Raw genomic sequence first — 288,358 nt, 5'->3', positions numbered from 1 at the left:
GGCTGTTTCGGAATAGTATCCTGTATAATAAAGCTGTAATTGTAAGTACAGTGCTCTTCTAAGTTCTGTGGGTCATTCTAGCGAATTATCAAACCTCAGGGAGTCATGGGAAATTCTGCATTTATGGCCAATCAGAAGTTTGGTTGGTTTGGAGGCCCCTACCCTATGGCTTGGCAATTAAAGTGGGGCAGTCTTGTTGTGGACTACTAAGATCTGTTTTTGACTCACAGCAATTAAGTTCTGGCAAAAGAAAAAAGCGAAGAATTTTTTTTCTCACATCAACAACCAATCCTTCAACTCTCCAGACTTCAGGTGGGTATCCTACAACTTAATTTAACTCTGACGCTAAATACCTGGAGTTAGCATCAGATTTCATAAGTTAGGGGCCCAGTCCCACAAGACACCCCCTCAAACACACTTCAGATGCCAGTCTCAAGTTCATGTTGTCACCTGTGCTTCTGAACCAACTTGTTATAAATCACAGGTTCCCACAACCCACTCCTCAGGTTCTATAATTTGCTTTAATAGCTCAAAGGACTCAGGAAAACATTGTACTTACGTTTACTGGCTTGTAAAGGATAAAATAAAGAATACAGATAACTGCCAGAGCCAGAGGAGGACACACGCAGGTCAAGGGCTGGGTGAGTCCCGAGCACAGGAGCTTCTGTCTTTGTGGAGTTAGGGTATGCCATCCTCATGGCACATGGATATATTTACCAACTCAGAAGCTCTCCAAACTCCATAGTTTAGGGTTTTTAATGGAGGTTCCATTTCACAGGCATGACGGATTAAATCATTGGCCATTGGTGATTAACTCAACCCCAGCCCTTCTCCCTTCCCAGAGGCAAGGGTGGAAGGGTGGAGTGGGGTTGATATTTCCAATTTTCTATTCACATTGTTAGCTCTCTGGAAACCATCCCCCATCCTAAAGCTACCTAGGGGCTCCCCAAGGTCACCTCATGAGCATAAGCTCAGGTATGACTGAAAGGAGTTTATAATAAACAACTAAAGACACTTTTCTCAGGGAATTTCCAAGGATTTTAGAAACTCTTGGGCCAGGAACCAGGGCAAAGACCAAATACTTATTATTATATCATTGTATTGCCAAGAACTGTGCACCTAAACCTGTGTAGTCAGGTGCTAACTCTAGGAGGTTAGCATCAGAACTGAGTAAATACACACAGCTGGGAGTTAAACAGAACACATGCTTTAGTGGAGAAGCCCAGTTAGATATAAGACCCAACCTACAGCAGGTGTTCACAGAATCTTTGAGTCCCAACAACTAATTAGGTGCAGTCTCCACTTGCAGTGAATTTAGGTTATTTGTAAATAGGTTTCTTCTGAACTTTGAAACAGATTTTCCCATAGAAACAGTGTTAACAGTGGTGATTCTGACTGACCCACAAAATGTTATTCAGTTCATAACACTTCCCAGCAATCCTGTGAACTAAACAGAATCCTTTCAACAAAAATTCATTTTCAGGATACCTGGGTGGCTCAGTCAGTTAAGTGTTTGCTTTCAGTTCAAGTCAGGACCTCAGGGTCCTGGGCTCGAGCCCCCACATTGGGCTCCCTGCTTTGCGGGGATTCTGCTTCTCCTTCTCCCTCTGTCTCTGTGCGCCCTCCCGACCCTGCTCATGCTCGCTTTCTATCTTTCTTTTTCTCAAATAACTAAAATCTTAAAAAACAAACAAACAAAAAAACTAAAGAAAAACCATTTTCACTAAATTAGCCAGTTGGATCTTATGTCTTGTAATGAATAATGTTGTCCAAAAAAAAAAAAAAAAAAAAAAGCATTGTAAGAACCTAAATCCCTGAGAATATATCTGCTTCTCCCACTCATATATCCTGCAGCTACAGAACAGAAGGGGGGTAATTTTTCTCCTTCTTAAAACTATTTCACTTTTTGACCAAGCAACTTGACCAAGAAATTTCTAGGAAGCCAACTTATATATAGAAATATTCATGCTATGTAATTACAGGGATGTCTATTACCAGTTCCAGGAATGAAAAATAATGACAAAAGGTCCTTCAAAAAGAGACCAGTTAAATAAATTGTACTTAGTGGAACCATACAAAAAGTAAAAAGAATCAAGGTGCCACCTAGGTGGCCAGTTAAGCGGCTGACTCTTGATTTGGACTCAGATCATGATCTCTGGGTCCTGGGATGGCGCCCCATGTGGAGTCCCACATCAGGCTCTGTGCTCAGCGGGGAGACTGCTTGAAGATTGTCTTGCTCTACCCCAGCTCCTCCCCTCCCTTCTCTCTTCCTCTATCAAATAAATAAATCTTTAAAAAACAATTGAGTGTGGAAAATACATTGCTTTAAGAAAGTTAAAAATCAAATACATCAGGGTGCGTAAGTGGCTCAATTGGTTTAACAACCAACTCTTGATTTTGGCTCTGGCCATGATCATAGAGCCAGTTCTCCAACCTCTCTTCCCCACCACCATGGAGCTTACACTGGGTGTAGAGCCTGCTTGGGATTCTCTTTCTCTCTCTCCTTCTGCCTCTCCCTCGTACTTGCTCTCTTTCTTTCTCTTACAACAAAACAAAACAAAAAATGAATATATCAGGAGAATTCTGTATTTGTAAGTATAATATTAAATAATATTAGTAATATTAAACTATCTAGTATTATGTTAGGCTTAGAAATAAAGGGGAGGAATAATCCATTCCCAGTGGTGGCCTCTAAAAGGTTGGGCTTTCAAAGACTTTGACATCTTACCATTAAATAATTTTGCAACTAGGTTATTTTTGTAAGCAGGGAGAAAAATAAGTCATATTTCTTCCTCTGCTCCTGACTTACATTGTACTGATAGGAGAGTTTTATAAGCCAGATTTTCAGACTTGCTGTTTTGCATGCCTTATTGGTTGAATGATCCGTGGCATATTTTTTTTTCTTGTTTGCCCCGTCTTTTCAATTTTATTGCAACCTAATTTACAAACAATAAAAGCACCCATATTAAGTGCACAGTACAAGGTGTTTTGACCTAGGGAACTATGACAGACATCAAGGTACACGTTATTTCCATGTTATCAATCCTCATTCCTCCTCTGACCCCTGGCAGCTCTGAACATGCTTTCTTTTACTGCAGAGAGGAGTTTTATATAAATGAATATAGTCATGTCCACTTCTGTGTCAGGTTTCTTTCATTCAGCATAATGTATTTGAGGTTCATCCACACTGTTGATCACATCAGTAGATTTCTTTTTATTGTCTAGCAGCACATCCATCATGTGGATGTACCACAATTTATGTTGATGGACAGAAGAGTTGATTCCAGCTTTTAGCTAATATGGATGAAGCTGCTATGAACATTTTGTACAAGTCTGTTGGGAAAACATGTTTTTATTTCTCTTGGAAAAATGCTTAGGAATGGAACCGCTGGATCACATGATCAGTCTATGTTTTAAGTTTACAAGAAACTGCCAAAACTGTTTTCCAACGTGATTGTACCACTTGACATTTCCAGCAGCAATAAGTGAGCATTCCAGTTGTTCCACATACTTGCCAACTTGGTATAAATATATTTTCAATAAATGAACAGAAGAGCAGTGGCTCTGTGTCCTGGGAACAACTTTTTTCCCTTGCATAGGAGATCCAGAAGTTCTTCTGAATACAGACATTACAACATCATCGAGGGTAGGATAAAGTAGGAATAATGACAAGCTCAAACTTGCCTTAATTCCCTGGGGCATCTTATTTTTACTGGCCTATATTCAGCAGCAGAAAAAAAGAAAAAGTTTACCAACATTTTTATTTCTGACCCAAAAAGGCAGACAGGGTGTAGTGATTACAGTGGCAGCAGAAAGGATTTAGATGAGATCTGAGGAAGACCTGCTTCCTGTTTTACTAGGAGATGATCTGGAAAAGAAGATTAGATGCAGTTCCCCTTAAGCAAGCGCTGTTTCTCCAGCTACAGTGGAATTTTGGTAAAGCCCTGGGGATAGGTGTTGCCTTATCCTTCTCTGCTCTGCCAAACTCAGGTCCCAGCCAGGATGGGGGAGGGGAATCCCTCTCTTTTGGCCAAAGCTATCACTTACCGAATCTGAGACACCAGTAAGGACCTCCTCCCCAACATTTCCCCTGCAGCCCAGGTGCCAGCCAGGACCCCTCAACTCTCCACAGTCTGTTCCCTCAGCCACAACCCCTGCCCCCAGTCTAGGGATTTTCCCTAATTGAGTGCTGCTTTTCCTGGTGTCTCCAGCCACCAACCTCTTTCCCTTCCTTCTCAGCAGCTGCCTTGGAATCACAGATTCCTGGCCCGGTGCCCAGCACAGACTCTGACACATAGAAGGCAATTAATTCATACTTGTGGAATTACATCAAGGTGTTTCTGATGGCTATCTCTGGTGTGGAGTCTTGATGGTTTTCTTTATGGGCTGCTTCATCATAAACATTAAAAGTTAGTTTAGGCCAAAACAAAATTCGTTTTCATTGAATTCCATTTCTCTCTGGCATCCCAGCCTTTGCCTCTTCTTGCCCTTTGCTAGCTCCCTCCATCTTTTTATGTCACTGGCCCCATCCTCTCCATGCTTGACCTTCCTGTCACTGTTGTTTTTTTTTTTAATAATTTTCATACAATATTTTTAAAAAGATGTTATTTATTTGAGAGAGTGAGCGAGAGAGAGAGCAAGAGAGCACAAGCAGGGGAGCAGCAGAGGGAGAAGGAGCAGCAGGCTCCCCAATGAGCAGGGAGCCTGAGGCAGGGCTTCATCCCAGGACGGTGGGATCATGAACTGAGCTGAAGGCAGATGCTTAACCAGCTGAGCCACCCAGGTGCCCCTGTCCAACATTACTTTTTAATTATTTTTAAAAATATTTTAAATTATTTTTTTAAGACTTTAACTGTTTATTTGACAGAGAGAAAGAGGACATAAGCAAGGGGAGCAGCAGAGGGAGGGAGAAGCAGGCTCTCCACTGAGCAGGGAGCCCAATGTAGGGCTCCATCACTGGACCCTGGCATTGGGCTCCATCACTGGACCCTGGGATCATGACTTGAGCCAAAGGCAGATGCTTCACCACATAACTAACTGAGCCACCTCAGCAACCCCCCCCCCATCACTGTGTTAGTTGTGGCAAGGGGCAACTCCATTGGGAGTGAGTCCCTGGTTCCCCAGATCTTGGTAAACCAGCATCCCCAACACCTTCTATCTCTGCCAACCTTCTCAAATTTTCTGGTGGAAAGGATTATTATTATTTTGTTTTAATGTGTATTGGGTTATAGTGACACACAATAAAGTGCATAAATCTTAAGTGTATCATGCAATGAATATTTTATAACATCTTTATTGGGAATACAATTCACATATCTTACAATTAACCCATTTAAAGTGCTTTGTGGGGGCACCTGGGTGGCTCAGTTGGTTAAGTGTCTGCCTTCTGTTCAGGTCATGACTCCGGGGTCCTGGGATGGAGCCCTACATCAGGCTCCCTGCTCAGAGGAGAGCCTCCTTCTCCCTCTGCCTTTCCTTCCTGCTCATGCTCTCTCAAATAATTAAAATCTTAATAAAAAAAAAGTGTTTTATGTTTTTTTGCTTTTGTTTTTTGTTTTTTGTTTTAGTTTAGCACCATTTATTAAGTGATCTCAGCTGTTGTTGTAGCTGCTGTGTATCAGACTGTTCTTAAAACATAAAATGCGGGGATCCCTGGGTGGCTCAGCGGTTTGGCACCTGCCTTTGGCCCAGGGCGCAATCCTGGAGTCCCGGGATTGAGTCCCACGTCGGGCTCCCTGCATGGAGCCTGCTTCTCCTTCTGCCTGTGTCTCTGCCTCTCTCTCTCTCTCTCTCTCTCTCATGAATAAATAATAAATAAAATCTTTAAAAAAAACAACAAAAAACATAAAATGCTCTTCCAATTCCTCTTGTCCAGGACAGAAGCATCTTCCAGGTAGCACGCCAACAGAACAAGAGACTCCAATGATGCCAGCTTCAACGATGGTACCATCCAGAGAGGGAGAGGGTCATGGCACATTCAACCGCGGCTTCCAGAGGTTTTGAAAAAGGAGCCTTTGGGGGGCCCAGCCTGCCTGGCATTTCGATGCTGTCGGTGTGGGTTTTGTACTCCATAATGGTGTTGGGAGGTAGGTTAAGCACTCGCCGAAGGGTATCCCGGATGCGGGCTGTGGTTGCTTGGTCACTGGCAGTCTTATTCCATATTGAAATAATGTCCTCCTCAAACTGGACAGAGACCACAGCCCCACAGATCTCCTCCTCAACCATGAACTGTTCCCCCAACATGGCCAGGATGAGATTCTCCCAGCAACGGGATGCCAAGCCCTTCCGCAGTCGAATAATCCACTTGCCACCATTTTTATGTGCATCATCCCCCAAATGGGCTTAATTCCTTCTTTGAAGAGATGGAAGTCACTGTGGCCTGTCAGGTCCCCGGGACGTACCATGTGGCTATAAAACCTCCAGAACTGCTCCACAGAGGCAAAGGTGCCGATCTGTTTGATACTCTGTTCATAGCTCTGTGAGCTGGTGGGACGGCCGGGGGTTCTGGAGAACCAGAAAGTATAGTTGTACTGCAGGGGATGCGCTGCTGGCCCAGGGACAACAGCCTTCCTCTTACTGCTGCCCTGACCTTTGTCTCGTTCGGTTTTTTCCTTCTCACCATCTTTCTGTGTGCTGTTTTCTTCATTCTGATCATGGTCCCCACTGTCATCATCTTTCAATGCATCGAACTTGTGGTTCATTCTCTCGCTGCCGCCGTCGCCACTGCCTCACAGAGTGACTTCCGCTCCGCTGGCGTGTTTTATGGCTTTAAGCTTATTCACAAAATTGTGCAGTCATCACCACAATGTAATTCTAGAATATATCTTTAAAAATATTTTATTTAAAAAACATTTTTTTTTAGGGATCCCTGGGTGGCTCAGCAGTTTAGCGCCTGCCTTCAGCCCAGGGCATGATCCTGGAGTCGTGGGATCGAGTCCCACGTCCGGCTCCCTGCATGGAGCCTGCTTCTCCCTCTGCCTGTGTCTCTGCCTCTCTCTGTGTGTGTCCCTCATGAATAAATAAATAAAATCTTAAAAAATAAACTCATTTTATTTAGATTTTATTTATGTATTTAAGAAGGGAGCACAAGCAGGGGGAAGAGAGGAGAAGCTGGCTCCATGCTAAGCAAGGAAGCCAACACAGAGCTTGATCCTAGCACCCTAGGATCATGACCTGAGCCAAAGGCATATGCTTAACTGGCTGAGCCACCCAGGCACCCCTTTATCTTTTTTTAAGTAGGCTCCAAACCCAGTGTGGGACTTGAACTCACAACCCTCAGATCAAGAGTCAGATGTTCTTCTGATGGAGCGAGCCAGGCACCCTTTAATTCTAGAATATTTTTGCTATCCCAAAACAAACTCTGGAGATTATGAATAGTCACTCCCTATTTCTCCTTTATTTCCACTTCTGACCAGGACACCCCTAATCTAGTTTGTGTCTCCTTGGATTTGCCTGTTCTGGACATTTCACATCAATGTAATTACATAATATGTACACTTTTGTGACTGGCGTCTTTAACTTAGCATGATTTTTTTGTTTATTTATCTGAGAGAGAGATGGGGGAGGGTGGAAAGCACAGAGGGAAAGTGAGAAGGAGAAGCAGACACCCCACTGAGCAGAGAGCCCAACTTGGGGCTTGATCTGAGGACCCCAAGATCATGACCTGACTCAAAGGCAGATGCTTGGGCAGCCCCAGTGGCGCAGCGGTTTAGCGCCGCCTGCAGCCCAGGGAGTGATTCCGGAGACCCAGGATGAGTCCCGCATCGGGCTCCCTGCATGGGGCCTGCTTCTCCCTCTGCCTGTGTCTCTGCCTGCCTCTCTCTCTCTTTCTCTCTCTGAATGAATAAATAAATCTTAAAAAAAAAAAAAGTCAGATGCTTAACCAACTGAGCTACCCAGGTGCCCAGCATGATTTTTTAAAAAGATTTTATTTATTATTTGTTTGAAAGAGAAAAAGAGATAGCAAGAGAGAGCATGAGCAAGGGGGAGAGGGAGAAGCAGACTCTCCACGGAGCAGGGAGCCCAGTGCAGGGCTTGATCCCAGGACTCTGTGGTCACTGTGATCATAACCTGAGCCTAAGGCAGATGCTTAGTCAACTGAGACACCCAGGTGCCCCTAGCATGATGTTTTCAAAATCCATCCATGTTGTAACATGGATCAGTGCTTTATTCCTTTTTACAGCTGAATGATATTCCATTATAATTGATATATCACATTTTATTTTTCTGTTTTTTTTTTAAGATTTTATTTATTTATTCATGATAGTCACAGAGAGAGAAAGAGAGAGGCAGAGACACAGGCAGAGGGAGAAGCAGGCTCCATGCACCGGGAGCCCGACGTGGGATTTGATCCCGAGTCTCCAGGATCGCGCCCTGGGCCAAAGGCAGGCGCCAAACCGCTGCACCACCCAGGGATCCCTTTTTCTGTTTATCAGTTGATGGTCATTTGAGTTTGTTAAGGGCTGATCTGTGTCCTTCAAAAGTTCCTGTGTTGAAGTTCTAATTCCCAGTACTCAGAATGATTGTATTTGGAGACAGGGTTTTTAAAGATGTAATTGAATAAAATGACGTCAGAAGGGTAGGCTCTAAGCCAGTGATTAGTGTCTTAAGAACAAGAAGAAATTAGGATCCAAATGTACAGAGAGAAGACCATGTCAAGTTACAGGGAGAAGACAGCCAATTACAAGCCAAGGAGAGAGAGGCCTTGGAGGAAACCAGTTCACTTGATACCTTGATATCAGACTTCCAGCCTCCAGAACTGTGAGAACAGCCATTTCTGCTGTTTAAGCTGATCAGTTTGTGGTACTTTGTTATGGCAGCTCTAACAAACTAATAAAGGGCTGTTTCCACTTTTCTCTATTATGAATAATCCTGCTGTGAACATTTGCATACTAGTTTTTCTGTGGATATACATTTTCATTTTGCTAGGAGAAGTTACATCTGGGAGTAGAGTTTGCATGATGAATTTTTCCGTATGTGTACACTCATCGTGCTATCACCCAGGTCAAGAAATAGATTTCAAGGGGGCGCCTGGGTGGCACAGTAGGATGAGCATCTGACTCTTGGTTTTGGCTCAGGTTGTGATCCCAGGATCATGAGATCCAGCCCCATGTTGGGCTCCATGCTCAGTATGGAGCCTGCTTAAGACTGTCTCTCCCTCTGCCCCTCCTCTGCCCCCCTAAATAAATAAATCATAAAAAAAATAAAAGAAAAGAAATAGATTTCTAGCACCAGAAAGTTCCTTTAGGCTCCACTCCTATTTATCAACTTCCACAGGGTAACTAGTTTTCTGACTTCTACTATTTATGACTAGTTTTTGCTTGTTCTTAAATGTGATGTAAGTAAAATGATCCTGTATATACTCTTTTTTTGTCTGACTTCTTTCATGCAATATTTTGATTGTTATATTTACCCATGTTCTTGCACGTAGCCTTAGAGTGTGTTTTCATTGTTGTATAGTATTCCATATTTTATTAGTTACAGTATATGACAATTAGTATAGAGTATATTACTTACAGTATATTATAATTTATTAGCTCATTCATTGTTGATGTACAGTTGGTTTGTTTCTATCTTGGCCAAGTATGAATATTATTGCTTTTTGTTTTTTAGGTTTTTTTTTGGTTTGTTTTTAAGTAGGCTCCACACCCAGCATGGAGCCCAAGGTGTGGCCTGAACTCTCGACCCTGAGATCAAGACCTGAGCTGAGATCAAGAGTCAGATGCTTAACTGACTAAGCCACCCAGGTGCTCCTGGATATTCTTTTTTTTTTTTTTTTTTATTCTTGTTTTTGATTAAACATAACATTCATGGGATGCCTGGGTGGCTCAGGGGTTGAATGTCTGCCTTTGGCTCAGGTCATGATCCTGGGGTTCTGGGATCGAATAAATCTGAATAAAATGCATGGAGCCTGCTTCTCCCTCTGCCTATGTCTGCCTTTCTCTGTGGGTCTCTCATGAATAAATAAGTAAATCTTTAAAAAGAAAAAAGAAACCAGTTTCCTAATCAAGATGCCAGGTCCCAATCTGTTTACTTTGTCAATTCTGAAGCAGGGGGCTAGAAAACTCAACTGACATCTGAATTTGTTCATACATAAGGAGAATGGAGATTGGACGTGGGTCCTCAGAGCATGCTGGGAAATTTTCCAGAGTGCCTGGTTACTAGGCAGAATTCTCAGGAGCTGCTGCTCCGTTTGCCTGATGGCTTCCTCATCCCTCAGATCCTCGCACAGTGCCCTTCTGGTGTTGAGGGGAGACACTCTTAGGATCACTTGCATTGTGGTCTGCTTTTCCAGGAAATCTCTCTGTTCTTTCACCCCCATGCTGCCTAGGAAAGTACTTCTCATTTCCTAGAGGGGAAAACACTAATGCTTAAATAGTATTTTTCAAGGAATGGTTTGAGGGCTGGAAGGATTAACATCTTTGGGGGCAGGGAAAATGTTTGTAAAAAATGCAGGTGCCCAGGCCCACTTCCTACTTACTGGATACAAATTTCTGTGGTGGGGTCCCAGAATATTCATTTCAAAAGTCTGTGGATGATTCTTGTGCTCAATGAAATTAGAGAACCCTCTGGCTTAAATTATCAATTCAAGAAAAATTAACAATCCAGACATATTCTTGAAACTATTATCTAGTCCCATCCACCTGCTCCCCACCAGACTGAATATCTTATTTTACCTACCCACCCCTGTGTCCACCAGGACTTCTTAAACACCATTTCTGCTACAACCTGTCTGATGTCCCTCATCCTTCGGGGGTTGGTTTGATTTCACACACTCCAAGAAACCTTCCCAGAACTCTGGGTAAGGCGCCTCTCTGGCCCCTATTCCTTCCTGTGATTACTCTAGGAGCCCTAGAAAGCTACCATATTGTTGTCTCAAGTAGGCACCTGTCCTGTCCCATTACACTGGACCAGTTCCTGGAAGACCAGGCTGACATTTTTTCCATGGGCATGGCTGGAACCTATTATAGGGTGGGGCACACGGTAGGCATTCAATAAATGTTGAAGAGAATAATTACCTATTATGACTAATGATACTTATGCCTGTTTAAGAAACCTTTGCCTACCTCACCACAAAGATTTTTTTTTAATGTTTTCTTCTAGAAGTCTTATTGTTTTATCTTTTACATTTAGGTCTATGATCAATTTTGAATTCATATTTGTGTATGGTGTGAGGTAGGGAATAAAGAGCTTTTCTGTCTTGTTTTTTGATATCCTATTGCTCCATTTACTAAGGGGAAGATTCTTTTCTTTTAAATTGCACTTGAGCCTTTGTCATAAATCCAGTGGCCAACCAGTAGGAATCTATTAACTGGATGCTGTTCTACTACTAATCTATTTGTCTATCTCAAACCAATACCACACTATCTTAATGACGGTAGCTTTAAGATAGGCTTGAAATCTGGTAATGTAAATCTCCCTCCTGTGTTCTTCTTTTTTTAAAATCTTTATTTTGGCTATTTTAGATCATTTGTATTTGTATACAAAGTTTAGAATCAGTTTGCAAATGAATTTCCTGACTGGTTTTAATCTCTTATACTTTATCTTACCAGAAAATTGACCAAACAGTAGCACTACTTCCCAGAGACTCCTTCATTTACTTATTTATACATTTTTATTTAAATTCAATTTGCCAACATATAGTATAACACCTAGTGCTCATCACATCCTATGCCCTCCTTAACACCCATCATCCAGTGACCTCATCCCTCACTCCTCCCCTTCTGCAACTCTTTGTTCCCGAGTCAGGAGTCTCATGGTTTTTGTCTTCCTTTCTAATTTTTCCCCACTCAGCTTCCCTCCTTTCCCTTATAATCCCATTCATTATTTCTTATATTCCACATATGAGTGAAACCATATGATAATTATCTTTCTCGGATTGAGTTATTTCAAAAGACTCCTTTATTTTAAATTGGGATCCAACTTTTTGGCATACTATCAGCCAAATGCGGCAGACAGGGCTCTGAGTTCAGCAGTTCAGAGGCAGTATAGAGAAAGTCCAGACTCAGAACATCAAATCCACCTAGTTTGGCAAATTCTTGATTTGTGACCCCAGCTTCGATCTGCCCTTGAAAGGAGCTTGTAAACTGTTTCATGACTAGACACAAGTGCATATGAAAATTTACTGTATGATAAAGGTGGCATGTGCTTTGTGAAAAAGATGGATTATTCAATAAATGAGGTTTGGAGGAACTGGGAAAGATCAAATTGGAACTCTACTTCATTATTCACACTGAAATAAATTCTAAATCAATCAAAGATTAAAATGTTAAAAGTGAAACCATAAAAACACTAGGAGAACTCAAAGTACTTTTATTTTATTTATCTTTTTAAAGATTTTATTTATTCCCAAAAGACAGAGAGAGAGAGGTAGAGACACAGGCAGAGGGAGAAGTAGGCTCTATGCAGGGAGCCCGATGTGGGACTCGAGTCTCCAGGATCACACCCCAGGCTGCAGGCGGTGCCAAACCACTGCGCCACGGGGGCTGCCCTAATATGGGACTTTCTACCACGGGGTGGCCTCTGTAGTCTTTCTGATATAGGATTCTCTGCCAAGGGCAATTCTGAGCTCTGTTGTCTTTCTGATATGGGATTCCCTGCCGAGGACATTCTGCAGTTTTTCCTGTAAAGTTCAGCTCTTATCACAGGGGCCTAAGATGGCTGTACTTGTGCTAATGCTAAACTTTAGGTGGGATGGCCTTAATTTTTCTCGGCCTCCACATTAGGGTCATGAGTTCAAGCCCCATGTTGGGCATAGGCTTACAAAAAAAAAAAAAAAGAAAAGAAAAGAAAAGAAAGAAAGGGAGAAAGAAAGAAAGAAAGAAAGAAAGAAAGAAAGAAAGAAAGAAAGAAAGAAAGAAAGAAAGAAAGAAAGAAAGAAAGAAAGAAAAGTAAAAATAATTATAGTAAGATCTATCCCTTCTGAATTTGGGAAGTAGCCTGGGCAATTTGGCATTTGTGTGCCACCTGGTGGACAGAAGTGGATGTGCCCGGGTGGACAGCCAAGAGCTAGATCTCTGATGAGAAAAATGTGTGAGGCCCAGGTTCATACTGGGAATTACTGGCTAAACCAAGACCATGACCCTGATTCTTCAAACTCTTATCTCCCAGTTCTGTGTTTCTTTGCCTTGAACTCTATTTACCTTTAGTTCTGTGCCTTTCTTTGTACTTTCAGCCTTCTCTATGCTAAGTGTTTGGACCCAAGTCTGTTTGATTTTAGAGCCAGAAATCAAGCTGTTTATTCTATTGTCAAAGTGCAGGAAATCAACTGTGAAATATATCACTTTTAGAGCCAGAAATCAAGCTGTTTATTCTATTGTCAAAGTGCAGGAAATCAACTGTGAAATATATCAATTCTGTGAAGGGTTAGGGTTAGGTACTGAAACCTATCCATCAGAGGAGCATCTGGCTGGCTTAGTCAGAAGAGCATGTGTCCCCTGATCTCAGGGTTGTGAGTTCGAGTCCCACGTTGGATGTAGGGATTACTAAAATAAATAAATAAACAAATAAACTTAAAAAAACCCCAACAACAACATATCCATCAAGATGGAAAAGAAAACCAAAAAAACCTAGAAAAGTCATTGGGTGGAGATATAACCAGTACATCCAAGTAATGTGGCCCCCCTTCCCACATTACCCAGCTATTCAGGCACAATGTACCCATAAACCTCACTGCCCTTGAGTGAGTTTTTCACCAGAACGAATCTGCCACCAAAAAGGAGAAGAATGAAGGGTGTAACTTGTTCTAAGTCAAAGAAATGGAAACTACCATTGAATGAGCACCTGCTGTATGCCAAGTATTTCCCGTTAATGTCAGCTCTAAAAATGGAGTTCCAAATTGTACAGCAAGCAGAATGGGCTTTTGGCTCCTTTGAGGTCATCTCCTTTGTCACCTGAAATGACTCAGGTTTGCCAAAGGGTGTGGAGGCTGCCTCCCAGGAGCAGGTAAGGACAGACCCAGAGCCAGGTCACTGCTTCAGCCTTACGTGCTGAGGACAAGGGATAGGAATGGGAAAAGAGAAAGGCCAATTCATCTCACTTGGATGCCAACAAGGTTTTTGGGGAGAAGGGAAATATACTCTACCAACAACAGTGACTCAAGGATCTAGAGGCCTGTGTGAGGAGGTCCACAATGCTCAGGCTTTGCCAAGTTCAGGGAACAGTGCTGAGCCTGTCAGTATTCTTCTGGGGCCAGGCCAACAAAGGTAACCTGAGAATGATCTGAGTAACCATGGTCCTGGCCAGGAGCCTCATAGGTGCCCCTACTTGAAGGTGCTGTATTTTTCCATTCTGGGAAATTCTGAAAATACAGGTGAGTCACCAGCTCTTTCATTTGTGCCAAAGATGAGCCCCAGCCCTCCTCCCTCATCTCAAAGCTCAACCTTAGCCGATCATACTTGGCAAATCATCTCAGAATAATCCTGGGGTCAGTTTACCTAGACTCTTGTCCTTTATTCTTGCTGTTTAGCAGAATTTGGGGAGCATGAAATTCTCCCCACTAGGATAGGGCTGCCAGATTTAGCAAATAAAAATACAGGATATCTGGTTAAATGTTTATATCAGACAAATAGTGAATATCATTTTAGTGTAAGTACTTCCAAATATTGCATTGTATTTTACCCAACATTCTATCCTTTACCTGGCATTTCTACTAGAGCAGGAGTTGACAAACTTTTTTTGTAAAGGACCATACAGTAAGTGTTTTAGCCTTGTGGGCCACTGCTGGGTCTCTGTTCTAACTATTCAATGCTCCCTTTGTAGCACCAAAGCAGCTGTAGACAATGCATAAATAAATAGGTGTAGCTGTGTTACATACAATTTTATTTATGGACACTGACCTTTGAATTTATATAATTTTCACATGTCATGAAATACCATTTTTATTTAAATTTTTTTTGCCCACCATTAAAAAAGATAAAAAATCATTCTTAGCTTAAGGTTATACAAAAACAGGTAGAAAGCTAGATTTGGCCTACAGGTCAGTTTGCCTACCTCTGATCTAAAGTCAAAGAGTCCAGGGGTGGCGGCTTAGTCACTTAAGCATCCAACTCTTGATTTCAGCTCAGGTCATGATCTCAGCATTGTGAAACAGCCCCACATCGCGCTCTGAGCTTGACATAGAATCTGTTTGAGATTCTCTCTCTCCCTCTGCCCCTTCTCTCTGTACTCTTTCTCAAATAAATATATCTTAAAAAAAATAGTCAAAGAATCCAAGTTTTGTCAGAGTCTAAATCACCAGAGAATCAATTTCTAACAATACAGATTGCTAGGCCCTACTCCTAGAGTTTCTGATTCAGCAGGTCTGCATCAGTGCCTAAAACTTTCCATTTCTCACAAGTTTCCACATGATGCTTATGTTGCTAAGGACCACACTTTGAGAACCACTGCCCTAGAAGAAAACCATTTCCCTGAAATGCCTCTCTATCAGTAATATTTTGTTTACTTTTAAAAGATTTTAATTTTTAAAAAGATTTTATTTATTTATTTATTTAGAGAGAATGAGAGAGAAAGTGGGGGGAGGGGCAGAGGGAGAGGAAGAGAGAATCTCAAGGAGACTCCAAGCTGAGTGTGGAGCCCAACATGGAGCCGGATCCCATGATCCCAGGATTACAACCTGAGCTGAAACCAAGACTCAGATGCCCAACTGACTGAGCCATCCAGGTATCCCAAAGATTTTTATTTTTAAGTAATCTCTACACTCAACATTGGGCTTGAATTTATAATCCAGAGATCAAGAGTTGCACTGTGCACTGACTGAAACAGCCAGGCACCCCTATCTGGGTTATTTTATTTTTATTTATTTATTTTTTAATTTTTTATTTATTCATGATAGACATAGAGAGAGAGAGAGAGGCAGAGACACAGGCAGAGGGGGAGAAGCAGGCTCCATGCAGGGAGCCCCACGCGGGACTTGATCCCGGGACTCCAGGATCACGCCCCCTGCCAAAGGCAGGCGCTAAACCTCTGAGCCACCCAGGGATCCCCTATCTGGGTTATTTTAAAACCTCCTCAGCCTTAGGAATGATTTCCCATGAGGATCACAGATTCTATCTTTGTTGGAGAGCTTTCCATTCTCTGTAAGAATTTCTCCATGCACTCACTACTGAATTTTCTCTTTTAGCTAGCCTTGGGACAGAATTCAGCTGAGAGTTTCTACTTTTTTAAAAAATAGCTCTTCCCAATAATTAAAAATGATGCATTTAAAAATCTTTCATTTTGGGCAGCCCTGGTGGCCCAGTGGTTTAGCGCCACCTTCAGCCTAGGGTGTGATCCTGGAGACCCGGGATCGAGTCCCACAGTGGGATCCCCATAGGGAGCCTGCCTCTCCCTCTGCCTGTGTCTATGCCCCTCTCTCTCTGTGTCTCTCATGAATAAACAAAATCTTTCAAAAAAAATAGTCATAAAAATCTTTCATTTTGTGGGGCAGCTGGTTGGTTCAGTTAGTAAAGCATGTGACACTTGATCTCAGGGTTGTAAATTCCAGTACCATGTTGGGCATAGAGATTACTTAAAAAGGGAAAAAAATCTTTTATTTTGGAGTAATTTTAGATTTATAGAAAAGTTGAAGAGGGTAAAATTTACATATACTTCTCACTGTTTTCTTTCCCTTTTAAATTTTTTTTATTTTTAAATATTTTATTTATTCATTCATGAGAAACAAGAGAGAGAGAGGCAGAGACATAGGCAGAGAGAGAAGCAGGATCCCTGCAGGGTGTCTGATGTGGGACTCAATCCCGGAACATCACAACCTGAGCCTAAGGCAGACAGACGCTCAGCCACCGAGCCATCCAGGTGTCCCACCTTTTTTTTTTTTTTTTTTAAAGATTTTATTTATGTAATTCAGAGAGAGAGAGTGAGATAGAGAGAGAGAGAGAGAGCATGCACACTTGAGGAGGGGAGCTGAGGAGAGGGGGAGAAGTGGGAGAGAATCTCAAGAATCTCAAGTAGACTCTGTGCTGAGTTTGGAGCCTGACACAGGGCTCAATCTCACCACTCTGAGATCATCCCCTGGCTGAAACCAAGAGTGGGATGTTTAATGGACTGAACCGCCCAGGAGCCTCTCATCCAGTTTTCTTGAATGTTAACATCTTACATCACCAGTGTACATTTATCAGAACCAAAAGGCCAACATTAGTACAACACTATTAACTAAACTCCATTTTATTTGAATTTCCGCTGTTTTTCCATGAAGCCCTTTCTCTGTTCTAGGATCCCAACCAAGATACTACATTACTTTAGTTCGCATGTCTCCTTTGGTCTGTGACAGTTTCTCTGTTTCCATATCTTTTTTTAAAAAAATATTTTATTTACTCTTTTTTTCTGTTATATATATATTTTTATAATAAATTTATTTTTTATTGGTGTTCAATTTACCAACATACAGAATAACACCCAGTGCTCATCCCGTCAAGTGCCCCCCTCAGTGCCCGTCACCCATTCACCCCCACCCCCCGCCCTCCTCCTTATTTATTTATTCTTGAGAGACACAGAGAGAGAGGGGCAGAGACACAGGCAGAGGGAGAAGCAGGCTCCATGCAGGGAGCCCGACGTGGGACTTGATCTCAGGTCCCCAGGATCATGTCCTGGGCCGAAGGCGGCACTAAACTGCTGAGCATCTTTCATGCCTTGAGAGTTTTGAAGAGTACTGGTCAGACATTTTATAGAATATCACTCAAATTGGATTTGTTTAATGTTTTCCTCATGAGTACTCTGGGTTTATGGGTTTTCTGGAAAAATACTATGGAAGTTCCTTTCTTATCATCTCATATTGGGGTACATGGCATGAACATGAATTATCACCAGTAATATTAACTTTGATCACTTAGTTAAGGAGGTTCTTACCAGGTTTCTCAACTGAGAAGTTATTTTTCCTTTTCTATATTTAACTTTTTGGAAACTTGTCAATAATTCCAGAGTGTGGATTTGGGAGTGAGACTACCACACATTCTACCACAGATTTACTGTGTGATCTTGGGCAAATTACCTAATATATCTATACTTCAAAATTCTCATTTTAAAATGAGGATTGAAATGGTATCTATTCCACAAGTTTATAAGAGCAAAATGAAAAGATGTATGTAAAAGAGCTTATTTAGCAGTCTCTGGCACATAAGTGCTCAGTAAACGCACGCTATTATTATTATTATTATTACTATTACCACTATTTTTTTGTAGGCATGTATATTTAAATTTTATTATTTTTTTTATATTTAAATTTTAATAGCAGTTGTTAGCTTGCTGTTATGGTAGATACCAAAGACTTTTGAGGGGTTCCTGGCTGTTTTAGTTGGTAGAGCATGAGGTTCTTTTTTTTTTGAGCATGCAATTCTTGATCTCAGGATTCTAAGTTCAAACCCCATGTTGGCTGTAGAGATTACTTAAAAATAAAATCTTAAAAAAAAAGTAAATAAAAACTATTGATCTAGATCCTTTAATTAGTATTTTTTTAAAGATTTTATTTAATTATTTATTAGAGACAGAGAGAGAGAGAGAAAGAGAGAGAGAGAGGCAGAGGGAGAAGCAGGCTCTTTGCAGGGAGCCCGACATGGGACTCGATCTTGGGCCTCCAAGATCACGCCCTGGGCTGAAGGCGGCGCTAAACCGCTGAGCCACCCGGGCTGCCCTAATTAGTATTTTTTTAAAAAATGATTTTATTTATTTATTTGAGAGAGAAAGTGAACAAGAGACAACACAAGCCAAGGCGAGAGGCAGGGGGAGAGGGAGAAGCAGACTCGTTGCTGAGCAGGGAGCCTGATTTGGGGCTTGATCCGAGGACCTTGGGATCATGACCTGAGCTGAAGGCAGGCAGATGGTTCGCTGACTGAGCCATCCAGGTGCTTCTAATTACTATTTTTCAAAGAGCGGTTCTTTGTTTGAATTAGCATCTCTGGCAGTAGAATCCAGGAAACTAATGTTTATCAAGTTCCCCAAGGGATTCTGATGAGCACTAAAGTTGGAGAATCATTTTCTTGGATGCTAAAAAGCTCAGAAGGGGAGAGGGAAGGAACATCAGTAGAAGGTGTCAACCCTATCTGGTCATAGCTGACACTTGGAGACACTGTAGTGCACAGGATCACCCTGGTTCTCAGAAAGACCTGAGTTTGAATCATAGTGACTAGTGTGGCCTTACCTTAGGTTATGACTCTACTGAGCCTAGCACACCTAATGGCTCCCTCCTCCTCCTACTCCAAGTCTTTGACAACTGTCACTTTTTCAACTAGGCTTTCCCTGACCACATTATGCATATACAATTGCCTCCCTCCTCCACTCCCCTGTCCCTGTTTTACTTTTCCCAGAATCGTTTATCACCACCTCATTTGCTATTTTCTTTGTCTCTCCCATCACAAGTAAAGCTCCATGAAAACTCTATTGATGTAGCCTTCGGGCCTAAAACAAAGCAGGGCACATAATTGGTATTCAATAACTATGTATTCTATGCATTGAATTACTTTTTCCCTCCAGCTTTACTGATGTATAATTGACAAACTGACTGGATTACTACTAATCTAGGATGCTTTTTAGCTGGCTAAACGCCAGATGAGGGGTGAAGGGATCCTGAACATTTCAGGCAGATTTTTACTGTTGATCAGCATTCCACAACCCCCTTCCCTTTTTTTTTTTTTTTTTAAGATTTTATTTATTTATTTGACAGAGAGAGAGCGCACAAGCAGGGAGAGCAGCAGGCAGAGGGAAAGAGAGAAGCAGGCTCCCCCCTGCGCAGGGAGCCGGGTTGGGGCTTGAATCCAGGACCCCGGGATTATGACCTCAGTCGAAGGCAGACGCTTCACCGACTGAGCCACCCAGGGGCACCCCCCCCCCCCCATTTTTAAAGTAAGCTGTGTCCTACCAGGGGCTTGAACTTATCAAGCCCAAGATCAAGAGTCGCATGCTCTCCCTATTGGGCGAGTCAGGCACCCCTGATCAGCCCCCCTTTCCTTATTGTCCCTTGGGTCAATCTCCCAGAGGAGTTTCTGGTTCCTCAACAGTTAGTCAAAGACAAGTCTGGCTGGTCCTCCTTGGACACTGAGGATAAATACGACAAGCAGGAGCAGCCGAGCCCCAGTTTTGAACGAGTTTCTCCCCTCCTTTCCTCACTACCCACCAGTACGTGATTCGGAAGGGATTTCAATACCAACAGCCGTCTGTTCCACCCAGGTCGATTCCATCAGGCCAAAGGAGGAAAGTTTCCTATCCGAGAAGCCACTGCGGTGCGGGTAGGGGTCGGGGGTCCCGGGGAATTCCCTCTCCGCGCGGGGCGTCCAGTCGCAGCTCCGCGACTATCGCGATAGAAGAGCGAGATCAGCGCTGGCCCTTTAACAGCCCCTTCCCGAGGGCCTGCCCCGCGCGTGCGCATTGCGGTTCTGCGCTTGTCATCATGGCGACGCGGGGCCATGTGCAGGACCCTAACGACAGGCGCCTCCGGCCCATTTACGGTGAGTGTCTGGGGCCAGCCTGTTGTCGGCGGGACGCGTCGAGGGCTGCTGAGGCCGGGGCGAAGGTCCAGGAGGGGTGCTGAGGGGGCAGGCGCGGAACTGGCGGGCGCGGGGGGCGGGCCGCGCGGACCTCTAGGCCGCAGCCACGGGCCTCGCGTAGGTGCCGGCCGGGCCTTCCTGAGCCCTGTGCTGGCAGCGGCGCGGTCCAGGCAGGGTCAGGTCGGCAGAGCTGGCCTGACTTGCAGGCCCTGAGAGACACTCTGGCTGCGTTGTTAGTGCCGCACCAAGGGATTCTCAGGATCTCAGGTGGATCCCGAGCCAGGTGAAAGCTGGCTCCAGCGTGAGGGTGCGACACTACTTGAGGGAAAATTCATCACTAAAGAGTTTTTACTTACGAGAATCGAGCCTAGGGGGTGGTCTGACTAGCTGTGCTCGGTGCACATGGAAAAACGGACCCAAAGAGGGGAAGGGCTGATGTAAGGTCACCCAGATCGAGCCAGGAGCAGGTCGGATTCGAGGCCCCCAATCCAGAGCCGTTTGGTGGGGAAACAGCTGCGCTGGGCGCACGTGGGAGGCGGGGTGGGGGGGTGGGGGGGTGGGGGTCGTGGGCCCAAAATAGCGGTGAAGAGACCGTGTTAGCTCTTGTCAGAGGGGCATGCAGGGCTGCTGCAGGGCTTCTCCTCTCCGCAGCTTCTCTGGTTTTCTCTGCAGCTTCCCATGTGCTTGTAAAATAGATCCTCCTCCATAACGTTTCTCTTCACCCCAGGCTTTAAGACCTTGATGTCATCCTTGATGTTGTGAAAAACAGATTTGAGTCAGGGAGGAACACCTTTTCAATAACTGAGATGTTCTGTAATTGGACTGTGGTAGTTCCTCTCTCTCATGGGTGGTTGGTCTCTCTTAATGGTAAGGAAGGCTTCAAGGTCAGTGGTTTTTGCCAAACTAGACCTCGCGTTTATAGTGTAGATGTTACTGTAAATGGAGGTTTCTCCACATGGCTGAGATCACTCAACTTTTTTGGAGGAGGGGGCAACTTTATTTCTGGTACAGTTGGTCCTGCTTTTATAAATTTGTATGATGCTTTACTCATGTCTCATTTGATTCTAGCAACAACCCTGTGAGGTGGGAAATAAAAGCTAATGTGTATAGACTGATTACTATGTCGCCTCTGCGACTGGCCGTTCACATGGCTTATCTCATTTAATTTTCACACATTCTCATGAGGTGGATAGTTTTTTCCAATTCTGCACCCCCTCCTCCTTTTCCCCCACAGATGAGAAAAATGGGACTTTGTTCATGTTGTCTAATTTACCTGAGGTCACTCAGCTAACATTTGATGGGGTTAGGATCTGAACCCCAGTGTCCGAAGCTTACTGTCTTAACCATTGCTAGAGAATACCTCACTTTGAGCTGAAGACACTGAGTTGCCAAAGGTCACACAGGTGTGTTGAGTGGCAGAGGTAGGACTCTATTTCCATTTCCTCATGGTGTATGTTATCATACCCTCCAGTATATATTTTCAGAAGGCAAGGATGAAATAAGGGTGATTGAGAGTAGGAACTGAATCCAGCCAGGGCTCACAATTTTTGGCGTATTACGTATGACTCTCTGCAACAGCAGCTGCCTGCAGATTTTTTTTAAGTTTTATTCATTTATTGAGGTAATCTCTGTGCCCATTGTGGGGCTTGAACTCATAACTCTGAGATCAAGAGTCGCGTGCTCCTACTACTGAGCAGCCAGGTGCCCCAGGCCCCCGCCATTAAAAAGATTCAGTACTTTTATTTTTAAATTTAAATTCTAGTTAGCTAACATACAGTGCAGTATTGGTTTCAGGAATAGAATTCAGGGATTTATCACATACATATAGCACCCAGTGCTTATGATAACAAAGTGCCCTCTTTAATACCCATCACCATCTAGCCCAACCTCCCCAAGATACAGTACCTTTAAAAAAAGATTTATTTATTTATTTGAGAGAGAGAGAGAGAGTGCATGTGCATAGTGTGGGAGATGTAATGGTGTGTGGGGGCGGGGGAAGAGAGGGAGTGGGAGAGAGAGAGAAAACCAAGTAGAATCTATGCTGAACCTGAAGCCTGACTCAGGGCTAGATCCCAGGGCCTTGAATTATGACCTAAAATGAAATAAAGAGGCTGATGCTTAACTGACTGCATCATCCAGACATCCCTAAGATTTAGCATTTTTAAGAATAAATGGATTTCTAAAATTGTTCTTGAAGACTAAAGAAAATGCCTTTGGTGTCCCATGAGTCATTTAGAAATAACGGTGTTTTGAACTACCCAGTAAGGAGTAGTTCATCGTCCATTTCACATTGCTAAACAATTAAGATATGTTAAATAGAAGTGACAGGTCATATTGTCAAAACTGAAGCCAGAATTATGTTGCTTTTGTTATATTACAAAAGAAGAGTATTAGAAGAGACTTTCTTTAAGAATTCCAAGGCAATTAATATCAACTGGCAGGAATAAGAAAAGAGAGGGTACCCACTGTCCTTGACTTCAGCACTTTTGACCTCCAGACTTTGGGACAGCCCCTCCTTTTGTGTTTATATATATTAATACCCCTAAACCACTATTGTTCTTGAATTCAGACTTTAATTAGCTGGTAAAGGAAAAGCCTGTGCTTGGTAGGTAGTGCTTGCTCACCAGCCTGAGGTTCAACAACTGTTAGCATTAATTGAGTGCTTATTTGTATGCTAACTGTCCTATTAGGTAGTAAGATTATTGTGATCATAGTAGTAAACTAAAGGCCTTAGATGAACTTGCTCACAGTTGTAGCTAGTAAATTGTAGATCTGGGATTTGAACATAGGCATTGTCACTGAGAGCCCAGCCCTTCACTGAGTTCAGAATTAGCAGCATCACTGTCTTTGTACAGCATTATTTGTACTGCCAAGGTTTTAGCATTTTACAACTGTTGGAATCTTGCCTGTGACCTCAGTTCATGCTGAGTATTGTTTAGGGTAGAAGTGGACAGGACTGTATGGGCAATTAACTGTGAAATTGTGTTGTGTTGAGATGTGGTAGGTTGAAATTACATTTTCTTTCTTTCTTTCTTTCTTTTTTTTTTTTTTTAAAAAGATTTTATGTATTTATTCATGAGAGACAGAGAGGCAGAGGAAGAATCGGGCTCCATGAAGGGAGCCCGATGTGGGACTCGATCCCGGGACCATGGGATCATACCCTGAGCCAAAGGCAGATGCTCAACCAACCACTGAACTACCCAGGCGTCCCAAAATTACATTTTCAGTGTCTAGGTTTGGAATAACTTTTCAGAAAGCTCATTAGTTGAAATATCTTCAGAGCACTTCTCATTATTTTTAAATTGGTAAGTTTAGGTATTGTGTTTTTGGTGTTTGAAAACCATACCTGACCTTACTAGAACAACTACTTTATTTATTTTCCTTTTGCTAAAATTATTGTCTTGTGCTATGTGGTTCTTTACAGATTTTGTACTCTGACATTACTTGGTGAGCACCGGTGCTTTCTTCTATTATTATTATTAATTTTATGTTTTAATTAATTTATTTTAAAGATTTTATTTATTTATTCATAAGGTACAGAGAGAGAAAGAGAGAGGCAGAGACACAGGCAGAGGGAGAAGCAGGCTCCATGCAGGGAGCCTGACACGGGACTTGATCCTGGGACTCCAGGATCACACCTTGGGCCAAAGGCAGGCTCTTAACTCCTAAGCCACCCAGGGATCCCCATTATTATTAGTATTAAAACATTTTTTTAAAAGATTTTATTTATTTATTCATAGAGACACAGAGAGAAAGAGAGGCAGAGATATAGGCAGAGGGAGAAGCAGGCTCCATGCAGAGAGCCTGCCTGACGTGTGACTCTATCCAGGGTCTCCAGGATCACGTACATCCTGGGCTGCAGGCGGCACTAAACCGCTGCGCCAACGGGGCTGCCTGTATTAAAACATTTTTAGTGGTTAGAGGGACAAGCAGAATGGAAGTGATGGTCAGGTATGGCACATCATAAATTTGTATAGAATACAGGAATTGCTAGGTCAGCAATTGAAAAATAGAGAAGTTTCAAAGAAAAAATATCCCCACAGTCTTTAGAATACACATACACATTTTTATTTACTTTCTTCATACATGATCTTTTGTTCTAATATGTCTTACTGGCTTGCTATCGTCTGGGTCAGGTATAACATGCTTCCTATTTGTGTTTCTTTTTTCTTTTTTTCCTATTTGTGTTTCTTGAATGGTAATGACTTTTTAGTGAGTTAAGACGTTTCCCTTTGGTCCCTGGTCAACCCCAGGTAATTTTTCTGCTATAGTTCATTAGAAATGCTCCCTAGTCCTCAATCCAGTGTGGTATTTATTCTAAGCCTTCTGTTGGGCCTTGTTAGCCCTGCGAGTTATGTCCTGTTTTCCCCCAGGAGTGGCAGGGCATCTTGGTGAGTGAAGATTATCTTACCCTTTAGAAAAGTCATTTGGTACATTATTATGACCATTTAAAAAGGTCTGACTTAGACTTCTACTTTCTAAAAGCATTTTAGACTTAAAAGAAATTTTAATGCACAGAAAATTCTTAGAAGAATACGTAGAGCATAATGGGAGCATAAGGTAGGCTTAAGAGACTTGCTTTTCATGTTATGCCCTTATGGACTGTTTGGATTTTTTCTTTTTATTATTACTTACTATTAACCATGGCTTGCACTCCTTTTGTTATTTAAAAAAATTAGTTGGGACACCTGGGTGACTGGGTTGTTTGAATGTCCAACTCTTGGTCTTAGCTCAGGTCTTGATCTTGGGGTTGTGAATTTGAGCCCTACATTGGCCACCATGCTGGGCATGGACCCTCCTTAAAATTAGTTGGGGGGGTGCTGGCTGGCTCAGTTGGAAGAACATGCAACTCTTGATCCTAGGGTTGTGAGTTTGAGCCCCACATTGGGATTACTTAAATAAAACTTGAAAAAAAGAGAAAGCTTTAAAAAAAATTAGTTGGCAAGATTTTGAAAAATATTTTAATAGCATGAAGTCATCACTAATAATTGATTCTTTGAATTTCCTGTTATGGTCACTTTGTATGCACATATCTTTCATTTTCCTGATAGACTACTCAATTTCTAGAAGACTGCCTTTTCTCCCTTTTTGTTTCTGTATTCTTTTTATCATTCACCATATTATTGGGGGCCCAATATGTGCTAGGCACAATTTAGATTCAGGGAATGAGTGAGTACCAAACAGCACAACAGAGACATGGTTTCTGCTTTCAAGGAGCTTGTAGTTTCAACAGATTTCTAAAACGTAATGGTACCCATAATCATTACACTTGTGTAATGATTAAGAGATGTTTTTATGGAGCGCCTGGTGGCTCAGTAGTTGAGCATCTGCCTTCGGCTCAGATCATCCTGGGGTCCTGGGATTGAGTCCCACATCGGGCTCCCTGCAGGGAGCCTGCTTCTCTGCCTCTCTATGTCTCTCATGAATAAATACATAAAAAAAAATTTTTTTTAAAGATTTATTTGAGGGGGAGAGAGCGAGAGGGAACGAAGGGCAGGGCAGAGGAAGAGGGAGAAGCAGTGACGCTTGATTCAGGACCCTGGGATCATGACCTGAGCAGATCCTTAACCCACTGAGCCACCCAGGTGCCCTGTGTTAAGAGCTTTGAAGGAAAAATGTAGGTTCCCTTGAGTGCATACAATATATGGGTATCTGAGCTGTTGGAGACAAGACAAGACAAGGTTCCCTGTGGAAGTGACATTTTACTTTGAATGTGAAAGAAGAGCAGAGGTTAGTTAGGCAATGATGGGAGTGTGTAAAAAGGAGCTCGCTCTACCTGAGGACCTAAGTTAAGGCTTGTGTGGTTGCAGTGCAGACACTGCTCTACTGGTGAGAAGAGACTCAGCTTTGTAAGCAATTTTAAGAATTTTGAAATTTGTTTTAGAGATAGTGGGAAGCACTGAAGAGATTTAATTAGTGTAGAGTGAGATGATCAGGCTTGCAGTTTAAAAACGATAGCTCTGAATACTCTAGGGGAAATAGTTGAAAAGGGAGCAGCAAATGTAGGCTGTGAGGTGATCGGTTAGGAGGCATCATTCCTTTTTAAATTTAAGCCCTCCCAGCCATTTTGTGCTTAGTTGGTATTTAACAAAATTTGTTGACTGAGGGAATGTTTCACCTACAGTTTGTATTGGTAAAAGCAAGGCTTCTATTCTAAAGCATTTAGAATTTTAAGCAAAGATGGAGCTATGTTGTATTCAATCTTTTTTTCTAAATTGGAGCAATATCTTTAGTAGTCTTTGAAGCTCTTGTAGGAGGTGGAAACAGTGCACGTTGTCATTTTGGCTGCTCCACAGGCTTTCACAACAGCTGCAAGAACACACAGTGTAAAGGCTTTTTGTTTGTTGGTTTTTTTTTTTTTTTTTTTTGGCAAGACTAATCTTTCTTTTTTGAAGTAAGCTCTATGCCCAATATGGGGCTCGAACTCATGATCCCTGAGGTCAAGAGGTGCATTCTCCATAGACTGAGCCATACTTTCAGTATCCCTAAATATGATTGAACAAATCAATCCCAGGGCCTCTTCTACTGGACAAGTAGGTAGGCCTGCATGTGTCAGGGCCTACTGCTGTCTGCATGTGTAAGGAAGTCACTTCTGTTCAAATTGTTGCCCAGGAAGGTGGCTAGTTCACTCATTCAACAGATTTTGATCATCTCTTGCCAATGATTTAACCCAGTATTTCCCAAATTTCCACCATTCTTCTATCCAGTCTGATGATTATAGCTTTATTATAGTATTACCTGTACTATTGTTTACTAAATATTCTTCTCTAAGTGATTTTTTTTCTATTTTTTCCTAAGTTGATTTTTAACTTAAATTTGTTTTAAAATAATCTATTTCATTATCATTAATGGAGGACCTGTCACTTGTGCAGAGAAAACAAAGCAGTAAAAATAAAATGAAAGCAAAACAGTGGTGTTAAAGTCTTAACTAGATTTTGATATTTGTGGGACACCCGGATGGGTCAGTGGTTGAGCGTCTGTCTTTGGCTCGGGTTGTGATCCTGGTGTCCCAGGATCAAGTCCCATATTGGGCTCCCTGCATGGAGCCTGCTTCTCCCTCTGCCTGTGTGTCTCTCTCTCTCTCTCTGTGTGTGTCTCTCATGAACGAATAAATAAAATCTTGAAAAAAAATAAAAGATTCTGATATATTTGTGAAGCTCTGAGTCTGAAGTCTGTTCCTTTGTTGTTAAAAGAAAAAAAAAATTAGAAAGTAATAAATCAATGGGGTACCTGGCTGGCTCAGTTGGTAGAAGAGCATGGACTCTTGATCTTGGGGTTGTGACTTTGAGCCCATGTTGAGTGTAGAGATTACTTTAAAATCTTTTTTTTTTTTTTTTTTAATTTATGTATTCATGAGAGACAGAGAGGCAGAGACACAGGCAGAGGGAGGGAGGAGAAACAGGCTCCATTCAGGGATCCTGATGTGGGACTCGATCCCAGGACTCTGGGATCACGCCCTGAGCCAAAGGCAGATGCTCAACTGCTGAGCCACCCAGGCGTCCCAAGAGACTGTCTCTTAAATACAAGGGAAACGTTGGAAGAGATAATGTTCTCAGTGTTAGTTATCTAGTGCTGACTGCAAGGATCATAAAAATATTCCACTCAGAGTGGTACCTTTGCTTTGCAAACATTGCTTTCACCTTTGCATCATCATCTTACTGTTTCCTATGCCTGATTTGTGATGCTGATTTTTGGCTTACTCTTGTTGTTAAGGGAACAGCACTAATCCTCATGGTCAAACCACAGTTTAACTATTGAACAAGTTTCTTTTTTTTAAAAAAAAAAATTATTTATTTATTTATTTTGAGAGAGAGAGAGAGAGCATGAGCGAGCGAGCACAGGGAGAGCCAGAGGGAAAGGGAGAAACTCTAGCACACTCTGTGCTGAACATGGAGCCCGACACAGGGCTTGATCCCAAGACCCTGAGATCACAACCTGAGCCAAAACCAAGAGTAGGATGCTCAGCTAACTGTGCCACCCAGGTGCCCCACTCTTGAGTAAGTTTTAAAACAAACTTATTTAAAAAAACAGAGTTATTGTTTATTATTTTTAATTAAATTTTTTTAGAGGAGTGGGGAGAGGGAGAAAGAATCATAAGCAGGCTCCATGCCCAGGGCAGAGCCAGAGGAGGGGCTCAGTGTCATGATCTTGAGATCATGACCTCAGCCAAAATCAAATCGGAGGCTTAACTGACTGAGCCATTCAGGGGCTCTGGGATGTCTTTTTTATTGGCCTGTTTTCTCCAAGAGTTACCTAATTTATATTTCAGAGTCAGTAATGTAAAATGAAAATAGATTTTTCTTGTCTAGGCATCCAGAAACGGGGAGCCTGGATAATAGCAGACTGGCTCAATGTAGTGGAATGTCTTAGTTAAAACTTGTGGGTGCAAGGAGCAGAAACACTTGACACAAGCTCAAGTGAAAGGGACTTGCGGGCAGCTCTGGTGGCGCAGCGGTTTAGCGCCGCCTGCAGCCTAGGGCGTGATCCTGGAGATCTGGGATCGAATCCCACGTCAGGCTCCCTGCATGGAGCCTGCTTCTCCCTCTGCCTGTGTCTCTGCCTCTCTCTCCCCTCTCTCTCTCTCTCTCTCTCTCTCTGTGTCTCTATGAATAAATAAATAAATAATAAAAATTATTTTTTTAAAAAAGGGACTTGCTATAAACCCTTGTAGGAGCATAGGGCAGAAATGTATTCAGGGCTTGATGGAAATTGGAGAGCTGTCAGGATCTAAACCTATTTTCATCACTGCTTTTATCTGTGTGTGTTTATTCTCTGCTTGCTTCTTCATACTGTTTTATTTCTGCTTAGTCATCAGTTCATCCAGGGCCCAACATGTTGGGTTTATAGTCATACCAAGATGTGACCTTCAAAATGGAAATTCTAGCTCTGCCACTGGTAATGTCAGACTCAAAATGAGGTTCTTCCCCATAGTTTACTAACTCTGGCTTTGTGACTCAGTGTTGCAGTTACAGTTTACCAGGGAGAAACCTGACTTACCCTTGGGTCAAATATCCACCCCATTGGGTGTAGTTACAAGGTCTAGACATGGTTATCCAGTACTACCCCTGCAGTAGACACAATGAAAACTATTCCCAGAGAAGAGGGCATGGGCAGGTAGGTACCCTTTTAAGTCCTGACCTCTGGTCTCATCCATTTGTGTGCAGATGCTCGGAGCTGGGGTCTCATCAAGGATGTTTAGTTACTCTTTGAGAAGGCTCCAGGGTGTGCTCTAAGAACTTGGAGTCATGCAGGAATGAGTCAGAATTAACTTAGAACTGACTCAGAAAGAGATCAGCATCAAGTTATTAGGAAGAGAGTGTCCTTTATTGAGCTGAAATATCTCTCTCAGGTGTTCTGTAAGGACAAATGATGGCTGAGTTATTTAAGAAAACTAGTGTTAGATATTTGACTGTTTAGCCTAAGATTGTGTGCTTTTTTTAAAAAAATTTTTATTTATTTATGATAGTCACAGAGAGAGAGAGAGAGAGAGAGAGAGGCAGAGACATAGGCAGAGGGAGAAGCAGGCTCCATGCACTGGAAGCCCGACGTGGGATTCGATCCCAGATCTCCAGGATCACACCCTGGGCCAAAGGCAGGCGCCAAACCGCTGCGCCACCCAAGGATCCCAGATTGTGTGCTTTTAGAAAAAAAAGAAAAACTCATGGGTTCATGTGGTTGTCTGTTTTAAGTTTTAGTCAGGTATTCATTGGAGGAAAATTGAATTCTTTAGGTAAAATCGTCTATTTCTGTTATTTGGGATACTCTGGGCCACCAGGGCCATAGATTATTTTGAATTGTTTATGCCTCCTCTGTCCCTCTTTGGGACCTTGATGGACAGAGTGGGACCATAGGAGGTAGTAGATTGTGAATTGGCCTGCATTCATCCTTTTTTCTATGTTTAGAATTGACAGCTACCACCATTGTTTTCCACTTAGCACGCTTTTCACTTTCCTTCTCTGGAACTGAATCTTTGCTTTTATATATATACATATATATACACATTTATATAGTGTATGTATATAGTTACAATTATATATACAATATATATACAGTATATTGCTTGTGTATATATATATATATATATATACACACACACACACATTTTATTAATACGCTTTTTTTGTTAGAGCAGTTTTAGGTTTACAGAAAAAATGAGTGAAAAGTAGCGGTCCAATATCTTCCCCCCCAGTTTCCCCTGTTGTTAACATCTTAATTTAGTGTGGTACTTTGTTTCAGTTGCTGAGCCAGTAGGATAGGTTATTATTATTTTTAAAGATTTTATTTATTTATTCATGAGAAACAGAGGCAGAGACATAGGCAGAGGGAAAAGCAGGCTCCTTCTGGGGAGCCCGATGTGGGACTTGATCCTAGGACCCCTGGATCATAACCTGAGCTGAAGGCAGTTGGCCAACCACCGAGCCACCCAGGTGTTTTTTTAAAGACTATGAGAAAAATAGAGAGAGACTGAGACATAGGCAGAGGGAAAAGTAGGCTCCCTGTGAGGAGCCTGACACAGGACTCAATCCCAGTACTGCAGGATCACGACCTGAGCCACAGGCAGACACTCAACCACTGAGCCACCGGGTGTCCCTGGGATAAGTTATTTTTATTTATTTTTTATTTATTTTATTGTATTATTATTTTTTAAGATTTTATTTATTCATTGAGAGACACACAGAGAGAGAGAGGCAGAGACATAGGCAGAGGGAGAAGCAGGCTCCATGCAAGGGAGCCCAATGTGGGATTCTATCCCAGGACTCCAAGATCACGCTCTGGGCCAAAGGCAGGTGCTAAGCCGCTGAGCCACCCAGGTGTCCCAGGATAGGTTATTTTTAGCTAATGTCCATAGTTTACTAGTTCACATTAGGGTTTATCCTTTGTGTTGTACCTTCTCTGGGTTTTGACAAAAGTATGATGACCTATACCCAATCATTACAGTATCCTACAGAATAGTTTTACTGCTCTAAAAATCCCTTGTGCTCTACCCTTTCATCCCTCTGGTGACCACTGATTGATTGTATTATTGTCTCTATAATTTTTGCCTTTTCCAGAATGTTGTATAATTGGCTACATATATTATGTAGCCTTGCTACATTGGCTTCTTTCATGTAGCAATATGCATTTAAAGTTCCTCTGTGTTTTGTGTGTTTGTGTCTTGATAGCTCATTTCTTTTTATCTGAATAATATTCCATTGTATGGATGTACTATAATTTGTTTATCCATTGGCCCATTGAAGGAAATCTTGGTTACTTCCAAGGTTTGGTAGTTATGAATAAAACTGCCATAAACATTTGTGTGCAGGTTTTTTGTGTGGAGGTAAGTTTTCAGCTTATTATAAGGATAGATATCAAGGAGCTCAATTGCTGACCAAATGGTAGAGTATGTTTAGTGTTTGAGGAAACTGCCAGACTCTTCCAAGGTTGCTGTACCATTTTACCTTCCCAGCAGCACCAAGTGAGAGGTGCTATTGCTCCCTGTACTCACCAGCATTTGATCCATAATTTATTTTCGGTTATCTATGCCTCATCTGCTCCTACACTGACTTTGGTGAGCAAAGAGGGACCTGGTAGTAGTAGCATGTTGTGGACTGGCTTGTTTAATCATCTTTCTATATTTAGAATTGGCAGCTACCATCATTTCCTATTTATGATACTTCTCATTTTCTTCTAGATCTTCTCATCTGGAAATGAATCTCTCCTTTTGTTAGACTTTTGGATAATAATTGATTCCTTTCTTTTTTTCAAGATTTGTTTGAGAGAGAGCAGGCATGATTTGGAGGCAGAGGGAGAGGGAGAAGCAGACTACCTGCTGAGTGGGGAGCTTGATTCAGGGCTCTATCTCTTTTTTTTTTTTTTTAATTTTTTTTTTTTTTAATTTGTTTATGATAGTCACAGAGAGAGAGAGAGAGAGAGAGAGGCAGAGACATAAGCAGGCTCCATGCACTGGGAGCCCGATGTGGGATTTGATTCTGGGTCTCCAGGATCGCGCCCTGGGCCAAAGGCAGGCGCCAAACCCCTGCGCCACCCAGGGATTCCCCTCAGGGCTCTATCTCATCACGACCTGACCCAACAGCAGAAGCTTAACTGACTGAGCCACCCAGGCACCCTGATTCCTTTTTTTCCCCACATTTTTTTTTTTTTTTTAAGATTTTATTTGTTGACTCATGAAACACAGAGAGAAGCAGGGACATAGGCAGAGGGAGAAGCAGGCTCCATGTAGGGAGCCCGATGTGGGATTCCATCCCAGGACTCCGGGATCACGCCCTGAGCCAAAGGCAGACGCTCAACTACTGAGCCATCTAAGCGTCCCGCTTTAACACAATTTTATAACAGGTCTGAGATATGACTATAGGAATATATGATTGTATTCTGGACTATCCTAGCCATATATATATATTTTTTATCCTAGCCATTTAGAGTTAAAATTGGCACTGTGAGGTTTTTAATACTGAATTAAAATGCCTTATGAAACATAGCAGGGTACCTGGATGGCTCAGTTGCTTTAGCATCTGACTTTGGGTCAGATCACGATCTCAGAATCCTGAGATGGAGCATTGCATCAGGTTCTGTGCTCAGCAGGGAGTCTGCTTCTCCCTCTCCTGCTACCCCTCTCCCTACTTGTTCTATCTCAAATAAATAAAATCTTAGTATATGTACTGCTGAAGAGAGCACTCAAATAACATCTTTAAAAGAAAAAAAAGAAAACCTCATACCAGCCTATGCATTTTTCATATTTGTTGAAGGAATATAATAACTATCATAATTTGTTTTCATAGATTATCTTGATAATGGTAATAATAAAATGGCAATTCAGCAAGCAGATAAATTGTTGAAGAAACATAAGGATCTTCATTGTGCTAAGGTAAGTTCATTTGCTCTTGAGTTACTTTTGGTGGGTTATATATTGTAATCTTGAAAGAGAAAATATTTATTTATTTATTTACTTATTTATTTATTTATAGATTTTATTTATTTATTCACAAGAGACATAGAGTGAGGCAGAGACACAGGCAGAGGGAGAAGCAGGCTCCATGCAGGAGCCCGATGTGGGACTCGATCCTGGGACCTGAGGATCACACCCTGGGCTGAAGGCGGCGCTAAACTGCTGAGCCACCCAGGGATCCCTGAGAAAAGATTTTAAATCTCTTTAGTGACTATTTTTTCAGGGTTAATTTTTTTTTCAGGTTTTGTTTTGTTTTTATTTTTATTTTTATTTTTATTTTTATTTTTTTGTTTTTTTTTTTTTAAAGATTTTATTTATTCATTCTTGAAAGAGAGAGGAGATGGGGGAGCAGAGAGGCAGAGACCCAGGCAGAGGGAGAAGCAAGCTCCATGCAGGGAGCCCGACATGGGACTCCATCTCAGGGACTCCAGGACCATGCCCCGGGGACACAGGCAGAGGGAGAAGCCGGCTCCATGCAGGGAGCCCTACATGGGATTCTATCCTGGGGACTCCAGGACCACGCCCTGGGCAGAAGGCAGGCACTAAACTGCTGAGCCACCCAGGGATCCCATTGTTTTGTTTTTTAAGTAGGCTCCATGCCTAGTGTGGAGTCCAATGCAGAACTTGAATTCATGACCCTGAGATTAAGACCTGAGCTCAGATCAAAAGTCAGATGCTTTACCGAGCCACCCAGGCACCCCTTAAAAGATTTCATTTTATTTATTTTTATTTTTTAGATTTATTTATTAGAGAGAGAGAGTGCATACATGTGTGAGTGCACGAGTTGGGGGCAGGGATGTAGAGAATCTTCAAGCAGACTGCCCTCTGAGCATGGAGCCCTACCTGGGACTCAATCCCAGGACCCATGAAATCGTGACCTGAGCTGAAACCATGAGTTGAATGCTTAACCAACTGAGCCACCCAGGTGCCCCTAAGGATTTTATTTTTAAGCAATCTCTACACTCAACATGGGGCTTGAACTCACAACCCTGAGATTGAGAATTGAACGCTCGACTGATTGAGCCAGCTAGGTGCCTCTCTAAGCCATTTATTTTTCTGATTACTTAAATGCCATAAATAATGTTTAATTAAAAGCTGGCTGTTTATTTCTCTGGATATTTTGGATATAACTTAGCTAATTTAATTTTTTATTTTGATAGACTTTTTTTTTTTAAGCACTGTTGTGCCTTTTATTTATTCATCTTTTGAGTAGGCTCCATGCCCAATATGGCGTTTGAACTCACAACCTTGAGACTGAAAGTTGTATACTGTTAAGACTGAGTCAGCCAGGTGCCCCTGTTGTGCCTTCTTAATAGACTGAAATAGGAAAGAATCTTGATTTGCTGATAGTTTTAGTGAAATATGGTTTACTTGATTAGCAACATAGACATACCTTACAGCTTATCTTTTATTTTCAAGTTGGCCTTCTTTGGCGCTTTTTTTTTTTTTTTTTTAAGATTTTATTTATTTGACAGAGCACAGGAACAGGGGAGAGGGACAGGAAGAAGTAGGCTCCCCACTGAGCAGGGAGATTTGGCTCATATTTTCGTTTCTGTCCTTTTAAAAGTGATTGTTTTTCCTTTGTCTCAGGTTTTAAAGGCAATTGGTTTACAGAGAACTGGAAAGCAAGAAGAAGCCTTCACCTTGGCACAGGAGGTGGCAGCCCTTGAACCCACAGATGACAACTCTCTACAGGCACTGACTATTCTTTACCGGGAGATGCATCGACGTATGTTTCTTTTTCTTTTTCTTTTTTTTTTCTTTTTCTTTTTTTCTTTTTCTTTTTCTTTTTCTTTTTCTTTTTCTTTTTCTTTTTCTTTTTCTTCTTCTTCTTCTTCTTCTTCTTCTTCTTCTTCTTCTTCTTCTTCTTCTTCTTCTTTTTCTTCTTTCTTCTTTCTTTTTCTTTCTTTCTTTTTTTTTGTATGTTTTTAAACCAGAGCTGAAGTTTTTGTTTCTTTTCTTTCCTTTTTTAAATTTTTTAAAAAAGATTTATTTATTTATTTTAGAGAGAGAGAAAGCACGTGAGTGGGGGGAAAGGAAGAGGGGGAGAGAATCTTAAGCAGGCATGGAGCCTGACACTCAGCTCAATCTTACGACCCTGAGATCATGACCTGAGCCAAAATCAGAAGTTGGACGCTTAGCCAACTGAGCCATCCAGATGCCTCAAGTTTCTGTTTGTTTCCAATTGAGTTCTGTATTTGTTTATTTAACAAAAAATTTTTTGTTTTATTTATTTATTTGAGAGAGCATGAGCAGCATCGGGGGAGGCAGAGAGAGAGGGAGAAACAGACTCCCTGCTAAGCAGGGAGCCCGCTGTGGGGCTCCATCCCAGGACTTGAGATCATGACCTGAACCGAAGGTACTTGCTTAACCAACTGAGCCATCCAGGAGCCCTGTCTCTTATTCATTTTACTTATCACTCATGATTAGAGTGAATGGCAATAGGCAATATTTTGTGCATTAACTATGACTTACAAAGACTGTAGGTAGAAAGAATATTTTACATGTATTAGTATCCCTGAATTGGAATGAGAACTTGAGGTCAATTGTGACATTTTGATTTACTATATGGAAGAATTACCCTTTTTTATTATTTGGTATGGAAAATTTCAACATAAAACCAGAACAGCATAATAAATCCTCTTAAACTCATTACCCACCTTCAGCAGTCATTGTCACATGGCCAATTTTATCTGTATCTCCTCCCCCACCACATTATTTCTAAGCATATTCTAGGTTGTTGTTGTTTTTTTTTTCTTTTTATCAAAGTTCGATTTGCCAACATATAGTAACCCAGTGCTCATCCCGTCAAGTGCCACCCTCAGTGTCCGTCACCCAGTCACCCCATCCCCCTGCCACCTCCCCTTCTACTACCCCTTGTTCGTTTCCCAGAATTAGGAGTCTTATGTTCTGTCACCCTCTCTGATTTTTCCCACTCATTTTCTCTCCTTTCCCCTTTAATCCCTTTCACTATTTTTTTGTATTCCCCGAATGAATGAGACCATAAATGTTTGTCCTTTTCCGATTAACTTATTTCACTCGTCAGAATAACCTTCAGTTTCCTCCACGTCGAAGCAAATGGTGGGTATTTGCCGTTTTCAATGGCTGAGTAATATTCCATTGCATACATATACCACGTCTTATCCATTCACCTTTTGATGGACACTGAGGTTCCTTCCACAGTTTGGCTATTGTGGACATTGCTATGAACATTGGGGTGCAGGTGTCTCGGTTTTTCACTGCATCTGTATCTTTGGGGTAAATCCCCAGTAGTGCAATTGTGGGGTCGGAGGGTAGCTCTATTTTTAACTCTTTTTTTCTTTTCTTTTCTTTTTTCTTCTTTTTTTTTTTTTTTTTTTTTAATATTTTCTTTATTTATTCATGAGAGACAGAGAAAGAGGCAGAGACACAGGCAGAGGGAGAAGCAGGCTCCATGCAGGGAGCCCGACATGGGACTCGATCCCAGGTCTCCAGGATCAGGCCCTGGACCGAAGGCAGGCGCCAAACCTCTGAGCCACCCAGGGATCCCTATTTTTAACGCTTTGAGGACCTCCACAGTTTTCCAGAGTGTCCTTACCAGTTCACATTCCCACCAACAGTGCAAGAGGGTTCCTCTTTCTCCGCATCCTCTCCAACATTTGTTGTTTCTTGTCTTGTTAATTTTCAACATTCTCACTGGTGTGAAAGTGGTATCTCATTGTGGTTTTGGTTTGTATTTCCCTGATGGCAAGTGATGTGGAACATTTTCTCATGTGCTTGTTTGCCATGTGTATGTTGTCTTGGGTGAAATTTCTGTTCATGTCTTTTGCCCATTTCATGATTAGATTGTTTCTTTGCTGTTGAGTTTAATAAGTTCTTTATAGAACTTGGATACTAGCCCTTTATCGACTATGTGATTTGTAAATATCTTCTCCCATTCTCTAGGTTGTCTTTTAGTTTTGTTGACTGTTTCTTTTGCTGTGCAGAAGCTTTTTATCTTGAGGAAGTCCCAATAATTCATTTTTGCTTTTGTTTCTCTTGCCTTCATAGATGTATCTTGCAAGAAGTTGCTGTGGGCAAGTTCAAAAAGGTTGTTGCCTGTGTTTTCCTCTAGAATTTTGATGGATTCTTGTCACATTTAGATCTTTCATCCATTTTGAGTTTATCTTTGTGTATGGTATGAGAAAATGGTCTAATTTCATTCTTCTGCATATGGCTATCCAATTTTCCCAGCATCATTTATTGAAGAGACTTCCTTTCTCCAGTGGATAGTCTTTCCTGCTTTGTCAAATATTAGTTGACCACAGAGTTGAGTGCCCATTTCTGGGTTCTCTATTCTGTTCCATTGATCTGTGTGTCTGTTTTTATGCCAGTACCACACTGTCTTGATGATCACAGCTTGTAGTATAACTTGAAATCCAGCATTGTAATGCCCTGGCATTGGTTTTCTTTTTCAATATTCCCCTGGCTACTTGGGGTCTTTTCTGATTCCACACAAATCTTATTTGTTACAACTCTCTGAAGAAAGTCCATGGTATTTTTTTATTTTTTAAGATTTTATTTATTCATGAGAATACACACACAGAGAGAGAGGCAGAGACACAGGCAGAGGGAGAAGCAGGCTCCATGCAGGGAGCGTGACGTGGGACTCGATCCCAGGTCTCCAGGATCACACCCTGGGCTGAAGGTGGCGCTAAACCCCTGAGCCACCTGGGCTGCCCCAAGTCCATGGTATTTTGATAGGAGTTGCATTGAACGTGTAAATTGCCCTGGGTAGCATAGACATTTTTAAAATATTAATTTTTCCAATCCCTGAGCATGGAAGATTTTTCCATCTCTTTGTGTCTTCTTCAATTTCTTTCAGAAGTGTTCTGTAGTTTTTAGGGTATAGATCCTTTACCTCTTTGGTTAGGTTTATTCCTAGGTATCTTATGCTTTTGGGTGCAATTGTAAATGGGATTGACTCCTTAATTTCTCTTTCTTTAGTCTCATTGTTAGTCTATAGAAATGCCACTTACTTCTGGGCATTGATTTATGCCCTTAATGTGGGAGCTGCCAAGTATATCAATTAATAACCAAAGTAAAGACTTTCTTAGATATTAATACACTAATAGTAGGAGACTTTAACATGGCACTTTCTGCAAATGACAGATATTCTAAGCAGAACATCACGAAAAACAGGACTTTTTTGGTGGGGGGGCACCTGGGTGGCTCAGTGGTTGGGCATCTGCCTTTGGGTCAGATCATGGTCCTGGGATCCTGGGATCGAGTCCCCATCGGGCTCCCTGTGAGGAGCCTGCTTCTCCCTCTGCCTATGTTTCTGCCCCTCTCTCTGTGTCTCTCATGAATAAAGAAATAAAATCTTAAAAAAATAATTAGAAAAAAAAAAGAAACAAGGACTTTTTAAAGTATACACTGGACCAAATGGATTTCACAGATATATATAGAACTTTGCATCTGAATGCAACTGAATACACATTCTTCTCAAGTGCACATGGAACTTTCTCCAGAATAGACCACATACTGGGTCACAAATCAGGTCTCTGATACCAAAAGATTGGGATTGTACCCTGCATATTTTCAGACCACAGTGCTTTGAAACTAGAACTCAATCACAAGAAGAAATTTGGAAGAAACTCAAACACGTGGAGGTTAAAGAGCATCCTACTAAAAGATGAATGGGTCAACCAGGAAATTAGAGAAGAATTAAAAAGATTCATGGAAACTAATGAAAATGAAGATACAACTGTTCAAAATCTTTGGGATACAGCAAAAACAGTCCTAAGAGGGAAATACATTGCAATACAAGGATCCCTCAAAAAATTGGAAAAAACTCCATCTAATCTCGCACCCAAAGGAATTAGAGAAAGAACAGCAAATAAAACCTACACCACGCAGAAAAAGAGAGATAATAAAGATTCCAGTAGAACTCAATAAAATAGAGACCAGGAGAACTATAGAACAGATTAACAAAACCAGGAGTTTATTCTTTGAAAGAATTAATAAGATAAACCATTAGCCAGCCTTATTAAAAAAAGAGAAAAGACTCAAGTTGATAAAATCATGAAAGAGGAGAGATCACAACCAATACTAAGGAAATACAAACGATTTTAAAAATGTATTATTAGCAGCTATATGCCAATAAATTAGGCAATCTAGAAGGAATGGATGCATTTCTGGGAAACCACAAATTACCAAAACTGGAACAGGAAGAAATAGAAAACCTGAACAGGCCAATAACCAGGGAGGAAATTGAAGCAGTCATCAAAAGCCTCCCAAGACACATAAGTATAGGGCCAGATGGTTTCCCAGGGGAATTCTATCAAACATCTAAAGAAGAAATAATATCTATTCTACTAAAGCCTTTCCAAAGGATAGAAAGGGACAGAATACTTCCAAACTCACTTTATGAGGCCAGCATCACCTTAATTCCAAAACCAGACAAAGACCCCACCAAAAAGAATTATTGACCAGTATCCCTGATGAATACAGATGTAAAAATACTCAACAAGATACTAGCCAATAGGATCTAACAGTACATTAAGAAGATTATTCACCATGACCAAGTGGGATTTATCCCTGGGATGCAAGATTGGTTCAACACTGGTAAAATCATCAACATGATAAATCACATCAACAAGAGAAAAAACAACCATATGATCCTCTCAATAGATGGAGGGAAAGCATTTGACAAAATACAGCATCCATTCCTGATCAAAACTCTTCAGAATGTAAGGATAGAGGAATATTCCTCAATATCTTAAAAGCCATCTACGAAAAGCCCACAGCAAATAACATTCTCAATGGGGAAATACTGAGAGCCTTTCTCCTTAGATCAGGAACACAACAGGGATGTCCCCTCTCACCACTGCTATTCAACATAGTACTAGAAGTCCTAGCCTCAGCAATCAGACAACAAAAAAATAAGGCATTCATATTGGCAAAGAGTAAGTCAAATTCTCCCTCTTTGCAGATAACATGATACTGTACGTAGGAAACCCAAAAGACTCCACCCCAAGATTGCTAAAACTCATATTCTAGTTAGTTTACCACTTCACCTGTAAATAAAGGTTTTCATTGTTAATTTTTCAAGTCTTTTATTATGGGATAATATATGTCTTCCATTTTCCATATTATAGAAGATATATTTTATGTAACACACTAAAATACTTGATGTGAAAAAAAATAAAAAAAATAAAATACTTGATGTGGAGTAATAAATCTACCCACCAACTTAAGAAACACATTATCAATACTAAGCTTCCTTTGTGTTCCTCTTTAATCTTACTTCCCCTTTTACATTCCAAGGGGTACTTGCTTTCCTGAATATATTTTATTATCTTGCTATTAAATCTATCACATTCGTTTTTCTAAGTAGTACTTTATTAATTTTGTTCAACTTTGAACTTACTTTAAAAGGTTTGCCCTTGGCAGCCCTGGTGGCTCACTGGTTTAGCACTGCCTTTGGCCCAGGGAGTGATCCTGGAGACCCGGGATCAAGTCCCACGTCCGGCTCCCTGCATGGAGCCTGCTTCTCCCTCTGCCTGTGTCTCTGCCCCGCCCCCCCCATCTCATGAATAAAACAAATCTTTAAAAAAAATAAAAATAAAAGTTTTGCCTTTAGGGCACGTAGGTGGCTCAGTTGGTTAAGAGTATGCCTTTTCGTTGGGTTGTGATCCTGAGGTCCTGGGATTGAGCCCTGCATCAAGTTCTCTGCTCAAGGAGGAGCCTTCTCCCTCTCCCTCTGTTTGCTGCTCTGCCTGCTTGTGCTCTCTCTTTGTTTGTCACATAGATAAATAAAATCTTAAAAAAGTTTTGCCCTCAAACCATCACATTATTTCTTTCTTTCTTTCTTTCTTTCTTTCTTTCTTTCTTTCTTTCTTTCTTTCTTTCTCTCTCTCTCTCTCTCTCTCTTTCTTTCTCCCTCTCCCTCTCCCTCTCCCTCTCCTCTTTCTCCCTCTCTTTCTCTCTCTCTCTTTTTTTCTTTTTAAAGGTTTTATTTATTTATTCATGAGAGAGACAGGCAGAGGGAGAAGCAGGCTCCATGCAGGAAGCCCATTGTGGGACTCAATTCCGGGACCCTGGGATCATGCCCTGAGCCATAGGCAGACGCTCAACCGCTGAGCCACCTAGGCATCAAAGTGCTTAAAGGCATATACTTTTTATTTTTATTTTTAAAAAATATTTTATTTATTTATTTATGAGAGACACACAGAGAGAGGCAGAGACACAGGTGGAGGGAGAAGCAGGCTCCACGCAGGGAGCCCGACGCGGGACTTGATCCTGGGCCTCCAGGGTCATGCCCTGGGCCGAAGGTGGCTCTAAACAGCTGGGACACCCGGGGTACCCTAAAGTCACGCACTTTAAATAATGCGGTTCTTTTTTTTTTTTTTTTTTAAAGATTTTATTTATTTATTCATGAGAGACACACAGAGAGAGAGAGGCAGAGACACAGGCAGAAAGAGGGAGAAGCAGGCTTCATGCAGGAAGCCTGATGAATGGACTGAAGATGGCGCTAAACCACTGAGCCACCTGGGCTGCCCAATAATGCAGTTCTTAATTGTCAGTTATTCCTAGATAAAGCTGGAAAAAATAAAGTTTTCGCCAACCTTATGGACAGAAAATGTTATCATTTCTGTTTTTCATTTTTATGAAAGAATTTAAGAGTTGGGATATTATATGTATTGATTTAGGGATATGAATTCTCCCCCAGTGTTTTTTTAAAAATCATTTATCTGTCTCACAAATATTGAATGTTTCTCTGTGACAAGTATTGTACCCCACTTGAAGATGAAAGAAGCTCTCTCTGTTCTTATGTTACAGTCTATAAGGGGAAATTCAGAGGCACCTGGCTGGCTCAGTTGGTAGAACATGCAACTGTTGATCTCAGGGTCGTGGGATTAAGCCTTATGTTGAGCATAGAGCTCAATTAAAAAAATGTAAGGGGAGATTCATCAATAGACTATATACTGCATTTTGTGTTAATAAATGTTATATAAGAGATTTATTTAAAAGATATAAAGATGGCAGAGGGAAGCAGTGATCAAACTGGGTGGAGGAGTGATCAAACTGGGTGTTCAGGGAAGGATTACATTTGAACTTGCACAGTTCCTTGCAGAGAGGATTGCATTTGAACTGGGTCTTGGTCTTGAATGATGTTCACTGAGTAGAAAAGAGAGGAAAGGAGAATCCAGGCAGAGGGAACAGAGTAAAGGCATGGTTAGGTATGATATAGCATAGGGAGTCTAGTGGAACTACAGATAGATGTGCTAGAACACAAAGGGCTGGGGGAAATAATTAAGGAGACAGGGGCTAGATCTGTAGGGTCTTATTTATGTATTGTAAATGTGTTGAGGAGGCCTGAGCTGTTCCATGCTTGATCGAGTAACACGCAGCATAGAGAACATTAATGCTCAGGTGAGGCAAAACAGATACTTTCTTCTTTCTTAGTGATAGGAGACATCTATTTACTTCAAAGGGGAAAAAAATTAAATGCTGTAAAGATTTAAGATATATTTTAATAATTAAAGAATATCCTGTTTCTCTTTATCCTAGCGGAGTTAGTTACAAAACTTTATGAAGCAGCTGTGAAGAAAGTTCCCAATAGTGAGGAATATCATTCTCACCTCTTCATGGCTTATGCCAGAGTAGGCGAATACAAGAAAATGCAACAGGTAACTTGATTCCAAACTTCCTGGGCTGTGGGATTTGTTATTAGATGTAAAAGCCTCTTTAAATGTGACTTAATTTTAGGAATGTGTGTGTGTGCATGTGTGTGTTTGCATATATGTGTAGAACTGAATCTATGTATTTATATGTGGAGATTAGGAAGATACTCTGTGTGTGTGTGTGTGTGTCTGTGTTTAAAAGATTTTATTTATTTATTCATGAGGAACAGAGAGGCAGAGACACAGGCAGAGGGAGAAGCAGGCTCCATGCAGCTAGTTGGACGTGGGACTTGATCCCGGGTCTCTAGGATCACACCCTGGGCCGAAGGCGGCGCCAAACCGTTGAGCCACCCAGGCTGCCCCTCTGTGTGTGTTTTAAAGATGAACTATTATTCAAGTTCTTTAAGAGTTTTATTTGGGGAAATCTGATTGTTCTTTTGTGGCCTGATGGTATGTTTTATTTGGTTCTGGTAAGTTGGCTTCAAATTGTCCCAATGCCTAAGATTGCTGTTATATTCGCAGAAATCCCAGAATAAAAAATGAATAGACTATAGAAATATTAATTTTAAAGTTTATATCTTAATTTTTAAATTTAACTCTTTGTAGCCTGCTGAGATTTAAATCCATCTGGGAAAACTCCCCACTGTTTGGATATTTGTCTTTTCCTCCAGAGGCAGCTTATTTGCCATTTAGCACATTTTAGATATTCCCTGTATTCATGTGAAGGAGCCTCATTTGGACACATTTGGACTAGTGGGTGGGTAAAGTCAACATCCCAGAGAGATGAAACTGGTAAGCCCATAAAGGGTTATGATGTCACACTAGTATTTTTTTAAAAAATAGCTTTGTATGGGGATCCCTGGGTGGTGCAGCGGTTTGGCGCCTGCCTTTGGCCCAGGGCGCGATCCTGGAGACCCGGGATCGAATCCCACATCGGGCTCCCGGTGCATGGAGCCTGCTTCTCCCTCTGTCTGTGTCTCTGCCTCTCTCTCTCTCTCTCTGTAACTATCATAAAAAAAAAAAAAAAAAAAAAAAAATTAAAATAGCTTTGTGTGTAGGTATAATTTCTTCTAAAAGCAAAGCTTTCTTACTTGGGTTTTTATTTTGTTTTATTCTTTACTTGAAATATCAGATTATAACAATAGATAAATTAGGGATGTTGGAAAATACTATATTAATATAAATCCTTTCTCCTTAAAATTAGTCCTTATATTTGCTTATGCAAGTTTTTAAGTTGGAAGAATTTTTTTTGCCCAAATACAATTCTTTGAAGAAGTTTTACTTACTATTGGAATATATTCTCAGGAAAAATATTCAGAGATTATAATTTTTCTTTTAGTGTGAAATGGATATATATTTCTAATTGGCAACACTAACGTGTATATGCAAATCTTTAATATTTTTACATCTAGAAATACATTTTAAATAAAGTATATTAAATGTCCATTAATACAGATATAGTAAAAAAAAAAAAATACAGATATAGTTAAAGGAATTATGATTCTTATATATGGTAGAGTAAAATGCAACACCCCATCCTGTCAATTAGTCCTATGTGTCTTTGTCTTTTTCTACCAGTACATAAAGGATCTATTTCTAAGGGTATGTACCAAAATGTTACCAGGATATAGGCTTGTGGATACTTTTCTTTCTCTTAATTTCTTTTTTTTTTTAAGTGTTAATTTTATTATTCCACTGTGTGTGTGTATGTATAAAGATTATTTATTTATTTTGAGAATGAGCAAGAGAGAACATGAGCAAGGGAAGAGGGAGAAGCGAACTCCCTGCTGAGCAGGGAGCCGATGTAGGGCTCGATCTGGGGACTCTAAGACTGTGACCTGAGCCAAAAGCAGATGCTTAACTGACTGAGCCACCCAGGTTCTTACCACAGATTTTTTTTTTTTAAGATTTTTAAATTTACTTATTCACGAGAGTCACACAGAGAGAGGCAGAGGGAGAAGCAGGCTCCTTGTGGGGAGCCCAATGCAGGACTTGATCCCAGGACCCTGAGATCATGACCTGAACCAAAGGCAGATGCTCAACCACTGAGCCACCCAAGTGTCGTCCTGTTTTCTTTCTTTATAGTACAGCTAAAATATTCTTCCTAGAAGAGTGTAGATGGGTATATATCTCTCCCTTACTCTGTATAACAGACTCGTTTTTGAGTGCTTCACAAGAGTATCTCGGTTACCTTTCAGCCCTTTTCCCCTGCCAGTCCTCTTAATCCTTATCCTTATTTTTAGCCAAATGTCTTATTTGTTCTTTTTTTTGTTTTGTTTTAAGATTTTATTTATTTACATGAGAGACACACGGAGAGAGAGAGAGAGAGGGAGGCAGAGACACAGGCAGAGGGAGAAGCAGGCTCCATGCAGGGAGCCTGATGTGGGACTCGATCCCAGGACTCCAGGATCACAGCCTGGGCTGAAGGCAGACGCTAAACCATTGAGCCACCCAGGGATCCCTGTCTTATTTGTTCTTGTCAGCATGTCTCTTTTTCTTTAATATTTTTGTTCAGTTTATTTTGCTTCTACCTAGAATTGATTCACTCACTTAGCCACTCATTTCAGATGTTTGTATTTGTGTATATGTATTCCTTAGCCCCATCTTTGCCTGTAGACAATCTCTTTCACCTTCAAGGTTCACCTGGAAAGACTGTTACTTTGAAGAAGGCTTTATTTATTGATAAAGTTCCCTATCTCTACTTTCCCTTAAAGAAAAAGAAAGGAATGAATAAACTTAATCTTCACTTTTTTTGGAAACAAAAAAGCATCGTGTTTTTGTATAGGACATTTATTTTTTTGCCAAGTATAATTTAGTTGTTTGAATATTTGTCTTATCTCTTTCCCTAGCTTTTAAGTGCATTTGGAACTAGGACTCAATCTTTGTATCATCAGCAGGAATAGAAAGGTCTATTCCACTTAATAGAGGCTCTGTGTAATTTTTCAAGTGGGTTAAAAATAGGCAAAAGATTAATAAACATAAAATAAAAACTAAAATAGTAACTGTGACAATTAGTTGAGTTCTTACAAAATAATTTTCTTTTTTTTTTTTTTTTTTTTTTTTTTTTATTTATTTATGATAGTTACAGAGAGAGAGAGAGGCAGAGACACAGGCAGAGGGAGAAGCAGGCTCCATGCACCGGGAGCCCGACGTGGGACTCGATCCCGGGTCTCCAGGATCGCGCCCTGGGCCAAAGGCAGGCGCCAAACCGCTGCGCCACCCAGGGATCCCACAAAATAATTTTCTTACAAATAATTTGTTCAATTACTAGTTGGCTAATTACAGGTTCTCAGTTATGCATGAATAGATCTACTTTTTCTTCTTGCCATGTCTCTGCTTTTAAGTATTTCATATTATACATTTCAGAAAGAAAGGGTTCAGTTCTAGTTAATGATATCTTGAAAGAACCTGATTATTTTCCTAAAATAAGAATTAATTATTTTTTGAGTAATGTCAGAGTAAACTTTTCTAATTTTACGTTTAAATATACTATCTGAATTTTTTTTGTTTTACTATAACTGGTTAATGCAGTGTCTTTTAGTAAAATTTATTGGTATACATTCATGAGCCACATTTTTTGTTTGTTGATAGTCTGTCAGAACCATATTGGGTTGCTATATTTTTCAAAAATACTGTGCTTTAATTTGAAGAAGTCTGATTCAAAAGGTGAAATATTCCTGATGTAAAATTCACCTTTGTGATTACCTATATTGCTATCTGCTAGAGAATATCCATCAAGTTATTAGGCACTTATAGTAACTGGGATGTGTAGACGTGTTGCTGTTCTCCTAGAAAACTTCTTGCCACATATCTAGATTATTAATTGCCCTCTGTATGATGTTTTCTAAATTAAGTATTTATGGCTCTCTATCTTTCAGGCTGGCATGGCTCTATATAAGATTGTCCCCAAAAACCCTTACTACTTTTGGTCTGTGATGAGCTTAATTATGCAAGTGAGTATGGCATTCAGAATGGGTTTGAAATTTGTTCTTATTTTTGTATATAGTTATTGCCCTTGTCTTTTGAACACATTGTGTAATATTTTGCAGCATGTATCAAAGGGAGTATACATATTGCCAGTTGACTTTTTGAGTTGGGGAGTTTTGGTATTTATTCCTTATGACTTGGTATTTTGGTTTATCTGTGTAGCACAGAATGTATTTCCCTTGAATCTTAAATCCACTACTGAGTTATTTGATCAAGTATGAGCCTCAAAATATTTGATATTTTGACTTGAAGTTTGTCTTTAAGACAGTATTATTTATTAGTGAACACAGTACTGAACTGGATGGCCTTGTTTTATCAATTCTGGTTTTTGAACCTCAGTTTGCTCTTTTGCAGAATTGAGATACTTATTTCTCAGAGCTACTATAAGGACCAAAAGGAGATAGTGTGTAAGAGAAGATGGGGAAGAAAGAGTTAAAATGTAGCAGTTAAGGACAGAGAAGCTTAGGGTTCAGACAGATCTGCATTCATATACTGGTTTCAGCACATCTTAGTGGGTTGTTGGGGAATCTCTTAGTTTATCTGTGAAACAAGCATAGTAGCTTGAGCTACTGAGCTCTGAGCAGAATCTTAGGCAATGTTAAAATTATTAATATGCACTGATTTTAATTATCAATCTAAGATAATCTTAGTTATTGAAATTCGCTAATACTAAACTATATTAATAGAAGTTATTGATGTTTTACCTCTAATATGTGAACATCTCAAAAAAGACATCTGAAAGACTTTTCTCTTCAAACACCTGATGATACCCTTTACATATAATAAGCAGTATAGGCATACCCCCCTCTTAACTTTCTAGAAAAATGTCTGAATAACCTATTTAAAAGTTAGGTCATATTATTGAAATCCAGTTTGTCAAAAATAATATGGGCTAATGAATCTTTAACAAATCTCTTCTAAAGCAGACCACTCTGTAACGTATCTTCTTGGCAAGTTCAAATTAGGTCTGATATTTGACATAGGAAGTAGACTGGAATTCTGTGCTGGGATCACATTAATAGTCTGCCTGGTAATAATATAAATAGTGCGAACAGAAGAGAAATTAGAGTGAAACGTTTATTTTTTCTCCTATAGTCTATATCGGCACAGGATGAAAACCTCTCAAAAACGATGTTTCTTCCCCTTGCTGAAAGAATGGTAGAAAAAATGGTGAAGGAGGACAAGATAGAAGCTGAAGCTGAAGTGAGTAATGGAAGTCCTATAAAAGCCCTACTTTTGTATCACATGAGTTTGATATTGCTACAATATTATGCTACAGTATTATAAACTTCTGTCTTATTCCAGTTAGAGAGCTGGGTCCTCACTCTCTTGCCTTTTGTATAGATACAAAGCTTTGGAACAACTCAGCTGAGGTATAATGAACATTCTTACTGCTGATTGCATCTCATTTCCATTAGATACTTTTTAAATTAAGTTAAAATAAATTAAAAATTTTAAGGTAGTCTCCACTCAGCATGGAGTCCAACTCAGGGCTTGAATTCATGACCCTAATATCAAGTTGTGAGCTGGGGCACCTGGGTGGCTTAGTGGTTGAGCATCTGCCTTTGGCTCAGGACGTGATCTGGGGGTTCAGGGATCTAGTTGTACATCAGGCTGTCTGCAGGGAGCCTGCTTCTCCCTCTTCCTATATCTCTGCCTCTTTCTGTGTCTCTCATGAATAAATACCTAAGATCTTAAAAAGAAAAAAAAGATCTGAGCTGATAGCAAGAGTTGGACACTTAACTGACTGAGCCACCCAGATGCCCCTAGATAACTTTTTTAAAAACATGCAAATGACTATTATTATTGACAAGTTTCAATTATTCCATTTATTTGTTTTTTCTGTAAGGTTGAACTTTATTATATGATCCTGGAACGTTTGGGAAAGTACCAGGAAGCCTTGGATGTTATCAGAGGAAAATTAGGCGGTAATTTTTAAAGTTTTCTTAAAGTTTTTTTTTTCTTATTTAAACATGGAAAATATTTATTGTGGAAAATTTCTTATACAGAAACATAAAGATATAAAGACAAAAAAATCCACTTGTGATAATTTTATGTTCTTCCAGATTTTCCTGTATGTTGTACTTTGACTTTTTCTTTTTTAAAAAATTTAAATTTGATTTAAATTTATGTTAATTATGTTAAAATTATGTTAATTAACATATAGTGTATTATTAGTTTTAGAGGTAGAGGTCAGTGATCCATCAGTCTTCTATAACACTCCATTTTCATTACATCACTTGCCCTCCTCAATGCCCATCACCCACTTACCCCATCCTCCCCCGACCTTCTACCGCTCTAGCCACTCTGTTTCCTATGATGAAGAATGTTTTGATTTGTCTCCCTCTCTGATTGTCTTGTTTTATTTTTTCCTTTCTTCCTGTATGATCCTCTGTTTCTTAAATTCCACATGAGTGAGATCATATGATAAATGGGTTTCTCTGATTGACTTATTTTGCTTAGCATAATACTCTCTAGTTCCATCCATGTTGTTGCAAATTGCAAGATTTCTTTGTTGTTGTTGGCTGAATAGTATTACATTGTATATATACACACCCACATCATCTTTATTCACTCATCTGTGTTGATGGACATCTAGGCTCTTTCCACAGTTTGGCTATTGTAGACATTGTTGCTATAAACATTGGGGTGCAGGTGCCCCTTTGGATCACTACATTTGTATCTTTGGGGTAAACACCTAGTAGTGCAATTGTTGGGTCATAGGGTAGCTCTGTTTTCAACTTTCTGAGGAACCTCTGTACTGTCTTCCAGAGTGGCTGCACCAGCTTGAATTCTCACCAACAGTGTAAGAGGGTTCCCCTTTCTCTGCATCCTTGGCAATATCTGTCATTTCCTGACTTGTTAATTTTAGCCATGCTGACCAGTGTGAGGTGGTATCTCATTGTGGTTTTGATTTGTATTTCCTTGATGCCAAATGATATTAAGCCTTTTTTCATGTATCTGTTGGCCATTTGTATGTGTTCTTTGGAGAAATGTTTGTTCATTTCTTCTGCCTGTTTTGATTGGATTATTTGTTATTCAGGTGTGAGTTTGATAAGTTCTTTGTAGATTTTAGAGACTAGTCTTTTATCTGATAAGGCATTTACAAGTATCTTCTCCCATTGGTTTTGGTAACTGTTTCCTTTGCTGTACAAGAGTTTTTTTTATCTTGAGGAAGTCCCAGTAGTACATTTTTGCCTTTGTTTCCCTTGCCTTTGGAGGCATGTCTCTGCTGCTGCCGAGGTTATAGAGGTTGCTGCCTGTATTCTCCTCTAGAATTCCTAGGTATCTTTTGGTTTTTGGTACAATTGTAAGTTTCTCTTTCTTCTGTCTCATTGTTTAGTATATAGAAATGCAACTGATGGGACACGTGGGTGACTCAGCGGTTGAGTGTCTGTCTTTGGCTCACGCCATGATCCCAGGATCCTGGGATCGCGTCCCACATTGGGCTCCCTGTAGGGAGCCTGCTTCTCCCTCTGCCTATGTCTCTGCCTCTCTCTCTGTCTCTCATGAATAAATACAGAAAATCTTAAAAAAAAAAAAAAACAAAAAGAAAAGAAAAGAAAAGAAATGCAACTGATTTCCATGCATTAATTTTACATCTTTCCGTGTACATTCACTTTTTAAAAGTATTTTAAAATTGAAAATAATTCATGAATTTAGAAAATTCAGGAGGTGTGAAGGAAAGATTATACCCCAGATCTCCAAGCTTTTGTTCTCTAGGTTCTTCATCAGTAATTTGTTCTGTGTATCCTTCTAAAGATGTCCTTTCCCCTCGCCTTTCTTCCCAGTTTTTTCAAACCATGAATGAGAACATACTGCACCTAGTGCATAGAGTAATCTTATTTATTCGGCATGTTTCTATTAGAAAACATTAAAAAATTAATTACAATTACTTTTCTTGAAGATTTTTATTTATTTATTTATTTATTTATTTAATTTTAAGATTTTATTTATTTATTCATAGAGACAGAGAGAGAGGCAGAGACACAGGCAGAGGGAGAAGCAGGCATCACACAGAGAGCCTGATATGGGACTCGATCCAGGGTCTCCAGGATCACACCCTGGGCTGCAGGCGGTGCCAAACTGCTGCGCCACTGGGGCTGCCCCTCTTGAAGATTTTTAAATGTTATTTGTCTGTAGTCAGGATGTGTACCCTGGGTACAAAAATTTTTTTGTTTCCCTGCTTGTCCTATGAAGTCATTTGAGTTTGTGACTTTTGCTCTGTATCCTCTTATACCTATACATTTTTTTTTAACTTAACAGTGTCTTAGATATATCCTCATTACCTTACACTTTAATGACTGTCCAATATTTCATAGTATAAATGCAGACAATTTACTTAACCAGCTCTTGACGGATATTGAAGTTATTTGCAGAGAACACCTTTGTTACAAACCAGATTGCCTTCTAAGAGGCTGCAATGTGTATTCCCACCTGCTGTATTTGCTATCAGTGTGTGAGAGGGCCTGCTTCTTTGTATACTTAACTTGTATCACTAAACTGTTATTTCAAACTTTTGGTAAAGATTTAATTTATTTATGAGAGAGTGAGAAAGACAGCATGCACGCAACAAGTACGAGCTAGGGGAGGAGCAGAGGGAGAGGGACAGGCATACTCCAGGTTGAGCATGGAGCCAATGTGGGGCTTGAGCTCATGATCCTGAGACCCAGACCTAAGGCAAAACCAGAGGTCAGATGCTTAACTTACTGAGCCACCCAGGCACATTAAACTTTTTTTTTTTTTTTTTTTTTTAATTACTTTTGGGCAGCCCCAAAATTTCTTTTGGCTCAGCATTTTAGCACCGCCTTCGGCCCAGGGCATGATCCTAGAGACCTGGGATCGAGTCCCACGTCGGGCTCCCTGCATGGAGCCTGCTTTTCCCTCTGCCTGTGTCTCTTCATCTCTCTCTCTCTCTGTCTCTCATGAATAAATAAATAAAATCTTAAAAAAAAAATTACTTTCAAGTAAGCTCTACACCCAACGTGGGGCTCTAACTCACAACCCTGAGATCAGGAGTCACATGCTCTACTGACTGAGCCAGCCAGGCACCCCTTTTTTAAACTTTTTAATGTTTTTCAATCTGAGAGATTGAACATATCTTACAATTTTTATTTAATTTGGAGGGAGGATAATTTTTTTGTTTAAAAGCCATTGATATTTTCTTTAAGCTGCTTTTCCTTATCCTTTTCCCATCCTAAAACTGTGGTTAATCATCTTAATGATTTGCAAAAGCACTTTATAGGTTAAAGAGTTAGGTCTTTTCCATCGTAGTGAAAAGACTTCTTCCCTTTTTATTGGAAAACTTATTCGTAGGAACTTCATAGATCTAACCATTCCCCTTTTAAGACGTTTATGACAAAGATTTAGGTTCCTAAACATTTACCCATTTTTGATGATTTCAATAGGAAAAAGTTCTGCAAATGCAGTGTTGTTTTGACAAACCTGGTTTTTAATTGTGCCGTTATAGTCTTTGGGGGAATCTATTGTAGATGAGTAGCTTTAGATCTCTCAATAGGAACAGTCATTAAAAAACTTTATTTCATATAGGTGTGTATATCCTTTATTTGATTGTGGTCATAAAACTAACTGTTAACAACTTTATATAAGACATAGGAGTTTTTGTTGTTTTTTTTAAAGATTTATTTATTTGAGAGAGAAAGTGAAAATGAGTGGAGGGGAGGGGAGGGGCAGAAGGAGAGGGAGAAGCAGACTCCCTACTGAGCCAGAAGCTGGACTCTGGCTGATTTCAGGACTCCGAGATTATGACCTGAGCTACCAGGCATCCCCTCCTTTTTAAAAAAGAGATAATATTTATTTATTTGAGAGAGATGATTATTATTTTAATGTTACTTATTCTTTAACTTCAGCCTCCTTGTATATAGTATGTTAGCCTTTTTTTTTTTTTTAAGTTTTGGGTTTTGTTTTTTTTTTAAGTTTTATTTATTTATGATAGTCTCACACACACACACACACAGAGGCAGAGACACAGGCAGAGGGAGAAGCAGGCTCCATGCACTGGGAGCCCGACGTGGGATTCGATCCGGGGTCTCCAGGATCGCGTCCCAGGGCCAAAGGCAGGCGCCAAACCGCTGCGCCACCCAGGGATCCCAGTTTTGGGGTTTTTTTTGAAGATTTTATTTATTCATGAGAGACCGAGAGAGAGAGAGGCAGAGACATAGGCAGAGGGAGAAGCAAGCTCCATGAAGGGAGCCCGATGTGGGACTTGATCCCGGAACTCCAGCAGCACGCCCTGCGCCTAAAGCAGGTGCTAAACCACTGAGCCACCCAGGGATCCCCAGCCTTTCTGTTTTTACCCAGCTGGATTATAGTTCTAGGATAGTTAAAATGAAGATTATTTGTAGGAAATTCATAATGTAATTGTTGGTATCCTTAATCAGCTAAGCTCTTCTAAAAGGTTGGGGCAAATCTAATTTGGTCAGAAATAATAGTCTTAGTTTTTCTGTTCCCAGCTCTTGTGAAGGTGTTTGATTCATCTCTGTTCATTTTTGTATTCCTCCTCACATTACACCTTGCTTGTCCCGTTCCAGTCCAAGCTTTTTCCATGTTTTGGAGCTGTATGTATAGATGGGAAGTCTGTCTATGGACCAGTACTAGTCCCTAGGTGCTTTTGGGGTTTTATAAGTGTATCCCATGTACTAGATCCTTGACTCAATACATTCTGGATCATTGTAGTTTATAGAAAAAATGATTATAAAAGTTTATTTTTTTATTTTATTTTTTTTAATTTTTATTTATTTATGATAGTCACGCACACAGAGAGAGAGAGAGAGAGAGAGGCAGAGACACAGGCAGAGGGAGAAGCAGGCTCCATGCACCAGGAGCCCGACGTGGGATTCGATCCCAGGTCTCCAGGATCGCGCCCTGGGCCAAAGGCAGGCGCTAAACCACTGCGCCACCCAGGGATCCCGATTATAAAAGTTTAATAGCAGAAATGTACTTTTTTCTTTTCAGCAAAATAATCTTTATTAAAATAATAGTTTGTATTTAGTAGTGGTCGCATTTTCTAAGAGAGGCAATAAAAAAGTGTGACATTTTCCTTCTTGTGTTTGGACTTTATTCTGGTTTCTGAGAAGAAATGACCAGCTTACCAATTTTTATAACTTTTAATTGTAGAGAAGTTGACAAGTGAGATTCAGAGTCGGGAAAATAAATGCATGGCTATGTACAAGAAGTTGAGCAGGTGGCCAGAGTGCAATGCCCTTTCCAGGCGCCTCTTATTGAAAAAGTAAGTAGATGCTTCTCTTTGGAGTATGAGACTGAAGTGGGGCTCTCAGATGTCACTACTGAAATTTTTTTTCTTGGTCTATTGTCTTTTATATTGCCTGGACATAAAATTTCTTAGTAGTGTGTCCTAGGTATTTTAGAAAGTTTTTAATGGCCCTTCATCTTTCAGTAAAGAGTTATAATGGGACTTAAGGCCACCACGGTGCTAAGTCTTAGGTCTTCAGAATGAATGCCAAAAATCATTAATTTGTTAAATACAGTGTTGGTCTAAAGGAGACACCGCCTCTCTCCACCCTATTTTGGGGAAGTGCTAATGTGGAGTTTTCTGTTAAGAATATTAGTTTTCTGGACCTGGTGATTCCACTGAAGGGAATAATTGTTTCCTAAAAGTTTTATACTTTGAAAATGCCTCTGGAGTTGCCCTTTTGGGGCAGCAGAGGAAATGCAGAGGAAGGGGTGGGCTTCTCTTAGTAAAGACTAAAATGTAACCTAGAAAATAAGTGGAGTATCATGGTTCCTAGGGCAGGCTTGTCACAACTTGGGTTTAATCCTGTGTGCACCATTCAATCTGATTTTAGCTCAGATGACTGGCAGTTCTATCTGACTTATTTCGATTCTGTCTTTCGGCTGATTGAAGAGGCCTGGACTCCTCCTGCTGAAGGTGAACAGTAAGTCGACTCCTTTCCTGAATTACACTGGCACTTTTTAGCACAGTGTAGCAAAAGGATTTCATTGTAAGCCTAATTGAATTCTCTTTTTCGGTCTCAATAGTGTAGCCCTTTCAAAGAAAGATTTTTCATTTTTTTTAAATTGTAAAATAATTTTAAAATAATATATATAATATATTAAAAAACAAAATAATTCTAAAATAATTTTTAGGGTATCCGTGGGTGGTTCATCGATTTAGTACCTGCCTTTGGCCCAGGGCATGATCCTGGAGTCCCGGGATTGAGTCCTGTGTCGTGCTCCCGGCATGGAGCCTGCTTCTCTCTCTGCCGCTCTCTTTATGTCTATCATGAATAAATAAATAAAATCTTTAAAAAATAATAATAATAATTTTTTAAAAATGAAAAATCTTATGTGTTTATTGAAGAAATCTTAAACCAGTGCAGAAATGTGTGGTGTAGAAAGTGTTCCTAATTATCCTACCATCCTGGAAATAACATTTTCCTCCCTTTTTCCACTTTTATTGAGATATAATTGACTCAGAGATAATACTTTTTTTTTTTCTTTTTTTAAAGTAAGCTCTATGCCCAACGTGGGGCTTGAACTCATGACCCTGAACCCAAGGTCGAGTTGCATGCTTTGCCAGATGAGTCAGCCAAGTGCCCCCAGAGAGAATGGCAATTTAGAATCTTTTCTTCCAGCTTTATTTCTGTCCATATACTAACATTTATTCTCATTATTTAACATAAAAATGCAGTCCAATTAGACATAATGGTTTGCAACTTGCTATTTTCTTCCTTTAAATATATCTTGGGCATCTTTCAATTTATGATACATATAGATTTGTTTCATTCTTTTTAGTGACCTCTTAAGAGAATTCCAGCTTAAAGATGTACTATAATTCATTTAACTTGCTCCCCATTGATGGACTCATGGACACTTGGATTGTTGCTGGTTTCCTTTTTTTGTTGTTTTCTTTTTTTGCTATTCCAGATGAAAACACAAACATAGATGGGATCTTCTGAAAAAGTAAGCAGGAGTTAAGATGGTAATGAGCTGATGCTTACTTTGCAATATTAACTGAGTCATCTAATTTTTCTCAGCCTTCATTCTTCAAGCAATAAAGTAAAATTTACTTAGATCTTTTAGACAGTATTTTTTTCTTTAAAAAAAAAGATTTATTTATGTATTTATTTGAGAGAAAGAGAGAGAGAGAGAGAGAGCTTGCACTTGTGAGCACAGGGAGGACCAGAGGGAGAGGGAGAGAAGCAGACTCCCCACTGACCACAGAGCCAGATGTGGGGCTCAATCCCTGGACCCAGAGATCATGACCTGAGCGAAAATCAGGAGTTGGTTGTTTAACCAACTGAGCCACCTAGGTGCCCCAGAATATGGTAAGTTCTTAACCCTGGTATAAACAGAATATAGACAGTATTTTATATATATAAGGTCATATGCATTCTTTTTTTAAGAAAGAGGTAGAGGTAATTAGTCACTGTGCAGTAATCAAAGGCCAAAATTAGGAATAATCCTGTGTCATGTGACTTGTCGGAATATGCTTCTGGTTCTCTTTTACTCCCATATTTCTAATTATCAAAGTGCTTTTTATTTTTAAAATTTTTTTCTTGAAATCAGTTTAGCTTCACCTCTAAGTTTTAGGATGGACAATAGAGGTACAAAGATACCTTTTTTCATGTGTTTATACCTAGCTCTTTAGAAGGAGAAGTGCATTATTCTGCAGAAGAAGCTGTGAAGTTTATAGAAGATCGGATAACAGAAGAATCTAAAAGTTCCCGCCATCTCCGAGGACCACATCTTGCTAAACTGGAACTGATTAGACGTTTAAGACGTCAAGGTTTTAATGATGAGTATAAACTAGGTAAGAACCCTTAATATTATTTGGGAAACCATGAGAAGATACAGATAGGCCCCCCATATCCAAGCACAGTATTCATTCTCTGAGGTCTATGATGATGAAGTCATGTTTGGGAAACAAACATTTTCATAACCTGAAAATATCTACTTATGAATGGATTACTGATACCATTAGCCCTCAATCCTATCTTCAACTCAACTTAACATTAGTATCTCTCCCTGTTCCACCAGAGTCTTTATCAGGCATTCTTTTTTGACCCAACATTAATGTCAGAATCAATTTCAAAGTGAAATAGCCAGTTTTGTCAAAATTTCAAGATTTCATGAAGCAGATGAAAGATTTCTTGAAAATCTGCTTCAAGCACTTACAAAACCATTGATGAAAGAGTATCTGGTGGAGTTAGAGGAATTAACAGTTAAAGGAAAATTTGTAAGGACAGTGACAAGATGGGAGAAAAACAGGATTTGGGTTGAAAATCTCTGCTGCTTAAATCCAGTTCAATTTGAGAGCATTTCCTTTTTCATTATTTTAGTTTTTGTTTTTAATTTGAGGAAAAATAAGAGGTGTGCTGGTAGCCTCTGCATATCCAGGTTTAAATTTTCCATAGTAGTAATCTTGCTGGGGGTTATTGGCTTGTGACTCTTGCCATTTATTTTCTCTTCTTTTGGTGAGCCTGTTAAACATTCCCTTTCATTTCGTTAACATTTAATACTTGTTAAAGTAAATAGTTTAGGAACTGTGGAAAGAAGCATGTTTGTTTAATGTTTGTGTATAAATTTCAGTCTTTACTTAAACTCTAATGAAAACTTTTTAGGTATTTAAACTTTTTTTTTTTAAGGGTATTTAAACTTTAATGAAAAGTGTTACATTTCCTAAGTGTAATAACAAGTAAACTGAGTTTGTAAGATTCAGCTCCTTTTTACAGTATTTGTTTAAACGGACAAGCCATCCTCCAACCGTCAGTGTCATTCTCATTCAAGCAAAATTTTAATTTAATTGAAATAAAGGTTTTTCAAATCAGACCTCTTAAATTAGAAATTGCTTAATTCATGAATTAATTTAGTGATATCTTTTTTGCTCTCCCTTAGGTGATCCAGAAGAATTAATGTTCCAATATTTTAAAAAGTTTGGGGATAAACCTTGTTGTTTCACAGACCTCAAGGTGTTTGTTGACCTCTTGCCTGCTACACAATGTACAAAAGTAAGTATAGTTTAGAATTCTGTTCGGTGCCTGTATTTACTGTAACTAGGTTAAAGTGTGTGTGTGAGTGGTGAACATGAGATGCCCAGGTAACTGCTGTAGCAAGCCAAGGATTCCAGGTGCTAGCAGATTAAGACATGATTTCTTGTTAAGTTAAGCCACAAGGAGAATAAGCCTCTGATAGTTAGATTCTTTCTTGTTTTATGGTGAGGTGTGGGGTGGTTTTTTTTGTTTTTTGTTTTTGTTTTTTTTGAATTTTAGATTCACCTGTAGCTGTAAGAGAAATAATACAGAGACCTCTGTATACCCTATTCCCATTTTGCCCCATTTGTAACCTCTTGCATAACTATATTGTAATATCATAATTAGGAAATTGATATTGATACAATTCACTGACCTTATCCACATTTCATCAGTTTTACATCTGCGTGTGTACATATGGTACATTATGTGTGTATTTAATGCAGTTATGCAGTGCATGTGGATTCAGTGACCCCCACCAGCGTCATGATACAGAACAGTTCCACTACCAGGATCCTATGTGCTACCCCTTTGTACTGGCAGCCATCTCCCTGTACCTCCCTCTTTCTCTCTGTCTGTGTCCCCTGGCAATCACTAATATGGCTTCTATTTCTGTAATTTTGTCATTTTAAGAATGTTATGTAATAGAATCATATTATGTATAACTTTCTGAGATTAACTTTTTTTCTCCCTCAGCATAATTCCCTGGAGATTCATCCATGTTACATGTTTCAGTAGTTCATTTTTTTTAAGATTTTATTTATTTATGTATGAGAGAGAGAGAGAGAGAGGCAGAGACACAGAGGGAGAAGCAGGCTCCATGCAGGGAGTCTGACATGGGACTCGATACTGGGTCTCCAGGATCCCACCCTGGGCTGAAGGCAGCATTAAACCACTGAGCCCCCCGGGCTGCTCTCAGTAGTTCATTCTTGAGTATTGCTGAGTAGTATTCTGTGGTATTGATGTGCCACCATTTCTTTAACCTTTTGAAGGACATCCAGTTTCCTGTTTTTGGCTGTTAGAAATAGAACTGCTGTGGACATTTGAGTGCAGGTTTTTTTGTGTGAACTTAAATCGTCACTTCTCTGAAAAAAATGGCCAGTGGTGCATTTTGGTTTGGTAGCTGCATGTTAGGGTTTTCTTTCTTTTTTTTTTTTTTTTAATAATACAGTAATTATTTTATTTATTTATTTGTTTGTTTAGATTTATTTATTTATTTATTTATTTATTTATTTATTTATTTATTTATGATAGTCACAGAGAGAGAGAGAGAGAGGCAGAGACATAGGCAGAGGGAGAAGCAGGCTCCATGCACCGGGAGCCTGATGTGGGATTCGATCCCGGGTCTCCAGGATCGTGCCCTGGGCCAAAGGCAGGCACCAGACCGCTGCGCCACCCACAGATCCCAGGGTTTTTTGTTGTGGTTTTTTTTAAGAAATGTCTAAACTTTTTCACAGTGGCCATCCCATTTTAAATTCCTATTACCAGTGAATGAGTGATCTAGTTTCTCCACATCCTCATCAGCATTTAGTGTTGGCACTATTTTTTTATTTTAACCATTCTGGTTGGTGCATAGTGATATTTTATAGTGTGTGTGTGTGTTTTTTTTTAAGATTCTATTTATTTATTCATGAGACAGACAGACACACACACACACAGAGGCAGAGACATAGGCAAAGGGAGAAGCAGGCTCCATGCAGGGAGCCCGATGTGGGACTTGATCCCGGGGCCCCAGGATCATGCCCCGAGCTGAAGGCAGACACCCAACTGGTGAGCCACCCAGGTGTCTTTAATAGTGGTTTTTTTTTTTTTTAATTTTTTTTTTAATTTTTATTTATTTATGATAGTCACAGAGAGAGAGAGAGAGGCAGAGACACAGGCAGAGGGAGAAGCAGGCTCCATGCACCGGGAGCCTGACGTGGGATTCGATCCCGGGTCTCCAGGATTGCGCCCTGGGCCAAAGGCAGGCGCTAAACCACTGCGCCACCCAGGGATCCCTTTAATAGTGGTTTTAATGTGCATTTACCTAATGGTTAATTATGTTGAACATCTTCTCATGTGCTTCATTTGCCAGCTTTATATTCTCAGTGAAATGTGTGTCTCCGTCTTTCCTCACTTTCTAGTTGTTTTTTTTTTTTTTTTTTACTATTGAGTTTTGAGAGTTTAGATATTCTAGACACAACTCTTTTGTCCGAAATGTGGTTTCATATATTTTCTCCCAGTTTGTACTTGTCTTTTCATCCTTTAATAGGATCCTTTGCAGAGCAAAGTTTTAATTTTGATGAATTTATTTTGGAATAATTTTAGATTTCAGAAAAGTCATGAAGATAGCACTTCAGTGTATTTGGGGTAGGATAGAGTACCATATAAAGAAACATTGGCAAGTATAATGAAAGTCTATGACTTTGATCAGCTTTACTCATAAATACCTATGTAATTAGTGAAGGTTGCAACGAAGCCTTTCTATCGCAGAGTTGTCATCACCTGTTATTCCAGAATGCCTTAGTGGAGGTGACTAGAGTATTTGTTTGGTCGTCATATCTTCAGTCCAGCAAGCTCAATAGTTGGCAGTCTTGAGATGATGTGTCTAGGGCAGATGGAGCAGTGCATTCTCAAACTGATAAGTAGCCAGTGGTATCTATTGTTTTTTTTTTTTTTTAGCGATTTTATTTATTTATTCAGGAGAGACACAGAGGCAGAGACATAGGCAGAGGGAGAAGCAGGCTTCCCACAGGGAGCCTGATGCGGGACTCAATCCCAGGACCTCAGGACTATGACCTGAGCTCAAGGCAGATGCCCAATCACTGAGCCACCTAGGCCTCCCTCTGTTGGGTTCTGAAATGACTGACACTTTGGTTTAGTAAAGCTATTCTTGGAGTGCTGTGCTCACAGCGCTCAGGCCAAGCTTTAGAATTTTCTGAATTAATTGTAACATATCCAGAAAGGGGGTTTTGGGTTGTAGGAGGACTTGAAAGCATAAGAGGGAGAAATAGTTGAGTGGAAGAGAAGTTTGACTTGGTGAGGACAGAGTCCTTCCTTTCTTAAAATGAAAAGCCCTTGTACAAAAGGGATTGAGAATTGGCATGGTAAGAAGTTGTTACAGGGAATTTAGAATTTGGCCAGTGAAAAAAAATCTTTCTCATAGTCAGATTTCTCTAAAAATAGATTGTGTGAGTTTCATGTTACTAGAGAGATTTAAGCAGAATCTAGAACCACATGGAAGAGATTCCTTCAGTTAGTGTTGGTTGCACTAAGTGCTAAGATTTGGAACAATTGATCATGTCTTACATTGCTTTTCGTCTTGTAAGTTGAAGCATCAAATAATGGGACTGCTAAGTGCTAAGATTTGGAACAATTGATCATGTCTTACATTGCTTTTCGTCTTCTAAGTTGAAGCATCAAATAATGGGACTGCATTAAAAGGACACTTAAATTACTATCAGCTGAGATTCATAAGGGTTTGCTAATGTGAATCTAGTACAAGCACCTCTGATATATTAGTATGTTTGAAAGTCTTAGGTCATCTCATGTGATCTCATGTAGTAATAATCTGAGAGGAACCCTCTAGAAATGCTGGAATACTAACAGTGACAGGTAGTCATTGTTCTGTGAAACAAAAGATTTAAAGCTGTTGCAATGAGTTTTGTAGTCCCACATAAATTTTTCATTGAGGGGGTAATTTTGCTGCCACAACTTTTTAAATGTAGGATGACTTCAGTAGCTAAAAATTCTGCCACTCAGCAGTGTGTTTATCAGAGGATTGCAAACTGTTCAGTAAAGTTCAAGCTGAGAACTGTAGTCGTAATGAATTAGTAACCCAATCATTTAAAACTGGGACTAACTAGCTCCTAAGAGTAGGCCACTGAATCCAGTTATCCTGAAGTGGTTCACGCAGAGTGATGTTTTTGTTTCCTTTATCTTGGGGTTTTAAACTAAACAAATGATTCCAGTTTTTAAAGAAGCTTTTCGCATATCAGTAAAACTGTACAGACTGGAATAAAGAATGAATATATTGTTTCATGACAAAACCTATCTGGAAGATTCTTTAGCATTCCCTGAAGAAAGCATTAATAATAAGAATCACTAATATATAAAATAGCTTACAAGAATGGAACAGTTGGCAGTAGAAGCTGTATAGGCATTTAATCAAAAACATGAAAACCAGTGCTGCAGTTTCTTTGTTGCATATGGTTATCTGATCATAATAATTAAAATTCATATAATTGGAGACAAATTGAAGCAAAATTGTTCTAGATGTGAAACTGCATGAGTGGAGTTTTCTTTTTAATTTTTACTTGTGTCAAAAAATTTTATGGATAAAGTTGAAAAAGCCAAATAGCACTACAAAGTTTCTGTTGACAAATAGTAGCAGCTGTTTGCCACCTCCCCACCCCCTCAACCCCTGTTGTGGCTCTCTACAGGTAGATCACTTTCAACTCCTATGTGTGTCTTCTGTGATTTACCTCCATATTTCTAAATTACAGATTTGTGTAGCTGTTTATTTTTATAGTTAAAATCTTAGTCTGTTGGAGTCCTGTTGTGGAAAGATGATCTTGTTTACAACAACGTCCTACTTCTCTCCTTATGTACTTGCCTCCAGTTCAGTGTTAATTCAGAATTTATATTTTTATGACCAATGGCTGTGCCACTTTGTATATGGAGATTACCTTTCTTGCACAACTTTCTCAGAATTCATACTTTTTATTTGATTAATCCCAATCAATCTGACAGAACCATAAACGTATAAAACTTCTCTGAGTGTAGTCTAAAACATGAGGTGATCATCTGTTCCATTCTCCCCCAAACCTCCTCCATCCCCTGCCCCTCACCCCTCACCTCAGGAATACTTTTTATAGAGCCTGTTTGCCACCTTTTGTGTTGGGGTCTCAAACATTTGGCATGTGGCATTCTGGGATTTGGTTGGGATTAGGGGGAGAGGGTTAGGGTGCCCATCCATCACTGAATAACAGAGTTTCACTTTATCCTCTTTTTTTTTTTGAACCAACATAGAGGTTTTGTCTATTTATTTATTTATTTTTAATTCCAATATAGTTTACATACAGTGTTAAATTAATTTCAGATACACAGTATAATGATTTAGCAGTTCTATACGATATTTAGTGTTCATCACAATAAGTATACTCCTTGATTCCCACTCACATCCCCTCTGGTAACCATCAATTTGTTCTCCATAGGTAAGAATCTGTTTCTTGGTTTGTCTCTCTCTTTTTCCCCCTTTAATTTGTTATGTTTCTTAAATTCCACATATGAATAAAAACATATGATATTTGTTTTTCTCTGACTTATTTCACCTGCCATTATATACTCTCTAGCTCCCTTCATGTTGTTGCAAATGGCAAGATTTCATTCTTTTTTATGGCTGAATAATACTCAAGTGCACGTACCTATGTGTATACACTATATTTTCTTTGTCCATTCATCTATTAATGGATACTTGGACTTCTTCCATAATTTGGCTATTGTAAATAATGCTGCAGTAAACAAAGGGGTGCATATATTCCTTTGAATTGGTGTTTTCATATTTATTGGGTAAATACCCAGTAGTATGATTACTAGATCATATGGTAGATAAGGAGGTGGAGAAGAAGAAACCCTTGTACTCTGTGGTTGGGAATGCAGGCTGGTATAGCCACTGTGGAAGACAGTATGGAGGGTCCTCAAACAATTAAAAATAGCACTTTATCCCCATTTCTAGCTATGCCTGAGTCTGTAGTACCTCTGGTTTGGCTTCTCCTTGGGAATAAAACTGTAGGTTTCTTCTGGGTTTAGGAAGTCAGTCTGTGAACTAGAGGAGGAGTTGAACTTCTTAGATGGAATTTAACTAGCTCTTTTCCTGTTTCAGTCTTACCAAGACTGGAGCTTTCTGGTGTCCTGAATTTTTGCCTTCCAAGGTTTTGTGGTTGGAATAGACTTGCTGCCCCTTGTGCATGTTAGATTTCTCCCCTGTGTGTAGGTTAGTACTTAACACCTGCCATTCTGCCTTTTATCTTTGAAATCTTGTTAATGCTTTTTACCTGTTGTTATCTTTTCACATGTTTTTGATCCTGTGGTTTGATTCTTTGTTGTCATCTTTTTTTTTAAAGATTTTATTTATTTATTTATCTCACACACACACACACACACACACACACACACACACACAGGCAGAGGGAGAAGCAGGCTCTATGCAGGGAGCCCGACATGGGACCCGATCCCTCGCTGAACAAGGAGCCTGATGTGGGGCTCAATCTCAGAACACTGAAATCAAGACCTGAGCTGAAGGTAGACTTCCTCCCTGCCCACTCCCCTAAGGTAGATGTTTAACCAAGACTGAGCCACCCAGGCGCCCCAAGCCTATATTTAATATATAATGGGAATGATACATTTTAAAAACTTCTTATGAATTTAAAGAATTAAAAACATTTTAATGCAAGATGTTACCATTGGGAGAAACTGGATGAGAAGGGGACATGGGATCTTTCTGTATTCTTTTTTTTTTTTTCTCAAAGATTTTATTTATTCATGAGACAGAGAGAGAGGGAGAGAGAAAGAGAGAGAGAGGCAGAGACACAGGCAGAGGGAGAAGCAGGCTCTATGCAGAGAGCCCAACGTGGAACCCCATCCCGGGTCTCCAGGATCACACCCTGGGCTGAAGGTGGCACCAAACTGCTGAGCCACCTGGGCTGCCCCTGTATTGTTTCTTACAACTGCATGTGAATCTATAATCATTTCAAAATAAAGCTTTAATTAAAAAGCAATTTAGGGATGCCTGTGTGGCTCAGTGGTTAAAGCATCTGCCTTTGGCTTGGATCGTGATCCTGGAGACCTGGGATTGAGTCCCGCATTGGGCTCCCTGCATGGAGCCTGCTTCTCCCTCTGTCTGTGTCTCTGCCACCGCCCCCCTCTGTGTCTCTCATGAATGAATAAATAAAATCTTAAAAAAAAAATTTTTAAGGCCACTGACATAACTATTCCTCTCTATGTAATATTTTCTTTAAGAATTTACTTATATAGCAGTTACAATTGTAGACTTGTTTTTGGTAATTGGTCTTTTTATAGTCTTCCTGATTAAACTTATCATTGCCATATTATATATTATGTTGATGTGATATAATTTATGAAACGTTTTTACAATTCTTTTAATTTTTTAGTTAGTGTAGTACCTGGTATTGACAGATTACTTGTGGACAACAATGAATTAGCATGCCATTTTCATTGGCCTTTTACCAGCATTATTTGTTGTTAGAAAAGTTTTTTAGTAATTTTGATAGCAAATGTCTTTTTCTAGACCGTTTCAACATTTGTTAATTATGTTCTGCCAAAGATAAGTTCTGTTTTGAGATCTGTGCTTTTTTTTTTACTTTGCAGTTTATTAATCAATTACTTGGAGTTGTTCCTTTGTCGACACCAACAGAGGATAAGCTGGCACTGCCTGCTGACATCAGAGCTCTACAGCAACATTTGTGTGTGGTGCAGCTGACGAGGTTACTTGGCTTGTACCATACTATGGATAAAAATCAGAAACTGAATGTGGTCAGAGAATTGATGTTAAGGTACCAGCATGGACTAGAATTTGGTGAGCAACCTTTTAAAATGTGTAGTAGTTTCCGGATTTGCTAAGTTTTAGTCCTTTTTTTTTTTTTTTTTTTTTTTTTTTAAATCAGAGTACCTTGTTATAATGAGTTTGGCAAGGAGAATATTTTGTCAGGTGGGAAGACTGTTTGGAATGTAAAGCCTTTTTTAAGTTTGGAATTTTATTTTTTAAGATTTTTAAAATTTATTTATTTATGAGAGAGAGAAAGAGAGAGGCAGGCTGAGACACAGGCAGAGGGAGAAGCAGGCTCCATGCAGGGAGCCCAACGCGGGACTCAATCCTGGGACCCCAGGATCACGCCCTGGGCTGAAGGCAGGCGCTAAACCACTGAGCCATGCAGGGATCCCCAAGTTTGGAATTTTAAATAATTAAAATTTTCCATATTCTTCTTGATTGAGCTAACTCAATCTGAGGCTCATATGAATTACATGGAGTTTATAATTGTTGTGACATTTTCTGCTGATTGGCCTTAGTATTTTTAATATATAGACTGAAATTGAACAAAATGAATGTTGTAAATTATGAGGTAAATGTTTGAGAAGTAGATGATCTTTAAATTGTAGATACATGTGATAAAGTGTAAATTATCTGACAAGATGACATCTCTAATGTATCCTAAATCATTAGACGAAGTAATGAGCCTACTATTTATTACTTTAGTAGTACATGGCCCTTGGCTTCTGTTCTTCTCTTTACCTGAAGCCTCCTTCCAAATCTTACTGCTTTCCCTTTGGTGCCATTGAGGGTATCACCTTTGCTCTGGAACTCTTTCTTCTGTTCCAGCTGAGTGTGGCCTTACCTTCTTTTGAATCCTTTGATTCATGGCTTATATTTTTCTTCTGGTATTTATATGACTCTTATTACTTTTCATTTCCTCTTTTTATCTTCTCCCTCCTGTCACTTTTCTGCTTTAAAAAATTCCTTTGGGGCTGTGATGTTGAACAAATGTTAAAATACAAATATGGGGTTTTTTCCCTACAGGGAAGTCCTGTTTGAAAACCGAATTGCAGTTTTCAGACTATTACTGTCTTCTTGCTGTCCATGTGCTTATTGATATATGGAGAGAAACAGGTAAGGAAGAGTGATTTCAGTTTAACTTTACATTTTGCTTTTACTGATTATAAATCCTGAGAATAATTATATAATCCAAGAATTTGATTTATGCTTTTAGGTTTTCCTCCTTGCCCTTTTCCAGGTTGCTTTTAGAAGAACCCATCTCCAGATAGCCCCGTCTCGGTAATCAGGATGATTTTACATCAGTGCACATCTGTTTTTATTTTTTAGATTTTGTTAATTTGAAGTATAGTTGAGACACGTTACATTAATTTTAAGTGTACAACATAGTGATTTAGACAATTCTGTACATGGTGCTATGTTCACAATAAATGAAGCCATCATCTAGCACCATACAACACTGTTATAGTACTGTTGATTATATTTCCTATGCTATGCCTTTCATCCCTGTGATTTATTCATTGTACCTTCCACTCCTCTTTTTACACCTGCCTCTCGTCTCCTGACAACTTCCCATTCTCTGTATTTGTTAATCTGTGTCTGCTTTTTTTGTTTGTTTTTTATTTTTTAGATTACACATATAAGCGAAATCATATGGTATTTGTCTTTCTCTAACTTATTTCACTTAGCATAATACCCTCTAGGTCCATCCATGTTGTTGCAAATGGCAAAATATATTTTTTTTAATGGCCAAATAATATTCTTTGGGGTATGTGTGTGTGTGTACACGTATAGATACCACATCTTTATCCATTCATCTATTGATGGACACTTGGTTTGCTTCCATATCCTGGCTATTGTAAATAATGCTGCAATAAATATAGAGGTGTGTAATTCTTTCTGAGTTAGTATTTTCATTTTCTTTGATAAATCCTAGTAGTGGAATTGTTGATTTGGAAGATATTTCTATTTTTAATTTTTTGAGGAACCTCCACACTGTTTTTCACAATGGCTGCACCAGTTTACATTCCCACCAACAGGGCATGAGGAATTCTTTCTCTCCACATCCTTGTCAAACTTGTTATTTCTCATTTTCTGTTCTGTTTTTAAACATTTCTAAATAGTGAATAATGACTGAACTACCTATTACAAAGTTACAATAATTAAATACAGAGAACCTGACTCAGAGATAGATGTATAGGCCCATGAAATGGAATAGCTTTTATTATTCACTTGAAAAAATGTTTAGGAGAATGCATTCTTTTTTGGAATATAATTTTAATTGACCTGTTTAGGACAAAAAACACAATACATGCTGAAGGAAGCATCATGTATCATTAAGCAAGAAAAGGATGATTCAGCAAATGGTATTGTAATTACCTTTTCTTTAGGTCTTACTCCTGGCATTTTCTTTTATTAGCATTTAGACACTTATTGCATAGTATTCACAAGAATAAATTGCACAAGACACAAAGGGCTAGGGAGACTGTACTGTGCGTGATGGACACAATCCCTGCCCTTGGGATCATTTCATGGAGCACTTGATTTTGATACCATCACCCTCATGCTTAAAATCCTTTAGAGGTGCCCTGTTTTTCTGAGGATAAAGGTTAACCTTTTTAGGATAGTGTTTACAATGCTTTTTATAATCTAGCCTCTGCCTTTATCTCCAGATTCTTAGGTACTTAAATCCTAAATCTCCTGGGGTTTTTTGTTTGCTAGTATTAGTAAACATGGTGGTACCTCTCTTTGAAATAACTTCCTTCCTTCCTTCATCTAACTTTTACTCAAATGGTGCCTCTGACAAGCCTGTCTTGATTTCATCCCCTCCCCCCATTGCAGATTTTATGCCCCTTTGTGAGTACCCCTATGCTAGTACTTGTTACACTATATTGTCCTGGAGATGGAGGTGAAACCCTATTATCAGAGTCTTTGTCATCTGAGGCCCAGAATTGTGAGTTTGCACAGGGCTATAAAAAAACCATCATTAATGAACTGACCTTTTAGTAATTTGGTCCCTACTCAGATATTCTTCCTCATTTATCCTAGCATCCATTCTTGCTCATAAGTGACTGTATGGCTTTGCTGATCTCTTGGTTTTTTTTGAACAATGTGTCTGCCCATATAGTATTAGCTAACATTTGTTGATCATCAGGTACTTTGAAAGTGCTTTACATGAATTAACTAATTTAAACCTCATAATAATAGAGTTAGGATTATTGCAGTTTTTTTATAGATGAAGGAAAGATAGGGCAGAGAGAAAGAAGCTAATTTTCCATAATCATACAGTGCAAATACATTGGAAAATTGCCAGTATTATAAAGATGCAAGATTTCTTGCAGCCAATGAAATTGAAGTGCTTCAATCAGAGGCATAATCATTGTCCAAGGTGGATCTAACAGATACTAGAAATCTATAGAAATTTGTTAAGGATGTTGGAAAAGCCTGATTTTAATGTGAAAGATTAAGAAGAGCATTTTAAGAAGTTGATGATGCTCTCAGACATTTTGCATAAAGCCATTTGTTTATGATTCTGCAAAAGTAAGATGAAGAGTTAAGGATGTCATTTTTACCTCTAGTTTTATTGAAATGTGGTCAGCATATTACATTGTATTAGCTTAAGATGTATAACATAATGATTTGATGTATGTATATCATGAAATGATTGTCATCATAAGTTTAGTTAATATCTATCACCCCATAGCTAGGTTTTTTCCTTGTGATGAAAAACGTTAAGATCTATTTTCTTAGCAGCTTTTGAGTAATGGTATAGTATCATAAACTGTAGTCCATACTATATATTAATATATTCCCAGAACTTACTTCATTTTGTTATATTACAACATTTAGTTAGAAAATTTTTTCCCAAAAGCCTAATCGATCCTTCATGCCTTTTTTTTTTTTTTGCTTGATACTTTTTTGATTTGAAGAATTTGTATACAGTTGTATAGTTACAGCCTAAATTTTGCAAAATAAAATAATAAATGTCTATAAGAGTTGGTTTAATGGTTGAGAAGTGTGAATTATACCGTTTTTTTCTTTGAAATTTTGTTTCCATTTTAAGGAGATCTCTTTAATTTTATTTATTTTTATTCATTTACTCATGAGTGACACAGAGAGACAGAGCCACAAGCAGAGAGGGAGAAGCAGGTTTCTTGTGGGGAGCCTGATGCAGGACTTCAATCTCAGGATCACACCCTGAACCAAAGGCAGATGCTCAACAACTGAGCCACCCAGGCATCTTTTTTAAAAAGATCTTTTTAAAAAAAGATCTCCTTCGTGGAGATCTTTTATTTTATTTTTTTAAATTAATTAATTAATTTATTTATTTATGATAGTCACAGAGAGAGAGAGAGAGAGAGAGAGGCAGAGACATAGGCAGAGGGAGAAGCAGGCTCCATGCACCGGGAGCCCGACGTGGGATTCGATCCCAGGTCTCCAGGATCACGCCCTGGGTCAAAGGCAGGCGCCAAACTGCTGCGCCACCCAGGGATCTCTGTGGAGATCTTTTTTAAAAAAAACTAGTTATCTTTGAATAGCAGGACTTCTTTTTTTTAAAAGATTTTTATTTATTTGTGAGAGAGAGATAGCGAGCATGAGTGGGGAGAGGGTCAGAGGGAGATGCAGACTCCCCACTGAGCTGGGAGCCTGATGCAGGGCTCGATCGCAGGACTCTGAGATCATGACCTGAGCTGAAGGCAGATGCTGAACATACTGAGCCACCCAGGCACCCTATTCTTCTTTTTTTGTTTAAGATTTATTTATTTACTTTATAGAGAGAGAGCAAATGTGCACACAAGTTAGGGGGAGAGAACCCTCAAGCAGATGCCTCACTGAGTGTAGAACGTGTTGGGGAGCTTGATCTTGTGACCCTGAGATTACCACTCGAGCTGAAACTGAGTGAGTTACCTAACTGACTGAGCCACGCAGGCACTCCAAGGGACTTCTTTTTTTTTTCTTTTTTTTTTTAAGATTTTATTTTTTTATTCATGAGAGACAGAGAGACAGAGACAGAGACACAGGCAGAGGGAGAAGCAGGCTCCATGCAGGGAGCCCAATGTGGGACTCGATCCTGGGATTCCAGGATCATGCCCTGAGCTGAGGGCAGCACTAAACCGCTGAGCCACTAGGGCTGCACGGAACTAGGACTTCTTAAAATTATTTATTCTGTGTAATTTCCAGATGTTTCCTCCATTCACTTCTGAGCTTCTTGTGGCTAGGAACCACCTGTGACTCTTATCCTCTGGTCTTATATCTAGTGTTGCTCCAGAGTTTAAGTCAGTAAGTGTTGAACTCAATAAAATTAGATTGTGAAGACTAGCAACATTGGAAAACACTTCAAAGAAAGAGCAGAACACAAAATAAGTGTTAAAGTTTTTTCTGACTGTAAAAATAGCTTATAAAAGCTTTGGAAGTTTATTTTAATCTTTTCCAGCTTCTATAGGCATTCTAACATTTTGGCATATTTCCTTCTCTATCTGTGCATGTCGTATGTGCTGAAGATTACCTTTTCACACTAAATTCTCTGTGTTTTACTGAACTATTACTGAATAAGTATTTTCCCTTATCACTAAAACTCAGTAATGTCAAATGGCTGCCTAATGTGGGTTTTACTATAATTTACTTAATTATTTTCCCATTATTAGTACAGTGAATATTTTTATATGTAAATCATTATTTCCATTTCATATTATTTTCTTAGGTTCATAAAAGAGAAGTTACTTAGTCTTTAAGGTTATTGATGCATGTAACCTTTTGAATTTTGGTAGGCCAAAAAAAGTGTGTCAGATTAATTTATCTGATTATTAATGAACATCTTTTTTCAAATACCATTTGACATCTAAATAGTAGAATTACATATGGAAGAAAAATGTTGTCCAGAGAGTGTATCTAGCTGGGGTTTGGTAGAAAAAATCCTGTACTGGGAAGGTTGGTGGACTCAAATTCTCCTTCAAAGTCCATCTCTTCTCAGAATCTAGGTTCTCTGAGATTCCATAACCTCATAAGACCTTACAGCTTAAAGTTTGCATCACTCTTGCAGATGCATGTTTAAGAACTGAGGTAACTATTGAGAAACTTTCTGGGAAATTCCCTAGTTTGTTTATAGGTGTGTATCTAAAATCTGTTCTTTGACACCTAAACTCGTTCTTCAGATAGTTAGGGGAGTAAGTTTTTATCTTTTGTTTGTGAGAAACCTCCATTTACTGCCAAGTACTATGGATAATGCTATTACATTTTGTTTCTAGGTGACGAGACTGCTGTATGGCAGGCCTTGACTTTGCTGGAAGAGGGATTAACCCACAGCCCTTCCAATGCTCAATTCAAGTTGCTGCTTGTTCGAATCTACTGTGTACTGGGGGCATTTGAACCAGTGGTGGATCTGTACTCCAGCCTTGATGCTAAGCATATCCAGCATGATACCATTGGGTTGGTAGTATATACTCTGAATACTGAGCAGCCAGCTATCCCAGGGGATCCTTATACATGGAGCTCAGACTTTGCAGTTTTAGCAGTAGTATTGTTTCTGTTCTTAAGCTTTTTATTTATTTTTATTTTTTTAGAGATTTTATTTATTTATTCATGAGAGACAGAGACACAGGCAGAGGGAGAAGCAGGCTCCATGCAGGGAGCCTGATGTGGGACTCGATCCCGGGACTCCAGGATCAAGCCCTAGGCCGAAGGCTCAAAACCGCTAAGCCACCCAGGGATTGCCTTATTAAGCTTTTTAGACTAAGTAATCCTCCATGATGACCCATTGCAAAGCTGAAAGATTTTTATATCTTCTTTATTAAATGGTAATTTTTACATTTGCACAACTTAGGAAAGGTAAGAAAGTTATCCCCAGGGATGGCAAACAGCTTTATACTTTGAAAACTTTCTTAGCACACATTGTCTTGAAGTTTTTATTTGCAGTTGAGATTGACACAGGTACTTTGTTTGACCTTAGAGGTCCTTTGAATTTGTTTTTTGACTATTCTTTATTATAAATCAAGGGTATTGTCTTTATTTCTTTCTGTTCCATTAATCATCTGAGTATAAGAAAGCATGACATAGAGTTTTAGGTCTCCCACAAAACTGAATTAACTTCATTCTTTAAAAAAATTTGATTTTGTGAATGAGATCACTTATGTGGCAAGATGTTTTAACTTTCCTGTGTGCTTGTTTCTCTGTTATAATAATTTGAAGTGTAGTATTTGATACTGGAGGTGGGTAAGTATAACATTTTTTTTTTTCTTTCCTTCTGACCTAGCTATCTTTTGACTCGATACGCCGAATCCTTAGGTCAGTATGCTGCTGCATCCCAATCCTGTAACTTCGCACTCAGGTTTTTCCACTCCAACCAGAAAGATGTAAGTGAAAAATATTTTTTAAAAATAATGTTCTTACCTGCTTAATGCACACATTTCAGAGAACATATTCCCTCGTATGCCAAGTGCACATGTTGAGGTGCACCATGCATACTTACAGGTGCCTGTAGGCCATAGCTTACTGGCCATATCTGTTAGGTTAAGAGTTATTTGTGGTTGCTAGGATGGATGTGTTTAATAGAATCCATGTAAAGCTATAGTTAAAACAGTATTAACAGAATAGGAAGTGGTATTCCTCTTAGATCCATCTTTTAATTTCTAAGAGACTTTTTCTAAGGGTCTAAGAGGTAACCCATCATATGTGTTTATTTTATTTTTTTTTAATTTTAATTTATTTATGATAGTCACACACAGAGAGAGAGAGGCAGAGACATAGGCAGAGGGAGAAGCAGGCTTCATGCACTGGGAGCCCGACATGGGATTTGATCCTTGGTCTCCAGGATCGCGCCCTGGGCCAAAGGCAGGCGCCAAACCGCTGCGCCACCCAGGGATCCCCATCATATGTGTTTAGAGCCTGGGATGCCATAGAAGATTCTGCAAAAGCAGCAGCTCTCTGTTACCTTTATTTAATTATGAAGTTTATAACTGCTGTGCTCTTCACTAACAATCAGTACACTCGTATTTTCTTAGAATCATAAAATTGACCAATTGAAGGACATATCCAGAAACTTGGGTCAATAGTATGTTTTTTAAAATAGCAATAAATAAGGTAGAGCTATGTGCCATAATGAAAGGATGGGATTTGCACCATATTTTTCACTGCAAGCAGACTTGATCATCTCCACTTGTCAGTTAAGCAGAAATTTTATGTAGTCTCTAGTCAGTCAGCCAGCTGTGCAAAACCACCCAGAACAGAGGTGAAAAGAAGGCAAGTCTCTAGGATGGTCATTGCCTACTTTGTTCTCATGTGCTTCTAAAACTCATTGCCTGAATTCGGCCATACCAGATATCTGCCCATAGCTTTCATGGTCTAACAGCAACTAAGGACCTTGGCAGGGAAGCTGGTTTTGGGGGTGGTTCTTTTGTAACTGTAACAGTGGTGGCTAATCTCTCTCTTATTGAATTCTTTAGTCTTGTATTAAATAGAAGGCAGAACAGAAGCATTTCTGAACAGTGGAATATAGGTTTATTGTTCTCAGCTTGCAGTAATTCTGTCCCCACAAGCCTTAGGGCAAGGTCTAGAGGGTTAGTATAGCAAGGGATGGTGAGCTGTGCGTAAGTTAGTTATTAAACCCTATTCTCCTCCCCTTGTGGCATCCTTCCTCCACAGTGATTGGGATCTCTGTTCAGACCTCATTTTGTGCCATAGCTCCTGATCAGTGAAGGAGGGAAGTTGGCATCAGCATTTGAAGGTGCTGGCCTGACTTAAGAGATCCTTAGGACCTTGGGTTTCTAAGAGAGCCTAGCACAAGTAGGCAGTTGAGTTATAAATCTCTGTGTTTTCACTGTGTGTTCACGTATCTGTGCTTGCCCTTCTTAGTTCTGAAGTTTTACTAAGTCAAGAAAAAAAATCAAAAGTGTTTCTCAAATCTCCTTATTCTGGCTGTCATTTCTGTATCTCTAAGAAAGAGGTTAAAGAAACATTTGATTTACTGATAACTCCTTTTCAAAGTTTTGTTTCTCAAATGGCTCTTAGGTGGAAATTGGGGGCAAATAAGGGATTAATCCAAGTCTGGTGCCTGGCCTTACTCCAGTTTTTAATCATCCAGCATTCTAGAAGCACCATATTCATGATTTGGTCAGTAAGGCACATTTCATATACTGTTGAAAATTAAGCTTTTATTTTTTTTTCCACAAATTTTGTGGAGTTGTTTTAAAAATGAAACACACCCACCCCAAAACAAAACAACTCAAGTTATTGTTATAGAGAAAGGAGATCCTCAGGAAAGATTTGAGAGTATGTTGTTCTCAGTGGCTTTTTAATCTTTGAGGTTTTGCGGATGGTGTGTGGCAGGAGTGACTAATTGATCTGAATGTATGTGATGCTGAACCTGAGCATTTTATTGATCTGGGAATAGGACTGTCTGCTTGAAATTTATTTTTATTACTACTAAGAAGAAAGAGCTTATTTAATCCTACTAAAGTAGATAATCTTTGAGGGGTCGTAGAGGCAAAAGCAAAACCAACACAATAAGGAAAATGCACCTTAACCTTTAATGCCTAGCCTGAGTCCCAGAATAGGGAACTGGAGACTGTGGTGTGGACTGTTTCCTATAGGAATTTGAGAATAAGAACACGATTTTAGTGTTGCCTTGTGTGTCTTAAACCATCTAATAGTATTAGATAATTCTCTGGAAAGCTAAAGCTCTATGTTCTATATCTGTTATTCTTGGAGTTTTTGAGATTCCCCAGATGGTTTTTTCTTGAGTGACTGATGAATTTCAATTCCCAACCTGCTCTTTGAAAGAACACTTTACTCCTTAACTGGAAAATCCAGTGTTCTGCTTTGTAAGGCTTTGTGCTATGGGATTGAAAGTTATATTTGGAAGATCTACACAGGGATTTGCTTTCTGGAAAGATCATCATTTGTTGCTGTCATCTTACTCTGAAATAGATTTTTGCAATATGAGACTGAGCCAGATTTTCTTATCTCCAAAAGTTACCTTTGTGTTTGTACTTTAAAAATAGTTTTCCATTTAAAAGTCTGTCTGTTTTAGGTATTGTGAAGACTATCACTCAGGGTTTGATGTCTATCTATTTTGCTAATTTTTACAGTGACCAGGGTTCATTTCAGGAATCCATATGGGATATAACTAGCCTCATTGGTGCATATATGAGTAGAAATAGGTACGGACAACATTCTCTGATGTTCAAAAGTTTTTAAAGGGCCTATGGCTTCCAATTTTGCCTGCAGTTCCAATAGGGGTTGTCTCTTCAAACCGTAGACCTCTCTTGTGCTCGGTCTTAATACAAGATGCCCAGGCCCTTTTTCTAGCTCTGCAGTGGTACTTTGCTGCAGCATTAAAGGAGGACTATCTTAAAAACAGAAGCCAGAGAGCTACAGTTACCGTCTCAGTTTGTTAAAGGACTACATTCTCTTTCTATTGCCCCTTGTTTTTCTTTTTTTTTTTTTTAAGCCATTGCCTTTTTTTCAAAAGTGGTGTTCCATGGACCACTCAGAAATTAAAACTGCCTCTGTACTTTGTAAAGCTGTATTCTTTCCTTTAATCAGCATTATTTTGGAACTGTCATTAATAAATTTGACTGGAATCCCCAGAAGTACTATTTTAATCCTGATTAATTGCTGGAGCATTATGTTCCTAAGCAGCTGATTTTTTTTTCAAGCTGTAAGTTTCTGTTGCAAGGGCTGATATTAAGCTTTTTCTAAGTCAAGAGGCCATTGGATAGGCAGGTGTGTTTAGAGTATCCTGGCCTCTTCTTGATGGGGCATATCACTGTCCTTTAATCAGACTAGAAGGTGCACTTGAGCTTTTTTGGATAGTCCTTCTTTAAACCTGCAGGATCACAAGTAATCTTTTTAATTTTCTTGTGTCCGTCCGTCTTTAATTTCTCCAGATACTGCAGGCAAACAGCTCGCCGAGGTGTCCCATGGGGTTTAAAAGCCGCATCGAATGCAGTTGAATTAGCGCCCGTGGCGCAATCCCGCGGCCTGAAATGAACCCTGCGAGGCTGTGTATCAGAGGGTATGTTGTTGACTATTGGCCTATTTTCCTACTGGGCAAATTATTCAGTCATAATGGAGATGGGGGCAGTGCTGACTGAGGCTATGTAAAAAGACTGGCTTTCCTAGAAAGGATCTTTGGGGCAAACATCCACTTTGAGCTTAACATTTTCCTTGGCCCAAAAGGATACCCTCCTGACTTCTGATCCTGATGGCATAGGCCCACACCCATGAAATGTTCTTCCCTGAGATTTTCTTCTATTGTGCCAGAATTTCTGTTGAGAATTCTTTTTCTTGCCTCTGTTCACAACATTTCATCTGTACATATGTATTAATCTAAAATTAAAGCGCATGTGATGAGTGTTCCCTTCACTTGTTCATGGAATTTTCTGGCATAGGTCTTACGTAGTTTGGATGGACAAGAAACCTGGTTCTTGCAGTCTTTCTGTCCTCAGGATGGATTCTGATGAATTCTTAAGGGTCTTTTGTTTGTTGCCTTCTATCCCGATGTAATGCATATATGCCCTATGTTTGTGATACATAGTACTCAGAAATAAACAAAACCAAGGAGCAGCCTATCTTTTCTCTGAAGGAGGGTGACTTTTATTTGGGTTGGTGGTGGGGTGGTTATATTATTCTGGTGTTTTTGGAACGTTTGTATAAAACAGTTTATCTTAGATGCAGAAAAACATGGAGTAATATCCCTTCCACAATGGCACTAACCAAATTTTTGACTGATGTGGTATAACAAAACCTCCAGTCCTACTGAATTGAAAGACATAACTGCTAAGAGAAAGTCTCTGTGGTGGCAGGAGCAGCTGGGTGGTAGTAATACTAATAGTAGTAGTAGTACTAGTCCTAGTAGTAGTATTGGTAAAGAACACATAATTCTGGTATAACAAAGAAGAAAAATAATGTTTTTAAAGGCTGATAATACTACTTGATGACCTTTAAAGGTTAGAATTCACATCTTAATTTTAGTTTTGAGTATTTTGTTTTGCCTGGCAAAGTTTGCCTTCATTGCCTGATCTGTGAAATATTTATACGGAGGTGATGTCTTTCCTTCCCAGACCTCAGAATATATTATTCAAGCTTACAAATATGGTGCATTTGAGAAGATCCCAGAATTTATCGCTTTTAGGAACAGGTTGAATAATTCTCTTCATTTTGCGCAAGTCCGTACTGAACGGATGTTGTTAGACCTTCTACTTGAAGCAAATATGTAAGTATTGCACAAGACCTATAAAGAACTAAGGGATTAGATCAGATCCTGAGAGCCATTAATGGGCTCATGGGTGATATTAGCAGGCCTAAGCTAAGGAAAAATGGCTGGGGGGAGAAGTTGGTGGGAACAGAGAAGAAAGGGGAAGTAACCCAGGGCATATTGTGGGGAATGATTGGGTGCTGCAAGCACCATGAGTTCTGTACACAAGCTGCCACCCAGACCGTGGTTATCACCCCAAGGTCTGTGGTGTTTAAAGGGTTTCCCTTCCCCTATAAACATGGGATTTCAGGAATTAATGTTGATCCACTTTATTTTAGTTGGGCTTTCAGGCACTTTCTCTTGCTCTGTAGCAGGCTAATATGATACAGGCTTGGTTCTGTGTCATCTTTTGTGCACCTTTACTTCATAATAGTTAATCCTTCTTCCTCTTTTCTTTCTAGTTAAACAAAGTTGTCGCTAATATGTTTTCATGGCTGTTTTACTATTGAAATAACACATAAGCAAATTTTCTATATCATAGATCAACCAGTTTAGCAGAAAGTATAAAGTCAATGAATCTTCGGCCAGAAGAAGATGACATTCCATGGGAAGCCTTGCGAGACAACAGAGACTTAAATGTTTTCTTCAGCTGGGATCCAAAAGACAGGTTACTGGAATTAAACCCTAAACATTTATTTTTGAAGAATTAGGATGCATCTAAGAGTTACCCCACCAAGAAATCTCTTTTTTGCACAAATACAGTAACATGGTTGTTGTAGGGATAAGAAGGTATAGGTAAGCCAAAGGAAGAAAATGAATCTCACTCATATGTTGGATTGCTTGCTAATCTAAAAATTAGATTTCCCCTCATAGCATACATGAAAAGAGATTCTAGTTGGATTAAAGGTTACATGCTAAAACTCTTTAGAAATTCTACAAGAAAATTAAAATTTATTTATTTAGCAAGAGAGAACATGGTTAGGGGTATGGTAGGAGGGGGTAGTAGGAGAGGAAGAGCGTGAAATCTAAGTAGGCTCCACACTCAGCACAAAGCCCTGTTTGGGGCTTGATTTTACAACCTTGAGATCACAACCTGAACTGAAATCAAGAGTCCCACGCTTAACTGACTGTGCCATCCAGACACCCCTAAAAAATATTTTAAAATGGTTAGGGCAAACCTTTCTTAGCATTACGTCAAACCTGTAAACAGAGGATTTGGTCTCTGTAAATATTAGCCTTTTATATAGAAGTAAATTTGTTAACAAGTTCTAAAGGTAAATTAGTAATTTTCTTCATATATATTAATATCTTTCACGTACAGGGAGAACTCTTAATTCAATAATAAGATAACGAAAAACCAAGTTGGACTTAAGAAATTCAAAGAAATGTACCTTATAGTGATTTTTTTTTAAAAACCATTATACAAAGATAAAAAAGATTTACTTGTGGTCAGTGAGATTGTGGGGGAAAAGGTTGTTGTGCATTGACATGGAGATATAACTTTATATAATCTTCCTGTGGGGAATTTTAGTAATCTGTATTAAGATTGAAAATCCCTTATCCCAGTTAATTCAGTAGATTCACTTTTAGGAAAGTATAATCAAAGGAAGTAAGTGCATAGGCATGCAGACCTGTGTATATGAGGTAATTCTGAATATACAGTTGACCCTTGAACATGTAGGATTGGGTTGCTAACCCCCTTGCACAGTTAAAAATCCATGTGTAACTTTTAACTCCCCAGAGACTTAACTGGGGAGTTAAATCATTCTGTTGACTGGAAGTGTTGCCTACAACATGATCAGTTGGTCAGCACATATTTTATATACCAGTATATTATATCCTATACAGGATAAATGTACACTTACTTTAAAGTAAGCTAGAGAAAGAAAATATTATTAAGAAAATTATAAGGAAGAGAGATTCCTGGGTGGCTCAGCTGTTGAGCATCTGCCTTTGGCTCAGGGTGTGATCCTGAAGTTCCGGGATCAAGTCCCACATCAGGCTCCCTGCATGGATCCTGCTTCTCCCTCTGCCTGTGTCTCTGCCTCTCTCTGTGTGTCTCTCATGAATAAATAAATAAAATATCTAAAAATAATTATAAGGAAGAGAAAGTACATTTATAGTACTATACTGTATTTATTTTTTTAAAAATCTGCATAAGTGGACCCATGCAGTTCACATCAGTGTGTTCAAAGATCAGCTGCATTGTGATTTGAGGATTGCCAAGACTATATTCAGTGATTTTCTAGGATTTAAAACTTAGCCTATAGTTGTCTTCACAGCTAAAGTTTATTATAACAAAAGGACGGGGCAGCCTGGGTGGCTCAGCGGTTTTGCACCGCCTTCAGCCCAGGGCGTGATCCTGGAGACCCAGGATCGAGTCCCATATCGGGCTCTCTGCATAGAGCCTGCTTCTCCCTCTGCCTGTGTCTCTGCCTCTCATGAATAAATAAATAAAAATCTAAAAAACAAAACAGAAGGACAAATGACAGGATCAGCAAGGGGGAAAAAAAAAAAGACAATATGGAAAACTCCATGCACAGACTTCCAGTACTCTTTACCTTCTGTGCTCCTCTGTTTAGCGGCAAAAAATGCAGTGATGCATGTGTAGCGTTTCTACCTGGAGAAGCCATTCGAGATTTGGTGCCCAAGGTTTTTACCAGCTGGTTACGTAGGCATCCCTTGTCCATCATGTGCCAATGTTCCAAACTCCCAGAAAGAAAGCAGGTGCTCACCATAGACCATATGGTTTGTACAAACAGTCTAGGTACAGTGAGCTACTCTTCATCATTTAGGGAATGTTTCAAGTCCCAAGTTCGTAGACATCAGCTAAAGCTCAACCTTAAAAGCTGTCCCTTGAAGAATAATAACCTCAGTCTTGCTATGTTAACTCTTTTCTACACACTGTCAAAAAAGATGTCATTTGCAAAATAGTGTATTGTGAACCCATTTTATTTGTTTAAAATATGTCAAATTATATAAATATTTTTATGTTGTACGTTTGTATTGTAAGAGTCTGTATTTTACATTTGTAAGAGTCTGAAAGGATTAATACCAAACTTGTTACTATTGCAGGTGTTTGATTACTAGGGCACATTTTTGTTTTTCAGTTTTTTGTCATTTGAATTTTTTATATCCTATATTTCTTTGAAAATACATGATGTATATTTTGTTGTTATCAGATGTCTCACTGAAGCAGAAAAATGACTTGTTAGATAGGTTGTCATTCCCCATTTTACTGATCCTGAAATGGGAACTTGGGTGATTGGGTTTATCCTTCAGCTAGGAGATGAGCACTGGAACCATTCAATGGGACCTTGACTGATGAAAGTAAACCTTGAAAGATGTAAAGGCAACACACTGAATAAAGTGAATGGTTTGGGGATATTTCTTTTTAAGGGATGTTTCTGAAGAACATAAGAAACTTTCCTTGGAGGAGGAGACCATGTGGTTAAGAATCCGTTCCTTAACATTGAGGCTGATCAGTGGACTTCCAAGTCTGAACCACCCTGTAGAGCCAAGGAACTCAGAAAAGACCACTGAGAATGGCGTGTCCTCCCGGATTGATATTCTTCGTTTACTTCTTCAACAGTTGGAAGTGGCCATGGATATGGGAAAGCGATTTATTGAGAAGGAAGTTCAGGTATCATCAATATGTATTTGTCATCAAAGGTGCAATAATCCAGGGCTGTCTTTTTAAAAATAGGAATTTGGTGTGGATGAATAGTAAAGAGCAGTATTTTGTCCCAGTTTGTGGTACCTAGGAAAAAACTTGATTTTATAGGCTTGGGAATTAAAGAGGCTTCCTCACTATCCAAACTAGATAGTGAGGAAAAGCAAAATAGCTTTATTTGTAATGGTGTATTTTTAATAGCTGTGAACAAATTAATACAGAATTTGTTTCACCATAATGATTTAGTTGTTAATTTGATCCGTGGTTTGCAACCTAGTCAATGAGATAGACTTTATCCAGTAGTTATAGTCCTCTGTTTTCTTGCTTTGTATAAATTTAGATGGATTTAAAGGACATTACCCCTCCCCCCCCCCCTTTTTTTTTTTTCAGTATCCTTTCCTTGGTCCTGTTCCTACTAGAATGGCTGGATTCTTTAGTTCTGGCTGTTCACAGTGTCAGACCAGTTCTTTTTATCTTGTTAGTGATATTTATGAGCTGGATACCAGTGGTTTAGGTAAGTATACATTTGCATGAATATGTTTACTTAGGTCTTTGTCTTTGAAAACTTAGTAAATGTAACAAAATATTTAAGTCCTCGCATATTTGGATGATTGTGAGGAGGTGGAAGCTGTTCTGGAAGTGTCTAACTTAACATGAATGTATGTACATTCATAGGTTACAAAGTAATATTTTACAAATTTAAGTCTTTTCCCTATTTAAAATCACTTGTTAGGTCCAAAAATTGAAGAAATCCTTAATTTGTTGAAGTATTGTTGGATTTCGGATTGAATTCTTTACTAAACTTTGTGGAGAAGAGTTTTTTCCTAACCCAGTGAGAATCATGCATATTCCATAGACCCTCTTTCCCCTTCAGATCTTAAGATTTGTAGATTCTGTCTTTGAGATTATTTGAAGCACTTAGATTTTAAGTCTTCCTAGAAAATTGTAGGTATTACTTTTGAGAGAAAGGTAATTAATGCCTTTCTTTTCCTTTCTTTTATCTTTTTCTTTGTCTCCCTCAATGATGGAATTTGATGCCTGTGAGTCTTAAGAGTAAAGAAAATGTCCTTGCCCATGAATGGCTTGCGGGTGTTGATCTTGCTGCTGTTTTTTCTTTTTCTTTTCTTTTTCTTTTTCTTTCTTTTTTTTCGATTTTAGAGGATACAGTGGAAATCCAGGAGCGAGTAGAGAATTGTCTTAAGTCTTTACTAGAACAATTAAAAGGTAAGCATTCTAACTATGGACCCCCGTATTTTATCTAATTAGGAACTCATTTTTTAGTAGAAACTTGAAGGAGTTGCAAACAACTTGAAAATAATGCATACTTTGGGTATTTTGAGACTTGTCTTTAACTTTAAAAAGTGTTGATTACAAAAGTAGTAGACAACCTACTATAAAACAGTACACAAGTGGGTATGGTGTTTCTCCCTTTCCTAGCCTCATTTCCCCAGAGGACAGTAAGTACTTTACTTAAAAGGTAAGTAACACTTTTGGAGTCTATACTCATAGAAGGACCCTAAACAGTCATATGTGTGTATGTGGAAATATATTGTAGTGATTTTATTTTTTTTATTTTTTAAACATACTTTTTTATTTTACTTTTCTGTTGTCTTGGGCACTTACCATGTCAGTTACATATAATATTACACAGTATTATATCAGTGTACTAAGTTTATTTATGTATTGCCCCATGGAGTACATGATATATTATGTACTTGAGTTATTTATAAACTCTATAATAAAGCTGAAATGAACATCTTGGGACATAAGTGTTTGGGTACTTATTTGAGTACTTCTTGGGATTAAATTCCTGGCAATGGAATTGTTTGGTAAAAAGGTACATAAATGCATGTAAAATCTATAAGGGTCTTTATTTTCAAGAGCCTAAATAGGGGGAAAAATAGCCTAAATGGTTTTTTATTTTATTACCCAAATGAAGAATAATGAAAAGATCAAGAGTATGAGAATAAAACATGGTATTTATTATGAAGGTTAATTTCTATCATGTACTTTGGTCTTTTAGTCCATAATAGCACACATTCTTCTAAATCATTCATTTGAAGTCTTAATTTTATTGTGACAATGACCTATCTGTGGAACAGCTAGCTGGGGTTTAGACTCTAGAATATATAATTTATGAGGCCACCTTTTATATTTTGAAGACAGCAGAGCCTTAGTTACATGGCTTTTTAAAGAGCTTAAAATAGGGGCTCCTGGCTGGCTCAGTCAGTAGAGCCTACAACTCTTGATCTTGGGGTTGTGAATTTGAGCCCCATCTTACAGATAGAGATAACTTAAAAATAAAATCTTTTTTAAAAAAAAGCTTAAAATAGATATCCTTTGTTTGGTTCATTGTGGTGGGGGAAGCTTTCTGGCTTAAGCTTTTATATTTGCTTATTCTTTATTGGAGCATACATTGTATTCCTAAAAATAGTGTTGAAACAAAAGCCAAATAAAACAATAAAATACTTTCCTATTTTCAGATGTCTTCAGTAGATGTAAAGGTGACCTCTTAGAAGTTAAAGATGGTAACTTGAAAACACGCCCTGCTCTTTTAGAGAACCTAGTCTTCTTTGTTGAGGTATGTCTTTGTTCTCTTCCTGGAAAACTTGGTTTTCCTTAATTGAGTGAAAGATAATTTTTAAAAAATAAACAGGTAAAAGGCACCTTATACCTTTATTTTAATCCCCCACCTTTTGTTAACTGAAAAGCAATTTAAATCATTTTTGAAGGTGTTCCTTCCAAGCATACCAAGAAAGTTTTGTTCATAATGAATAAAACTTGCAATTTCTTTATCAATCTTTGAAAAATTCCTTAGATTCACTCTAAATGTATCTGTTCTCTGTTCATTTTCCTTTTTCACTCAACTATTATGTTTTAAGTTAATTCCACCAGTTTTTTAAATTTGTTGTTACTAGGAACGCCTAAGTGGCTCAGTGGTTGAGCATATGCCTTTTGCTTAGGGTGTGATCCCGGAGTACTAGGATTGAGTCCCACATCAGGCTTCTTGCATGGAGCCTGCTTATGTCTCTGCCTCTCTCTCTGTGTCTGTCATGAATAAATAAATAAAATCTTAAAAAAAATAAATTTGTTGTTGCTATTCACTAATTACTAAGATTCTGCATTATGAAGGAGAATCTGGGCACTTATTCAGCAAAACTTTCTCCTCTTTTTTAACCAGAGGGAAGAGGAGGATTGCAAACACTCATAATCCATTGTCTTATTTTTGTCACATGTTTATTTACTTTTCTTCCCCTCCTAGTCTGTTCTGGTGACTGATACAGTGTAAGTGTCTAAGACTCTGAATAAATCAGCCATAATTGCTCAGTATGTCCATGCACACTCTGTAGCAGAGGAGAAGCATAGGTGTAAACACCTAACTTGAAGGAGGGAATGTGCTGACCAGTTGGGGAGATTTCTGTGTGTGTGTGTGTGTGTGTGTGAGAGAGAGAGAGAGAGAGAGAGAGAGAGAACATGGGGGACGGTGGGGAGGGGCAGAGGGAAAGAGAATCTTTTTTTTTGTTTAAAGCTTTTATTTATTTATCTTCGAGATAAAGAGTGCAGGTGCAGGAGTAGAGAAAGAAGAACAAGCAGACTATGTGCTGAACACAGAGCCTAATGGGGCACTCTGTCCCATGACTCTGAGATCAGGACCTGAGCTAAAATCAAGAGTTGGATGCTTAACTGACTGATCCCCCCAGGATCCCTCTCTGTTAATATTTAAGTTAAGATTTGTGGTGAGGTAATATCTTAATGGGCTGGGAGGTGGGTGGGGAGAGGCATATTATAAATAACTTTTGGATTCCATGCCTAGGAATTTGGACCTCTCACTTGAGTGAAAGGAAACTGGGCTGAGGTGGAGGATGCCTTTAGGGCTAGGAGAGCTAGAAGGGAGGATAAAGATTGAAGCAATCTTAGTATTCTGAGCAGTATTCAAATGAAGGTCTTCAGAATCAGCGTGGTAATTGTAGAAATTAATCTAAACTCTCTAATCTGTAGTGGAGAACTAGAGGAGAATTCGAAGGGATTTGCACAGAACTATCAGCAAGAATTTAATCCATAACCTTAACTGTTCCTGCTAGATGTCTTGAATATAATCCTTATTGATGAATTTGCGATTTTTCCTCTTTCAGACTATTTCTATTATCCTTTGGGTGTCCAGTTACTGTGAGAGTGTCCTGCGACCATACAAATTAAATTTACAGAAAAAGAAAAAGAAGAAAAAAGAAACCAGCATCATCATGGTAATAATAGGGAAAACACAACCTGGCTGCATGCTGCTTTTTCTTTTCAGTTTTCCTGCATATTATAAGAAACTTTAGAGTCCTGTGTACATTCATTTTCTCTGTCCAGCTTGTTTTTGCTTTTAAATGACACGCCTATAGAAAAGTTGAAAGGCTAGCATGATGACACCCAAATATCCTTACTAGACTTGCCACTTGTTAATACCACTTGGCTCCATCTGCTTTATCTTACTCTCTCATCCTATCTACCCCCCTTGTTTGTTGAACTGTTTGAAAGAAAAGTACAGACTTTGTGATGCTTAACAGGATAGAATAGGGCAGTTGCCTACAAAACCACAATACTCAAGAAATTTTCACAGTCCAGACATTTAATACTGATACAATAATATTATAATGTCCACATTCAGATTTCCCCAGTTATCCCAATTGTGTCCTTTATTATAGCCTTTTTCAAAATACTTAAACCCTAATAAGGATCTGACGTGGCCTGGAGGGTATTATGCTGAGTGAAGTAAGTCAGTCGGAGAAGGACAAACATTATATGTTCTCATTCATTTGGGGAATATAAATAATAGTGAAAGGGAAAATAAGGGAAGGGAGAAGAAATGTGTGGGAAATATCAGAAAGGGAGACAGAACGTAAAGACTGCTAACTCTGGGAAACGAACTAGGGGTGGTAGAAGGGGAGGAGGGCGGGGGGTGGGAGTGAATGGGTGACGGGCACTGGGTGTTATTCTGTATGTTAGTAAATTGAACACCAATAAAAAAAAAAAAAAAAAAAAGGATCTGACGTGGCTTTTAGTTTTCTTGTCTTTTTACCCTCCATTAATCTTAAATACTTCTTAGCCTTTTGTACTTACTGTTGAAGAGTCTAGCTCAGTTTTTGGTAGCATAGTATTACAGTCTAGATTTGACTAATTACCTTGGGTTTAGGTTAAATATAAATGCTGTGTCTATTTTAGCAAATTAAATCAGGAGGTACTAAGGTTGTTTTGTCCCATTATAGGTCCTTGTAGATTTAATTATTTGATAGAGGAAGTGTCTGGATTTCTTCATTGTAAAGGTGCCTTCCCCCTTGTAATTATAAGTCCTCTGTAGGACGATGCTTTGAGACTGAATATCCTGTTCCCTACCAGCCTTTCGCTTGCTGGTTTTAATATCCACTGTTAAGTCTGATTTGCATAAATCATTTAGTACACTGATGGTTCCACATTGGTGAGTTTTAAAAATCCTGGCAGTCGGGCAGCCCCGGTGGCTTAGTGGTTTAGCGCTGCCTTCAGCCTGGGGCATGATCTTGGAGACCCGGGATTGAGTCCCACATCTCAGGCTCTCTGCACGGAGCCTGCTTCTCCCTCTGCCTGTGTCTCTGCCTCTCTCTCTCTCTCTCTCTCTCTGTCTCTAATAAATAAACAAAATCTTAAAAAAAAAAAATCTGGCAGTCCTTCCTCATTTACTAGATGGCATTTTTCTGTAAAATGGAGCTGTCTCACCCCATTCATATATATATTTGTATATATGGTTTTTAAATATTACTCCCTATTTAAGTATCATTCTTTTTAAAATTTCCTTTCTAATCCATTATCATTATTCTGTTTTGCATGCTCAGATTTGGCTAATGAAAGCATCTCTAAGCTTGTTCCTGTCCTCTAACAGGTTATCAGCTTTTGAGCCCTTATTTTGTGGAATAGCAAAACTGCTCCAACCACTTTGTTCCTATTCAGCTGAACTGAGAACTTATTTCCAAGGAGCCCTGGTGGCATTTCAAAACCAAGATCTAGATGTTAGGTATACTAATTGGTATTGGGATTTCAGGTTTATGTCAGTGAAAGGAGACAGGAAATTTATTTACACATGCAAACACACAGAATAAATAATTCTTACTGATACCAATATCACAGTGTTCTTCCTTCTTTTCCTTCCCTCTTTCCAGTTTGTAGCTTTTTTTTGTTTTGTTTTGTTTTAGTTTGAACCCTGGTTCCCTACAACATCAGTATATTCACTTGTTTTACAATAGATACTAAGAGTTTTGGAATTACATCATTGTATCATTCACACTACTAGTTTTTTTTTTTAAACCATTTTCTTTTTAAGATTTTATTTATTTATTAATGAGAGACATACAGAGGAGAGAGGCAGAGACACAGGCAGAGGAAGAAGCAGGCTGCATGCAGGAAGCCTGATATGGGACTTGATCCCGGGTCTCCAGGATCACAGCCTGGGCCTAAGGCGAGCATATGACTCTTGATCCTGGGGTCATGGGTTCAATCCCCACATTAGGGGTAGAGTTTACTTAAAAAAAAAGTTGTTAAAAAAAATTGATTGATATTGAACCTTCCAGGGAGATTTTTTTAGTCAAAAGTTAGCCTAACAGATTGGGCAGGTTTCTTGTGTTTGTCTGATTTTTAAATTGTGTCATATATTGCTAGGATTTCTTTGTGTTTTGTTTGTTTTTAAAGATTTTATTTATTTTTGTGAGAGAAAGAGAACGAGCATGAGCAGCAGGAAGAGGCAGAAGAAGCAGCAGATTCCCTGCTGAGCAGGGAGTCCCATGCAAGACTCTATCTCCCAGGACCTGGGATCATAACCTGAGCTGAAGGCAGACGCTTAACCAACTGAGCCACCCAGGCACCTGCTGGGTCTTTGATATATTTTCTGTTCATATCTTTGCCCAAGTTTCTTGTTGTGGTAGTAATATTTTTCCTATTAAAATATTTTAAGCTTTGGGCTCTTAATTTTGTTATTATTAATTCTGTATCCCGTATGATGCAATTTTTTTCAGTTTTTCATTTGTCTTTTAACTTAAGTAATTTTTTGTCAACGTAATTAAAAATTTTTTTAATGTTTTTAAAAAAGATTTTATTTATTTATTAGAAGAAAGAAAACAAGTGGGAGGAGGGGCAGAGGGAGAAGCAGCTCCATGTGGAGCAGGGAGCCTGATGCGGGACTCAATCCTAGGACCCTGGGATCATGACCTGAGCTGAAGGCAGATGCTTAACTGCTGACAGACCCATACACCACCAACACCCCACCCCCGATCATCTTATTTATTTATTTATTTATTTATTTATTTATTTATTTATTTATTTATTTTTAAGATTTTATTTATTCATGAGAGAGAGAGAGAGAAGCAGAGATACAGGCAGAGGGAGAAGCAGGCTCTATGCAGGAAGCCTGATGTGGGACTTGATCCTGGAACTCCGGGATCACGCCCTGAGCCCAAGGCAGACGCTCAAATGCTGAGCCACCCAGGCATCCCCCATTATTTTTTAAAAATGGTTCTTAGCTTGGTGTAATGTTTAGGAAGGCCTTTTCAATTTATTACACAGGCCATTATCTAAATTTTCTTCTGGAGCTTTGGTGGATTTTTTAAACTTAGTATTTACTCTATTTGGAATTTATTTCGGTTATTTTTTATCTTATTTATTTATTTTTTTAAAGATTTTACTTTGGGAACCTGGGTGGCTTAGTCAGCTAAGCATCTGATTCTTGGTTTCAGCTCAAGTCATGATCTCATGGGTTATTGGACTCCTTGAGCAGCAAGGAGTCTGCTTGAGATTTTCTCCTGCTCCTATCCCCCACACTCATGCTTGCTCTCTCTCTCAAATAAGTAAATTAAAAAATATATATATTTTAAAGTAATCTCTGCACCCAAGATGAGGCTTGAACTCATGACCCCAAGATCAAGAGTTTCATGCTCTACTGACTGAGCCAGCCAGGTGCCCCTATTTTATATTTTCAAATGTCTACCTAGTTATCTCAGTACCATTCATCCACTGGAAACCGTTGAGGTTTTGTTTTTTTTTTTACTTTTAAATTTTTCATATTTTCAACATTTTATTTAAATTCAAATAATTAACATAATGTATTATTTGTTTCAGAGGTTGCAGTCTGTGATTCATCAATCTTATACAACACCCAGTGCTCATTACATTACATGCCCTCCTTAATGTCCATTACCTAGTTTCTTTTTTAAGATAGATAGTTTGTTTGTTTGTTTGTTTGTTTATTTATTTATTTATTTATTTATTTATTTATTTATTTATGATAGACACACAGATTGAGGCAGAGACACAGGCAGAGGGAGAAACAGACTCCATGCTGGGAGCCCGATGCGGGACTTGATCCTGGGACTCCAGGATTGCGCCCTGGGCCAAAGGCAGGCACCAAACCGCTGAGCCACCCAGGGATCCCCTGTCTATTACTTAGTTATCCCATCCTCCTACCCACCCTCTCCACTTCCAGCAACCCTCAGTTTATATCCTATGATTGAGAGTCTCTTGTGATTTGTCTTCCTCCCTGATATTGTCTTGTTTTATTTTTGAAAACCATTGTTTTGAGATGGCACCCTTAAATTCCCTTATATTCTTTGGTTTATCTTGGAACTTGTTTCCTTTCACTTTTTATCAGTTCACTTCTATACCAGTACTGTCTGGATTTTATGTAACTTTATAATATACTCTAATATATATCAGGGCAAGTCCCCTTAACTCTTGTTTTTCAGATTTTTTGTAACTGTTGTTATCCATTATTTTTTCTTTTGGAACTTAGAAAACTCTATTTCTGTTATTAACATTAGAGGAAATCTCAAAAATACATAGAGAAGAAATGAAATTTTGGTTTGTCTCATATGTAGTGTTCCAGAAGATTCTCAGCCTGAAGTTGAGTAAATAGGATATTTCCATCTATAGTTCCTCAGAGTGAATAAACCTCATTTAAAAAAATGCTTGTCATTGTTGCTGAGTTTGCATTATTTGGTGGCAGTTAAATTTACCTTGGTTTGAGAGACTTTCATAATATCTAAAACTGTATCCATCTCGGTTACTATTAATAGCATTAAGTAATACTATAGTATGAGGTTAATATAGCTTATGAGATGTAAGCAAAGGAAATATGTTTTGATAATCTTTCATCTTTTTAAAAATCTTTTTTCTAGCCACCTGTCTTCACCAGTTTCCAGGACTATGTTACTGGGCTTCAGACTTTAATTTCCAACGTTGTGGATCATATTAAAGGGCTTGAAACACATCTAATTGCACTTAAACTTGAAGAACTTATTTTAGAAGATACTTCTCTCTCACTGGTAAGAGACTGCAGGCAACCAGCAATAAGTTATTTGTAGATATTCAGATGTTCTTTTCTTTATCACAAGGATGAATTTCAATTCATTATTTGCTCCTTCTAGGACTTGTGATTGGAAGGTGCCTTATAGCAGTTTTTTGTTGTGTCATTGGTGGTGGTGGGTTCCCCTCCCCCTTCATTTCTCCCCTCTCTCCATACCTCCTTTCTATACATTTGGGGTGTTTCTTTTAGTATGAAAACTGATGATTAATTAATGAGGAGTATAATTAGAACTGTCCCTGTTTTGAGTACAAGAGGAAACCAGCCATACTCTTGAGATCCACGGACAATCTCCTTGAGTGAGAAGTTACCTCCTACCGGGTTGGTTTATTTCTTTGCCACCCCAGCAGTTATCACCTGAAAAAGAGATGCTGGACATCATAAATAATTATGTCAGTAGTAATTAGGCTAGAGAGAGTAAGCCAGTCAAAAAAGGGAAGGAACCAAGCATGGAATCAAAGGTACTACTCATCAGACTTCTGGTAATTACTTTAGGCTAGTTTCTTACAATTTTGGTAGCAAAATCCTTGTAAAGTCTTGCCTTTAAGATGTGTATTCTTAAAAAACATTAAGTAAACTTTCAGTCTGAAATGATTGAAAATTTAATGGTGTCAGAAGAGTTAACATTCACTGACCTAGTTGCTCTAGTGATGAAACTCCAGTTATGAGGGAGTGCTCCCTTGAGTAGTTCGTCTGGCCCCAGCCTCTGCTAGTGAGGGAGCTCATTCACTAATGACAGCAGCTATCATCACTAGCCTCAGACCTTCCCAGGGAGGCACAACAGCTTTAAAAGATTATAAGCCCCTCTTTTGTAAAGCTTCAACACATTGGAGCTATAAATGAGGCGGAGCTATAAACAAAAGGCTTACTATGGTAAGGGGCTCAGAGCCTTTAATAATAACATTTCCAAAGACTGGTTAAAGAAAGCAGATGTGTTCAGAGGTGAAACAAGAAGTTTGGTTGTAGGCAGTTAAGCTGTATATTCAGCTGCTTTCCTATATACATTAGAATGAATATAGACTTCAATGGTGAGTAGGACTAATTGATGGGTTAATTCTTTAGTATTTTTGTCTTATTTGTTTAGTTTTCCTTTTTTCAAGCTTTACAGTGTTTTGAAAAGTAAAATAATCTTGTAAAAAAAATTGAGATTAAATAAAAACTATATAGTGAAATGTCTTCTTCCCTTTCTAACCCATTCCCTAATTCCATTTCCAAGAAGGAACCATTGTTGTTGATAGTTTCCAAGAAGGAACCATTGTTGTGCAATCTTCCTGAGTTCGATAACCCAAGCTAAAAGCATATAATGTTTGTTTCCTTACCTTTTGCTTTTAAACACAAATGATAGCATACTATACACATTGGGGGTTTTTTTGTACTAAGTGTCTAGATTATTAGGTGAGTACTTCTGTACTTTCTTTTTTTTAAGATTTTAGTTATTTATTCATCAGAGACAGAGAGCGAGAGAGGCAGAGACATAGGCAGAGGGAGAAGCAGCTCCCCATAGGGAGTCCGACGCAGGACTCTATCCCTGGCCCCTGGGATCATGACCTGAGCTGAAGGCAGACGCTCAGCCACTCAGGCATCCCTTTTTAAAAATTTCTTATTTTCTAAGATTTTATTTATTTATTATAGGGCACAAGTGGAGGTAGGGGCAGAGGGAGTGAAAGAGGGAGAGGCAGTCTTCCTGCTGAGCAAGGAGCTCAGTGTGGGGCTTGATCCTAGGACCCTGATCATGATCTGAGCTGAAGTCAGACACTTAACCAACTGAGCCACCTTATTTCTTAACTGTTGTATAGTGTTTCACTATTTCTTTATACGCAAAATGTATGCTTAAGAAAATTAGAAAATAGAGAATAGCACCTCTCTTTTCTTAGCCCCAAATAAGTCCCAGTCTCATCATCCAGAACTATCCTCACCTCTTTCTCTTCTGTATTCCTGTAACACATCTGTATCTGCCAGTAGCCTTTATGACTTCTGGGCACTTGGGTGCCCAGTAAAAGCCTAGTAATTGAATCCTTGAGAAACAGGTATTTCCTAACTAGGATTTTTGCCTTCTGCCTCTCACTTGGACACACTCTGAAAGAAGAGATACTTGATAGTCTGTTTGGAACACTTTTACAGTGCTCGCTTCGGTAGCACATACTAAAAATTGGAACACTTTTACATATAGAGAAATCTGATAATTAGTGGTAGGTTTTGAGCTGTTTGACTTTTTATTTTTTAGGCCAAACCCAAACTTATTCTCTACTCCAAACTCACAGCTCTTTCCCAAATACTATAGAACAAGAAAAACTCAAAATTATACTATTTGCTTAAAAAAAAATCTTAAAAGATCACAAATTTGGATGAATGTCACATTGCTTCATATGATTGGGCTTTGCTGGATATCTTTGAGATTTTTAATAAGTAGATAGATATAAATTTATTGAGCTTGCTATTGTTGGATAAATGCTCATAGAAATACAGTGATTGAAAGACCTGGCTATAACTCTGAAAAATAGAATGGAGTTTCCTCAGACAGTTGAAAATAGAGCTACCCTATGACCCAGCAATTTGCACTACTAGGAATTTGCCCCAAAGATACAAATGTAATGATCCAAAGGAGCGCTTGCACCCTAATGTTTATAGCAGCAGTGTCTACAATAGCCAAACTATGGAAAGAGCCCAGATGTCCGTCAACAGATGAATGGTTAAAGGTGGTGTGGTATATGTATACAGTGGAATACTACTCAGCCATCAGAAAGTGAAATCCTGCCATTTGCAATGATGTGGATGTAACTCTTATGCTAAGTGAAATAAGTCAGAAAGACAAATACCATGGTCTCACTCATATGTAGAATTTAAGGAATAAAACAGGATCATTGGGGAAGAGAAAGAAAAATAAAACAAGACAAAGTCAGAGAGGGAGATAAACCATAAGAGACTTTTTTATCATAGGACACAAACTGAGGGTGGCTAGAGGGGAAGGAGGTTGGGGGACAGGGTAACTGGGTGATGGACATTAAGGAGGGCATTACGTGATGTAATGAGCACTGGGTGTTATATAAGACTGATGAATCACTGACCTCTACCTCTGAAATTAATAGTACATTATATATTAATTTAAAAAAAGACCTGGCAAAAAAAAAAAAAAAAAAAAAAAAAAGACCTGGCTTTAGATGCATACAAATTAATTTGGAGGTAAGATAGAGGCACAAAAACTGAACGAGTCTGCGAAGTCTTACCGGAGAGGTTACATTTAAGGATCAGTAAGTGTTCAGTAGGTAGACCAGAATGGATGAAAGGATATCAAAGCAGAAAGAGGCAGAAGAGTGAATTGTGTGGAGGCACCTGAGTCAGTCGGCAGAGCTAGAGCACATGGTATATGGGAAGGACTGTCCAAGACCAAGATGACAGGCACAGTAGCCCACAAAGCTGTTGCCAGTTGTGTGGTGGTGGTTAAAAGATCTGTCTGCCTTCTGATGTAAGAAATAAGATTTTTCATTTTGAGTATTCATTCAAAAGGTTATCTTTAAGTTTGGGCTACTTTAAATTTTTTAAGCCTTGACTCTGTCCTTATCTTTGTTTTTTTTAAAAAGATTTATTTGAGAGCATGAATGTGTGTACAAGTGGGGGGAGGACAGAAAGAGAGAGAATCTCTCTCTGCTGAGCATAGGGCCCAAGGGGGTGGCAGTGGCTCTATTTCACAATCCTGAGATCATGACTTGAGCCAAGACCAAGAGTGGATGCTCAGCTGACTGAGCCACCCAGGCACCCCTGTTCTCATATTTTGACCTTGGGAAAGTCATTTAACCTCTGTGCTTCAACTTCTTTATCTGAAAAATAGAAATCATAATACCTATTTTATAGGATTATAGTGAGGATTACAAAAAACAATAATGGCATTTTATTACCTATTTTTATTGAGGTCATAATACCTATAATATACTGAGCAGCACCAGCCACCAAATGTAGGATCCATATAGTGCTGGCTATTCGTATTTTGAGGGGAAATTTTTTTTTTTTCTTCAATTCAGTTGCCACTAGGTTTACTTCTTTTTTCTTTCCTTCCTTTCTTTCTAAACTTCAAACACTATGCATAAACCCTCTGAACTACCACAGTCCCAATCCTTTTTCCTCTTCCCAGGGGCTATCCACTAAAACTGGTTATGTTCCAAGACCTTTTAATGTAACCTTATAATGTACTCTAATAGCTGTTAGGCTTTTGAAAGTAAATGATACATTCTATTTTATTCTGAAACTTGGCTTTTTTTTTTTTTTTTTTTTTTCTTCCTTAACCTCATATTCAAGAGATTTGTTTAGGCTAGCACATATATGCCAGTCTTGTTCTTTTAAACAACTGTATGGTATTCAAAATATGAATGCATCATAGCCATTGGACTTTTTAGGTTGTTTATATACATTTACTACAGGACGGAATGAAATGTATTTTACATGCCTTCTCGTCTTATGCACATGTGTATTTCCAAGGTTGTTTAGGTCTCAAGGTGTGTTTATCTGGTTTCTTCAGGGCTTTGCAGTACCAACTTCATGTAACCTTAGCCAGTTCTCAACCAACCTCCTTTCTCTGTTTGAACATTCCATCCTTTTGTTTTTTGTAGTCTCTACCACAATTCAAGTGTGTAGCACATATTTGAGTAGGTCTAGGAAAGCTTTATTCTTTTTTTAGCTCTTTATTCTCTGGAACCCATGGACTTTGTCAATATAGAAGGAGACCTATCAATATTATAACTAGAAAAGTTGGCAAAGGTAAATGTGATGCCTTTATATGTGTCTGTGATAATGTTCAAATTAATAATAAATTTCTACTTTTGTTTTCTGATGAAATAATGAGAAATATTAATTTTTCCATTTTGTACAGCTAACAAAATAGTGATTTTATATCCAAACTACTTAGTAATCATTTTCTACCTTTTTTTTCTGGATAAAAGTTAATCAGAAATACCAGTTTTTTGATTTTGTGTAACTTAAAACAATACTGATTAAATACTTAAAAGAATAATGATGCTAAAGCAGGGAGCCTGTTTCTCCCTCTGCCTATGTCTCTGCATCTCTCTGTGTCTCTCATGAATAAATAAATAAAATCTTTTATTAAAAAAAAAAGGATAATTGTAGTTTTAACTTCCACAAGAAGAACTATAATCTAGGGGAGTGCTTTCAGAGCAAGACCACTAATTATTGTCTCCTTTGTAGGAAGAGAGAAAATTTTCAAAGACTGTGCAAGGGAAGGTGCAGAGCAGTTATCTACACTCACTTCTGGAAATTGGAGAGCTGCTGAAAAAAAGACTGGAGACCACAAAGAAACTAAAAATTTAAGGAAGTCTGAATCACAGGCACCGATGACTTTATGGCAGAAAATTACATCATCTTCCCAGGCAGAAGCTACATCTGGTTGACCATCATTTTAATCCAGAACTTCCTCATAAAATGCATGAAGGACTTTGATTGTGAATTAATTTTTTAGGTATTAAATGTATACAATTGATTAAATTATTGTATATAAACCAGAAGCAGGACCCTCATCTGGGTTTGACCACTTTTTATACATGTTCATATGCATATGGCAGCCACAAGAGAACCCCACTTTTCTTCTTTCCTCCCATCACCAGAAACATCTGGTGGGTAGGGGGGTCCTATAAAAGCAGCAATAGAAATTAAGCATAAAGCATTGACCTCAGAGCAGCTGAATGGCCCTACCATTATTGCAGTAGGTGTTTGGTCTGGTCCTTGAGCCTTAGGAAGCAGAAAGCAGAAGTATAGGGGGACCATGACTAGCAGCAGGCCCTTTTTCCACATTAGTTTAGTTTTGAGGCTTCCTCAGCTGCTTGGCTCCCACAGAACCCAAATCAGGTTCCCAAAGGGCCTCAGATGAAATTTGGCATAAATAAGCACCTGTCACTGAAGAGCGCCACTGAGATGACCACAGGCTCGGTAGCCAAGAAATCCCCATCCTAGCTCCTGTGAGTTAAATCACAGATAGGCTTATGTTAACTTACAGGCATATGGAGGGGGAAGCAGTGCAGACCACTTACGAGCCTGCTGAGGACTAGCTTGCTGTCTTTCATCCATCTTTGGGAAAGATGGGAATCACTGTTTTAAAGAAGAGAGGTGTACATAATTTATGCAGGCAAATCTAATACCAATGTCATTGGTTTTGTGAGATATATATATATATATATGCTTTTACATATATATTTTTCAGGCATATATATGTGTGTGTGTATATATATATATATATATATATGCTTGAAAATAAAGATGTAATACTTTAGTGTTTTTTAATTGGGGGGGTGGTTTGGGGAGGAAGGAAGGAATGTATATTATGGACTTAACCTAGGTTTTAAGTTTTAGGCTGGCAAAAGAAATGTTATCCATTGGGTTTGACATTGTCTACTTTCTTCAAACTTGAGAATTACACCAGGATGGTGTTTACATTGTTCCTACATTGTACCTGTAGCTCCCCAAGACTGTAGCTTCAGAGGTTGGTCTGACAGAAAACATAAACATTGCTCTTGAAAATGCTATACAGTTTATACAATTGCTTTGATAACTTTTTGCATTTGAATCTGTGCTTCTATTTTTGGTCTTTGTTACTCAAATACCATTAAAGTTAGTAATTCTTTAAGAACAAAGACATGAGTTTGATAAGGAAATTCAGACATCGGGTTGATTGGTCTTGAAAGACCTTACAGGTCCTTTCCTACTCACTTCTCCAGTGAAAATGTGATACTTTTTTCTTTTAAAAAGCAAAACAAAAGAGAGCTTGGAAAATCTCTGTATGCAAAATAACTGCATTTTGTTCCCTCATCGTGACTTTCTTAGATTCACAATTTGATAGAGTGATTAATAACTGTTTAAACTTCCAAGGAAATTTTTAAGGAAATTACATTATCTGTTCAAAATAAGACTGGAAATCCTAGTCCATCAAGTAATTTCAAGAAGTTATTTTTTGACGTAAGTTGGTATCCACAGCCATCATACCCCATCTCAAAAAGAACTGCCTTGAACAAGATGAATTAAAAACTCTAATTGATTCCAAATTTAATTTAATGACAACATATCATAATTTCGTAAAACTATTGCCTATTTAGATGGGACTTGGTGTGTGTATGAGAGTGGGGGTATGTGTGTATGGCATATGTTCTTGAAATGATGTTTCTTTGAATATCCAGAAATACTGTACATAGAAATAGAAATGCTCTATGAAACAAGTCTTCAACTGACCATGGTCAATCTAGCATATGTGTGCTCAGTGAGCTGGCTTTGGTCCTCAGGGACAGTGCTTGACTCCAGTGGTCTACCTAACTAGTCTTTTGCCTAGGGGCACCCGGGACCTCTACTGGTGTTAGTGACAAATAATGTTACGTCGAGGTTATGCTTCCTTTGTTATTTGCTGACTTTCCTACTAAATGTAGCATTTCAATTAGATCCAACCGCTTACATTTTGAATAATGTAAAAAGAATGAAATTATGCAGAAATGGCGAATATCTTTTATTGATCTGTTCTTTTGGAAACTGTTATGCACTATAAATTGTGTACAGTTTAAATATATATATATTCATACACACACACACACACACACACACATATATATATATATATTCTTACGGGATTAAAAAGCACCCTCCAGCAATTGTATGTCATTGGTATTTGAAGAGAATTCCCAAATAACCTGTTGCTGCTGCTGCTGCTGTTTTTGGTTTGTGTGGGTTTTTTTGTTGTGTTTGTTTTTGTGTGGTAAATTGATATTTAAAAAAAAAAAAAGGAAAGAAAAAACACGACTACTGTTTACAGACTGAAAAATTACTGCTTTTTATACTACTGAGATCCTAAGTTAAGACTCTCCAAAGCAAACATTTGGTTTAAATCATTTATCTGATGTGGATAAAGCATAGAGAAATTTTTAGTGTTCTTCACATCATGGAAAATGTACAAATGCCTAGCTGTGTTGCCCATCAATTTTGTATATTTTCATAATTTTAATTGTTCAAAATTGCATTATATTTTGCAATCACTATGTTCAACCTGGATTTGTCTTTCATTTAAACTTTTAATATAAAAAGGGGTTTCAATGTATCTATGGCCTTGTTATTGAAACTCTTCCTACTCATTTAAGGTCATTTATTAATATGGGAAGTATGTTTTCCCTTCAGAACTAAGTGAGGCATACATATCCAATTAAACTGGATGGGATTAATTTATATAAATACTTCCATTTTAAGTTGGCATTTCTGCCTGGGTCATTTCTGTTTGGATTCCTAGAAGCCACAACGTTTTAGATAATGTAATTCATCTCAATTTTGTACTGTTACATTCCTTGGCAAAATTGTAGTATTTGTGAATTTAAAACTTTTATTTCAAGGCCACTAGTCTTTTCATTTAAAAGTAGTACCCCACATGCCAGCATTCATGAATTTCAATATCTATGTATTGGACACTTCTCTATCACATGCCGAATTCCACTTTAGGCTCTGCTGATACAAGTGGTAAATGAGAACACACATCCTAGGTGGTGGCCCAGGTGGGGTAGGAGTTGAGAAAAATAAACCTAGTTTATTTATAAAGTCCTGGAGGTAAGTCAGGATGCTGATAACCAGGTCCCACTAATAGTGCCATCTGACCTGACTGATGGAAAGTCAGCAACGGAGAAAGGAACCCCTGTGCATAGGCCCCAAGGCAGGAACTACTGAGCTTGTTCCAATTGATTGACAAAGGGCTCAAGCAGCTGGGCTTGAAGTGGAAAGGGGGAAGGATGTTGGGGGGTAAGGCTGGGGGTTTGTCAGAGCAATGACAATGGCTACTTCGTAGTTAGGGAAAGGAATGAGATCTCTAAATTTACTGGGAAGTTACTAGAAGATTTCAGGCAGGCTGATGACATGGTTTATTCAAGAGTACTTAGGGCCCACAGGCTAAGATCAAAAGTTGACTCACTGACAGTACAGTGGAAAGAGGAGCTTTCTGTCCTGAAATATTGTTTCCTATCTGTCCTGATCTATTAAATGCCCTTGTCTGGGCCCTGAGGAAAGTCTTAAAATTTTTGCCTGCTACTCCATCCCAATATTCTCTGTCATTTTTACAAAAGGTGGGGTACTTGGGTATACTTCACCACTTTTTTTTTTTTTTTTTTGAGCACCGGCACATACTCAGAGCAGAGAGAGGGAGAGACTCCCAAGCTGACTCCCTGCTGAGTGTGGAGCCCAGATGTGAGGCTCAGTCCTACGACCTTGATATTACAACCTGTGCTGAAATCCGAGTCCACAGCTCAACCAGCTGCACCATTCAGGTGTGCCCCCTCACTGCCATTTTTAACCTTCCCCAAAAGGTGGGCTCAGGTTTATACTTTTTCTTCCATTTTTAGATGCCGTCACTACCTTGATGCAGACATGTATTTCATAGTAACAAGTGGAATGTAAGCAACCAGGAGCCAAATGCTTATAAAAATTATTTGTGGGGTACCTACAGCAATTTGTGCTGTCAAAGCACAGCTTTCTTTGCAACTTCCTGCTTCCATATATCCCAGTAAAAATGGGTCCCTGACAATGTGCTATTTCACATAGGAGAAAAGTTATTGCAGGCAAGGCTACTACCTAAGACTACATAGTGAGGTAAGGGTTAGGGAAGATTCAAACTCTTAAGTATTGATGAAGCAAGCTGAAATCTCGACCACCCCTAACCCACTATCTCACATTCTTGGTAGTTTTGATGGCTACATTCAAATTGCCAGATTCTGTCTTGGTGCTTTATTGAACAATTGTTCCAGCTGCAATTCTGATGCCAACTTTTTTGGGGACACCAAATGCCAAGGATTATTTGAGATAACTTACAAGTTCCTCAGAATGAGGTTCTTCGTGTTGGATCCAAGGTCTCATTTGCTTCAGGTTATCTGTAAATTCCCCAGAAATTGTCTATATTTGTTTGATTTTGGGAAGCCAGTCCATAGCCTCATTATGATCTGATTAGCAACATTTGAGCCATGATATTTAATTAGAGGAAGAAGAGGGAAGGAATCCATTTGCTCTAAGTGTCAGGGAAGATTTAATTTTATGTGGCATATGCAAATCACTTAAAAACTCTATAGAGTTTTGAGGGCTCATCTTTAATGAGAAATATCTGATATAAAGAGCCTTTGATAGGATAATCTAGCCCTGCCCAATGGCTCTTCAAGTCAAGACCCTAGGCTTATAAATACTCAGTCTGGATTCATCCAATGAAGTACCCCTTGATGTGCTGCCACCTTTCCTTTAACAACTGGTAGGACTGCATTCAGGGACTGTGGATGCGTTTAAAGTTCTTTCCCTATCTGTCATTTGGCTTCTTTATTTCCCATTAAGACAGTGAATGCTTAGATACTTGGAAGTGAACCTGTTTTAGACAAATGAGAAAAAAATTTAGAACAGCTAAATCAAGTTTATCACTGAGAAACATCCAGAAAGATCTCCCCAAATTTTCAATTAGAATGAAAAAAAAAGAGTAGGTGAAATATTGAAATCTATATACAGTTACATCCTTTTCTCAAATGTTGAATATCTACACGGGCTACTGGCAAGTGTTGAGGTCTGAACACTTGTTCAGATTTTAAGATTTTATTTATTTTTATTTATTTATTTTAAGATTTTATTTTTATTTATTTATTTATTTATTTATTTATTTATTTATTTATTTATTTATTTATTTATTTATTTAATTCTGAGAGAGAGAGAGGCAGAGACACAGGCAGAGGGAGAAGCAGGCACCATGCAGAGAGCCTGATGTGGGATTTGATCCCGAGTCTCCAGGATCATGCCCTGGGCTGCAGGCGGCACTAAACTGTTGAGCCACCAGGGCTGCCCATGTTTTTAAGATTTTATTTATTCATTTGAGAGAGATAAAGAAGGAGGAGGGGCAGGAGAGGGAGAGAGAATCTCAAGCAACCCTGCGCTGAGTAAGAAGCCCACCTCAGGGCTCCATCCCAGGACCATGAGATCATGACCTGAGCCAAAATCCAGAGTCAGATGTTCAACTGACTAAGCCACCCAGGCTGCCCCTGAATATCTTTTGCTTGGTTTAAATTCTGAGCCTAAGCTACCACAATGTTTTTGTTCCATCCAACTCAATACATGGATTTTCCTGCATGTTTTTGTTTCTAGTGACTTTACTTTTTTATTTTTTTTAAGATTTTATTTATTTATTAATGAGAAGCACAGAGAGAGAGAGAGAGGCAGAGACACAGGCAGAGGGAGAAGCAGGCTCCATGCAGGGAGCCCGACGTGGGACTCGATCCCGGGACTCCAAGATCACACCCTGGGCTGAAGGCAGCGCTAAGCCGCTGAGCCACCCAGGCTGCCCTCTAGTGACTTTATTATTTTTTTAAAGATTTATTTATTTTTATTTATGATAGACACAGAGAGAAAGAGAGAGGCAGAGACACAGGAGGAGGGAGAAGCAGGCTCCATGCCGGGAGCCCCACACGGGACTCGATCCCAGGACTCCAGGATCGCGCCCTGGACCAAAGGCAGGCGCCAAACCGCTGAGCCACCCAGGGATCCCCCTCTAGTGACTTTAAATACCAATCTGGCTGAAATGGACGAACACGAACAAGGTTTTATTTGCTAACTCCCTTCAAGTCAAATTTCTTTGTGTGGCTGTAAGAATATTTTAGGACTTGCACTTTGGTATTTCCAAATAGTTAAATATGAAAGTGGAGATGTTATCATGAAGCTTATCATTACATGAAGCTCATCACTCCTAAAAACAGACTGGAGTCAGTACAATGGGTCTCCCACTCTGCTTTTTTAATGTTGGTACTTACTCAGTAACTGACAGTGACAAAGTAACTTAGATGGAAAACAAGCTCTTTTTTTAAAAAAACTTACAATTAGACTGAATGGTATCATTTAGCTATCTAAATCCAACTCTTAAAAATCTGATTTTATCAGTAAAACTAAGAATTTGCTCTTTTTCATGGAATGTGGAAAATTATTACACTGAGCTTCCTTAATGTTGTTATTCCACTTCAAGGATCAGAAAGAGGATGATGCATTTTGCCACCCACAGTCAGTCCACTGGAGTTTGAATGCCAGTGGAAGGTAATAAAGGCAGTCCTTGAGCTGGGACCAGTTTCTACAGTGTTACAGGGATAGTCACTTATCCTGGTAGAGTGGAGTCCATACCAGCTTAGATTAAAAAATAAATTCAAAGGAGAAAGCATATCACAGGCCAAAGTATAATTTGTGAAAGAAAACTGAATGGCTTCAGGTCCTTTTAACCAAAACACAGAAACTTTAATTGGGTTATAATAACACCTGTCAAGGACCTGGGCAGTACACTCTTTTTTATAGCACCAATTCCTTCTGAGGGGGGATTTCACAAGCCATCTGGTAAGTGCTCTGGTTATACACCAAACTGGCGCTAGTAATGTCCTAAGCATGGTCACATCAGCGTCAATGTCCAGGTATGCTCAGATTTCCAGCTTAGTACCCCTTTAACCACCACTCTCTCGTATCCCAGGAGGGTCTCTCACAGCCAACAGATTAACTCTCCCCTCTCCCCACCCCCAAACCCTGGAAAACCTGGAGTGCCTTTTTACAGCTCCTCCTTCTCGACCCCCTTCTTCTGGAAAGCAGTCAAGATGTTTAAGCTCTTCTGGAGCTCTTCCTTCTTCCCATCACTCATCTTGTTCTTCTCAATCAGCTTGGTGATCCGGGTCATTTCTGACACTGGGAAGTCCTCCCCTTGGTCTAAGACCTTTCCCATGATCTTTAGATATTGCTCAGCCCACTTCTTCTCAGTGTCCTTCACACTGGCGAGGTTGTCCTGCCCCTGCTTCAAGAGCGCCTGGCGGGCCTCCACACCTGAGGCCCTGATGAACTCCCCAGCAAGGGCATCATATGCAGGCAGGCAACCAGGCATACCCAGGTAGACTCCTTGCCCCTTTAGCCAGCGCTGGATGGCTCCAACCTTAACCACCCCACTATACAGAACTGGGTTCTCAAAGTCCCCATCCCGAAAGAGGTAGAAGACTGGGTAGTTCTCTTTGTCCAGCTTGTATTTGTCACTCAGCTCCATATTCAGCTTATCACCATAATCTGTAAACAGAAAGCAAGTATAAGGAGCAAGATCATAAGGAATGCGGGGCAGGACACTGCTATGAAGCCTATCTGAGCTGATAGCAAGAAGGATCCTGGTTGTGTCTCCTGACTTCTTAGCCACAGGGCATTAATCAACTTATTTAACCTCTCTCTCGCTCTTTTTTTTTTTAAAGAATTTATTTATTCATGAGAGACACAGAGAGAGAGGGGCAGAGACTAAGAAGAGGGAGAAGCAGACTCCATGCAGAGAGCCCAATGCGGGACTCGATCCTGGGACTCCGGGATCCCGCCCTGAGCCAAAGGCAGGTGCTCAACCACTGAGCCACCCAGGCGTCCCTTATTTAACCTCTCAACTTTGCATTCCTCATCTGAAAAATGGGAATTCTTCTGAATATTTATTCTATGCCCACTATGTGCCAGGTTCTAAGTGCTATGGATCTAGTTATGATTAAGAGTAATAAGTTCTCTGATCAAGGAGCTTATGTTCTTTTAAAGGTAAGAAGAGAGAAGATAAACAAACATACACGATTAGTGCCAAAAAGATAAAACTAACATGGCACGATGTGACAGTAGGTAAGGCCTACTTGGGTAGTCATGGAAGGCCTTTCTGTGGAGAGAATAGGAGCTGAAAGACCCATGTTTCAAGGAGGGAGACACATGATAATCTGGGAAGAGTGTCTCAGGTAGGAAGGTGTGAAAATGCCAAAGCTCTGAGGCAGGAATAAGCTGGGTGGCTTGAAGGATTTCAAGGGCCATTCTGGCTGGAGCTTAGTGGGCAAGAGGAACATGTGGTAGGTAGCAGGCAGAGGTGTTGGCAGGACCCAATGAGGAGATATGTGCACCTAACCTGACAGAGTTCAGTGCAATATGTGGTATTTGCTATGTTCTTCAGAACAGGTAGTAGCAGTTCCAAGGGCTGATTTTGTGACAACTGGTTTCTTATACCTTGGCAAAAGGAAACAGCCAAGGCCACCTATATTACTGGGCAGTAGTATAGGGAAGCGTGGGGTTCCAGTCCTCCTTCTGCCACTTCAAACTGTACAATCCTGAGCAAGGTACTCCAAGCATGAAGTATTGGGGTCATAGTACTTTCTTCATAAAGTTGTCACAAGGATAAGATACATGCAAAACACTTTAGCACAGTGCCCTGGCACTAAATAAATGTTTGATAAATGTCACCTGCTATTCTTCTTTTAAGCCCCGAGGGAGTGGATCTGCAGCTGAGTCAGGATTGACTACCCAGGAAAAGTGTGGTTATTATCTCTACCCAGGACCAGACTCTCTAGCTAGCTAGGGAACTGAAGCATCCCAGCTGGAGGGAAGCTGTGAGAGGGAAGAACTCATGGCACTTTGAAATAAATACTTAGGTGGAATTCTGTATGAGCTACTTCCTACTACTTCATGGCCTCAAACAAGTCATTTAATTCTTTGAGCTTCAGTTTTCCTTAAGTGTAAAAATGAAGAAAACGTGCCTCACTTTTCAGGCAGGGTTCAAGTGAAGATTCAAAATGCATGGATTGTGCATACCTTTACAGACTGTAAACCACTACGTGTTGGCAACTATTATTATTAGAGTGGTCACTGTGGTTGAGAGCTTCACTTTGATTTAGTGATAGCTCTGATGGATTTGAGTTAAAGCCAAAACCTAATAGTTTTGGTAAAAAACAGCTGAAAAGATGGAAGAAGTGACTATGGAGACCCTAGGAAGCTTGATACCTCCTCTGACCACAGTCCCCTGCAAGGAGAGCCCCAGATTCTTAGAGTAAGTTTAATGTCAGTGTGGGGTAGAGGTGAAGGATGGGGGATTCCCTTCCCTCAGGCATCTGCAAGGATGAACTTGGGATCAAGTCTGTGGTATCAGAATCTGCTCAAGATAAGCCTACCATGGGTGCCAGATTTTTGAGGTCCTGACCCCACTTACACTGGTGTGTGGCTCAGACAGAAGTGTTGGGTATTCCACCTACAGGGAGGGAAATAATCTCTAGCTTCCTCCCCTTCTGCCCTCCACAGTCAAGATGCATTTGTCCATACCTGAGATCCCCACCTCTGCCACCAAGAGATCATCGCTGGAGGCCGAGTTTTCAGCCAGTCGCTTGAACTCATCCTGTTTCTCACCGTAGGGGTACTGGGTGTCGAACTTCACCAAGACGAACTTGCTTTTGGGAATGACCTGAGGGTACAGAGAGCTGAGCAAGTCCAGGATTCCAGAGACTTTTGGGGCTAATTCCCTTTCTCAAAGGACTCCTGTTTAAGAAAGAGTGCAAACCAAGCCTGCAGGGGAGACAAGTGCTCACAAACTAATGTTCATCCATCCATCCATCCCTCAATTCATGTAACAATTTATTGGTGATGGGCACCCCATTAGATTCATAGTAATCAAAGACATATACAACACTGCTTAAAATAAACAAAGCTTAGATGTATTAAGGCCTTCTTGGTAAGATTAAAGGAACCCTTTGAAAATACTACATTTGCCCTTGGCATATCCATCATCCTAGAGGGCCTTTCTTAGTAAACAATGAACCAAAAATCTGACAAAAGTCAACCAACCAAACATCTATAAAGGGACTGGCACCCATGGAGGTGCTTTGGCTAAGGAGCTCAGAAGCTCAATCAACTCTGTAGTTTCAGGGCTCATAGGAAGTTGCTGAGAGGCAGGCTTATGACAATGTCCACTCCCTAGACCATAGTTCCCCTTGGCTAGATCTCCAGGTCCTAAACTGTCAGGGTCAAGACCTTTATTTTATTTGTGGTAAAATTCTGAACATATGACATTCACCATATCAGCCATTTTAAAGTGTACAAAACAGTAAAATTTATTCCACTGACAACAGAGTGGCACCATCACTAGTGTCTATTCCAGAACATTTTCATCACCTGAAAAGGAATCACATACCTATACACATTTTAAGCAATCACTTCCCATTCCTGTTCCCTCCCATCCCCAGGCAACCAACTATCTACTTTTTGTCTCTATGATGTCTGCTCTGATGGAATCCTACAATATGCAGCCTTTGGTACCTGGCTTCTTTCACTATCACGTTTTCAAGGTTCACTGATGTTTTAGCATGTCTCAGTATTTAATTCCTTTTTGTGGGCTAATAACATTCCATTGTATGGATATGACACATTTTATTTATCTATTCATCAGGTGATGGACATTTGGGCTGTTCCCACCTCTTGGACTATTTGAGAATAGTGCTGTTATAAACATTGTGGACAAATGTTTGTTTAAAAGCCTGTTTCCATTTCTTTTGGGTATATACCTGGGAGTGGAAATGCTTGATGATATAATTTCCTTTTTTTTAAAGATTGTATTTATTTATTCATGAGAGACACGAGAGAGAGAGAGAGAGAGAGAGAGAGAGAGAGAGAGGCAGAGACATAGGTAGAGGAAGAAGCAGGCTCCATGCAGGGTGCCCCATGAGGGACTCGATCCCGGGACTCCAGGATCACACCCTGGGTCGAAGGCAGGCACCAAACCACTGAGCCATCCAGGTGTCCCTGATATAGTAATTCCATGTTTAAGTTTTAGAGGAATCCCCAAGATCTTTCTTTTGATAGTTTCTCTCAATGCACAGGTTTTTTTTTTTTTTTTTTTTTTTTTTTTTTTTTTTATTGGTGTTCAATTTACTAACATACAGAATAACACCCAGTGCCCGTCACCCATTCACTCCCACCCCCCGCCCTCCTCCCCTTCTACCACCCCTAGTTCGTTTCCCAGAGTTAGCAGTCTTTATGTTCTGTCTCCCTTTCTGATATTTCCCACACATTTCTTCTCCCTTCCCTTATTTTCCCTTTCACTATTATTTATATTCCCCAAATGAATGAGAACATATAATGTTTGTCCTTCTCCGACTGACTTACTTCACTCAGCATAATACCCTCCAGTTCCATCCACGTTGAAGCAAATGGTGGGTATTTGTCATTTCTAATAGCTGAGTAATATTCCATTGTATACATAAACCACATCTTCTTTATCCATTCATCTTTCGTTGGACACCGAGGCTCCTTCCACAGTTTGGCTATCGTGGCCATTGCTTCAATGCACAGGTTTATTCTAACTCTTCTCTCCTCCTCCTACAACTTTTTGTTTTTCTAATGAAAGTGATCAATTGGCCACTTCTGGCCAATTTTTCATCATAAGCAATCACTGTCATAATTAAGTGAAGCTGACATCATTTCAGTTTTTGTTACTCTGTTCCTCATTGTGTGTTGAAGTCCATTTGATTTTAGCTTTTAAAAAAATATTTGACATAGGAAAGGAGAAGCTACCAGAACAGATAATCTTTTAAGTGATCACTGACTTCCAAAATCTGAGCTCTGGGAGCCTAAAAGCAGGTAAGACTTTTGTTTTTGTTGTTTTAAAGATTTTATTATTTGAGAGAGTAGCCATAAGCAGGGGGAGTGGCAGAGGGAGAGAGTGAAGCAGGGAGCTTCACTTGGGCCTCTATCCCAGGACCCTGGGATCATGACCTGAGCCAAAGTCAGGTGCTCACCTGACTGAGCCACGCAGGCACCCCCGCAGGTAAAACTTAAAAATATAAATTAGATCACATCCCTCTAGCCTAAATGGCCTTATTTCAGTTCAACACAACAAGCTCATTCCCACTTAGGGCGTTTTCATTTGCTGACTTTACTGGCTGGAATACACTTTCCCCAACTACTTCCAAGATGTATATCATTCAAAGCTCAGTTTAAATGTCCCGCCCAATGGAGAGGACTCCACTCAAAATCCTAGCACTGCTTCATTTTTACCCTCCTCTATCACGTTACTCTGCTCTGCTTTCTTCACAGCATTAATCACTCTTTAAAATTCTTATCTGTTGTCTGTCCTCTTCACTAGAATATACATTTACAAGGACCTCGTCAGACTTGTTTTCTGCTTTATCTCTATTTCCCAAGAGTGTCTGGCATGTGGCAGATGCTGTGAAAATATTTGATAGATGAACACAAGTAGGGTAGGCTATGGTAGCAGAGGCTACATGTGTCTGGGGGGAATATTCTAAAAGAACACCACAGGATCCCTACCTTCAAAGGGCCTACATTTGTATTATGGAATAATGAATAATTATACAGTGGTCTAATACTGAAACAGAATTGAGAGGCCTCCATCTTTTATTTTGCCATTTTAAGCCATTGGCAGAATGGTTTTGAATGGCACACATTTGCACAGTGAACTTTTTCCTTTTTATTAATCAGTTTGTACCTCTTAATTGCTTTAGAAATCTGTCCTTTCTTCATCCTCAAGGAATCAACTCCACCATACCCTATATTTAGGCAACTTGCTTCTTCAAGATGCAGATTAATTTATCATTCATTCATTCATTGAATAAACAGGTACTGAGGGCCTATCACATGCCAGGCACTGTTCTAAGTAAACACAGCAATAAAAAATAAAAATAAAAAAAAAGCAGGCAGGATCTCTTATTTCTAGTGATGGTCAAGGGCAAGAAACAAAACAAAACAAAACAAAAAAAGGTATTGGAAATTGCAAAGAGACAAAACACAGAACAAGGCCCCTGGACATACATATTACCAGGAAGCTCCCCTTCTATACAGTGGTGATGGAAGAAAGATCTAGAAAGGGAGAACACATCTGTTCATTCATTCAACACATCTGTTCATTCATTCAACAAATTATTATTAAGTATCTTTTATGTGACAGGTAACCTGCTAGGTTGTGCAGATGATCAGTGAACAAATAGACAAGGCAGTTCTTCATATTCTAGCATGGGAGATAATAAAATAGACAAGGAGGGGATCCCTGGGGTGGCTCTGCGGTTTAGCGCCTGCCTTTGGCCCAGGGCGCGATCCTGGAGTCCTGGGATCGAGTCCCACGTCGGGCTTCTGGCATGGAGCCTGCTTCTCCCTCCTCTCTCTCTATGTCTATCATGAATAAATAAATAAATAAATCTTTAAAAAAAATAAAATAAAATATATAAGGGGATAAAATCAGTGATGAGTCCTCCACAGAGAAATCCAACTCATGTGACTGGCTCTTTTGACAGAGGGGAGAGGAAGTCAAGGAAGGTCTCAGAGAAGGTAATATTTAACCTAAGGCTGAATGATGAGAAGCAATCAGCCTTTCAAAGATTGAGCAAAGAATGTTCTAGTCAGTAGGAACTGTCAGTGCAAAGGGTCTAGGTCAGTAATGAGCTAGAAATATTCAACGGACAGAAGGCATGTACGGCTGGAGCAGAGGGAACAGAAAGGAGAATGATTAGAAGAGGAAAGGCTAAGCAGTGAGACCTGCAAGAATACTGTAATGAAAGCCATGACCAGGGTGGTAGCAATAAAAACAGACAGACACCAACTGATTAGGAAATACTACTGACTTTACAGTGCAAAATTTCCTTTTAAGTCACACTTGATCTGTGATATTATCCCATTCCCGCTTTTGGGGAGTAGGGTGTAACTGTCCCAATGAAGACCCCAAAAGTACAGGGTGCTGTGGGGTGTGCCTGACAACCATCCAGCCATACCTACACTTTTAAATATGTAAGCCACAGGTGCCAAATCCAGGACAATGAACCCTTTTGAGAATAAAAAGTTCAATCGCTTGAGACAGATTTAGAACTCCACTTTCTTGTTTCACTTCCCAGCAATGGGTACAAATTAAGAAAATAAAACGAATGGCTTCTCTCTCAATGCTTAGTTTCCCCATCTCGCAGGCTAAGTTGAAAGCTACCAGTGGGTGAAGACAGGTGCAAGAGGAGGGAGCTGGGGCTGCATTCAGCCTTCAACATTTCCAACATCCATTTACCCAGGCGAATCCTTCCACGTCTTGACCCAATTTTACTTCATTTTGTTCCCAGGCCCAAAATATTCCCTAGAGTTCCCTTATTCTTAACGCTTGCACTTCTCGGGAAGACACAGGATATCTGAGCATTGTTTGCGTACTGCAAAGCCGGCTGCGCTCTACCCCGCAGGAGGAGGGGCGCAGCAATGCCAGTTAACGAGCCGGGTTTCCAACCACCTCCTCCCCCACTTCCCTCGCCCCACCACAGCCGGAGCTCGGCGGCGACCGCTTCGCACCGCCCTCCAGGCCTCCCACTTGGGATTCGAGGATTGGATCTCGCCCGGCACCGCCCTCTCCCCTTAGGTGAGGGGAAGGGGCGGCGGGTTCCGTAGACTGCAAGTCTACGGCTCTCCTGGAAAAGAGGGGAGTACAAATACTGCAAGGGCAAAGGTGCGCGGGGACCCTGGCTCCCGTGTGCCCCATGGTCGCGGTATGGCCCCGGTCCAGAGCCCACCCCCCTTTAGGATGGTGAGAAGTCCTGGGCTCGTCACTACAGACCACCTTCCGGCAGCCCTGTCTCCTTCCCCACGGGTGTGCGCTCCCCTGGGCGCTCAGGTGCACCTGCGCGCGACTCCCCCACCCCCGTTACCTTGTAGAAAGTGACTGTGTCCAGGGGCAGGGCGCCCTTGGTGTGCAGGCCGCTGCCGCCATGCGGAGCGGAGAGGAGCAGGAGGAACAGGAGAAGGGGAAACAGTGGGGACAGAGAAGCGGCGCGGGGCACGCCGGCAGCCATAACGCCGGATTCTGGCAGTGCGAGCTAGGAAGGCTGTAGTGGAGAAAACGCGGAGGGGGGCGTCACGTGACTAGCAGGGCCGGCTGGGAGGCGCGCACGTGTACCGCCTGGGAGGCTCGCGCCGGCCCAGGGCAGGAGGGAGGGGCCACGTGAGGGGCGGGGAGACAAGGCTGCCACGCGCGCGCACTCGCCGAAGCTCGCGCAGGCCTGCGGCGTGGGGGCGGGGCCGCGTGTAGCGGGTGGCGGGAAGGGGCGGCTGCGCACGCGCGCTCGGCGAGGCTCGCCGTCGGCCCGCTCTTTTCCCGTCCTCCTCTCCTCTCCGTGAGGAGAGGCTCCGAGCGCGTGCCCGGCGTCTTGCAGCGATTACTTTGCTCTCTTTCCTCCACTTCGAAGATGACGAGGCTGGCCATCGTTTCTTCCTGCTTTTGGCCCTGCAGGCAGTCCGTTGGGACCTGCTACTACTTTAGGTTAGTCTGTCAGTGTGTGGTACCACCCTCACGCGGTGGGCATACTCCCCCAGCTCCCTTAGCCAGGACCCAAGTAGGTCGCGCGGACGCTGCTGCCGGTCAGCATGGCGGTCAGGGCCCCCTCCGAGCCCTGCCCAGCGCCTGCCCTGTGGGGCATGCCTCAGCGGCGAGACGCCAGGCTCTGGTACAAGCAGGCTTTACTGAAAGTGGGGCACTCGCGCAGCTACGTCCTAGGCTCCCTGGGGTCTTCAAAACAAGAGTCCGAATAACTCTACACCCTAGATGTTTGTTCAGATGTGTGGTTTACACTGGATCCCTTTTGCCTGCGGGAATACAGAATAGAGATGAATGAGATAGAGCTCTGGACTGAAGGAACTCCTGGTGTTGCGGAGAAGATAGTAACAACAACCACTACAGTGTTGTGAAAACACGTGGAAATCCAGTCAGTCACGCTAAGGAGTGTCCAGGAAAGTTAGAGACAGGAAATGACTTCTGAACCGGATCGTGAAGGAGGAGGAGGAGGAGGAGGAGGCATCGACAAGACAAAAACACCAAAGGATATTTCTAGAAAGGGAAAAAACATGATGAATCTGTAAGGGTAAACTGAGGCACTTTGCAAAAGGTCTCATCAAGCTGAAGGGTTTGGAGCCACCACAGGTGTTAATGAGAATGAAGTTGGATTTGCTCTCACTGAGGAGTGAAGGGAGTGGATCGAAAGGAAGAAGGTTGAAGGCAGGGAGACTAATTAAGGGTCAATTGCAGTAGTCTAGATGAGAGGGTTTAAGGTCCTGCAGTAGGACACAATGAGAGGCATGGGTGGAATTGAGAAATTTTGTGATGTAGAATTCGTAAAACTTTATAAACAAATGGATGTGAGGTAAAGAGAATAATTTATATGTACATATTGAGGGGCTTAGCACCATATTAACCATTTTGTATATCTAATAAGTGTGTGTGTATATAGTCTCCAAAGATCATAGGATCCAATCATGGGTAACCAGTTTATATAGAAATTTTGAAAGAATGAGTCAATATATGTATGTGTTTTGGAGGTTTGGAAAAATTTCGGTTTGCCCTAATACGTTATTAAATAAAATGACCCACATAGACACTGATAGAAGCAGAAGGGGGAATTATGAGCTAAAGTGGTTAAAGAAGGCTTCATGTAGGAAGTGGAAAAGGAGTTAAGCCTTGGATGAAAGAACATCTTAGGTGGAGAACAAATGAAAACGGAGCAGAAATGGAAATAAGCATGATGGTTTTGGAAGACTGATTTGGCTGGAGAGACTTCTCAAAACATTTTCTTAAAGATTTTATTCATTTTAAAAAAAGATTTTATTCATTTATTTGAGAGAGGGAGCAGAAGCAGACTCCCCGCTGAGCACAGAGCCCGATGCAAGGCTCAATCCCAGGACCCTGAGATCATGGCCTGAGCAGAAGGCAGATGCTTAACCATTCGAGCCACCCAAGTGCCCCTAGTAAGACAGTTATAAGCCCAGGTAGGGGAAAGTCTTGAAAAGCCAAGATTTTTCTCATTTGTCCTGTACTCAATAAGGAGCTATGAAGAGATTTAGAACCCTTTATAAGATGTTTAGACTACTTTTAAATTATTCACTTCTGAACAAGTAAATGCTTTGGGTACACCTAGTTAGCATGATCAATCAGGAATGGCTTTCTAGTCATAGTTTTGAAGTAGGTTTTGAGAAAAGTGAAGGAAGAAGATTGGTTGGGAAGGGAGGGGAAATATTGGTACCATTGCTATGAATTGCAGCAATTCAATACAGTACAATACGTGTCTCAATACTTCCTTTTAGTAGTGCCCTGGTCCCAGTTGATTGCTTTATAATATGATTAGATTCTTAGCTTCAGGACCCTGATGACAATCTACACAAATAAGTCAGGTGTAATTCTCTATATTTAGGAAGTTACATAATTCCATAGTTGACACTAATGTGGAAAATCAGAAGGCTCACCCTGGGTATTGTAGAGAAGAAGCAGGACATGTTAAGTTGATGCAAGATGGTTGAGCCCAATGGTCAATAAAGAATTCTTGAGACATTTTATGGTTCAAGAAGGTGTTTTTATTATAGTGCAGCAACAGGACCTATGGGCATAAAGAGCTGCACTGGGGTTGTGAGGAGTAACTGATTATATACTTTTAAGTTGAGAGGGTTAGAGATAGTGTAAGTCTGGAAGGAATTTGGAAGCTAGGTTTCTAGGATCTTGAGGCGTTATTTACTACTGTTTAGTAAAACCTTAGTCATGAGATCCTTCAGCTGTATATCAGTGGGCCATGTGTTTGGAGGATGATTGCTAACACATCTTAAGTGGGCAGAGAAGTTTCCAAAGAGATTTTCATCTGTTAAAGTAGACTTTACAAGATCCTGGAGGTCAGAGTAATGTCATGCTAAGGTTACCTTTTGCCTCTAGCAAAGTATTAAAATTGAGGCAGTTGAGTTCCTGGAGGAAGGTCCCTGCCAGTTTCAAGTACTTGTTAGCTGTAAGTTATAAGGAAGTTTAATTGTTTCTATATTTGTTTTGCCTCAGTTCTCCCCATCAAAATGAGTATACGCTTGATGCCATGTAGCAGCTGGAATAAAGAGAAAAGTGGTCTGCTAAGGCAACTAATAAATAAATTTAAGTCTTTTTCTTCTAACATCATCAAGCTGGTGTATCCCCAGTGTCATTGTCTTCTTTGCTATTCCTTGTATACACAAGGCATGTTCCTTCCTCAGGGCCTTTGTACTGGCTTTCTCCCTCTAAAACTTTTCCTTAAGATAGTCATATGACTGCCTCCTTCAGTTCCCTTAAGTATTTCCTCAAATGTTAACTTCCTAAGATCTACCCTGACCATCCTTTAAAAAAAATTACTCCTGGGATCCCTGGGTGGCGCAGCGGTTTAACGCCTGCCTTTGGCCCAGGGCGCAATCCTGGAGACCCGGGATCGAATCCCACGTCGAGCTCCCGGTGCATGGAGCCTGCTTCTCCCTCTGCCTATGTCTCTGCCTCTCTCTCTCTCTGTGTGTGTGTGACTATCATAAATAAAAAAAATTAAAAAAAAATTACTCCTTCTGGTAGGGACTACTTAGTGCTGGGCCTTGCATATGTGACTTTTTCTTCTGTGCTGGAGGCCTCTGCTGCATCCGTGTTATGCCAGATCCTCAGTCAGGCCAGGAAGCATCTGAGCTTAATCCCCCCTCTTATTTATTGGGGCAGGAGATACTGGAGCAGCACTGTATGTCTTGTGCCTGGCATTGTTCAATCCAGATGTCAGTTTTGGGATAGGAAGAATAACCCAGAACCCAGGAACAAACCGGGTCCCAATGATCAATACAAGTTCTACCTAATCAGTGAATGTATATTACAGGAACTGAAGAAAGAAGGTCCAGTATTTTTTTAAAAAGATTTATTTATTCATGAGAGAGACAGAGAGGCAGAGACATAGGCAGAGGGAGAAGGAGGCCTCCTGCGGGGAGCCTGATGCAGGACTCGATCCCAGAACCCCAGGATCATGACCTGAGCCAAAGGCAGATGCTCAACCACTGAGCCACCCAGGTGCCCCAGAGGTCCAGCATTTTAAATGAAATGTTTCACTATAAAGCTGCTTAGAATGAAGGTCTTCTAGAAGTTATTGGCACAATTTTCCACTTATCTAGGAAATATTTCCCCTCTAACTGCACGAAATCATGTTTGTGTTTTGTGTTGGGGTTTATACTGATTAATAAATATCTAAACTTGAAAAAAAATTGCTCCTTCCTGATACCTCCTTGCTTCACATCCCCCTTTTTTTTCTCCATAGCACGTTTCAGCTTGCTAACATACTACATAATTTGCTTATTTTTCATATTATGTGCTCCCATGAGGACTAGATTTGTCTTTGTGTTTTTGTCTCTTTGGGTTAAGGTACTATATCCCCCCACCTGGCATATGAGAGTACTCAGTACATACTTGTTCACTGAATAAATCAATCAATGAAAGAGAAACTGTTCCATGGCTGTCTCTCAAAATTCATTAGCTCTTTTTACATTCCTTTCTTAAAACCTCATCCTGTTCCCCAGAGATATTCCATCTCTTAGAGCTAATTGTTTTTACCTCGTAAATTTTTGTTGGTGTTGTTGCTAACACTAATTCTTTTGAGACAGATGAACACTTAAATTAAGAACAAAGCTAAAAAAAAAAAAAAAAAGAACAAAGTTGTTTTCATCTGTTAAAAATTATTATGGAAGGAAGATTTACCAGCAGTAGGATTTTCTTCAAGCCGCATCTTCCTTTAAGAATTCTTTCATTATTGGGGTGCCAGGGTAGCTCAGTTGGTTGAGCATCTGCCAGCTCCAGTAGTAATCTTGGAGTCCTGGGATATAGCCCCATACTGGGCTCCCTGGTGAGGGAGTCTGCTTCTCCCTCTCCTTCTGCCACTCCCTCTGCAACTCCTCCTTGCTTTTGCTCATGTGCGTGCTCTCTCTCTCGCTCTCTCTCAAAATCTTAAAGATTCTTTTGGGCACCTGGGTTGGATCAGCCAGTTAAGCATCTGCCTTTGGTTCAGGTCATGATTTCCGGGTCCTGGGATCAAGCGCTGCATCAGACTCCCAGCTCAGTGAGGAGCGTGCTTCTCCCTCTCCAACTGCCTCTCCCCCAGCTCATGCTCTCTCATTCTCTCTCCCTCAAATAAAGTCTTTAAAAAATGAATTCTTTCAATATTAAAAAAATTCTTTCAATGTTTCAATATTTAACAACTACTTGCTGTACATTTTACATGTACCATATACTCTTCTGAGGGCAAGGTGCTTAGATGTGCTCCCGCAGACCTAGTTAAGGAAACCAACATTAAATAATCACACAAATAAATATATAATTACAAATTGTGATAATTTCTGGAAAGAAAAGTTGAAGGCCTATGAAAAAATATGATGGAGGGGTCAATTGGGGTTGGAGTTCATGAAAAACTTCTACAAACAAGTATATGTAAGCTGAGATAAGACCTGAAGGATGAATAGGATTCAGCTCTCAAGAAACTTACTCTTTGGCAGCCTCAGTGGCCCAGCAGTTTAGCGCCGCCTTCACCTGGGGTGTGATCCTGGAGACCTGGGATCCAGTTCCATGTCAGGCTCCCTGCATTGAGGCTGCTTCTCCCTCTGCCTGTGTCTCTGCCTCTCTCTCCTCTCTCTCTGTCTGTCATGAATAAATAACTAAAAAATCTTAAAAAAAAAAACAAAAACTTGTGTGATGAGAAAGACATTAAATAATTATAAATAAATTTGAAATTGTAGATTTTTGGAAAAGAAAACAGCCAATGAGAAAGTTCTAGAGTGAGAAAAAACTTGAAAAATTTGAGAACTAAAAGAATGCCACTCTGAAATTTATACTTTAGTAGCAAAGTCATCACAGAAGGAGGTTATAAGTGCAGAGATTAGGGAAGAATATTTGTTGCAGCGTTGTTTATGGAAGCAAAAAAAAAAAAAAAGGAAAGAAAGAAAAAGGAGAAAAGGAAGAAAAAACCTGGAAACAACTCACGTGTCTCTGAGAACAGGTGTTAGATATATAGTATATGTGCTGCCAAAGCGAGCACAAGTGTTAGATATATAATCTTTTTTTTTTTTTAAGTGGGCTCAACGCCCAATATGGGACCTGAACTTAACACCCCAAGGTGAAGAGTTTTATGCTCTACTGACTCCAGGTGCCCCTAGAGAAATAATCTTATATAAAATATACCTATCAGAATAGGTTAGAACTATTTCCCCGAAATACTAAGAATGTGTACAGAAATATGTGACCTCATTTTTAAAACCCTACAACCATAACTTAACATAAACATAACCCCTATTATGTATGTAGTATTTAGACATGGTTTTGTTTTTGTTGCAAAAAGTAAACTTTATCTGAAGCAAATAAGAAGATCATGGGAAATAGCTTCTAAAGTTGTGACTCCCCAAGAGCAGGTGAATGGGTGCTTTTTGTTTAGGGTTAAGATGAATAGTTACTTAGTTTTTATTTATTTTTTAGTAATCTCTATACCCACCATGGGGCTCAAACTCACAAGTTGCATGTTCTTCCAACTGAGCCAGCCAGGTGCCCCAGATGAATATTTAGATAGGGAGGCCTTGTCATTGTATGTAGAGGTGGGCATAAATTCATGCTTGCACCTTAAGGAAACATGCCTATACATACATTGTGTGTTATGTAAATTAGGCAGAAGCTCTTCCTTGGGCAGAGATTTTAGTGTTATAATGAGGTGAAGATAATTACAGGTCATTCCAGGGGGGTCACTCCATGGTCCATAAAGGGTTTAGCTCAACTAGGTGTTCTGGGCTTGTGGGTGGTCTTGTCAGGGAAATTGCTGTTGCCTGAGGGGTGGTTTCAGTTTTCATTTGCCTGTTCCTTGGTGCATGCTTCCAGTGACCCGAAGAATTATCAGGTCTTTTGTCCCTATTTGGTTTTTTTTTTCCTATTTGGATATTTTAAAGATTTTATTTATTCATTTTAGACACAGAGAGAGAGTCAGAGACCTAGGCAGAGGAAGAAGCAGGCTGTCTGACAGGAGCCCGATGCAGGACTAGATTCCAGGACCCTGGGATCACTACCTGACTAAATGCAGGTGTCCCCCCTATTTGGATATTTTAACAAGAAAAGAAAGATGTAGAGAAATACGTTAGTATTGGGATCCCTGGGTGGCGCAGCGGTTTGGCGCCTGCCTTTGGCTCAGGGCGCAATCCTGGAGACCCGGGATCGAATCCCACATCGGGCTCCTGGTGCCTGCTTCTCCCTCTGCCTATGTCTCTGCCTCTCTCTGTGACTATCATAAGTAAATAAAAATAAAATAAAAAGAAATACATTAGTCTTTTAGTATTGGTTACAGTCCAGGGGAATGGAGAGAAAGAAAATAAGACTAATGAAAGAGAAAAAGTTATGGGGCAGCCCAGGTGGCTCAGCATTTTAGCGCTGCCTTCGGCCCAAGGCCTGATCCTGGAGACCTGGGATCGAGTCCCATGTTGGGCTCCCTGCATGGAGCCTGCTTCTCCCTCTACCTTGTGTCTCTGCCTCTCTCTCTCTCTCTCTCTCTCTCTTTGTGTCTCTCATGAATAAATAAATAAAATCTTAAAAACAAAGAAAAAGTTATGGAATAATGTTGAGGAAAACGTAGAATATAAAATACTAGTGTACAATTACTACAAATATGTAGAAGCTGAATTGTGTGGGTACAAGGACTTAAAGTAACATCAATAAATAAAACACTTCTGACTAAATGAAGAGATTGTAGAAAATTTTATCGTTGATTTCTGTTGTCTTAATATTGTTTTTTTTTTTCAATGAAGTAACATTTAAAAAAATCAGAGATTTTAACACCATGGATCAAATATTTCAAGAGATGTTTTTCTTCTTTTGTCCCACTTTGAATTCATGTTATTTTCTTTTATTTTATGTACTCTTTTAAGTCACCTAAAATACTATCTAGGTCAAAGTGGGGATATAAGTAAGTAAATGAAAGTAACCTAGCTCTTGCCAGTCTCTTCCCCTTTAAATCTATACTGCACACTGCCAACATGTTATTATAATATTATCATGTAAAATGGGGATAATAATAATACTTGTCTCATTGGATTGTGAGTGGATTAAATTAGTTAATACTAATTTAAATTAGTTAACACTACTTATAGAGGATTTATGACAGTATCTGCCTTATGGTACATATTTGCTTAAAGACCAGCTATTATGGTTATTATGTCATACCACTTGTCTTGAAAATTTGTTTGATTAAAAAATTTATAGTGGCATTTTGGCAGGATAAAATGCAAATGCAAGAGCTTCCAAAATCTATTTATAAATCAAATAGTCTAAATAAAAATGACATTTATAATACCACATGCAGCTACTGAACTCTTGAAATGTGGCTATTCTAAATTGAGATGTTGTTTTTTTTAAATTTGTTTTTATTTAAGTTCGATTTGCCAACATATAGTATATCACCCAGTGCTCATCTCATCAAGTGCACTACTCAGTGCCCATCACCCAGTTAATCCCTACCCCCGGCCACCTCGCCTTCCATGACTCTTTGTTTCCCAGAGTTAGGAGTCTCTCATGGTTTGTCTCCCTCTCTAATAATTCCCACTCAGTTCCCCTCCTTTCCCTTATAATCCCTTTCACTATTTCTTATATTCCCCATATGAGTGAAACCATATGATGATTGTCCTTCTCCGATTGACTTATTTTACTCAGTATAATACCCTCCAGGTCCATCCACGTCGAAGCAAATGGTGGGTATTTGTCCTTTCTGATGGCTGAGTAATATTCATTGTATGTATGTGTGTGTGTGTATATATATATATATATATACACACACACACACATACACACATATTCCTGTGTATATCCATTCATCTGTCGAAGGGCATTGTGGCTCCATCTACAGTTAGGCTATTGTGGATATTGTTGCTATGAATGTGGGGGTGCAGGTGTCCCGGTGTTTCACTACATACATCTGTATCTTTGGGGGAGATACCCAGTAGTGCAATTGCTGGGTCGTAGGGTAGCTCTATTTTTAACTTTTTGAGGAGCCTCCACACAGTTTTCCAGAGTGGCTGTACCAGTTTACATTCCCACCAACAGTGCAAGAGGGTGTTCTCCTTTCTCCACATCCTCTCCCAACATTTGTTGTTTCCTGTCTTGTTAATTTTTGCCGTTCTCACTGGTGTGAGGTGGTATCTCATTGTGGTTCTAATATTTATTTCTCTGATGGCAAGAGATGTGGAGCATTTTCTCATGTGCTTGTTGGCCATGTGTATGTCTTCTTTGGTGAAATTTATGTTCATGTCTTTTGCCTATTTTATGATTTTTTTTTGTTTGTTTCTTGGGTGTTGAGTTTGTTAAGTTCTTTATAGATCTTGGATACTAGCTCTTTATCTGCTATGTCATTTGCAAATATCTTCTCCCATTCTGTAGGTTGTCTTTTAGTTTTGGTGACTGTTTCTTTTCCTGTGCAGAAGCTTTTTATCCTGAGTAAGTCCCAATTGGTCATTTCTGCTTTTGTTTCCCTTGCCTTCATAGATGTATCTTGAAGAAGTTACTGTGGCCCAAAAAGGTTGTTGCCTGTGTTCTCTTCCAGGATTTTGGTGGATTCTTGCCTCACATGTAGATCTTTCAACCATTTTCAGTTTATCTTTGTGTATGGTGTAAGAGAATGGTCCAGTTTCATTCTTCTGCACATGACTGTCCAATTTCCCCAGCACCATTTATTGAAGAAACTGTCCTTTTTCCAGTGGATAGTCTTTCCCGCTTTGTCAAATATTAGTCGACCACAGAGTTGAGTGCCCATTTCTGGGTTTTCTATTCTGTTCTATTGATCTGTGTGTCCATTTTTGTGCCTGTACCACGCGTCTTAATGATCACAACTTTGTAATACAGCTTGAAATCTGGCATTGTGATGCCCCCGTCATGGTTTTCTTTTTCAATATTCTTCTGGGTATTTGGGATCTTTTTTTTTTTTTTTTAAGAGATTTTATTTATTTATTTATTTATTTGTTTGTTTTATTTTTTCTTTTATAGGGTTGTTTATTTTTTTTATTTTTTTTAATTTATTTTTTATTGGTGTTCAATTTACTAACATACAGAATAACCCCCAGTGCCCGTCACCCATTCACTCCCACCCCCCACCCTTCTCCCCTTCTACCACCCCTAGTTCGTTTCCCAGAGTTAGCAGTCTTTACGTTCTGTCTCCCTTTCTGATATTTCCCACACATTTCTTCTCCCTTCCCTTATATTCCCTTTCACTATTATTTATATTCCCCAAATGAATGAGAACATATAATGTTTGTCCTTCTCCGACTGACTTACTTCACTCAGCATAATACCCTCCAGTTCCATCCACGTTGAAGCAAATGGTGGGTATTTGTCATTTCTAATAGCTGAGTAATATTCCATTGTATACATAAACCACATCTTCTTTATCCATTCATCTTTCGTTGGACACTGAGGCTCCTTCCACAGTTTGGCTATCGTGGCCATAGCTGCTATAAACATCGGGGTGCAGGTGTCCCGGCGTTTCATTGCATTTGTATCTTTGGGGTAAATCCCCAAGTGCAATTGCTGGGTCGTAGGGCAGGTATATTTTTAACTGTTTGAGGAACCTCCACACAGTTTTCCAGAGTGGCTGCACCAGTTCACATTCCCACCAACAGTGTAAGAGGGTTCCCTTTTCTCCGCATCCTCTCCAACATTTGTGGTTTCCTGCCTTGTTAATTTTCCCCATTCTCACTGGTGTGAGGTGGTATCTCATTGTGGTTTTGATTTGTATTTCCCTGATGGCAAGTGATGCAGAGCATTTTCTCATATGCATGTTGGCCATGTCTATGTCTTCCTCTGTGAGATTTCTGTTCATGTCTTTTGCCCATTTCATGATTGGATTGTTTGTTTCTTTGCTGTTGAGTTTAATAAGTTCTTTATAGATCTTGGAAACTAGCCCTTTATCTGATATGTCATTTGTAAATACCTTCTCCCATTCTGTAGGTTGTCTTTGAGTTTTGTTGACTGTATCCTTTGCTGTGCAAAAGCTTCTTATCTTGATGAAGTCCCAATAGTTCATTTTTGCTTTTGTTTCTTTTGCCTTCGTGGATGTATCTTGCAAGAAGTTACTATGGCCGAGTTCAAAAAGGGTGTTGCCTGTGTTCTTCTCTAGGATTTTGATGGAATCTTGTCTCACATTTAGATCTTTCATCCATTTTGAGTTTATCTTTGTGTATGGTGAAAGAGAGTGGTCTAGTTTCATTCTTCTGCATGTGGATGTCCAATTTTCCCAGCACCATTTATTGAAGAGACTGTCTTTCTTCCAATGGATAGTCTTTCCTCCTTTATCGAATATTAGTTGACCATAAAGTTCAGGGTCCACTTCTGGATTCTCTATTCTGTTCCACTGATCTATGTGTCTGTTTTTGTGCCAGTACCACACTGTCTTGATGACCACAGCTTTGTAGTACAACCTGAAATCTGGCATTGTGATGCCCCCAGATATGGTTTTCTTTTTTAAAATTCCCCTGGCTATTTGGGGTCTTTTCTGATTCCACACAAATCTTAAAATAATTTGTTCTAGCTCTCTGAAGAAAGTCTATGGTATTTTGATAGGGATTGCATTAAACGTGTATATTGCCCTGGGTAACATTGACATTTTCACAATATTAATTCTGCCAATCCATGAGCATGGAATATTTTTCCATCTCTTTGTGTCTTCCTCAATTTCTTTCAGGAGTGTTCTATAGTTTTGAGGGTATAGATCCTTTACATCTTTGGTTAGGTTTATTCCTAGGTATCTTATGCTTTTGGGTGCAATTGAAAATGGGATTGACTCCTTAATTTCTCTTGCTTCAATCTCATTGTTAGTGTATAGAAATGCCACTGGTTTCTGGGCATTGATTTTGTATCCTGCCATGCTACCGAATTGCTGTATGAGTTCTAGCAATCTTGGGGTGGAGACTTTTGGGTTTTCTATGTAGAGTATCATGTCATCGGCGAAGAGGGAGAGTTTGACTTCTTCTTTGCTAATTTGAATGCCTTTAATGTCTTTTTGTTGTCTGATTGCTGAGGCTAGGACTTCCAGTACTATGTTGAACAGCAGTGGTGAGAGTGGACATCCGTGTCTTGTTCCTGATCTTAGGGGAAAGGCTCCCAGTGCTTCCCCATTGAGAATGATATTTGCTGTGGGCTTTTCATAGATGGCTTTTAAGATGTCGAGGAATGTTCCCTCTATCCCTACACTCTGAAGAGTTTTGATCAGGAATGGATGCTGTATTTTGTCAAATGCTTTCTCTGCATCTAATGAGAGGATCATATGGTTCTTGGTTTTTCTCTTGCTGATATGATGAATCACATTGATTGTTTTACGGGTGTTGAACCAGCCTTGTGTCCCAGGGATAAATCCTACTTGGTCATGGTGAATAATTTTCTTAATGTACTGTTGGATCCTGTTGGCCAGTATCTTGTTGAGAATTTTTGCATCCATGTTCATCAGGGATATTGGTCTGTAATTCTCCTTTTTGGTGGGGTCTTTGTCTGGTTTTGGAATTAAGGTGATGCTGGCCTCATAGAACGAATTTGGAAGTACTCCATCTCTTTCTATCTTTCCAAACAGCTTTAGGAGGATAGGTATGGTTTCTTCTTTAAACGTTTGATAAAAGTCCCCTGGGAAGCCATCTGGCCCTGGACTCTTGTGTCTTGGGAGGTTTTTGATGACTGCTTCAATTTCCTCCCTGGTTATTGGCCTGTTAAGGTTTTCTATTTCTTCCTGTTCCAGTTTTGGTAGTTTGTGGCTTTCCAGGAATGTGTCCATTTCTCCTAGATTGCCTAATTTATTGGCGTATAGCTGTTCATAATATGTTTTTAAAATCGTTTGTATTTCCTTGGTGTTGTTAGTGATCTCTCCTTTCTCATTCATGATTTTATTAATTTGAGACTTCTCTCTCTTCTTTTTAATAAGGCTGGCTAATGGTTTATCTATCTTATTAATTCTTTCAAAGCACCAACTCCTGGTTCTGTTGATCTGTTCCACAGTTCTTCTGGTCTCGATTTCGTTGAGTTCTGCTCGAATCTTTATTAACTCCCTTCTTCTCTTGGGTGTAGGATCTATTTGCTGTTTTTTCTCTAGCTCCTTTATGTGTAAGGTTAGCTTTTGTATTTGAGTTCTTTCCAGTGTTTGAATGGATGCTTGTATTGCGATGTATTTCCCCCTTAGGACTGCTTTTGCTGCGTCCCAAAGATTTTGGATGGTTGTATCTTCATTCTCATTAGTTTCCATGAATGTTTTTAATTCTTCCTTAATTTCCTGGTTGACCCTTTCATCTTTTAGCAGGATGGTCCTTAACCTCCACGTGTTTGAGGTCCTTCCAAACTTCTTGTTGTGATTTAGTTCTAATTTCAAGGCATTATGGTCTGAGAATATTATTTATTTATTTATGAGAAAGAGAGAGAGACGCAGAGACACAGGCAGAGGGAGAAGCAGGCTCCATGCAGGGAGCCTGACATGGGACTCAATCCTGGGTCTCCAGGATCATGCCCCGAACTAAAGGCAGATGCTCAACTGCTGAGCCACCCAGCCATTCAATTTGGGATCTTTTCTGATTCCATATAAATCTTAAAATTATTTGTTCCAACTCTGCAAAGAAAGTCCATGATATTTTGATAGGGATTGCATTGAACGTGTAAATTGCCCTGGGTAGCATAGACATTTTCACAGTATTTATTCTTCCAATCCATGAGCAGGGAATGTTTTTCCATTTCTTTATGTCTTCCTCAATTTCTTTCAGAACTGTTCTGTAATTTTTTGGGAATAGATCCTTTACCTCTTTGGTTAGGTTTATTCCTAGGTATCTTATGCTTTTGGGTGCAATTGTAAATGGGATTGATTCTTTAATTTCTCTTTCTTCAGTCTCATTGTAAGTGTATAGAAATGCAACTGATTCCTGTGCATTGATTTTGTATCCTGCCACATTGCTGAATTGTTGTATGAGTTCTAGCAATCTTGGGGTGGAGTCTTTTGGGCTTTCTATATACGGTATCCTGTCATCTGCGAAGAGGGAGAGATTGACTTGTCCTTTGCTAATTTGAATGCCTTTTATTTCTTTTTGTTGTCTGATTGCTGAGGCTAGGACTTCTAGTACTATATTGAATAACAGTGGTGAGAGTGGACATTCCTGTCGTATTCCTGATCTTAGGGGAAAGGCTTTCAGTTTTCCCCCATTGTGAATGATATTTGCTGTGGGCTTTTCATAAATGGCTTTTAAGATATTGAGGAATGTTCCCTTTATCCTTACACTTTGAAGAATTTTAATCAGAAATGGATGCCATATTTTGTCAACTGCTTTCTCTGTATCTATTGAGAGGATCATATGGTTTTTGTTTTTTCTCTTGTTGATGTGATCTATTACGTTGATTGTTTTAGGAATGTTGAACCACTCTTGCTTCCTGGGGATAAATCCCACTTGGTCATGGTGAATAATCTTCTTAATGTATTGTTGGATCCTATTGGCTAGTATTTGGTGAGAATTTTTGTATCCATGTTCATCAGGAGTATTGGTCTATAATTCTCCTTTTTGGTGGGGCCTTTGTCTGGTTTTAGAATCAAGGTAATGCTGGCCTCATAAAACGAGTTTGGAAGTATTCTGTCCCTTTCTATCTTTTGGAAAGGCTTTAGTAGAATAGGTATTAATTCTTTAAACAAATTCCCCTGGGAAGCCATCTGGCCCTGGACTTATGTGTCTTGGGAGGTTTTTGATGAGTTTCAATTTCCTTGCTGGTTATTGGCCTGTTCAAGTTTTCTATTTCTGCCTGTTCCTTCTGGTAGTTTGTGGTTTCCCAGAAATGCATCCATTTATTCTAGATTGCCTAATTTGTTGGCATATAGCCTCTGATAATATGTTTTTAAAATCGTTTGTTTGTATTTCCTTGCCATTGGTTGTGATCTCTCCTCCTTCATTTGTGACTTTATTAATTTGGATCTTTTTTCTTTTTAATAAGGCTGGCTAGGGGTTTATCTATCCTATTAATTCTTTCAAAGAATGAAATCCTGGTTTTGTTGATCTGTTCTACAGTTCTTCTGGTCTCTATTTCATTGAGTTCTGCTTGAATCTTTATTATCTCTCTTCTTCTGCTTGGTGTAGGCTTTACTTGCTGTTCTTTCTCCAGTTCCTTTAGGTGTGAGGTTAGCTTCTGTATGTGAGTTTTTTCCAGTTTCTTGAGGGAGGCTTGTTTTGCGATATATTTCCCTTTTAGGACAACTTTTACTGTATCCCAAAGATTTTGAATGGTATGTCTTGATTTTAATGAATCTTGTTAATTCTTCTCTATTTCCTGGTTGACCCATTCATCTTTTAGTAGGATGCTTTTAACCTCCACGTGTTTGAGTTTCTTCCAAATTTCATGTGATTGAGTTCTAGTTTCAAAGCATTGTGGTCTGAAAATATGCAGGGGACAATCCCAATCTTTTGGTATTGGTTGAGACCTGATTTGTGACCCAATAGGTGTTCTATTCTGAAGAAAGTTCCATGTGTGCTTGAGAAGGATGTGTATTCAGTTGCATTTGGACAGAAAGTTCTGTATATATCTGTGAAATCTATTTAGTCCAGGGTACCATTTAAGGCCCTTGTTTCTTTGGTGATGTTCTGCTTAGAAATCTGTCATTTGTAGAAAGTGCCATGTTGAAGTCTCCTACTATTAGTGTATTATTATAAGTATCTCTTTACTTTGGTTATTAATTGATTGATATACTGGGCAGCTCCCACATTAAGGACATAAATATTCATGATTGTTAGATCTTCTTGTTGGGTAGACCCTTTAAGTATGATATAGTGTCCCTCTTTATCTCTTACTGCAGTCTTTGATATAAACTTTATCTGATATGAGAATTGCTACCCTAGCTTTCTTTTGAGGACCATTTGGATGGTAAATAGTTCTCCACCCCTTCATTTTCAGGCTAGAGGTGTCCTTAGGTCTAAAATGAGTCTTTTGTAGTCAGCATATAGATGGGTCTTCCTTTTTTATCCAGTCTGAAACCCTGTATATTTTTATGGGATCATTTAGCCCATTCACGTTCAGAGTAACTATTGAAAGATATGAATTTAGTGTCGTTGTAATACCTATTCAGTCCTTGTTTTTGTGGATTATTTCTTTGGGTTCCCTCTTTCTTTTACAGGGTCCCCCTTAATATTTCTTGCAGAGCCGGTTTGGTGGTCACATATTCTTTCAGTTTCTGCCTGTCCTAGAAGCTTCCTCTATTCTGCCTATCTCTCCTTCTACTGAATGACAGCTTTGTTGGATAAAGTATTCTTGGCTGCATGTCCTTCTCATTTGGTACCCTATATATATCCTGCCAGCCCTTTCTGGCCTTCCAGGTCTCTGTGGAGAGGTCTGATGTTAATCTGATATTTCTCTGCATAGAAGTTAAGAATCTCCTGTCTCATGCTAGTTTAAGAATTTTCTCTTTATCTTAGAAATTTGCCAGTGTCACTATTAAATGTCAAAGTGTTGAATGTTTTTTATTGATTTTTTTGGGGGGGTCCTCTCTATCTCTTGGATCTGAATGCCTGTTTCCTTCCCCAGATTTGGGAAGTTCTCTTCTGTGACTTGTTCAAATATAGTTTGTGGTCCTTTCTCTCTCTCAGCCTCTTCTGGAATCCCAATTAGATGTATATTCTTCCTTCTCAAGCTATCATTTACCTTCCCAAGCCTTTCCTTGTGGGCTCTTTCATTGTTTTTCTCTTTTTTCCTCAGCTTCCTTCTCACCATCAACTTGTCTTCTATGTCACTCACCCTCTCTTCCACCTCATTAACCCTAGCAGTTAGAGCATCCAGTTTGGATTGCATCTCACTTAATCTGTTTTTAATTTTGGCCTGATTAGATCTCAATTCTGCAATAATGAAATCTCTAGGGTCCTTTATGCTTTTTCCAGAGCCACCAGTAGTTTATAAATTGTACTTCTGAATTGACTTTCTGACCTCATATTGAAATCCAAATTCTGGGATCACTGGGTGGCGCAGCGGTTTGGCGCCTGTCTTTGGCCCAGGGCGCGATCCTAGAGACCCGGGATCGAATCCCACATCGGGCTCCCAGTGCATGGAGCCTGCTTCTCCCTCTGCCTGTGTCTCTGCCCCTCTCTCTCTGTGACTATCATAAATAAATAAAAAATTAAAAAAAAAAAAAGAAATCCAAATTCCGTAACTCTGTGGCAGAGAGTATTGTTTCTGGATCTTTCTTTTGTGAATTCTTCCTTCTAGTCATTTTGTCCAATGCAGAGTGGCTGTATGAGTGGGCTGAGTAAAAAATATCAACGACGCTCTAAGTAAAATACACCCTTGATATTTCTGAAGAGGTCAGAGACCAGAAAATAAAAGAAAAAGAAGAACAGAACAAAATAAAACAAAAGGACCACTCAAGTGAAAAACAAATTTTGAAACAAAGTAGTAAAAATAACAAGCCAAAAACCAAAAACAAAGAAGAAGAAAAAAGAAAAGCAATAAATAAATAAATAAATAAATAAATAAATAAATAAATAGTAAAGAAAAGAGGATAAAGGAAAAAATGGTAGATGGGATGATGGTGATGAAGAGGTGGTAGTGGAGAGAATGTAGTCTTCCTGAGGGGTCCTAGAGAGTGATCCTCTTGGTTCTGAGTGTATTTTGTTCTGTATGTTAGAAGATGTTCAACCCCACATTTATATAAACCAACAATGCTTATGTAAATCCCCAACATTGACCACAAAAACATAAACAAGATAAAAGATGGGAGCACAATAGGATGGAAGAGAGAATATAATCTCACAGAATGAACCTACATGGTGTTCCACTTGGTTCTGGGTGTATGTTGGTCATGTTTTAGAGATTACTAACTTCCGCCATTGTAAAACAAAATGAGGCAGAAAAAACAAATACCCATATCTCGTGTATCTACCAAAATTAAGTTGAATACATTCAAGGGAATCCAGGAGTGTAAAATATATCTAAGACATGTAATTTTAGAAATATGAAAGTCAAAAAGGAAAAAACTTAAAAATGAAGAGCTTGTTAGAAGTGAAAACTTTTTTCTCTGTAGCGTTCCAACTGTTCTCTCTTTAAACAGGTTGAATTCATAGGTGTTCAGGATGTTTGGAAAATTATCTAGGTAAGTTTGTGGGGCCAGGTGAGTTAAGGACCCCTACTCTTCTGCCATCTTGCCCATGTCGAAATGTTGTCATAAGAGTAAGATACACACTGAATTTCAAAGTACAAAATTACAAATGTTAAATATATCAATGATTTTTATTTATTTTTTAAAGATTTTATTTATTTGTGAGAGACAGAGAGAGAGAGAGAGAGAGGCGGAGACAGGCAGAGGGAGAAGCAGACTCTTTGTGAGGAGCCCTATGCAGGGACTCGATCCCAGGATCACACCCTGAGCCAAAGGCAGACAGGTGCTCAACCACTGAGCCACCCAGGTGTCCCTCAATGATTTTTTATGTTGATTGCATGTTGAAATGACAGAATTAGGATATTTTGGTTATGTAAAATATATTATTAAAATTTCATCTGTTTTTGCTTTTTTGATGTCCTCACTGGAAACTTTTACATTACATCTATGACTTATATTTTTATTGGATAGAACTGCTCTAGATTCTTAAAGTAAAATGCTACTATGTTTTCATCCTAATATTTGTCCAATTGCTGTTTTATATGCAAGGACAATATACTTACATTTATTTCTATTAATTTGTATCTTATTAAAGAAAACTCATTATTTTAAAGCATTTATATTTTATAACATCTTAAATCTGTTGTCTGTCTCTCAAAACTTGAGTACATTCATTCAGTAAATACTGAGTGCCTATTCTAGGGACTGTTTAGGTATTGGAGATTGGGGTGAATGAGACAGATAAGTTGCCTGTCCCCAAGGATGTTACTGTCTACTAGGGGGAATCAAACTGCACAAACAAACATGATACTTTGGAATTTGATAAATGTTACATCTCTGAGGTAATGACATTTAAGCTGGTAATTAAAGGATGAGAAGGAGCTAGTCATATGATTATCTGGAGGAAGAACATTCCAGAGAGAGAGAATGATTATAAATGATCTGAATTGGAAAAGTAGTTGATACATTGGATGAACACATAGTGACAGACTCTAAGATAGTCTCCAATAATGCCTGCCTTTTGGTATTTACACTCTGTGGTCCTTTCTCCTTGGCTGTTTGCAAATCTGTGGTCAGTAGAATGCAGGAGAGGTGATGAGATGTCACGTCAGTGATTTCATTACATAAGATTCTGACTTCCATCTTTCTTGGAAGACATATTAGAGAAATCCACATGACAAAGAACTGAGTGAAGCGTTTGGCCAACAATTGGTTTGGAACATAGTCCCTAAGACCATCAACCCTCAAAGAACTGAATTAGACCAATTACTTTGTGAACTTGAATGCAGACCCTTCCCCATTTGAGCCTTCAGATGAGATCTAGACCTGGTTGATATCTTGATTATAGTCTTGTGAGAGACCCTGAAGCAGAGGACCCAACTAAGCTATTCTTGTACTCGTGACCCACAGAAGCTGTGAGATAATAAATGTGTGTTTTAAGCCACTAAATTTGTGGAAATTTGTTATGCAACAGTAATAACACACACATTTGATAAATATGCTTACTATATTTCTTTCAAGTAATTAATGGAAGTGTTTTACAGAACTGTGCCAAGTCAGGATGCTGATTCCCTCCACCTGAAGTCATTTCTAAGTTGATATTGATCAGTTAGTTAGCACTCCCTTAGGCTTATTTGTGCAATAAATGCCTAATTGTGCTTCCATTTGGTCTATATTTCCTTATCTCTTTAAATATTTCATTTATTTATTTGGGAGAGAGAGAGCACATGAGTGGGGGAGAAGGAAAGGGAGAAACAGACTTCCTGCTGAGCAGGGAGCCTGCTGTGGACTTGATCCAGGACCCTAAGATCATGACCTGAGCCGAAGCCAGATGCTTAACTGATTGAGCCACCCAGGTACCCTTTCCTTATAGTTTTTAAAATTTATTTATTTGAGAGAGGGAGGAGCAGAGGGAGAGGGAAAGAGAGAATCCTAAGCAGACTTTCTGATGAGCATGGAGCCCAATGCAGGCTTGATCAAATGAGCCTTAGATCACAACTCAAGCTGAAACCAAGAGTTGGACACTTGGCTAACTGAGCCACCCAGATGCCTCACCTTATTTTTATATCATGAAATTTCTCACCAAATGCTTTGCCAAAATACCATATATACTATGGTAAATCTATCCAAAGAGAGAATGGGGTAGTCTGGCATGATTTTTTTTTTAATAAATCCATTCCGACTTAGTGATTACTTTTTAAAAATTGTTTAAAAGCACAGCTTTTGAATAGGTTATTTCAGAATCTTGTTTGGGATCAGTACTGAGATCTTTGACCTGCAGTTAGCAGATTCCACCATCTTATCTCCTTTTACAAATTAAAAATGTAGTTGTCACCAGTTTTCTACAATTTCTAACAATTTTCCCATTTTTACACAAACTCTCAGATTTCATGCAGTGGTTTACTGGGTTGACCTGCAAGTTTTATCAAAGTCCCGAAATGTAATTTGTTCAGACTAGGAGTGGTGGATTTATTTAGAGCAGTCAGGTGCTCTCTTAGTCTATCTTCAGTTCCCTCTTACAATGTTTGTTTTACACTTTATTCTAAATATTATTCTTTTCAGTAGAAACGACAGAAACATGTTATTCATTAACCATTCATTACACCATGAATTTCAACAATGGAACATTTACTGTGTCCCTGTAAAATTTGCCTATTTACATTTCATCCTTTTAAAGTGTACAATCCAGTGAGTTTTAGTATATTCATAAAGTGTGCAACCATCACCACTGTCTAATTTTAGAATATTTTTGTCACCCTAAAAGAAATCTTGTGCCCATCAGCAGTCATTCTCCATTCTCTCCCAAATTACCTTCCTAGCCCTAAGCAACCACAAATTTACCTCATGGCTCTATAAACTTGCTTATTTTGGACATTTATATGAATAGAATCATATAATTTGTGGTCTTTTGTGATTGGCCTCTTTAGCATGTTTTCATGTCGTAGAATACATCAGGACTTTCCTTTTAATTGCTGAATAATATTTCATTATGTGGATATACTATGTTTTATTTATCCATTCACCACTTTATGGACATTTGTGTTTCTATCATTTGTCTTTTAGGAATAACACTGTTTATGAACATTTGTGTTCAAGTTTTTATGTGAATATGTTTAATTTCTCTTGGGTATATACCCAGAAGTAGAACTCAGTTTATACCTAGCAGCTGAGTCATATAGTATGTGTTTAACATTTTGAAGAACTGCCGAAGGGGCTACAGTATTTTCCATTCTCACCAGCAGTATATAAGGGTTTCTATTCTCCACATTTTCATCAACACTTGTTATTGTCTTTTTTTATTATAGCTGTCCTGGTAGATATGAAATGGCATTTCACTGTGATTTAATTAATATTTTCCTGCTGGCATATGATGTTAATAATCTTTTCATGTGATTATTAGTTATCTGTTTATTTGGGAGAAATTTCTATTTAAAACCTTTGCCCATTTTTAAATTGGATTGTATTTTTATTGAATTGTAGGATTTTTAAAAAAGATTTTATTTACTTATTTACTTATTTAGAGTGTGTGCTTGGGGGGGGGCAGAAGGAGAGGGAGAGAGAATCTCAAGTAGACTCCATGCTGAACACAGAGTCTGTAGTGAGGTTTGATCCAAAGATCCTGAGATCATGACCTGAGCTAAAATCAAGAGTCATAGGCTTAAATGACTGAGCCACCTACCCCCTGTAGGAGTTCTTTATATATTCTCTTATGTAAGTCCTTTATCAGATGTGTGGTTTATAATTTTTTTCCCATTCTATGGCTTGTCTTCATTTTTTTTTTTTGATGGTATCTGTTGAAGCAGAAAAGTTTTTAATTTTGAAGAAAACCAATTTATCTGTTTTTTTCTTTTGTTGCTTATGTATTTGTTATCATATCTAGGAAGCAATTGCCTAATAGAAGAGCTCCTTTGATGTCACATTAATTTTTAAAAATATCTTTCCCCTTCTTCCTATTAACTAATTCTTTCTCCATTAGAATATTGTGTGTGTTAAGAGGAGAACTATGAGGTCAGAATGACTGGATTTGAATGTTGGTATTACCACTCGATAACTCTGTAACCATTGGGAAGAGACTTCTTTAAGCCTCAGTTTCTTCATTTGAAAAATGGGAACATTAATGGGGTTCCTGGTTAGTTCAGTTGGTAGAGCATGAAACTCTTCAAGCCCTTTGGGTGTGGAGCTTATGAAAATTTTTTTAATGAAAATATTACTTCTTACCTCAAAGCTTGTATTGACAATTAAAATGCTTAGCACATAGCCTTACATATAGAAAGCATTTGATAATTGGTATATGCTATTTATAGAAGTCTTTTTTGAGTTAAAGTATAATTTTTGCTTAAATAAAAATATTTTGTTAAGTAGGTGTCTTTCTTGACTTTGTATCCACAGTAGTAATTTGCTGATAGCATAAGTTTAATGAATATGTTAATTTAATCGATACATAAAATATAGTAGCCCATTATATTAAGTGAGCTGTGATGTATTTGAGCTTACCAAGGAGCTAAGTAAAAAAAGGAAAGAAAACTAAAAATAAGTATCACTCACTTCATTTTGGCTTAGGTTAGCCCTTGCAGAAAAGGAAGATTGGAAGATTATGTTTTAAAAGACATTTCAGGGGCACCTGGCTCAGTGGTTGAGCATCTACCTTTGCCTCAAGTTGTGATCCCAGGGTCCTGGGATCAAGTTCCTCATCGAGCTACCCACAGGGAGCCTGCCTCTCCGTCTCCCTATGTCTGTGCCCCTCTCTCTGTGTCGCTCATGAATAAATAAATAAAATCTTTTTAAAAAGACACCTAAAGGGGGAATGGTGCTAAATATGCAAAAAGTAGGGTACTAATATAGAGAGAAAAATAGAAAAGTAAATCCCCAAATGGGAATTTGGTCAGTGACAAGACATTTTAGAAGAGATGCCAAAAGGGAAAAGTTCTTACGTCAAGAGCCACAGACTGATTTGGAATAGCTGTTGAACAATTTGAGATTTGTTCTTGACTGAGACAAGAGTCCTTTGTCCAAAAGCATTCTTATCACTTGGTGAGACTGTCATTAGTTCCCTCACCCTTATTAGATAGATATATTTGATTAGAGGCCTCAGAACACTCCTTGAGACCTTATGGTAGGGATTTATGATCCAGAAATCTACTTTTTAAACTTGTTTATCTAATGATTTAAACAAAGTGGTTAGAGCCTACCTCCAACTTAACAGTTCCCTGCCAGAACCTACCTCTATTTAATGATGTCCCTTCTTCTACTCCACACTATGATGAATAAGTTAATCATATGTTAACTTCATATGAATAAATGAATCACATTTAAATTACTGAACCCATGCAAATGATCCAGTTTATGTTATCAATATTTGTAAGTGCATGAAAGTATAGTTAGATGAAAGATAAATGGTTACATAAATTAAATGTTCTTTTTGCTTTCTCCTTACCATAGTCTTTGTCTAAAATTCACTAGTTCTTCCAAATATTGTTTAAATTGCAGGCAGTATATATTGTTCTGTGTGCAGATAATTTGAGATTTTGGTATTCAGGCCATTCTTCCTACCATATTATAAGCTCCTGGAATTCTGAGTCTGTCTCTTATTTGTTTTTGTATCTTCTGTAGCACAATGCTTTACAGAGAGTTGATATATAAATATAAGTATAGTGAGTGAATCATGTAATTTAATATATTTCTGTGGGAAGTTTTGGTACAGAATATTTCAGATGTTACTATTAAATATGAGATACTAACAACCCCTTCTCTTCACAGCTTTTCTTAGTATTACTAAATATTTATTGATTGCTTCAATATGCAGTCTCTCTTTTTCATCACAGGCTTTGTCCCTAAATGGGGCAAGTTTTAAACAGACCTCCCTTCTTCCTTATTTCTTTCTGTTCCATTTCTTTCTTGCAGCTCTATTTATCTTTTCACTATTCTCTCTTTTTTATTATCCCTTTCTCTTCCCTCTTCTTAAAATTCCTAATTCTTTTTAGAACTTTGTTTCCTTGTCACCTGCTCTTTCTATTTTTGTTCTTTCTGCTTGGCTTCTCTTCCACTAGTCACCGCCTTCTTTCCTTGTCCTGAAGACACAGGGCAAGACTGGGTAGGGAGGAGCCCAGATGGGCTGGGGGTGGAGCCACCTGTTCAGTGCTTCAGGATTCAGAACCTGGGAAGGAGCAGTAGCTTAAGCATAGCTGAGGCTAAAGTCCCTATGGCCTTCCTGCTGGAGGTTAGCATTCTGGAGGACAATTGGGACTTGGTGAGATTATAAATTGTCCCTTTCTTTGTTTTTGCTCCCCCTTTCTTCCTCTTTGTTCTGTATTTTTCCACTCACAGTATCTCTTTACTACTTCTTCCTATTTCTTTATTGCTTACTATTTTTTCTCTAGCTGTCAGTTAACTCTGTTTAGTATTTGTTTGCCTTTCCTATTCCCCATTCTTTTCACACATCAGTCTTTTCTCTCTCAAAATTTAACTTTTCATACCTCTTCCCCATTTTATTCTTTCCTTTTTAAATCTTCTCATCTGGCTCTCTTTTCATTTAGTCATTTTATGTCCACCTGTCTATTCTTTTTATCTTACTGTTTCCCAGAGATGAAGCAATAGAAGAGGAAACAAGGAGCCACTTTGTCTTTCCAAGGGCTTTCTGCTCCTTCTCTGATTTATAGGGTATTTTGATTAGGCACTAAAGAGTTTGTGTTCTATACAGATAGTTCTTAAACAGTGAAATTGGAGTAAGGTTGAAAATTAAATGTACAAGTTTTAATTTTATATTCACTTTCTTGTTTTATTTAGGTTTTTTCTGCAGTACAGTGGATACAATTTGTTATGGCTACTCTGAGGTAAGTTTGTTTAATCTCATGTACTATGACTGTTTAAACAAATACCCAGGTATAAGTACACTTATACTAGTATAAGTAAAACTAGAATTCTGAAGTTTTCTGCATTTTTCCCCTGGGTATTTGTTTTTACTCTGTAGGGAGAAATACTGTTCTTCACCACGTTGATATTTTCTGATTAATAAAATGTAACATCAACAATAACAAAAAAACAGATTGAGGGATAACATCTGAACATGAAAAGACTTGGTCAACAGTATTGATTTGCAAAATCAGTAACAAAGTGGTCACTTTGACAGCATATATACTAAAAATTGGAATGATACAGAGAAGATTAACATGGCCCCTATGCAAGAATGACATACAAATTCATGAAGCATTCCATATTTTAGAAAAATGTAGTTTATTTTACATCTATTATATATCAGTAAAGCTGTAAAAATTTTTAGCAAAAGGAGGAGCCCCAGTAGTCCTCATTTAATGATAATTTTTTATCACTGTCAGTGTTATAGGTTCAAGTTCACTTATTGCCTATGCTGTATTCCAGAATACACAGAAATCACCAGAGGTGAGCAATCTCTTTTTGTGTTCTGAACTTTCAGTGACTTAGCCTTTGAAATAAATATGAGAAGTGTCATCTACAAATAATGGGATAATTCTATAAATTAATTGTAAATTTGTCATTATGATACAGTGGGATATTTTAGACAGAGTCCATAGCTTTCCCTTTTCTTCTGGATAATTATTTTAACTGTATCTTTGAATACTGAGAGATTGCCTACTAAAAGTACATTTTTTTTGCTATGCATTGATTACTAAAGTTAAGGAAGCAGTTGTTTGAAACCCGTATTCACTCTAAGCACAGTACAGTCCTGCCGAGAGGTGAGTTTTCTGATATTAATATCTTGGTAACATTGCTAGTGGGGATAGGAAATAGTTCAGAGACTTTGTTCTCTAAAAGATACTAGGTTTGCTGTTCAGGTCTTCTAGGCAATTAAAATTTAGTAGTGAAAACAGAGCAAAAATACAGTCTATGTAAAGTTATTCATACCAAAAAGATCAAGTAAAAAAGTCTTTGTTTCATTGAGGTATAGTTGACAAACAAAAATTATATATATTTAAGGTGTTAACAAACAAAAAACCTTCCTGATTGAGAGAGGACTAGGAAGAGAGTTGTATTTCCATCTATGAAAAGAATTGAAGTGAATTGTAACAACTATTTCTCTAATCAGGCCAAATGGCAGAAAATTAGACAAAATATAGTTCAGGACATTTGGGAGAGCTTTTGTTTGTGGAAAATGTGATTGGGTTTTATTGGGCCCACTTTAGTAATCAAAATAGCTCCATATGTTGAATACACTCTTGAGTTCTGAGTATACTGGGTCCTTTTTGAACCTTTTTGGTTCTCATCACTCTCCCATGAAGAGGATGATATTAGCTTCATTTCATAGATGAGGAAATTGAGGCTCAAAGTCATAAAATATGTGTTCAAGTTTCACAGTTAAGTTGCAGAACAGATTTTCAAAAGTCCAACTCTTAACTACAATCCCCTCTCAAATTAAGTATGGTATTTAGTATTTATTATATTCTAGGCAGATTGCTCAGTGTTTTAAATACATTTTTCATTTAATACTTAAAACAATTATGTGAGGTAGATCTTATTAATCTGATACTATAGTGAAGAAATGGAATCTTAGTAAGGTTGAGGGACTTTTCAAAGGTCTTAAATATAGCAAGTAAGTTGTTAGAGCTAGGATTTGAGTATAGGATTGTCTTGCTCCAAAGCCTCTCCCCATATATACTTTTTAAGCCACTGAAATATGATACTTAAGATAGGATTTTGAATTTCAGTCATAGACTGTTACTATGTAAGTAAAACCAGAAAGTAGAAGTCTTTTACTGTATTGTCATTGCCTACCAAAGTAATCTTAGACCATATATCTTTCTGTGATTCAGATTTCCCTAATGTTTGTCTCCTTTGCTGAAATTTGAATTCATATGTGATTAAGTTAATAAAGTATGAATTATATAGTAGAGAGAGCTAAGCTGAAGTTCTCAGTCTCTGCATTATTAATCTGTTGGGCTGGATGATTATTTGTTGTAGGAGGCTGCCCTGCACATTAGGTTGTTTAGCAGACTTTACCCACTAGATGCTAGAAGCAAACCGCCTCTCCCCACCTCTCAAGTTGTAAAAATCAAAGTATCTTCAAATATTGCCAAATGTCTCCTGGTGGAGGCAAAATTGCTCTTGGCTGAGAACCATTGCTCTAAGGTGACCTCTGGCATGACAGTGGGTTAGAGCTTTAGAAAGATGTGGGATCTAATTTGGCCTAGGATGTGATCTTTAGTTTCTCTGGCTTCATTTCCCATACCTTTCATATAACCAGAGCCTAAAGGACCTTAGTAACCGCTAGTTCACTGTTTCCCACACATTCTGGTGTAGGAAAAATTCCAATTTTTCCAGGTTAAGAATATCAGCCATCATCCCCAGTTTTCCTTTTTTCTCCAGCAAAGAATATTTTTAACAGCAAAAACACATGGAAAAGACAAAAATAGTCTATTAAATTAAAAATAAATATAGTAAACTAGAGAGATCCATAGGGAATCTTTGAGGGGACTAGCTGCTGAAACAGTGAGTCAGTAAGGCAAATTAAAGAGAGAAGCAAATGGCCTGGATCAGCCAGTGTTAAATAGCACTCAAGGCAGATATACTTTACTACACTTGTGTGACTTAATTTCCCCATAAAGATCACTTCCTATATTCTTTGTAGCCTGATTTTACTTGAATAGAAATATTGGGAAGCAGGGTTTTAGACTATTCATATGAACTGTTTAAGATCCTTACCAGGACAGACTTGGGCCCAGAACCTTCCCAGGAAAAGTCTTTCACACAATACATGTCCTCTCTTCTCTACCCATTACCCTGCTTTTGATTTAAAATAGGTACACATCAGACATGTTTTTTTTTTTAAAAAGAATGTTTACTTTCATATTTAGGATGACGTATTTTGCTTTTCTGTGTCTTCCCAATTACCACATAGTGTGCTTGCTTGTACTTTCCTTATACCATGGGCTATCCTGTACCTTTCTTTGTATTACCTTCAACTTAGTATCTTGTAAACATAGGTAGGGTGAAGTTTTTCTTTATTTAAACAACAGATACTCAGTTAATTTCTGTTTACTTATTGACTTTATTGCCTGTTACTAGAACCCAGGGGTTTCCAATGAATGAAAATATATAAACCTCTTTTTATCCTCCATTTTCCTGCTAAAGACTTTAGGTATGTCTTAGTGGCAAACAACTCTCTCTATATAAGGCTATTTATTGAATCAATGACCATAAATAAAATAAATAAATAAATAAATAAATAAATAAATAAATAAATAAATAAATAAAATTCTTGCTTACAAAAGCCTCTTGATTTTTTATTTATTTATTTTTAATTATTATTAAATAAATAAATAAATAAAATTACATTCTTGCTTACAAAAGCCTCTTGGCTGCCTTTCTCCTTCAGAGTTTATTTTATGTTTAGTTTTAATTTTTTACCCAATTAACAGTTATAAACTTGTGGGAGGTCATGGGCCAGTAGAATATGTGAATGTGCCATCTAGCTGGAATTTCAATAGGCTTACCAGAGCAAAGACTATATATATATATATATATATACACACACATATATGTACACATACATATTATATATTATATATGGTTAATAATATCTGATATTTATTAAATATAGTTTAAAATTTCACGTGCTTTTGTTTCTGTTAGCCAAAGCAATGTGACTATTTACTCCTATTTGCAAGATTTTTAAAAAATTTATTTATTTATTTATTAATGAGAGACACAGAAAGAGAGGCAGAGACACAGGCAGAGAGAGGCAGAGAGAGAGAAGCAGGCTCCATGCAGGGAGCCCAAAGCAGGACTCGATCCCGGGTCTCCAGGATCACGCCCTGGGCCGAAGGCAGGCGCCAAACTGCTGAGTCACCCAAGCATCCTGCAAGATTTTTTAAAAAGATTTTTTTGTTCATTTATTCATGGGAGACACACAGAGAGAGGCAGAGTCATAGGCAGAGGGAGAAGCAAGCCCTATAGGGAGCCTGATGCAGGACTTGATCCCAGGACCCCAGGATCACGCCCTGAGCTGAAGGCAGTTGGTCAACCACTGAGCCACCCAAGCATCCCTATTTGCAGGGTATTGTAGTATCTTAGCTTTCCTCTCATTCGGAAGAGAGGTATGAGAAAAATTCCCTTTTGTACAGGTGAGATTAATTTTTATATTAAGTAGTATGTGATAATAACTTAGAAAAAATTTTAATTTACTTTTTCTTGTGATATATATCAGATGTGGATTAGAAAGCATAAAACATGTATTACTGTTTAAAGAATGATTATAATCACTAGAGACAAGAAATAGAAATTACAAACCTACTGTACTCCTTACTGGTCACAATTATCTTCACTTCTAGAAGGTAACTACTATCCAGACTTCTATGACCATAATTTCTTTGCTTTTCTGTACAGTTTTGCCTGTAATGTATGTATCTTTAAACAATTTAGTTCAGCTCATTTTTGAACTTTTTGCAAGTGGACTACTATTGTATGTATTTTTAAATATATATTGTTTTGTGATTTGCTGTTTTTTGTCATTGTGAGAGTTATTCATGTTGTGTAAAGCTCCGCTTCATTTCATTTTCACTGATGTTTAGCATTCTGTATTATGAACATATCACAATTCATGTATCTGTGTTACTATAAACGATCTTATACATGTCTTCTGATACATACATGCAAACATTTCCCTAGTATATTAACCTAATGACAGAATTGCTGTAGGAGATGCTATCTCCTAGATAATGCCAAACTTTTTCAAATGGTTGTGCCAGTAGGGCATGAAAGGTCTTATTGCTTCATGTTTCCATTAATACTTGATATTGTCAGACTTTAAAATTTTTTGCCATGATTGTATAATTTTTTCCTCATTGTGGATTTAATTTTTCATTTTCTTGATTACTAATAAGGTTAGGCATATTTCCATGTTTATGGCCATTTGGATTTCCTCATAAGTACCTGTTCATATATTTTGCCCATTTTTTCTATTGTTTTGTAAGAGTTTTTGTTTTTAATACTGTGTTGATATCAGTCCTTTGTCAGTTTTATGTGTTGCAAATAATCTTCTCCCATTTTGTGGCATATATTTTCACTTTCTTTTATGGTGTCTTTTGACACATTTTTCTTTTTCACTGGTTGAATTTTTCAGTTACTTCCTTTATTAGAGTCTTTTTGTTTTGTTTAGGAAAAGTTTCCCTGCCCAGAAGTTGAAGACATTCTCCTCTATTATCTAAGAATTTTTTATGGTTTTTGCTTTTCATATTTAGTTATTTGTTTAAATTGGAACTTATTTTTTGAGTGTGAGATAGAAAGTCCACTTTTTAAAAAAAATCCATATAGATCCCATTTGTTGCAACATTATTTTGAAAAGACTATCCTTTTCGCATTGATCCAAAAAGCCACCTCAGGGTGCCTGGCTGAGTCAGTCAGTAGAGCCTACAACTCTTGATCTCAGCATTGTGAGTTTTAGCTCCACATTGGGTATGGAGATTACTAAAATAATAATAATAACAAAAATTAAAATGTTTTTTAAAAAGCCACTTTTATCATGTATCAAATGTTTGTTTGTTTGTTTGTTTTTTGTATCAAATGTTTGTATATATGCTTAGGTCTCTTTGAGCTCTGTATTCTGTTTCATTTGCCTATTTGCCTGTCCCTGTGCTACTACCACAGTATCTGCACTCTAGCTTTATATTAAGCTTTGATATATGTACAAGTCTTCTTTCTCCTTTTTCTTTAAGAATGTCTTGTTTATCTTGACATCTTATATTTCCTTTTCAGAGGTAGAGCCAGCTTGTTAACTTCCACAAGAAAATATGTTGAGGTAAAATTCAGATTGCATTTAATCTGTATATCAATTTAGAGAGCACCAACACTTAGGTAATCTTAGGTCTTACAATCTATGAGTGTAGTATATTTCTTCACTGTAGGTCCTCCTTGAAGTCTCTCAATAAACATTAAATAATTTTCTCTGTAGGAGAACCAATACTACTTTTAGAAAAGTGGGAGTAGGGAGGTCTAAAAAGAAGAATACTAGAAATTGACAAAGAAAGACAGACTTTACTGATGGAGTCAGAAATTGAAAGGTAGCATATACAATTCTTACTGATATTTTTTCCTACTCTGAGTTTTCATTGAGGAAAGAAGGTGATTAAGGTCTGAGGATCTAAATGTGTAATGTGATGACTATAGTTGATAAAACTTGTTGTATAGTTGAAATTTGCTAAGAGAGTAGAACTTAAAGGTTCTCACCAAAAAAAAAAAAAAAATGTGTGTGGTGATGGTTGTGTTAACTTGGGGAAATCCTTTCACAATGTACACATATATCAAATCATCACATTGCACACTTTAAATATCTTACAATTTTTTCAATAAAGAAAAGAACGGGGATCCCTGGGTGGCACAGCAGTTTGGCGCCTGCCTTTGGCCCAGGGCGTGATCCTGGAGACCCGGGATGGAATCCCACGTCGGGCTCCCGGTGCATGGAGCCTGCTTCTCCCTCTGCCTATGTCTCTGCCTTTCTCTCTCTCTCTCTGTGACTATCATAAATTAAAAAATGAAAATAAAGAAAGAAAAGAACAGGGGATCCCTGGGTGGCTCAGTGGTTTAGCGCCTGCCTTCGGCTCAGGGCGTGACCCTGGAGTCCTGGGATCGAGTCCCACATCGGGCTCCCTGCATGGAGCCTGCTTCTCCCTCTGCCTGTGTCTCTGTTTCTCTCTCTGTATCTCTCATGAATAAATAAATAAAATCTTTTAAAAAAATGAAAAGAACAATACAAAATACAAGTTAAGGGACGGCCTGGGTGGCTTAGTGGTTGGGCACCTGCCTTCGGCTCAGGTCGTGATCCCCGGATCCAGGATCAAGTCCCGCATGGGGCTCCCTGCGAGGAGCCTGCTTCTCTCTCTGCCTATGTCTCTCCCTCTCTCTCTCAGTCTGTCTCTCATGAATAAATAAATAAATGTTTAAAAAACACAAAAATGCAAGTTAAAATTAAACAAAATTTTTATTTTGAGTCCTTAACCATATCCCTAAACACTCAGCTGGTGATCTCATTTCCTGTTAGAAGATATTGGCTGTGCAACTAGAGGGCATTTTTAATTTTCTATATGTGGCATGTCTCCCATCTCAAAATTTCTTACTTGTCCATTCTTTTTTAAAAAATGATTTTATTGGGTGGCCCCGGTGGCTTAGCAGTTTAGTGCCACCGTCAGCCTGGGGTGTGATCCTGGATACCGGGGATGGTGTCCCACATTGGTTCCCTGCATGGAGCCTGCTTCTCCCTCTGCCTGTGTCTCTGCCTCTCTCTCTCTCTCTCTCTGTATGTCTCTCATGAATAAATAAATAAAATCTTTTTTTTTAATGTTTTTATTAATTTATTTCAGAGAGAGAGTACACAAGCATGAGCAGAGGGAGGGACAGAGCATGATCAGGGAGCCCAGTGAGGGACTTGATCCCAGGACCTTGGGATCATGACCTGAGCTGAAGGAATACATTTATCCCAGGTGCCCCTTATTTGTCCATACTTTCCTTTGTTACTATATTTGAAGAAGGAATGTGTCTATGAGTAAGAAGTTCCAGTGCTAATCTTTACCCATGAGTAGTCTGATTCCAGGACAGTTGGGTTATTTGCAATTATAAATCCCTTACTACCTGGGATATTCCTTTATGTTCCCCACAATCCACCAATGATAGAGACCCCAGAAAAATGATGCCCAAGTTTCTCCTAGAGAGGTATAACATAAAAATAATAGTTACATTCTCCTCACTACATCATTTATGAAGTGATGTTGCTTTGACAGATAAGGCCCCTCTTTTATCTGAGCGTCTCTGACCTTCTCCTGGGGATATGCTGGCTCATTGAGGCACTTCTTTATGGAACTTCAGCAGCCAATAAGGATATTATCTGCTATAACTTGCAAGCAGTTGGACAGGTGAGTGGTACTAGATTGTGATTGTACCTTGTAAGACAGGTGTCCTCAGATCTAAATAGAAAGCAAAGATAATCCATCTTGGATTAACAAGTAGGACCCTCTTGTTTATTGTTATACTTTGAAACAATAGCTTTTATTGTTTTTCCATATTAAGAAACACTACTTGTTTATTAGAGGAAATGTGGAAAATTCAGAGAAGGAAAAAGATAATTAAAATCACCCATAATCATCCACATAATATTTTATATGTATATATAAATTAAATACAATATAGATATATTTTATGTATCTTTCCAATCTTTTTCTCTGTAGGTATATGCATTTTAAAACAAATAAAATAACACATTGGGCAGTCCCGGTGGTGCAGCGGTTTAGCGCCGCCTGCAGCCTGGGGTGTGATTCTGGAGACCCAGGATCGAGTCCCACATTGGGCTCCCTGCATGGAGCCTGCTTCTCCCTCTGCCTGTGTCTCTGCCTCTCTCTCTCTCTCTCTCTCTCTCTCTCTGAATAAATAAATAAATAAATCTTTAAAAAAATAAAATAAAATAACACATTAATACTTTTTGTGATTTGTTTTTATTTTTTAGCATATCATGAATGTGTTCTCATGTAATGGAACATTCTTTAAGAACATATTTTGAGATTAATGCAGGGATTTTTATTAAAAGAATATAATAAACATTGGCTTAAGCATTGGGAAATATTACAGATCATCATGTATTGATTATAGATCTTTCATAGATTTTATAATTGGGTTAACCCATACAGTAACATCTGTACATAATGTTTCTCTTGGATTTCTCAGACTTGCTGTGTGGAAAAAGTAGAGAAAATGCAAGCTGTACTCACTGCTATGTGTTTCCTTTGAAATTTGCTACTAGAGGGAATATTTCTTTCAATTTAGTAGAGAAATAATAACATGTAATTGGCGGTATGAAATCCATGTACTAATATATGTTAGCTATCTCATAGGAGTTTTAGTATCATGGAAACATACTCTATTCAGTCCTCTTAATATCTCATAAATTGAGTAACACTGTATTGTTTTCTCAGATAAGGAAATAATATAGTTTTGGAAGTAAAAAAGTCTGCATGGAATTCTGGACCCAGTTAAGCTTTGTAATCTTAGGTAAATACTTAATTTTTCTGAATTTAAGTCTCCTAATCTGTAAAATGGTCATTAATAATATTTGCCTTGTGCTTGGCACAGGTATGATTAGTGTTACTTTTTTTTTTTTTACAACTTTCTTGAGCTGTACATACAATAAATGACATTATTTATAATTTTTAAAAAATTTATTTTAAAAAAGATTTTATTTATTTGGGGGGGGGTGGAGCATGAGCAAGAGGAAGGGGTAGAGGGAGAGGAAGAAGCAGACTCCCCCCTGAGCAGGGAGCCTGATGCAGGGCTCAATCCCAGGACCCCAAATTCATGACCCAAGCTGAAGGCAGATGTTTAACCAAGTGAGTCCAGGCGCCCCTACATGACAATATTTGAAGTATACAGTTTTATCTCTTTTATTTTTTAAAAAGATTTTATTTATTTATTTGGGAAAGAGAGAGCAAGAGAGCACAAGCGGGAGGAGGCGCAGAGGGAGGGGGAAAAAGCATGCTCCCCACTGAGCACAGAACCCGGTGTGGAGCTCCATTACAGGAATCTGGGATCATGACTTGAGCCAAAGGCAGATGTTTAACTGGCTGAGCCACCCAAGGATCCCAATTTTATCTTTTTAAATATAAGTATACCCTTATCAAATCATTACTACCATCAACATTACCACAAACAACAAACATTTCTATTTCCATCACCTCCCCAAATCATTTCAAGTGTATTTTCCTTTACCTCATGGAGCATATGAATTATAATAGTTGCTTTTAAAAAATATTTGTTGGATATTTCCAATATCTGGCTCATTTCTAAGTTGGTGTTTGTTGAGTATATTTTCCCATAATAATGGGTGACAAATTTCTCTTTGTGTGTCAGGTAATTTAGGATTTCATCATGGATGTTGTGAATGCTATGTAGCATAGACTCTGGGTTCTTTTGTAATTCTCTGGAGAATGCTAATGTTTTTGTTTAGCAGACAATCAACCTGATTAGGTTTAGAATGTGAATTTCATCTTATCATTTTTAGGTTCAAGTTCTCTAAGCCTAGTTCTTTAAGCCTTAGCTATGCTGGTTTAGGGGTGTCATGTGCATGCACAGTGCAGTGGTTAGATTGAGACTTATATGGGAACATATACAGAATTAGGACATCTGCTTTTTGGGGGCTCTGTCACTTTTGGGATTCTCCTCATACTTTCCTGCCTGAAAGGGGATGTTCTCTGGTTTATGTGGTCTAAAAGACAGGTTTCTATTGGAGTTTTAGGAGCCTTCATTGAGAAGCATCATGATTGGGGTGCACACTTGAGGGAAAGTTGTAAGAGAGCAAGAGAGAAAAGTTTAGGAAACTCACTTTTGTGCAGTTCACTTTTCCATATTTGACTCCTTTGTTTGATTTTACTTTTCAGAGTCTTCAAGTAGTTGATTTTATATTTTCCCCAGAGTTTTCCTTTGTAATCAATGGGAGGGATGGGCTGTAGAGGGCCAATAGCAATATACTAGCTTGTTTATTTTTATTTATTTATTGAGAGAGAAAGAACATGCAGGGGGAGGAACAGAGGGAGAGAGAATTTTTTTTTTTTTAGAGTTTATTTATTCATGAGAGACATAGTGAGGCAGAGACATAGGCAGAGGGAGAAGCAGGCTCCCGGTAGGGAGCCCTTTAGAGGACTCAATCCCAGGACCCTGGGACCACGACCTGAGCAAAAGCAGATGCTCAACCACTGTGCCACCCAGGCATCCTGGGAGAGAGAATCTTAAACAGGCTCCACACTCAGCTTGGAGCCTGACGTAGGGCTCAGTCTCATGACCTTGAGATATGACCTGAGCTGAAATCAAGAGGGGAATATAAAAAATAGTGAAAGGGAATAAGGGGGAAGGGAGAAAAAATGAATGGGAAATTTCAGAAAGGGAAACAGAACATGAGAAACTCCTAAATCTGGGAAACGAACTGGGGTGGTGGAAGGGGAGGTGGGCGGGGGGTGGGGGTGACTGGGTGAGGGCACTGAGGAGGGCACTTGATAGAATGAGCACTGGGTGTTATTCTATATGTTGGCAAATTGAACACCAATAAAAAATAAATTTTAAAAAAAGGTACTTGGAAAACCAAAAATAAAATAAAATGAGAATATGTGAAATATTAAAAAAAAAAAGAGTTGAATGCTTAACCAATTAAGCCACCCAGGCACCTCTAGCTTATTATTTTTAACTGTAGTAAAGTACATAACATAAAACCATTGTAATAATTAAATTTTTTAAAAATTGTGGTAAAAAAATTTATCATTCTGACATTTTTATTTATTTTTAATTTTAAAAATATTTTATTTATTTATTCATGAGAGACACAGAGAGAGTCAGAGACCTAAGCAGAGGGAGAAGCAGGCCTTCCTGTTGGGAGCCTGATGTGGGACTCGATCCCAGGACCCTGGGATCACAACCCAAGCCAAAGGCAGACACTCAACCCCTGAGCTACCCAGGCATCCCCTGACATTTTAAAATGTACAGTACAATGTTATTAAGTACATTCACATTGTTAAGTAACTATCACCATCACCCATCTCCAGAAATTTTCATCATCTCAAACTGAAACTCTGTATCCAGTGATTCCATGTCTCCCACCAAGCCCCACTATTCTACTTTCTGTCTGTATGAATTTGACCACTCCAGTTATCTCATACCAATGGAATCATGCAATATTCATCCTTTTGCATCTAGCCTATTTCCATTAGCTTAATGTCTTCGATGTCTATCCCATGTTGTAGCATATATTAGAATTCCATTCCTTTGAGAAACTGCATAATATCCTACTGCATACATAAACCACATTTTATTTATTCATTCATCCATTGATGGACTCCTGGATTACTTCCATCTTTTGGCTATGGTGTATAATGCTGCTGTGAACATCAGTATACAAATACCAGTTTGAGTTTGCCTTGCTCTTAATTCTTTTGAGTATATATATCTAGGAGTGGAATTGCTAGATCAAATGATAAATCTATGTTCAATTTTTCTGAGGAACTACTGTACTTTTTTCCATAACAGCAGCATCATCTTACAGTTCCACTGCATAAAGTTTCTAATTTCTTTATATCCACATTAACAGTTATTTCTGGTTGTTATTGTTTTTTAAATAACTATCCTAATGGGAGTAAAGTGGCATATCATTGTGGTTTTTGAGTTGTATTTCTTTAAAGATTAGTGATATTAGTGATGTTGAATATCTTGTGTGATTATTGACCATTTGTATATCTTCTTTGAAGAAATGTTTATTCAAGTTTTTTGTCCATTTTTATTTTTTTTCATTTTTATTGATTTATAGGAGTTCTTTATATATTGTGAAAATTACTCATCAAATACATGATTTACAAATACTCTCTTCCATTCTCTCATAGGTTGGTTTTTTGCTGTAGATTATGCCTTTTGATGCATAGAAATGTTTAATTTTGATGTGGTTCAGTTTATTGTTTCTTTGTTGCCTGTGCTTTTGATGTTGTACTCAAGAAATAATTGCCAAGTCTAATGTCATGAAGTTTTCCCCTATGTCTTCTGCTAGGAGCTTTACTCTTAGGTTTAGGTCTTTGATTTTGAATTAATTATTGTATATACATAAAGTAAGTGTCCATGTGCATGTAGATATTTAGTTCTTTAAATAACATTTGTTAAAAAGGCTATCCTTTTCTCACAAATGATTTTGCCACCCTTGTTTAAAGTCATATGATGTACATGTGACATTTTATTCCATGCTCTCCATTCTGATCCATTAATTCTATATGTCTTGTCTTTTTTTAAAGAGATTTTATTTATTTATTCACAAAAGGCACACACAGAAAGAGGCAGAGACACAGGCAGAGGGAGAAGTAGGCTCCTTGCAGGGAGCCCAATGTGGGACTGGATCCCAGGACCCCAGGATCACACCCTGAGCCGAAGGCAGATGCTCAACCGCTGAACCACCCAAGCGTCCCTCTGTGTCTGTCTTTAAGCCAGGACTACGTTGTTTTGATTATTGTCACTTTGTACTAAGTTTTGAAACTGGGAAGTGTGAGTCCTCCGACTTTGTTCTTTTTAAAGATTGTTTTTGCTAACACAATCCTATGAGGTTACTTAATGGATTTTAGGATGTATTCTTCTGTCATTAGATGGAATGTTCTATAGATGTTTATTATGTTAGGTTGACTGATAGTGACCTTCAAGTCTATTAAATTTTTGCTGATTTTCTGTGTACTTATTGTATTCATTAGTGAGAGATAGTGATTTTTCTGATGATAATTGTGGATTTATCTATTTCTCATTTTAGTTTTATTATTTTTTGCTTCATGTATTCTGAAATTCTCTTCTAAGGGGTATACAAATTTAATATTTTTGTATTGTCTTGATTAGATGAACTAGTTGCCATGATGAAATGACTTTTATCCTTGGTAATATTCTTTGCTCTGTAATTTACCTTTTTCTCATATTTATAAAGCATTTCACTTTTGTTATTCTCTTCTTGTTTCACTTTCAATTATCATTAGCATGGTATATTTTCTTACTTCCTTGTGATTTTAAATTAGTTGTATATTTTAATTTAAAATATACTTGTTAAAAAAAATAAAAATAAAATATACTTGTTGTGGGCAGCATATATTTAGGTCTTGCTGTTTTTATCCAGCCCAACAATCTCTGCCCTTTCATTGTATTTTTAGGTCACTTACATTTAATTTGATTGTACTGTTTTGTTGAATCTATCATTTTGCTATTAGTTTTCTGTTCTATTCTTTGTTCCCTTTTCTTTCTTTTTCTGCCTTCTTTGGATTAATGTACTATCTTTATTATTATCTTTTATCTCCTTTATTGTCTTATTAAAACCCTTTGTTGTGTTACTTTAGTGGTTCTGTTACAGGGTTAATAGAATTCATTTTAACTTATCATAGTTTAACTTCAAGTAATATCATATTTCTTTACATACAGGGTGAGAAACTTACAATGGAATATTTTCATTTCTCCTCTCCTGGCCCTTTGCTCTTGTCATGTATATTTTATATGGATATTGTAAAGCTCATAATATATTTTTATATCTGCTCAAACAGTTAATTATCATTGCAGAGATTTTAAAGAATAAGTAAAAATATTTTATACTTACTATTTACAATGCTCTTCATTCTTTTATGTAGATTCAGATTTTTATGTGATAACATTTGCTTCTGCCTGAAGCATACTCTTTAACATTTCTTTTTTTTTTTTTAAGATTTTATTTATTTATTCATGAGAGACACAGAGAGAGAGAGAGAGAGAGGCAGAGACACAGATAGAGGGAGAAGCAGGCTCCATGCAGGGACCCTGACGTGGGACTCGATCCCGGGTCTCCAGGATCATGCTCTGGGCTGAAGGCATGCTAAACCGCTGAGCCACCCAGGTTGCCCACTCTTTTACATTTCTTACGTTGTGGGTCTGCTTTTGTATGTTTGAAAATGTCTATTTTGCCTTTTTTTTTTTTTTAGAGTATATTTTCTGGGTATAGACTTCTAGATTGAGAAAATTTTAGTACTTTAACATACTGCTTCAGTGTCTTTTTTGCTCACATAGTTTCCTTTAAGAAATGTGATGCTGGGGATCCCTGGGTGGCGCAGCGGTTTAGCGCCTGCCTTTGGCCCAGGGCGCGATCCTGGAGACCCGGGATCGAGTCCCACGTCGGGCTCCCGGTGCATGGAGCCTGCTTCTCCCTCTGCCTGTGTCTCTGCCTCTCTCTCTCTCTGTAACTATCATAAATAAATAAAAATTAAAAAATATATATTTAAAAAAAAAAAAAAAAAAAAAAAAAAAAAGAAATGTGATGCTGTATCTTTGTTCCTTTCTGCATCTTTTTTCCTCTGGCTTCTTTTTAGGTTTTCTATTAAAATGAGCAATTTGATAATGATGGGCCTTGGTGTAATTTTCTTCATGTTTCTTTTCCTTGGGATTAATTGAGTTTTTGAAACTATGAATTTCTAGTCTTCATCAAATTTGGAAAGCTTTTGTCCATTATTTCTTCAAATATGTTTTCTGTTTCCATTTTCCCCACCACTTGCTCCTTTGAGGCATCCTATTACCTATATATATAATGCTGCTTGAAGCTTTCCCACAGTTCATTGATGCTTTTTTCAATTTTTGGATTCTTTTTTGCTTTGTTTTTCATTTTAAATATTTTCTATTGTTATGCCTTCAGATTCATTAGTAATTTCTTCTGCAGTGTCTAATCTGTATATATTTTTGATTCATCCACTTTGGTTTTTATGCTTAACAGCTTAAATAAGGTCTTTAAAAATACCTTCTGTATTTTCACTTATTAAAAACATGGAATAGAGTCTAATAACTTTTACTTTCTTTTACTGCTAATTCTAATATCTGTTTCAACTGTGGGTAGATTTCAATTGATTGATTATTCTTGTGTGGGTCATGTTTTCCTCCTTCTTTCCATCTAATCTTTGACTGGGTGTCAGACACTGTGAATTTTATTTTTGGAGTACACTAGATATTCCTGTATACCTATAATCATTCTTGAATTTTATCCTTGGAAGCAGTTAAGTTACTTAGAAATAGTTTGAATCTCTCAGATCTTGCTTTTATGATTTTTTTAGTTAGTGGAGTGATGCTTGGTCTCAGGCTAATTATTTCTCACAACTGAGGCAACACCTTCCTGAATACTCTACTTTATGCCCTGTTGAATTATCAGTTTTTTGAATCTTGGTAGTAGTAACTATTTTTGGCCCTATGTGAACTCTAGATACCATTTTCTAATACTTTCAGATGGTTCTTTCAGATTTGAATAGTTCCCTTACACACATGCACCAATCAATATTACAGAAGACCCTCTGCAAATATCCAGGATGCCCTGAGCAGCTCTTTTCTCTCCAGTACTCTGTTCTATGAACTCTAGCAGCCTTAGTCTTCCTGGATTCTCATCTCTATCTCCTCAGCTCACAGTCTACCAAGCTCTGCCTCAGTTTTTTCTTCCTGTACTATAGCATGGAAACTCTCTTTAGAAAGTAAGCTGAGGTAGGTGTGCCTGGATGGCTCAGTTGATTAAGTGGCCAACTCTTGATTTTGGCTCAGATCTCAGGGTTGTAAGATTAAGCCCCCATCCAGCCCTGTACTCAGCATGGAGTCTGTGTGAGATTCTCTCCCTCTCCTTTTTATTCTCCCTCTTTCCCTTCCCTGGCTCAGGCACATACATGCTCTTTCTCTCTCAAATAAATCAATAAATCTTAAAAAATAAATAAATAAATAAATAAAAGTAAGTAAGCTGAGGTAGTCCTATGGCTTATCTCATGTTTCCCATGTTTCAGAGATCACTGACTTTGTTATCTAGTGTCTAGTGTCTTGAAACTATTGTTTGAAATATTTTGTCTGTCTTTTTTGTTTGTTTGCCAGGAAGTTCTTGTTACACCATTTTGTCCAAAAGTAGAAATTCATAAGTAAAGCTTGAGATAGAATTAGCCGAAAAAACTTCAGCATTTGAGTATTCAGGGTTAACTTGGAGGTTTTAGGGGGAATATTTTATTTAAATAGCTCTCAATAAACATCTAAGTTATACTTTAGAATAGAAAAATGTCGTGGTGCCTGGGTGGCTCAGCTGGTTAAGCATCTGCCTTTGGCTTAAGTCATGATCCCAAGGTCCTGGGATCAAGCCCTGCATCAGGCTCCCTGCTTCTCCTTTGCCCTCTACCACTCCCCCTGTTTGTGTACACACACACACATTCTTTTTCTCTCAAACAAATAAATAATCTTTAGAATAGAAGAGTGTCTAGACTGTTTCAGATTAATGTTTCAGTATTCCCTGTTGTTTTCCCTCCTGATAAATTCTACCAGCTTGGAGAAAAAAAAATACTGTTTAACTTGGGTCTTTTCTTTATACTGACACACACAGTTTAGATGAAATAGTCTACTGGTTCATTTATTCAACTTTAGGAGAGCATGAAATACAGATATCTCCACCTTTTCAAAAGTTTGTTATACACCTCTTTGCTTTTACAAAAGACCTACATGAGTACTTGTACTTGCTAACTAAAAGAAATCCAAAGAGGATTTTGGCCTTTGTGGAAAAAGGCAAAAAGCAAAAATAAGATTCAGTGTTTGTTTTGCAGCAAGCCATTATGGAGGCAGTGTGTACCCCAGCCAGTGAGTAGCACCACCAAGCTCTCCCTGGGAATACATTCAACATCAAGCTGACATAACTTTGAATTATGTATGTGGGCATCTGTGCTTTATCTCAATTTATTTTCTACATCTATTAGCAAAGTATTTCCATTAGCAAGGGTATCAGAAATGACAATCATTATTGCATTGTTTTGCTATTGAAATTCATATAATTTTGAGGAAATCACTTGATTTTTATGGCAATCATTCTTGCTAGTTGAATGTAACTAAGGATACAGATGAATAGCTAGATAAAGAGATACATAAGTCCAAAACGATCCTGAATACAGCAGCTTCTGTCCCTTTGGAATTGGATGTGTTCACCTGCCCAGAAGCTTTCTGAATCTTGTAGTTTAGATTTTTTTTTTAATGGAGGCTTGTAGGCATGATAAATTATTAATTCAATCTCTAGCCTCTCTCCTCATCCTGGGGATTGGGGAGTAGGGTGGAAAGTTCTAAGCCTGAAGTCATGATTTGATCTTTCTGGTAACCAGCCTCTATCCTACAGCTCTTCAGGAGCCCACCAAGTACATTAGAACAAAAAGTTCTCCTATCACCCAGGAAATTTCAAGGGATTTAGGAGCTCTGTGTAAGAGCACTTATCATTCTCATCACTCAGGAAATCCCAAGGGTATTAGGAGCTCTGTGTCAGGAACTAAGGGGCAGATACCAAACATATATTTATTATGTCACAAGAGCAAACCCAAACCTAACTCTTTTATCTCTCGCTCTTCATGTTATAAGAGGATCCTGGTACCTAGTTTAATACTCTTTAGAGACCTGGAGACTAAGAAATATATACTTTACTAAAAAATGGAACAATTTTGTTTTTTCAGTTTTTCTACATTAAAATTTTTCTTAATTTATAAAATTAATACATATTCTTGATAAAAATTAAAACACATTTTTGTATACCTGGGGTTTACAAATGAAAAGTGTAAGTTCACCTTCCTTTATTATCCCTGACTTTCACAATTCAGCCAGTTTAGATTAAATGTCTCTGATTTTCAAAATTGTCCTCTAACTGGTTCTTGAGAAAAAAATTGGGAGTGGGAGGAGGTGGGGGCATACCTTAGTTGCACAAGCAGATGAAGAGGTCCTAGATTTCCCAAGAGTCATAGTAAGGAAAGCACTAGTCACCTGATCTAATAAACAAACAAGATATCCAAGTCACTTAATTTAGATTTCCAGTTTCATTCTTTGAACAGGGAGAGTCTTTTTTTTTTTTTTTTTTTTTCAAAAAGGATTTTCTCAAAAAACCTTTTTGAAAACTAGTGCCAAGGAATGCCTAGGTGGTTCAGTCAGTTAACATCAGTCTTCAACTCAGGACATGATCCCAAGGTCCCTTCTCAGTAGGGAGTCTGCTTCTCCCTCTCCTCTGCCCATTCATGCTCTCAAATAAATAAAAATCCTCTGCCCATTCATGCTCTCAAATAAATAAGTAAGTAAGTAAAGTCTTAACGAAACAAATTAGTGCCAAGAGTTTTAGAATATAGTTAGTAGTTATTATTTCCACTGAAGCAGAATGAAAGAAAATGAGCTTAAGCAGTTGTAGGAAAATATTTAGTTTGGGTAGAAACCTTGAGGATTGTTAGGCAGAAATAAATCATTAGGGTCACTTTGGTGTTTCCCTATCAAATAGGTATGTAATTTTCATCATGTGAAATGGATTTGCCAGGTGATAGACCAGATAAGTGGTTCACTGGTTCCTAGACTTCAGGGTTTTACAAATGAGTAAAAGAGAAAAGTGTGAGTTGTCATACTGTTGCTCACCCCTTCTATTTTGCTAAATTAAGAATGCTTTTAAACAACTACTACCTAATTCCATAAAAGGAATAACAATTTATACTAAAAATCTAGGCAAAATATAATCTCAGACTAGAGCATGGACTCTTTAAATTAGTAGATTTAGCTGTATTAATTACATCACCTATGGTTTTTTTTTCAGTATTTTTTAGACCAATGCCTATTTTGTCAGGGATCACCACGAATTTTCGAATTAGCATTTGGAAATTATTGTACTACATAGGTTTTTAAAGCCTTTTCCAGGTTTTGGGTGTATGGCTTCAAGACATGCGGATTTTTTGTTTTGTTTTGAGCTTTTTCTCCTGAGGTGGGTGTGGGATGAAAATTAGAGTCAAGCTTATTCATCTCTCTCTTGTTTTTTTTTTTTTTTTGAAAGATTTTATTTATTTATTCATGAGAGACACACACAGAGAGGCGGAGACATAGGCAGAGGGAGAAGCAGGCTCCATGCAGGGAGCCTGATGTAGGTCTCAATCCTGGGACTCCAGGATCATGCTCTGAGCTGAAGACAGATGCTCAATTGCTGAGCCACCCAGGCGTCCCAAGCTTATTAATCTCTTATGTTATTACTTTATTTTTTAATTTTTAAAAAAGATTTTATTCATGAGAGAGAGAGAGAGAGAGAGAGGGAGAGAGGCAGAGACACAGGCAGAGGGAGGAGCAGGCTCCAGGCAGGGAGCCTGATGTGGGACTCAGTCCTGGGACCCCAGGATCAGGCCCTGAGCTGAAGGCAGATGCTCAACTATTGAGCCACCCTGGCGTGTCATGTTATTACTTTATTTTTTTAAAAAAGAATTTTATCTATTTATTCATGAGAGACACAGAGAGAGGCAGAGACATAGGCAGAGGGAGAAGGAGGCTCCATGCAGGGAAACTGATATGGGACTCGATCCCGAACTCCAGGATCACGCCCTGAGCCAAAAGCAGACACGCTTAACCGTTGAGCCACCCAGGCGTCTCCATGTCATTACTTTATTATGTGCCTGGAATTACTGAGCTCTTGCTTGATTTAGGTAATGAAAAGATTTTGTAGGAGACCCAGAGCTGGTCAGGGGTAAACGCTGGCTCAGGAAAGCTCTGGCACCTTTTTGTGTCTTCAGTGAACTGGAACAGAAGAAATCAGTCATTTACCAAGAGCTAATCATTTGTTCTGGAACTTACCTGAGAAGCAAAGTGAGTTTGAGAACTAGACCATCAAATAATTTCATTCTTTGATTAATAAATTGAGATGTGGGATTTTCGAAGTATGTGTGTGTGTGTGTGTGTGTGTGTGTGTGAGAGAGAGAGAGAGAGAGAGAGAGAGAACTCAGCCAACCATTGAATGAATGTTATCATGCCACAATAACACGGAATCAGAAAGCTATAGCATTTGGCTCTGAAAGATGAAATCTGATCCATAGTTTAAGATGCTAAGAACTTTTAATTCTGTTAGGTGATTAGATCTACACCAAGAGGATTATTAATTTGATTGTATATGATTGTCCCCAGATCAGTCTTGGGGTCAGGAACAAATTCCATGCTTTTTCCAAAAGGATATAGAAGTATTGCTGTGTCAATATTTCTGTTTATCAGAGATAGCTGCTATGGAGAAACAAGATAAGGGGAAAATGATAGTGCCAGATATTGTCCCAGTCTGCTTCTCTATTCTGGTGTTTATTTTGACATAGGTTGAAGTGTCAGCAGTCATCTTTTCTTAGTGAATGAACCAGGTTTCATTTCCTAGAAAAATATGCTAGTCAGATACTTTAGAGACATCAAAACCAAGTTGGATTGCAAACAGCATGAAATTTGTAGCTTGGAGTTAAAGCATAGAGTTCAGAGTCAAACAGATCTGGGTTTAAATCCCAGCTCTGAGAGCAGCCCCAGTGGCCCAGTGGTTTAGCGCCACCTTCAACCCAGGGCGTGATCCTGGATACCCGGGATCGAGTCCCACGTCAGGCTCCCTGCATGGAGCCTGCATCTCCCTCTGCCAGTGTCTCTGCCTCTGTCTTTCTCTGTGCCTCTCATGAAAAATAAATAAAATCTTAAAATAAAACAAATCCCAGCTCCGATACCTATTAGCTATATGATTTTCAAGGAAGTTCACTTTTCTAAATCTTAGTTTCCCTATGTAAGATGAATACTGCTAGGATTTTTAGGGTTGTCATGAAGATTAACTTCAGTAACAACTGCCAAGTGCTTGCCCTTAGTGTGAACTATTGTTGTTTTTCTTCTTTTTGGAGATAAAATAGGATATCTGCTGATCTCCTTAAGAACAGAATTCACTTGTAGGCCTCTTGTTTCCTCCCCATATTTACTGATCTATTACTTTCTGAATCTGGTAGAAAGCAGTCTATTAAAAATATTCTCTTATCTAGGATTAAACTTCATGATATTTGCTTGTTAATATATTCTCACTGCCTCTCTGACCTTTTGGACTTAGCCTGCCTAACTCTAAGGCCTACATTTTACAGTGGCTGGGGGTTTGCATGATATTATTATTGTGATTTTGAGGGTCTTTCATTGGTTTAAATATTATAGGAGCTCAAATAAACTTTTGCTAATTGATAGTTGACCTCTCTGGATTTAATCCCATGCTTAAGGGCACTAAGGCATTCTCTATGGGTAGATTTCTGATGTTAGCCTACTTCAGCTAGCTTTTATCTCATTTAGCCATGGTGTACTAACCAACATCTGGTTAATGCCATTGCACCATGTCTGATCTGTAGTAGAACAGATTTCTGTCATGACTAATCCCCTTTGTTAAGGGTAAATTCTCTAAACAACAGCAAGAATCCCTTGTATCTTAGATCTGTATGTTAGAGGTAGCTTTACCTGTCCTGTTAAGTGTTTTAGGACATCTAGAGTCTACTTTAGAGTGGAATTATCTCATCTTATTTTCTGTTGCTCAGAAAATGGGTTCTGTCTACATAGAGATAAGAATGAATTTGTTCAAAAATGTCATCTAAAAAGTATATTTATACTTGATTATCCTCTTTTTCTATTTTCTATCATAAGCTTGAGCTACCATCTTTTCAAGATGATTTTACAAAGTAGAAAGCCATATTTGAAATTTAGGTATCTTCATTTTTTGTGTATGTATTTCTGATTTTATTTATTTGTCACTCTTGGAAAATCTCATTTTTGACTGGACTCAGAGGTAGAAGCTCTCAGAGAGGACAGCTCCATCTCTTGGTGATCTGTTCTGGCATTTCTCTTTGGCCTCCGTCATTCTCTTGGCCAAAAGTTTAGAATATTCTGCAGCTTCTTCCTTATTTTTCTTGATGTGCTGTTTCCTCAAAGTAATACACTGATGTTTGTGTTGGAGGACATATGAAGTAACAAGACGATGAATCTCAGGTGCTTTGATTCTAGGTTTCTTACCTTCTTTGTTTAGGGGCTTTCTCACAACATGCTGGCAGACATCATCTTCTTTAGAGAGATTGAAAAGTTTGCAAATTTTGTTGGCTCTTTTGGACCCCAGGTGACAAGGCACAGTGTATCAGTGAGTCCAAGAATATCCTTCTCGCCTTTTTCACGATGACCAAGTTGAGAACACTGAGATTGGCATCTGCAATGCAACCCCAGACAGATTTGCGCTTCTTCTCTCCAGTCCTCCTCAGTTGATAGCATGTATGCTCCTTACACAGCAGCAGGCAGACATGGCCATGGGTTGTTAAGACATCGTGTCTTTGTCATTGCCACCACTGATTCGGACCATGTAACCCTTCCATTCTTCACCCAGAGCATCAGCAGCAACTTCTGTGGCCACACACTTCTCATAGAAGGTACAAAGTTTGCATTCATCCTCCACTTCAATGAGATTCTGGCAGCCAGTAGCTGGGAAAGAGATGTTCAGCTTCATCATGAAGCAGCCTACCACATCCGAGGTGCCATGAAAAAGAGCCATTTTTTTTTTGGAAAGAGTGAACTAAATAAGCTATTGAGATCTTATTTAGTCTCAGGATTCAATAAAAAAACAAAAAGGGCCTGGTTGAAAACTGAGACTTTGTAGTTACCTTTTGGATCTGTTTTAGACTAATGTAGGGGATATTTGGGGCAAATAAATTCACACATTAATTTTTTACTAATTTATTTTTAAATTTTTTTTAGATTTTATTTATGTATTCGAGAGAGAGAGAGAGAGAGAGGCACAGAGACATAGGCAGAGGGAGAAGCAGGCTTCATGCAGGAAGCCTGATGTGGGACTCGATCCCAGGACCCAGGGATCATGCATCTGCACAATCGCTGAGGCACCCAGGCGTCCCAATTTTTTACTAATTTAATAATAGAAGTAAACTTGTTTCTGCCACTTAGCTGACCTTAAATAAGTCCTGTTAAAATACTAGTTTTGGTGTTTTCATCACAAAAATAGGATGAAATGTCATTATGTATATAAAAGTACTTCTGTGTTATAAAGCATTATACAAATATAAGGTTGAGTAGATGATTCTTATTCGTCTTCCCTATTATAAATTCTTTTTTATACATGGTAGTCATTCAATAGCTATTTGCCTCACTGGGATTTTAGGAGAATAAAGATTATGGCTTTGGTGAGTTGTGAGTATTTCAAAAGAATACAAAGTAGTTAGGATGATGCATTTGTTATTAGTCACCTCTGTTTGATATTGAAGAATGTTAACATTATTCATAGTCATCAAGGTTATTAACAATACTCTCAGGCTTTAAATTTTTAAATCTGAAAGCTGCAAGTAATGTCAAATTTAGAATATTTACATATCTAGTGCAAGGATGGAGGAATCCATCAGATATGATGAGATCCTGGTTCCCTCTACTGGGCTTAAATGAAATTACGTTTTTTTAAAATTTTAGGTTTTTATTTTAATTCCAGTTATATTAGTTTCAATTGCTATATATAGCAATTCAACACTTCCATACATCACCTGCTGCTCATCATCACAGGTGAACTCCTTATTCCCCATCACCTATTTTACCCAAGCCCCTACCCCCTTCCCCTCTGGTAACCATTAATTCTCTATAACTAAAGGTCTGTTTCTTGGTTTCTTTCTCTCTTTTTCCCTTTGCTTTTTTTGTCTTGTTTCTTAAATTCATATTAGTGAAAGCATATGGTATTTGTCTTTCTCTGACTTATTTCACTTAACATAATACTCTCTAGATCCATCCATGTTGTTGCAAATGGCAAGACTATTTTTTATGGCTGAATAATATTCCATTGTATATGATACATACCTATTGCTTCTTAAAACGTGCTTCCTCGGCATAGAACAGTCAGTCTCTTTAAGTGGCAACAAGAGGAGAGAGGAAGACAAGGGAATCAGATCACGTTTCAAATTTTACTGCCAGTGTTGGAGAGCCATGTAATTTAGAGGACACTACTCTCTGCTATAGACCATTACTTCTCTCACATGTTTGCCTTAGTAATGGTGGGATAAGTTTTAGGGATGTTTCTGTACAGATTTTTCTAAAAACTAAACTTGCATTTGCCTATGGCCGTGGATAGAGGAACTCAGAGTTATTAGATGAAAATGTGTTGTTGGGCAGCCCCGGTGGCTCAACGGTTTAGTGCCGCCTTCAGCCCATGGTGTGATCCTCGAGACCTGGGATCAAGTCCCACGTCAGGCTCCTGCATGGAGCCTGCTTCTCCCTCTGCCTGTGTCTCTGCCTCTCTCTCTCTCTCTCTCTCTCTCTCTCTCTGTGTGTGTCTTTCATGAATAAATGAATAAAATCTTTAAAAAAAAGAAAGAAAATGTATTGTTTACAGTGTGCCAGTCACTATGCTATACTCTGGGGCACACATCCTTTAAGGTTTGATCATGAGATTGCAGAAATTCTGTCACATATTCAGACTCCACTTCTAGTTCTCTTGCAATTTCTACCACATCTGAAGTACTTCCTCCACTAAAGTCTTAAACACCTCAAAGTCACACATGAGGGTTGGAATCAACTTCTTCCTCACTCCTGTTAATGTTGATATTTTGATCTCTTCCAATGAATCACAAGTGTTCTTTTTATTTTTTTAAGATTTATTTATTCGAGAAAGTGAGAGCATGCGTGAAAGAGAGAGCACAAGAGAAAGGCAGAAGGAGAGGGAGAAACGGGCTCCCCACTGTGCAGGGAGCCTGCCACGGGGCTTGATCCTGGGACCCTGAGATCATGACCTAAACCAAAGGCGGAAGCTTAACTGATTGGGCCACCCAGGTATCCCTTCAAATGTTCTTAATGTTATCTAGAATGATGCATCTTTTCCAGAGGCTTTCAGTTTACGTTACCCGGATCCATCAGAGAAATCACTATGTGTGATAGCTATAGCTTTATGAAATGTATTTCTTAAATAATAAAATTTAAAAGTCTAAATTACTTGGGCTGCAGAATGGCTATTGTGTTAACAGGTATGAAAACAGTATTAATCTCATTGTATATTTCTATCAGAGCTCTGTCAATGAGCAGTAATATTTAGAAAGAAGTCTTTTTTTTTTTCTGAGCAGTTCTCAACAGTAGGCTTAAAATATTCAGTAAACAATGTTATAAACAGATGTTCTGTCATCCAGGCTTTGTTTTCATTTCTAGAGCCCAGGCAGTATAGATTTAGCATGATTCTTAAGGGTCCTAGGATTTTCTGAAGGAAAATGAGCATTGGCTTCAACTAAAAGTCACCAGCTACATTAGCCCTAGCAAGAAAGTTAGCCTGTCCTTTGAAGCTTTAAAGCAAGGCATTCACTTCTAACTAAGAAAGTCCTAGCTGGCATCTTCTTTCAGTATAAGGCTGTTTCATCTATGTTGAAAATCTGTTGTTTAGTATAGCCACCTTCAATAATTATTATAGCTAGATCTTATGGATAACTTGCTTCAGCTTCTACATCAGCACTTACTGCTTTGTCTTGCACTGTTATGTTATGGAGATGGCTTCTTTTCTTAAACCTCATGAACCAATTTTTTTTTTTTAAGATTTCATTTATTTATTCGAGAGAGAGAGAGAGGCAGGGACACAGGCAGAGGAAGAAGCAGGGTAAGAGAGAGAGAGAGAGAGAGAGAGAGAGAGAGAGAGGCGAGACACAAGCAGAGGGAGAAGCAGGCTCCATGCAGGGAGCCTGATGTGGGACTCGATCCCTGGTCTCCAGGATCAGGCCCTGGGCTGAAGGTGGCACTAAACTGCTGAGCCACCCGGGCTGCCCTTATGAACCAATTTCTGCTAGTTTCAAAGTTTTCTTTTTCCAGTGGATAGTCTTTCCTCCTTTGTCAAATATTAGTTGACGGTCCACTTCCGGATTCTCTATTCTGTTCCACTGATCTATGTGTCTGTTTTTGTGCCAGTACCACACTGTCTTGATGACCACAACTTTATAATACAACCTGAAATCTGGCATTGTGATGCCCTCAGCTATGGTTTTCTTTTTTAATATTCCCCTGGCTATTTGGGGTCTTTTCTGATTCCACACAAATCTTAAAATAATTTGTTCCAACTCTCTGAAGAAAGTCCATGGTATTTTGATAGGGATTGCATTAAATGTGTAAATTGCCTTGGGTAACATTGACATTTTCACTATATTAATTCTTCCAATCCATGAGCATGGAATATTTTTCCATCTCTTTGTGTCTTCCTCCATTTCTTTCAGAAGTGTTCTGTAGTTTTTAGGGTATAGATCCTTTACCTCTTTGATTAAGTTTATTCCTAGGTATCTTATGCTTTTGGGAGTAATTGTAAATGGGATTGACTCCTTAATTTCTCTTTCTTCAGTCTCATTGTTAGTGTATAGAAATGCCACTGGTTTCTGGGCATTGATTTTGTATCCTGCCACACTGCCAAATTACTGTATGAGTTCTAGCAATCTTGGGGTGGAGTCTTTTGGGTTTTCTATGTAGAGTTTCATGTCATCGGCGAAGAGGGAGAGTTTGACTTCTTCTTCTTCTTTGAACTTCTTCTTTGCCAATTTGAATGCCTTTAATGTCTTTTTGTTGTCTGATTGCTGAGACTAGGACTTCTAGTACTATGTTGAATAGCAGGGGTGAGAGTGGACATCCGTGTCTTGTTCCTGATCTTAGGGGAAAGGCTCCCAGTGCTTCCCCATTGAGAATGATATTTGCTGTGGGCTTTTCATAGATGGCTTTTAAGGTGTTGAGGAATGTTCCCTCTATCCCTACACTCTGAAGAGTTTTGATCAGGAATGGATGCTGTATTTTGTCATATGCTTTCTCTGCATCTAATGAGAGGATCATATGGTTCTTGTTTTTTCTCTTACTGATATGATGAATCACATTGATTGTCTTATGAGTGTTGAACCAGCCTTGCATCCCAGGGATAAATCCTACTTGGTCATGGTGAATAATCTTCTTAATGTATTGTTGTATCCTATTGGCTAGTATCTTGTTGAGAATTTTTGCATCCATGTTCATCAGGGATACTGGTCTATAATTCTCCTTTTTGGTGGGGTCTTTGTCTGGTTTTGGAATTAAGGTGATGCTGGCCTCATAGAATGAGTTTGGAAGTATTCCATCTCTTTCTACCATTTATTGAAGGAGGAAAGACTATCCACTGGAAAAAAGTCTCTTCAATAAATGGTGCTGGGAAAATTGGGCATCCACATGCAGAAGAATGAAACTAGACCACTCTCTTGCACCATACAGAAAGATAAACTCAAAATGGATGAAAGATCTTAATGTGAGACAAGATTCCATCAAAATCCTAGAGGAGAACACAGGCAACACCCTTTTTGAACTTGGCCACAGTAAACTTCTTGCAAGATTCATCCATGAAGGCAAGAGAAACAAGAGAAAAAAATGAATTATTGGGACTTCATCAAGATAAGAAGCTTTTTTGCACAGCAAAAGATACAGTCAACAAAACTAAAAGACAACCTACAGAATGGGAGAAGAGATTTGCAAATGACGTATCAGATAAAGGGCTAGTTTCCAAGATCTATAAAGAACTTATTAAACTCAACAGCAAAGAAACAGACAATCCAATCATGAAATGGGCAAAAGACATGAACAGAAATCTCACAGAGGAAGACATAGACATGGGCAACAAGCACATGAGGAAATGTGCCACATCACTTGCCATCAGGGAAATACAAATCAAAACCACAATGAGATACCACCTCACACCAGTGAGAATGGGGAAAATTAACAAGACAGGAGACGACCAGTGTTGGAGAGGATGTGGAGAAAGGGGAACCCTCTTGCACTGTTGGTGGAAATGTGAACTGGTGCAGCCACTCTGCAAAACTATGTGGAGGTTCCTCAAAGAGTTAAAAATAGACCTGCCCTATGACCCAGCAATTGCACTGCTGGGGATTTACCCCAAAGATACAGATGCAAAGAAACGCTGGGACACCTGCACCCCGATGTTTGTAGCAGCAATGTCCACAATAGCCAAACTGTGGTAGGAGCCTCAGTGTCCATCGAAAGGTGAATGAATAAAGAAGATGTGGTTTATGTATACAATGGAATATTAATCAGCCATTAGAAACGACAAATACCCACCATTTGCTTTGACGTGAATGGAAGTGGAGGGTATTATGCTGAGTGAAATAAGTCAATCGGATTAGGACAAACATTATGTGGTCTCATTCATGTGGGGAATATAAAAAATAGTGAAAGGGAATAAAAGGGAAAGGAGAAAAAATGAGTGGGATATCAGAAAGGGAGACAGAACATGAGAGACTCCTAACTCTGGGAAATGAACTAGGGGTGGTGGAAGGGGAGGTGGGCGGGGGGTGGGGGTGACCAGGTGACGGGCACTGAGGGGGCACTTGATGGGATGAGCACTGGGTGTTATTCTAAATGTTGGCAAATCGAACACCAATAAAAAATAGATTTATATTTTAAAAAGTTTACTACAGCTTCCTCACTTATTTCAGTCTTCATAGAATTGAAGAGAGTTAAGGCCTTGCTCTGAATTAGGGTTTGGCTTAAGGCATTGTTGTGGTTGGTTTAATCTTGTATTTAGATCACTGAAACTTTCTTTGTATCAACAGTAAGGTGGTTTCACTTTCTTATCATCTGTGTATTTACTGGAGTAGCACTTCTAATTTCCTTCAAGAGCTTTTCCTTTGCATTCACAACTTGGCTAACTGTACAAGAGGCCTAGCTTTTGACTGTCTTGGCTTTCGGCATGCCTTCCTCACTAAGCTTAATGATTTCTAGCTTTTGGTTTAAAGTGAGAAACACGCTATTCCTCCTTTCAGCTGAACACTTATAGAAGCTGTTGTGGGTTATTAGGAGCCCTAATTTCAGTATTGCTGTGTCTCAGAGAATAGAAAGGACTGAGAAAAGGGAGAGATGGGGGAATGGCCAGTTGTCAGGACACATACAGTGTTTATCAATTAAGCTCGTTGTCTTATATGGGTATGGTTTGGGAGCCCCAAACAATTATAGTAGTAACATCAAAGATCGCTGATTGCAGACCACCATTCCAAATACAGTAATAATGAAAACGTTTGAAATTTTATGAGAATTACCAGAATGTTAACAGAGAGACATGAAATACATAAATGCTGGAAAAAATGGTGCCAGTAGACTTGCTTGAGACAGGGTTTCCACAAACCTTCAATTTGTAAAAAAAAAAAAAAAAAAAAAAGGAATATCTGTAAAGAGCAGTAAAGTGAAGCACAACAGAATGAGGTATGCCTATATTTTAAATTATGTTTAATTTTTATTACTTTATATATTAAATAGCCACATGTGTATAGTACCTACTACTCTATTGGATAGTACAGATCTAGATAATAAATGACTATAGTTAGCCACTGAAAAATGGAGACCTGGCATTTTACTGTGATCCTATGCATGCTGTTTTTACATGAACGCTTGTGTAGTTCACCTAGATCCTTGCTACTAATCTGTTTTCTAACACTTGAGACTACACCCCAAATTTTTGTGACTTTCTGTCTTTTGTCTTCTCTGTTATTTTAAAAACAGCTGGCTTTTTAGGGGTGCTTGAGTGACTCAGTTGGCTGAGTGTCTGCCTTCTGCTTGAGTCATAATCCTGGTGTCCTGGGATCAAGCCTCCCTCTCTTGTACACCCCCACTGCTGCCCCCCCCCCCGCTCTCTTGAGCGCGCACGCACTGTATCTCTCAAATTAAAAAAAAATGTATATATATATAAAACAAACAGCTTCCTTGTTAGTTTTATTTAAATGTTATTATAGGGCTTTGCAAAACTCCTGTAAATAATGACACATACTATTTTTTGAATGCTTAAATTATGTGCTGTGAACTACAAAAAGTACTTTATATATATATTATTTCATGTAATTTTTACAGCAATTCTAAAAGGTTGATACTTTCATTCTTGTTTTATGTAGGAGGAAACTGATGCTTAGAGAGGTGTGGGTAAAGTATTAAGAAAAATTCCTTTCTCTGTCTTGGGGACAAATTTGACCTTAGATTAACTTTCTGCTTTTCTTCTGGAAACCTGATAAGATGGACCATCTATTGTGTTACCAGGCAACTTTGCTTATGGTAAAAATGACCCCTGATAGATGAATTATACCTAAACCAGGAAGCTTGTAAATAAAGCATAGAACAGCGGATCCCTGGGTGGCGCAGCGGGTTAGCGCCTGCCATTGGCCCAGGGCGCGATCCTGGAGATCCGGGATCGAATCCCACATCGGGCTCTGGGTGCATGGAGCCTGCTTCTCCCTCTGCCTATGTCTCTGCCTCTCTCTCTCTCTCTCTCTCTCTCTCTGTGACTATCATAAATAAATAAAAATTAAAAAAAATAAAGCATAGAACAACCTGTTTGGAAGTGATACCTATATGCTTCTCCGGATACAATGAATTTTGGAATTAGGCATGTTCCTTACAGAGATCCTGGAAGCTAAATTCATGGACTGTAGCAAGAGATACTGATTTCTATTTGAGACATAAGCCATGGTGGCTGTTACACTTTGATAATGACAATGTGATTTTGTTCCCTCATACGTAAGCTGTCACTTTTGAGAGGTCAGTGACTAGTTCCTGAAGTGCTACAGGAACTTTTAATGAAGAGAAATAGCTGATACTGCCGTGCTGATACACTGTCTGCTGGTCTGTGTATTTTTGAGTGCGAAACGTGGCTTATAATAACCATGTGAGTTTGATGGTTTGGTCAAAGTAGGTGGACTTTGCAAAAGATTAAGTAATTTGACCCACAAAATAAGTAAATGGAAAGTTTCCAGAAGAAATACAAAGGCCAATAAATGAAAATATGCTCAATCCTTCTAATAATTAAAGTATAAATTAAAATAATAATAAGATGGCAAAAATTAAAAACATAATGCAGTCTGGTGAGAATGTGAATAAAATAGGCATATTTGCTGGTAATATCAATTGGTAAAAAAGTTTTATAGGCAATTTGTGATATCTCTCAAAATAATTTTTCATATCTTGGTGGTTTTATTTCAAAAAATGTGGTTTATGGAAATATTTGCACAACTGGGCAAAAATGATATTCATATGATTTATGAATGTTATATGAATATCATTTTTTGTAATAGTTGGAGGTTGGAACTCAAATATATATCTGTTAAAGAATGATTAAATAGGGATACCTGGGTGGCTCAAAGAATGATTAAATAGGGATACCTGGGTGGCTAAGCAGTTGAGCGTCTGCCTTCAGCTCAGGGTGATCCTAGAATGCTGGGATTGAGTCCCACATTGGGCTCCCTACATGGAGCCTGCTTCTCCCTCTGCCTGTATCCCTGTCTCTTTCTCTCTGTCTCTCTCAAGAATAAATAAAATCTTTTTTAAAAAGAATGATTAAATAAATAGTGGTACATGCAAATAGTAGAAAAGTATCCATTCTTTAAAAGTAATGATCCTTAAGTGAACTAATGGATATTAGTATTGAATACTGACAGCTGCTTATATTATAAAAAGAGAGGCTATTTAATGCTATGTGTTCCTTAAAGGGAGAACACACCACAAACTATGAAGTATTACTGGTCAAAAAAACCCTCCTGAATTTGACCTTTTGGGGGTAGTGGTATGTATCTAATCATCAATAAATAGAAAATAATGGGACAAAAAAATATGATAAACCACGCCAGAGAGGTGCAATTAGAAAAATCCAGATTGTAAAAAATTAGATTAAAAAACATCTGATTTTTGGGGCACTTGGGTGGTTAAGCATCTGACTCTTAGTTTTGGCTCAGATTGTGATATCAGGGTTGTGAGATTGAGCCTTGTGTCAGGCTTCATGCTCAGTGTGGAATCTACTTGAGGCTCTCTCTCCTTCCCTTTCTCCCCCCTCAAAATGAATAAATAAATCTTTAAAAATTGTTGATTTTTGGGATCCCTGGGTGGCGCAGCAGTTTGGCGCCTGCCTTTGGCCCAGGGCGCGATCCTGGAGACCCGGGATCGAACCCTACGTCGGGCTCCCGGTGCATGGAGCCTGCTTCTCCTTCGGCCTGTGTCTCTGCCTCTCTCTCTCTCTCTCTCTCTGTGACTATCATAAATAAATTTAAAAATTTTTTTAATTGTTGATTTTTTCAATCAATCAATAATAATTAAAAACCTCTAAAAGATGGAAGAGGAAACTGGTGATTAGAAGAGCTTTAAAAAAAAAAATATATATATATATATTGCAGAGACAGGACTTCTGGAAAGGTGGTATGAAAAGCTTGGAAGACCCTCTACCCAGTGAAACAGCTCCTTAACTACAAAAATTATAAGAAAACAACAACGTAAAGTCCCTGGAGATTGTCCCATGGATATAAAACAGACAAGTTTTTATTCAAGAAAATTTACTAAATCTTAATAAGAACAATGAGAGTCTATGGCATTTGAGACAGGACTTGTTTCCATCATCCTCCTGTCAGACATGTATAATGAAAGCTTCATTCCAGGTGCTTTACAGTGAGTGGATGTGGCCAAGGGGATGGAAACTCCCTCCCCATCCAGCTCTTGGTCTGGGGCTACAGTTGCACTCCAGGAGTGGCTAGGGAAGACTGCCAATGTCTTTCATCCTTCCCAGCCCTGTGCTGTTTCAGATAGGCCAGCTAAGAGAATGGAGTTCTTTCTCCTACTTAGCCAGTTTTCATAGAGCAAGGGCTCTATCTTATATGCAACAGTCAGAGAATACCGAGGCCTGATGATGCTTGTTCCATCTTGCTTATATGTTGGAGGCTCTGTACTGGTAGAGATAAGCCAAAAGAACCAGGATCTGCCATCTCTCTTTCCTCTAGTGCCAGCTCTTAGAGCAAATATATCATTCTAGGAAAATCAAGCTACTGTCCTTTTTTTTCTATCTATGGAAAGATTCAGGACTGAATTTATCTGGAGTACAGCATAGAAAAGTTCATGCTTAAGGCTTTGTGGAAAACAAGGCATTATTGAAGATGACAATTAATAGAGAACTGGTAGCTCCACAATACTAGTAGCAACAAGTAAAATTACAGACCATCGAGAAGTTTAACAAAACCAAAGAAGGAAAAATCCAAGGACAGCCCTCCTGGGGTCACATTCATCAGTAGAGAATAGTTTAAGGATCCCTGGGTGGTGCAGTGGTTTAGCGCCTGCCTTTGGCCCAGGGCGCGATCCTGGAGACCCGGGATCGAATCCCACGTCAGGCTCCCAGTGCATGGAGCCTGCTTCTCCCTCTGCCTATGTCTCTGCCTCTCTCTCTCTCTCTCTCTCTCTCTGTGTGACTATCATAGATTTAAAAAAATTTTTTTAAAAACAGGAGAGGATAGTTTGAAGGCTCTCTATATATGTTCTCAGCTGACCCATTCAGTAGCAATCAGAGTAGGACATGGGATAGATTTGAAAGCATCCCCTTAGCCACACACAGATCCATCAGGAAAGGGCTTTGACAAGGGGTGGTGGAAGGGGAGGTGGGCGGGGGGGTGGGGGTGACTGGGTGGCAGGCACTGAGGTAGGCACTTGACGGGATGAGCACTGGGTGTTATTCTGTAGTTGATAAATTGAACACCAATAAAAATAAATTTATTAAAAAAAAAAAAGGAAAGGGCTTTAAGTCTTAGTGGCTCAAGGGGCTTAAGCACAATCTATGACCAAATTCTGATTGAATAAGAAGCTTCTCTGATGAAGGGTGAGTTCTTGGAAGCCGGATTTAAAGTCACACACATTGCTGATGATCTGTAAGACTATGTGAATGCCTAAGGCTGCACTCTCTCAGGAGGACCTCTGAGTTGCTCATCACTAGCTGAACATGATGTAAAATCATAAACTCCCTGAATTGTGAAAGCAGACTCCAAACCACACACAGATGTGATGTAATGGGTGGAAATCTTGCTGGATAAGGGGATTTAAGCACAAACTTTGACTAATAAGTGGTTTTTGCATACCCGGGGCTAAAACCAGGCTAACAGATAAATGAGAGGAAAAACTGAGTCTGCACACTGTGGGCAAAACAGAATTCAAAGAATTATTCCATGCCCCTAGAAGGGGTGGCATTACTAACCAGAGTTACTACAATATATTATCTAAAATATCTAATTTTCAACAAAAAATCACAAGACATGCAAAGAAACAGAAAAATGTGAATCATACACAAGAACAAAAGGAGGCAATAAAAACTTCTTTTGCAGAAGCCTAGATTTAGATTTATTTTTTTTTTTATTTTTTATTTTTTAAATTTTTATTTATTTATGATAGTCAGAGAGAGAGAGAGAGAGAGAGAGGCAGAGACACAGGCAGAGGGAGAAGCAGGCTCCATGCACCGGGAGCCCGACGTGGGATTCGATCCCGGGTCTCCAGGATCGCGCCCTGGGCCAAAGGCAGGCGCCAAACCGCTGCGCCACCCAGGGATCCCTAGATTTAGATTTAATACACAAAGACCTTAAGCATTTATTCTAAATATGTTGAATGAACTAAAAGAAACAATGTTTAAAGAATTAAAGGAAGATGTGATAATATTGATTCATTAAGAAGAGCATATCAATGAAAATATACAAATTATTTTTTAAAAGAACCAAGAGTTGGGGACCTGGGTGGCTCAGTTGGTTGAGCGTCTGCCTCCAGCTCGGGTTGTGATCCCAGGGTCCTGGAATCGAGACCCATGTCAGGCTCCCTGCTTAGCGGGGAGTCTGCTTATCCCTTTGCCCCTGCCCCCACTCCCGTTTATGCTCTCTCTTCTGCACTCTCTCTCAAATAAATATTTAAAAAAAGAACCAAAGGAAAATTCTGGAGTTAAAAGTGAAAAATTTGGTAGTGGAGCTGAACAGTAGATTTGGTTTACCAGAAGAAAGAATTGGTGAATTTCAGGATACATCAGTATAGATTATGTGATGTGAAAAATGGATAAAACAATTAAGAAAATGAACAGGCATGTGGTATGATGTTAAAAGTTCAACTTACATATTATGGGAACACAAGGCAGAGAGGAGAAGAAAGAAAGAAAAAATATTTGAAATAATAATGACTAAAAACTTTCCGAATTTGATGTGAACTCTAATCTCCACATCCAAGAAGTTGAAAAACACTGAGAAGGATAAATACAAAGATATTCATATTTATATACATAATATACTGAAAACCAAAAATAAAGACAAAATCTTGAAAGTAACAGCAAAGAAGTAACTCTTCACCCATAGGGAATCCTCAATGAGGAATATCAACTGAATTCACATCAGAAACAATGGATGCCTGAAGGTAACAAGATAACAAAGTCAAAGTGCTGAAGGAAGAATTCTGTCAACTAAGTCTTATACCCAGCAAAACTATCTTGTACAAATAAAGATGAAATAAAAGCAATCCCAAACAAATAAAAATGGAGAGACCTGTCTTACAGGAAATATTAAAAGAAGTTCCTTAGGCTAAAAATAAGTGACACATTATAGCAACTTGAATACACATGAAAAAATAAGGAGCTCCATTAAAGGAGATTATGTAGGTAATCTACATATCTGTAGGTAGTATAATTGCATATTTCTTTTTTCTTCTCAGTTGATTTATAAAGCAATCACATACAACAATATCTATAAAACTGTATTATATTGTTGGGCTTATAACATGTATAAATAAATATATTTGACAACAGTACAAAGGATAAGGTGGGAACAAGGCTATATGGCAGTAAGAAAATTTTAATAGATGGTAACTCAAATCATATGAATAAAGAGAATCATAAATGGTAAATTAGAAGGTTAATTCTAGAAATATGTTTATTCTCCCCTTTCTTCTCTTAGCTTCATTAAGACATTATAGAAAGCATTAATTATAACAATGCATTGTTGGGTTCTAATATATAGAGATGTAAGATGTGTAAAAATATAAAAAAAATAACACAAAAAGAGAGGGTGGAGCTATATAGGACTAATCTCACTGGAATTAAATTAGTATAAATGTGTATATGTGTGTGTGTGTGTGTGTGTATATATATTTATCTTAAAATATATAGGAGTATATATTATGAAATTAAGTTAGTATACATCAGAAGTTAATTTTGATAAATTAAGATATACATTATAAGCCCTAGAACAACCACTAAGAAAATAGCTCCAAAATACAGTTTAAAGTAATCAAAGGAGTCAAAATGCCACAATAGAAATACCAACTTAAATTGAAAGGAGATAATAAAGGAGAAACAGAAAAAAGTAGTCATAAGCTGTATAGAAGCAAAAAGCAAATGGCAGATACAAATATAACCATATCAATAATATTATTACATGTGAATGGATTAAAAAATTGACTCAAAAGGCAGAGATCAAACTATTTGTCCTTTATTGGAGATACACTTCAGATTCAAAGGTACCAATAGGCTGAAAGTAAAAGGATGGAAAAGATAAACTATGCACAGAGTAACCAAAAAAAGAGCTGTATGGTTATCAGACAAATGGATTTTAAGACTAAAAAGCTTACTGAAGAGGGATATTTTTATAAAGATAATGGGGCCCATATATCAGGAAGATATGACTGTTACAAATATATATGCCCACCAAAAATAAAACAGAAACTGACAGAATTGAAAAAAGATGCAGATAACTCAACAATAATAGATATTTAGGGATGCCTGGGTAGCTCAGCATGAGCATCTGCCTTCGGTTCAGGGAGTAATCCTGGGTCTGGGGATTGAATCCCACATCAGGCTTCCTGTGAAGAGCCTGCTTTTCCCTCTGTCTATGTCTCTGCCTCTCTGCGTGTGTGTCTCATGAATAAATAAATAAAATCTTTAAAAAAATAGGTGTCTAAATACCTCACTTTCAATAATGGGTAGAATAACTAGGCAGAAAATCAGTAAGAGCATGGAGGACTTGAACAACACTGTCAACTGACTTGACCTAACAGATGTCTATAAGATAGTCTACCCTATAGCAGAATACATAGTCTTCCTAAGTTCACATGGAACATCCTTCAGAATAGATCATATGATATGTCATAACATAAGCCTTAATAGATTTAAAAGGATTGGAATCATACAAAGTATCTTTTCAGACTTTAGGGCATTACATTAGAAATCAACAAGAAAAAGAAATGTGAGAAATTCATAAATATGTGGAAAGTAAACAATATGGTCCTACAAAGTTAATGAGTCAAACTAGAAATTACAAAGGAAATTAGAAAATACTTTGAGATAAATAAAACTGAAAAGCTGCATTCCACTAGTTTTGGTGTATTGTGTTTTTACTTTCAGGTCAGTATTACTTGGATACAATAATCAGACAAAGACATAACAAGAAAAAAAAAACCAACAACTACAGACCAGTATCTTTCATGAATATAGATGGGGAAATCCTCCATAAAATACAATCAAACCTAATCCAGCAGCATATGAAAAGATTTTTACATCCTGACCAAGAAGGCTGTATCCAAGAATGCTAGATGGATTTCACACAGAAAAAGCAATGAATGTAATTATATCTGTATTAGTCAGCTAGAGCTGTCAAAACAAAATACCACAGACTGGATGGTTTAAAAAAGTTTATTTTCTCACAGTTCTGAAGTATGAAAGTCTAAGATCAAGGTGCTAACAGGGTTGTTTTCTCCGGAGCTTGTGGCTTGTGGATGGCTGCCTTCACTCTATGGTCTCACATGGCTTTACTCTGTGTACATAAATCCCTGTGTCTCTTATAAAGACATCAGCTCTTTTGTATTAGGGAGCCACCCTTATGACTTCACTTAACAGTAGTCATTTCTTAAAGGTGCTATCCCCAAATACAATCACATTGGGGTTTAGGGCTTTAATGCATTAATTATAATACCATGTTAATAAAATAAAGGAAAAAAACACATGGTCACTGCAATACAGAAAAAAGTGTTTGACAAAACACAAAACTTTTTTTTTTAAAGATTTTATTTATTTATTCATGAGAGACACACAGAAAGAAGTAGAGACATAGAGGGAGAAGCAGGCTCCTCACAGGGATCCCAATATGGGACTTTTCCCCAGACCCGTGATCATGCCCTGAGCCAAAGGCAGATGGTCAACCACTAAGCCACCCAGCCATCCCTAAATATTTTATTTAGAGAGTGATAGAGTGCATGCACATGTGTGAGCAGGGGGAGGAGCAAAGGAAGGGAGAGAGAGAGAGAATCTCAAGCAGACTCCATACTGAGTGTAGAGCCCATTGTGGGGCTCAATCTCATAATTCTGAGATCATGACCTGAGCTGAAATCAAGAATCAGAGGCTCAAATGACTGAGCCACCCAGGTACCTCAGGGCATCTATAAAAAGCCTACAGCTAACATCATACTACATGATAAAAAAACTGAATGCTTTCCCCCTTAGTTTAGGAGCAAGACAAAGATGTCTGTTTCCACCACTTACAGACATCACTGTACTTGAGGTTTTAGCCAGGAAAGTTAAGAAAGAGAAATAAAAGCCATCCAGATTAGGAAGAAGGAAATAAAATTATCTAATTTTGAAGATAATGTGATTTTGTATACCCAAATCTCCAAAGAATCCACTAAAATTCTACAAATAAGTTCACTGTGGTTACAGAATATAAGATCAATACAAAAATTGGTTATATTTCTATACACTAGCAATAAACAATCCAAAAATGAAATTAAGAATTCATTTATAATAGCATCAAAAAGAAAAAAAAACACCGAGGAGAAGATGTAACATAATAATAGTACACTAGAAACTACAAAATATTGTTTTTGTTTGTTTGTTTTTACTACAAAATATTGTTGAAAATTAAATAAAATCTAAATAAATGGAAAAGTATTCCGTGTTGATGGATCACAAGACAATATGTTTTCATTTTTTAAATAAGTTCTGCATCCAATGTGGGGCTTGAACCCACAACCCCTAGATCAAAGGTTGCATGTTCTACTGTTTGAGCCAGCCAGGCATGCCTCATAAGACAATATTTTTTTTAAGGTTTATTTATTTGTGAGAGAGAGCATGAGCATGGGCAGGGGGAGAGGCAGATGAAAAGGGAGACAAAAAAATAAAAAGGAGACGAGCAGACTATCACACTGAGTGGGGAGCCCAATGTGGGGCTCAATCCCAGAACCCTGAGATCATTACCTGAGCCAAAATCAAGTCAGATGCCTAACAACTGAGCCACCCAGGATCCCCATAAAAGACAGTATTTTTGAGATGACAAAATGATCCCCAAGTGATCTACATTTTTATCACAATTCCTGTGAATTGTGAACTGCTTTTTTTTTTTTTTTTTTTCAGAAATTGATGAGTTGATCTTAAAGATTATGTGGAAATGCAAAGGACCCAGAGTAGCCAAAATAATCTTGAAAAAGTAGGACAAAGTTGGACTGTTCACACCTCCTGATTTCAAAACTTACAACAAAGTTTCATTAATCAGACAGTGTGGTACTGGTATAGGACTGATGAATATGTCAATGGAATAGAGCTGAAAGTCCAGAAATAAACCCTAACATTTTGAACAATCGATTTTTGACATAGTGGCTAAAATAATTCAGCAAGGAAAGCATAACCTTTGCAATAAATTATGTTTGGCCAACTGAACACTTACATACTAAAGACTGAATTTACCTTACACCACAAACAAAAATTAACTCAAAGTGGATTAGAGGCCTAAAATGTAAGAGCTAACTAAAACAGTAAAACTCTTAGAAAAATATAGGAGTTTAAAAATCAGTTTTTTGAGTGCATAATGGTGTCAGCAATCGACATAAAAAATATTGAACAAGCTACATAGGGATAGACTAATCCAACAACTATTTAGTTATGGGAATATTGTGCCCAATGTTAAAGTACAGAATCCCATTATATTCTTTTCTTAAATTTAATTTTATTTAAATTCAATTAATTAACATATAGTGTATTCTTAGTTTCAGAGATAGAGTTTAGTGATTTATCAGTTGCATATAACACCTAGTGCTCATTACATCTCTGCCTTCCTTTGTGCTATCACAGTTACCCCATCCCACCACCATCTCCCCTCCAGCAGCTCTCAAGTTTGTTTCCTATAGTTTAGAGTCTCCTCTGGTTTGTCCTTCCTCTCTGATTTCATCTTATTTTACTTTCCCTTCTTCCCCCTATGATCCTCTGTTATGTTTCCTAAATTCCACATATGAGTGAAATTGTATAATAATTGTCTTTCTCTGATTGATGTATCTTGATTACCATAATACCCTCTAGCTCCATCTACACCATTGCCAATGGCAAGATTTCATTTTTTTTTGATGGTTGAGTAATATTACATTGTATATATGTACACCATATCTTCATCTATTCATCTGTCAGTAGACGCCTTGGCTCTTTCCATAGTTTGGCTGTTGTGGACATTGCTGCTGTAAACATTGGGGTGCAGGTCACTATGTTTGTATAGCAGATCACTATGTTTGTATCCTTTGGATAAACACCTAGTAGTGCAATTGCTGGGTCATAGGCTAGCTCTATTTTTAATTTTTTGAGGAACCTCCATATTGTTTTCCAGAGTGGCTATACTAGTTTGCATTCCCAACAACAGTATAGGAAGTTTCCCCTTTCTCTGCATCCTTACAAGCATTTGTTGTTCTTTGACATGTTAATTTTAGCCATGCTGACCAGTGTGAGGTTGTATCTCGTGATTTTCATTTGTATTTCCCTCATGATGAGTGATGTTGAGCATTTTTTCATGTGTCTGTTAGCCATTTGTATGTCTTCTTTGGAGAAATGTCTGTTCATGTCTTCTGCTCATTTCTTGACTGGATTTTTTGGGTTTTGGCTGTTGATTTTAATAAATTCTTTGTAGATCCTGGACACTAGCCCTTTATCTGATATGTCATTTGTAAATATCTTCTCCCATTCTGTAGGTTGCCTTTTAGCTTTGTTGACTGTTTTCTTTGCTGTGCAGAAGCTTTTTATCTTGATGAAGTTCCAATAGTTCATTTTTTCTTTTGTTTCCCTAGCCTTTGAAGACCTGTCTAGCAAGAAGTTGTTGCAGCTGAGGTCAAAGAGGTTGCTGGCTGTGTTCTTCCTTAGGATTTTGACAGATTCCTGTTTCACATTTAAGTCTTTCGTCCATTTTGAGTTTATTTTTGTGTATGGTGTAAGGAAATGGTCCAGTTTCATTCTTCTGCATGTGTCTGTCCAATTTTCCAAACACTATTTGTTGAAGAGACAGTCTTTTTTCCATTGGCTATTCTTTTCTGCTTTGTTGAAGATTAGTTGACCATAGAGCTGAGGGTCCATTTTTGGGTTCCCTTTTCTGTTCCATTGATCCATGTGTCTGTTTTTTCTTTTTTTAATTTATTTTTTATTGGTGTTCAATTTACTAACATACAGAATAACCCCCAGTGCCCATCACCCATTCACTCCCACCCCCCGCCCTCCTCCCCTTCTACCACCCCTAGTTCGTTTCCCAGAGTTAGCAGTCTTTACGTTCTGTCTCCCTTTCTGATATTTCCCACACATTTCTTCTCCCCTCCCTTATATTCCCTTTCACTATTATTTATATTCCCCAAATGAATGAGAACATATAATGTTTGTCCTTCTCCGACTGACTTACTTCACTCAGCATAATACCCTCCAGTTCCATCCACGTTGAAGCAAATGGTGGGTATTTGTCATTTCTAATAGCTGAGTAATATTCCATTGTATACATAAACCACATCTTCTTTATCCATTCATCTATCGTTGGACACCGAGGCTCCTTCCACAGTTTGGCTATCGTGGCCATTGCTGCTATAAACATCGGGATACAACTTGCTTTTGGCCACTCTGCACTGAGCAAAATGACTAGAAGGAAAACCTCACCTCAAAAGAAAGAATCAGAAACAGTCCTCTCTCCCACAGAGTTACAAAATCTGGATTACAATTCAATGTCAGAAAGCCAATTCAGAAGCACTATTATACAGCTACTGGTGGCTCTAGAAAAAAGTATAAAGGACTCAAGAGACTTCATGACTGCAGAATTTAGAGCTAATCAGGCAGAAATTAAAAATCAATTGAATGAGATGCAATCCAAACTAGAAGTCCTAACGACGAGGGTTAACGAGGTGGAAGAACGAGTGAGTAACATAGAAGACAAGTTGATGGCAAAGAGGGAAACTGAGGAAAAAAGAGACAAACAATTAAAAGACCATGAAGATAGATTAAGGGAAATAAACGACAGCCTGAGGAAGAAAAACTTACATTTAATTGGTGTTCCCGAGGGCGCCGAAAGGGACAGAGGGCCAGAATATGTATTTGAACAAATTCTAGCTGAAAACTTTCCTAATCTGGGAAGGGAAACAGGCATTCAGATCCAGGAAATAGAGAGATCCCCCCCTAAAATCAATAAAAACCGTTCAACACCTCGACATTTAATAGTGAAGCTTGCAAATTCCAAAGATAAAGAGAAGATCCTTAAAGCAGCAAGAGACAAGAAATCCCTGACTTTTATGGGGAGGAGTATTAGGGTAACAGCAGACCTCTCCACAGAGACCTGGCAGGCCAGAAAGGGCTGGCAGGATATATTCAGGGTCCTAAATGAGAAGAACATGCAACCTAGAATACTTTATCCAGCAAGGCTCTCATTCAAAATGGAAGGAGAGATAAAGAGCTTCCAAGACAGGCAGCAACTAAAAGAATATGTGACCTCCAAACCAGCTCTGCAAGAAATTTTAAGGGGGACTCTTAAAATTCCCCTTTAAGAAGAAGTTCAGTGGAACATTCCACAAAAACAAGGACTGAATAGATATCATGATGACACTAAACTCCTATCTCTCAATAGTAACTCTGAATGTGATTAATGACCCCATCAAAAGGCACAGGGTTTCAGACTGGATAAAAAAGCAGGACCCATCTATTTGCTGTCTACAAGAGACTCATTTTACACAGAAGGACACCTACCGCCTGAAAATAAAAGGTTGGAGAACCATTTACCATTCGAATGGTCCTCAAAAGAAAGCAGGGGTAGCCATCCTTATATCAGATAAACTAAAATTTACCCCGAAGACTGTATTGAGAGATGAAGAGGGACACTATATCATACTTAAAGGATCTATCCAACAAGAGGACTTAACAATCCTCAATAAATATGCGCCGAATGTGGGAGCTGCCAAATATATAAATCAATTATTAACCAAAGTGAAGAAATACTTAGATAATAATACACTTATACTTGGTGACTTCAATCTAGCTCTTTCTATACTCGATAGGTCTTCTAAGCACAACATCTCCAAAGAAACGAGAGCTTTAAATGATACACTGGACCATGTGTCTGTTTTTATGCCAGTACCATACTGTGTTGATGATTCCAACTTTATAATAGAGCTTGAAATCCGGGGATTGTGATGTCATGAGTTTTGGTTTTATTTTTCAACATTCTTTTGGCTATTCAGGGTCTTTTCTGGTTCCATAAAAATTTTAGGATTATTTGTTCCAATTCTGTTTTTTTAAAAAAAGCTGATGGTATTTTGATGGGGATTGCATTGAATGTATGGATTGCTCTGGGTAGCATAGACATTTAAACAGTATTTGTTTTCCTGATCCATGAGCAATGGAACATTTTTCCATTTCTTTGTGTCTTCCTCAATTTCTTTCATGAGTGTTCTATAGTTTTCTCAGTACAGATCCTTTGCCTCTTTGGTTAGGTTTATTCCTAGGTATCTTTTGGTTTTTGGTACAATTGTAAATGGGATTGACTCCTTAATTTCTCTTTCTTCTGTCTCATTGTTAGTGGATAGAAATGCAACTGATGGGATGCCTGGGTGGCTCAGTGGTTGAGCGTTTGTCTTTGGTTCAGGCCATGATCCCAGGGTCCTGGGATCGCGACCCACATCGGGCTCCCCAGGGGGGGCCTGCTTCTCTCTCTGCTTATGTCTCTGTCTCTCTCAAGAATAAATGAATTAAATATTTTTTTATTTTTTAAATTTTTATTTTTTTATTTATGATAGTCATACACAGAGAGAGAGAGGTAGAGACACAGGCAGAGGGAGAAGCAGGCTCCATGCACCGGGAGCCCGACGTGGGATTTGATCCTGGGTCTCCAGGATTGCGCCCTGGGCCAAAGGCAGGCGCTAAACCGCTGCGCCACCCAGGGATCCCTAAATATTTTTTTAAAAAGAAATGCAACTGATTTCTGTTCATTGATTTTACATCTTTCCATTTACATTTACTTTTAAAAAATATTTTAAAATTGAAAATAATTCATGAATTCAGAAAATTCAAGAGGTGTGAAAGAAAGATTATACCTCAGATCTCCAACCTTTTGTTCTCTAGGTTCTTCACCAGTTATTTGTTCTGTATATCCTTTTAAAGATGTCCTTTCCTCTCCCCCTTCTTCTCCCCAGTGTTTTCAAACCATGAATGAGAACATACTGCATATGTGCATAGAGTAATCTTATTTATTCGGCATAATGTTTTTTATTAGAAAACACTTTATTTTATTAAAAATTTAATTAAAATTATTTTTCTTGAAGATTTTTATTTTTTTAAAGATTTTATTTGTGCTCGCTTCAGCAGCACATATATTAAAAAGATTTTATTTATTTTTTCATGAGAGACACAGAGAGAGAGGCAAAGACATAGGCAGAGGGAAAAGCAGGCTCCATGCAGAGAGCCTGATGCGGGACTTGATCCCAGGACCCCAGGATCACGCCCTGAGCCAAAGGCAGATGCTCAACCACTGAGCCACCCAGGCGTCCCTCTTAAAGATTTTTAATGTTTTTTGTCTGTAGTCAGGATTTGTACCCTGGGTACAAACATTTTTTTGTTTCCCTGCCTGTCCCTATGAAGTCATATGAATTTGTGACTTTTGCTCTATATCCTCTTATACCCATTTTTTTAACTTAACAGTGTGTCTTAGAGATATACCTCATTACCTTACTGTCTTTAATGACTGTCCAATATTTCATAGTACAAATGTAGACAATATACTTAACCAGCTCTTAATGGATATTGAGGTTATTTGCAGAGAACACCTTTGTTACAAACCATATTGCCCTCTAAGGGGCTACAGTGTGTATTCCCACCTGATGTATTTATTATCAGTATAAGAGAGGGCCTGCTTCTTTGTATACTTAACAACTTGTATCACTAAACTGTTATTTCAAACTTTTGTTAAAGATTTTATTTATTTGAGAGAGAGAGAGCGAGAGAGAGCACCCACCAGCATGAGTGCAAGCTAGGGGAGGAGCAGAGGGAGAGGGACAGGCTCACTCCATGTTGAGTCTGAAGCCAATGTGGGGCTTGATCTCATGACCCTGAGACCAGGACCTAAGCCAAAACCAAAGGTCAGATGCTTAACTGAGCACCCAGGTACATCAAGCTTTTTTTAAAAAAATTACTTTCAAGTAAGCTCTACACCCAACTTGGGGCTCTAACTCACAACCCTGAGATCAGGAGTCACATGCTCTACCAACTGAGCCAGCCAGGCACCTCTGTTTTAGACTTTTTAATGTTTTTCAGTCTGACCGCCCCTCCTCCACTCTCTCTCTCACACACACTCTCTCTCACACACACACTCTCTCTCTTTCAAATAATAAAATCTTAAAAAAGAAACACAACTGACTTCTGTGCATAGATTTTATATCCTGCAACTTTGCTAAATTCCTGTATCAGTTCTAGCAATTTTGGGGTGAAGTCTTTTGGGTTTTCTACATAAAGTATCATGTCATTGGCAAAGAGTAAAAATTTGACTTCTTCTTTGCCAATTTGGATGCTTTTTATTTATTTTTTGTTTTCTGATTGCTGAGGGTAGGACTTCCAGTACTGTGTTGAACAATGGTTACGAGAGTAGACATTCCTGTCGTGTTCCTCACTTTATGGGAAAACTCTCAATTTCTCCCCATTGAGAATGTATTCATTGTGGATGGCTTTTATGGTATTGAGGTATGTTCTTTCTATCTGTACATGGCAGAGATTTTTTATCAAGAAAGGATGCTGTATTTTGTCAAATGCTCTTTCTGCATATATTGAGAGGTTCATATGGATGGTTCTTGTCCTTTTTTTTAATGTGGTGTATCACATTAAAACAAGGGCTTTGAAGGACACACTGGACTTAATATATATTCAGAACATTTTATCCTAAAGCAATAGAACAGACATTCTTCTCAAGTGCACATGGAACATTCTCCAGAATGGATCACATAGTGGATCACAAATCAGGTCTCAGCTGATACAAAAAGACTAAGATTATATCATGCATATTTTTAGACCACAGTGCTTTAAAATTTGAACTTATTCACAAAAAATTTGAAAGGATCACAAATGCATGGAGGTTAGTAAGCATCCAAAAAAATGAATGGGTCAACCAGGAAATTATGGAATTAAAAAGATACATAGAAGCAAATGAAAATGAAAGTATGACAATTCAGAACCTTCAGGCTGCAGCAAAGGTGGTCCTAAGAGGGAAGTATATAGTAATATATGCTTTTCTCAAGAAACAGGGAAAATTTCAAATATACAACCTAACCTTACATCTAAAGGAGCTGTAAAAAGAACAGCAAATGAAGCCTAAATCCAGAAGGAGAAGATAAATAATAAAGATGAGAGTAGAAATCAATGATACAGAAATCAAAAAAAGGGTAGAACAAACAGATCACAAGGAAACTAGGAGCTGGTCTTTGAAAGAATTAATAAGATCAATAAACTTCTAGCCAGACTTATCAGAAAGAAAAGGGGAAGGACCCAAATAAACAAAATCATGACTGAAAGGAGAGGTCACAATTAATACTGGAGAAATATAAACAATTACAAGAGACTATTATCAGCAATTATATGGCAACAAACTAGGCAATCTGGAAGAAATGGATACATTCCTAGAAACATATAAATTACCAAAACTGAAACAGCAGGAAATAGAAAACCTAACAGACCTATAATCAGCAAAGAAATTGAAGCTATAAATCAAAAATCCCAAAAAACAAGAGTCAAGGGCTGGATGGTCTCCCAGTGGAATTCTACCAATATTTTTAAAGATTTTATTTACTGATTTATTTATTTTATTTATTTAAGAGTGGGTGAAAGAGAGAGAGAGAGAATGAGCAGGGGAAGGGCAGAGGGAGAGGGAGAAGCAGACTCCTTTGCTGAGCAGGTAGCCTGACAATGCAGAGCTGGATCCCAGGACCTGGGATCATGACCTGAGACAAAGGCAGATTCTTAACCAACTGAGCCACAAGGTGCCCCCTACCAAAAATTTAAAGAAGAATTAATACCTATTCTTCTGAAACTGTTTCAAAAAAAAAAAAAAAAGAAATGGAAAGAAAACTTCCAAGTTCATTCTATGGGGCCAGCATTACCTTGATCCCCAAACCAGACAAAGACCCCACCAAAAAGAATTGCAGACCAATATCCTCGATGAGCATGGATGCAGAAATTCTCTCCAAAATACTAGCTAATAGAATAAAATTAGATCAAAGAGTACATTAAAGGGATTATTCATTGGGATGCCAGAGTGGCTCAGTGGTTGAGCATCTGCCTTCAGCTCAGGGTATGATCCCAGAGTTCCGGGTTTGAGTCCCACTTCCGGCGCCCTGTGGGGGGAGCCTGCTTCTTCTTCTGCCTGTGTCTCTGACTCTCTCTGTGTCTCTTATGAATAGATAAATAAATAAAATCTTTTAAAGAAAAAAGGGTTAATCACCATGACCAAATGTGATTTATTCCTGGGCTGCTAGGGTGGTTCAGCATTTATTGACTTTTAACAGCTTTACTGATATATATAACTCACACATTTAAAGTATACAAATCAATGGCAACCATCATCACAATCAAGTTTTTAATATTTTCATTACCTCAAAACCCCACACTTCGTATTCATCACCATTCAGTTCCTTCCTCCTAACCCTAAGTAACCACTACTGTACTGCCTGTCTTTATAATTTTTCCTATTCTGGACACTTCATATGAATGGAATCATACATTTCATATAAATGAAATCATATGATATATGGTCCTTTGTGAATGGATTCTTTCACTTAGAATAATGTTTTCAAGGTTCATTGTGTTGTGGCATATATCAGTACTCCATTCCTTTTTATTGCTGGATAATATTCCTTGAATGGATATACCACATTTATTTATCCATTAATCAGGTGATGGGCATTTGAGTTGTTTCTACTTTTTGGCTGTTATAAATAATGCTGGCCTGAATGTTTGTGTACAAGTTTTTATGTGGACATGTTTTCGTTTCTCTATATACCTAAGAGTATATTTTCTTGGTCATATGGTATAATTCTGTTGAATCTTTGAGTACTGCCAGTTTTCCGAGGTAATTACAGTCTTATATTCTGATCAGTAGTGTTTGAGAGTTCCAATGACTCCATCCTTGTCAGTACTTGTTATTATCTATCTTTTTGACTATACTCATCCTAGTAGTTGTTGAGTGGTAGCTTATTGTGGATTCATTAATTGACTTTGAATTTCAGTCTGTCCTTCATTCTTCAGATTAACAACACTGTTATGTTTTTATTGATGTATTCAGTTGGTAATATTTTGTATCTATATTCATGAAGTACATATTGCTCTGTAGTTTTCTTTCTTTGTTTTTGATAGTATCTCTTTAGAGGTTTTATAATCAGGTTAATTCTTTGTTCATAAAAACAATATGTGTAGTGTTGCCTCCTTTTTCTTCTCCTGAAAGCATTTATGCAATACTTTTTAAATTTTGTCCTTAACTGTTTGCTCTAGTTCACCAGTGAAGCTATCTGTATCTGCTCCTTTTTTTCTGGAAAGATGTTTAATTATGAGAAGTGTATTCTTTCTTCTTGTGTTATTTATAATATTTTTTATTTAAGAAATTTGCCAGTTTAGTTTATATTGTAGAATTACTGACAATGATAACATTGTTAATAATTTAAAATTTTTAATGTCTTTAGGACCTGTGGTGGTAACTTCTTTTTCATTCTTTTTTTATTTTGAAGATTTATTTATTTACTTAGAGAAAGAGAGAGAGAATGAGCCCATGTGTGCAAGCGGGGAGAGGGAGAGGGCTAGAGAGAATCCCAAACAGACTCCATGCTAAGGACAGAACCTGACACCAGGGTCAATCCCAGGACTCTGAGATGATAACCTGAGCTGAAATCAAGAATCAAGTGCGTAACTGACTCAGTCACCCAGGTGCCCCTCATTCTTAATATTGGTAATCCAATTTTACTCTAGTTCTTTTTTTAAAAAAAACTATTTATTTGAGAGAGAGAAAGTGAGATAGCATGAGCCAGGGGATGGGCAGAGAGAGGGAGAAAATCACTCCCTGCTGAGCAGGGAGCCCAACATGGGCTCAATCCCTCCATGGTTTATTTAGAAGTATATTATTTATTTTCCAAATATTTGTTGATTTTCCATATTTATTTTTGTTACTAATTTGTAATATAATTTTATTATCCATGGGGAACATAATTTAAAATTTTTTAATCCTAAATTTATTCAGGCTTGTTTTATGGCCCAGTATGTGATCTGTCTTGGAAAATGTTTCATTAATATCTGAAAAGAATGTGTAACCTAATTCTATCATGTTATCTAACCAACAATTTTTTTTTCCATTTGCTTTTCATTAATGTCTCTTTGGTCCAGGATCCCATTCAGCACCTCATATTACATTTAGTTCCTGTTTCCTTAATCTCATTTAACCTGGGACAGTTCCTCAGTTTTTCTTCCTAACATTGATGCTTTTTTTTTTTTATTATTGGAGTTCAATTTGCCAACATATAGCATAACACCCAATGCTCATCTCACCAAGTGCCCCTCTCAGTGCCCATCACTCAGTCACATTGATGCTTTTTGAAGAATACTGGCAGATTACTTTGTAGTGTTACTCAGTATGGTTTGTCTGATGTGTCTCACGTTTAAATTCCGTTTATGCATTTTGGCAAGAATATTATAGAAGTAGCATCACATACTTCTCAGGACATCATACCCGGAGGCATATAGTTTCAGAACATTTCATTTTAAACATTTTAAAATGTTTTATTTATTCATAAGAGATGGAGAGAAACAGAGGGAAAGGGAGAAGCAGGCTCCATGCAGAGCAATGGAGCTCAATGCGGGACTCCCAGGATCCTGGGATTATGACCTGAGCCAAAGACGCTTAACCAACAAGCCACCCATGCCTCCATAGTATTGTTAATTTTTTTAAAAGATTTTATTTATTAATTTATTCATAGAGACACAGCTAGAGAAAGAGAGGCAGAGACACAGGCAGAGAGAGAAGCAGGCACCATGCAGGGAGCCTGACGTGGGACTCGATCCTGGGTCTCCAGGATCACACCCTGAGCTGCAGGCGGCGCTAAACCGCTGCGCCAACGGGGCTGCCTGTATTGTTAATTTTTATCATTTGGTTCAATAGATTTCTGCCAGGTCTCTATTTTTCTCTATTTTTTCTTTTGTCACTTTTTTAAAAAAAGATTTTATTTATTTGAAAGACAGAGCAAGCATGTGAGTGGGGGAAGAGGCAGAGAGAGGGAGAGAGAGAGAAGTAGACTCCACACAGAGCGTGGAGCCCAACACAGAACTCGATGTCAGGTCCCTGAGATCATGATTTGGCTGAAATCAAGAATCAGATGCTTAACTAATCAATCTACCCAAGTGTCTCTCTTTTGTCACCTTTAATCAAAAGGCTTAACACATTTTATGATTACCATTTAATTATTTTTTCCAGCTTTATTGTGGTATAATTGACAAATATTTTATATATTCAAGGTGTACAATGTGATATTTTGATTATACATATATGTTGTGAAATGATTATCACAATCAAGTTAATTAAGGCATCCATTACCTTATATAGTTACATTTTGTGTATGTGGTGAGAATAGTTAACATCTACTCTCTTAGCAAATCCATTATTAGCTTTAGTCACCATGTTGTACATTAGAGTTATAGAACTTAATCATCTTATCACTTATTCACCTGAAAGTTTATACCCTTTTACCAATATTACCCCATTTGCTCCATCCTTCATCTCCTGGTAACTAGCCTTCCACTCTGTTTCTATAAGTTCAACTTTTTTAGGTTCCACAAATAAGTGAGATCATGTAGTAGTTGTCTCCCTGTGTCTATTTTGCTTGGTATGGTATACTCCAGATTCATCCATGTTCTCACAAATGGTAGAATTTATGTTTTTTTAAAATATATATCATCTGTGCCTCATTTTTTAAAAAAATTTGTATAAAAGAATTTATGTCATTTTAAAGGTGGAATAATATACGTGTGTGTGTGTATTTAATCACATTTTATTTATCCATTCATCCACTGATAGATATTTAGGTTTCCATGTCTTGGCTGTTGTGAATAGTGCTCCACCGTACATGAGAATGCTGGTATCTCTTTGAGATAATTATTTTCTTTCACTTGAATATGTACCCAGAAGTAGGATTACTGGATCATATGGTAGTTCTCTATACTGCTATTCTTAGTGGCTATGCCAGTTTACACTCCCTCCAGTAGTATATAAGGATTTCCTTTTCTCCACATCCTTGTCAACACTTGTATCATTGACTTTAAAAAAATATATTTTATTTATTTAGAGAGAGAAAGAGAGAGAGCAAGTGTGGGGAAGGGCAGAGGGAGGGAGAGAATCTCAAGCAGACTCCATGCTCAGCATGGAGCCCAAAGCAGGGCTTGATCTCATGACACTGAGATCATGCCTGAGCAGTAGTCCAGTCGGACACTTAGCAAATTGAGGCACCCAGGTGCTCTCTTTGACTTTTTTGTAATAGCCATCCTAACAGGTATGAGGTGATATCTGTGGTTTTAATTTGTGTTTCCCTGATGATTAGTGAGATTGAGCACTTTTTCATATACCTGTTGGCCATTTCTGTGCCTTCTTTGGAAAAATGTCTGTTCAGGTCCTTTGCCCATTTTTAAATCATATTATCTTGTGTTATGTTATTGCTATTGAATTATTATATATAGGATTTGCAAATATTTAATTCCATTATATATGTTTGCTTTTTCATTTTGTTGATATTTATTTGGTTTCCTTTGTTGTGCAGAAGTTTTTAGTTTAATGAGTTCCCACATGCTTATCTTTGCTCTTAGTGCCTATTTTTGGTGTCATATCAAAAAAATTATCTCCAAGACTAATTAACATTTTCCTCTGTGTTTTCTTCTGGGAGCTTACAATTTTAGGTCATATATTTACATCTTTAATCCATTTTGAGTTGACTTTTGTGTGTGAGGATACAATTTTTTTTTTTAATGTGGATATCCAGTTCTGCCATCACCCTATATTGAAAAAAATTATCCTTTTCCCATTATTTATTCTTTTTAAAACAGATTTTATTTATTTATTTGACAGAGAGAGACACACAGAGAGAGAGAGAGAGAGCACAGTTTTACAGAGAGAGAGTACAAGCAGGGGGAGCAGAAGAGGGAGAAGCAAGCTCCCCGCTGAGCAAGGAGCCCAATGTGGGGCTTGATTCCAGGACTCTGGGATCACGACCTGAGCTGAAGGCAGATGCTTAATCAACTGAGCCACCCAGGTGCCCTCCCATTGTTTATACTTGATTCCTTTGTCAAAGATTAGTTAAAATGGTTAAGTTTATTTCTGGGCTCTCAATTCTGGTTTTTTGGTCTTATATGTCTGTTTTTATTCTTTATTATTTTGCTTGCTTACCATTCTATACCAATTGCCATAAGCATTATTTTGCTTACTTTACCATATTATTTTGCTTCCTATAGCTTTGTAACATAATATGAAATTAGGAAGTGTGAATCATTCATTTTTGTTGTTATTGCTCAAGATTGCTTTAGCTATTCAAGGTCTTTTGTGTTTACATTTTTCTCCAAAAAATGCCTTTGCAATTTTGATAGAGATTGAACCTGTAGATTATTTGGCTAGTATGGACATTTTAACAATTCTAATTTTTCCAATCCATGGACACAGGATATCTTTCCATTTATGTGTATCTTCAGTTTCTTTCATCAGTGTTTTAGAGTTTAGAGTGTACAGATCTTTCATCTCCTTGGCTAAATTTTTTCCTAAGTATTTTATTATTTTTGATGCTATTGTGAGTTAGATTGTTTTCTTAATTTCTTTTTCATATCATTTGTTCTTAGTGTTTAGATACACAGTCAATTGTTGTAGGTTGATTTTTTGTATCCTGCAGCTTTACTGAATTTATTACTTCTAAAGTTTTTTTTATATAGTCCTTAGGAGTTTCTATGTATAAGATCATGTCCTCTGAAAAAAGAGACAATTTTACTTCCTTCTTTACAATTTGGATACCTTTTCTTTTTTTTTAATATTTTATTTATTTATTCATGAGAGACACAGAGAGAAAGAGAGGCAGAGACACAGGCAGAGGGAGAAACAGGCTCCATGCAGCGAGCCCGATGTGGGACTCGATCCCAGCGCTCCAGGATCATGCCCTGGGCTGAAGGCAGGCACTAAACCGCTGAGCCACCCCAGGATCCCTGGATACCTTTTCTTTTTCTTGTCTAACTGCTCTGGCTAGGACTCCTATAGAAGTGACAAGAGTGAGTATCCTTGTCTTGTTGCTGATTTTAGAGGAAAAGCTTTCAGATTTCATCACTGAGTATGATGTTAGCTATGGGCTTATTATATATGTCCTTTATAATGTTGAGGTAAATTTCTTTTATATTTAATGTGTTGAGAATTTTTTATTATGGAAGGATAATTTTGTCAAATATGACAAAATTTAATGCACCTGTTCATATGATCATGTGATTTTTAAAGATTGATTTTATTTATTTATTTATTTATTCATGAGACAGAGAGAGAGAGAGAAAGAGAGAGAGAGACAGAGGCAGAGACACAGGCAGAGGGAGAAGCAGGCTCCACGCAGGGAGCCAGACGTGGGACTTGATCCCAGGTCCCCAGGATCACTCCCTGGGCCGAAGGCAGCGCTAAACCGCTGAGCCACTGGGGCTGCCCATGTGATTTTTTTTTTTGTACTTCATTCTGCTTATGTGCTTGTTATGACTTTATTAAATTAAATTTGTTAAGAGGAGCACAGGACAGGTTCTAGAAGAAGTATACAGCACTCATCAAGGGGCCATATAGGGAGGTCGAGGGCAGAGTGCCGACAGGGAGATAGAAGCTGGGGCATATGGTTTGTGGGTGGGATGCTTTGGGGTTCCCAGTCAGGGTCATATCAACCAATTCAGCCAAAGAAGCAGAATTTTCATAAGCCCATGGGGGTCTTATCCAAGGGGCACATAAAGTGCCAAGGGGCACATAAAGCATACTGGTGCTAGAAAGCAGAGAGTACTGTTGATCACAAAGGCTGTTGGGGAATTCATATAAGGAACTTATATTTACTGTGACTCTGGACTGCTATCAAGGGCATGCACTTGCCTGAGGGGGTTAGTATCTGTTTAAGGACCCTGCAGGCTGCTTGGTTCAACAATATGGATTATCAAGGCAGCAATGCCATGGAGTGGCTTAAGTAAACTCTCAACAGTGGTGTATTACATTTATTGTTTTGCATATGTTGACTCATCCTGTCTTTAAGGGATAAATCCCATTAGGCAATGGTATATGATCCTTTTAATGTTCTGTTGAATTTTGTTTGCTCGTATTTTGTTGATGATTTTTGCACTTCATTTCATCAGGGATATTAGCTTGTGATTTTCTTTGCTTGTGATTTTCTTTGCTTGTAGTGTTTTTTGTCTAGCTTTGATTAGGATAGTACAGGCCTCCTAAAATGAGTTTGGAAGTATTCCATCTTCTGCAAATTTTTTGGAAGAGTTTGAGAAGGTTAGGCATTAATTTCTCTTTAAATGTTTGGTAGAATTCACCAGTGAAACCAAATTGTCCTGAAACTTTCTTTGTTGGTAGGTTGACAATTACTGATTTTATCTCCTTACTCATTATTGGTCTGTTCAGTATTCCTGTTTCTTCCTAATTCAAGCATGATAATCTGTATGTTTCTAGGAATTTATCCATTTCTTCTTTGTTATTCAATTTGTAGGTGTATAATTGCTCATAATGGTCTCTTAGGATCGTTTGTATTTCTGTGGTATTGGTTGTAATGTCTTTCCTTAATTTTTATTTTTTTGACAATGAGAAATGATAATTAAATTTTATTGAATCAATGATCCTTTTGTCCTAGTACCCAGTTCATTTTCTGTTAACATTTTAATCAAATAATGTTACCAAAACGTCCATATTATTTTCCATTAAAGCTGATCAAACTCACGAAAAAAAATTTTTGACTATAGGTGACACAATATTGTATGAGTTTCAGGTATACATCGTAGTGACTCAGCATCTCTATACATTATGATGTGCTCACCACAAGTGTAGTTATCATCTGCCACCATACAATGCCATTACAATATTACTGAGTGTATTTCTTAATGCTGTGCCTTTTATTCCTGTGTAATGTTTCCCCTTTCTTTTTTTTTTTTTAATTTTATTTATTTATGATAGTCACACAGAGAGAGAGAGGCAGAGACACAGGCAGAGGGAGAAGCAGGCTCCATGCACCGGGAGCCCGACATGGGATTCAATCCTGGGTCTCCAGGATCCCGCCCTGGGCCAAAGGCAGGCGCCAAACCACTGCGCCACCCAGGGATCCCATGTTTCCCCTTTCATTTCAGATTTTATTTATTTGAATCTTTTCTCCTTATGTCTTAATCAGTCTACCTAAAAGTTTGTCAATTTTGTTTATATTTATAAAAAACTCAATTTTGTTGATCTTTTTGTTGTTTTTCATCCTCTATTTCATTTATTTCTGCTCTGATCTTGTTATTTCCTTCTACTACTGTTGGGCTTATTTTGCTCTTTTTCTAGTCCCTTGAGGTGTAGATTTAGGTTGTTTATTTGAGATCTTTCTTTTTCTTATGTATTTATTGGTTTTGTTCTTATGTATTCTTATGATATTTATTGTTCTAAATTTCCTCTTAAAACTGTTTTTGCTGGATCCCAGGACCCCGGGGTCATGCCCTGAGCCAAAGGCAGATGCTTAACCACCGAGTCACCCAGGTGCCCCAGGTTAAATATGTATTAAAGAGGGCACTTGGGCAGCCCGGGTGGCTCAGTGGTTTAGCGCTGTCTTCAGCCCAGGGCGCGATCCTGGAGACCTGGGATTGAGTCCCACGTCGGCCTCCCAGCATGAAGCCTGCTTCTCCCTCTGCCTGTGTCTCTGCCTCTCTCTCTCTCTCTCTCTCTCTCTCTATGTATTCTCATGAATAAATAAATAAAATCTTTAAAAAAAAATAAAGAGGGCACTTACTTTGATGAGCACTGAGTGTTGTATATAAGTGATGAATCGCTAAATTCTACAGCTGAAACTAATATTACACTATATGCTAACTGGAATTTATTTTTTTCCGTATTTTTTAATTGAAGTTTTATTTGCCAACACATAGTATTACACCCAGTGCTTATCCCATCAAGTGTCCCCCTCAGTGCCCATCACCTCACCCCATCCCCCACCCGCCTCCCCTACCACTACCCCTTGTTGGTATTAACTGGAATTTAGATAAAAACTTGAAAAAGAAAAAAATTTGTTGAGATGCATTTCACATAAGATAAAATTGATTATTTTAAAGTGAACAGTGTAGTGGTAGTTAGTACATTCACAATATTGTGCAACCTGCACAACCTAGTTCCAAAACATTTCTATCACTCCAAAGTAAAAACCCCTTTCTCATTAAGCAGTTTCTCCCCATTTTCCCTACCCAGAGACCACCAATCTGAGTTCAGTCTCTATAGCTATATCTATTCTGAATGCTTTGTATTAATAGAACCGTTCAAAATGTGACCTTCATGTCTGGTTTCGTTCACTTAACATAATGTTTTGAAGGGTCATTTGTGTAGCATATATATCAGTACTTCATTCCTTTTTATGGCTGAATAATATTATATGTATATATCACAATTTATGTATTCATTCATATATTTATGGACATTTGGGCTATTTCTACTTTTTGGCTCTTGTTCTCAGTGCTTTTATAAGAACAGATATAAATGTAGTTGTTTGAGTTTTTGTTTTTGTTTTGAGGTGTGTACGTAGTAGTAGAGTTGCTGAATCATATGGTAATTCTATGTTAAATTATTAAAAAATTTTTTATTGATGTTCAATTTGCCAATATGTAGTTTAATACCCCGTGCTCATCCTGTCAAGTGCCCTCCTCAGTGCCCGTCACCCAGTCACCCCATCCCCCCACCTGCCTCCACTCCTACTACCCCTTGTTCGTTTCCTAGAGTTAGAAGGCTCTCATGTTTTGTCACCCTCTCTAATTTTTCCCACTCATTTTTCCTCCTTCTCCTATAATCCCTTTCACTATTTCTTATATTCCCCGTATGAGTGAAACCATGTAGCCATTGTTCTTCTCCGGTTGACTTACTTCACTCAGCGTAATACCCTCTAGTTCCATCCATGTTGAAGCAAATGGTGGGTTTGTCATTTCTAATGGCTGAGTAATATTCCATTGTATATATATACCACATCTTCTTTATCCATTCATCTGTTGATGGACATTGAGGCTCCTTCCATAGTATGTTAAATTATTTAAGGAGACACCAAACTGTTCCCATTTTTTGGTACCCTTAATTGCTTTGTGTAGATTCAAATTTCTGTTACCACATGTTTTTTCCTGAATGATTTCCTTTAACGTTTCTTATAGTAATGGTCTGCTTCAGTGTATTCTCTCAGCTTTTGGGTTTGTCTGCACAAGTCCTTACTTTTATCCTTGTTTTTGAAAGGTATTTTTATTTATAAATTTTTTTTATTGGTGTTCAATTTGCCAACATATAGAATAACACCCAGTGCTCATCCCATCAAGTGCCCCACTCAGTGTCTGTCACCCAGTCACCCCACCCCCCGCCCACCTCCCTTTCTACCACCCCTAGTTCGTTTCCTAGAATTAGGAATCTCTCATGTTCTGTCTCCCTTTCTGATATTTCCCACTCATTTTTTCTCCTTTCCCCTTTATTCCCTTTCACTATTTTTTATATTCCACAAATGAATGAGATCATATAATGATTGTCCTTCTCCGATTGAAAAGTATTTTTTCTATGTATAGAATTCTAGGTTGACAATTTTTTTCCATTTCAGTTATTTTAAAGATGTTGTGTCCATGTTTTCTAGATTTTATTATTTCTTATAAGAAATGTGATGTCATTCTGATCTTTGTTCCTATGTGTATAATAAGATTTTTGCTCTGGATGCCTTTTAAAAAAATATTTATTCATGAGAGATACAGAGAGAGAGAGACAAAAACAGAGGCAGAGGGAGAGAGGGAGCCTGATGAGGGACTCGATACCAGCACCTTGTGATCACCACATGTGCCAAGGCAGACACGTAACTACTGAGCCTCTCAGGTGCCCACCCTTGGGTGCTTTTCTTGTTTTCTGTTTGTCATTGATTTTCAGTAATTTGATTAGGATATGTCTCGGCGGTGTGTTCTTTTTCATGTTTTTTATGCTTTCTATTTTCATTAAATTTGAAAAAAATTTGGTTATTTCTTCAAACATATATTGTTTTTCCCTGCTTCTCTACTCTTTCTGGAATTCCAGTTCTATGTGCATTAACCTTCCTGATATTGTCCCATTGTGCATTGAGGGTTTGCTAATTTTTTAAAAAGATTTACTTATTTATTTGAGGTGGGGGAGAGGAGCAGAGGGAGAGAGAGAGAGAAAAAAAAACCCAAGCAGACTGCACCGAGTGTGGAGCCAGACATGGGGCTTGATCTCACAACCCTGAGATCACAACCTGAGCTGAAATCCAAGTTGGACACTTAACTCACTGCACCACCCAGGGGATCCTACTCATTTTTTTAAAGATTTTTATTTATTTATTCATGAGAGACACAGAGAGAGAAAGAGAGGCAGAGACACAGGCAGAGGGAGAAGCAGGCTCCACGCAGGGAGCCAAATGTGGGACTCAACCCCAGGTCTCCAGGATCACGCCCTGGACTGAAGGCGGCGTTAAACCGCTGAGCCACCTGGGCTGCCCACTCCTACTCATTTTTTAAAGTCTTTTTCCTCTGTTTCATTTTAGATATTTTCTATTTCTATATTTTCAAGTTCACTAATCTTTTCATTTGCAGTTTCAACTTTGTCATATTTTAACTTCATGTATTTTTCATCTCTAGAATTTCAATTTAGGTCTTTTTTATATCTTACATATCTCTATTTGTCTACTTTCCTCTACCTTCTTGGACGGTATGGAGTGTATTTGTAATAGTTTCCTTAACATATTTGTCTACTGATTTTAATGATCTATTATTTCTGAGTCCATTTCCATTGATTAATTTTTCTCTTGGGTGTGGGCCATATTTTCCTGCTTCATTGTATCATTTATAATTCTTCTTAAGAAGTCAAGGTAAAGGGAACCTGGGTGGCTCAGCAGGTTGAGCAGCAGCTGACTTCTGAACAGGTCATGATCTCAGGGTCCTGGGATCAAGCCCTGCCCACCCATGTAGAGCTCTGCACTCAATGAAGAATCTGTTTCTTCCTCTCCCTCTGCACCTCTCCTGCTCATGCTACTCACTGTCTCTCAAATAAATAAATAAAATCTTGGGGCACCTGGGTGGCTTAGTCACTCAAGTGTCTGCCTCCAACTCAGGTCATGATTCTGGGATCCTGGGGTTAAGCCCCATGTTGGGCTCCCTGCTCAGTGGGGAATCTGGTTCTCCCTCTCTCTGCCCCTCCCCCCTGCTCATTCTCTCTCTCTCTCTCTCTCTCTCTCTCTCTCTCTCTCTCAAATAAATAAAATCTTTTAAAAAATGAACTCTTGGGCAGCCCCAGTGGCTCAGCAGTTTAGCGCCGCCTACAGCCCAGGGCGTGATCCTGGAGACCCGGGATCGAGTCCCAAGTCAGGCTCCCTGCATGGAGCCTGCTTCTCCCTCTGCCTGTGTCTCTGCCTCTCTCTCTCTCTCTCTCTCTCTCTCTCTCTCTCTCTCTCTCTCCTCTCTGTGTGTTCTCATGAATAAATAAATAAAATCTTTAAAAAAATGAAATCTTAAAAAAAAATAAGGCAAGGTAAACAAATAGCTGAAGCATTTTATTTGTTCACAAGTAAGCTTGTTAACACTATATAATAAAAATCTACAAAGAATGATGTTGCAGTTTTTTGGTTAGATTTGAAGTCAGACATTCATTAATAAGGAATCTTAGAATATCAACATTCCAGAAATTTCTCTAAGCCATCTGATCGAACAACTGTCTCTGAATTTTACCTTACTTTGAAAGGTACAGAGATATGTTAGAATTGAACTCAGAAGTTTTCAAAATAAACCCTAATTCTTAAAACTCTTCTATATTTAGACTAAAACAATTTTAATAAAACTTTCCTTTCTAGAAACAGTAATAAAGGAAACAAGGCATTTTGTAAAATGTGGTTCTAAACAAGTAATAGTAAAAAAATGTATACTTCTACCTCCTCAAAACAGAGGCTACTTTCTGTTCCTCAGCCTTGGAAATAAGGTATCAGTCTATAAGTAAGTTTGGACAGGGGGTTGCCATAACAAAGCTCAAGTAGTTGAATATGGTCACTTCTTTAAAAGAATTTAGGGAAACTGTGCTTTGTTGAGTGGCACTGAGGACCTCTTTGCTAAACTAGTGCTCCAGGTATTTTTGTTTGGAAAATCTATCATAGTGGATCACAGCTGTTTACTGATGAGCAGAAGAGAAAGATCTGCTTGTGGCTAGCAGGAAGTTTTAAGGTCTTTCAAGTTGTATTTTAAAAAGGACCTGCAGAAATGTGTAAATGTTCTCAGGATGCGAAGTTGGAGCTGAAATGTGCTATCAAACCAGCTGCAAAAAGTATATGGCAGCCATCTCTTCAGGTAAAACCTGGTACCCAGATATGTAAGAAAGCTTCAGAACAGGCTTCAGGAAAGCTTCAGGCTTATCGGTCTTGTCCCATATGTTTACATAATCTGATCATGTATGGAGCTGGGCAGAGGGGGCAGGTGCTTCCATTTTGGGGAACCAGGGCCACTTTAATGTCACTTGCATACCATGCCACTGAGGGTCCAGGAACCAGGAATGACCAGGGCTGCAGCAGCTGCCCAACCTCTGGCTCCTCAGTGGAGCTCACAAGCCAACCAAGATTTATAAGATTTTATTAGATGCCAGACATTGCAGACTTTACATTGTTCATTGAAAAAACTATATATATTCCTTTCCTATATATCCATATATATATATATATATACACACACACACACACACACACACACACACATATATATTTTTTTTTCCTTTAAATTTGATTTTGCCTTGGATGTAGCTAACTCTGAATCTGTCTGATCCTTTCAAGGCTTGCTTATTTTTCTAAGGCTTGCTTTTAAACTTTCATTAAGGCAGTCTTTCATGTACAGCTAATTTGTCCCATTAGTGAGCCAATACTCTTCTTAGAATTCTACCTTATTATTCTGTAGTACTTTCATTTCCTACCTATATATTAGGAAGTCTTTGCACTCTGGCTAATGGAGACACAAACTATTGCTTTGGAAGTTGTTTCACCTATTTCTCTCTGGTTATTCTGTTCCTGGTCTTCATGGTTTTCTGTCTCACATGCATAGATCAGTACTTAATCAAGGACTTGAGGGTACTTCTGCAAATCTCCAGAGCACTATATCTGTGTGGCTACCTCTTCTCTGATAATATGCTTCACGTATTATAGCTGCTTTGGCCTCTCCACACTCTAAACTCTGTCTACTTACTCACCAAGACATTCCATGTGTTTGGATTCCCCGTCACTGCACTCACTTTTCCCACCAGTAAGCTGGGACACTCCCTTTTTTTCTTCTTTCAGGGATTACTGTTCTGCACTGATTGTTACTTAATGTTTGAAAACCAAGTGTTTCATATATTTTTCCCAATTTTTAGTTTTTGAGGCTAAAAGGCAAAATGTATTTCTATTATTTCATCAAAGATGGAAGCAGAAATTTTTTTCTCTGGGATTTTGTCCTGCTGATTCCTTCTTATCTTGTCAGAGCTTTGATTCTTTTAAGTATTTAAAAAATATTTCATCCAGTTTGTTTAATTTTTTTAACGAGAAATTTGGTTCAAATAGCCTGGCTATCATTATTAGAAATGGAACTGCTGGGGATCCCTGGGTGGCGCAGCAGTTTGGCGCCTGCCTTTGGCCCAGGGCACGATCCTGGAGACCCGGGATCGAATCCCACGTCGGGCTCCCGGTGCATGGAGCCTGCTTCTCCCTCTGCCTATGTCTCTGCCTCTCTCTCTCTGTGTGACTATCATAATTAATTAATTAATTAATTAATTTAAAAAAAGAAATGGAACTGCTTATGGTCTTTCCAATTAGAAAGTAAAATAGAAAAAAACATTCTATGATATTTTTATAAAAGGGGGCAGTAGGGTCAGAGGAGGTAGATAATGTTGTGGCTAATCAAAAAGATAAAATAAGGAATCCAGAACATATAATAAGTAGGCCTGGGTAGAATTCCCAGGCCCAGTTTTGCATGTTATGGATGCTAGATGGTAAGTTACTAATAGACAATTAGGTAGGATTATTATAGAGAAATGATGTAATAAATTGAAAGAAGACAGTTGTGGTAAGTTTTTTTTTTTTTATTTTCACCTAGATATTCTACATTTCCTCATTTCTTTACACTGTCAATTACATCTGGTATCTGTACAAAGAGCTGAAGATTAGACACAACCAGAGTGGACAGAGCACATTTCCACTGGTAAGTTTTATTAGAGCTAATAGTTAACAACAGTGTGCTAAAACAAATCCATGTTCTTGATAAATGGTGTTATCATTCAGCACTGGGTACGTGAATGCATGCAGGTTAATGAAAGAAAAATCATGTGCTCACAGAGCTTCCATTCTGTTGAAAAGATTTCCTCTTCTTTCCTGCCATCAAAAAAAAACAAAGGTTTTGATTATAGGAAACATTATTTACGGTATTGTTATTACTGCCTGGTTCCATCCATCTTAGCTCTATGCTAAACTTCATAGTTACTAAAGAATAAGAGTCAGGAAGGAACACAGTTTGCTCAAATGGGATTTGGGCTACAGTTTTGGAAAAGAAGAGTGTCTGTTTTGCTCTGCTGTATTTCTTCAGCACATGTGGATAACAGATACTGGTTTGCAGAAAGGCAGGGGGTTAAAGTGTGGTAATCAGAAAACAAGATGGATCAGGGGAGTAGCTGTCTTCCTTCTTTGGTTCAAAGAGAATTTGGGACACTGTATAGTATTACACTTGACAACAGAGAGGAGAACACTAAGTACCTCTGGATTTTTTGTGTATGTGTACATATTTGCATATCACATAATTAATTTATTTTAAGTTACCATTCAATGGTTTCTAAAGCAGACTTAACTAGCTTTTACAGTAATATCATAAATCACTTCCAGAACATTTTCTTCACCCTAATCAAATCCTTCATGTCTATTTATTGTTAATTTCTTGCTCTCCCCTCTGCACTAGGCAACTGCTAATCTACTTTCTGATTCTATAGATTTTCCTTTTCTGGACATTTCGTATAGATGGAATCATCCAATATATAGTCTCGTGTATCTGATTGATTCCAATTAGCATCATGCTTTTGAAGTTTATCCATTATAGCATGTATAAGTAATTCATTCTTTTTTATTGCTGAATAGTATGCAATTGTATATACACTCAGTTTCTTTCTGATTCTTTTTTAGTATATCACTAAGTGATCTTGGTAGAAAACATTTTTATTATGTTAGCAATTTTTATTTCTTTCTTTGGTTGTCATGATATATTTTAATATTATTATATAAATCTTACTAAATATTCCTGTTTTTTTTTACTTCTACAGTGTCCATTCTGTTGTGGGTTTGTTTTTAAAGATTTTATCTTTAAGTATTCTGAACACCCAACATGGGGCTTGAACCTACAACCCCGAGGTCAAGAGTTGCATGCTCCAGTGACTGAGCCAGCCAGGCACCCCGATTGTGGTTTTTTTAAAGGGGAATTTTTATTTAAGAGTGACATGGAGTAAATGAATCTGGAAAACTTCTCCACCTACCTTTTTCTAGGGCCTACAGATCAGTTCTAGACCAAATGAAAGTGATATATTATCATACACATGATGAAATTCAATAAAAATTTGAATAGAAACTGGATGGTATTATGCTGAGCGAAATAAGTCAAAGAAAGACAATTATCATTTGGTTTTACTCATCTGTGGAATATAAGAAACAGCTCAGAGGATCATAGGGAAAGGGAAGGAAAACTGAATGGGAGGTAATAGAGAGGGAGACAAACCATGAGAGACTCTTAACTATAGGGAACAAACTGAAGGTTGCTAGAGGGGAGGTGGATGGAGGGATGGAGTAATGGAGTAATGGGCATTAAGGAGAGTACATGATGTGATGAGCACTGTTATATGCAACTGATGAATTAATGAACTCTACATCTGAAACTAATGATGTACGATATGTTGTCCAGTTGAATTTAAATTTAAAAAATTGTTGAACAAGTAAATGGTACTATAGCATTGTGAAAAGATATTTGAGGGTAAATCAAGGAATCTGTCTTCTTCTAGACACAGTTCTGTCACTTATCTCCTATCTGATATGGGGCATATTGTCTCCCTTTCTTGGGTATCAGTTTTCATCATAAAATGAAGTATTGGTCTGTGTGATCTTTAATGTCCCTTATAGCTCTAAAATGCTGTGATACTCTAAATCATCTGACTGACTTCTAAAGAAGATATGCTTCTTGCTTGTTTCTAGCCTTGTTCTAGATATATATTGTTGGAAAAGATAAGGAGCAGAGAATGCTTTGAAAACTCTCCTTTTTTTTCTTTTTTTTGCAGAAAGGAAAATGGGCAATAAGGAAATCATTGAAAAATTAATGCAAAGGATCTCCCTTAGTTAGCATCCTGAACAAGATGTTATAGTCTGTCCAAGCATACTGTTCAATAGAACTTTCTGCAATGATCACAATATTTCATTCACTGTCCAGTTGAGTAACAACTAGCCATGTGTGGCTGTTGAGCACTTAAAATGTAGCTGGTGTGACTGAGGAACTGAATTTTTAATTTTATTTAATTAATTTAACCACATTTAGCTAGTGGCTATCACATTGTATAACACAGGACTATATTCTGGTGTTTTTTTCTCGTTTACCTCTGGAGAGCCAACACTTACAATTACTTTTCTATATTTTAAACTTGTAGAGTTTCTCAGTTTCCTACAATTTATTAATGGCTATCTATCTATCTATATCTATCTATCTATCTATCTATCTATCTATCTATGTATATATATATCCTTTTATATGTTTGCCTACACGATCCTAGAATCCTAGAGCTGGAAGATACTACAAAAAACTGTTCATTTCCCTCCCTCAAGGAGATCAATGTCTAAAAAAATTCAACAGCCTTATATGGCTAGTATTTCAAGTTTCTATTCATTCACTCACAAGCTCTAAGAGACTGGAATTTGGGAGATGTTATTTGGCTACAGAGTCATTCTCTAAAGAAGTTACCATGATGAGACCAAAAGCCAAGAATGGGAACAACATGAGGAGATATTTTTCTGAGGCTTGAGGAAAACAAATTAATCTTTGAAGGAAGGGGAGGGAGGGACATAAGATTAGCTCTTATATATGGCATTCTACTGTTTTCTTTGCATAGAAATGCACATACTGTACTTTATAACTCATGCTATCGTTCCAAGAAGACAGACTCCAACCCCAAATTTTAACCTCACTGCCTTTTATTCTGTCATCATAGCTTTATATCAGGAATCTTGAAATTTTTTTTTTCATTTTGAGTTCTCTTTTAAATATCCTAGCAAGACTTGTGCCCTAAACTATTATCAGTAAGGTTTTTTTTTTTAATCAGAAATTCACTGACAGCAAGGTAAGAACGAGAATTAAACACAGGTTAGCCTGAGGATAGAATAGACATCTAGAGGATAGAATAAAAAGAGATGAAGGGACGTAGGTGGAAGAGATCACCAAAGACGAATTTTACTTTTTTCGCATTTTATTTGAGTCAGCAGTGGCTATCTTACTTGAAATCATTTACTGTTCCTGATCCATAGTTTTTAGGGCAAATCAGTTACCCACCTCTGATTATTGATTAATTGCTCACTTAATGCTTATTGATTCCTAACAATGCCATTCTAGAATATAATATAAACTCTTACCTCAGAACAGAAAAAAACTTATTTTCTATTCTATTCTCACTTTAAAGTGTTCTGTTCAAAGTCTTTTACCATAAACTTCCGGTGGATAGATAACATTTTTCTGTAAGCTATTTTTCAGTGTCTAACATAGCTGGGGGATTTGGAATGTTCTTTCTTCTAGAGTCTCATGGGTATTATTTCCAAGGGGCTTATATAACCCCTCTCTATTATACTAGTCCTGGCTTATTAAGCTTTCTGCTGGTCATCTTATACATAGACTGCTACTCCACCCATAAGGTTGGAAAAGTCCACACTTCCCTGGATCTAAAAGAGCATAGATTGAACCATTAATAGAACAGGGAGGAGTCCTACTTACCTTTATTCTTTTTTTTTTCTACTTACCTTTATTCTTAAGAGAATTTATTGTGATATCCAAGTCTTACTTTAGGGTACTTTCCACAGGCTCTCTTTGTGGCTGTTGTTGTATGTTTTAGAATATAGTAATACAGATAAAATTCTCTTGTCTCCCATGCTAAGGAACTATCTATTTTTTAAGATTGTATTTATTTATTCATGAAAGACACACAGAGAGGCAGAGACACAGGCAGAGAGAGAAGCAGGCTCTGTGCAGGGAGTCTGATGCAGAACTCGATCTTGGGACCCCAGGATCACGCCCTGGGCTGAAGGGAGGTGCTCAACCCGCTGAGCCACCCAGGCATCCCAGGAATTATCTATTTATTTGAATTTTGTAGTAAATATTGTTTGACAGAAGCAAGGTGGCTCTTGGGGATTTTTGTTTATTCAAGTGGTATGTGATGACCAGATATTTATTATACTATGATTGACAATATTCTAAGACTTTACTAGTATTTATTCTTTTCACAGGTTATAGATTATACTTGTCACATTGGTCAAATAGCCATCATTTTGTCAAGGTAAGGTTTTTGCTTTCCATTCTAGAAAGGTGTAAACTCATTATTATGGTCCAGGTGGGAACAAATAGGAGGACAGTGCCTTTTATTTCCATTGAGTCTATCACTCCTAGGTCCTCACAGAGCCTGAGTTGGAAGCAACAAACATAGGATCATTGGTACCATATTCCCAGATAGAAAAAGCAAGCAGTTTGAAGTTACAGATTTGCATTTTAGCCTTAATTCTGCCATTAACTCTATGTGACCTTCAACAAATATTTCCCTTTAAGTTTTTGGACTTCTAATCCCTTTTTATATCATAAAGAGTTATAGCAGATGGCTTTCAAGATCTCATCTACCTTTATAACACATTGGGTGAGTCTTAAAAGTATTTACCCCCCAAAGGGTCTGGATCTCATCTAAAGTAGTAGTCCTATCAGAGTTGATGTTAAGAGTTTGTAACTTTTATTTCTGGGTCTTTTCATCTTATAGGGACCTGGCTATATTTAGCTAGATAAATAATGGATTATTTAAATGTATACCTTGAGAAAGCTCCCAGGAAGGGGCTGATGAAAATGAAGCTATTCCTGGTTGTCATAGAATGTTAGCACAGAACTCCTTGTTAGATTTTTCCTTTCACTTTGACCCACACCCAAAGACTGTCTGTTAGGGTTCATTAATTTAGATATGAAATGCATTCTCCACTCCATTTACCTAGCAGTTGGACAAGAAGTATACATAAAGTTTTTGAGGCACTTTTCTTGAAGAAATTAAATGTGTGTGAGGGTGGGTGGGTGTGTATTTGTGGAGAGTAGAGGGGTGATGGAATTGAGAGAAGAACAGAGTATTTTATGAAGGGGAAAGAGCATAAAAATATCTGAATATTAGGTTGATATTTTTTTTTCCTCCCAGCCTGATACCTCTGCTGTTGATGATACCTGTATTCTGTCTGGGCAATATCAGTGAATGTTTCCACAACTTCACCCAGAGCCACAGGTAAGCAAGGATCAAATCTATCATTTTAATGGTAGACTACACCTTTTCTTTTTCATATAGAGATATGGAAAAGACTTTCTACATACATTCTGGCCAAGTTGTTTGTATTTGGAACAAGGTAATATGGAAATTTGGTGTAGTCTATAGAACAAGGTATAATCGAGTCAAAAAATACATAAGTAGAAATACAATGCAAAGTGACTGGAAGATAATGTGTATATGAGAAGGACTAAGGTATTATGGGCAAGGGTTGGCAAAATGATAAGTAAAATTTGCATACTTATTAAATTTTGTTGTACCAAATGGGTATCTCTCGTATCTCTCTAGTCTTGTATCCGTAGTAGTACTCTTGTCCATTGATTCTCTTCCTAGGTGTATTCTGATGTATTCACCATCAGCCATGGCTGAACTGCCTTCTGCCAACACATCAGTCTGTAGTGCACTTTATTTTTATGGGATCACCATTTTCCTGACCAGCTTTCTCCTCAGCCTCCTCACCATTGTGGTATGCCTTTCTAGAAAAAGGGAATTTGGAGGGATATGGCAGTATTTCCAGGGCCTGGGAAAAATGGGATGGAGAGACATTTCCTAAAGTCCCAGAACTAAGAAGGTAGCTAAGAGATATTGATAGTTTAATTACTACCTCAGTATTTGGGCTTCCCAAAATTAAACGATTAGTGGGGAAAGAGTCTATATTCACTAGGTGAGAATTATGCTCACCCTAGAACTAACTAATATATGTTCCTGTGGATCCTCATGGAAGACCACACCAGAAAACTAGTATATATCAAGTATACCCTTTATACAGGCTAACACTCCAGAACACAGGAAATATGCTTTGATTTAATTTGATAATTTTCCAAATAATGAAGAAGGTTTCTTTTCTATATGTGCATTTATGCTATGTCTAACTGGGATTAAAGTGGCTTAGGCATTTACTAAATACTCATTTAACATCATCAGAATGATGTACAGTTAAAATAATTTGCCGTGTAACAGTATGTTATTTACACATAAATGCATAGTACAAAATCAGCACACAAGCGAATATGCCTTTTTATTTGCCATATCTACTTTTCAGTGTCATTTTCTCCTCTCTTCACATGCTAGTTCAAGTATTACAAACTGCCTGCAGACCAGATTTATCCCACAGATATGTTTTGTTTTGCTGGCACAGCTGGCACATGTGTACCAAATCAATTTATGGAGTATTTCCTTTGACAACTTAAAAATAAGTTATAGAGATAGCTTGGCTCAAATCAGCATCTTTGTAAAGAGGGTGAAATGAATAGTTTATATTAGGATGGTTTTGATGTTCTACTGAATGACAAGAGAGGCAGGTATCTCAGAGCCTCACCTGGTGATTCTTGTTTGCCTCTTTATTTTTTTTTTAAAGATTTTATTTATTTATTCACGAGAAACACAGAGAGAGATAGAGGCAGAGACACAGGCAGAGGGAGAAGCCGGCCTCATGCAGGGAGCCTGACGTAGGACTTGATCCTGGATCTCCAGGATCACACCCTGGGCTGAAGGCGGCACTAAACCTCTGAGCCACCAGGGCTGTCCCTTCCTTGTTTGCCTCTTTAAATAACCCAAGCTTCGGGTGCCTGGATGGCTCATTTGGTTAAGTGTCTGCCTTCAGCTCAGGTCATGATCTCAGGGTCCTAGGATCAAGCCCCAGAGTTGGACTCCTGGCTCAGCAAGGAGTCTGCTTCTCCCTCTCCCTCAGCCCCTCCCCCCTGCTCATGGTCCCATGCTCTTTCTCTCTCAAATAAATAAAATCTTAAAAAAAAAATAACTCAAGCTTCAGTGGGCATTTAGAATCAGAACTGATTCTACTAGACATAAATATTCCCAAATAAGTAAAAGCCTCCTTTTGATTTCTGTGTATGTAGGGAAAGGAAATTACATGGCTAAATTTAATTAAATAATTGGCTTATTAACTTAGAAAATGGGTCTAGATTATTAGGGAAAATTTTAGATTTGTTACCAAGATTTGTACCAAGATTATTGCCTAATTTATTCCCCATAAAGAGTTTGTTGGACTTCTGAACTGATTTATATATTTTTTTCATTAACTTAATCTTATTTGAATAGCCCCCAAATGGAAGGGGAAAACTATCTATTTTCCATCTAAGGTCAAAAAGAGACTTCTTAAAACTTCTTTTGCTTAGAGTTGAGAATTTAAGCTCAGCCATGGTGCTAAAGTGTTTCTTTAAAAGAATTTTTTTAAGATTTATTTATTTATTTATTTATTTATTTATTTATTTATTTATGATAGACATAGAGAGAGAGAGAGAGAGAGAGAGAGAGAGAGAGAGAGGCAGAGACACAGGAGGAGGGAGAAGCAGGCTCCATGCCGGGAGCCCGTTGCGGGACTCCATCCCAGGACTCCAGGATCACGCCCTGGGCCAAAGGCAGGCGCTAAACCGCTGAGCGACCCAGAGATCCCGTAAAGTGTTTCTTTTAAGGGTATTAAGCACAGAATACTTTCTAACACAATCTCTAGTGAAGTGTTTTTAAAAAGGGTCTGGTTAGATCTTAGCTTTGACTTCCCATACATTCTGTGATTAGCCTCACTTAGGAAAAAAAAAGCCTGAGAGTTGATGTAAAGTTTATGTATTGAACATTGTAACCACAGGTTTGGCTATCTGTCCATTTCCCTTGGGCAAGCAAAAAGTTGACTCTGAAGATTATTTTCTTTCAGAAAAAGCCAGTCTTTGATGGCAAAGACAGGAGAATGAAATTTTCTGCTCTCAGATCCTGAGAGAAGTGATCCCTCTACAACAATAGGAAGCTAGAGCTGGGAAGTTTGGCCAAGCCTTAGGCAAACTACTCACTGCTGTACCCATGTTTAGGTCTTACTTATCCAAGCCCAGACTCTGTATAAGAAGTTTGTAAAATCAACTGGCTTCCTGGGGAGTGAACAGTGGGCAGTGATTCATATTGTGGAGCAGCGAGTTCGCTTCTACCCAGTGGCTTTCTTTTGCTGCTGGGGTCCAGGTAGGTATCTTAAGGGAAAGAGCCAGGTAATGAATGATGAGGGCACCTACTGGGTTCAGATCAAGCAAAATGGTCTCACCAAGAAGGATGACTGCAATTTGTAAAATTCCTGTCCAGCTGTAAAATCTATATTGGTCCCACTTTCTTCTTTTTCTTCCTGTGTTTTAGACATTAAGGTAATTGGACATGAAATGAAACCTAAGAGAGGAAACATCCTGATAGAACTCAGAGGTATTAACACCTGTCCTTTGTACTACACAAAGTGTAGTGAGGATCGGATAATGCTTATGAAAGAGCTTGATAAATTCTGAAATGCTAAGAAGTGCAACTTATCTTCCCATAGTGTGTCTTATCATCATTGCTACACTAATAACCTGCAAAGTTTAGTCAATGAGGAATAGAAGTTGTAGACCGAAGGCCCAGTGGTTTATGTAACTGATTAATCTCATTCTTAGTCTTTATTATGCCTATAGCTTTATTTCTCACAGTATGTAGGCATGTAGACTTGGGAATTTTATGCTCAAACAGGTGCGGCTGGCAAGAAGATTTATACTTTGTGTTTTCACAGTTGTCATTCTGATGATCATAAAGCTAACTAAGCCACAGGACATGAAGCTTCACATGGCCCTCTGTGTTCTCCAGGTAACACCTTCAACATCTTTTCTCACACCCTCTTATCCTGTTCTCTTATACTGCCATTATGCAGTAAGCACAGTTTTTTCCCTTAGCATATTTATTTCTGTGTTGCAAAAGAGAAAATGTATTATTTATATTCAGTTATGAAGAATGTGAAATTTTCCTCACAAAGCAGATACTTTTGTGAAAGTGCTGCCATGCATTCCAGAGCATATGTATCTCTAGTTAACTTCATCTTATTGGTGTTATTTTTAGGAATGGGTAACAAAAAGACAAGATCTACCAGATAATGTTTTTTATGAAACACTGATAGTGGTGATTTTCTCCCATTCAGGATGAATTGAATGGGATAAATTAGCTATTCTAGGTAAACGGGGAAAGAGGAATACAGAAATAGAATGATTCTCACTTTACCTCTTTCATCAGACTTAAGGTTTTTTTGGGTTATCTGATTATACTGATTGGGCATTGTTCTCAAGCCTCGCCTGGGAAATGGCGGTAATAAGGAAGAGCATTGAAACCAGTTCGTTTCCCTTATGTATATGCTAAGAAATATGACCAGGTCTCAGTCATCCGTAACAAGGTACAGTGTGAAGAGTAAGTTCAGGAAGAGCTAGACAAATATAAAAAACTGACACCAGATCTTGATGTTTGAGATATAGGAGATATAACAATGCTTTATAAATAAGGGGAACGGGTACTATTCCCTTGATCTTTGAAAATCTGAAGGATGGGTTCCATCACTTCATCTCCTCCAGGCTCTAACAGCATCATCCCAGGGTCTGCTCAACTGTGGAGTATATGGCTGGACCCAGTACAAGTTCTACCAACTAAAGCAAAAGGCTCGGCGTGATGCAGACACTCAAACACCATTATTATGCTCACAGAAGAGATTCTATAGCAGGGGCCTAGATACAATGGAGTCTACCCTTACTTTTGCTACTAGCCCTCCACCATCCTTTGAAACTGTAATACTGGAACATCCAGGTACTGGAATTACTCCACACTAATGGACTGAGAAGAGTGTTGGGGAATAACATCTCAAGTCTTTTCCAACCATGCCTTAAACTATGGAAGTGAAAGAGGATGTAGTGCTGTGGTTAGTAGCTTTTCTTCTTGATTTGAGCAGGGTCTCTCTGTTATTCTCAGATTCACTAGTGATTCTTAAAAGTCTTTGTTCAGGGAGGTGAAGTCACTGTCCTTCTAAGAGATAGACTCCTGTCACCTCAGTGAATACTAGATTTGTTTAAATCTCTTCTAGATAAGTTCCAGGTTGTTATTTATATGTGCCATTTCAGGTTCTCTACTCCAGCCATGGTTGTGGGGTAAGTAGGATGGCACGCAGTCATATTTTGCCAGTATTGTTATTCCCTTTGAGGTTGGACAAAGAAAGTCTTAGGTTTCTGTTCTTTGAAGAGTATTTGAAACTCAGAAGAAAGTAGAACAGTAACTACCAAAAAACTGATGGTGGGATCCTCAGGCACACCCTAGTCTCTTATTTGTTCAGTACTGTTCTAAGTCTTGACAGTAGGGACTATCTGCTCTAGGAAATTAAGGCCAATCTTGTGAAGTTACAGGGGATAATAATATTTATAAGAAATCAGGATTAAAAGAAATTTTAGGTATCAAAAACTCTCACCTCTCATTTATAAGCAGAAATCTAAAGGTAGGTTTCATAGTGCCTGGATATAGAATTAGGTTGGACCATATGAAATTACCATTTTTGTAGGTGAAAATGGCCTAATACCGTCAATTTTACATGGTTTAACCTACTGGTAAGTGCTCAATATATATTTATAGCATAAATGAATGAGTAAGTGAATGAATGGCTAGTAAGTAGAATTTGAACCTTTTGGGAAAGAAAAGATTCCCAGACTGCAGAGCCTCATTCAACAGTAGAAATGTCTAATCCATTTCTTCTTCTTCTCCTCTACCTTCTCCTCCTCCTCCTCCTTTTAAAAAGATTTTATTTATTTATTTGAGAGAGAGTGAGAGCAGGGAGTGGAGCAGAGGGAGAAAGACCAGAAGACTTTGCACTGAGCATGGAGCTTGACACAGGACTCTATACCAGCACCCTGAGATCATGACCTGAGCTGAAACCAAGAGTCAAACACTTAACCAGCTGAGCCACCCAGGTACCCCTTTCCTTCTTTAATCAAACAGCAAGTGATGTTTGTCCTCTCCAGTTAAGTTATGAACAAAGCCATGAGATGCCTGGGTGGCTCAGTGGTTGAGCATCTGCGTTTGGCTCAGGACGTAATCCTGGAGTCCGGGATTGAGTCCCACATCGGGCTCCCTGTGAGGAGCCTGCTTCTCCCTCTGCCTATGCCTCTGCCTCTCTCTGTGTGTCTCGCATGAATAAATAAATATAAAAAAGAAAAGTTATGAACAAAGCCAATCTGCTGAGGCCAGAGCAATAGATACTGTGATGCAAAAATGAAGAGGAAAGCCAAGTAGACAAAGTGACTGGAATGAGAATCATCTAAAACACCTGGAGCTAGTAATGAGATACTTCTCATCTGACATACTCCTTTGATCTAAGGAAAAATCCTTAAGATTAGAGCAGATTGACAGAATAGATTACAATGGGTGCTCTGAATCATAAGTTCCAGAGATCATTTTGAAGGAACTCTCTGTAGAAATGTTAGGGTGCTCAGTAATAGCTCTTTAAGTTCAAGGTCATAAACTTCAGCCTTACTATGGAGGATGAACTCTCCTTGTTATGTCAAGATCACATCTTGAGGCCTCTCATTGCCCCGTATCTCTGGAAACCTGATTTTTGGATGGCACAGAACAAGAAAGATTGCTTCATATAAGGAGCTGCTTTAAGTTCTTTTAATTTAAAATGAATAATTATTCAACATTTGGAGAGACAGATGGAAAAAAGGAAGAATTCCTATTTCCCTAGAACTTGAGGGACATCAAAGCTACAGAGTCCAGTCCAATTCTTAAACATTTCTTTTAGTGGGGTGCCTGGGTGGCTCAGTTGGGCGTCTGACTCTTGATTTCTGCTCAGATCATGATCTCCACATGGAGGAATTGAGCCCTACATCAAGCTTCATGCTCAGTGAAGAGTCTGCTTCTCCCTCTCCCTCTACGCTTTCTTTCTCTCTCTACCCTTCCCTCTCTCTCAAATAAATAAATCTTTAAAAAAAAAAGGCCTTTTAATGTGACTTCATATTCAGCTTTATTACCAGAAAGAAGGCAATTATCAAATGTTTGTCAGGTTTGTTAATCTTGCTTTGATGAATTTTTTGCAGTGACACTGCTGTTAGATCTTCAGTGGATGTAAGTAAACAAAAAGATAACAGCAATGAGAAATAGTAAAAGGCTAGGCAAGATCCAGATTAGGATTATTAGCTTTTTGTCATACTGAGAGTCAGAGGGAACATGTAGAGTTGGGCCACTATTCAAACTGTCCCTATAACCCTTTGATTCACATGTAGGAGGGGTATAGATGTAGACACAGTGACATTCTTAAAATTTTTGTGAATACCCCTCCATGACATTTGTCCAGGTTGTAGTCATAGTGGAGTGTAGTGGTATCTAAGCAGGTTTGATTAATATGGATCTTCTGTAGACCACGTCGGGTACCATCCTTCATCTTCTTCTCATCATTTCTGTCTATGGCTTTACAAAACTCTGCTCTCCAATACTACATGTCCTACATGGGGAACTGGGTAAGCGTTTGATGTTTTTCAGTTCAGTCAACAGCCTTTCACATTTTGTGTCTTTGGCCTTGTACTTACTAAAGATGTTAGTCATCCCTTTTGATTGACTGCCACAGTTTCAAACCTGCCCCCTTTGGTATTCTATGTAATGATACCAGCTTTCCAGGTAACCTTTGTGCCCTTTCCAAAAATTTTAACACACTGATGCTTCAGCATCAGCCCTGGTAACAGTAACCTTGTTCTTTGTAAGGAGTGCCATCTTGCTTGTAGATATCTATCTGGCATCACCTGGAGATGCCATTACAGTGTTCACAGGTCACACTCATCTACTCTGAGGCAGCAGGTTTAGAAATTTTCAGGTTTTGTAGAAGGATCCCAGATGTATAATCTGAACCTTTCTTCAGCTGGCATGAGGGCAGACAATAGTGATCCTTTTAATATTCAAGATACTCACAATCACATTCTTTTCCTTTCCTAGTGTCTTTTTTTTCCCTTTACAATATGACTTTCCAAGGGAGTGCCAGAGCTCAGGTTTGTTAAAAGGTAGTCTCTGTGCTTATGCAATTGCTAGGGGAAGTAGTCAGAGCTACAATTGCTGAAGTCCATTTGACAGTAAGAAATTCATGCATAGGACAGAGGTTCTGGCAATGACACTTGTAGGTCATAGTCATGCTTTGTTCCCAAGTTTTGGCCAAGCTCATAAGCCATAAAAGCTGCGAAATGTGGTATCTTTTCATGACAGAAAGATTCAACACTGGTTGAATTCTTAGCAGTACAGGGGTACAGGGGATCCCTGGGTGGCGCAGTGGTTTGGTGCCTGCCTTTGGCCCAGGGCGCGATCCTGGAGACCCGGGATTGAATCCCACATCGGGCTCCCGGTGCATGGAGCCTGCTTCTCCCTCTGCCTGTGTCTCTGCCTCTCTGTCTCTGTGACTATCATAAATAAATTAAAAAAAAAAGAAAAAAAAAGAGAATTCTTAGCAGTACAGATACTATTAAGAAATGCATGACTCTGACTCTGGTACCTCCCAAGATTTTGGCTAATGATCATATGAGCAACATTATGCTTCACCCTTCTCAAAAGATGCCAGGCTCTCTAGCAGTTAAAATTTTGAAGTAGGGGATCCCTGGGTGGCGCAGCGGTTTGGCGCCTGCCTTTGGCCCAGGGCGCGATCCTGGAGACCCGGGATCGAATCCCACATCGGGCTCCCGGTGCATGGAGCCTGCTTCTCCCTCTGCCTGTGTCTCTGCGCCTCTCTCTCTCTCTCTGTGACTATCATAAATAAATAAAATTTAAAAATAAAATAAAATAAAATTTTGAAGTATTTCTTGCAAATTCAGGAAGATTTTCACTAAGTTTCTCTCTGTCCATATCTTCAACCCAATAAGTAATATTGTCACACTTAATTCCTTCATGTACCTGTTAACAGGAATATCCATTACCATCTGTTTGTCTTGGTGACATTATTATTCCACATTTGGAACTGCAAATTGTCAACCACAATAAACATTGCTGCATACTTGGAGAGTGGCCACATAAGGTTGTTGAAACCGAGGAGGGTTCTATTTTGCTCTGAAATTGTGAAGTGATTAAGAACTCCTCTTGTTTATCTCCACTCACTGCACAAGACTAACCAGATTTTAAAGATATGATGAAAAATATATGCCCAAAATTCTTTGAAGTATATTTAGACTTGATGCCAAAGACAGTGTCCTATAAAGTCAGGACTCCCTTTGTAGCCCTGAGCAAGTGCTGATAGTCAAAAGAGAATGCAAGTCACCCCCTGAACATACAGTTGTCCTGAATAAAAGGCATGTCCAACCCAGTATCCCATTTTGATGTGTATAAACAGGGAATTTCTTGATAAATAATCCTTTCTTTTGCTTCAATTTAATAATAGGCCATTTTCCTTGTATGAGCAGGATATAGGACACTTTTTCTGCTTTTTCTTCCAGTCCTTTGAATATTATCAAGTTGCTAGGGATGCCTATTCTATAATAAAGAGATTTTCATTTATAATGCATTCCTTGAAGAATAGTTACTATTAGCAATAAAATTATGTGCAACTCAGTATAGGAAGGGCTCATTCTCAAATGCCCCATTCAGGAATTCCTGGAAGAAAAATCATCCTAACCTTACTTGTGACCATTTGATTTCATAGAAGGAAGGGCAGAAGGGAGGCAAAGTAACTAGGGTTGTCATTGTCATGGCCCAGTTGAAACAACTGATAGTCTTGCACCCATGTCTTAGTTGCCTTCCCTGAGATCCAAATCTTTGCCAGTGACACAGTTGTTTAGCTAAAGCTCAAAGCTTTGCTGCCTGTTGCAAGGATAGCTGCTTCTACCTGAGAGTTATATGATATCTGTCGTTTGACTGTGGTTCTTTCTACTCCTGTTGTGCTCTCTCTTCTCAGAGTGTCCTTACTTTGCAACCTTCATCAAAGCACAACAGTGTTAGTGCCTCTTAACTGAGTTCCTGCTGTCTTCATAGAGGAGTATACCAAGGAGAGGAAACTTTCATAGGTCCTGCCAGTACTATGACTCAGGATGAGGCCCCAAGAAAAGAAAAAGGTATAACTTTCTTCCTTTAGTCCCAGTCCTCATGGAAGTCTTCCCCTCCTGTCATTCATTGTTCTTTTGAGTCATTGAAATGAAAGGTTTCCAGAGCAGGGGTTTGTGGATCTCTGTGTAGGTCACATTTTGTATCATTCCTACTCTGTACCACTCATCCCTTTTCAAACCTCCAGTCCCTTTTTATTTCTTTCTTTTTTTCTTTGTTATTCCCGGTATGTTTATTGTCTTATTCCTAGAATACATGTAAAGTATTAGAATAATTAACCCATGTCTCTGTTCTTTTTTCTCATCAGCCTAGTTTTATGAGGTCAAAATAATGTTTTCTCACATTATTTGGGTTAGTACTTCTCTATCTAGACCTACTCAGTATGATGATATTCATTTCGAATACAGTTAAGTTTGTATGTTACTGTTCATATTTCATTTTGGGTTTCCCCCCGCATTTTGGATGATGATGATGAGTTTGAGGGCTTGTGAAATATTACCATGGTTCTAAAACTCAGTAGTATACCAAAAAATATGCAGAGTACACCTCCTTGAGCCTTTAATCTGCTTCCATGACCTACTTCTTTCTACCAAGTTCCCAACCACCAATCTTAATAGTACTTAGTTTATTTTTCCTGTATTTCTTTCTGCACAAATTAGCAAATACATGTATATTCTCTTGTATCTTCTCCTCTCTTCCCTTCCTTCCTTCTTTCTTTTCTTCCTTCTTTCCTTTCTTTCTTTTTTTTTTCTTTTTAAAGATTCTATTTGAGAGAGAGACAGAGACAGAGGGCATGAGAGAGAGAGTGAACACAAGCCAGGGGAAAGGGCAGAGGGAGAGGGAGAAGCAGAGAGGATAAGGTCTGTGGGGAGCCTGATGCAGGGCTTGTTCCCAGGACCCTGGGATCATGACCTGAGCCAAAGGCAGACACTTAGCCAACTGAGCCACCTAGGTGCCCATATCCTCCCTTTCTTATATAAATGTAGCATAAAATTTTGCATTTTCTTCTTTAAACTTAAAGATACATCCTGTAAATCATCCCATAGCAGGTCAATGAGATCTTCCTCATTCTATGTCTTTTTTACAGCTGCATAGTATTCCATTTTGTGGATATGATTTATGTAATCACTCTTCTATGTATGGACTTTGCAGTTGTTTACATTATTTTGAAATTACACACAACATCAACAAATAATTTTGCACATATATATTTTTGTGGAAGCAATTTTCTCCACAAAATGGGGAAGCAGTGTCTCTAACTGTAGATGAACTTTGTTTGATATTGCCAAATTCCCCTTCAAAGGGTTTTTCCAGTTGCATTCCCATCAACAATATATTAGAGTGCCTATTTTCCCACATTGTAAGCAACAGGATATGTTACCATGTCACAGAGTTTAATTTTCACCAAACTAATAGGTGAGAAGTGGCATCTCAGTATTGTTTAACTTGTATTTTTCTGGGATCCCTGGGTGGTGCAGTGGTTTGGCGCCTGCCTTTGGCCCAGGGCGTGATCCTGGAGACCCGGGATCGAATCCCACGTCAGGCTCCTGGTGCATGGAGCCTGCTTCTCCCTCTACCTGTGTCTCTTCCTCTCTCTCTCTCTCTGTGACTATCATAAATAAATTTAAAAAAATAAAAAAATAACTTGTATTTTTCTAATTTTGAATGAATTTGGACATGTTTTAATATGTTTAAGGACATTTTTGTATCTCCTAACAGTTATTTTTTCATGTCTTTTCCCCTTTTTCTATCAAGCTTTTGGTCTTTTTTTCTCTTTACCCTTTCTCCAGCTTTATTGAGGTATATAATTCATTAAGAAAATTGCATATATATTAAAGTGTATAACATGTTAACTTGATATATGTATATAATGTGGAAGTTTTATATACATATAAAATAAAAATTAAATATATTTATGAAATATAAACTTTCTAAAAGGCAAAGGAACAAGTACAGTTAAAATAATTTTGGAGAAGAATAACATACGGGAAGAACTCTGTTCAATTTGAAGACTGGTTTTGGTGATGGGAAAAATACATAGGTCAATCAAACAGAAAAGAGAACCCATATATGTATGGCCAACTAGTTTTTGACAGAGGAGTAATGGCAACTGCATGGAGGAAGGGCAATCTTTTCAACAAATGGTGCTGGAAAATTAGATATACCATAGATTAAAAAACAAAACAAAACAAAAGACCTCAACCTAAACTTCACATACACAAATCATCTTAAAATGGGTCACAGATCTAAATGTAAAATGTAAAACTTTAAAACTTTTTAGAAGAAAATATAGAACAGGACCTAGGGCTGGTGAGGAATTTTTAAACATACTACCAAAAGCATGATCCATAAAAGAAATCCGTAAATTGGACCTCATCAAAAGTTAAAACTCTTAATTTGTAAAAGACCTTGTTAAGAGTATGAAAAGACATGCTAAAAACCAGGAGAAAATATTTGCAAACACATATCTGATAAAGGACTCATCTAGAATATATAAAGAACTCTCATTACTCAACAATCCAGTTAGAGAATGGGCAAAAAACAGAGACATTTCACTGAATAGGGTATATGGATGGCAGACAAGTACATAAAAAGATGCTTAACATTAGTAGGCATTAGAGAAATGCAAATTAAGGCCCCATGAGAGATCACTACAGACCCATTAGAACAGCTAAAATTTGAAAAAAAAGACACAATGTCCAATGTTGGTAAGGATGCAGAGAAACTAGATCTTTCATACATTCCTGATAGTATAAAATTTTTTAGCTGCTCTAGAAAAGTTTCTTTAAAAAAATAAGTAGGTTGGGGTGACTGGATGATGGGCACTGAGAGGGACACTTGACAGGGTGAGCACTGGGTGATATGCTACATGTTGGCAAATTGAACTCCAGTAATAAAAAAAATAAGTAAATGGCATGGCTTAGCAATTAGGGTTATAGATATTGATCTCAGAGAAATGAAAATGTATGTCTTCATAAAAACTGTACTCAGGAGGAAGCCCAGGTGGCTCAGCGGTTTAGCACTGCCTTCAGCCCAGGGTGTGATCCTGGAGACCCAGGATCGAGTCCCACATCAGGCTCCCTGCATGGAGCCTGCTTCTCTCTCTGCCTGTGTCTATGCCTCTCTCTCTCTCTCTCTCTCTCTCTCTCTCGAATAAATAAATAAAATATTTAAGAAAACCTATATACAGAAAATCACAGCTTTATTTGTAATAGCCAAAAACTGGAAACAGCCAAAGTGTTGCTCAGTAGGCGAAAGGTTAAGCTGTGGTAAGTCCATGTCATGTATTAGCAGCAAAAAGGAATGAACCATTGATTCACAACACTTAGCTGGATTTCAAGGGCATTATGGTGAGCGAAAAATGCAATCTCAAAGGTTGTATACTATAAGGTTCCATTTGTATAACACTTCTGAAATGACAAAATTATAAAGATGGGTAACATATTAGTGTTTGTCAGGGCTTAGGGATAGCGGGGTGGGCAAGAAGTGGTAGTGTAACTATATAGAGGGGTAGCATGACTGAGAACTTTGTGATGATAGGATAGTCCTCTATCTGGATTGTGGTGGTAGTTTACAAAAATCTACACATATGATAAAATGGCATAGAACTATACACATTGTAACAATATCAGTGTCCTGGTTGTGATATTCTTCTGTATCAAAGGAGAGAAGCTCAGTGAAAGGTTTATATGACCTTTCTATGTTATTTGAAATTTCTTTTGAATTATTGCAAAATAAGTTTTTTAAAAAAAAACACGACTGCCAAACACATTTAAAAAACTAGAAATATTAGGAACAGCTGATAAAAACATAATTTAAGAGGAAGTTTTAAATATAGTATATATCTCACAGAATTTATCAGTATAGTAAGTAATAGTAAGTAATATCAGTATAGAGAATGGTATACACACAAAATAGAATAGAAACAAAAACCTCAACTTTATGGTCAACTAATATTCGACAAAGCAGGAAAGACTATCCATTGGAAAAAAGACAGTCTCTTCAATAAATGGTGCTGGGAAAATTGAACATCCACATGCAGACCATTCTCTTACACCATACACAAAGATAAACTCAAAATGGATGAAAGATCTAAATGTGAGACAAGAATCCATCAAAATCCTAGAGAACACAGGCAACACTCTTTTTGAACTTGGTCACAGCAACTTCTTGCAAGATACATCCACGAAGGCAAGAGAAACAAAAGCAAAAATGAACTATTGGGACTTCATCAAGATAAAAAGCTTCTGCACAGCAAAAGAAACAGCCAACAAAACTCAAAGACAACCTACAGAATGGGAGAAGAGATTTGCAAATGACGTATCAGATAAAGGGCTCGTATCCAAGATATATAAAAAACTTATTAAACTCAACACCAAAGAAACAATCCAATCATGAAATGGGCAAAAGACATGAACAAAAATTTCACAGAGGAAGACATAGACATGGCCAACAAGCACATGAGAAAATGCTCCGCATCACTTGCCATCAGAGAAATACAAATCAAAACCACAATGAGATACTGCCTCACACCAGTGAGAATGGTGAAAATTAACAAGACAGGAAACAACCAATGTTGGAGAGGATGTGGAGAAAGGGGAACCCTCTTGCACTGTTGGTGGGAATGTGAACTGGTGTAGCCACTCTGGAAAACTGTGTGGAGGTTCCTCAAAGAGTTAAAAATAGATCTGGGGATCCCTGGGTGGCGCAGTGGTTTGGCGCATGCCTTTGGCCCAGGGCGCGATCCTGGAGACCCGGGATTGAATCCCACGTCAGACTCCCGGTACATGGAGCCTGCTTCTTTCTCTGCCTTTGTCTCTGCCTCTCTCTCTCTCTCTCTCTCTCTCTGTGTGACTATCATAAATAAATAAAAATAAAAATAGATCTGCCCTAAGACCCAGCAATTGCACTGCTGGGGATTTACCCCAAAGATACAGATGCAGTGAAATGCCAGGACACCTGCACCCCGATGTTTATAGCAGCAATGTCCACAATAGCCAAACTGCGGAAGGAGCCTCGGTGTCCATCGAAAGATGAATGGATAAAAAAGATGTGTTATATGTATGCAATGGAGTATTACTCAGCCATTAGAAACGACAAATACCCACTATTTGCTTCGACGTGGATGGAACTGGAGGGTATTCTGCTGAGTGAAATAAGTTAATCGGAAAAGGACAAACATTATATGGTCTCATTCATTTGGGGAATATAAAAATTAGTGAAAGGGAATAAAGAGAAAGAGAAAATGAGTGAAAATATCAGTGAGGGTGACAAAACATGAGAGACACCTAACTCTGGGAAATGGACAAGGGGTGGTGGAAAGGGAGGTGGGCGGGGGGTTGGGGTGACTGAGTGATGGGCACTGAGGTGGGCACTTGGCGGGATGAGCACTGGGTGTTATGCTAAATGTTGGCAAATTGAACTCCAATAAAAAAATTAAAAGAAACAAGTTTGATATTTTATACACATACATATGATTTTTGTTTCCTACAGAAAGTACATATTTTTCTCTTATGCCCATTGAATAACTAAAAATCAGTGATGAAAAAAATCAGGAATTTTGCAATAAGCAATTGGGGAAGGGGACATTAGCAAGATGACAGAATGGTAAACCCTGAACCCTCATTTCCCTCAGAAACAAACATATACAGCAGCATTTCACAGATTCTCTTTTTGAGAAATCAAGATACTAATTGAAAGTCTCCTGTACCCCAAGTGAACATGCAACCAGACTCACCAAAGCTTATAGGGACATTGGGGACACCTTCTTGCCAGGATCCCTATCCCTGGAATAGTGCTATATAATCAGAAAGAGACAAACACACCCCAGCTCCCAGCTTCTTCCACAGGAAAGAAGGGGGTTGATTTGCATTTCCAGTACCTACATTTTCTGGGAGGGCTCTCCAGAGGATGCTTTTGTCATAATATTGGAGCTCTGATGGGACTTGCACAGTCTGGCTTCCCTGGGAGAGAACAGAGATGGCAGTTTGGACTGATAGACATCATAGTATCTACCCCTGCTCATCACAGAGTGAGAAGATGAAAAATCCCAGCTCGGCTTCTCCTTGAGGAAGGAAATAATTTATATATCATATGTCCCAACTTTTCCATGGTTGTTCTAAAACTGGCATCAGTCTTATAGACTTGGAACCTTGAGAATTTAATGCAATGTAGCCACCTGACAAAGAACAGAGATTGTGGTTTGGACTGATGGAATGCCATAGCTCCTCCTTATGGCTTAGCACAGAGCAAAGAGACAAAAACACAGCTTTCTGCTGTTCCTGGGGGAAGTAAAGAGTTTGTAGAGATGCCCAGAATCTCTGGCCAGACTGATCGGTGGATGTCTTCTGTATGAGGCCAGTCCATGATGACTGAGGGAGGTGCATGCTTTGTTTAAAACACCAACACCAACAGAGAGAGTCAAGGAAAATAAAGAATCAGGCAGATAAGTATCAAATAAAGGCATAAGATAAATCACCAGAAATAAACCCTAGTGAAATGGAGATTTATGATTTACTTAATGGAGAATTCAAAATAACCATAATAAAAATGCTCACTGAGGTCAAGAGAATAATGCATGAACAAAGTGATAATTTCAACATGGCAGTAGAATATATATATATTTTTTAATAGAAATGGAGCTGAAGAACACAATAACTGAACTAAAAAATTCACGAGAAGGGTTCAATATCAGACCAGATCAAGCAGAAGAAAGGATAAGTGGAACTCAAAGACAGATCCTTGGAAATAATTCAGTCAGAGGAGCAAAAAGAAAACAAATGAAAATGAAATCTTAAGGGACTTAGCAGATACCATAAAGAAGAGCAATATACACATTATAGGAGTCCCAGAAGGAGGACAGGGGATTAAAAAGTGATCAGAAAGCTTATTCAAAGGAATAGAAGCTGAAAATGTTACAATTCTGGAGAAGGAAATGTACATACAGATTGATGAAAACTAGAGAACACCAAACAGTAGTCCAAAGATAGCCACACTGAGATATGTTATAATTAAATTGTCAAAAATCAAAGACAAAGAGGAGTTTGAAAGAAGCAAGAGAAAAGTGATTTCTCATATACAAGGGAACATTTATGACTCTCAGTGTTTGTGTGTGTGTGTGTGTGTGTGTGTGTGTGTGTGTTGTTGTTGTTGTTGTTTTTCGGAGACTTGGTAGGCTGAAAGGGAGTTGCATGATATATTCAAACTGAAAAAAATCCTGCCAACCAAGACTACTTTACCTGGCAAAATTATCCCTCAAAAATGGAGAGATAAAGGTTTCCCAAACAAAAGCTGAGGGAGTTCATCACTACTAGAACTGCCTTAAAAAGAAATGGTAAAGGGAGTTCTTCAGGTTGAAAGGATGTTAAAAAGTAACACAATAGCATAATATGAAATTCCTGATGCCTGAGTGGCTCAGTGGTTGAAAGTCGGCCATTGGCTCAGGGTGTGTCCCGGTGGGATCAGATCCTGCATCAGGCTCCAGGAGAGGAGCCTGCTTCTCCCTCTGCCTATGTCTCTGCCTCTCTCTGTGTGTCTGTCATGAAAAAATAAATAAAATCTTTATTTTTATTTATTTTTTTAATAAAATAATTTTTATTGGTGTTCAATTTACCAACATACAGAATAACACCCAGTGCTCATCCCGTCAAGTGTCCCCCTCAGTACCCGTCACCCACTCACCCCCACCCCCCGCCCTCCTCCCCTTCCACCACCCCCAGTTTGTTTCCCAGAGTTAGGAGTCTTTATGTTCTGTCTCCCTTTCTGATATTTCCCACACATTTCTTCTCCATTCCCTTATATTCCCTTTCACTATTATTTATATTCCCCAAATGAATGAGAACATATAATGTTTGTCCTTCTCCGATTGACTTACTTCACTCAGCATAATACCCTCCAGTTCCATCCACTTTGAAGCAAATGGTGGGTATTTGTCGTTTCTAATGGCTGAGTAATATTCCATTGTATACATAAACCACATCTTCTTTATCCATTCATCTTTCGATGGACACCGAGGCTCCTTCCACAGTTTGGCTATTGTGGACATTGCTGCTATAAACATCGGGGTGCAGGTGTCCCAGCGTTTCATTGCATCTGAATCTTTGGGGTAAATCAAATAAAATCTTTAAAAAAATATATGAAACTCATTGGTAAAGGCAAATATATAGATAAATACAGAATACTGTATCACTGTAATGGTGATGAGTAAGTAATTTTTAATTCTAGTATAAAAGTTGAAGGACTAAAGTATTAAAAGTAACTAAAAATATATTAAAAGATATAATATGAATAGATGCTAATTCAATGGCAATAACAAAGTAGGGGGAGGGAAGAAGTTAAAATGTTGAGTTCTTTATGTGATTAAGCTTAAGTTGTTATCAGCTTTAAATAGACTCTTCTAACTATATTTTATGTAAGCCCCAAGGTAACCACAAAAAATACCAGTAGAAATTACAAAAGAAAAAAGAAAGGAAAAAAAAAAAAAGAAAAAAGAAAGGAATTACAACATATCAATACCAAAAAATTCAACAAAACAGAAAGGAAGACAGAAGAAAGGGAAAGGCAGACCAAAGAACTGCAGGACTAACAGAAAACAGCAAAATAGCAATATTAAATCCTTCACTATCAGTAATTACTTTAAATTTAAACAGTTGAGGGGCACCTAGGTGGCTCCATTGGTTAAGCAACCAACTCTTGATTTCGGCTCAGGCTGTGATCTCAGGGTTCTGAGATCAAGCCCTTGTCGGGCTCTGCACTAGGCATGGAGACTGCTTAAGATTCTCTCTCTTCCACTTCCTCTGCCCCTCTCCCCTCTTAAAAAATGAAATTAGTGAGGCACCTGAATGGCTCAGTGGTTGAACATTGGTATTGGTCTTTGGCTCAGGTCTTGATCCCAGGGTTCTGGGATCAAGTCCCACATCAGGCTCCCCACAGGGAGTCTGCTTCTCCCTCTGCCTCTTTCTCTCTCTCTCTCTCTCATAAATAAAATCTTTTTAAAAATGGAATTAGAAAATACCTCAAGACAAATGAAAATACAGCACATTGAAACTTATGAGATGTAGCAAAAGCAATACTAAGAGGGATGGCACCAAATCAGTATTGAAAAAGAACAACAGGGGAATCCCTGGGTGGCTCAGTGGTTTAGCACCTGCCTTCAGCCCAGGGCATGATCCTGGAGTTCCAGGATCAAGTCCTGCATCAGGCTCCTTGCATGGAGTCTGCCTCTCTCTCTCTCTCTCTCCTCTCTCTCTCTCCCTCTCATAAATAAACAAACAAACAAATAAATAAATAATTTTTAAAAAGAGCAACAAACTTGGAGGCATCACATTTCTTGACTCCAAAACGTATTACAAAGCTACAGTATTCAAAACAATACGATACTGGCATTAAGGCAGATACACAGACAAATGAAACAGGAATTGACACTGATGTGGCCAACTGATCTTCAACAAGGGTGCCAAGAATACACAATTGGGAAAGAATAGTCTCCTCATCAAATGATGTTGGGAAAACTAGACATCTACATGCAAAAGAATGAAATTGGACTCTTACATTATACACAAAAATCAACTCAAAATGAATTAAACACTTAAATGTAAGACCTGAAACTGTAAGCCTCCTAGAAGAAGGACATCGCCATGACATTGGTCTTGGAATGATTTCATAGTTATGCTACCAGAAAAATAAGAAACAAAACCAAAGAGTATGAGTATCATAAAAAAGGCAAAAAAGAAATACAAATCTTGTGTATTGAAGGAAAATACCATGTTCAAAAAGATTTTATGCCAGAAACATAAGCATGAGTTTGGCATTAAGAAATGCATCATCATAATTCATTACAAAACTTAAAGGATAAAAAAAGTGAACATAAGAATACATGCCAAAAATTGTTAAAATTCACCAGCTATTCCAATTTTTGAAAATTTCATGAGACTATGAAGATACTACATAAACATGGTAAAGACACCAAAATCTAATGGCAAATAACATTTTATTTTTTTTAATTTTTATTTATTTATGATAGTCACACAGAGAGAGGCAGAGACACAGGCAGAGGGAGAAGCAGGCTCCATGCACCAGGAGCCCGACGTGGGATTCGATCCCGGGTCTCCAGGATCGCGCCCTGGGCCAAAGGCAGGCGCCAAACCGCTGCACCACCCAGAGATCCCCGCAAATAACATTTTAATTACTGAAATACTGAAGGTTTTTACACTTCAAATCTCTTTCTTTTTTGCCTTTTTGTCCTAGTCAATTTGAATAACTTCCAGCAGATTCTCCCCAACATAAGACTTTGTCATGGAAGTTTAATTTTAAAAACTCGTAGTCCCTGGACTTTTCTGGTACCTTCACACTTTACAGTTGACCTCTTGCACTCTCCCCAAAACTGAAGTGTCAGAAACCCTTTCTAATTTCAGGTGTTTTGTTTTTTGTTTTGTTTTGGCGAATTGGTTCCCTATGCTGCCTAGAGTATCTGTTTGATAGTTAGGATTTCTCCTGTTCTGGGGTCCAGTCAGCATCTTATTACTCTTCTCTAATTTATCTCTGACAGATACTAATACCACTTGGCTCTTAGAGCTATCAGTAATTTATCTTTATCTATGCATGCTTTGGAGTTTGTGAGATGCCTTATCACCTTTTTGTTGTTGTTTGTAGGTTTTGATTTTACCATCCTGGTGCTTTGTCTGTCTTCTGTGGAGTGGTTTGAAGAAATTTTGAAAAACTGAAGTCTGCTGCCACTTTCTGCAAATCTCCCTTCCGTTCTCATATTTAAATTTGTTTCCTAACCATTAAAAAATAGAATGGTACATCCTATGGCAAATAGTTTTTTTCCATGGACTATGACATGCAGCCTTATTCAAAAAGTTTTTGTTTTTATTTTTGTTTTTTTTTTCTAAACTAGAAAACCTGAATTCAAGTCCCAACTTGGTTATTTGCAAATTGTTATTTTTGTCATTTAATCTATTGAGCATCAGCTTCTTGTTTGTAAAGTGGAAATAACAATATCTATATGAATTTTTTGATTATTCAACAGCATTTCTAGAAATGCTTTGCAAAGTAAGAAGTGTGATGCAAGTATGAAATATTGATACTTCTTCAAAGTTTCCCTTTGAGAACTTTCCCAGGATCAGGATTTCCCCTTTCCCATGAATGTTTTTCCAAAAAGTTTTTTTAAAAGATTTTACTTGTTTATTCATGAGAGAGAGAGAGACAGAGAGGCAGAGACACAAGCAGAGGGAGAAGCAGGTTCCATGCAGGGAACCTGATGTGGGACTTGATCCCGGGTCTCCAGGATCACACCCTGGGCTGAAGGCAGCGCTAAACTGCTGAGCTACCCAGGATGCCCTCCAAAAAGTTTTTTTTTTTTTTTAATTGAAAGAGAGTACAGCAAAGTTCTTACTATATCATCAGAAATATTTGACCCATCACAGAGGCTCAGTGAATTAGCCAGGCATGAAATCCTTTGCAGAAGAGACAATGTCTTTGCCCAGATACCTTGATGCTGCTTTAATTGAATTGCATCAGATATAGTAAACATTTATAATGCCCAAGATCCTACCAGACCACTACCTTTGAAGAGCTTATATGTGATATGGACCCATCTCGAAAACATAATGAGGGATCCCTGGGTGGCGCAGCGGTTTAGCGCCTGCCTTTGGCCCAAGGCGCGATCCTGGAGACCCGGGATTGAATCCCACGTCGGGCTCCTGGTGCATGGAGCCTGCTTCTCCCTCTGCCTGTGTTTCTGCCTCTCTCTCTCTCTCTCTGTGTGTGACTATCATAAATAAATAAAAAATTTAAAAAAAAAGAAAACATAATGAGGCTTTAAAAGCATGACATTATGTTATACATATACTTTGTACATAAAACAACCCCATATAGTTTCTGCCTCAAAATAGACAAAACTGATAATAATCATGTACAATAGGGAGGACTGCGAAGAAGTGATGAAGAGAGATTTAGCTTTATTTTTAATGTTTTTCACTTTTTATTTTTTAATAATAAATTTATTTTTTATAGGTGTTCAATTTGCCAACATACAGAATAACACCTAGTACTCATCCCGTCAAGTGCCCCCCTCAGTGCTTGTCACCCATTCACCCCCACCCCCCCGCCCTCCTCCCCTTCCACCACCCCTAGTTCGTTTCCCAAAGTTAGGAGTCTTTATGTTCTGTCTCCCTTTCTGATATTTCCCACACATTTCTTCTCCCTTCCCTTATATTCCCTTTCACTATTTTTTATATTCCCCAAATGAATGAGAACATATAATGTTTGTCCTTCTCCAATTGACTTACTTCACTCAGCATAATACCCTCCAGTTCCATCCACGTTGAAGCAAATGGTGGGTATTTGTCGTTTCTAATGGCTGAGTAATATTCCATTGTACACATAAACCACATCTTCTTTATCCATTCATCTTTCGATGGACACCGAGGCTCCTTCCACAGTTTGGCTATTGTGGACATTGCTGCTATAAACATTGGGGTGCAGGTGTCCTGGCGTTTCATTGCATCTGTATCTTTGGGGTAAATCCCCAAGAGTGCAATTGCTGGGTCATAGGGCAGGTCTATTTTTAACTCTTTGAGGAACCTCCATACAGTTTTCCAGAGTGGCTGTACCAGTTCACAGTCCCACCAACAGTGTAAGAGGGTTCCCTTTTCTCCGCATCCTCTCCAACATTTGTGGTTTCCTGCCTTGTTAATTTTCCCCATTCTCACTGGTGTGAGGTGGTATCTCATTGTGGTTTTGATTTGTATTTCCCTGATGGCAAGTGACGCAGAGCATTTACTCATGTGCATGTTGGCCATGTCTATGTCTTCCTCTGTGAGATTTCTGTTCATGTCTTTTGCCCATTTCATGATTGGATTGTTTGTTTCTTTGCTGTTGAGTTTAATAAGTTCTTTATAGATCTTGGAAACTAGGCCTTTATCTGATACGTCATTTGCAAATCTCTTCTCCCATTCTGTAGGTTGTCTTTGAGTTTTGCTGACTGTATCCTTTGCTGTGCAAAAGCTTCTTATCTTGATGAAGTCCCAATAGTTCATTTTTGCTTTTGTTTCTCTTGCCTTCGTGGATGTATCTTGCAAGAAGTTACTGTGGCTGAGTTCAAAAAGGGTGTTGCCTGTGTTCTCCTCTAGGATTTGGATGGAATCTTGTCTCACATTAAGATCTTTCATCCATTTTGAGTTTATCTTTCTGTATGGTGTAAGAGAGTGGTCTATTTTCATTCTTCTGCATGTGGATGTCCAATTTTCCCAGCACCATTTATTGAAGAGACTGTCTTTCTTCCAATGGATAGTCTTTCCTCCTTTATCGAATATTAGTTGACCGTAAAGTTGAGGGTCCACTTCTGTATTCTCTATTCTGTTCCACTGATCTATGTGTCTGTTTTTGTGCCAGTACCACACTGTCTTGATGACCACAGCTTTGTAGTACAACCTGAAATCTGGCATTGTGATGCCCCCAGATATGGTTTTCTTTTTTAAAATTCCCCTGGCTATTCGGAGTCTTTTCTGATTCCACACAATCTTAAAATAATTTGTTCCAACTCTCTGAAGAAAGTCCATGGTATTTTGATAGAGATTGCATTAAACGTGCAAATTCCCCTGGGTAACATTGACATTTTCACAATATTAATTCTGCCAATCCATAAGCATGGAATATTTTTCCATGTCTTTGTGTCTTCCTCAATTTCCTTCAGAAGTGTTCTATAATTTTTAGGATATAGATCCTTTACCTCTTTAGGTTTATTCCTAGGTATCTTATGCTTTTGGGTGCAATTGTAAATGGGATTGACTCCTTAATTTCTCTTTCTTCAGTCTCATTGTTAGTGTATAGAATTGCCACTGGTTTCTGGGCATTGATTTTGTATGCTGCCACATTGTCAAATTGCTGTATGAGTTCTAGCAATCTTGGGGTGGAGGCTTTTGGGTTTTCTATGTAGAGTATCATGTCATCGGCGAAAAGGGAGAGTTTGACTTCTTCTTTGCCACTTTGAATGCCTTTAATGTCTTTTTGTTGTCTGATTGCTGAGGCTAGGACTTCCAGTACTATGTTGAATAGCAGTGGTGAGAGTGGACATCCCTTTCTTGTTCCTGATCTTAGGGGAAAGGCTCCCAGTGCTTCCCCATTGAGAATGATATTTGCTGTGGGCTTTTCATAGATGGCTTTTAAGATGTCGAGGAATGTTCCCTCTATCCCTACACTCTGAAGAGTTTTGATCAGGAATGGATGCTGTATTTTGTCAAAAGCTTTCTCTGCATCTAATGAGAGGATCATATGGTTCTTGGTTTTTCTCTTGCTGATATGATGAATCACATTGATTGTTTTACAAGTGTTGGACCAGCCTTGTGTCCCTGGGATAAATCCTACTTGGTCATGGTGAATAATTTTCTTAATGTACTGTTGGATCCTATTGGCTAGTATCTTGTTGAGAGTTTTTGCATCTGTGTTCATCAGGGATATTGGTCTGTAATTCTCCTTTTTGGTGGGGTCTTTGTCTGGTTTTGGAATTAAGGTGATGCTGGAAAAAAAAAAAAAGAAAAAAAAATAAGGTGATGCTGGCCTCATAGAACGAATTTGGAAGTACTCCATCTCTTTCTATTTTTCCAAACAGCTTTAGTAGAATAGGCATGGTTTCTTCTTTAAACGTTTGATAGAATTCCCCTGGGAAGCCATCTGGCCCTGGACTTTTGTGTCTTGGGAGGTTTTTAATGACTGCTTCAATTTCCTCCCTGGTTATTGGCCTGTTCAGGTTTTCTATTTCTTCCTGTTCCAGTTTTGGTAGTTTGTGGCTTTTTGGTAGAAATGCGTCCATTTCTTCTAGATTGCCTAATTTATTGGCGTATAGCTGTTCATAATATGTTTTTAAAATCGTTTGTATTTCCTTGGTGTTGGTAGTGATCTCTCCTTTCTCATTCATGATTTTATTAATTTGAGTCTTCTTTCTCTTCTTTTTAATAAGGCTGGCTAATGGTTTATCTATCCTATTAATTCTTTCAAAGAACCAGCTCCTGGTTTTGTTGATCTGTTCCACAGTTCTTCTGGTCTCGATTTCATTGAGTTCTGTTCGAATCTTTATTAACTCTCTTCTGCTGGGTGTAGGATCTATTTGCTGTTTTTTCTCTAACCCCTTTATGTATAAGGTTAGCTTTTGTATTTGAGTTCTTTCCAGTTTTTGAATGGATGCTTGTATTGCGATGTATTTCCCCCTTAGGACTGCTTTTGCTACATCCCAAAGATTTTGAACGATTGTATCTTCATTCTCATTAGTTTCCATGAATCTTTTTAATTCTTCCTTAATTTCCTGGTTGACCCTTTCATCTTTTAGCAGGATGGCCCTTAACCTGCACGTGTTTGAGGTCCTTCCAAACTTCTTGTTGTGATTTAGTTCTAATTTCAAGGCATTATGGTCTGAGAATATGCAGGGGACGATCCCAATCTTTTGGTATCGGTTCAGACCCGATTTGTGACCCAGTATGTGGTGTATTCTGGAGAAAGTTCCATGTGCACTTGAGCAGAATGTGTATTCAGTTGAGTTTGGATGTAAAGTTCTGTAGATATCTGTGAAATCCATCAGGTCCAGTGTATCATTTAAAGCTCTCGTTTCTTTGGAGATGTTGTGCTTAGAAGACCTATCGAGTATAGAAAGAGCTAGATTGAAGTCACCAAGTATAAGTGTATTATTATCTATGTATTTCTTCACTTTGGTTATTAATTGATTTATATATTTGGCAGCTCCCACATTCGGCGCATATTTATTGAGGATTGATAAGTCCTCTTGTTGGATAGATCCTTTAAGTATGATATAGTATCCCTCTTCATCTCTCAATACAGTCTTCGGGGTAAATTTTAGTTTATCTGATATAAGGATGGCTACCCCTGCTTTCTTTTGAGGACCATTTGAATGGTAAATGGTTCTCCAACCTTTTATTTTCAGGCTGTAGGTGTCCTTCTGTCTAAAATGAGTCTCTTGTAGACAGCAAATAGATGGGTCCTGCTTTTTTATCCAGTCTGAAACCCTGCGCCTTTTGATGGGGTCATTAAGCCTGTTCACGTTCAGAGTTACTATTGAAAGGTATGAGTTAAGTGTCATCATGATATCTATTCAGTCCTTGTTTTTGTGGATTGTTTCACTGGACTTCTTCTTAAAGGGGAATTTTAAGAGTCCCCCTTAAAATTTCTTGCAGAGCTGGTTTGGAGGTCACATATTCTTTTAGTTGCTGCCTGTCTTGGAAGCTCTTTATCTCTCCTTCCATTTTGAATGAGAGCCTTGCTGGATAAAGTATTCTTGGTTGCGTGTTCTTCTCATTTAGGACCCTGAATATATCCTGCCAGCCCTTTCTGGCCTGCCAGGTCTCTGTGGAGAGGTCTGCTGTTACCCTAATACTCCTCCCCATAAAAGTCAGGGATTTCTTGTCTCTTGCTGCTTTAAGTATCTTCTCTTTATCTTTGGAATTTGCAAGCTTCACTATTAAATGTCGAGGTGTTGAACGGTTTTTATTGATTTTAGGGGGGGATCTCTCTATTTCCTGGATCTGAATGCCTGTTTCCCTTCCCAGATTAGGAAAGTTTTCAGCTATGATTTGTTCAAATACATATTCTGGCCTTCTGTCCCTTTCGGCGCCCTCGGGAACCCCAATTAAACGTAGGTTTTTCTTCCTCAGGCTGTCGTTTATTTTCCTTTATCTTCATGGTCTTTTAATTGTTTGTCTCTTTTTTCCTCAGTTTCCCTCTTTGCCATCAACTTGTCTTCTATGTCACTCACTCATTCTTCCACCTCGTTAACCCTCGTCGTTAGGACTTCTAGTTTGGATTGCATCTCATTCAATTGATTTTTAATTTCTGCCTGATTGGATCTAAATTCTGCAGTCATGAAGTCTCTTGAGTCTTTTATGCTTTTTTCTAGAGCCACCAGTAGCTGTATAATAGTGCTTCTGAATTGGCTTTCTGACACTGAATTGTAATCCAGATTTTGTAACTCTGTGGGAGAGAGGGCTGTTTCTGATTCTTTCTTTTGAGATGAGGTTTTCCTTCTAGTCATTTTGCTCAGTGCAGAGTGGCCAAAAACAAGTTGTATTGGGAAAAGGAGAAAAAGAGAGGAGAGAAAGAAGGAAAGAAAAGAGAAAAAGAAAAAAGAAAAAAGGAAGAGAAAAAGAGAAAGAAAAAGAAAGGAAAAAAAGGGTGGGGGAAGCAAACAAATCAAAAAGCAAAAAACAAAAACAAAAACAAAAAAACACGGGGATGTATCTTCTGATTCTGTGTACTTTAAGTCCCTTGACTTCCCCTGGAACTTGTTCCTCTAGCTGGTCTTCTGGGGGAGGGGCCTGTTGTGCTGATTTTCAGGTGTTAGCCCTTGGGGGAGCTGCTCTGCCCCCTGCCTGGTGCAGGGCACAGTGGGGGTTGTTTACCCCGTGAGGCCCCAGGAGGAACAACCCCAGTGGCGGGGCCAGCTCTGGAGCCCTGGCTTCAGCCCCCGCAGTAACTACAGAGCTCTCCCTCTGCAGGGCCTGGATGCTCTGGGGGGCAGGGCCGCTGATCTGCTCAGCTCGGGGCAGTAGCGTCCTTGCGGTCCTGGGCCCTCCTGGCCTCTGCCTGTCCCGAGGGGAGGCGGGATCCTGGGCTGTGTCCCCAGCGCCCTGTGCTCCCGGCCTGTGCTGTTGGATTCGTGCTCCCGGTGGTGCAGCCCCCTCCGCGGAGCCGCCGCCTTAGCCCCTCTGAGTCGCTCCCGGAGCCGCGCAGCCCCCTCCGCACAGAGCCTCTTCCTCTGCCCGAGACCCTCCGAGCTGCTCCCGGGTCCGCCGGGCGCGCTGCAGCCCTTAGGGAGCTCGGCGCACTCTCCCTGGGGCGCAGGTGTCTGTTAGTGTCCCAGGGAGCCTGAGGGCATCCCCGCCCTCCTGGGGCCCTACTCTAACTCCCTGCGAGGCCTTTCCGCCCGGCAAGATCGGTGAAGCTCCTGCTTCTCCAGGTCGGGGCTCTCCTGTCCTGGGGACACTCGCCCCGGCCTTAGCCCGGCTCCTCGCGGGGCCCCTCCCTCTTGGATGCCTTTTGTTTCTTTATTTCTAACCCCCCCGCCCCCCGCACCGTCTTCCTACTTTGATAGAAGCGCAAACTCTTCTCACTGTAGCCTTCCAGCTTTTCTCTCTTTAAATCTCAGGCCGAATTCGTAGATTTTCAGGATAATTTGAAGGTTATCTAGGTAATTTGGTGAGGACAGGTGATTTGGGGACCCTACTCTTCCGCCATCTTGCCCCTCCTCCTGTTCATCAGTTTTGTTTATTGAATTCCACATATCAGTGAAATCATATGGTATTTGTCTTTCTCTGGCTCACTTATTTTGCTTAGCACAATACCCTCAACTTCCATCCATATTGTTGCAAATGGCAAGATTTTACTCTTTAATAAATGTATTTTTTATTGGTGTTCAATTTGCCAACATACAGAATAACACCCAGTGTTCATCCGGTAAAGTGCCCACCTCAGTGCCCGTCACCCAGTCACCCTCACCCCCCGCCCACCTCCCCTTCCACCACCCCTAGTTCGTTTCCCAGAGTTAGTTTTTATGTTCTGTCTCCCTTTCTGATATTTCCCACACATTTCTTCTCCCTTCCCTTTCACTATTTTTTATATTCCTCAAATGAATGAGAACATATAACGTTTGTCCTTATCCGATTGACATATTTCACTCTGCAGAATACCCTCCAGTTCCATCCACGTCGAAACAAATAGTGGGTATTTGTTGTTTCTAATGGCTGAGTAATATTCCATTGTATACATATACCACATCTTCTTTATCCATTCATCTTTCGATGGACACCGAGGCTCCTTCCACAGTTTGGCCATTGTGGACATTGCTGCTAGAAACATCGGGGTGCAGGTGTCCCGGCATTTCATTGCATCTGTATCTTTGGGGTAAATCCCCAAGAGTGCAATTACTGGGTCATAGGGCAGGTCTATCTTTAACTCTTTGAGGAACCTCCGCACAGTTTTCCAGAGTGGCTGCACCAGTTCACATTCCCACCAACAGTGCAGGAGGGTTCCCCTTTCTCCACATCCTCTCCAACATTTGTGGTTTCCTGCTTTGTTAATTTTCCCCATTCTCACTGGTGTGAGGTGGTATCTCATTGTGGTTTTGATTTGTATTTCCCTGATGGCAAGTGATGCGGAGAATTTCCTCATGTGCTTGTTGCCCATGTCTATGTCTTCCTCTGTGAGATTTCTGTTCATGTCTTTTGCCCATTTCATGATTGGATTGTTTGTTTCTTTGCTGTTGAGTTTAATAAGTTCTTTATAGATCTTGGAAACTAGGCCTTTATCTGATACGTCATTTGCAAATATCTGCTCCCATTCTGTAGGTTGTCTTTGAGTTTTGCTGACGGTACCTTTTGCTTTGCAAAAGCTTCTTATCTTGATGAAGTCCCAATAGTTCATTTTTGCTTTTGTTTCTTTTGCCTTCGTGGATGTATCTTGCAAGAAGTTACTGTGGCTGAGTTCAAAAAGGGTGTTGCCTGTGTTCTCTTCTAGGATTTTGATGGAATCTTGTCTCACATTAAGATCTTTCATCCATTTTGAGTTTATCTTTCTGTATGGTGCAAGAGAGTGGTCTATTTTCATTCTTCTGCATGTGGATGTCCAATTTTCCCAGCACCATTTATTGAAGAGACTGTCTTTCTTCCAATGGATAGTCTTTCCTCCTTTATCAAATATTAGTTGACCGTAAAGTTGAGGGTCCACTTCTGTATTCTCTATTCTGTTCCACTGATCTATGTGTCTGTTTTTGTGCCAGTACCACACTGTCTTGATGACCACAGCTTTGTAGTACAACCTGAAATCTGGCATTGTGATGCCCCCAGATATGGTTTTCTTTTTTAAAATTCCCCTGGCTATTCGGGGTCTTTTTTGATTCCACACAAATCTTAAAATAATTTGTTCTAACTCTCTGAAGAAAGTCTATGGTATTTTGATAGGGATTGCATTAAACGTGCAAATTCCCCTGGGTAACATTGACATTTTCACAATATTAATTCTGCCAATCCATAAGCATGGAATATTTTTCCATGTCTTTGTGTCTTCCTCCATTTCTTTGAGAAGTGCTCTGTAGTTTTTAGGGTATAGATCCTTTACCTCTTTGATTAGGTTTATTCCTAGGTATCTTATGCTTTTGGGTGCAATTGAAAATGGGATTGACTCCTTAATTTCTCTTGCTTCAATCTCATTGTTAGTGTATAGAAATGCCACTGGTTTCTGGGCATTGATTTTGTATGCTGCCACATTGTCAAATTGCTGTATGAGTTCTAGCAATCTTGGAGTGGAGTCTTTTGGGTTTTCTATATACAGTATCATGTCATCTGTGAAGAGGGAGAGTTTGACTTGTCCTTTGCTAATTCGAATGCCTTTTATTTCTTTTTGTTGTCTGATTGCTGAGGCTAGGACTTCTAGTACTATGTTGAATAGCAATGGTGAGAGTGAACATTCCTGTCATATTCCTGATCTTAGGGGAAAGGCTCTCAGTTTTTCCACATTGAGGATTATATTTGCTGTGGGCTTTTTGTAGATGGCTTTTAAGATGTCGAGGAATGTTCCCTCTATCCCTACACTTTGAAGAGTTTTAATCAGAAATGGATGCCGTATTTTCTCAAATGCTTTCTCTGTATTTATTGAGGGGATCATATGGTTCTTGTTTTTTCTCTTGTTGATGTGATCCATTCCGTTGATTGTTTTAGGAATGTTGAACTTGCTTCCTGGGGATCCTATTGGCTAGTATCTTGTTGAGAGTTTTTGCATCTGTGTTCATCAGGGATATTGGTCTATAATTTTCCTTTTTGGTGGGGTCTTTGTCTGGATTTGGAATTAAGGTGATGCTGGCCTCATAAAACGAGTTTGGAAGTATTCTGTCCCTTTCTATCCTTTGGAAAGGCTTTAGTAGAATAGGTATGGTTTCTTCTTTAAACGTTTGATAGAATTCCCCCAGGGAAGCCATCTGGCCCTATACTTATGTGTCTTGGGAGGTTTTTGACGACTGCTTCAATTTCCTTCCTGGTTATTGGCCTGTGCAGGTTTTCTATTTCTTCCAGTTCCAGTTTTGGTAGTTTATGGTTTTCCAGAAATGCATCCATTTCTTCTAGACTGCCTAATTTATTGGTGTATAGCTGCTCATAATACGTTTTTAAAATCATTTGTATTTCCTTTGTATTGGTTGTGATCTCTCCTCTTTCATTCATGATTTAATTAATTTGTCTTTTTTCTTTTTAATAAGACTGGCTAATGGTTTATCTATCTTATTAATTATTTCAAAGAACAAACTCCTGGTTTTGTTGATCTGTTCTACAGTTCTTCTGTTCTCTATTTCATTGAGTTCTGCTCAAATTTTTATTATCTCTCTTCTTCTGCTTGGTGTAGGTTTTATATGCTGTTCTTTCTCCAGTTCTTTAGGTGCAAGGTTAACTTGTGCATTTGAGTTTTTTCCAATTTTTTGAGGGATCCTTGTATTGCAATGTATTTCCCTCTTAGGACTGCTTTTGCTGTATCCCAAAGATTTTGGACAATTGTGTCTTCATTTTCATTAGTTTCCATGAATCTTGTTGTTTCTTATCTAATTTCCTGGTTGGCCCATTCATCTTTTAGTAGGGTGGTCTTTAACCTCCACGTGTTTGAGTTTCTTCCAAATTTCTTGTGATTGAGTTCTCGTTTCAAAGCATTGTGGTCTGATAATATGCAGGGGGACAATCCCAATCTTTTGATATCTGTTGAGACCTGATTTGTGACCCAGTATGTGGTCTATTCTGGGAAAGTTCCATGTGCACTTGAGAAGAATGTGCATTCAGGTGCCTTCAGATGGAAAGTTCTGTGTGTGTGTGTGTGTGTGTGTGTGTGTGTGTATATATATATATATATGAAATCCATCTGGTCCAGTGTATTATTTAAGGCCCTTGTTTCTTTGGTGATGTTGTGCTTAGAAGATCTGTCATTTACAGAAAGTGCCGTGTTTAAGTCTTCTATTATTATTGTATTATTTTCTAAGTATGTGTTTACTTTGGTTATTAATTGATTAATATACTTTATAGCTCCCACAATAGGGGCATAAATAATCATGATTGTAAGTTCTTCTTGCTGGATAGACACTTTAAGTATGATATACTATCCCTCTTCCTCTCTTACTAGTCTTTGGGATAAACTTTAATCTATCTGATATGAGGATTGCTACCCCAGCTTTCTTTTTAGGACCATTTGAATGGTAAATAGTTCTCAAACCTTTCATTTTCAGGCTTAAGATGTCCTTAGGTCTAAAATGAGTCTCTTGTAGACAGCAAATATATGGGTCTTGCTTTTTTATCCAGTCCAAAACCCTATGTCCTTTGATGGGATCATTTAGCCCATTCACATTCAGAGTAACTATTGAAACATATGAATTTAATGTCATCGTAATACCTATACAGTCCTTGTTTTTGTGGATTATTTCTTTGGGCTCCCTCTTTCTTTTACAGGGTCCCCTTAATATTTCTTGCAGAGCTGGTTTGGAGGTCACATATTCTTTCAGTTTCTGCCTATCTTGGGAGCTCTTTATCTTTCCTTCTATACTGAATGAGAGCCTTGCTGGATATAGTAATCTTGGCTGCATGTTCTTCTGATTTAGTACCCGGATTATATCCTGCCAGCCCTTTCTGGCCTTCCAAGTCTCTGTGGTGAGGTCTGCTGTTAATCTAATATTTCTCCCCATATAATTAAGAATCTCTTGTCTCTCACTGCTTTAAGGATTTTCTCTTTATCTTTGGAATTTGCAAGTTTCACTATTAAATGTCGAGGTGTTGAATGGTTTTTATTGATTTGGGGGATCCTCTCTATCTCCTGGATCTGAATGCCTGTTTCCCTCCCCCAAATTAGGAAAGTTCTCAGCTATTATTTGTTCAAATATGCTTTCTGGCCCTCTCTCCCTCTTGGCGTTTTCTAGAACCCCAATTATACGTAGATTCTTCCTTCTGAGGCTATCGTTTATTTCCCTTAACCTTTCCTCATGGCCTTTTAAGTGTTTTTCTCTTTTTTCCTCAGCTTCCTTCCTTGCCATCAACTTGTCTTCTATGTTGCTCACTCTTTCTTCCACCTCATTAACCCTCATCATTAGGACCTCCAGTTTGGATTGCATCTCATTTCATTGATTTTTAATTATAGCCTGATTAGATCTAAATTCTGCAGTCATAAAGTCTCTTGAATCCTTTCTGCTTTTTTTTTTCCAGAGCCACCAGTAGCTTTATAATTGTGCTTCTGAATTGGCTTTTTAACATCGAATTGTAATCCATATTCTGTAACTCTGTAGCAGAGAGTACTATTTCTGATTCTTTCTTTTGTGATGGATTCTTCCTTCTAGTCATTTTGCTCAGTGCAGAGTGGCTGTATGAGCAGGCTGAATCAAGAATATCAACCACAACCTAAGTAAATTTCACCCTAGATGATTCTGACAAGGTCAGAGACCAGAAAATGAAACAAAGATCAGAACAAAATAAAACAAAAGGACCACTAAAGTGAAAAATAAATTTTAAAACAAAGTAGTAAAAAATAAAAGGCTAAGAATCCCAAAGAAGAAGAAAAAGAGAAAGAAAAAAGAAAAAAAGAAGAGAAAAATAGCAAAAGTTAAGATGGAAAAAAAAGAGAAGAAGAAAAAGGGGGGATGGGACTGGGAGATGGTGGTGGTAAAGAAGTTGTAGTAGAGGGAGAATGTAGTCTGAGGGTCCTAGAGGGTGATCCTCTTGTTTCTGAGTATAAAGTTCTGTATGTTAGAAGATGCTCAGTCCCACATTTATATAAATCAGCAATACTTGCAGAAAGCCCCACATTGACCACCAACATAAATGAGATAAAAGGAGGGGTCAGAATGGGAATGAAGAGAGAATGTAATCTCACAGAATGAACCAGCATGGTAAACCAGTTGGTTCTGGTTGCATGCTGGTCATGTTTTAGAAGGTATTAACTTCTGCCGTTGTAGAAGAAAACGAGGCAGAGAAAACAAAAAACACAAACCAAAAAAAACATATCTCGTGTATCTCCCAAAATTAAATTGAGTATGTTGAAGGGAATCTAGAAGTGAAAAATATATATGACATGTAATTGTAGAAATATGAAACTCAAAAGGAAGAAACTTAAAAATGAAGAGGTGGTAAAATATTGTAGTTAAGGTGGGAAAAGAGAAAAAAATACTGGAAATTTTTAGTCTGATATAATGAGTTGTACTGGAAAAAGGGGTGGGAAGGAGAGGTACCCTCTACTTCTATATACTATAAATCCCTTTACTGCCCCTGGAGCTTTCCAGCACTGCTTGGTCAAGAACTTGCTCTTCTGTTCTTCCAGCTGGTCTTCTGGGGGAGAGGTCTGCTGTGCTGATTCTCAGGTGTCTGTGGTGGGTGGACTCTGCCTCCTGCCAGGTATGGGGCTCAGTTTGAGCTTTATCCTGTGAGGCTTTTGTTCCCTGGTGGCCTGCCTCTCCCAGGCACAAGGAGGAACAATAACAATGGCGGAGGCCAGGTCTCCAGCTCTGGAGTCAGCCCCCTCCCCCGCCCTCTCCCCGCAGTAACTAATGCAGTCTCCCAGCCTGCACTAGCCTAGAGGCTCCTTCTGTGCGGGTGCGCTAATCTGCACAGCTTGGGGGCACCCAACGGAAGGAGAGTCCTTGCTGTCCTGTGCCCTTCCCGCTTCTGCCTGTCCTGGGGGATTGCAGGATTGTGGGCTTTGTCCACTCAGTGCCCTGGGATCCGGGGCCCTGTGCTGCTGGAATCGCGCTCCCGGGGTATGCAGCTCCCAAAGGCAGCAGGGCACAGACACTTCCATCCAGAGCTGGCCCGCCTAACTGACTGGCTTCTCCCAAATACTCCCCAAGCTGCATGCTCCAGCCCTTTACCAAGATCAGTCCACGGTTTGTGGTGCACTCTCCTCAGGGCACACTTCCTCTATTAGTGACTCCGGTAAACTGGAGGCTTCACTGCCCCTCCTGCAATTCTCCCCGATTTCTCTAAGCACTTTTCCGTCTGGGAAGAATGTGGTGCGGATTTTTAAAGTTCCCACTTCTTTGGTGCTGGGCTTTCCGGTTTGGAGGTTTTCGCTGCCCTGGCTTTAGCCTGGCTCCTTGCGGTGCCCCTCCCCCACTTGATTCTTTTTTTACTTTTTTCCGCTTTAATACCTTGCTAAAGGCAAAAACCCTTCTCTCTGTAGCGTTCCAGCTGTTCTCGCTAAATCTCAGGTCGAATTGGTAGATGTTCAGGATGATTTGAAAGTTACCTAGGTAAGTTGGTGGGACCAGGTGAGTTGAGGACCCCTACTCTTCCTCCGTCTTTGCCATCTCCCTGTGTGTCTGTTTTTGTGCCAGTACAATACTGTCTCGATGATTACAGCTGTGTAATACAGCTTGAAGTCCAGAATTGTCCAGAATTGTGAGGTCACCAGCTTTGGTTTTCTTTTCCTTTTTCTTTTTAAGATTTAATTTATTTATTCATGAGAGACACAGAGAGAGAGGCAGAGATATAGGCAGAGGGAGAAGCAGGCTCCTTGCAGGAAGCCCAATACAGGACTCGATCCCAAGACCCCAGGATCACTTCCTGAGCTGAAGGCAGATGCCCAGCCACTGAGCCACCCAGGCATCCCAGATTTGGTTTTCTTTTTAAATGTTCCTTAGGCTATATGGGGGCTTTTCTGGTTCCATACAAATATTAGGATTATTTGTTCGAGCTCTCTGAAAAATGCTGGTGTTATTTTGATAGGATTTGCATTGAATGTATAGATTGCTCTGGGAAGCATAGATATTTTAACAATATTTGTTCTTTCAATCCATGAGCATGTAATGTTTTTCTACTTCTTTGTGCCTTCCTCAACTTTTTTCATGAGTGCTTCATAGTCTTCAGAGTACAGATCCTTACCTCTTTAGTTAGGTTTATTCCTAGGTATCTTTTGGTTTTTGGTGCAGTTGTAAATGGGACTGATTCCTTAATTTCTATTCTGTCTCATTGTTAGTATATAGAAATGTAATTTATGGGATGCCTGGGTGGCTCAGCGGTTTGGCACCTGCCTTCGGCCCAGGGCGTGATCCCAGGTCGGGCTCCCTGCATGGAGCCTGCTTCTCCCTCTGCCTGTGTCTCTGCCTCTCTGTGTGTGTGTGTCTCTCATGAATAAATAAATAAAATCTTTAAAAAAATGTAATTTATTTTTTTTATTTAAATTCAACTTGCCAACGTGTAGTACATCATTAGTTTCAGATGCAGTTTTCAATAACTCATCAGTTGCATATAACACTCAGTGCTCATCACATCATGTGCCCTCCTAAATGCCTGTCATTTAGTTACCCTATCCCCCACTCACCTCCCCTTCACCAACCCCCAGTTAGTTTCCCAGAGTTAAGAATCTCTTATGGTTTGTCTTCCTCTCTGATTTTTCCCCATTCAGGTTCCCATCCTTCCCTATGGTCCCTTTCACTATTTCTTATATTCTGCATATGAGCAAAACCATTTAATTGTCTTTCTCCAAATGACTTATTTCACTTAATCATAATACTCTACAGTTCCGTCTACACTGATGTAAATGGTAGGTATTTATCCTTTCTGGTGGCTGAATTATATTACCTTGTATGTACATACCACATCTTCTTTATCCATTCATCTGTCAAAGGAAATCTTGGCTCCATCCACAGTTTGGTCATTATGGACATTACTGCTATGAACATTGGTGTGCAGGTGTCCCTTCATTTCACTACATCTGTATCTTTGGGGTAAATATCCAGTAGTGCAATTGCTGGGTCTTAGGGTCACTCTATCTTTAACTTCTTGAGAAACCTCCATATTGTTATCTGGAGTGGCTGTACCAGCTTGCATTCCCACCAACAGCATAAGAAGGCTCCCCTTTCTTCCACATACTCGCTAACATTTGTTGTTTTTTTTTTAATTTTTATTTATTTATGATAGTCACAGAGAGAGAGAGAGGCGCAGAGACACAGGCAGAGGGAGAATCAGGCTCCATGCACCGGGAGCCCGATGTGGGACTCAATCCCGGGTCTCCAGGATCGCGCCCTGGGCCAAAGGCAGGCGCCAAACCGCTGTGCCACCCAGGGATCCCCATTTGTTGTTTTAATGTCACTAACATTTGAAATCATTTCCTGATTTCTGTGCATTGATTTTGTATCCTGTCATTTTGCTAAATTCCTGTGTGAGTTTTAGCAATTTTGAGGTAGAGTCTTTTGGGTTTTCCATATAGAGTTTCAGGTCATCTGCAAAGAGTGAGAGTTTGACTTCTTTGCCTATTCAGATGCCTTTTATTTCGTTTTGTTGTCAGATTGCTATCTACTCATCTTTCTTAACTTTGAGTCTGGATCACTTATTTTTATCCTATGAGCATCAGTCTTTTTCTTTTCTTTTCTTTTCTTTTTTTTTTTTTTGCAGATTTCTTTTTTTAATTTATTTTTTATTGGTGTCCAATTTGCCAACATATAGAATTACACCCAGTGCTCATCCCATCAAGTGACCCCCTCAATGCCCGTCACCCAGTCACCCCCACCCCCGGCCCACCTCCCCTTCCACCACCCCTAGTTCATTTCCCAGAGTTAGGAGTTTCTCATGTTCTGTCTCCCTTTCTGATATTTCCCACTCATTTTGCATCAGTCTTTTTCAACCATAAACTGAATACATCAAAAATATCTTGCACGGTTATCTTGAGGATTACTAGTATGGAAAACTTTTAGACTTCTGCTCAGCACAAAATGTGCAATAAATATCATTCCAGGTTACCATTATTTTCCTTTATTACATATCATATTAGCAAATTAGGCCATTATAGGGGATTTCCTGCTTATCCCACAATCTTATCCCTCTCAATCTCCACAAGTTATAAACCACAGAAATTCCTATTTAGAATCTATCTCTGAAATGAAGACCTAGTTTATGCTTTACAAAGATTTCACCTAAATTTAACTAGATTAAACCATCTCAGGGACTCCTGGATGGCTCAGTGGTTGAGCACTGACTTTTGGCTCAGGTCATGATCCGGGAGTCCTGGGATTGAGTCCCTCATCAGGCTCCCCACAAGGAGCTTGCTTCTCCTTTTGCCTATGTCTCTGCCTCTCTCTCTGTGTGTTCTCTCATAAATAAATAAATAAATAAATAAATAAATAAATAAATAAATAAATAAATAAAATCTTTTAAAAAACTGTCTTCCTCTTTGTAATACTTAATCTTCTTGAATATATATTTGGTGGGAAAAAATTTATCAGGAAATTAATTATATAAGAAGAGGAACTGGTAGACCTGGCAGACTAAGAATCACCAGGGAAATACAAATCAAAACCACAGTGAGATAGCACCTCCCACCAGTCAGAATGGCTCAAATTAACAACTCAGGAAACAACAAATGTTGATGAGGATCAAAAAGGGGAAACCTCTTATACTGCTGGTGGGAAGGCAAACTGGTACCACCAGTCTAGATAACAGTTTGGAGGTTCCTCAAAAAGTTAAAAATTGAGCTACTCTATGACCCAGCAATGGCACTACTAAGTATCCAAAGGATACAAAATAGTGATTTGGGGAACCCTGGGTGGCACAGCAGTTTAGCGCCTGCCTTTGGCCCAGGGCGCGATCCTGGAGACCCGGGATCGAATCCCACGTCGGGCTCCCGGTGCATGGAGCCTGCTTCTCTCTCTGCCTGTCTCTGCCTCTCTCTCTCTCTCTCTCTGTGACTATCATAAATAAATAAAAAATTAAAAAAAAAAACAAAATAATGATTCGAAGGGGTACCCCAATGTTTATAAGCAGCAATGTCCACAATAGCCAAAATATGGAAAGAGCCCACATGTGCATCAACTGATGAATGGATGAAGATGTGGGGTGTGTGAGTGCGTGTGTGTGTGTGTATGTATGTATATATACATACATATATAAGGAATATTACTCAGCCATCAAAAAGAGTAAAATCTTGCCATTTGCAACAACATGGATGGAAATAGAGGATATTGTGCTAAGTAAAATAAGTCAGCCAGAGAAAGACAAATACCATATGATTTCACTGATATGTGGAATTCAAGAAACAAAACTGATGAACATAGGGGAAGGGAAGGAAAAATAAGGTAAAATAAAAACAGAGAAAGAGGCAAACCATCAGAGACTCTTAATAGGGAACAAACTGGATGCCTGGGTGGCTCAGTTGGTTAAGCATCTGCCTTCAGCTCAGGTCAAGATCTCAGGGTCCTAGATGGAGTCTGCAAGGAGTCTGCTTCTCCCTCTCCCTTTTCTCCTCCTCCTCCCCTGCTTGTGCTATCTCTCACTTGCTCTCTCAAGTAAGTAAATAAATAAAATATTTTTTTAAAAAAAGCAATAGGGACTAAAGAGTTGTTGGAGGGGAAGTGGGTAGGAACATTGAGTAAATGGGTGATGGGCATTGACGAGGGCAGTTGATGGAATGAGCACTGAATGTTATATGCAAGTAATGAATCACTAAATCCTACCCCTGAAACTAATACACTATATGTTAACTAACTTGAATTTTTAAAAAATCTAAAATACATAAAAATATACAAAAAAATCTAAAATAAAAAATAAGAGCTTCCACAGCAAAGGAAACCATCAACAAAATGAAAAGGCAGCTACTGGATGGAAGAAAATATTTGCAAATTGTGTATTTAATAAGGGATTAATATCTAAAATATAAAAAAGAACTCCAGCAACTAAATAGCAATAAAACAATCCAATTAAAAAATTGGCAGACCATCTGTATAGATATTCTTCCAAAGAAAACATACAAGATGGCCAAGAGGTCCATAAAAAGGAGCTCAGTGTTACTAATCATCAGGGAAATGCAAATCAAAGCTGCAGTGAGATATCTTACACCTGTTAGAATGGTTATTAAAAAGACTCAAAATCAGGACACCTGGGTGGCTCAGCGGTTAAGCATCTGCCTTCGGCTCAGGGTATGATCCCGGAGTTCTGGGATCGAGTCCCACATCAGGCTCCTACAGGGAGCCTGCTTCTCCCTCTGTCTCTGTCCCTGCTTCTCTCTGTGTCTCTCATGAATAAATAAATAAATCTTTAAAAAAAATTGAAATAACAAGTGGTGGCTAGGATGTGGACAAAAAGGGAACCCTTTTGCACTGTTGGGGGAAATGTAAATTGGTGCAGCCACTATGAAAAGCAGTATGGAGGTCCCTTAAGAAATTCAAAATAGAACCATGATATGATTTAGTAATTCCACTACTGGCTATCCAAAGGAAACAAGCACTAAATTGAAAAGATATCTGCACCTCCATATTCATTGCAGCATTGTTTACAATAGCCAAAACATGGAAGCAACTATATGTTTATCATTGGATGAATGGAAAAGAATATGTGAGATATATAGGTACATATAATATACATATATGTATTTATTTTATATGTATATTTACATATTATATATTTTATGTATATTATATATATGTATACATATAAAATCTAATGATATATATCTACTATATATAAAGGAATATTGTATACAATGTATATATTCAACATTATTCAGCAATAAAAAAGAAGGAAATCTTGCCATTTATAACAACATGGATGGACTTGAGAATTCTTTTTTTTTATATTTTTAAAGGTTTTTAATTTATTCATCTGAGAGAGAGCAAATGAGCAAGCGAGAACATGAGCAGCGAGAGGGGCAGGGGCAGAGGGAGAGGGAGAAGCAGACTGTCTGCTGAGCAGGGAGCCCAACATGGGGCTTGATCCTCGGACCCCAGGTTCACTACCTGAACAGAAGGTAGATACTTAACTGACTGAGCCACCCAGGCACCCTGACAGAATTCTAAGTAAAATAAGTCACTAGAGAAATACCAATACTATATCATCTCAATTGTATGTGGAATCTGAAAACAAGCAAAAAGCAAAAATAGATACAGAGAACAAATAAGTTGCCAGAGGCAGGGGATGAGAGGGTTGATGAAATGGTAAAGGTAGCCAAAAAATAGAGACTTTCAGTTATAGAATAAATAAGTCCTGGAGATACAATAAACAACATGATGACTAATTAATACTGTATTATGTATTTGAAAATTACTGAGAGAGTAGAACTTAAAAGTTCTAGTAGAACTTAAAAGTTCTTATCGTAAGAAAAAAAACTGGGGGATCCCCAGGTGGCTCAGTGATTTAGCGCCTACCTTCAGCCCAGGGCATGATCCTGGAGACCCGGGATGGAGTCCCGCGTCGAGCTCCCTGCATGGAGACTGCTTCTCCCTCTGCCTGTGTCTCTGCCTCTCTCTCTCTCTCTGTCTCTCATGAATGAGTAAATAAAATCTTTAAAAAAGAAAGAAAGAAAGAAAGAAAGAAAGAAAGAAAGAAAGAAAGAAAGAAAGAAAGAAAAGAAAGAAAGAAAGAAAGAAAGAAAGAAAGAAAGAAAGAAAGAAAGAAAGAAAGAAAGAAAGAAAGAAAAAAAGAAAGAAAGAAAGAAGAAAGAGTGTGGTGATAGATGTTAACTAGACTTAACCATGGCAACCATTTCACCATATTTGCAAATACGAATCATTATGTTGTATACCTGAAACTCATGTAATGTTATATGTCAATTATAATTCAAAATTTAAAAATAGGGGATCCCTGGGTGGCTCAGTGGTTTAGCACCTGCCTTTGGCCCAGGGCATGATCCTGGAGTCCTGGGGTCAGGTCCCGCATTGGGCTCCCTGCATGGAGCCTGCTTCTCCCTCTGCCCGTGTCTCTGCCTCTCTTTCTCTCTGTGTCTCTCATGAATAAATAAAATCTTTTTTAAAAATTTAAAAATAAGCTTAAAAATGAAGTTTGAACATACAAAAAGCTAAATTTTTGTCAGACTAATTTCATGCTTTGTCTTTATTGTGGGGGTAATTATATTAATGTGAGGTTATGATGACATGATCTGGGTTGTTAGTAAATTACTTTTTTTATTTCTTTCCCCTCTCACTGGGCCCCAGAGAATGTGGTGGAGTCTGATTCCAGACAAGGATATTCTCACAAGCAGTCCTACAGGAACAAGAGAGGGTGTTGGGTCAGGTCTGAGGAAGAGACAGCTTATCCAAGTCCACCAGCAGGGCATGATGCCTGGACTTCAGGAGCATTAATACATATCTGTAGCATTCAAATATTTTTCTTTTTCACATTGTAATTTCCCTTTGTCCCCCACTCTACCCCCCAAATCTGGATAAAAATGTAGAGCCTGGACATGACTATGGTTTGAGGAACTAAGGGAAGGGCCTGGGTATTTTCTGGCCTAAGGCAGCACAAAAAGGATAATAGCTGCCCAGGTAAAAGATAGCAGTAAGTTTTAAGGGAGCAAGTAGCTGGTGACTGCTGACTCAGATGTTTGAAACATGCAAGCTTTCATCAAAATCCCCCAAATGTAATATGGAGAGGAATCAGTTGAAAAAGCATACTTTCTAGAGGCAGTCACATGCGATGTAGAACTGTTGTCACCCAAACTTTACAAGAAACTGATCCTCAAACATGGAGATTTCACAACCTAAGTTACATCTAACTGCTTTTTCCTGTCCACATTAAAACTAGCCTCCTCCTTTACCGTAGTCTATCCTAATGTGGTTCAACGTTCATTTGCTGGAATTCAAGATTTTTATTTTATTTTATGTTTGGAATTCAAGATGTTATAAACTTTTTATTACTTGATAATTTCTAAATGTTTAGCAATCCCAGTGCCTGGGATTGGTGCAGTCAGCTAAGCATCCAACTCTTGGTTTCAATTCAGGTCATGATCTCAGGATCCTGGGATCGAGCCCACTGTTGGGCTCCAAGCTCAGCAAAAAGTCTGCCTAGAGTTCCCTCTCCCTCCCCCTCCACCCCTCCCCTCCTTCTAAAATGAATAAATCTGTTTTAAAAAATTGGTCTGCCTCAGTATTACACTAAGTAAGATTTTTGTTGTGCTAAGGAATAGCAAGAGGCATTCAGCCAAGGAAATGAATTTGGCCTTATCTATATTTTAAGGTTATCTCCAGTTAATTATTCATAATAGACTTTTATTAAGCATTTATAATATGCTGAATCCAAGCACTGAGTAAGATGACAACCTGCCATTCCCTGATGTCAAGATGTAATAGGAGAAAAGACATTTTCATTGATAATTTTTATGCAATTTGGGAGTTCATAGTAGAGGTCAATTAGGGACCTGTTGAGTGCCTTCCTCATCACTTTTTACCATAAGAAAAGACCCATGAGGAAGTGGAGAATAGTGATTGAGCCATACCTGAGGAGAGATGCAGGTTCCACCACTTACCAGTTCTAGAGCAAATTTTCTTTGCTTCCTCATCAACAACATGGAGGTTTCATAGGGAACTTGGGAAGATGAAGTGGAAACAATGAATGCAAAGTATTTATCACAATTCTTGCCACAAAATAACATTAATGTTATACTTGCTTTGTGCTTCTTCACAGAGAAGTATCTACCACCTCTAAGCACTGTTAACCTGTAATTGGAGAGATTCCTTCTGATGTCAGTGAACAAGTTAATAATTTCAATACATTAAAAAATAGAAGATAAAAATTTAGTTTTATACACGTACTTAGCACTGTCGGAGGTTAGGGTCTCTATACTCATAAAATTAGCATAAATACAGTTTTCTAAGTCTAGGTGATATTCATCAGACACAAGATATTTGGAGGTTTGAAATTCATCCCATGAAGATGATTAAAGAGGAAAGGCTATGAAAGCTGCTCTAAAGAAAAATAATTGAAACCTTGTGGGTGAAAAGGGAGTATGGCTATAGGAAGGTTTTGGGAATACTGGGAAGTAATAAGTTGGGTATACATGCATCATGTTAAACATCTGCCAGATTTGAGGGAACCCTGGGTGGCGCAGCGGTTTGGCGCCTGCCTTTGGCCCAGGGCGCGATCCTGGAGACCCGGGATCGAATCCCACGTCGGGCTCCCGGTGCATGGAGCCTGCTTCTCCCTCTGCCTGTGTCTATGCCTCTCTCTCTCTCTGTGTGACTATCATAAATAAATAAAAATTAAAAAAAAAAAAATAAACATCTGCCAGATTTGAAAAGGAGTATGATTTTAACACTTGCCCCTTGACCTTGGGACAATCAGGCTTTTCTGGTTTCCCAGGTATGGTATATCCCACAGAGTCCTAGAATAAAATGGACTTAATAACTATGCCAAGTGGAATCTGAAGAGATAAATAATCAGAATAGGGTTTTATTTATTTTTGGATTTAAACGCTCATTTCATGAATATACATTTATAAGGCAAATTTAAATGATCACATAAACAGCTGTCCTCATAATAGGTACTGGTTACTTATATAGTGAAAGTAATAAATGCAGGTAAATATGGTAGTATATGTCAAACAACTTAGACGAAAGATGGTATGTACTAAAGGAGTTTCTGGTGAATGGAAAAATTGGCCCGAGACAAAGATACTGATGTTGTATACAGATGCATGTGAAGAGTTCAAATGAAATGTGGAAAAGTAAAAAGTAGTAGAATATTTAATATATTAAATAAATAAAACCTTACATACTAAAATGAGTTTAAAAAAAAGTGAGTGGTGAATCCCTCCTCCTACATTAGTATATTTTTATAGACTGTATTTCTAGTCAGAGCCACTGGAGCTGTCATTCCCACTTCATCTTTACTTCCCTGAGCCTCTCATTCCCATTCAGTGCTTGAGATGTCTGACATATTTGGCTTCTTTCTCCCACTACTTCTCTTATGGCTCGGATTCTTCCTCCTCTTCCTCTTCCTCTTCCTCTTCTTCTTCTTCCTCTTCCTCTTCCTCTTCTTCCTCTTCTTGCCTTTCCTCTTCCACTACCTCTTCTGGAGCAGCCATTTCAGGCTCTGCTTCTGGGGGCTTTACTGCAGCCTCAGCTGGACCCTTTTCTGTGGGCTCTGGAGGAGCTCCTCTTGCACGTTTACAAATGATAATGATACAAATAATTACGACTAATAATATTAGGAAGGAAAATACCAAAGATGATATGATAATTTGGTCTAAGAAACCATCCTCACGTTTTTCAACAATGGTAGTGGTTTCAGGTCCCTTTACTGCAGCAGGAGAGCCACTGTCCACACTACCCCCAGTTCCTATAGTTTTGCAGTTAGGTGGGGCATAGCCAGCCTCACAATGGCAGTGCTTTAAATTGTTGCAAACTCCTCTCCCATTACACATTTCTTTTGGTTCACAGTCATAGTTGAGCACAGCATAATCAACACAGGAGAAATTATAACAAATTTTTTCTGGGGCACAAAGAGTGCCAATTTCCACATAACCATCATCAGGGATATCGGTAACATTATAAACATCCATGCTCCAACACCAGTCATCTCTATAAGGAATCTGGACCATTGTATGCATGGGTTTGATATCTGGCATATTTTTAATATTTGTACATATAACTTTCCCACAATATATGTTTTCATCTGTGCACTTAACATATTGTTGGCTTTCTGAAGTGGGAAGGCCACAGTTTCCAAACCGATCCCCTTTAGTGTTCATGGAAATGTAACAGTCTTCTGGGGCAGACCTTGCAGGGTACCCAAAAACACTTACACATTGAAAATCGAGAGTCTTACACTGACCCTGAACACAATAGTGAACTCTTTGACAAGATGTACCATCTTGCTTGTATGTGTTAGTGGGGCATCTGTCAGAGATACCATCACAATACTCTGGAAGGTCACACTCTCCCAAAGCAGAGCGACACATCAGTCCCTGTTCTGCATAATCACATGTATCTTTACAGCAAGGTCCATGACTACACTTTGCTTTTGGCTTCAGGTGACATGTTTGGTCACAGCAAAGGTTATTACCACAGTCAGGTCCACAATCACATTGTTCATCCTCCTCCAACACACCATTTCCACACGTGGCTTGCCTACGCAGGCGACCTTTGGGCCGAGGCTTGTTAAATAGGCAGGCCCCTTTATGCTCCCGGAGGAACTTGTAGAAGTAGTCAGAGCTGCAGTTGCTGAAGCCACTTTCCTTAGTGATATTTTCATGCATGAGGCAAAAGTGTTTATCTTTACAAATGCAGGCTGAGTGGTCGTGCTGAATACCCAAGTTGTGCCCGAGCTCATGGACCATGAGCGCTGCAAACAGGAGGACATCTTCATGATGGAAGGATTCAACGGCTGTTGCAAAGCCTCCCGAACAGGCACCATTGAGAAATGCCTGCCCCGCATCCCCTTCAGGATGATGTCCAACGATCATGTGGGCAACATCGTGCTCCACACGATGGAACAGCTTCTCCTGTCTCCAGCTATTGAAATTCCTGAGTGTAACTCGCAAGTCCGCTGGGACTTCTATGAGGTCCCCCTCGGTCCAGATCTCCATTCCAGCCAACACCACCTCTGTGTTTATTCCCCTAGTGAAGATGTTGGCCAGAGCGGTGATGTCCATTACTCTCTGGACTGTCTCATTGACGTTACTGCCCCACATTTGGAACCGCTGGTGGTTGACCACGACAAACATCTCCACGTACTTGGTGTGTGACCAAAAGGAGGACGGTGCCTGTAGACTGCGAGGCTCCCTGCTCCCTTGTTGCCGGCTGGTGGACACCACTTGGCTGCCTTTGGAAGTGACATTACAGGAGACTCGAGCTTGGTGTGCCATGGTGTACAGCACATGTTCAAACCGTTTTGAAGTGTCCATGGGCTCAATGCCATAGGGTTTTCCCTCCCTAATCAGGATGCCCCTGAGGCCCGAACAGGTGTTGAGAGAAACAAAAGAACCTGGGACTCCTTCTATGTAGCCTTCATAGTGACAGTCATGCGAGATGAAAGGCATTTCTTGCCCCAGGACACCATTGTGGTAGCTGAAGACTGGAAAGTTACTCACAAAATAGTCTCTCTTCACCTTCAGGTGAATCACCTGTTTCTGGCCCTGCATTAATAGTACATAGGATGCCTTTTCCCCTGGGTCTTCCCTTCCCTTGGCTGTCAGACTCTTGGGGATGACTGTTTCATAAGAAGAGTAATATACAGATCCAGGGTCACAGTACAAGCTTGGCAAGAAAATCAGTACCAACAGCAACAAAACCCCCAACCTGACACACAGAGGTCCTGGTGCTACCAGTGCCCGCCTCAAGTCCTTCACGTGGGGAGCCCAAGTCTGAAACACTTGGCCAGCCTCGTAGGTAACCACTTGGTATTTCTGCAGAGAAGACAAGGAGGCAGAGTGTCTCAAAGAAGCTGCCATGGATATGGCCATTGTGAATCAGCTGATGGTGGGTGGCCTGCGTCCATCAGCAGCAGCTCTCCCTGACACACAGACCCTCAGTCACAGGCATTAGCTCCAGATCTCTTCTGGCTGCATAAAGGGTGGCTACTGTCTACCTGTGAGAGGCACAGCCTCTGGCTGTGTCCTTTCCAGTCTTTCTGATCTGTTATCCTTCAGATAGTGTCCTTTCTCTGTGACTTCTTTCCACAGCATCAGCTTCAGTGCACCTTGGCTAAAGTCCTTCCGACATCATAGGCTGATATAATCATGAAGGACTGCAAACTCTAAAATGCAAGACCCTACCTTGAGAGTGGAAACAAAACCTCCATGCCTTCTCAACTGTGCCACACAGAATGCCCCACCCCCACCCCTCTGGTCGTCCGTTGCTTGGCTAACTCCAAGTGTTCCAGACCAGGGGGATTGGACATCTTTGGTGAGCACACTCTGTCGCTCACTTCCCCTCTTCTAAAACTCTTGCTCTGTGATACACAGACATCATAATTCAGATTGTTCTTTATCCCTCGATGGCATTATAGTGATATGCACACCTCACAGGCCGGTCTGTTAGCTAAGGCAGATAGAGTGGTGGCACTGTGGCCACAGGACAGACTCACGTGGGCTGGTGACTCACGGGGCAAGGGCCAATAGTCCTCTCTGTTTTAACATCACCAAAGTTTGGTTTCTCGAGTTCTGTTTATAACACAGTCCAAACATGTGTATGGGGATGCTAATAGAGCGGTCTCCTCTTATGCATGAGTATCATGGCCATGTTGGTGGGTGCGTAGAGGCCCACAGCCTTCTCGAGATGGCCCTGACATACTGGTACACTAAGATTGTGCCTGTTCTGAACTAGATAATCCTGATAAAAGTCTCCCTTGTGTTAGAATATGGCCTCTGGGGGTTCAGCGACCTCTTCTGTCTGTTCATCTTTATACCCCTGGGTCTAGAAGAGGGCTTGTCCAAGAGTAGATGAACAAGAATTATTAATCAAGTGAACCCTGGTATGGGTACGGTGATGTCTCATCTGTTGTGTGTTATTTGTTTGTACTTGCTTGAATGCCTGCCCTGAATGGCTAAAAGTGTCTTCTGGGAAACCCACAACCATGCTGACTAATGGCATATTTGTGATTTCAGTGTGTGTATACCTCTTCCTATATTTTACCAGAAGTTCACTCTCCTGATTTCTTCCTGCCTCTTCTTTCACTGAGAAAAATGGAAGCAATCCAATGAGTACTTCTACATGTAGATGCCAGGTGAGCCCACCTGTATCTAGAGTCTCCTCCACTGTAGTGGATAAGTTGTCCATGCTCCAATCTAAGGCCGATCCTTCTGCTTGTATGCAGAGTCTCCTTCCCATTCAGTTGCTCACGGACTTTGTTCACTCTTCCAGTTCTCCCTTCTCCCTTTGACATCTTTTTTTTTTTTAAGATTTATTTATTTATTCATGAGACACACACACACACAGAGAGAGAGAGAGAGAGAGAGAGAGAGGCAGAGACATAGGCAGAGGGAGAAGCAGGCTCCTCGCAGGGAGCCCGATGCAGGACTAGATCCCGGATCCGGAGATCACAACCTGGGCCGAAGGCAGGCACTCAACCGCTGAGCCACCCAGGCGTCCCTCCCTTTGACATTTTAAACATCTGTTTGTCCATTGGATCCAGTCTCATCATATGCTGTAATATCTCGCCCTTATGAAACCATCCTTCTCAGCCTATATCACTCTCCAGTTGCATCCAATTTCTCTTTTCCATTTCAAAATGAAACTCTTTGAAAGAGTGTATAAACATTCTGTTCCAGTTTGCACCACTCCTTTTTTCTTTTCTGAAATGTTTTACTTTGAATCACAGCACAAACACAAAGCATGCATAAGATGTAAATGTATTTTACAGTGAGTTATTAGAAAGAGAACAGCCGAGCCAGACACAAAAGGACAAATATTTTATGATTTCATTTATTTAAAAACATTTTATTCAAACTCAATGTAATTAATATATAGTGTATATTAGTTTCAGAGACAGAATTTAGGGATTCAGCAGTTGCGTATATAACACCCAGTGCTCATTCCATCAGGTGCCCTCCTTACGGCCGGCCCATCACCCAGTTACCCGGTCCCCCCTGCCCACCTTCCCCTCCAGCAACCCTCAGTTTGTTTCCTATAGTTGAGTCTCTTACGGTTTGTCTCCCTCTCTGTTTCCATCTTATTTTATTTTTCCTTCCTTTCTCCTGTGTCCATCTGTTTGGTTTCTTAAATTCCACATAGGAGTCAGATCTTGTATTTGTCTTTCTCTGACTCTTATTTCACTTAGCATAATACCCTCTAGTTTCATCCACGTCTTTCCAAATGGCAAGATTTCATTCTTTTAGATGGATGAATAGTATTCCATCTGTGTGTGTGTGTGTCTGTGTGTGTGTCCACACACCACGTCTTCTTTATCCATTCATCTGTCAATGGACATCTGGGCTTGTTCCATAGTTTAGCTACTATGGACATTGCTGCTGTAAACATTGGGGTCCAGATGCCCCCTTGGACCACTATGTTTGTAGCCTTTGCATAAATACCTAGTAGTGCCATTGCTGGGTTGTAGGGTAGCTTGATTTTTAACTTTTTGAGGAACCTCCACACTGTGTTCCACAGCGGCTACCAGTTTTCATTTCCACCCACAGTGTGAGAGGGTTCTTCTTTCTCCGCATCTCGCCAACATCTGCTGTTTCCTGAGTTGTTAATTTTAGCCATTCTGACCAGCTGGGAGGTGGTATCCCATTGTGGTTTTGATTTGTGTTTCCCTGATGCCGAGTGATGTTGAGTTTTGTTTTTGTTTTTGTTTTTGTTTTTGTTTTTTACCTGCCTATTAGCCATTTGTACGTCTTCTTTGGGAAATGTCTCTTCATGTCTTCTGCCCATTTCTTGACTGCAGACTTTGGTTTGGGGGTATTGGAGTTTGAAAGTTCTTTATAGACTTTGGATATTAGCCCTTTATCTGATATGTCATTTGTAAATATCTCCTCCTGTTCCATAGGTTGCCTTTTAGTTTTGCTGTTTCCTTTGCTGTGCAAAAGCTTTTTATCTTGATGAAATCTCAACAGTTCATTTTTGCTTTTGTTTCCCTTGCTTTGAAGACGTGTCTAGCAAGAAGTTGCTGCAGCTGAGGTCAAAGAGATTCCTGCCTGTGTTCTTCTCTAGGATTTTGATGGATTTCTGCCACACATTTAGGTCTTTCATTGATTTTGAGTTTATTTTTGTGTATGGTGTAAGAAAGTGGTCCTGTTTCATTCTTCTGCATGTGGCTGTGCAGTGTGAGTTATATATCAAGAAAGCTGTTATTAAAAGCTGTTGTTAAAAATAAATGTTGAGGGCAGCCCGGGTGGCTCAGCAGTTTAGCGCCTCCTTCAGCCCAGGGTATGATCCCGGAGACCTGGGATCGAGTCCCACGTTGGGCTCCCTGCATGGAGCCTGCTTCTCCCTCTGCCTGTGTCTGTGCCTCTTTCTCTCTCTGTGTCTCTCATGAATAAATAAATAAAATCTTTAAAAAAATAAAAATAAAAATAAATGTTGAACCACCCTTGCAGCCCAGGAACAAATCTCACTTGGTCATGGTGAATAATTCTTCTAATGTACTCTTGGATCCTATTAGCTAGTATCTAGGAGAGAATTTTTGCATCCATATTCGTCAGGGATATTGGTCTGTAATTCTCCTTTTTGGTGGGGTCTTTGTCTGGCATTGAGTTCAAGGTATTGCTGGCCTCGTGCAATGAGTTTGGAAGTCCTTTCATTTCTATCTTTTTGAAACAGCTTCAGAAGAAAAGGAATTAATTATTCTGTAAATGTTTGGTGGAGTGGCGCCTGGGTGACTCAGTGGTTGAGCATCTGTCTTTGGCTCAGGTCATGATCCCAGGGTCCTGGGATCAAGTCCCACATCGGGCTCCCTGTGCCTATGTGCTTCTCCCTCTGCCTATGTCTCTGCCTCTCTCTCTCTCTCTGCTCTCTCTCTCTCTCTGTGTGTGTGTATGTGCGAGTGATGAATAAATAAGTCAAAAATCTTTAAAGAGTAAAAGAAAAGAAAAGTTTGGTAGAATTCCCCTGGGAGGCCATCTGGCCCTGGACTCTTGTTTGTTGGGAGGTTTTTGATTACTGCTTCAATTTCTTTGCTGGTTGTGGGTCTGTTCAGGTTTTCTATTTCTTCCTGTTTCAGTTTTGGTAGTTTATGTGTTTCTAGGAATGCATCTTTTTCCTCCAGATTGCCTAATTTGTTGCCATATAATTGCTCATAATATTCTCTTGTAATTGCTTGTACTTCTCCAGTATTGGTTGTGGTCTCTCCTCTTTCAGTCATGATTTTGTTTGTTTGGGAGGAAGGCCTCTTTTCATTTTGATAAATCTGGCTAGGGGTTTGTCGATCATATTAATTCTTTCAAAGAACCAGCTCCTAGTTTCCTTGTGATCTGTTCTACTGTTGTTGTTTTTTTATTTCTGTGTCATTGATTTCTACTCTCGTCTTTATTATTTCTCTTCTCCTGCTGGATTTATGCTTTATTTGCTGTTCTGTTTCCAGCTCCTTTATGTGTATGTTCAGGCTGTGTATTTGAGACATTTCTTGTTTCTTGAGGAAGGTGCCTGTATTGCTATATACTTCCCTCTTAGGGCTGCCTTTGCTGCAGCCCAAAGATTCTTAACTATTGTGCTTCCATTTTCATTTCTTTCCATGTATTTTTTAAATTCTTCTTTACTTTCCTGGTTGACCCATTCATTCTTTAGTAGGATGCTCTTTAACCTCCATGTATTTGTGTCCCTTCCAAATTTTCTCTTGTGATTGAACTCAAGTTTTAAAGCATCGTGTTCTGAAAATATGCATGGTGTGAGCTCAATTGAATGTTCCATGTGCACTTGAGAAGAATGTCCATTCTCTTGCTTTAGGATGAAATGCTCTGAATAGGGTACCGGGGTGGCTCAGTTGGTTAAGTAGCTCTTTTCAGCTCAGGTCATGATCTCGGGGTCCTGGGACCGAGCTCCGCAGCAGGCTCCCTGCTCAGTTGAGGATCTGCTTCTCCCTCTGCTCCTCCCCCACCTCCGTCCCACTCATGTGCTCTCTCTCTGTCTCTGTCTCTGTCTGTCTCTGTCTCTCTGTCTCTCTCCCAAATAAATAAAACCTAAAGAAGAAAAAAATGCTCTGAATATATCTGTGAAGTCTATCTGGTCCAGGGTGTCATCCAGGGCCCTTGTTCCCTTATTGATCTTCTGCTCAGATTATCTGTCCTTTGCCATGAGTGGGGTATTAAAGTCTGCTACTATTGTCAACATGTTTCTTTAATTCTGTTATTAATTGGTTTCTATAGTGGGTTGCCCCAAGTTAGGGGCATAAATGTTTATAATTGCTAGATCTTCTTGTTGGATAGACCTTTTTATTATATCATGTCCTTCTTCATCTCTTATTAATATCTAGTTCGTCTGATAGAAAGATTGCCACTCCAGCTTTCTTTTGATGTCCACTAGCATGACAAATCGTTCTCCACCCCCTCACTTTCAATCTGGAGGTGTTTTGGGGTCTAAAATGAGTCTCTTGTAGACAGCAAGATGAGTCTTGTTTTTTTTTTAATCCAATCTGATACCCTGTGTCTTTTGATTGGAGCATTATGTTCAGAGTAACTATTGTAAGATATTAATTTAGTGCCATTGTATTACCTGTAACACTGCTGTTTCTGTAGATTATCTCTGTTCCTTCCTGAGCTTTGTTACTTTGGGGCTCTCTTTTCACTCAAAGGATCCCCTTTAATATTTCTTGTGGGGCTGGTTTAGTGTTCATGAATTCTTTTAATTTTTCTTTGTCCTGGAAACTCTTTATCTCTCCTTCTATTCTGAATGGCAGCTTTGCTGGATAAAGTATTCTGGGCTGCATTTTTTTCCCCTTTAGCACATTGAATATATCATGCCAGTCCTTTCTGATCTGCCAGGTCTCGTGGACAAGTCTGTTGCCAGCCTTATGTTTCTACCCTTATAGGTTAGAGACCTCTTGTCTCAAGCTACTTTCATGATTTTCTCTTTATCTCTGAAATTTGCAAGCTTCACTATTCTGTGTTGGGGTGTTGACCTATTTTATTGATTTTGAGGGGGGTTCTCTGTGCCTCCTGGATTTGAATGCCTGTTTCCTACCCCAGATTAGGGAAGTTCTCAGCTGTAATTTGTGTTCAAATAAGCCTCCTGCCCCCCTTCATCTTCTGGGACCCCTATTATTTGAACATTATTTCACTCTGTGGTCTCACTGATTTCTCAAAGTCTCCCTTTGTGATCCAGTACTTGCTTCTCTCTTTTTCTCAGCTTCCTTGGTTTCCATCATTTGATCTTCTATATCACTGACACTCTCTTCTGCCTTGTTTATCCAGGCTGTGAGACCTTCTCTTTTTAACTGCATCTCAATAATAGCATTTTTTATATTCACCCGATTAGATTTTAATTCTTTTATTTCTACAATAAGGGATTCTCTGCTGTCTTCTATGCTTTTTTCCAAGCATATTTCTTTATAATCATTGTTTTGAATTTCACTGCAACATCTTACTTATATCCATATTGATTAAATCCCTGGCAGCAAGTAGTACTTTCTCCTGTCCTTTCTTTTGGGGTGAGTGAGTTTCTCCATCTCAAAATTATGTCCAAAAAGAATAGAAGAAAGAGAGAGAAAGACAAAAATAACAACAGCATCACCAGAAAATACAAACAGGACTAACCAGAAGAAAACAGAAACAAAACGAAATAAGAAATCAAACAAGAAGTAAAACAAACAAAACAATAAACTAGATCCTGGGTATGTTTTGGCTTGTTTGTTAAGAGAAACTAGATCTCAAACTAGGAAAGAAAGGAAAACATATAAGTATATATGTTTATACATACAGACTCCAAAATACAGTAAAATACAATGAAAGGAAAACAAAAATTAAAAATGTATATATTAAAACAATTTTAAAGACTTGAACAGAGAATTGGAAAAATAAGAAACTAGCTGAAAAACAATAAAACCAAAAGATTAAAGAATAATTTTTTTAAACCATGAATGATATATCCTGTTTTCCGCAAAAGCTGAACTTTTGCAATCTCTATGATCGGTAAACTTGGTGCTAATGAGTTGTTCCTGCTGGTCTTCTGGGGGAGGGGCCTATTGCACTGATTCTCAGGTGTCCTTGCCTGGGTAGAATTGCACCCCCCTTACCAGGGGGCTGGGCTCAGCATAAGCAACTCTGGATTACACTATGTGACTCAATCACTCTTGTCTCCCTGGTTTTCATCCGAACTCTTTGTTCACCCAGCCTGTGACCGAGTGTTTTATCTCAGGCACATGACCCAGTTTTGAGTCTCCAAATGTTATGGACTCCCATGGCACAGACCCACGCCATTCCTCCCAAGAAAGGGGCGGGGGTGTCTGGCCCAGCTTCCGCCTTTTGCTGGGCCCCTGCCCAGGGCACAAAAGTAGGACCGTGCAGCAGTTCACAGTTTATGACAACACACAGCAGAAAGCCAGCTCCTGGACTCGCTGCTTTCAGCCAGCTTCCGAGCTCCCATGTCTGGAAACTCTGCCACACTCAGGCGCCTCCGTTCTTCTGGTGACCCCGGGGATCCTGAGGCCATGCTGTCCGACCTGGTTTTCCACCCTGCTTCTCCACCTGAGCACCCTCAAGCCAGGGGTGTCCTCTATTGTAGCAGACTTCTAAAAGTTCTGATTTTGTGCCCTACTGCTTATAATACTTTGCGGTAGCCTCCTCACGCAAGTTCCCACCCCTCTGCCCTATATCTTCCCATGTATTGCCCCGGATCACGTCTCCTCACCTCTTACCTTCCAAAAAGTGGTCACTTTTCTGTTTGTAGAATTGCAGCAATTCTTTTCTCAGATCTCTGGTTGATTTTGCAGGTGTTCAGAAAGATTTGGTAACTATCTAGCTGAATTCCAGGGACCAGACAAAAATTAAGGTCCCCTACTCCTCTGCCATCTTAACTCCTCCTCTGTGATTTCCTTTGGATGAGGTTCCTCAAATAGTCAAGTTCATGGAGGCAGAGTAGAATAGAGCTCTACTAGAATAGGGCTGGGGGAAAGAGTAACGGGGAAGTTATTGTCTAATGGGTGCAGAGTTTCAGTTTGGCATGATGACAGGTTCTGGAAATGGATGGTGCTGATGACCACACAACAGTGTGAATGTACATAATGCCACCGACCTGTACACTTAAAAATGGCCAGGATGGTTAGTTTTATGTTATGTATATTTGACTGAGGGAGCAAAACAGCTGTATATGTGCAGCACCAGTGCAGTAATCATCAGTTTCTCCATAGAAATCACCTGTGTGCCATTGCCAGTCACAAAGCCTCCTGCTTCAGAGATAATCATGATCCTGTCTCTTATGGTAACTACTTTCTCACTTTTTAAAAACGTGTCTTGCTTCCAAAATATGCACGCCAGTGTAATTGTGTACTTTTATTTTAGCTTGTCAACAATACACCTTTGTTGAGATACAATTCACATACCAAGAGTCCAGGTCAGTGGTTTGTAGCATGTTCTGGGAATTATGTAACCATCACCTCGGTCGATTTTAGAAGCTTTTCCCCACCCTCTCAAGAAAATTCTCATGTTCATTACCAGTCCCTCTTCATTCTCCCCTCCCCGAGCCCCCCTGGCCATCACCAGTGTGCTTTCTAGCTCTAGGACTTTGTCTGTTCCAGGTATTTCATAGCAATGCACTCCTACATGTCATAATAGTCTTCTGTGACTGCCTTATTTCACATCATATGTTTTCATGGATGAGCTGTGTAGCATGTGCCAGTACCTCATTTCCTTGGGGCCAAATAATAGATTCTTTTTGAATGAATGAATGAACCACATGTTACGTTTATTTTTTTTGATCCAGCAGTCGAGCATTTTGGTTGTTTCCACTTTTTGGCTATTGTGAATAATATGCCGTGGATGTTTGAGTACAAGTTTTTGCTTGGACATATGTTTTCATTTCCCTTGGGTAGGTACTTGGGAGTAGAATTGCTCAGTCATGTGTTAACTCTATGTTTGGCCTTTTGAGGAACTGCCCAACTGTTTTCTGAAGCAGCCACGTAATTTTACATTCCTGCCAGCAGTGAATGAGGATTCCAACTTCTCCACATCCTCACTGACATTTGATACTTGCCTGTCTTTTTGGTTTTAGCCATCCCAGTGCATATAAAGGGGTATCTCATTATAGTTTTGATGTGCACTTTTCTGATACTTCATGATATTGCACATCCTTTCACAGTCTTACTGATTCTTTATTTCTTCTTTGGAGAAACGGCTATTCACATCCTGTACCCTTTTAAAATTGGGTGTCTTTTTCTTGTTGAGTTATAAGGGTTCTTAATATTTTTGGAGTACTAGTCCCTATCAGATACATGATCTGCTAATATTTTCTCCCATCCTGTGGGCTGTCTTTTCACTTTCCCAGTGCTAGTGTTTCTCTCAGAATGAAGAAGTATTTCATTTTTGTTCTCCCTGTTTTCTTTTTTATTGGGTTGAAACACACATAGCATAAAACTTACCATCGTCGCCGTTTTTAAGTGCACAGTTCAGTGGCATTAGATACATTCTTAATGTTGTGCTACCATCACCACTACCAATCCCCAGGACTCCTTTTCCTCTTATAACTTATAACTGACACTCTATAGTCATTGAGCTGTAAATCCCCATTGCCTCCTTGCCTTCAGCCCGTAGGAACCACCATTCTACTTTCTATCTCTATGACTGTGACTACTATGAGTGCCTCCCCTAAGTGGAATCCTACAAGATACTTCTTTTGGGGACTGGCTCATTTTGTTCCGTGTAATGTCCTAAAGGCTCATCTGTGTTGTGGCACGTGTCAGATTTCTTTTCTTTCTAAAGGTGAGGAATGTTTCATTGTATGTATACGCCTCATTTTGCTTATCTGTTCATCATCCATCAATGGACACTTAGGTTGCTTCCATGTTTCAGCTATTGTGAATAGTGCTGCTGTGAACATGGACATGCAAATATCTCTTCAAGACCCTGCTTTCAGTTCTTTTGGGTGTATACCCAGAATTGGAATTGGTGTATCGTATGACAAGTCTATTTTTGATCTTGTGAGGAATCGTGACACCGTATTCCACAGCAGCTGTACCACTTTTCATTTTCAGCAGCAGCACACATGGGCTCCAGTTTCCTCCATGTCCTCTCCGACACGGGACATGTTATTTCCTGGGGTTTTTGTTTTTTGTTTTTTTGACAGAAGCCATCTTTATGGGTGGGTGGTGGTGTCTCACTGTAGTTTTGATTTGCATTTCCCTAATGATGAGTGACGGTGAGCATCTTTTTAGTGGTGCTCATGGGTCATTTGTGTATCCTCTTTGCAGCCGTGTCTCCTTGAGTCCTTTGCCCATATTTTTAATCAGGTTATTTTGTTGTTGTTGAGTTGTAGGAGTGTCTCTGTGTATTAGTCCCTTATCAGACACTTGATTTGCAAATATATTCTCCTGTTCTGTGGGTAGCCTTTTTCCTGTGTTAATAGTGTTTTTTGATGCACAAAATTTTTAAAGTGTTGTTGAAGCCTGTTTTGTCTATTTTCTGTTGCCTGCACATTTGGTGTCGTGCATCAGAAGGATCTTGGCCAAATCCAGTGCCGTGACACTTTTGCCTTATGTTTTCTTCTAAGAGTTTATAGCAAGGCACGTCCTGTGAATGGGGATTTTCTGGGCAACTGCTAGACGTAAAATTACCGACAGTTCGATGGCCGTGGGCCTTTTGGGGGGGCTTCAAACTGTTCTGCCCAGTCCACTGGGTGCTAGGTTGCCTGTTTTCACAGCTACCCGAGTAGCTATGATGCTGTTTTTCAAGGATAGTGAGGGCCTGAGGGAGAGGGATACGGGACTAGGGCAACTAAAACTTCCCGTAGCTTGCTGCTCTTATCAAGATTCAGCTGTTTTACTGTTTGTGTTTGAACAAACAAGCTTCACATGGTTCCTTGTCTTTGATTAATTTCCATACTTCGAAAAAGTGGACTCTGACTCTATTTGCCTTTGTCGTAACTGCTCATGTGGAGGAGGGAGTTTCTAGAGGACCTTATTTTAACATTTTGGAAACGTTTCCCATTTTACCTCTTAACTTCCTATGAATTCATACGAATGCGATGTGGCCTCTTTTGTTCCACATGGTATTTAAGTTTACACTTACTCTCTTGGGTGCCACCATAGTTCATTCCTTTCCATGTTGTACTACACCTGTCTTTCTCTGTGTGGATCAGTCACAACATTCTACTGAGGATCAGTGAACACAGGGTTCTTTTCTTTTCAAATACTATGAAGAGTGCTTCTCTGACCATTATTGTCCAGTAACATGATGCAAATAAGCAGAAGTGTATAGGGCATTTGCCTAAGAGTCAAAGAGCTGTTATAGGGTACTTGAGAAAATAAATTTAACTGGAAAATTAAGAGTGCTATTTCAAAGCGGCATGCCACTTTATGTTCCTGAAGCAGTTTAGGAGAGCTTCCACTGCTCCATAGCAATACTTGGAATTTTCTGTTTCGTCCAGCCAGTCTTGTGGGTGTGTAGTGACATCTCTTTGTAGCTATACAATCTGTATTTCTCTGAATACTGATGACACTGAACACCCTCAGAGATGTTTGCTTGACTCATCCTTTACCTTTTGATGCCAGTAGAATAAGCTTTCATTCCCACCCATCCATCCAGACTGCTCTGCTCCAGGATACCAATGGATATGTCTCTGTTGTCAAATCAAATGATCAAAACTCAGTCCTCACCGTGGACCTATTGGCAGCACTTAAAAGATGATCAGTATGTTCTGACTTACCTTTTAAAATAATCACTCTGCCTGCTGGGTGGAAAATAGGCTGTTGGGAGAGCCAGGGTGGAAGCAGAGAGACCAGTTAGAGACTTTTGTGGTTGGCGAAGAGAAGAGGGAGTTGATGTTGGCTGGCAGTGTGCTGGACAGTGGGGGGTTGGGGGCAGTGGAGATAAGAGGTCACAGCCTGGGTATGTGTTGAAAGTAGAGCCAAGAGAATATGCTGTTGGAACTGAGTCTGTAGTGTAACGCTCTTCTAGAAACAGCTTCCTTTCTTGGTTTTCAGGACAACACTCTCTTGGTGATACCATACCAGCCACTCCTTCTCCCACTTCTTTCCTGAGCCCTCAATCTTATCAACACTTACACGTGAAACACCCTGGAGCTACATCCTCACCCAGCCCTCAGATCTGTTCCTTTCTCTAGCTGCTCACTCTGCTCCCTAGGCAGTGTCAACCGATCCCGTGGCTTGGATATCATCTCCAGACTGGCAACTCTCAAATAGACATCTGTGGCTGACTTCTCTCCTGAATTCCAGACTCAGTCAACTTGCTGCCTAGCCAGCATGCCCACATAGGTGTTTAACAGGCATCTCAAACTAACCATGTCCAACGCCTGCTCTTTCCACACTCATCTGCACCTCAGTAAATGGTAGTTCTGTCCTTGCAGTTGCTCAGGGCAGAGCCACTGGAGTCATCCTTCTTTGCCGCCTTTCTCTCACACTCTACATCTGCTCTGTCAGCAAACCCTTTGAGCTCTACCTCACAGTGTACCCAGAATCTAGCTTCTTCTCACCACTACCACTTCAGCCACCCTCCTGAATGCTTCCAACATCTCCCACTTGACAGATCACAAGGTCTCTAAGGATTCTCTATTTATGCAATGGCCCATCGCCCTACCCCTGCCTGTTCATTGATCATGTAGCAGATGGAGTGATCCTTCAGTACTTCTCAGCTCTGGTCACTCCTTTGCTAAAGCCCTCCCGTGTTTCTCATCTCCACTGAAATAGAAACATAATTCCTTTACGATCCTTACCAAGTCTTCATGTGACCTGTCTCCACTCACAGCCCTCAACTGCTACACACGATGCCCACTCTGTCCAGATGATGCTGACCTCTTGGCTGTTCTTCAGACATTGCCAAGCATGTTCCCGTCTCAGGACTTTTCCACTTAGACTTCCCTCTCCCTGGTCTGCTCTTCCCCTTCTCTGACCATGGCCTTCAAATAGCACTCCACCCTAACATCACTCTTGTTCCCCTTTCTTGCTCCATTCTGTTCCATCACACACATATTACAACCTGGCACATCATACAGTTATCTTTTTGTTTCTGCCAGGTTTGTGATTTTTTTTTTAACTTTCATGGGATCAGAGGCTTTGTCTTATTTTCTACCATGTCCCTACTACTAGTTCAATAGTTCATAGGTAAGGACTCAATAGTGGTGGAATGAATGAATGCATCAATGAGTGAGTGAATGAGACAAGGTGACATGTGTCAGCTTCATAGTCAAATTAGACTCTGTAAAAAGGCATCAAGGTTGGGCAGTAAGCCTCAAATGTGCAAATTGACCTCTCCTGAGCCATTTGCACGTTCAGGATTAAAGGTACAGTCAGAAGAGGGAGGAAACTAGAATCTTGACTTAGGACCCAAACAGCAGTGTTGCTTTCAATGCCACCATGGTCTTGAGAGGGGCTCTAAGGAAGAGAATAAAGCCCTTACCAGTCTTACCCGTAACTGGACCCGAGGCAGTGATTGCCACATCAATCAAATCTTACTCCTCCTCACCCCCCAGAGATTTTCAATTTAGTAGGGGAAGTAGAAACATGTTTGCAAATGCCCATGTGTGTGATAGGCCAGAATGCCATTGGTATGAAGGAAATTCAGTATTACGACTAGGTAGTGATAGATCTTACCATTGCTGAACAACGTAGAATTCATACAATCTGACATCCATAGACACAGGTGACTTTAGATCTTCTCAGTGTTTATGTGGGCACCCGCTGTAAGCCAAGCAGTGCACCTGATACGAGCACAGGCATTACCTAACTTAATCTCTCAACCCACTATGTGAGGGGCGTCCTTCGCGTGGCCATCTTACTGAAGCAGAAACCTAGGCCCAAGGAAGTGAAGTTCGATGTCTAAGACCAATGAGCCAGAAAGTAACGCCTGGGATTTAGAGACAGGGAATATGAAAGCCCCCTCAATCAGAAGAAAGGTGACTTTCTTCTTTTAAATAAGGTTGTTTGCTCTCAGAAAATCCTTCTGGCTGGATTTTTTAGGCTATCAGAACACAAGACTCCAAGCTTACACAGCATTCACGCTCTTAGCATCATCCAAGGAGAAGAAAAGAGCTCTCACAGTGTTTAGGAAAGGTAGCCGATTGTTTTCTCTTACGCTTTAATTGTTTTGTAAAACACTACTAGACATTGACATTGGTCATAAAAACAGCTAACGTGACAATAAAGATGATTAAAAATTGTATCTGTTTTGGAAAAAATTGTGAATAAAACCAAGTGTTTCATATATATATATATATATATATATATATATATATATATATATATACACATTGTTACATAAAAATGTAAATTCTGCAATAGAGTTCCCCTGAATAGCTGGGGGATCTAATGTACTGGCATCATTTTGTTGCAACAGTTTTATAAAGAGATTCCTGTCTGTAGGCTTCCCTTAAACCATGACACATCAGTTACCTCAAAGTTGGGATCCATTGTCATTTTTCCAAAGCATAGGATTAATTGGTAGCCTTTGCTTTATTTGGCATCTTTGTTTGCATTTCCGTAGTTTCCTGATGACCTACCTTACCTGGGGAACCGTAAAGGAGGGCTTTAGGTGGATAAGCATGAGGGAGAGCCTTCTCTCCCGTCCCCTGGCACTGACACTGTGCCTTTTTTTATATCCCTTTTTCATGGGAAACTGTTTGCACTCACACCTAGTTCGTGATTAGTAGGTGACCAAAAATGCATTACTAGAAGAAAGGTTGTGGCTTCGCAGCTCACTCCTCCTGTGTCTTGAGAAGCTTTCTTTCCATTTCTCCACCAAAGCATGAGTACCTTCAGACTTTGAGGTTCTGAGAACATGTTGCGTGGGTACACACATTTCTCACTTTCACGTACTAACTGGAGATTTCTTTTTTTAAATATATATATACAATATTGAATATATATATATATATATATATATATATATATATATAGAAGTTCGGTTTGCCAACATAGAGTATAACACCCAGTGCTCATCCCATCAAGTGCCCTCCTCAGTGCCCGTCACCCAGTCATTTCACTCAAGGACAAGGATGATGGATGCTCCCTTGTTCTGTAGAAAACAATCCCCTGATGGCCTGTTTCAGACTGACTGCCCTATAGGTTCTTTCCGTGAGTATTCTCAAAGAGAACCCATGTGTCCTTCAAAAAAGTAGAGAAAGGTATGCTGGAGCAATTTCAAGAGCCTCGCTGGAGCTGGGAAGGTTGAACCAAGTGAGCATAGGGAAGAGTAAGGTCATTTGATAGAATCAAAAGCCCAGAGAGACAAGTGGCCATGGCATATAGCGAGAACACAGGTCCTCCCTGTCAGACATACGAATAGGAGAAACGAGGACATGTTTGTTTTCAAAAGTCGTAGGAGATAATGGCTAGAAGTGGACAGGAGGACCCAGTTGTCAGAGCCCTTTAATGCCTCACCAGGTTTACTACCCTAGATAACGAGAGAGCAGTGGACGTTCCTGAACTCCAGGCTGTGGTGACACAGTCTGTGTCTGGAGAACCTCAGGAAGGTCACTAGAGAGCCCGGTTAGGTAGTTTCCAGCAGTAAAACAGGCATTTGTTTGCAAACACTTGGTCATAATTCCGCCTCCGATGTTTCCTTTGTAAGTATTTGGAAAATTGTTTTCTAACTGTGGGAAGACTCACCCATGGCTTTCTGCTTCACAAACTAATCCAATGCCTTCTTGGTCCTCATACATGTCCTTACACATGACCTCCTCATGTAAGACTGCCATAATTATATTAAATAACAAAAGTGGTATTGGACCTTTTTCTCCCCCCATTCTTCCCTGGTCCAAGAAGTTTTAAAGCCTTATGTCCAGAAGCAGGGGGAATAGTAATTTTAAAGAGTCAGCACTTTGCAAACATTCTTGAAGGAAGTCTGCTCTTGGTTTTGAGAAAACATTTCAGTGAGCATATTTGCCCAAAGGAAACACTAAAATTCTGAAGTTTGTAAATACCATTAAGTTTTCATTTTAATTTTTAACATGGTGTCAAGAAATTTTGCAGATAAAAAAAAGTTTTGGTGATGAGTGCAAAACTTTATTTAGTGCAGAACTGCACCCCTATGAGGTTGATGATGTCACCTGTGTTTAACATAAATCTTTTACTTTCCTTCAACTGAGCCCCAGAAGGGAGGTTGGTGTTTGGCTCCAAGTTTTGAGGACATTCCCAAAGTACTCCTGCATGGACAAGGAAAGATGTCACGTTGGGGACGTCCAAAGAAAGAGAGGACCTGTCCAAGTCTCCGAGGGAGGGGCAAGACGTCTGGACTCCAAGAACTTTAATATTGGCCACACCCATATACATTATTTTCCACACTGTAGTTTCCCTTTGTTCCCTCTAAACCTGGATAAAAATCTAGAGCCTGGACTTGGCTGTGCTTTGGGAAACTAAGGGAAGGGCCTCGGTCTCCACCAGCCTTAGGGAGCAGAGAGAGGACAATAGCCACTCAGGGAAGGGGGGGCAAAGGACGGCAAGGAGTCACTGTCAGAATCTCTTAGGTGCAGCTGGCTGGGTCATTAGTGACTACCCACACAGGTTATTGGAACATGGAAGCAAGAACGCCTCAGAATACCCCAAACATAATGGGGTGGGGGGCGGAGGATCAGGCAAGAGTGTGCTTTGTAGAAGCAGTCACACAAAATGCAGAACGCTGAACCTGGAACCCAAGGTACCCTACCTCCCTTCTTGTGCCCACACTAAAATTGGTCTCCTCCCTGCCATAGCATATGCTAAAGAACTTCAGCCTTCAATCCCTGAGATTTAGGGTTTCCACACATTTTAAGATTTACCTGACACGGGTGGCTGGGTGGCTCAGTCGGTTGAGCATCTGCCTTTGGCTCAAGTCATGATCTCAGGGTCCTGGGATTGGGCCCCGCATCAAGGAGCCTGCTTTTACCTCTCCCTCTGCCACTCCCCCTGCTTGTGCTCTCTCTCCTTCCTCTCTCTCTCAAATAAATCAATAAAATCTTTAAAAAATAGATTCATCTGACAGTTTATAAATACGTCCAATTTTCTATCTCTTTTTCAGAGGAACTTCATTCAAATAGCCTGTCCTGACCTTTGTTTCAACCTCATCTTGCAGTCATAGGACAGCAACTAAAAAACAAAGTTCATTCAACTTACAACTTGCATATTTGCTAAATTTTTCTAAAGTTTGATGTAAATATTGTGAAGTTTTTTGGTTTGGGTTTTTTTTTTTAAGATTCCATTTACTAAAAAAAAAAAAAATATATTACATTTACTAATGGGGGGGGTAAGTGCGGGTAGCGTAGGGGTGGAGGCAGAGGAAGACAGAGAAGCAGAGGGGATCCCTGGGTGGCGCAGCGGTTTAGCGCCTGCCTTTGGCCCAGGGCGCGATCCTGGAGACCCGGGATCGAATCCCACGTCGGGCTCCCGGTGCATGGAGCCTGCTTCTCCCTCTGCCTGTGTCTTTGCCTCTCTCTCTCTCTCTCTCTGTGACTATCATAAATAAATTTAAAAAATTAAAAAAAAAAGAAGCAGACTCCTCGCTGAGCAGGGAGTTCAACCAGGGGCTGGGATCCCAGGACCCAAGATCATGACCTGAGCCGAGGGCAGATGCTTAACTGACTGAGCCACCCAAGTATTCATGTTGTGGAGTTTTAAATAGGTTTTACTGATAGTTTCCCAATTATCTATCTGACTTTTGGTCTTTAAAGAACACCATTAAATTAGCTAAGCATAATTACCCCCTATCTAAATCATGATTCCCTTATGCTTGAGAAGCTAGTAAAAATATGTGATGCTCTTTAACTCTTACCATAGTCACCATCACATGTGCAGTTAGGAAAGTAACCCCTCCTGCTCTCCACTGAAGTGCTTCTCAGCAGAAATCCTCCACATCTTTTTCAAAAGTCCCAAATCACATGTGTAAGTTTACAAGTGGAGACCTTCACTTACTCAGTTTCACCCTTGTCGTCACAACTCTCGGCTGACTACCAACTAATGGTGTCTTTTCACCATGCATCCTGATCTTCTGGCACAAAACACGCTGAGATTTGGTTAGCAGCGAATCCCATGACCTGGAATCTTACATAACGAAGTCCTGAGTTTGGATTTTGCCCTGAAGTTTAGTTTTGTTCCAGCAAAAGTAATTAACATAAGCTTCTTGAAGGCAGAAATCACGTCTTAACGGAATTTTTTTTCTGTTCTCTTCTGCGCATGTGTGTCAGGCATTAGAAGAGGGACTCAGCAAGTGTATCATCAGGGACTGATGCTCAGAAACTTCCCTGAGACTCAGAACACTCAACCTGAAGCAACACTGCACCCGAGCAAGGTTTTGGCAAGTGGCATTCATAGAAGTTACCCTCCTATTTTAAAGTCCTTCACTTGGTCAACATTTACTGAGCACCTACAGTGAGCTGGGACCTCAGAGCTGAATAAGATAAAACCTGACACTCCATGACATCAGGATGTAATAGGGAGAAAGGCACTTTCATTGGTAACAAGTACACAGTCTGGTGGGTTCACGATAGTGATCAAGCACCCATCTGGTATGGCTTTAGTTTCCTCAGAGTCACTGAGGAAGAAGCTATGTTGTGGGCACATAAAGAACATATCGATTGTCTTTAAAGTCACTTGTCACTTTTTTTTTTTTTAATTGAAGGAAGGGCTCATGAAGCAGTGGGGAATGTAGATTCAGTGGTACATTGGGCAAGACACAGCTTCCACCTGTTGCTAACTCTAGAGCAGAACTCTTTGGGGTCTGTTTCCTCTTTTAGAAGATGGAGGTCTCAGAGGACAGATGGGAGGATAAAATTAAGACAACAAATGTGAAGTGTTTAATTCCTTGTACCAATGGATAACGTTATATAGGTGCTTGTTATGTCTTTTTTTAAAAGATTTTATTTATTTATTTTTTTCATGATAGACATAAAGAGAGAGAGAGACAGAGAGAGAGAGACAGGCAGAGGGAGTAGTAGGCTCCATGCTGGGAGCCCAACGTGGGACTCGATCCTGGGACTCCAGGATCAGGCCCTGGACCGAAAGCAGGCACTGAACTGCTAAGCCATAACACTCCCTTGTTATGTCTTTTTAAATAACTACCTTCCAAATCTCTGTATCTTTAAGACATTCCCTCAACAGTATATAACTTAGAAAAGGAATTGAGAATAAACAAAATTAAAATAGAAAATAGAAAAATGTAAAATGAGCACCAGTCAAGGTCACCTCTTGTCCTTTTTCCCCATCCCTGCCTCTTTCACCCCGAACCAGGGTGATCGTACCAACCTGAATTAAATGGAGAACCACAAAATGGAAGGAGACCCAGATCACAGGCCACATAAAGCCTAAAGTGATGTTTCATTTGAAAAGAGATATTTATTTACTTTTTAATTTAAAATCTTTTCATTTCATGGATACACTTCACAGAGCAATTAGAACAACCAACATAGAAACAATGTAATGTGTAGTTATGAATGAGGTGAAAAACCTGGGACCCCAATATATATAGGGACATATATGTGTGGACATATTATCTGTATGTCCGCATAGTAGATGGAAGATGACATTCCCTAAACATCAGGTATCTCAAAATTAGACCTACTAACATAAGATATTGATCTGAATGTTTCATGAGAAAAGTTTAAATTAAATGTTTAATAAAATGTGATAATGAAAGTATTAAAATATTTTAACAAAATATTTTAGATATATGTATATATAATCCATGACTAAATTGAATGAGAAAAGCCCTCCTTGCCCAGATGTCATGTCTACAAACTATAGAGTCCCTATTTATAGGGCCATTGCAACCATCAGTGTGGACTTCATGTTCTGAACCTGCATTCCACCAAGTATTCTGGTATTTGCTATATTAGACTTCTTCCTACCACTACTCATTTTTTCCCTCTACATCTTCCTCTAATCTGCCTACTTCTTTTTGTACAGCTACTTCTTCAGTTTCTTCTAGAGCCTCTTGTGAGCACTGTGATATCTCCTTTCTAGCCCCAACACTGGCAGCAATAATCAGACTTAAAAATATTGCTACAAGAAATAAGGGGAATATGTACAATAAGTTGCCAAGGCTTTTGCTTTCATCTGCATTCTCACCACCTTTACCAAAATTACCACGATCAAAACTATGACTTTTACTTTTATCTTCACGTGGAATTCCATCATCTAGATAGCCAGGAGGGCCACTGTCCACACTACCACCATTTCCTGGAGCTTTGCAGTCAGGTGGGGCATAGCCAGCCTCACAATGGCAGTGCTTTAAATTGTTGCAAACTCCTCTCCCATTACACATTTCTTTTGGTTCACAGTCGTACTTGAGCACGACATGATCAGTGCAAGAGTAATTCATGCAGACTTTGTGTGGGGCACAGAGAGTGCCAGTGTGCACATCTCCATCGTCAGGGATATCACTGATGTTGTAGGCATCCATGCTCCAACACCAGTCATCTTTGTGAGCTACCTGGATCACAGTATGGTAAGGTTTTATTGGTGGTACCTGGGTAATATTTGTACATACAAGTTTCCCACAAAATATATTCTCATCAAAGCACTTAACATATCTTGGGACAACTGCAGTAGGACAGCCACAGTTCCCAAACCGGTTACCTTTGCTGTTCATAGAAATATAACAGTCTTCTGGAGCAGACACTGCAGGGGAACCATATATATCCATGCACTGAATATCAGGGTTCTTACACCGGCCTCTAAAGCAATAGTGAATTATATCACACACTGTACCATCTTGCTTATAGAGGTCTGTGGGGCATTTACCAGAAGAACCATCACAATACTCTGGGAGGTCACACTCTCCCAAAGCAGAGCGACACATGAATCCTTTATGTCTGAACTGGCAATTAAAACAGCATAGTCCATCATTACACTGTGCCTGCTCCTTCAACCGACATGTTTGGTCACAGCAAAGGTTATTACCACAGTCAGGTCCACAATCACATTGTTCATCCTCCTCCAACACACCATTTCCACACGTGGCTTGCCTACGCAGGCGACCTTTGGGCCGAGGCTTGTTAAATAGGCAGGCCCCTTTATGCTCCCGGAGGAACTTGTAGAAGTAGTCAGAGCTGCAGTTGCTGAAGCCACTTTCCTTAGTGATATTTTCATGCATGAGGCAAAAGTGTTTATCTTTACAAATGCAGGCTGAGTGGTCGTGCTGAATACCCAAGTTGTGCCCGAGCTCATGGACCATGAGCGCTGCAAACAGGAGGACATCTTCATGATGGAAGGATTCAACGGCTGTTGCAAAGCCTCCCGAACAGGCACCATTGAGAAATGCCTGCCCCGCATCCCCTTCAGGATGATGTCCAACGATCATGTGGGCAACATCGTGCTCCACACGATGGAACAGCTTCTCCTGTCTCCAGCTATTGAAATTCCTGAGTGTAACTCGCAAGTCCGCTGGGACTTCTATGAGGTCCCCCTCGGTCCAGATCTCCATTCCAGCCAACACCACCTCTGTGTTTATTCCCCTAGTGAAGATGTTGGCCAGAGCGGTGATGTCCATTACTCTCTGGACTGTCTCATTGACGTTACTGCCCCACATTTGGAACCGCTGGTGGTTGACCACGACAAACATCTCCACGTACTTGGTGTGTGACCAAAAGGAGGACGGTGCCTGTAGACTGCGAGGCTCCCTGCTCCCTTGTTGCCGGCTGGTGGACACCACTTGGCTGCCTTTGGAAGTGACATTACAGGAGACTCGAGCTTGGTGTGCCATGGTGTACAGCACATGTTCAAACCGTTTTGAAGTGTCCATGGGCTCAATGCCATAGGGTTTTCCCTCCCTAATCAGGATGCCCCTGAGGCCCGAACAGGTGTTGAGAGAAACAAAAGAACCTGGGACTCCTTCTATGTAGCCTTCATAGTGACAGTCATGCGAGATGAAAGGCATTTCTTGCCCCAGGACACCATTGTGGTAGCTGAAGACTGGAAAGTTACTCACAAAATAGTCTCTCTTCACCTTCAGGTGAATCACCTGTTTCTGGCCCTGCATTAATAGTACATAAGATGCCTTTTCCCCTGGGTCTTCCCTTCCCTTGGCTGTCAGACTCTTGGGGATGACTGTTTCATAAGAAGAGTAATATACAGATCCAGGGTCACAGTACAAGCTTGGCAAGAAAATCAGTACCAACAGCAACAAAACCCCTAACCTGACACACAGAGGTCCTGGTGCTACCAGTGCCCGCCTCAAGTCCTTCACGTGGGGAGCCCAAGTCTGAAACACTTGGCCAGCCTCGTAGGTAACCACTTGGTATTTCTGCAGAGAAGACAAGGAGGCAGAGTGTCTCAAAGAAGCTGCCATGGATATGGCCATTGTGAATCAGCTGATGGTGGGTGGCCTGCGTCCATCAGCAGCAGCTCTCCCTGACACACAGACCCTCAGTCACAGGCATTAGCTCCAGATCTCTTCTGGCTGCATAAAGGGTGGCTACTGTCTACCTGTGAGAGGCACAGCCTCTGGCTGTGTCCTTTCCAGTCTTTCTGATCTGTTATCCTTCAGATAGTGTCCTTTCTCTGTGACTTCTTTCCACAGCATCAGCTTCAGTGCACCTTGGCTAAAGTCCTTCCGACATCATAGGCTGATATAATCATGAAGGACTGCAAACTCTAAAATGCAAGACCCTACCTTGAGAGTGGAAACAAAACCTCCATGCCTTCTCAACTGTGCCACACAGAATGCCCCACCCCCACCCCTCTGGTCGTCCGTTGCTTGGCTAACTCCAAGTGTTCCAGACCAGGGGGATTGGACATCTTTGGTGAGCACACTCTGTCGCTCACTTCCCCTCTTCTAAAACTCTTGCTCTGTGATACACAGACATCATAATTCAGATTGTTCTTTATCCCTCGATGGCATTATAGTGATATGCACACCTCACAGGCCAGTCTGTTAGCTAAGGCAGATAGAGTGGTGGCACTGTGGCCACAGGACAGACTCACGTGGACTGGTGACTCACGGGGCAAGGGCCAATAGTCCTCTCTGTTTTAACATCACCAAAGTTTGGTTTCTCGAGTTCTGTTTATAACACAGTCCAAACATGTGTATGGGGATGCTAATAGAGCGGTCTCCTCTTATGCATGAGTATCATGGCCATGTTGGTGGGTGCGTAGAGGCCCACAGCCTTCTCGAGATGGCCCTGACATACTGGTACACTAAGATTGTGCCTGTTCTGAACTAGATAATCCTGATAAAAGTCTCCCTTGTGTTAGAATATGGCCTCTGGGGGTTCAGCGACCTCTTCTGTCTGTTCATCTTTATACCCCTGGGTCTAGAAGAGGGCTTGTCCAAGAGTAGATGAACAAGAATTATTTATCAAGTGAACCCTGGTATGGGTACGGTGATGTCTCATCTGTTGTGTGTTATTTGTTTGTACTTGCTTGAATGCCTGCCCTGAATGGCTAAAAGTGTCTTCTGGGAAACCCACAACCATGCTGACTAATGGCATATTTGTGATTTCAGTGTGTGTATACCTCTTCCTATATTTTACCAGAAGTTCACTCTCCTGATTTCTTCCTGCCTCTTCTTTCACTGAGAAAAATGGAAGCAATCCAATGAGTACTTCTACATGTAGATGCCAGGTGAGCCCACCTGTATCTAGAGTCTCCTCCACTGTAGTGGATAAGTTGTCCATGCTCCAATCTAAGGCTGATCCTTCTGCTTGTATGCAGAGTCTCCTTCCCATTCAGTTGCTCACGGACTTTGTTCACTCTTCCAGTTCTCCCTTCTCCCTTTGACATCTTTTTTTTTTTAAGATTTATTTATTTATTCCTGAGACACACACACAGAGAGAGAGAGAGAGAGAGAGAGAGAGGCAGAGACATAGGCAGAGGGAGAAGCAGGCTCCTCGCAGGGAGCCCGATGCAGGACTAGATCCCGGATCCGGAGATCACAACCTGGGCCGAAGGCAGGCACTCAACCGCTGAGCCACCCAGGCGTCCCTCCCTTTGACATTTTAAACATCTGTTTGTCCATTGGATCCAGTCTCATCATATGCTGTAATATCTCGCCCTTATGAAACCATCCTTCTCAGCCTATATCACTCTCCAGTTGCATCCAATTTCTCTTTTCCATTTCAAAATGAAACTCTTTGAAAGAGTGTATAAACATTCTGTTCCAGTTTGCACCACTCCTTTTTTCTTTTCTGAAATGTTTTACTTTGAATCACAGCACAAACACAAAGCATGCATAAGATGTAAATTTATTTTACAGTGAGTTATTAGAAAGAGAACAGCCGAGCCAGACACAAAAGGACAAATATTTTATGATTTCATTTATTTAAAAACATTTTATTCAAACTCAATGTAATTAATATATAGTGTATATTAGTTTCAGAGACAGAATTTAGGGATTCAGCAGTTGCGTATATAACACCCAGTGCTCATTCCATCAGGTGCCCTCCTTACGGCTGGCCCATCACCCAGTTACCCGGTCCCCCCTGCCCACCTTCCCCTCCAGCAACCCTCAGTTTGTTTCCTATAGTTGAGTCTCTTACGGTTTGTCTCCCTCTCTGTTTCCATCTTATTTTATTTTTCCTTCCTTTCTCCTGTGTCCATCTGTTTGGTTTCTTAAATTCCACATAGGAGTCAGATCTTGTATTTGTCTTTCTCTGACTCTTATTTCACTTAGCATAATACCCTCTAGTTTCATCCACGTCTTTCCAAATGGCAAGATTTCATTCTTTTAGATGGATGAATAGTATTCCATCTGTGTGTGTGTGTGTCTGTGTGTGTGTCCACACACCACGTCTTCTTTATCCATTCATCTGTCAATGGACATCTGGGCTTGTTCCATAGTTTAGCTACTATGGACATTGCTGCTGTAAACATTGGGGTCCAGATGCCCCCTTGGACCACTATGTTTGTAGCCTTTGCATAAATACCTAGTAGTGCCATTGCTGGGTTGTAGGGTAGCTTGATTTTTAACTTTTTGAGGAACCTCCACACTGTGTTCCACAGCGGCTACCAGTTTTCATTTCCACCCACAGTGTGAGAGGGTTCTTCTTTCTCCGCATCTCGCCAACATCTGCTGTTTCCTGAGTTGTTAATTTTAGCCATTCTGACCAGCTGGGAGGTGGTATCCCATTGTGGTTTTGATTTGTGTTTCCCTGATGCTGAGTGATGTTGAGTTTTGTTTTTGTTTTTGTTTTTGTTTTTTACCTGCCTATTAGCCATTTGTACGTCTTCTTTGGGAAATGTCTCTTCATGTCTTCTGCCCATTTCTTGACTGCAGACTTTGGTTTGGGGGTATTGGAGTTTGAAAGTTCTTTATAGACTTTGGATATTAGCCCTTTATCTGATATGTCATTTGTAAATATCTCCTCCTGTTCCATAGGTTGCCTTTTAGTTTTGCTGTTTCCTTTGCTGTGCAAAAGCTTTTTATCTTGATGAAATCTCAACAGTTCATTTTTGCTTTTGTTTCCCTTGCTTTGAAGACGTGTCTAGCAAGAAGTTGCTGCAGCTGAGGTCAAAGAGATTCCTGCCTGTGTTCTTCTCTAGGATTTTGATGGATTTCTGCCACACATTTAGGTCTTTCATTGATTTTGAGTTTATTTTTGTGTATGGTGTAAGAAAGTGGTCCTGTTTCATTCTTCTGCATGTGGCTGTGCAGTGTGAGTTATATATCAAGAAAGCTGTTATTAAAAGCTGTTGTTAAAAATAAATGTTGAGGGCAGCCCGGGTGGCTCAGCAGTTTAGCGCCTCCTTCAGCCCAGGGTATGATCCCGGAGACCTGGGATCGAGTCCCACGTTGGGCTCCCTGCATGGAGCCTGCTTCTCCCTCTGCCTGTGTCTGTGCCTCTTCTCTCTCTGTGTCTCTCATGAATAAATAAATAAAATCTTTAAAAAAATAAAAATAAAAATAAATGTTGAACCACCCTTGCAGCCCAGGAACAAATCTCACTTGGTCATGGTGAATAATTCTTCTAATGTACTCTTGGATCCTATTAGCTAGTATCTAGGAGAGAATTTTTGCATCCATATTCGTCAGGGATATTGGTCTGTAATTCTCCTTTTTGGTGGGGTCTTTGTCTGGCATTGAGGTCAAGGTATTGCTGGCCTCGTGCAATGAGTTTGGAAGTCCTTTCATTTCTATCTTTTTGAAACAGCTTCAGAAGAAAAGGAATTAATTATTCTGTAAATGTTTGGTGGAGTGGCGCCTGGGTGACTCAGTGGTTGAGCATCTGTCTTTGGCTCAGGTCATGATCCCAGGGTCCTGGGATCAAGTCCCACATCGGGCTCCCTGTGCCTATGTGCTTCTCCCTCTGCCTATGTCTCTGCCTCTCTCTCTCTCTCTCTCTGCTATCTCTCTCTCTCCTCTCTGTGGCTGTATGTAGGCTGAGTAGTGATGAATAAATAAGTCAAAAATCTTTAAAGAGTAAAAGAAAAGAAAAGTTTGGTAGAATTCCCCTGGGAGGCCATCTGGCCCTGGACTCTTGTTTGTTGGGAGGTTTTTGATTACTGCTTCAATTTCTTTGCTGGTTGTGGGTCTGTTCAGGTTTTCTATTTCTTCCTGTTTCAGTTTTGGTAGTTTATGTGTTTCTAGGAATGCATCTTTTTCCTCCAGATTGCCTAATTTGTTGCCATATAATTGCTCATAATATTCTCTTGTAATTGCTTGTACTTCTCCAGTATTGGTTGTGGTCTCTCCTCTTTCAGTCATGATTTGTTTGTTTGGGAGGAAGGCCTCTTTTCATTTTGATAAATCTGGCTAGGGGTTTGTCGATCATATTAATTCTTTCAAAGAACCAGCTCCTAGTTTCCTTGTGATCTGTTCTACTGTTGTTGTTTTTTTATTTCTGTGTCATTGATTTCTACTCTCGTCTTTATTATTTCTCTTCTCCTGCTGGATTTATGCTTTATTTGCTGTTCTGTTTCCAGCTCCTTTATGTGTATGTTCAGGCTGTGTATTTGAGACATTTCTTGTTTCTTGAGGAAGGTGCCTGTATTGCTATATACTTCCCTCTTAGGGCTGCCTTTGCTGCAGCCCAAAGATTCTTAACTATTGTGCTTCCATTTTCATTTCTTTCCATGTATTTTTTAAATTCTTCTTTACTTTCCTGGTTGACCCATTCATTCTTTAGTAGGATGCTCTTTAACCTCCATGTATTTGTGTCCCTTCCAAATTTTCTCTTGTGATTGAACTCAAGTTTTAAAGCATCGTGTTCTGAAAATATGCATGGTGTGAGCTCAATTGAATGTTCCATGTGCACTTGAGAAGAATGTCCATTCTCTTGCTTTAGGATGAAATGCTCTGAATAGGGTACCGGGGTGGCTCAGTTGGTTAAGTAGCTCTTTTCAGCTCAGGTCATGATCTCGGGGTCCTGGGACCGAGCTCCGCAGCAGGCTCCCTGCTCAGTTGAGGATCTGCTTCTCCCTCTGCTCCTCCCCCACCTCCGTCCCACTCATGTGCTCTCTCTCTGTCTCTGTCTCTGTCTGTCTCTGTCTCTCTGTCTCTCTCCCAAATAAATAAAACCTAAAGAAGAAAAAAATGCTCTGAATATATCTGTGAAGTCTATCTGGTCCAGGGGTGTCATCCAGGGCCCTTGTTCCCTTATTGATCTTCTGCTCAGATTATCTGTCCTTTGCCATGAGTGGGGTATTAAAGTCTGCTACTATTGTCAACATGTTTCTTTAATTCTGTTATTAATTGGTTTCTATAGTGGGTTGCCCCAAGTTAGGGGCATAAATGTTTATAATTGCTAGATCTTCTTGTTGGATAGACCTTTTTATTATATCATGTCCTTCTTCATCTCTTATTAATATCTAGTTCGTCTGATAGAAAGATTGCCACTCCAGCTTTCTTTTGATGTCCACTAGCATGACAAATCGTTCTCCACCCCCTCACTTTCAATCTGGAGGTGTTTTGGGGTCTAAAATGAGTCTCTTGTAGACAGCAAGATGAGTCTTGTTTTTTTTTTTAATCCAATCTGATACCCTGTGTCTTTTGATTGGAGCATTATGTTCAGAGTAACTATTGTAAGATATTAATTTAGTGCCATTGTATTACCTGTAACACTGCTGTTTCTGTAGATTATCTCTGTTCCTTCCTGAGCTTTGTTACTTTGGGGCTCTCTTTTCACTCAAAGGATCCCCTTTAATATTTCTTGTGGGGCTGGTTTAGTGTTCATGAATTCTTTTAATTTTCTTTGTCCTGGAAACTCTTTATCTCTCCTTCTATTCTGAATGGCAGCTTTGCTGGATAAAGTATTCTGGGCTGCATTTTTTTCCCCTTTAGCACATTGAATATATCATGCCAGTCCTTTCTGATCTGCCAGGTCTCGTGGACAAGTCTGTTGCCAGCCTTATGTTTCTACCCTTATAGGTTAGAGACCTCTTGTCTCAAGCTACTTTCATGATTTTCTCTTTATCTCTGAAATTTGCAAGCTTCACTATTCTGTGTTGGGGTGTTGACCTATTTTATTGATTTTGAGGGGGGTTCTCTGTGCCTCCTGGATTTGAATGCCTGTTTCCTACCCCAGATTAGGGAAGTTCTCAGCTGTAATTTGTGTTCAAATAAGCCTCCTGCCCCCCTTCATCTTCTGGGACCCCTATTATTTGAACATTATTTCACTCTGTGGTCTCACTGATTTCTCAAAGTCTCCCTTTGTGATCCAGTACTTGCTTCTCTCTTTTTCTCAGCTTCCTTGGTTTCCATCATTTGATCTTCTATATCACTGACACTCTCTTCTGCCTTGTTTATCCAGGCTGTGAGACCTTCTCTTTTTAACTGCATCTCAATAATAGCATTTTTTATATTCACCCGATTAGATTTTAATTCTTTTATTTCTACAATAAGGGATTCTCTGCTGTCTTCTATGCTTTTTTCCAAGCATATTTCTTTATAATCATTGTTTTGAATTTCACTGCAACATCTTACTTATATCCATATTGATTAAATCCCTGGCAGCAAGTAGTACTTTCTCCTGTCCTTTCTTTTGGGGTGAGTGAGTTTCTCCATCTCAAAATTATGTCCAAAAAGAATAGAAGAAAGAGAGAGAAAGACAAAATAACAACAGCATCACCAGAAAATACAAACAGGACTAACCAGAAGAAAACAGAAACAAAACGAAATAAGAAATCAAACAAGAAGTAAAACAAACAAAACAATAAACTAGATCCTGGGTATGTTTTGGCTTGTTTGTTAAGAGAAACTAGATCTCAAACTAGGAAAGAAAGGAAAACATATAAGTATATATGTTTATACATACAGACTCCAAAATACAGTAAAATACAATGAAAGGAAAACAAAAATTAAAAATGTATATATTAAAACAATTTTAAAGACTTGAACAGAGAATTGGAAAAATAAGAAACTAGCTGAAAAACAATAAAACCAAAAGATTAAAGAATAATTTTTTTAAACCATGAATGATATATCCTGTTTTCCGCAAAAGCTGAACTTTTGCAATCTCTATGATCGGTAAACTTGGTGCTAATGAGTTGTTCCTGCTGGTCTTCTGGGGGAGGGGCCTATTGCACTGATTCTCAGGTGTCCTTGCCTGGGTAGAATTGCACCCCCCTTACCAGGGGGCTGGGCTCAGCATAAGCAACTCTGGATTACACTATGTGACTCAATCACTCTTGTCTCCCTGGTTTTCATCCGAACTCTTTGTTCACCCAGCCTGTGACCGAGTGTTTTATCTCAGGCACATGACCCAGTTTTGAGTCTCCAAATGTTATGGACTCCCATGGCACAGACCCACGCCATTCCTCCCAAGAAAGGGGCGGGGGTGTCTGGCCCAGCTTCCGCCTTTTGCTGGCCCCTGCCCAGGGCACAAAAGTAGACCGTGCAGCAGTTCACAGTTTATGACAACACACAGCAGAAAGCCAGCTCCTGGACTCGCTGCTTTCAGCCAGCTTCCGAGCTGCCCATGTCTGGAAACTCTGCCACACTCAGGCGCCCTCCGTTCTTCTGGTGACCCCGGGGATCCTGAGGCCATGCTGTCCGACCTGGTTTTCCACCCTGCTTCTCCACCTGAGCACCCTCAAGCCAGGGGTGTGTCCTCTATTGTAGCAGACTTCTAAAAGTTCTGATTTTGTGCCCTACTGCTTATAATACTTTGCGGTAGCCTCCTCACGCAAGTTCCCACCCCTCTGCCCTATATCTTCCCATGTATTGCCCCGGATCACGTCTCCTCACCTCTTACCTTCCAAAAAGTGGTCACTTTCTGTTTGTAGAATTGCAGCAATTCTTTTCTCAGATCTCTGGTTGATTTTGCAGGTGTTCAGAAAGATTTGGTAACTATCTAGCTGAATTCCAGGGACCAGACAAAAATTAAGGTCCCCTACTCCTCTGCCATCTTAACTCCTCCTCTGTGATTTCCTTTGGATGAGGTTCCTCAAATAGTCAAGTTCATGGAGGCAGAGTAGAATAGAGCTCTACTAGAATAGGGCTGGGGGAAAGAGTAACGGGGAAGTTATTGTCTAATGGGTGCAGAGTTTCAGTTTGGCATGATGACAGGTTCTGGAAATGGATGGTGCTGATGACCACACAACAGTGTGAATGTACATAATGCCACCGACTGTACACTTAAAAATGGCCCAGGATGGTTAGTTTTATGTTATGTATATTTGACTGAGGGAGCAAAACAGCTGTATATGTGCAGCACCAGTGCAGTAATCATCAGTCTTCTCCATAGAAATCACCCTGTGTGCCATTGCCAGTCACAAAGCCTCCTGCTTCAGAGATAATCATGATCTGTCTCTTATGGTAACTACTTTCTAACTTTTAAAAACGTGTCTTGCTTCCAAAATATGCACGCCAGTGTAATTGTGTACTTTTCTTTTAGCTTTGTCAACAATACACCTTTGTTGAGATACAATTAACATACCAAGAGTCCAGGTCAGTGGTTTGTAGCATGTTCTGGGAATTATGTAACCATCACCTCGGTCGATTTTAGAAGCTTTTCCCCACCCTCTCAAGAAAATTCTCATGTTCATTACCAGTCCCTCTTCATTCTCCCCTCCCCGAGCCCCCCTGGCCATCACCAGTGTGCTTTCTAGCTCTAGGACTTTGTCTGTTCCAGGTATTTCATAGCAATGCACTCCTACATGTCATAATAGTCTTCTGTGACTGCCTTATTTCACATCATATGTTTTCATGGATGAGCTGTGTAGCATGTGCCAGTACCTCATTTCCTTGGGGCCAAATAATAGATTTTTTGAATGAATGAATGAACCACATGTTACGTTTATTTTTTTTGATCCAGCAGTCGAGCATTTTGGTTGTTTCCACTTTTTGGCTATTGTGAATAATATGCCGTGGATGTTTGAGTACAAGTTTTTGCTTGGACATATGTTTTCATTTCCCTTGGGTAGGTACTTGGGAGTAGAATTGCTCAGTCATGTGTTAACTCTATGTTTGGCCTTTTGAGGAACTGCCCAACTGTTTTCTGAAGCAGCCACGTAATTTTACATTCCTGCCAGCAGTGAATGAGGATTCCAACTTCTCCACATCCTCACTGACATTTGATACTTGCCTGTCTTTTTGGTTTTAGCCATCCCAGTGCATATAAAGGGGTATCTCATTATAGTTTTGATGTGCACTTTTCTGATACTTCATGATATTGCACATCCTTTCACAGTCTTACTGATTCTTTATTTCTTCTTTGGAGAAACGGCTATTCACATCCTGTACCCTTTTAAAATTGGGTGTCTTTTTCTTGTTGAGTTATAAGGGTTCTTAATATTTTTGGAGTACTAGTCCCTATCAGATACATGATCTGCTAATATTTTCTCCCATCCTGTGGGCTGTCTTTTCACTTTCCCAGTGCTAGTGTTTCTCTCAGAATGAAGAAGTATTTCATTTTTGTTCTCCCTGTTTTTTTTTTATTGGGTTGAAACACACATAGCATAAAACTTACCATCGTCGCCGTTTTTAAGTGCACAGTTCAGTGGCATTAGATACATTCTTAATGTTGTGCTACCATCACCACTACCAATCCCCAGGACTCCTTTTCCTCTTATAACTTATAACTGACACTCTATAGTCATTGAGCTGTAAATCCCCATTGCCTCCTTGCCTTCAGCCCGTAGGAACCACCATTCTACTTTCTATCTCTATGACTGTGACTACTATGAGTGCCTCCCCTAAGTGAATCCTACAAGATACTTCTTTTGGGGACTGGCTCATTTTGTTCCGCATAATGTCCTAAAGGCTCATCTGTGTTGTGGCACGTGTCAGATTTCTTTTCTTTCTAAAGGTGAGGAATGTTTCATTGTATGTATATGCCTCATTTTGCTTATCTGTTCATCATCCATCAATGGACACTTAGGTTGCTTCCATGTTTCAGCTATTGTGAATAGTGCTGCTGTGAACATGGACATGCAAATATCTCTTCAAGACCCTGCTTTCAGTTCTTTTGGGTGTATACCCAGAATTGGAATTGTGTATCGTATGACAAGTCTATTTTTGATCTTGTGAGGAATCGTGACACCGTATTCCACAGCAGCTGTACCATTTTTCATTTTCAGCAGCAGCACACATGGGCTCCAGTTTCCTCCATGTCCTCTCGACACGGGACATGTTATTTCCTGGGGTTTTTGTTTTTTGTTTTTTTGACAGAAGCCATCTTTATGGGTGGGTGGTGGTGTCTCACTGTAGTTTTGATTTGCATTTCCCTAATGATGAGTGACGGTGAGCATCTTTTTAGTGGTGCTCATGGGTCATTTGTGTATCCTCTTTGCAGCCGTGTCTCCTTGAGTCCTTTGCCCATATTTTTAATCAGGTTATTTTGTTGTTGTTGAGTTGTAGGAGTGTCTCTGTGTATTAGTCCCTTATCAGACACTTGATTTGCAAATATATTCTCCTGTTCTGTGGGTAGCCTTTTTCCTGTGTTAATAGTGTTTTTTGATGCACAAAATTTTTAAAGTGTTGTTGAAGCCTGTTTTGTCTATTTTCTGTTGCCTGCACATTTGGTGTCGTGCATCAGAAGGATCTTGGCCAAATCCAGTGCCGTGACACTTTTGCCTTATGTTTTCTTCTAAGAGTTTATAGCAAGGCACGTCCTGTGAATGGGGATTTTCTGGGCAACTGCTAGACGTAAAATTACCGACAGTTCGATGGCCGTGGGCCTTTTGGGGGGGCTTCAAACTGTTCTGCCCAGTCCACTGGGTGCTAGGTTGCCTGTTTTCACAGCTACCCGAGTAGCTATGATGCTGTTTTTCAAGGATAGTGAGGGCCTGAGGGAGAGGGATACGGGACTAGGGCAACTAAAACTTCCCGTAGCTTGCTGCTCTTATCAAGATTCAGCTGTTTTACTGTTTGTGTTTGAACAAACAAGCTTCACATGGTTCCTTGTCTTTGATTAATTTCCATACTTCGAAAAAGTGGACTCTGACTCTATTTGCCTTTGTCGTAACTGCTCATGTGGAGGAGGGAGTTTCTAGAGGACCTTATTTTAACATTTTGGAAACGTTTCCCATTTTACCTCTTAACTTCCTATGAATTCATACGAATGCGATGTGGCCTCTTTTGTTCCACATGGTATTTAAGTTTACACTTACTCTCTTGGGTGCCACCATAGTTCATTCCTTTCCATGTTGTACTACACCTGTCTTTCTCTGTGTGGATCAGTCACAACATTCTACTGAGGATCAGTGAACACAGGGTTCTTTTCTTTTCAAATACTATGAAGAGTGCTTCTCTGACCATTATTGTCCAGTAACATGATGCAAATAAGCAGAAGTGTATAGGGCATTTGCCTAAGAGTCAAAGAGCTGTTATAGGGTACTTGAGAAAATAAATTTAACTGGAAAATTAAGAGTGCTATTTCAAAGCGGCATGCCACTTTATGTTCCTGAAGCAGTTTAGGAGAGCTTCCACTGCTCCATAGCAATACTTGGAATTTTCTGTTTCGTCCAGCCAGTCTTGTGGGTGTGTAGTGACATCTCTTTGTAGCTATACAATCTGTATTTTCTGAATACTGATGACACTGAACACCCTCAGAGATGTTTGCTTGACTCATCCTTTACCTTTTGATGCCAGTAGAATAAGCTTTCATTCCCACCCATCCATCCAGACTGCTCTGCTCCAGGATACCAATGGATATGTCTCTGTTGTCAAATCAAATGATCAAAACTCAGTCCTCACCGTGGACCTATTGGCAGCACTTAAAAGATGATCAGTATGTTCTGACTTACCTTTTAAAATAATCACTCTGCCTGCTGGGTGGAAAATAGGCTGTTGGGAGAGCCAGGGTGGAAGCAGAGAGACCAGTTAGAGACTTTTGTGGTTGGCGAAGAGAAGAGGGAGTTGATGTTGGCTGGCAGTGTGCTGGACAGTGGGGGGTTGGGGGCAGTGGAGATAAGAGGTCACAGCCTGGGTATGTGTTGAAAGTAGAGCCAAGAGAATATGCTGTTGGAACTGAGTCTGTAGTGTAACGCTCTTCTAGAAACACTTTCCTTTCTTGGTTTTCAGGACAACACTCTCTTGGTGATACCATACCAGCCACTCCTTCTCCCACTTCTTTCCTGAGCCCTCAATCTTATCAACACTTACACGTGAAACACCCTGGAGCTACATCCTCACCCAGCCCTCAGATCTGTTCCTTTCTCTAGCTGCTCACTCTGCTCCCTAGGCAGTGTCAACCGATCCCGTGGCTTGGATATCATCTCCAGACTGGCAACTCTCAAATAGACATCTGTGGCTGACTTCTCTCCTGAATTCCAGACTCAGTCAACTTGCTGCCTAGCCAGCATGCCCACATAGGTGTTTAACAGGCATCTCAAACTAACCATGTCCAACGCCTGCTCTTTCCACACTCATCTGCACCTCAGTAAATGGTAGTTCTGTCCTTGCAGTTGCTCAGGGCAGAGCCACTGGAGTCATCCTTCTTTGCCGCCTTTCTCTCACACTCTACATCTGCTCTGTCAGCAAACCCTTTGAGCTCTACCTCACAGTGTACCCAGAATCTAGCTTCTTCTCACCACTACCACTTCAGCCACCCTCCTGAATGCTTCCAACATCTCCCACTTGACAGATCACAAGGTCTCTAAGGATTCTCTATTTATGCAATGGCCCATCGCCCTACCCCTGCCTGTTCATTGATCATGTAGCAGATGGAGTGATCCTTCAGTACTTCTCAGCTCTGGTCACTCCTTTGCTAAAGCCCTCCCGTGTTTCTCATCTCCACTGAAATAGAAACATAATTCCTTTACGATCCTTACCAAGTTTCATGTGACCTGTCTCCACTCACAGCCCTCAACTGCTACACACGATGCCCACTCTGTCCAGATGATGCTGACCTCTTGGCTGTTCTTCAGACATTGCCAAGCATGTTCCCGTCTCAGGACTTTTCCACTTAGACTTCCCTCTCCCTGGTCTGCTCTTCCCCTTCTCTGACCATGGCCTTCAAATAGCACTCCACCCTAACATCACTCTTGTTCCCCTTTCTTGCTCCATTCTGTTCCATCACACACATATTACAACCTGGCACATCATACAGTTATCTTTTTGTTTCTGCCAGGTTTGTGATTTTTTTTTTAACTTTCATGGGATCAGAGGCTTTGTCTTATTTTCTACCATGTCCCTACTACTAGTTCAATAGTTCATAGGTAAGGACTCAATAGTGGTGGAATGAATGAATGCATCAATGAGTGAGTGAATGAGACAAGGTGACATGTGTCAGCTTCATAGTCAAATTAGACTCTGTAAAAAGGCATCAAGGTTGGGCAGTAAGCCTCAAATGTGCAAATTGACCTCTCCTGAGCCATTTGCACGTTCAGGATTAAAGGTACAGTCAGAAGAGGGAGGAAACTAGAATCTTGACTTAGGACCCAAACAGCAGTGTTGCTTTCAATGCCACCATGGTCTTGAGAGGGGCTCTAAGGAAGAGAATAAAGCCCTTACCAGTCTTACCCGTAACTGGACCCGAGGCAGTGATTGCCACATCAATCAAATCTTACTCCTCCTCACCCCCCAGAGATTTTCAATTTAGTAGGGGAAGTAGAAACATGTTTGCAAATGCCCATGTGTGTGATAGGCCAGAATGCCATTGGTATGAAGGAAATTCAGTATTACGACTAGGTAGTGATAGATCTTACCATTGCTGAACAACGTAGAATTCATACAATCTGACATCCATAGACACAGGTGACTTTAGATCTTCTCAGTGTTTATGTGGGCACCCGCTGTAAGCCAAGCAGTGCACCTGATACGAGCACAGGCATTACCTAACTTAATCTCTCAACCCACTATGTGAGGGGCGTCCTTCGCGTGGCCATCTTACTGAAGCAGAAACCTAGGCCCAAGGAAGTGAAGTTCGATGTCTAAGACCAATGAGCCAGAAAGTAACGCCTGGGATTTAGAGACAGGGAATATGAAAGCCCCCTCAATCAGAAGAAAGGTGACTTTCTTCTTTTAAATAAGGTTGTTTGCTCTCAGAAAATCCTTCTGGCTGGATTTTTTAGGCTATCAGAACACAAGACTCCAAGCTTACACAGCATTCACGCTCTTAGCATCATCCAAGGAGAAGAAAAGAGCTCTCACAGTGTTTAGGAAAGGTAGCCGATTGTTTTCTCTTACGCTTTAATTGTTTTGTAAA

The 288,358-nt window shown here is 39.3% G+C and overlaps 5 protein-coding genes, 1 long non-coding RNA gene, 1 other non-coding gene and 1 pseudogene across 15 annotated transcripts; 3 read left to right on the top strand and 5 right to left on the bottom strand.

Moving 5' to 3' along the window:
* Window positions 1-5,799: 5,799 nt before the first annotated feature.
* On the bottom strand, window positions 5,800-6,744 carry LOC477483 (annotated as a pseudogene).
* A 13,549-nt stretch (window positions 6,745-20,293) lies between these two features.
* On the top strand, window positions 20,294-98,913 carry NAA25 (N-alpha-acetyltransferase 25, NatB auxiliary subunit). Its single transcript, XM_038575133.1, has 24 exons — window positions 20,294-20,432; window positions 33,248-33,333; window positions 35,005-35,143; window positions 42,949-43,067; window positions 46,940-47,014; window positions 48,144-48,251; window positions 48,898-48,976; window positions 54,186-54,297; window positions 54,875-54,964; window positions 56,672-56,841; window positions 57,927-58,039; window positions 65,429-65,636; window positions 66,636-66,725; window positions 71,855-72,035; window positions 72,859-72,958; window positions 77,669-77,820; window positions 78,344-78,469; window positions 81,202-81,445; window positions 81,866-81,989; window positions 82,634-82,699; window positions 83,959-84,056; window positions 85,609-85,719; window positions 90,652-90,798; window positions 96,030-98,913. The coding sequence occupies exons 1-24, from the start codon at window positions 20,375-20,377 to the stop codon at window positions 96,150-96,152; spliced, it is 2,919 nt and encodes a 972-aa protein (XP_038431061.1). The 5' UTR covers window positions 20,294-20,374; the 3' UTR covers window positions 96,153-98,913.
* Window positions 98,914-103,072: 4,159 nt separating this feature from the next.
* ERP29 (endoplasmic reticulum protein 29) lies at window positions 103,073-111,572 on the bottom strand. Its single transcript, XM_038575132.1, has 3 exons — window positions 111,296-111,572; window positions 105,936-106,074; window positions 103,073-103,901 (listed from the first exon to the last, which is right to left on the bottom strand). The coding sequence occupies exons 1-3, from the start codon at window positions 111,437-111,439 to the stop codon at window positions 103,399-103,401; spliced, it is 786 nt and encodes a 261-aa protein (XP_038431060.1). The 5' UTR covers window positions 111,440-111,572; the 3' UTR covers window positions 103,073-103,398.
* A 124-nt stretch (window positions 111,573-111,696) lies between these two features.
* Window positions 111,697-225,414, top strand: TMEM116 (transmembrane protein 116). Of its 9 annotated transcripts, none has more exons than XM_038575129.1 (13): window positions 111,697-111,906; window positions 136,328-136,374; window positions 136,876-136,939; window positions 142,268-142,310; window positions 144,286-144,417; window positions 199,248-199,352; window positions 203,663-203,712; window positions 204,601-204,684; window positions 205,057-205,189; window positions 207,543-207,687; window positions 208,256-208,329; window positions 209,082-209,310; window positions 225,205-225,414. In XM_038575129.1, the coding sequence occupies exons 3-13, from the start codon at window positions 136,905-136,907 to the stop codon at window positions 225,273-225,275; spliced, it is 1,101 nt and encodes a 366-aa protein (XP_038431057.1). In that variant the 5' UTR covers window positions 111,697-111,906; window positions 136,328-136,374; window positions 136,876-136,904; the 3' UTR covers window positions 225,276-225,414. The 9 variants fall into 9 exon arrangements, 8 of the variants coding, with proteins under 8 accessions (XP_038431057.1, XP_038431054.1, XP_038431055.1 ...); XM_038575126.1 differs by lacking the exon at window positions 142,268-142,310 and adding an exon at window positions 129,497-129,538 and having other exon boundaries at window positions 111,698-111,906; window positions 225,205-225,407; XM_038575128.1 differs by lacking the exon at window positions 111,697-111,906 and adding an exon at window positions 135,656-135,761.
* Window positions 136,655-136,762, top strand: LOC119866271. The gene has a single exon (XR_005379593.1). It is a non-coding gene; the product is annotated as a U6 spliceosomal RNA (small nuclear RNA).
* Window positions 225,415-246,260: 20,846 nt separating the features above from the next.
* On the bottom strand, window positions 246,261-259,965 carry LOC119866152. The gene is made up of 3 exons (XR_005379171.1): window positions 259,557-259,965; window positions 247,795-247,853; window positions 246,261-246,533 (listed from the first exon to the last, which is right to left on the bottom strand). It is a non-coding gene; the product is annotated as an uncharacterized LOC119866152 (long non-coding RNA).
* LOC100687282 (disintegrin and metalloproteinase domain-containing protein 1a-like) lies at window positions 248,690-252,117 on the bottom strand. Its single transcript, XM_038575122.1, has one exon. The coding sequence runs from the start codon at window positions 251,728-251,730 to the stop codon at window positions 249,232-249,234; it is 2,499 nt and encodes an 832-aa protein (XP_038431050.1). The 5' UTR covers window positions 251,731-252,117; the 3' UTR covers window positions 248,690-249,231.
* An 11,201-nt stretch (window positions 259,966-271,166) lies between the features above and the next one.
* LOC119877585 (disintegrin and metalloproteinase domain-containing protein 1a-like) lies at window positions 271,167-274,518 on the bottom strand. The gene has a single exon (XM_038575123.1). It carries the CDS (start codon window positions 274,132-274,134, stop codon window positions 271,684-271,686), a length of 2,451 nt encoding a protein of 816 aa, XP_038431051.1. The 5' UTR covers window positions 274,135-274,518; the 3' UTR covers window positions 271,167-271,683.
* Window positions 274,519-288,358: the final 13,840 nt, after the last annotated feature.

The sequence above is a fragment of the Canis lupus genome, chromosome 26 (genome assembly GCF_011100685.1).
Source record: "Canis lupus familiaris isolate Mischka breed German Shepherd chromosome 26, alternate assembly UU_Cfam_GSD_1.0, whole genome shotgun sequence".
In the NCBI taxonomy this organism is placed as follows: domain Eukaryota; kingdom Metazoa; phylum Chordata; class Mammalia; order Carnivora; family Canidae; genus Canis; species Canis lupus.
The sequence above is the reverse complement of the archived record's forward strand: the minus strand, read 5'-3'. Positions and strand labels throughout refer to the sequence as shown.

Bases quoted from the DNA above. Each gene is read 5' to 3' on its own strand.
- ERP29 (XM_038575132.1), bottom strand. From the start codon at position 111,439: ATGGCTGCCGGCGTGCCCCGCGCCGCTTCTCTGTCCCCACTGTTTCCC. The intron at 106,075-111,295 runs GTAACGGGGGTG...CTGTACCCTCAG, and splicing joins ACACAGTCACTTTCTACAAG to GTCATTCCCAAAAGCAAGTT. The intron at 103,902-105,935 runs GTATGGACAAAT...TTCTGTTTACAG, and splicing joins GGCAGAGGTGGGGATCTCAG to ATTATGGTGATAAGCTGAAT.
- NAA25 (XM_038575133.1), top strand. From the start codon at position 20,375: ATGGCGACGCGGGGCCATGTGCAGGACCCTAACGACAGGCGCCTCCGG. The intron at 56,842-57,926 runs GTAAGAACCCTT...GCTCTCCCTTAG, and splicing joins TAATGATGAGTATAAACTAG to GTGATCCAGAAGAATTAATG. The intron at 85,720-90,651 runs GTAATAATAGGG...TCTTTTTTCTAG, and splicing joins AAGAAACCAGCATCATCATG to CCACCTGTCTTCACCAGTTT.
- LOC119877585 (XM_038575123.1), bottom strand. From the start codon at position 274,134: ATGGCCATATCCATGGCAGCTTCTTTGAGACACTCTGCCTCCTTGTCT.
- TMEM116 (XM_038575131.1), top strand. From the start codon at position 135,744: ATGGCCTTCCTGCTGGAGGTTAGCATTCTGGAGGACAATTGGGACTTG. The intron at 136,375-136,875 runs GTAAGTTTGTTT...TATCACTGTCAG, and splicing joins TTTGTTATGGCTACTCTGAG to TGTTATAGGTTCAAGTTCAC. The intron at 207,688-208,255 runs GTAGGTATCTTA...GTGTTTTCACAG, and splicing joins CTTTTGCTGCTGGGGTCCAG to TTGTCATTCTGATGATCATA.
- LOC100687282 (XM_038575122.1), bottom strand. From the start codon at position 251,730: ATGGCCATATCCATGGCAGCTTCTTTGAGACACTCTGCCTCCTTGTCT.